Genomic DNA, 288,358 nt, shown 5'->3' with positions numbered 1-288,358 from the left:
AAGATTTACATAAAATGGACACTTAATAAAAGGTTTACAAAACACAGTACATAAAAACTATGTATCTGGAATGAATACTGATATTCCTTCTTTTTTTGATTCCTTTCCCCTTCAATTTGCTCAAAAAGCTCCTTAAAAGCAGGGCTAGTCAAAGCATCCATTAAACGATGGGAGCAGGGGGGCCTGTCAAGGGAATAATAACTTGTGTGAATATTTTAATTTAGTCATCATTTCTTGAAGTTCTTTATTCCATTAAACTGTGGAGAATGAAAAAATTTGCTCAGGTTTTATGTGTTGAAAACTGGCTTTGTTCCTTTGGCTTTTTGTATTTAAATTATAAAACAGAAACTTTTCAGCAGAAGATATCTTGCCAACAGTAGAATATTTTTGTGGGTAGTCAGTTTCCAAAAAAGAATGTTGATTTTTTGACTGGCCATTCTTATCATTGATCTTTCCCTAACAGTGTGGAACATGATGTCAGTGAATTATCACACAGAAGAAAATTATTTTCTTTTCTCACTGTAGTAAACAGTAGGGTAGCTTGTCTCAAACAACACGAGAGACACCATTTAATTTAGACCTGAATTGATTTAGTCCACAATCAGGCTGATGAATTATCTGTTGACAATAGAAACACTGAAACTGAGCTAAAACAAAAGAATTAACATATACCAAAAAATTCAAGTCTGGAAATGGTGGACATTCAAGCTTGAGCAGGTTGAATTAACTGAGTTATCCACTTAAAATCTGGTTTAAAAGCTCATAATGAAAAGGAATCAGTACAATACTGCTCATTTAGTGTTACATTTAGAGTTTACTGCTCATTTAGTTCCCATCAGCAAAACTGTCATTTTACCACTTCATGGCTCTGACAGGTTATGTCACAGCCCTCTCACTTCAGGACTTTCCAGTTAAACAAATATTTTATTGCTTATTAGCAGTGTCATTGTCCCACCAAAAGCACATGTCTAAGCACCAGTAAGACCATGCATATAATTAACTAATTAGATACAACAGGACTGTTTGCCAACACAAGAAAAGAATCACATTTCAACCATTGAATGACTACAGCCTGGTTTAATGGATCTGAAAAAAAATGCATAATCTGAAAACAAAGCCTACTTATCACTTGTATTCCCCACAGAAGGAGTTGTGTAAGGTCAGAGTGAAACCTTGGCTCTGACTTCCTGACACATGGAGCAGTCCAGCTGAACAGGCACAGTTGGTGTTTTTCTGCTGAATTGTTGCAAAAATTTGATCCTGTCAGATAGCAGCATGAAGGAATCTGACTCATATTCATAATGCTCCTGAGGTGCTCTGGGGTGATGGCTGTAATGTGACTCTGTTTGCTTCAAACACTCATGAGAGGTAGAAGAAAAACACCACAATATGGTATGTGTGGTCTTAAGCATTCTACAGCCATGGATAGACTGGAAACAAACAAACAGAAAAAAATGTAGCTATGTGTTATTTAGGTAAGAAGCAGTAAAGATTTAACACTCCCCAGTGATTCCCTGCGACAGGAGATGGGCTCAGAGCCAGGCATGCACACATCTGCCTTCCCTGCCAGAAGAATATGCCTGCTTAGAAGTTAGCTGCTAATCTCTTCAGCAGGGTATTTACAGTCCTACTGTAGGCCTGGAAGAGTAGCTATGGAAGATTTTTAACAAATCTTCTTCATGTTTGCAATTAAGAGGTTCATGTATACATTTTATGATGAGCTGAAATTTCTACTCTGCCCAAAAATTCTGTTTCTCTGGGCGTCCTAACACCTTTTTTTAATACTGGAAAAAGAAAACAGAAATCACCTGTAGTGACAGGCAGTGTGAACCCTGGATTTCAGCCAAATTCACACCTGAAGACAGGAGAATTTAGCAGAGAGAGGAGCCACAAAACTTCAATTATCCGTTTGAAGTGTTTGAAATATCAGGAGCAACACCAGCAGAAAGGCTACAAGCCTATTTTTGACCAAAAGACTGGCCACAAAGTAGTCATTGAATGACCCTGTGCTTTAACACAGAGGGCTGGAATATCACTCCAGCAGGCATTCCACATTCTGCTTATCCACAGCCCCAGCCCTCAGGAGTGGTGTGAGTAAAGCTGATATCCCTTTTATGACAGCTTTCTTCAACTCAGCCACAGACAGGATGGGGTGATAATCATCCCCCCTCTGTGTTATTGAACCACCTTGGCCTTTGTGTGTTACTTGGACAAAAAAAGTCCCATCTAGAAATAGGTCTTACATGAGTAAATATATCTAAGCATGAAAAAAGGTAAAGTAGCTGCCATATGATAATCAGTTAAATTTGTTGTTACTGTAACCTGTGTTTTTAATGGCTCAGGGTGGCAGAAAAAATATGAAAAAGAATGTTCTCCTTCTCCAGTAGTAATCTGCACCTTAATTACACCATTCTGTTCTTAGCACCCTTTAATAAGGCTTAAATTAAAAAAAAAAAAAAAAAGAAAAAGAACAAAGAATAATGAAAGAGATGAATGCAGAAGATACAATTGGGAAAGTTCATAATGGAGGAAGCTTGGGAAAAGTAAATGGATGTGACTTTGATGGCAGAAGTAGACCATGCCTGATGCAAGAAAACATAGTTATAAAACTCCTAGCATTTATACTGAGAAAGAAAACATGTAAGAGGTTACAGAAAATCCTCTGCCAAGCAGTGCTGCTTGACGAGAGCTAGTTTGAAGTTTACAGAACGTCCCTGATAAGCAAAGCAGTAGGAGCTAATGGATAGAAAGGGGCTTCCTGACTGCTGCTCCCATATCACGACATAGCCAAGGCTTACTTTTTTTCTGTACACGCTGCAGCAGTTTGATTTGCTGACCTACTTGGGTGGAGCAATTTGCCAAGAAGACCCTGTCCAACACGCCATCATCTGTATTGTGTGATGTAGCCAAACAAACCTTCAATTTTGCCAGAAGCAAGACTGATTCAGTAGCAGGGGACTTAGCACAAGCTGTCTGGGGTGGTGCTCTGATTCATCTGCAACACTGGCTGGGACAGGACGACTCCTTTCTTCACTACTGTCTGCCTGAAAGAAGGTAGAAGGAACAAGTCTCATTAGTCCTGGCCACCATCCTTGGAGGCAAAGTGCTGCAGAAACATAAAAATCATACAAATCCAGGAAAACAGGACTAGGAGGCAACTCAAAAAGCTATCTAATTCACATCCTACCACACTAGTACTGCACTTCTTGCTGCCACCATAAATGTGGCTATGAGGAACTATTCACAAGAGAGAAAAATGTGAACCAAAGTGCATACATAGCCACCCACAGCAATGCTGAAGGAACAGAAAACTGAAACTCATTTACTACATATTCATTTTCATCTTAGACACTGTAGGTTTTGTAAGTCCAGACTAAAAATAAAGTCAGAATGTTGGCTAATATTACAAAGAACTTGATGAAAGTACTACAGAGCTCTTGAAGAAAGAGTGATGAAATTATCCTTTTTTGCCCCATTGAGATTTTCACTCTATTTTTAACTCTGTTTCCCCCCTCTGAAATGTTATGATTAGTGCAGAAGCAGAGCAAACTTTTGAAGGAGAAGCTGAAAATTTCCTGGTGTTACCAAAAATTTCAAATTGTACTTCTGGCTTCTGAGCAGTTTCCTTTATCTCTGTGTACAGAAATAACACAGCTTCAGGGCAAAGATCCCTCAGAAAATTAATACCTATTTTTGGTATTGTTTCTTTCTTTTTTTCCTTTCTTTTCAAACGTACATGTTCCAACTACAGTCTTGTAAACTCTCAACAGTATTCTCCTTCAATATTGCAGTATTTTCATAAACAACTTCAGTCTGAAATAAAAAAAGAAAAATCACTAGGAAGCAAAGACAGATTGCAGCAGAAGCCAGGAACAAATCTGGTTTCTTGAGGACTCTTCAATGACTAAAGGGAGCTCTGTTCATTTGCATCATTATTTTGGTTCTTGGGTCAAAGGTATGACTGCATTTTTGTTTTTGAAGTTTCTTAGTGGTTGCATATAGTGTAATGTGCCAGAGTAGCTGGAGGGTTTTTATAATATATTTGTTTTATTTATGAAATAAACACCTGCTGTTTACTTTAGATTTCCCTGGAAGCCTTTGTAAGATTGAGTAAAACAGTGGTTCATGTAATATATTTTCAAGATCTTTTTCCTTGGCTGTGTAGAACTGGGCTACTTGAAATACAAACTTTTTCATTTGTGAAGAATTTGCTGCTAAAGCTCTCTCAGTTTTCCTCTAAAAGTAGATTTTTCCAGAGCTGAGTCACAAGTTGTGCTCGATATAAACAGAGGACAAACAGCACAGGCCAGCACACAGCATTGCAAGAGAATAAAATGTTGCAGCAACACAGATACAAAAAGATGCTCACAGTACAGCTCCTGTGAGTCACAAAATTTTCAGGATTACTCCTTTATGTGCCATCTAGCCACACAGAGCAGTCACAGTTCTGGCACATTCAGTCTGTCCTTCAGGAGGTATAGGCTGATGCCTCTGCCCTCTCAGAGCTATTTCACATGACTCATGGGTGTTCCAGCAGCCTGAACAGCTGGATGTCTTTTAGAAACAAGCGGGAAACTATTAGCCTTTTCGTCAATGATCTCAAGATTCCTTCAGTAAAGAAAATATTTTGGGAATGCGGGTTTATTTCAACTTAGGACCCAAAAAACATCATGGCTTAGTGTTTTATAGCTGCTGCCCGACCCATCTCACTTTGGAATCCAAACTCTGTTGCAATAGTCATTGGTTGCATCAGTCAGTCTTTTCTTATAAAGGGCACCTTATCAGCTCTCTCTGAAGGCATGACTATAGAACAGAGGGTTCTGGGCTCCCATACATGACCTGGCCATCCACTGGCCCCTCAGACACAGGGCTGGACACAGGACAAGGCAGGAACATGCTGTAGGCTCCAGGTACACAGCACTGTTACACCTTCATTTCAGAAGGACAGGCATTATTGTAGCCAATGTAACTAGTTCCCTGGAGGTAGATGAGAAGGAGATCATACTCTCTCAGATCTGAATCTATGAAACATAGTTGAAAAACTTACGTATTAAAAACTCTTCCTGGTCCTTAAGCGCTAAGAAGGAAAGGAACTCCTTCAGGCTCAATGTGTTACTGCTTTCCAAAGCTGGGCAGCCCAAATAAGTGCATGCCCTTTGCTTTGGAATGTCAACTGCTAGTGCTAGCAGTGTTTTACTCAAGAGTGGTGAGCATTAATAACCACTAATTAGTAACCTTAATGGCTGAGATGGAAAATGGCTCAAGAGAATGGCCCTTTCAGACACCTGTGGACCATTGGGTGCATCACTGCTCATACCTGTATTCTCCTTACCGCAAGAAATGCAGGAACCACAGCGGAAACAATTCCAAAGTCCTTGATTACAGAGCCAGACTCACATAAATGCAGGTACCAAGGTATCAGAGTGGGGCACACATTTTCCATTTACCACTTTAGAGAGGCAGAGCTCTTATTTACACCCAAGACATTTCCCTCTTTAATACGTGCCCTCTCCTACATTTTAGAAAATCACATTTACCCTCCAATAACACCTGGTATTTTACTCATAAAAGAGATCCCCTGGCAGAAGTGTAATAGCATAGTGAGGAGTGGCAGGCTGGCTGCTGGACTTGCACTTGCAGACTGAAGGACAGTGCTCTTCTTCTATCAGATCAATGTCTTTGCCTACTAAGTGCCAGTGTGACCAAAAGCAGGGTGGCACAACTGTGTAAGAAAAGATAAAGGTTTCCATTCCCTTATGTGCCCATATATTGTCCTACAAAGGCCATTCCAGAAAATTTGCTACTTTCTGATCCTTTTTTCATTCTAAATGTCTGTGCTGGCATACAGGCTGACTGAAGTACTGCAGTTATTATAAAATAATCAGGTGAATTTAGGAAAGCAATGTTCTTGTACCAGCTGCCTCTGCACAAATAATCCTTGCAAATGTAAAAAGAACAAATGTGTGCCAGATTTTGCCATGGGCCAAAGGACAAGTTGAAGAACCATCTACGGCTGTGCAGTTGTGCACAACAGCAGGAAGCTTTGACAGTCCTGTGTTCTTTCAGAAGACCTCTTGTCCTAGCTCTACATCACATGATTTATGACAATTATCATGAGACACTTGACAGGCTGTCAAGGTACTTCATGACATTAAGCCCTTCTTTAGTCAACTCTGTCACCAAGGCAACAGAAGAGCACTGTTGAAGTGACATATTCCATGCTCAGGTGTTAGCCATCCTAAATGTGATCTTGTCAGGAGTAGATGAACTGAGATGATTAAACTTTTGGATGAGTCTGATTAACTGATTAGTCTACAATCTAAACAGCTGTTTTCAAAATTATACTCTACGTCTTTGAGAGAACAGAGAAAATATGGCTTGCTTTATGAGGTGTAGTTTTCTTCCCACCATTATTTGGTTTTTGTTGAATTTACATCACAGTCACATTATTGTGCTATTCAGTGAAACTTTGAAGACAGAAATTGCAGATATATTATCAGAATATAGGAAAACAATAAATGGAGAGATTTTCATAAGGTTGTCTTGAAGTGGTAAGAAGAAAAAACATCATACCAAGCTTCTTCTAATTTATGAGTGCTTAGTCATGTATGTATGTATAGCTTTAGCAACCTGTGGCTATGAGTGCATAAAATGGCATTTGCATTGATATCACCAGTTAAGAAAATCAAGTCCACAATTAAGACAGAAATAGATTTTAATTACAAATGAAGGCCATGCAAGTGTAAGTGCAGATGGAATAATTAGAGCTTTACAGTGAAATCCTGAATGCTTGTTCATGAAGACATAAGAAGTTATAGCAACATCTGGTTCCATTAGAGAATAGACTATTCTTTTCTTTTTTTTTCAGTACCTGCTAATGTGAAAAGAAAATGTCTCTGAACTGGAACACTTGCAAAGTGCACATGCTGCACTTTGAAAAACATAGCAGCATGTTGTTTATTGATGCATGTTGAAGGTTTTAAAGTAAGGTATGACAAGCAATGCATAAAGAAGTAAATCAGCTAATTTAATCCATTCGACTGTGACTCATGTTATCCAGGCTGCACAGTGGAAAACAAAGTGGCACCTTGCTGAAAACCAGCAGACAGCACAAACACAGAGACCAACCCCTTTACAAACACTTCACTGGAGGATGTCCTTTAGAAGCTGGGGTTTGTTTGCAGTCTTTGGTAATATTGCAGTAAGATAAATTCCTTTTTAGCCTCTGCTTGTGACTACAGCAATTTGCCCAATTTTTTTAATAAAAAGGGCACATCAGATCACAGCTACTGTGATTCTTTGATTATAAGTCAAAATCCTAATGTTTCACAGTCCATGACAAATAAATTTATGTGGCTTTATCTGTTAGAGGAATAAATGCCCTGAAACTGAAAAACAGTGGCACTTGTGGTGCCATTACACTGACATGAATTGGGAATACCCCTAGGATGACTGTGCCCCAGAAGTACCCACTAAATATCTCATGGAAAGAATAAGGAAATACAAACTGAAATAAAATTGCTCTATAAAGATCTTTCAGGGGTAAAAGCAATATGACATGTGATTTCACTTCCTGTGTGCATAAAATTTGCACAGGAAGACTAAAAAGATGTCTTTGGAGCCTACTTTGGTCAAAAGAACTCAAAGCAAATGTGTTTTCCATTACTCCCTCTAGTTGGCACTTTCTAAGCGGTTCCCTAAAGACAGATAGCAATACCTCATCTTGAAACAAAAAATAAACACTTTATCTCAGTTTTGACTTGAAATCTGAAAACTTGGATTCCCTGAGAACTCAGAATCCTATTCTGCAGAATGATTTTTTTTCAGGCTGTAAAGGTATTAGCTGACAATTCCTAAACCTCATGTACAGGCTTTATTCATTTACCTTCTACACCAATTTCCTTAAAAAATGCCTTATGAAAAAAAGTGTTGCATTGACCTCAAAAACTTGCTCTATAAGAAAAATATAAGAAAAATATGAGGCAAAACTAATGTTACAATCACAAGAGATAGCAAGACAAAATTCTTTCTGGAATATAACCATTCCAAACAAAGGGCTTTTTAATAATGATTTTATCTTCTTTAATTTTCTTTTTCATTCTCACTTTTTTTTTTTACTTCCAAAGTAATTTAAGAGCTATTACTTAATAACTAAATACATTTCTTTCTGCTATTTGTCTGTAACTCAGAGACCCCAAGGTTTTCTGCAGGTGGAAGTGATGCCACCTAATGACAGATAAAGACATTTAGTACTTCTTTCTACCTCAGCTTAGTTAAGAGAGAGAGAAGATAGATCCTCCTAATCTCCTGTGTAGACTATCTCTGACATTAAAACAAAGCCATCATAAAACCATCTCAACCTCTCAAGGGAAGATAAACCCAAATTTTGCCAACTCACTGTGGGGCAGAGCAGGGCTGTGTCCAGGACACAGACTGGGAGTGGGAGAGCCAAGCACTATCTGATTGCTGGAAACACTACTATATACAACTGCTGCTTTCAAAAGGAAGTGAGTAGAAAATAACCAACAGAAAACAAAATAACTAGTCAGTGTAAAATAATCATAGTGATTTTTGCTGCAAAGAAAACTGGCTGATTTCATCCCTTTCATACTTGATGGAACTTTATCAAAATCTATACCTTCTTTTTTTTTACTGGAAATTACAGCTAACTGGCTTGTCTCTCCTACCAGTTTTGCCTTGGTTGCATTATGTTTATTGGAATATCCCTGCAATTCACTATGGTCTGGGCTCACAGCCATGGTCAACGAGTGCCCTAGAGATGACAAATACATCTTGTGATAACAAATCTGCCACTGAGTGAACAGAAGTTGGGCCTTGTTTTCATCCTGTATTCTTTTCCTTGAGTAACCAGAGGGTACAAATGACTGATAATGTGAGAAATTACTGGTGCCACAAGTTCAAAAGCTCCTTCTGACACCAATGCTTTTGTCTGGACTGAGTTGTAAAGAAAGAGTGTTTTACCCCTGCTAGAGCCACGTATTCCTTTGTAATCCTCTCAGTAATCCAGAAAATCTCCTGGCACATATGTAGTGACCATGATCTCTGACAGAGGAGACTGAGTGGCCAAGGATTCAGCTTTCACAGCTGAAACTAGCAGAGTTTTGCATGGCTGCTTGTGGTTTCCCCCCCCTTGAGTGCAAAGACCTTTGCTATTCCAGCACTTCCACTGTGTCCCACAGTTTGTTGGAACTGGAAAAGGACTGATGGAAGGGTTTGCCATTGTAAGGGAGGCCCCAGCAGACAAAGAATGAGCACAGTAATTATCTAGAAGAGCTGTTTCTCTGTCTTTGTCTTGTTTGTACTCTGGATGCTGGGGACCCGCAATGTAAGCAGCTCTGCAGTTGCAGCAGACTGCTCTCTTACCTTCTTCTTAGCTTGCTTGCAAAACTCAAAATTGGAGAACTTGTATCCAGTGTCATTTTAAGAGAAAAGACAGATCCTCTTCATGAAAACAGATTTCTAGTTTCCACATGAATACTAGATGACAACTGCTTTTCCTAATATTCTGTAAAGGAAGGTATTTGGGAGTGAAAATAATTCCCCTGTTGCCATCAGGATGTTTGTTCTGTCTAGGTCTGCTTCTTGGAGATGATTATTTTACATCTGGATTGCAGTTATCTGATTGTATCAGAGGTACACAGTGGTATTTTGCAGCTGAAAATAGTCCATCACAGACTCTCAAATTTATTTAGGTTTATGGAAAAATTCTTATTTGGAAAAGTTAAAAAGGAAGGTGAACAGTGTTGCTGAAGATGTAACCCCCACTCAATTCAAATAGTCCACCCCAGTACTATGCTGAAATAAGACTAGATTTTCTTGCAGATAAGCCTTTTTCATGTTGATCAAAGATTTAAAGAACAAACTAAATGGTATTATTTTAATTTGTTGTGATTACTTATTCTGTGTCCAATCTTGATAACAGTGATCAAGAGCACACTACATATGTCAAAATTTAATACCATTTTGACAGCATTGTGCCATCTTTCTCTCAAAAGATTATTGTATTTTTCTCAAAACACAAGGCTGACAATATGGGTTTAATTTTCTAAAAATAACTCCCTTTACTAATACTAAGAACTTATTCTGGAGCTGTTGAAAGAAAATTTTCTGTTCACCTACTCCATTGATACTGAATACTTATAGAAAAGAGGAGTGTTGATCATAACTGTGGTTTCAAAAGTCTTCTGAAGTCCCCAAACTGGACTGAATCTTCCCTAATTCACATGTCAGGATGGTACAGAGATTTGTGGGCTCTATTTCATCACAAAGAAAAAGCATGGAAGCTTTGAACATCTACTTTCAAAACAATATTGCAATATTCTTTCTTTCAGGACCATGACAGGTTTTCATAATCATAGATAGATGGAAAAGGAAGAAAGTCAAAAAGCAAAAAATAAGTGAAAATAGCAATGCGTTAGAGAGAATTAATTGCTCTGGCAAGTCAAGTACAAAAGGTAGAGTTTTTTGATCAGTAAGAGTGCAAATCTATGCAGTGAAAACTCAGAAATTAAATATGAATTTTAAAGGGACAAGTTGATGGTCATTAGTAGAGTTTTCATACTATACCTCCTCCCTCAAAAAAATTGGTTGGCAAAATCAAAAGAATATTGGATACATTTGTAAGACATCTGATCCTTGGAGAAATGAGGCTTGATAAACAGAAATTAAAATTGAAGATTTAATGAAAATGCCACTATAGCAAAATAACTCTTCCGGCTGCTATGAGATAGATACTCATGAAAGCTGTAATGAGTTGGATGAGTAACTTGCTTTTAATCAGCCAGCTTTTGCATGATGACTTTTTAAAATATGCAATTTGGTAATAACACAAGAAAAATTTTGAAGTAGCAGCTGGAAACATGGCAGGAAACCTGAGGTAATAAAGACTAAAACAATAATACTTCTTTGCTTATTTGTCAGCAACTAGGTGGTTTGGTTTATCCATATCTTGATTGCAAATTAACCAATCTGTTAAACACCATATTTTTTGAGATCACCAAAAGTTGACTAGCATTGTATGAATAATGCCGCATTTTTAACGAGGCACCCTAAGAGTCTGCTAGGATGCAGATCCTCCTGGGTCCAGAGGTACAGTACTCATCACACTGAATGTCATCCCAGTCCATTCTTCCTTTGCTGTTATAAATATGAGGATCTAAATTAGAGTTCTTATGCAGTCTTTCCATGCATAGGCACTTCCAAACCTCAGTGATCAGTTTTTCATCAGTGAATGCAGTATCTCAATCAAGAAGTGTCCATGTCTGTCTCTGTCAGGACTGAATTTCTGGCCAGGTCTGGTTAGAAACAGGGCAGCTCTCATGTGTGTTGTCATCTGTGGTAAAGATCTTTGGGCAGTGATCTGTGCAGAAATGTCTTTTTAAGTGTCTCTGGGACCAGGGTCTCAGGAAGTTTAGGCACAGTGGTTCATTCAAAAATCTAAACCAGTGGTATGCATGAGTAGGTATGAGCTGGGCATCGAGTTCATCTGCCATGACAATCTGAGGCTCCTGTGTATCTGTAAAGAGGCAAACTCTTACAGGGTGGAGGACATGAAGAAAGAGACCATCAAGGAAGGCTCATAGGAGTGCAGTTTTGAATTTGAGTTTTTTCTAGCTGCACTACAGTCATCTTAATCTTTGCAAGATTTTCAGACTGAAGAATCGCCTTTAAAGGTTCATTGAAAGCTCTGGATGGACAAAGGAACTGAATAGTCACCTTACTGTTCCATCTGTTCTTTCCACCAAGAATATCCATCAAGCAGCTTTTCTGGTCCCAGACCCAAGCGTCAGTAGCAGCTCTCAGGCTTGCTCAGTCTGACCAGCTCCTTACCCAGCTGCTCTTGCCTCTTGTGTGAATGTCTTTTAATGGCCTTCCAGAGCCTTCTGCGTTCCTTTCTCCAGTCTTGGCTTCCAGACTGACCTGCTTATCTACTCTGACAGGTGATATCTAACCAGGTCATACTCTTTAAAATGAACTCTGGAAATCCAGATTTGGAGACTTAGTCATGTGCGCTGCTGTACTGTCTTTCTGAAGGAATGAGAGACTACCAGAGCTGAAAAGGTGTGATGTAATTCCTGCTTAACCCCTAAATTAAACAAGTATTATCCTGCTGGTTTCTCCCTCCTGTTCAAGAAGAAAGACGTAGTGATAAAACGAGTTCATTCTGGATGGTCCTAATGTTTTAGATGCAAGAAAATATAAGCTATAAAGGCTTATACAAATCACCAGAGAAGTTTGCAGGTGTCTATTAATCTCTGACCGGTCCTTTAGCCAAATCATATTTTCCAATGCAGCTGTTTATTGCTTTACCAGGTCCTATCCCAGACCACACTTTCTGAAGTCTGATGCAGTTATATTGACAGTGGCATATTTTGGACAGATTTTTTATATGGAAAATCCCTCCCCTGTAATTAATGTTCTCTTTTTAGTTTACCAGTAGTATCCCAGTGCTTACTAGCCTCACAAATGAAGACTGAACTATATTGCATTAGTTAATGAAATAATCAGAGCAGACAGTCTGTCCAGAGGTACTTGTTATATACTTCAAACAAGTCACAAGCAGGAAGAACAGGGAGGGAAAACAAGTGGGTAGGATTGTGCAGTTGCAGTGACTCAGCCTGTGTAATTAGCATTAGATGGTGGCTTTTATGTCATTACTCGACATAAGGTGAAGTGCAGTTTACTTCAAGATGCTGCAGTCTTTGAAGGGAATCTTTGTGCACTTGGTAATGAGTATTTCACTCATGCACTGTGTCCACTTCATTCCTCAGCATGCAGCTTTCAGCACCCTTAGGGCCCACAACAAGGAGGGCTGGCATTCCTGTGCTGCAGAGACTGCTGGGCTGCATGAGGAAGAAAGAATCACCACCCTAAATTCTGGCTACAAGTAGAAATCTCTTTTTTCTTTTTACATACGGTAGAATTGCTTCAGTAAACGAATGCAAACAATGTATGTTGCTGTGCATGTGATAAAGATAATTAACTGCAATACTTCCTTCAAGGGTAAATGGAGGTGGAAGGAGTTTATCTGTAATTTCAGCAAGAACAAATTTATTTAGTTCTCATAAATATAAAAAAATTAATTTGTCCCATTTTTTAATTTATTAAAATTTTCAACACTAATATAATACTACATAAATCTACCACAATAGCAAAAGAAATTCACACAGACATCTGGCAGTATAACCATTTTTTTTTTGCAAATGTGGTTTTGAAAGTTCAATATAAAAATATATTCTTTTCAAATAAATTCTGAAAAGAAACCTACAGCTTTGTCAATAACCATTTTCTTAATATTATTTTACTACGAATAGAGCTTGAACAGAATGCTCTCCAATATTTTAAAAGATTCAAGTTTCTCATCAACACCAGATCACTATGTAGAACTTCTTTTTGAAATATACACCTTGTATAGCTTAGTAAGTGATAGGTCAAAATAAATCCTGGCCCATTAAATTCTGGAACACATCTGGTTAAGTATAATATTTTCTGCAAAGTCTTCTATTCATTCATTAACAAGAAAACAAATGCGGTTTGTATTCAGAAAATAAAGTAAATTATATTAAAGAAGATACAGTAGTCTGGATTTGGAACTGGGTAACCAGTAGCAACTGGTTTATCTTTACTTTCCCTGGTGATGTTAGCAACATTTGTTCCTTGAAATGACTGCATGTAAAGGAATCAAAGAACACATGTATTGGAAAGAAATCAAACAGTAGAATAATTTTATATATTAGGAATTAGATTATAAACGTCAAAAGTTCCAAAAGCACCAAATATATTTCTTTACATGCCATCTCTACTTGCAGTAGCATAAACATCCCTAGTTCAGTAATAAAATGTTTCTTTATGACACAGTAGATAATTTTCAAGTGATGTCAGTTACTAAGCCATGATCTTAAAAAGTAGCTTTGATACTGACAGCAAGGAGACTAATAAATGCAAATTCATATTGCTTTATGACTGGCCTAGTAATGCTCAATGCAGTGAAAGTTACTTCAATATTGTAATTCACAACTTTGTCCTTAATATCTGGCAGCCTTTTAGCCTCTCACTGAAGGAAAATTCCTGGAGGCAAAACTAGCTTTACCTCTTAAAGCATAAACCAATGTTTATTTTTCCTTCATCTTACTTAGTTCAAAAGAATATTTGTTTATGTAGTTTTTTCATAAAATCTTGATTTTTATCAAAACCCAGAACTACTATAAATATAATACTGAAATGGCTATTGAAATGAGAGGGTTAGATGGTATTTTTTGTTGAGAGATTCTTCATGCTGTGTTCATAGTTAGTGAAATGACAGTAGACATGATTCCTATCACTATGTACAAATCAGTAATCCTGCATATTTCACTGCACTTCATACTACCTAATAAAAGCCCAAAACTTGGTAACATATACTATTGGTTTCTGTGGAAAGGAAGTGGAGTGCAAGCTGGGAAGATGGAGACCTAGGAAATGGGGAAAACAGGGAGCTGCCTTTGGGTAGAAAGGTGCTCAGGAGAACATGGGACAGGAGATGAGAAATGGGAATTGAGCTACTTAAGGGTTTGGTCAGACAAGGAAAGAGCCTGCACATAAAAACTAAGTCTGTAAAACTAGGACTGAAAATACAGATAATGATATCCATAGGATACAGAAATACGTACCTTTCTACCTGTTATCATACACCCAGTTCTGCAGAGGACCATATGACAGGGAGTCATGTACTGCTTCCTATGCTTAGTGTGTACTATATTCTTTGACTGCTCTCACCTCTTCTTCCCAGATTTTTTCTCTTCAGGTCTATTTTTATGCTTCCTTTCTTCTCCTGCCTCCCTGGTGTCAGCTTTGTGCCAGCACTAGAAAGGGTGCCATGTCCTGAAGCAAGGTGGGGCCCTGCCTGCTGGGGGCTTCTCAGCCCAGCACCAGGGCAAAGGGCTGGCACAGTCACAATCCCCTCATCCCACAGCAGCCACAGCTGGACACAGGATCTTCCACGCTCCAAAGCCAACAGGCTCTGACAAGTTCCCACTGCACTCCTGAGAGATGATTTCTTTTTTTGGACTCATCATTTGTCTAAAATACATTTTTCAGTGATGTCAAGAGACGCGTTTTGGTTGTAAGCAGCCACCCTTCCTGCCAAATCTCCCAGCCCTGCTTCAAAACATGGGCATGCAGAGCTTCAGCTGAATGACTATATTGCTTATATTAACACGGAATGGAGCATGGGTATTTTTGCCTCACACAGTGTTCAGATATGGCTGAACTTTCCAAAATGTTTAAGTCTGAAGGTTAAATGATACATTAATATACAGAGGGTTTTATAAGGCAACTTGCCAGGCAAAAATAAAGATAGGCTTCAACAATTTGCCCTGTTTGAAATACCATGATCTGATAGGAGCAAAGATACAGATGAATAACTTAAATATTAAAAATGTGAGGAAGTGTTTAGAAGAGATAAGCGAGTTTTTAAATAAAATAAAATTAACAAATTGAAAACCTATAGCAGAAAAAAAATTCTTCCCAGCATTGAAATTTGATTGGACGTAGAATACTGGTACTTTGGGGATGGTGTAAGCCCCATGATTTGTGACCCAGCCTATAAAAATAGGCTGGACAAAATATTAGAAACATATGTCCTGCTGAATAACCCTGTGCTCTGAGATGGATGAACCAGATGACCGAATATGACTTTTCCATCTGTACCATCCATGAATCCAAGAGAATTTCTGTATTAATCTGTGGATGAATAAACCAGAAACCTCACTGAAAGACCCAGCCCTGTCATCAGTGCCTGTGCCAATTAGCACCTTGCTTCACAGCATCACTCTCTCCTCTATATTCCTGTTAAAATTAAGATGGGAAAAAGCTCACAGAGGAGAAGAAGATAAATGTGAAACTTTTTGTGTGGCAATCCAGGAAATGTCTGAATTTCTTCCCTGGACAAAGGGGACAGGAATGCTAGAAAAGGCAAGGAAGAAGAAAGAATATTTTTTGCTAGAAATGTGATCTGAAAATTATGGCCAGTCACCAAGGTCAACACCTCATCCTGCAACACTGCCTTTCCTTCCCATGAGCAGCACGAGTGGCTCAGAGACTTTATCATTCTGCTTACTCACTAGCAAATGTACACCCCCTCTTTCATCAGTGCAGGAATTTTTGTGAGATGCTTCAGTGATGATTTAAAAAGCAAAATTAATTTACAGCTTGAACAGCCATCCACAGAAGAATTCCTAGTTGGCATGGGTAACCTGTGCTGTAAGGTCAAACACGGTGTTGACATAAGAGAGCTCCCTGCAGCAGCAGGAGCAGGCTGCTCAGCAAGACAAGAAGAAAACAGGCAAAACAGAGAGTGATAACAATTTTCACATTCAGTCATAAAATTGCAAATTCTTCACTTCCTACAAAGAGAGCCACATGTCTCACTGCAATAGAACTGAAAAGAGAGCAGTTTGAAGCCATAAACTGCATGATTTTCAATAAAAGGAGTGCAAAATATTCTGCGGCTTAGTAGTTGGAATGCAGTTCAACAGTTTGTAGAATTATGAAATCATAGAGAAGCTGAGTTTGAAGGTTCCCATCAGGATCATCGAGTCCAACTCCTGACCTTGTACAGGACACCCCTAAGAGTCACACCGTGTTGCCTGAAACTGTTGTCCAAAGGCTCATTGAGCCCAGTCAGGCTGGTGGTGTGATCCCTGCCCTGGGGAGCCTGCTCCAATGCTGCTATTATTGAGCAGTTGTAGAACTGATCAATTGCAACAAATCATGCAGCTGAGTTCTAACACTTAACAGGAAAAAATAGCTACTTTACCTACCTTCCAAGGGTGGTCATTTTGGATTTTCTGGTTTAAAATCCAGTATGAGAAGTGACACCTGGAATTACCATTTTGAATTTTCTTTCAAATCAGAGTGACTGTGTGAAAAGCTGGGTCTTTGACTTTCATCAAGCCAGACATAAATATATAAACTTGTGGTGAAAACATTATTTCTGGATCACCAATTTATGTCTGGCCTAGTACACATCTCTTTCATCCAGATTCAAAGAGGATGAAGTAGTGTCCTGTCACAGGGAGCTATGACTAGCTGTCAGATGCTGAGTTTGGACGAGCCTTCTCAAGAATCTGAACTTCTGTGGTAGTTAAAGGGCAGAAACTGGAACTTCCTGAAAGCTGTTGGCTGTCCTGTTAATTCTCTTCTAAATCTTGATGTTTTAATGGTTACAGGTGTTTGCATTTGACAACACAGATATTGTTGAGGACAAAACCTGCTGTTTCTCAAAAAGTCTTTCTAGTTCTAATGGTAATGTCCTGAGTAGAGAAACATTTCCCTAGCAGTGGAGTTGCATTAATCAGTACTACCTAGCTGTAGATCTTTCTTCTCCTTTTGTTCCCCTACAATACAGCATTGAAGAGGATTTTAGTAACTGACTTATGCATATAATCCCATACACTTGCTTTTAATTTTGCAAAGATTGCCAACAAATTATACAGCTTGAGTTTCCACAGTTAACACCAACAAATTTCACATTTAAAGCAGGAATTCAGCCACTTTCATTATGCAGGAGGAAAGAAGCATAAGTTTCATAATCATGACATTCATCCTCCACTTTATGAAAAGTGACTAGTTGTATTGGGTTTCTGTGGCCAGGTTTTGGTAGTGGTGGGTTACTGGATGGTTTCTGTGAGGAGATGCCATAAGGTTCCCTTATGGCTGACACAGGCAGTGCCAGCTGGCTCCAGGATGGATCCACCGCTGGCCAAGGCCAAGCCCATCAGCAATGGTGGTAACACCTCTGTGATAACAGATGTAAGAAGGAAGAGGAGTTATTGAGCAAATGTAATTGTGCTCAGAGAAAAGTGAGAACATGTGGGAGGAATAAGTCTGCAGACACCTGGGTCGGTAGAAAAGGAGGGACAGGAGGTGCTCTGTGTGCCAGATCTGCCCAAGGTGCAGACTGTAGTGGAGGCCCTGTGCCCTTGCACCCCTTGGAGATCCATAGAGAAGCAGAGATCCCCCCGCAGCCTGTGGAGGACCCATGCTGGAGCAGGGGGATGCCCAAGAAAGGCTGTGATGCCCTGGGAAGCCCACGCTGGAGCAGGCTTCTGGCAGAACTTGAGGCCCCGTGGAGATATGGCCCGCACTGGAGCGGGTTTCCTGGAAGCACTTGTGACTCTCTGGGGAACCCAAGCTGTTCCTGAAGCACTGTACCCTGTGCTGGAGCAATTAATGAGGAATCATAGCCCATGGGAAGGAAAGGACACATGCTGGAGAAGTTAATGGAGAACTGTCTCCTTTGAGAGGGAATCCATGCTGGAACAGGGGATCAACTCCTCTCCATGAGCAGCACCAGGAACCAAGTGTGATGAACTGACCATAACCCCCATTCCCTGTCTCCATGGGCCTCTGGGAGAGGACGCAGAGCCTAGAAAGGAGGCAGGGATGGGAGAATGCTGTTTTTAATGTGTTTTTTTACTTCTTATTTTCCTGCTCTGATTTTTGTTGGTAATAAATTCAACTAATTTCCCCAAGTTGGGTCTGTTTTGCCTCTGATGGTAATCACTGAGTGATCTCTCCCTGTTTTTGTCTCAACTCATAAGCTTTCATGATATTTTCTCTCCTCTGTCCAGCTGTGGAGGGGAGTGACAGAGTGGCTTTGATGGGTGCCTGGCATCCAGTTACAGCATCAACCCACCGCAATAATAAAGCAAACATCGTAACAGGCATGTTGAGAGATATTGTTCTTTCTCTTTTAAGGCCAGTGAAATGGAAAATGTTGTCAGTGATGAAACACAGAGAGATGCAGCTGGAAACGACTGAGGGCTTGGCATGACATAAATGAGAAGGTGCAGAGGCAGAGGATGTCTCTCTGCAGAGGCCGACCTGGCACAAACCATTGCAGTGCAAGGTTTGGCCTCACAAAGGCAACAAATGATGAGACCTCAGACTTCAATGCAGCTGTAGAGAATAACAGAGCTTGATAGAGATTCATCATGGTGATGGAGCAGAAAATTGGTAGGTAACTCAAGACTGAGAGGTACGTCACAGAGAAAAGTAGCAGAAGAATACCATTTTAGATGGGCTGCCTGTGGAAGAATGTGAGGACAGAAGAAAGGGAGGAAGAAAGCTCCCAGAGCAAAGATATTCCCAAGGAAGGGTTTGGCTGCACCTAAGGGAAAGCAGAAAATAGGAACTATGAAGCAGCTCTTCCCAAAACGGGGTGGAGAAGAAGAAATAACAAAAATAGAATGTGGCATAAGGATGATAGACAGAAATAAACGTAAAATCAAGCCAAATCACAGAATGATATGCAGACAGGAGAAAAATGCAGGGTAGGAATTCCATATGAACAGCAAAATAAGTGGGTTTACATTCTCCTTTAGAAGAATTTTATGGGCCATTCACAGAATGGGAGAGTGGGCTGTCTGCCAAGATGAAAAATGTGGGCACGTCTCTGAAGGGATCATCACAGGAGTGGAGGAGAGGGCAATGAGATGCATGATACAGCCAGATTGCTACTGGGATGATTCAAAGACACTTACATGCAGCTGGAGAGGACAGGGAAAAAGATGGAGGGACTTAGTCTCCAGTGAAGTGCTTCTAGTACTAGAAGAGATGAAAACTTGGACCAGATGTCAAAAAAGTACAAACAGGTATTAAGAGAAACAAACCTCTAAGAATGAATGCTACTTCATGGAAGAAATTTTACAACTTCCTCCTGGATTTTTATGAATCCAGACACATAAAACACAAACATCTTATTCTAATTTTTTTTAAAGTATGTAACTTACTCTCTTGTTCCCAGCAGTCCTCAGGATTCCACACACCAGCTAAATACCTGGGCTGAAACAGCAAACTATCATTAGCTATGGAGACTCCTCAAAACTACTTTACTCCTCTTAGGCAGTTCTCACAGATGAATGCTGTCATGAGTGCAAAGGAAATAAAGGCTTGTGATACCAGATAAGCTTTTCAGGTCACTATATGAAGCTAGCTCTGCCGAGCCTCATTATTGATACAGTCATTCTTCCCATGTATGCTTCATTTTGGTATTCATTTTGATATTGAATACATATTGCTATTCAAAGTAAATTATGAAACCACTGTATTTATGTGATCCTACACACAAAATATATTAGATTTGGCAATGGGATAAAGGGATTATTTCCAATGCACAGGATAAATTAAGAAAGACAACTAAATTATAAAAGCAGTATATTTTGTGTTGTTGAAACAGAAGTAATCTTCTCCAATAATCTCATAATCAATACCCTTTGAACCTTTGAAAGATCTATCTGCAACAAACACTAAATCTACTAATTTTAATGTGCATATCTTCCAGCATTCACTTCCCCTGATCCTGTTATCATGGCCCATATTTTGTGAAACCTAGGTTTTCATGCAAAAATGAGAAGATTTTGTCCAAAGGATAAGTCATGCGCATCTCTTAAAATAAGTGTGGATGTCAAAAGAAAAAAAGATAAGAAATTATTATTTTTACTACCATACATATTCACAAGCCCTTAGTATTTACTCCAGTCAGGCACAAGAAGATTATTAACCCTTTTAAAATTACTAACTTTTATTTAACTAAGCCAACTATTCAAGGTAGGTGAAAACTTTTCTTAGAATGACAAGATATGTTTGTATGTTGTTAATATTATGTATGCAGAGCAGGAAACACATAGAGAGATTTCCATTCTGAAATGTTTACCCTCAGATACCAACATCTGTTACCATGATGTTTGAGATCTTGCTAATTTAAAACAGAAGAGGGACTTACAGCAATGTGTAAAAAACCACTTCAGATGTTCCCTCTTTGACTGTTTCAGTCCATCTGTATTGCTGGTTTCCAATATCCAAGAAAATATCTTGCCAAAGCACAGAACCACTGGGAAAGAATTCTAATATCCTACTAATTCAAGAATGTACTTTCCTTGGAGACTGTATTTTGAAACCGTATTATTTATTGTTTGTAAATGTCAGTCATGCTCTTTTCAGACATTTTTAGTTTCCTAAGATGAAGAATTAAGGATTTGCAGAAGAATTCGGAGTGTAAACTAAGTCAAAATGTTAAATTCAATTTCAGACTCAGAAAACTAACTTAAATGGGGAGATTAATAGTTTTAGTGGTTTTCCCTTCAATCCCTTGTGGCCTCCATGTACACTATTACATTATCAAATGTAAGAATTAGAATGTCATCTTTTCATGATTTTACAAATTTAAAAAATATTATTTACAAAATAGACTGTATTTATATGGAAGTTTTCATTTTGATATTCCTATTCTGCAGCAATTCTTTTCTCATGAAAAATTACTGAAAACTCATAGAATGTTTGAAAAGACTGCAGTGTTGAGATACAGTCTTGTAACCCAAATAAAAGCAGCAGGTACTGGAGATCACTGAAATCTGAAAGGAATACCATTAGGAACTGCCACATGCAAAAGTGCAAAGTGAGTTATGTACATCAAAATTTCTCCTCAGCATCACTATTTACTTCTCACTGATGTAGGTCTCCTTGAGATAGTTACACTGCTAGCAAAATTCACTCCTTTAAATGGGATGAAACTATGTCATCCGTTGCTTTGCTCTCTTTTCTTCTTTCTACTAGAATCTAATAGTAAATTCCTTTTGGTATGACCACTCACTCCCTTCATCTCTTGCCTGTTTTTCCCTCTTCTTCCATCTTTCTGCAAGACTAAAATAACCTTTAGAAGGGCATAAGGCTGTCACAACCTCCCGCAGTAAATAGTGAATAAAGGAGATGATAAGCTCAGGATATGACAAAGAGCCTTCTTTCTGTCGCTTTTCTTTTGAAGAGTGAGTACAGAGTTATGTAAGAAAAACTGATTCCCAAATTCTTCACATTCTAGTGGTTCAACACAAGACATTCCTTCCAGCCATATATTTTCCATAGGGAAACCACACAAAATAATATGTAATAAGAAGCCTTGCAGGCAGACTGCCTTGGCTTCCTGTAGGTTTTGCAAAGAAAATGCTGAACAAAGCAGACAGCTCCTAGGCCTGCCCCATTCCTGCTCGGATATGGAGATCCTACTGAGCTCTACCAGCGAGGAGAATAGAGCTGGAAATAGCAAAATGGCCCACAATCATTTTATACAGTGTAGTATTAGCTTAAAATAATAATTCTGCCACTTCAAACAGGTGACATCACTACCAGAGCAATTGAACTGTATTTGCCTTATAGAAATATTCAGTATGTGTCATCAGAGTCACAGGCTGAATTGAGATCAGCCTGTATGAGCTAGGGACAGCACAAGCTAAGCTGAATTCTACTGTGCTCTGATTTTGTCATCCATTCAATTCAAAAGCTGTAGAAAAACCACAGCTACCATTGGCAATTGTGCTGTTGGAGAGGCCTAACTCCAAACCTGCATCCTGGGAACTAGAACTAAACTAGAGTACAGAGAATATTTATCACTAAAATAGAAAGGACTACAGGAAATATGAAGACTCTTTTCTGATGCACAGTGAGGAGAAAAGAGCCAACTGTCCCATCTTGCAGCAAAAACAATTCTGACTAGATTTCTGGAGAAAATGTTCTCTGTGGGAGAGGTTAAGCACCAGATGCCCCAAGAAGATATTCCATCCTTGGAGAAGATGTCTTGTCCTCAGCCAGGCCAGGCTCTGAGTGACTTCATCCAGTTTGGGTATGAGATTGGACTAGATGATCTCAAGAGAACCTGCCAAAACTGATTTTTTTTTTTAATGAAGTTAACATTTTCTACACAAATATTCTCCAGGCATGTTTAGACTCACTTTTCTACTTTTTTTTTTATTTTATTTTAATACCCATCTTTACCAAAATGTTACCAACCAGGAAGAACAGCAAGTGAAAGTGTAGATAAACTTGCTCAAGTCCACACTACCCTCCAGTTCCAGCCTCTCTCCTTACCAAAATCTGTTCATGTTTTTAGCAGATTAGGCAAAAAAAGAGTTTTTTTGCTTTGCAGACCAGCTCAACATTGCAGCACTCATAATTCAGGCCAGGAGAACCAGGAGCAGACAGCTGATTTGGCTACCTCCACCTAAAACATGCTCCACACAGCTGCTCAGCAGGTTGCCTGGCATGTGCTACCAGCATCTGTATCCAGGATGTCATTCACTGAACAAAAACTGGGATGTCAATGCTCCATTTTGACCAGGGCCTAGTCTACCACCACAGCCATGCTGGGCCTGTGCTGTAAGTGAACACAAATACCTTCCTCAGGGGAGATGAAACGCCACTTGCAATCAGAATCAAGGCAATGAAAGGTCTTGTGCTCCTGTCTTGCCTAGACAAACCCAGTCCTCAGTACCTTCATACTGCTGAACAAATTAGTGCAGAGCTCTTCATCCACCCTTGTCCTCCTCCTCATCTTTAAAAGGCCGCACTGTGCATTTGGAACAATTCCTAGACTCACAAACTGTTTCCAGAACTTGTGAAGGAAACTCAATGTTTACCAAAGTTTTGTTGAGGAGTCTCCTAAAAGGCTGCATGGGCAACTTCAGCTTGAGACAAATAATGGGCTGGTTCACAACCTGAAAAAGAGCCTTGTGTATGATGTGCTCAGCAAAAACTTCTCACTAATATCATTCTTCAGAGGTTTATCAAACGGTTTTATTCCATCTCCCACCTGGATTTCCATGCCATGGTGCCAACCTCAGCACACAGGCAAAGTTCAAATAAGTGTCATGGCTAGTAAGCAATGAGACAGATTATTAGAAACAGCCAAGAATTCATTCTAGCAGGAAATTGTATAGCAACCAGTGCAATATCAAGCAAATGATAAGTCATATTATATTAACAAAATATTTTAGGCAGTTTCTCTTCACAATATGATATTATCTGTGGCAGGAGTTTTCCTGAAAATTTGTAATTGGCTAGATGAAGAGAGGAGAGAAATCAGTTTGAATAGAGCATTTCAGCAGGCAATTTGAGCCAAAAGGTCATATTCAGGGATGAGTATTTTCTACGAAACTAGGAGGAAGAATGTCTCAGATGTTGAGGAATATATTTATTACAGGTAGCTCACTGTGCAGATTGAGGTCTGGGTGGCAGAGCCCAAGGCAAGTGTCCGTGAACTGCCAACCTTGTGCGTAACAAATGTACAGGCATGGCCAGGTGAGGGACACTGCAGGAGATGAGGACTCAGCCGGGAGACCCCAGATGTCCCCGTGCAGACTGACAGAGTATAAAAGCACAAAGATTTGACTCTTTTCTGGGGTCCCTCCTCCTCCAGCCTGAGGTGTTACTCTGTTGTTGCACAATGATTACATTATTTTAAGGACCCAGAGGTCTGAGACTCTGCTGTGGCAAACGTGAAGTCGAGGCAGTAAGGAAAGTGGTCTGACTGTGTGGGGTGTGCAGGGAGCCGAGCAGGGCATCCATCACCTCCCTGGGTCGCTGCCACAGAGCGGCTTCAGTCCCAAGCAGGTGGTGCCAGTGTGGCTGACAGAGCAGCCCCTGGGTGCTCAGAGAGCAAAGTTTCCTTAAGGTGCTCAAGTCAGACACAAGAAAATGACCTCCAAGTGCAGATAGTAAAAAATAAAAATCATAAACTCATCTAGGTTTACACTACAAGGAATTTGTTTGAGAATAATGTGAACCTAAGAAAAATACGAAGCCCTACCCAACACAGCTGTATTGACAAAAGGCCTTACTGGAAAAACAACATTTTTTCAGAATAATAGCTTATTTCCCCTGGGGGCAGGTGAGTGGGAGGCCATGGTGGCTTTGCTATATGTGTAAACTGCAAATCTTTGCCTTTATAGCTCTACTGCTATAGTAGGAGTCTTAGAAAAATATCTTTATTGTATTTGAATATCTGTATTGTACTTGAATATCTGCATATAGGCCTTGCCCTGATAAGCCCCGGTTGTTCTTGATGGGCTGCAGCTGTAGCTAATGAAGATAACTGGGATAAAAGGGGGGGTGTGTTGGCCAGTCAGGGAGAGCTTGGAGGGGGCCTTGATGCAGAAGAAGCAGGTCTGTGCTGTGAAGATCTGCCCCCAAGAAACATCACTGAGAAGGTATGAGATTTTAGAAATGTATTTGTGACAGTATGGGACTTTAGAAATATGATAACAGCAATATGATAACAACATACTGCTAATACACAACATCTAGGTGTCTACATTCCAGGAAAGCACTCCTCATGTAAACAAACACAGGCTAAAGTTCAACTTTTTCTTGCTAAGTTCCCTAGACATCCATGTTTTAGAAGTCATCTTTCAGATAAAATTGGATAGCTTCTGTGTATTTCTGAGGCTGTCATCTAGGCAAAATTCTTTTGGCATGGCCAGAGCATTACCTTTTAAAGGCAGTACTTTAGAACAAGCATATTAAATGCAAGTAGGATATGCTACTGATTCAGATTTTTCAGCTTCAGAGTAGAAGCTAATAAATCAAAACTATAAGAAAGTAATTGACCATGTTTTCTGATAGTTAACAAGACTGATTCACATCTCTTGGAAAAGTTTGATAGTTGCCATATATCTGCCTCCAAAACTAGTGCTAGTGCTGGCATACCCCACTGCTGGCAATGCCTGTAACTGCTGCTTCAGCATTTTCCTCCTCTGGTAAACATGCTAGCCTACCTGCATAAACCTGCCTTTTGGCCTTAAACAAATTACTCCCCAGATTCTTGGCTGGGGTAGTTTGAGTATGTTATTTAAAATGCAAAAAACCTTTCTTTTTTTCTCCTACTGGTTTATAAAAAATGTTCCACATAAAATACTGGGCTTAATGGGAGCACAATTTGTTCTGGTAAAGTTCTTGTCTTGGCATCATGCAGAAAGCTGGGTAGCTATTGGTGTTATAGGCCCCTATAAGAGTGGTGACCAAGTTTATCTAGCAATTGTCTTCAATCTTCTGCTGAACATGAAAGCAGGCAAAAATGTCTTCACAGCCTTGAAACAAAACCAAAGGGGGGAGTGTTGAAGGAGGACTGCAATGAGGAAGCAATTAGTCAGAACTGCAAGGATTGTGCATTTCAGCCAGGCATGTGTTCCTTTATTTATCTGGGTTTATAAGTGAAGACTGCAAGGGGAGCCAAATTTTAAAGAACAAATTGTACATCTTTAGTACTTAAGTTCCATAAATATGTAATACTGCATGTCCCAAAAACACTGATCCTGGGCCAAGATAAAGTCAGTTAAGAACACTATAACAAAAAAGGAAAAAAAGAAAAAGGAAGTAAAAATAGTGTATTTTCATACCACAAAAGATCTGTAGATCATCTTAAGCAAAGAAATCATGTGGGCTTTGTTATATTAGATTCTGATTTCTTCCACTGTATTACTTACGGAACAGAAAAAAAGAAGATACAGGATTTTAAGTATCCTTCACAACGAATATGCTAGTCTCAAATGAAAATATTTATACATGTGATTATTTATTTATACATTTTTATAAAATGCATCTGTGTAAAATGCAGACCTCTGCTGCTCTGTGGCAATAGCCCTTATCTTCCACCTGCAGGCACAAAAGTTATTTGTACCCTGCAAATGTAAGAGGTGTCCCAAGGCAAGGTTCAAGACCAAATGCACAATTCATACAAACTGAAAGTACAGGCCAGAGGCCACTTTATGAAAGACACTACATTCCCAGGTATGTCCAAAGCCTTGGCTGGTTGCTGGATGTCTTAGCACACACTTTAGAGCTGACAGGCTCCCCATGGCCTACCTGTGGGCAGTCAGGGCAGCAGTGCTGTGTATTAGGAAGAGAAGTCAATCCTAATGCTGCTCACAGCTTTTTCTGGCACCACTCAAAAAGCGCAGCATAGATGAAGCCATAGAATCCAAGTTGTGTGTGACTGCAATTCCACTGAGCAAAGAAGACCAAGGTGAGGAAAGTTTCAACCTTTCTTTCACTTTGGCTCTTTCCTCCCAAAGCCCACTAGCTCAGGGCTATGAACTACCCAAAGAGCGAGTCTTGCAGACCACCACAGAGATGAAGGGAAGCTGCTGGGTTGTACTTACAAGTGTGACCACAGGCAGAATACTCCAGACATGCCAAATGGCATAAGAGATAGTGGATAATGAACCTTTGTCTTTCTGACCAGCCCTAAGGGTCTTGCAAACACCCTGTCTCATGCAGACTGTGCAAGATTTGTGTAAAAGAGCTTTCTGTCTTTCTCCTGTTTAATTCTATCACATGTTTTTCACAAAATGAAACACATGTTGTAGTCTGATTTTCAGCCTTCTGGCTAGGTGTTTGGTGTTACATAGCAATTACAAAATAGCGGGTGTTTATGATGTGTGTTTGTTATACATATTTTTTATATTTGCTTAATTAGGTTCTGCATCTTTTCCTGTTATTATTTGCTCAAAGACAACTGAAGCCATCTACCTTGGCTATTGCCTTTTCTTACTTGAAGATTGGTGTTGATAAGCATTAGGTTTTCATTGCCAATACCACACTAACATCAACTACTCATGAATACCATTTATTCATTTAGTATAAACTTGTGAGTAATGTCGCTGCTTAAATTAACGCAAAAAAAAAAAAAAAAGACCAGCAGAATACAACGTGGATGACAAGTCCCTCACTAATTTCTCTCCATTTGTTGTCTGAAAAGTATAACATGTTTGCCATCCTTTACATGATTATTTACTCTTTTTATACCCATGGCATTTAATTCATTCTCTGATTCACTAAAAATAGCTTTCTTTCCTTGTGTAACACAGGAGAAAGGTTGGTCTTAGCTCACGTAAGAAAATGAGTAATACCATTGCTGTTTCTCAGTGAGCTCCCAATTCCTGTGGGTGAAATTCATCTTCATGGGTGGGGAGGAGGGGGGAGGAGGATCTGCTCCAGACCTATGTAACATTTTATTCCACAGAGCAGGCAGTTAGCACTAAGCTGGTATTTAACCCTTCTCACCAGAGACTGACAAGCCATGAATCTGAAAATGAGTGTCAGTCCAGAACCTTGTCCCGATAAAGACACAGCAGTCTGCTCTCAGCTTTCATGTTAGAGATCCAAGCCTATGACTCAAACACATGAAAGGATTTAGGTCACTGAAATAAATCACTAGCAGGACTTCAGTCAAAACATTCAAGCCTTGTGACCTCTGTCTAGCCACAGTGCTGAGTAAATCTTGGAGACACCTCAGGTCTGAGGCAGGCAGTTTAATGGCAGCATCTTGTCCAGCTCAGCATCTGTGCAGATGTGACTCAGAAAAGCCTCCACTGAATTCACTACCAGTGATGTCCTTCAAGGCCCAAGGATGCTCCTCACCTCAGCGATTTTAGCAGGCATCCACAAAGCTCACCCAACACACCCCAACCACTCGTTCAAAACTGCAGCCAGACAAGAGAAAGCTGATACCAGCATAGCTGATAAAAGCATAGCTGATAACAGCAAGTGTATCTAACAGCAGCACACCCAGGAGGTGTCTACCAGCATATTTTGATGTCACTTGCCAAGATTAAGATACACAGCTCCTAAAATAAGTAGTTTACAACAGTCTTACGATACACTAAATATTTTAATTGGCTCCAGAAAAGATAAAAAAATGTACTAGCACTATGAGGTCTGGACAGATGTTTCATCTTTCAAAATTAAATTCTGAAAGAAACCACAGATCTGGACCTCCAAAAATGAGAACTTGGTTTTCCAGTATGTACACTGGCTGTTACAACTATCCACCAACTGAATTCTTACTCCTTGTCTCTGAAATTTCCATCAGTCATTACAGCTTTTTATGGAAAAATGTTGCCTTCCTTCAGTTTCACAAAAAAATTACACATATAAATTAGTGAGCTAAAAAAAGATTTGAGGAATATCCACTGATAACCAATGACAGTAATAACTTACAAACAAATATTTCAAAGACTCTGCCATAAAGATGATCAGAAAATATCAGGCTTTGACATATTTACATCACAGAAATTCAATACCACCACACAGACTTTACATTAAATTATCCACATTTCATGGCAATGATGAACAGTGAGATCAGCATTTCACATATCACAAGAATCATCCCTGTAATTAGTCACTAAGGAACAACTACTACACATAGCAGACTGTACTGAGTAACAAATATTCTGTAGTGCTAATGAAAAGCAAATCTATAGCTTATCTTATTACTAATATAATGATTAATTCAGACACAGATCTTTCACTTATTCTAAAACTGGGCCTTTAAATCAGAAACTAAATGTCAGTTCTGTTCTCCATCACTTCAGCTACTCTGAGGAGCTGTACAATTATAATCAGGAAATGCACTGTTATAACTCATGGGATAACTTAACCCAATTAATCAAAATATTTTTTGTATTCAATAATTTTATGCTACCAAGAAAAAATGGTCATTTACTGTTTTGAGGTCAAATGGTATGAAGTCATTTACCTATTATAATTCACTTCCAAGAACTCCAGTGGCTTTACATACCAGCCTAGGACCCCTACTTAATCACTCATTTCAAACACTGTGAAACCTGTATCTTTGTAAAACTATTTTCTTTCTTGGTTTCAAAATATCACAAAAACATTCCTACATCACAATCACATGTTAATGGCTACATCATCTGGATTGTAAATCTTTTAAAAATTATTAGTACAATTTAGAATTATTTCCTCTTTAAGGAAATTAGTCCAGATCGTTTCAATATTTTGCCATTTCATGAGCATTGCATATATTGCTTGCCTTATATCTCTATTAAGGGATAGAGATTTTCAAATTTGACTCCATTTTTTGTGTATCAAGTTTAGATGCATTAAGAAGACTTCACTGTTTAAACAACTCTCTTTAAAATTAACAAGAGTGGGGGACACAAGGTTTGAATCCACAACTCAGATTCACAAGCTACTTTTGGAAATCAAATTAGCTTCTTTTTATAACCATGTTCAATAACATAAAATAAATCAAATTATGTCGCTTAAAATCAAATTGTTTCTCACCAGTTTCCTATGTGAGGACATGACAGGCTGTGCAACACAGAGGAGGATGAGAGAAACAGTGGTGGGAATTTTCTCAAACTCTGCAGGCTCAGGAGTCTTGTCCCACCATGGCAGCAGAGGTGCAGGTGGACTCTGTGCCATTTTGAGCAGTAAGGCAAGAGTCTGTTGAATGTGAGGGCTGGAAGCAGGTCACTGCCCACACAAGATAGAGGGCTCCTGCTCCTCCTGAAGACCAGCAGTTAGTAGATAGGTTTGGTACCTCACAAAATAGGTATGAGGGTCTGGAAGTGGGTGGAGTGATCGCAGATTTATAGAATGGTTTGGGTTGAAAGGTATTGTAAAGGTCTTCCAGTTCCAACCTTCCATCAATAGCAACACCTTCCACAAGACCAGTTTGCTCAGGGCCCCTTCCAACCTGGACTTGAGCACCTCTGGAGATGGGGCAGCCACAACTTCCCTGGGCAACCTGTGCCCAGGGCCTCCCAGCAAAGAGCTTCCTCCTAATATCTGATCTAAACCAACTCTCTTTCACTTCGAAGCCATTCCCCCCTGTCCGGCCACTACATGTCCTCACAAATACTTCCTCTCCATCCTTCTTGTAGACTCTCCCCAGGTACTGGGAGGCCAGTACCTTCTCCAGCCTCTTCTCCAGGCTGAACAATCCCAGTTTTCTCAGCCTTTTCTCATAGGAGAGGTGTTCCCTCCCTCTGATCACCTTGGTGGTCTCCTTGGGACTCACCTATATTTTTAAAGAAATAGGTGACTCTTTTATTATTCCATGTTCAATTATGAGATAAATTCAACAACTGAAAAGATGGACAGACTTTCAAAACTTCTTAGCTTCCATAACTGAGGACAGATTTTTGGAATAGGCAGATGTATCAAGCACAAAGTTCTCAGATGTCCATCAGCAGGGTCACAGTGGAAACTGGTAAACAATGAGTATTTAAAAAAAGGCCCTAAACTGGTAATTGCAATATTTTCAGTATTGCATATTTTCACTTCTTCAAAATATTAAGTACATAATACTCAAAAGCCAATAATTTCTTTTGATTTAGCAAGGCTCACGATTCTGTGATTCACAATCCTTCATGTTACAAATCAGGAATGTGGTGGAAATGAATTAGTATTAAATTTTAAGGAGCAGGATGATGTCTGAATCACTTCCCCAGATCTTTAGTGTTTAGAAGATGGATAGTGTGGAGAAGAGTATACTTCTCATCAATTCCATTTTATATTTACTTGATGTTAATATTCCATTTATTCTATTTAAACAAGTCCACAGATGCAGTTAGACTGTAAGTTATTAGTTTGATTAAAAATTGTACTTAAAATGTTATTTTCAAACTGGTCTTTCTCTACCACTTCCCAGTGGTCTCTGGGAACTGCTATATACAGTTCTGGCAAGCACTGACTTCACAGCTGCTATGAGTTAGTTGTTTATTTATGCACCATCCTACTTGGCACAATAGGTTTGATTTTGTTAAAGGCACAGTGAATGGGCACAAATCAGAAATTTCAAATTAATTCATGCTATCAACTGTTAATGTTAGAGGCTGAGAGCCATTGCTCAGACACTGCTCACCCTCCAGAAGTGTGAAAGCCATAAAGGTTCCTCAGCTTTCCTCTCTTAAATCTAACTTGGCCCTCAATCTGAAAGGACAATCTCTGGCATCTTTGGGTCTGGGCCAACAGATACCTGTCTGGAAAAAAACCTCACAGAAATTACCTGAGTGGGAATTTTGGATTATGAAACATTTTCAGGGCCAGTGCCTTAATTGAATTTTCGTCTACTACTTCCAAGTAGGCAGCTGAGAAAGCACTATGGGTGAATCTTACTGCATGAAAACACTTCTCACTGGGAAGGTGCTGAAATTACATTTTCTTCAGGTTACCCAGTAGCTGCCAGATTCCATGAGGCTTTCTGTCACCAGTGATCTCCACCTGTGTTTGAAGCCAAAATTCCAAAGCAGTGAGGTCTGGGCTGTGCTGGGGAGGATGTGTGAGGTCCTTCAGTGGTCAGTGACTGGGGAGCTGTGTGACACCCCTGCATGCCATGTCAGTAGAGCATCCCAAAGGTGCCTGACAGGGCACATTGTGACACCAGCCTGTGCTTTGCACCCATCAGGAGATTAGGACTCAGGGTCAGTATCAGAAAAAATTACCCACTGGATGACGTCCCTTTGCAGCCCATCCTGATGGCAAATCTAGACTGCTTCTGAGGGCTCTTGGGACAAGTGCCTGAAAGGGCAGTCAGGATATTTCCTGGTGGAACTGGCTTTTGCTGTGAAAAGCAGTATGAAATATCCATGTATGCATGCTACAATCAATCTGGCATGTTGTCCAACACTGATCATCACTATAGTTACAGGGCCTGATCTATTTTGGGTCCAAAATGACAAAGAAATGTAGAATATCATCCATTCGTAGGCTGGCCAGATACTACAGTCATGCAAACATTAAAAATATGTGTGGTAAATTAGGTAACTAAGCAGAGGTAGGCAGACACAAATGCGGATTTTGAGATGCAAAATATTATGCCTATATCTGTTTCAGTGAAATGACACATCCTTCGGCATAGGACCTGGTATAGTCATGTGTTGTTGTGGTACTGTATAAGTAATGCACTTCTGGCAATTACCACTAACTAACTCAGAAAAAACACACAAAAATTATGGCACAAGTACTGTTTTACTCCCTTTCTTAAAAAAATAAAACCTAGGAACTAGAATATCTTGGGTAAATTGTGGAATAACATCTCTATTTGTTTTTGTTTGTTACCAATACACACCATACTACAGTGAATTGTTTGGAGTTCTTCACAAATGCATTCAGTCTTTTCATACTAAATGGAAAGGTTCCTGTAAAAACGGTTATGCTTGTGAAGTGAAAAATTATGTTTTTCATAATTTAAATATCATCTACCAATACTGCATTGTCCCACTGAATAATTCAGAAGTATATTAGGTTGATGTTATGACATTCCAAATCTACTATTTGCATTTTTCAGTCACCCTTTCTAATCAAGCCTCCATAAATAATCTGATTAAGATAAATTAATCCCTGGTTTGATGCCTTGTGCTGGTAAGTAAGTGCAGATAGTTTGCAGGCTAGTTTAAAGCTGGGGCTATGTCTAAATAACCACTGCTACAGTCAAATCTTTTGAATCAGTTCCTCACATCACATTGCTGCTGAAAGCTAAACCACTTTTGATACCAGAAAATGTTGTATGCAGCTTGGGCTCTTCATTTTCAACTTGAGAGAGACTTAGCAAAGGATTAAAAGAGAGCTGATACCTTTTAGGGATTTTGAATAGCAGAATAGCACTCTGCTACCAAACTGCCTACCCCACTCACCAGGAACTTCCAACATTAGGGACATGAAAACAGGTGAAAAGACAGTTCTGAATTCTCCTTCCTTGATTCCCCCCAGTGTGTCATTCAGGCTAGAGTACTGGCCCACGCATAACCCATTCCTAACATCAAAATCAGACCAGTTTAGCCCTCATCCTTAAACGTATTTACACACATAAACGTATTTACACAGCACATTCTGTCCTTGTTCATACAAGCATGGATGAGAGCCTTGCCAATAGCCCACTTTTTGGCTGGCAGCCGTCAGACTTGCAGGGCCAGCCACAGGCACAGCAGCCAGCTGTTCCTTTACTCTAAATTGCTCATGAACCTGATGCTCAGCACCTCACTGGCTGCATGCCCAGGCTTTCTTCTGGCAGACAGTTCACTTCCTGTTTTCAGTCATTACTATCTGGGCTATTTTCTTCTTCCCCAAGTGATTCAGTGCTTGTTGAGCATCATTTCTCCACTATTCCACCATTCTTTCATAACTTTGCCCCATTCTTCTTCCTCCTAGTGGTTTGCACTACCTTTTGCTGTCTTTATTTTATCTTCCTCCTCACCTCATGCCTGTTATAGTTCCAGGTTCTCTTTCTCACAGCACTATTCCCACCATCTTCCTGTTCTTCCTCTCTATTCCAAGCAAAATTTTCTTGCCTCCTTCTGGCCATTTGTCTTACTCAATCTTTGGCACATTTTCCTACCTTTCCTACTTGCCATCTCTGTTCTACCATGGTTTGCTGCTTGATCCTTGCTCCTCTATTCATGCTTCTTCACCTTCTCCACATCTTCACACATTTCCAGAAGTCACCTACAGTATCTGGCTGCCCCGCTTGGCGTAGACCCCTGCAATTAACACAACCCCATTTCTGTGTTGGTCTCTCCTGTTCTCCTTCAAGCTGCCCATTAACAGGACTAAAAAAAAAGTAGCTGGAAAATCAAGTTTCTCTTTTCCTGTTCAGTTCATTTCAAACTATCCCTTCATGCTCCTATACATCATATGTGAGTCATTTTCTCCTCAAATCTGGCTCTTCCAAGTCAAAAACCTTTTGCTGTGCTTCTCAAACAATGATTATGACATTTCTACTATGAAGACTTTGTCTGTTCCCTCCAATATTCCTTTTTATTCCAGTTGGATGTGTCTGATGTGAGTAGACCGAATTTGCTTTTAAAGTCCTGAGGGATGTTGCTGACATGCTCTAGGTTTATTTACTGTATTGCATACTTAGGTTGCAGTACTGCTTGGGCCTTTACGTGGACTTCTAAATGAAAAACAAATACAAGTGATAAAATTCAGTTCCACTGCAATCTGCAAATGTATTACTGCTTCTTTCTAATGCTGAAATTAGCAATTGAAAGTGAATTTTAATTGTAGATAGTCCTCTTCTACTCTTTCTGTCACATAAATTCCTCTTCCAGTAGTGAGCCTGAGAAATGCCTAAACCAGGATGACAGAAACAATGCAATGAGAAAGGAGAAAGGTGGGGAATTCTAAAGGAATAAATAAACAAATTTTAAAAAACAACAACAAAAAACCACAAACCAAACAAACCAAGCAAAACAAAAACAAAAGAAAAAAACCCCTGACAAATTAACAAATAGAACAAAACAAGACTAAAAAAACCCAAACACAGAAAGGAAAGCATGCACTCAGCAGTTGATCTAAGACTCAGGCATATTGCATTCACTGAAAATCTTCCATTTTCCTCAAGCTCAAGGCAAAACCCTGGGCCCATTACAGTGACTTAGGCCAAGGTGTTGACATGTTACCTGATTTCTGAAAATTCGTCCTCTCTGTCAAAGTGAAAATATTTCATTGAGGCTGGTAGAAGCCTCTTTTCTAGTTAAAGTACAAAAACACTTATAAATGCACCCTTATGGCAATATACTTCTATCCATCTCCTCAGGCCTTGACACAACTGAAAAAGAAAAACCAAGGCCAGTTTCTGCTGTTTTTTTTCAATTATAAAACTTTATCTTCTTTTTTTTTTTTTCCTATTATGTGTTAGCTGAATTTGGGTAAAGAGTATCATGTCTCAGAAATCATGAAGGGAGCAAATATTTGAAAAAATATGTTCTAGAAAATTAATGCAGTACTTGGAAATTGTGTTTAACAAGGTTTCCTAAAAGCTGTGGGTCATAGCAAATGACAGTATATCTCCTCCTCATGTAATTTTTCCGATTTGCAACCCACAATTGTACTGGCACTAGAGCAGGAGATGCTGCTATGATGTATACAGCCTGTCCTTGAACCTTATTGCACATAGTAAATCTATAGCTGTGTCAGGTGACCTTGCTGGAGGATAATAATTTAAATAGTCAGAATAGCAGGGAAAAAAATTTAATCTAGGGTGGAAATTAATGTCAGGGAAGGACAGGAATATTTCCTTCCATTACTTACCACTGCAGCCAATATAAAATCACTGGTTTCCACCGTGCCATTTGTGGCTTTTCTGATGCCACCTAAATTGTCAAAGGCCATTGCTTCAAAAAAGTCTCTAACCTGCACCTGCATTATTCATTTGTTCTTGTTGACTTACAGAATTTTCACATACACTTATAAAAGTGTGCCTGCATTACAATTGTAATATCGATTGAAAGGCATTTTAAGAACCACTAAGCATGTACTCCACTAAATTGGCAGCAGCAATCTCTACACAAAATGCCTCTTGCAGCCTAATTTCAACAATCCCACTCTTAACAACAGCTTTCCTAGTGGGTAGCAAACATCTGTAGATGTATTTGAGTATCTGTACAACTGTAACCACGGGCTTGAATAAATCTGTCTTTCTTCTTCTTATAAAGGTAGCCAGCAGTGATTACTAATTATGGCAAATTTCTACACTTAAATTTTACTCTTTTTTTATGATGTGCTGCTACAATCATTGCTGCAGTCTGAGTGTGAAAACAGGAGTGTGACCATGTTTGTGTCTGCCATAAAAGTATCAGGACAGCCCACATCCTGGCTCCTGGACAATCCCACCTGCAGCTTTCTATAATGTGCAAAGAGTTTTACTAGGCTATAATAAGAGAATTCATTTTGCATTCTTCTCTCTCATCATTGCATCTCAGTTGTTGTTTTGGTCTGCATTTTGTATGCAGTATGCACAACACCATTTACAAAGAGAAAAGTTATTTACCATCAGGGAAGGAAATGTTTGCATGTTTTGGTCACATTGAAATATGTGGTTAGGCGAAAGGGAGGTATGTATGCTTCAGTGCTGCTTGAGATGGAAGCAGGTAGAATTACAGAAAGTACAGAGCAAAAAGGTTGGCATGACCTTTTGAGAACCATGTGTAATGTTACACTATCAGACAGGAATATAATGTGAACAGACAAATGGAAGAAGAAATTTAACATGTCCTGTTCCTGAGACAGCTGCCAAACAGGCTGAGTAAAATCTGCCCACAAAAAAGCATGAGATAATGCAGGCATACGTTAGCCTGAATGACTGTATCACAATTAAATCATAATTATTTGAGAAGCATTACAGCACAAGCAATATACGAAGAGCTGCCTTAGTATAGCACAAGCTTGTTGCTAATACAGATCACATTCCAAATCCACTTCAGTCTGTGGCACACAGCCAAGTAGAAGAGTATCTGCTATGAGCTCATCATCCTGGGGGAAAGGGAATGGGCTGCAGGAAGCCAACTACACTGAACAGCCAGTGCTGGCCGGGTGAGCCTCCTCCTCACTCAGCCAGTGGCTCCCAGCAGCTTAAGGTCAGGCACCATCTCTACACAGAGATGACTTTACAAAGGGGTGTTGATCAAAGGGTTTGCAATACTTTCTGCCTATAGGCTTCCTCCACTTGTCTCTTTTTTCTTTCTGGAATTAACTCTTCTGAGGCTACTCAGTACTTAAATCACCCTTCACGCCACTCTCCTGCAATGGCCATGATTATGGATTGTTTATTACTCTCAGAATTTCTAGAAGTGCTTCTAGAAATAAAGGACACTTAATTCTTAACTTCCCAAGGTTTTCCTCTTTCCACTCTTCTCAGTGCCTTCTGAACCCAAGAAATATACACCCCTCCACATCTCAGCACATAAACTGAACTGAGAAAAATGATATCTATTTATTTATTCTAGTCATCTGCAAAGGAGTCTGTGTACAGGTTCAATTTTCAGGGAGTAGCAACTGAGGAAGCCTTGCCATTTGTACAGTTGTCTATTCTTTTCTTCCACTTTCAACTCATCTGTCACTGACTATACAGGTAAACATAACTAATTTCTTTCAGATTACAGCAAAATCCACTTCATTCCAAAGTCAGGGGTTCTTTTGTTTGTGATGTGCTGCAGAATATTGCACCATTGCTTACTGCAGTATTAATAATTCTTGTCCCCAGGCAGCATATCCTGAAAGATCTCTTCCACGCCACATGGTTGCTGAGGCAATTGCAGTTATTTCAATGTGCAAAGCTTGGCATCTGGCATTCAAGTCTTGGCATTCAAGACTCCCAAGGGATTCAGCAGGAGCTAACCCTAATAACCAGAGGGTTAGCTCCTGCTGAATCCCTTGGGAGTCTTGAATAAACATTTAAGAGTAGACACTATGGAAGCATTGAGTTGATATCTTGTGCTTAGCTGAAAAATGCTTCTACAACCTGAAATTTAGACAAATCCTCGGACTGCACCAGAGAGTTTACATTTTATGGTTTTCATTAAAATTTTGGATTTAGACAAGTTCTTACTTGGTCTGGTTTTATGATACTAATTGTGCTTTCAGTCCCTGTCTGAACCTATGTGAATGACGCCCTGTTTGATCAACTGGAAAAATTCCTCTTTGCTCTGTCATTTTTGGTGCTAGGTCCTTATGTGAGACACCTGCATGCGTCATCCTGATTCTCCCACTCACTAAGAGATCTGTGATAAAAGGAGCAGCTAATAACACCATGGCCTCATATTTCTTGGCTAGGGTGTACAAGTTGGTTTCATCACTCGATACCAAAAAGATGTACCAATAATCCTCAAATGGCTACTGTTGTCTCTGTATCCCTGGGATTACCCACGCTCTGTATCTCACTGGACTTGAGCTAGAGGGGGGTCAGCCAACCCTGGAGCCCTTCTAGTTCTTTGCCCAAGGTGGATCACCATTATTGCTAATGTTAAATTTGCTGAGTTTCAACAGCTGCTGTGCAGCTTTCCAAGCAGCTGGGAGCTGCTGTAATGCTGCAGTCTTTTCCCATGATGTGCCTTCCATCCAGAAGCAGTTGAAAGAGAAGACCGAGGTGAAATTACATGTCACATGCCGTGCAGCAAACTGAGTACTCAGGAACAGAACTGGTACCTGAAATTGAGTTTGTACTGGACTACCTACAAAACTTTCTTGTCTATTAGCCTATAAAATTTCCTGAGCTTTGGCACCATTACTCACAAGTGACCTCACTGACCATCTACAAAGAGTTTTGGGTTAGATGTAATTCTGCCCTGTTATTATATTTTATGCATCATTACTTTCTCTTGGTTTTATAATGCTGATTGGGGTTTTTTACCACCTTGAATCTCTATGAGAAGCAGCAAAAAGAAAGACAATACCAAACTGTGTTAGGGCAGGTCCTGTCGACATAATAATCCATCACTGAGAAGCGCAACACCCGCCTGCAGTACAGCACAGAAATACTTTTTTTTCATTATAGCTGATTGTGTTTGTTCAATTAAATTAACACACACAATAGTTCTGTCTAAATCTGAGCTTTCAGCTTTGTTTGCACAGGCAAAAGGAAACCTCAACCCTTTCAACACGTGCAAGAGCTACCCATTAAGGCAGAATGTCCCAAAAGCAAACATTCTCAAAAGGGAAATTAGAATTTTAAACCTGTTAAAACCTTCAAGTTTCAGTGCAATCTGTTTTGTGGTCCCATTGTTTCAGCAGAAATTGCTCCAATATGCAGTCTAGACCATAGCCTTGACAGACTTATCTTTTATTCATGGAAGAAACTGAGAGAGTAGAAAAGAGAGATGATCTCGCCGTTGCAGATTTCATTGTACTCCTACTCACTCCTTGCTGCTGTTTCAGTGACATCAGTATGTTTTGTCCTTTTCCATCTATTATCCATCACCATATGTCCTCTGTTCACAAACATGATCCTCAGGGAATCAAATAGCAAAGCATTCTAAATATCAGATATTCAGATTTGCAAATGGTCTGTCCCTTGCACCATAAACACACTCACTATGTGCACGGCCCCATCACTGGACAGAAGCAGGTTTCCACTCAAGCTTTAGACCTCTTTTCCACACTGTGGGGACACAGGGCTTTAGGTCAGTCTACTTTTATTCAATATGAGCATTATGATGTCAGTCTTGCACAATGCTGATGCAGGCAGCACCCTGACTGACAATTCAGAGGCTACAAGTCTTCCACAGCCCTCTCCTTATTGCGAGGGTGAGAAGGGGAGCATCTTTTTTGCCCTACAGGCCACAGGAGGAAGCGGAGGTCAAGCCATGCCCCAAAATCCTTCTGTCCTCTCCTTCACTGGCCAAGGACTAACTCCTCTGCAGAGGAAAGCAGCAAGAACCCCTGAGTTGAGCAGGGGTAACACACCTTGGCAATGCACCAGCAGCCAGCAGTTGTCTGACTGCCACATCCCTGTGTCTACTGCAAGTCACCCTTGCACAGAGCAAGAGGAATGGAGGAAAAGCATAGAGATGCATTCTTCTGTGACTGTGGGCACACTTTGTACCTTATCAAGGTAGGGAGCTTGGAGCTCTTTCAGGTTTGCCTTGCTTTAACTGAATGCATCATGCACCCAGAATCTTCTCATTGGTCTGGTTCCTAGGCTTAAAAAATCCCAGCTCTGCTGGGTAGCCATGACTTCTAGCAGAGAAGTGATATTTTTGAAACAGAAGGCAAGGAGATTCCAAAGGAAAAACAGGATGCCTGATTGTGGACCTCAGGGAGAGACTGAGTAATGCCCAGTGGCAGTAAATCTCCACTCACTGCTGAGAGAGACAACTGTGGACAGGGCAGGAAGATAGGGAAATGACTGGAAACACCAAAGACAGTGGAATATAAATAATCTTGTATTCTTCCACTGTATGCCACACTAGAAATTATTTTCCAGTTGGTACATTCACAGGCATTAGACAATCAGGAAATTCAACCTTCTCTCCCTTTTAACATCTTACACTTTTGGCAGCTCACAGCAGTTCATTTGGCAGGCGCGTGCACCAAATGTGCCTTTCAGTCTTGTAACAGATGGAGTACATTACACACAGAACTGCATGCCTCACATACAATATCTAACACTTAAACTAGGAAAGGACATCCAACAGATCCCACTGACCACAAAATTACTTCCATATTGCTGAAGGGAAAAATTTTATAAATTAGTTAGAAGCAAATATTCCCTCTCCTCATGATAAATAAATGTGTTACGCCTGACTCCGTAGGCCTTGTTTTCAAAGAAGCAAACAAGTTATTCTTGTATTCACATTTTACTTTGGATATGTCCCACCTGAAATCTAAACCTAAATTATTAAATATCCTCTGATCCGTTTACATTTGTGGTATAATTGTTTCAGAAAGAATGAAAACCGGATCATTTTGCTAGCTATTTGGTTTTAATGGCTTCTTTGTTACATGTTTATAAAACCCAGAATAAAACATAAGCCATAGGCTTATAGGACCATAGGCTTCTTATTAATCTACAGATTAAAATGTTTTACTCAATTCATAGATCAAATCTAAAGGTACTGTATTTTCAAGTACAACTGAGAGAAGATTTTCAGAAATTCTCAGAAATTTGTTTCCTAAGTGCCCACAGCAGACAGGTTGATGGAGCTAAAAAAGGTACCTTTTAAAACATGGCAATTACCAGGTGCATGGAAAAGAACAGCCAGAGGGCAGAATGGAAAAAATAAAAGCAGGACAAAATGTTAAAATATAAACACTGTTAGGTTTACTATTTATATATTCAGAAACTGAAGGAGGGATTTGCAGAGTTGTGAATCACACAGCAAGTTAGAAACTACCAGAGAATGTTTAATATATATTAAATATATGTGCTAAGTTATACAGCATATTATGTAACATATATTAAGCACTCATGGGTGCTTCCTAACTTGCAGGGTGACTTGAGGTGAGATAACCACTTCTTCGATTTCAGAATCTTTCAGATGGGGATAAAAATATTTGTTGATATCAGTGGTCTAGCCTGAGGATGTCCTGGTATTTGAACAGCAGCCATTCATGTGTATAGTGTTACAGTTTTTGTCACTGAATTATGATAGTGCTGTCAGTACTTCAGCAACTCAAACACCGAGGTAAGCCATGGACAGAAAATCCTATGCTTTTCACTGCAGAGGTCTACTTAAGGAACAGACTCAGAGCTCATTTTCTCCTGTGATCAACACTGTCTCATCTAGAGCAGGGTCAACTGTGGAGACAAAGAAAGTAAGTGTACAATGGATGCTGCAGTGTTAGCTGCTGCTCAGTGTGACTCACCAGAAATCATGTGAGACTTCATCCTGTCCCCTCATAAATGTGGGAAAGAGTTTAAAGAGTTTATTTTCTGCAATTTTTTGTACATGTTTGTATGACTAGCTCTTTATTGATATACATCCTGATGTGAAATAAGTCTGATATAAAGCAAAACATAACACTTCATTTTTGGACACAGCAATGCATTGTTTAGTCTGTCTGAAACCAGACCATGTTTGGTCTGTCTGGAGGACAAGTGCAAATGATTAGACACTATAGTATTAGTAACTATACATATGTGAACAGAATTGCTGTGCAGAAAGTTTCAACAAAATAATTGACTGTATCTGTTCTCATTTTATGGAAGATAACAGTAGATCTTCAAGAAAACCTCCAGAGCCAAATACTTTTCTTCAAAAAATTCATTTCCTGCTGTCACAGAAACAATCTTAAACTGAGCAAAGCAGAGGAACAAAGTTAATGTTGACTAAATTCTTACATTCCAAAAACTTACCCAGACCATGGAGACAAGATAACAGAGAGGGGTAAAGAACAACCCTTAATTCATGGAAAGAGAGTAGAAATTTACAAAAAGGAATAGTCCTGTATTCAGCCAAGCCTTATCTCTTTGCTCCAAGTACAGATGGATTTTATTATGCCAAAGACAAGAGCCAATAAAGCAAGTTCACAAATTTCTGTATGACAAAAAACAATGCTATTTACAACAGCAGTATGTAGATGTATTACTTCAGTATAAACGTATAACAAACAATTTCAGGCATTAAAATTCAATTCTGCTTGAGAATTCAGTTGCACCTATAAAATAAGTCAAAACAAAGCAGACAAATAAGAGGAATAAAAAGCACATCAGTCTGGCTGTGACCAGTCCAAGGCTTCTCCTCTCACACAGGCACATGTGAATCTTCTTGGTTCTGCTGTGCTATTGAATCTAGACAAAGGAAGTATTGTACCCCACAGACTCAGACTGCTCTCCAGAACTGGGCTCTTGACTGTAGAGTGGCATTGGTAAAGTGCTGAGGACTGGGGCCTCATGGGGCTTTTATAATGTTAATAATGATTATGTGGACAAAGGCACTGATGACAACGCACTCAGCAGAGACAGAGCTGTGCTACCAGCAAAAATGCTGCACTAGATAAATTATCAAGCCCGGGTTGTCTGAGTTCTTTGCTTCAGCAGGGGCATTGCATTCATACATTGGGTTTATCTGACCTTCGTTCACTATTCACATGCAAGACATCAGTCAGTTTAAGCAACACCCCACTGTGCTCTGAGATGAGCTAAGCATACTGATTTCCTCAGGTCTAACTCCAGAAATAAAAAGATAAATACATGCAATATATAGAAAGAGAAGTGTAGGACTTGTGTGCACAGCTCTAGATTTGCTGTAACTAAAACCATGACTTGGCATGCCAGAAAGGTCATCTCAAGAACCTGTAGGACATGGTGCTGTGCACGTGCTGCACTAAACACGCTGACTCACAGACATTGCCAATGTTAGAAGACAAATGTAATGGTTTAAAAACTGATGACTCTGCTGTCACCAAGCAATAGTGGCAAAAAAACCAGCATGTCCCCCTTCAGCAACAGCAGTTCACATCCAGAACTTTGATTTGATCAGGCAAAAATTTGGGGTGGTAACACGTGGGGTACAGGACCATCTCTTACAAGATTTCTGATGGAAACTGCTGTATCTAGGCCAGCTAAAACCAAAAGCTAGCCTGAGTAAGAGCTCAGATAGTAATATTTCTACTGTTGTGCCTATCTTAGAATACTGCGGGGGCTGGTTTGCAGGCAAGTATCTAAATATCCCCTTAAATTATCTCAAAGAAATGCACACATAATAAAGGACACCTTTCCAACATCTATGCTCCTGACTTTTGTTTCTAGTACACTGAACACAAACCTACAGTGTGGATTCACTGTGGGATTGTTATTAGGATATAGACCAAAATACAACTGACGAGACTCTTGTCAGCAAACACCTTTAAAAAAGCCCCACCATGTCAAAACCAAAATCAAAACAACAAAAGCAGCAAAATCAAACACAACATCAACAAAATAGTATTGGTTTTAGCCAATTTTTACTCATAGTCACCAAAGGAGTATAAAAATAGTAATTAGATCATTATACAGCAGGCATGAACACAGAACAATATTTTGGTTTATGTATTCTGAGGGTCTCAACCATCACTCAGAAAGGAGATTATTAAGACAATAAAAATATCTCAGCATTTGGGTTTGTATTAATTCTGAAGGTCTCTGCTAAAATTTTATACAGGGGTGCAGCAATGATAAGTTTCAACTAGATCACATCAAATGACACCTGCTTTCTTTACAATCTGTATTTCAATCTTTTTTGCTCTCCCTTCTATTTGATATAAAGCACATTTTTAATACAGGCTACATCAGTGCCACATTCTCCAAGAACATTTCCCATTATATAGAAGGTTTCCACATGGATGAGGGTAATGAAAAAATCATTCCAGTTTTGGTGAAATTCACAAAAACCTGTATAGTGGCTATGTAGGTTTGTAAAAACAAATCATTTGAATTCTCCAGGCCTTTGACAGGTTATGTCTTGGCAAGCTTCCATTTCATCTTTCCAGATAATTGATAGAATTTGTATGACTTTCTGACAGCTAAGCTTGGTGTTGTTGCAAACTATTATTCTGTTGCAGCCCTGCTTCATCCTTCTCTATCTGCTCAGCCACACTCCACGTGGTGTGGGTATGGATTTTAAGACTATGTGCAGCTGCTTCAAGGGGTGATCGCTGCAGCTCACAAACTGGAACAGGAGATAAACATGGACCGAATTTTATATTGCTGCTGTGATAAGCTGGAAACAGCAGTGGCTAAAGTGCCTTCACTGGCCATCATCCAGATGTTTGCCATAAAGTTGGTGATCTCCAGGAGGTGAAAGCTGGGGAAAAGGGAGTGACAATATGACTTCAACACTGCAACTCACACTTGCTCTTCCAACTCCTCTAGAAAAAACTCACCTGTTCAATTGAATTCCACTCCCACTTAGCAATAATGCCTTCTCACATTTTTATGCTTATTTATCTTGTAAAAAACCTTAGCTAGTTTCCCAGTTGGTTAAGATAATCATATTGCTTCAATAGCCAAGGCAGCTCCTTCACAGTTAATTCTGGGCATGGTACAAGGACACAGATTTTGAGTTTAGACCTCTCTGTTGTTATCCATGCCTTACTCACCCTATTGTACTGCAGTGTGATCTTAATGAGGTTTCCTCTTCCAGGCTTTAAAAGGTGACAAAGGATTTGATTTTCAATGATACCCCTTCCTGAGAGTGTGTGGTTACTGACACTCTTTGACCTTAGTACATTGTCTGTTGGATTCTAGGTGACATTTAAGAGCATAAACTCTGATCTGAATACATGGAGAGCTGCCCATTTGGAAAAATTACTCTTTCCTCATGGGATAGTATTAGTGCATCTGCCAAAGGTGCTGGTCCACCTGAAACTCCGAAAAATAAAAGAAAGGCAGTGATGGAAGGCATTTTCTTCTATGGCCTAGCTCCAGGATATCTTCATATTTCAATAAAACCTGCCTGGGATTTTTTAGACTAGTGCAATGGGTATTGTTAGACATAGAATTGAGTCTCATTGAACCTGGTTCAGATATCTCCCCTCACCGAACAGGCAAAGGAATTCTGCTGCTAAAGGTAAAAGGGATTTTATATGTTTTTATTTGAAGTTTGAATGGATGCTGGGCACTTAAATTAGGAAAAAAGTGAGATGCTGATAGAGCAGGACAAAAAAATCAGAATTGCTTGGGCATAGAAAGAGGTACAAAACCATGGTTGGTCTGTAACTAAAAGACTATAAGGAGGATATTATTTGATTACTCTTCTGCTCAAAAAAAAAATTTCTGTGTTATTGCAAACAAACACACCAGAACAAACTCACTCAGCTCACTGCTTGGTCTCTTTTCCTCACTGGAATATCCTTAAAAGCCCCAAATGTTTTCTAGTCACTTGGACCAAGAGGAAGGCAATTATCTGTGCTAGGTCTTTTGGGAAGAAAGAGAATTTGTGTGGGTAGATCTATTCCCTGCTGTTCTACATTTGTTCATGTTTCTGATGGGTGTATTATGGTTAATTAAGCTTTACATAATTTGTTATTTAAATAATTGCTAAATTATTTAATTCTCAAGTAATTGTAGGGTCTAGATCTGGAAATGGATGGAAAAAAGAAACAGCATAGTTGCTCATGGAACAATATTAGGTGTTTTATTTTTCTCCCATTTTCTTTCTCTTTTTTCCCCACCTCTCAGGAAATGGGTGGCAGTCCATAACTTCACCTCAATCATACCTTTTCTTGAATGATCTGAATTTTCCATCTCTCTTACTAATACCAACACCTAATCATTACTTGGAAACAGCTGGAAGCTTTTTACAAAAGAAAAAGGGAGGAAATGAACAAGACAGCATGTTTTATAGTCCATCCAAAAGACCAAAAGCTTTCTCTCTTCAACACACCTCCACATGAAACTGTGTCGTAAATAAATTCAGGGTCCAAATTCAAAGGAAAATAAATCAAACATAATTAAAAAAACTTTACAGAAAAAGCTTGAATGGTATTTTAGCTTTCTGCATTGTCCTTTATTGACTCCTACCTGACCTGTTTGAAACTAAACATCTTTGTTTAAAAATAAATACAATTGTCATTATCAAAATGATACTTTGATTCATCTCCATCGATCTTATCTCCACACATGGTGGGTTGGCCACCTCTTTAGTGTCAGCAAAAGAGCCTCTTCCTTTCTCACAGGAGGGGCAAGCCAAGGATATAATTACTATAGATGGTGCATGGAACACAACTATCTTACACTTTCCAGCTTTTATTTTTCATTATAAACTTTCTTCTCTGTATCTTACTCTTCTGGGTAATTTCATGGTTTCTGCACTTGAAGGGGGAAATGAAACTAGAATTCCATCACAGATGTTGTTGACTGATAAAGATAGAGAATGAAGTCTATTTTTAGAGCTAGCTAACTAATAAGTTTAATTGTTTATCACTAATGTTCCCAGTCTCAGATGTTGTGATAATTGCAATGGATGGTCTGAAATGCAACAAACAGGTGACAAGACATGAAATGTTACATTGATGTATTGAAGTTTTACTTCAATATATTCTATCTGCTTATAGGGGAAAAAAAAAGAAAACTTAAAATCTCAAAAATTAGGCTTTTCTTCAAAGTCATCCATTATTGATGGAATTAGGTTTTATCCAAAGTACCACTTAAAACACTTGATCTTTAGCACTAAAAATTACAAGGAAAAGACTTTAATTACACAAAACATATAGAAAGTGATTAGCACTTGGAATTTTTTGATATGTCCATCTCCTCATCTTGTTCACATTTATCCTTTATTTAAGTGGAATCACTAAAGTTGTCCCTGCATGTTGTCTGGTCCAAGCTCTTACCCAAAACGGGTCTCCAAAGAGTCTCCAGGTTGGATTAGGTTGCTCAATGTCTGGCCTACAATGAGAAATCTCCAGAGATCAACATTAAATATTTTCACAGGGCACCTGTGCCAAATGACTCCCAAAATTAACAGGTTTTTTGCCTTATACCTACCTAGAATCACTTCTCCTGCAAGTTGGGACTGTCACCTTTTGTCCTTCAAGCTCACAACCCAGGGAGCAGTGGGGTTCATCTTGTAAACAGCCCTCATTCCACAGCTGAAGAATTAAGTATTTTGAAAACTGAGTGAAAAAAACCCATCACCTTCAGTCAGAATATGTTATGTGCTCAAAGCACGTACTGCTGACCTCACCCGAGTTTTGGCAAGAACTTTCCCATACTGGGGTCCCAAAAAGGGATACAGTACTCCAGATTTGGCCTCATAATTGTATAAAGTGAATAATGAGTGGTAAATTAATTCTGGCTAATGAAGGCCATCTTTCATACACCATGTCCATCTTAATTACCATGCTGCTAGTACTTAATATTTGTTTCTACAGGCACACAGGTTCCAAATAGGCCAAAACCTTGGTTTTGTGTAAAGCCTACTTGAAATAAAACCTAGGCTACCACTCCTTTAAAAAGATCATTAAACAAATGCTAAATATAATACCTCCACAGAGGTCATCTGATGAGCAGAATAATTGTAGATGTCCAATCCTGGTATCACAAACACTTAAGATATGAAATATGGAATTCTTGTTATTTCAAAAGGCTGTTCTAACCTCAAGCCTCCAACCCCTCACAGCATGCATAAAAGAATGGTTATTTCCAAAATAGCCTTAAGTTAGAAACTGGATCAAGCATTGGACTTTTCACTAGTTTAATGATGATGTTTTGCTACTGTTAGACTGAAATGCTACTTTTCTGTGAACAAACACTAGGAAATTGGACACTGATTTTTGCTAGCAGTTTGAAAGGTGTAGTACACCATGAACCATTTCTTTTGGTCTGCCCAGGTAACTGTACATATGGCTCACCATGGTAATTTTTTTAATATAAGACCTGGTGTCCTATTGAGAACTCCTATCAAGACAAAATTTATTTCAAGATATTTCAGAAAGTTGTTCTCTTCTTGCACAAGTAAGTTCTACAAAGAAACAATGGAGAACTAATTCTTCCTTTCTTCCTTACAAGTGCACTGAATTCTTCTTACTAAACAGAGTTTTTATGTAGTCTATTTTAACATGTTGTGGCTAGTCTTCTAAATAAGTAAAACAAAGCCTCTGGAGAAGATAATTTTCTCTTGCTTTACACTACCTTTTTTTAAGTATAAACTACTTGTCTTCTAAGCAAGATCTCTCAAAAATCAGGTTCTGAAAATGAAAAAATATTTGTTTGTGCTATGAGCATTTTCAGGATCTGAAATGCTGTCTGAATGAGATCTTTTTCAGAAAATGTTTTTTCAAAGTCTGTCTAAGCACAAACAAATTTTGACAAAGCTCACAATAAGGAAGGGATTGAACTATTATTTTCACAGATCACGTGCCAAAAGATTAGAAAGAATCAATAAGAAATTACCTGTATGATTCTGAAGTCAAGCCACATCTTGCTGTGGTAAGAAAGCATAGCCATAAAATGAAGGATAGACAAGATTTTTACATAAGAAGGCAAGTCTTATTCATGTTTATATCAACTGAAACAACACAAATTTTGTCTCAATCTTGGGGCAGTAAAAAAGTGAACAGCAGTTTATCTAAGCAGATAAAGCCTGTATCGCTGAAAGGCACATCAGGGAGAGAAAAGGGAGAGAAAAGACATTCCCTGTCATTAACTTTTGCTTATCAGTCAGCATCTCCACTTCCATCTCTTGAATTTCAACTCTTCAAGCCCATTGCTGTTAGCCCTGCAATGACATGTCCAGAAATGCTGGTCAGGGTCAGTGTCAAAACTGTTAGAGACATATCTCGTCAAGGAAAAAAACCCAAACCAAAACAACAGCAAAATCACAAGGCTTTTGCTAGTGTGCATTAGTAAATTTGCAAAAAAAGTTGCAGCTCTGTTAGGAAAATCTTTTGACTCAGCTAAACTCATTAACATTATACTGGCAAAATCTTTCTATTGGTCCTATTTTTCCAGAATGCCTTAAACAGGCATGGGAGCTACTAAAATCAACCCATCTCCCAGGAGTTTGAAATTGCTGAAAAGGCAATCAGGCTACTGGTGGCCAGAGCCATCCAGCTACTTGTCGGCCACACTGCTTCGGAGCCAACTCACTCCACATCTAACACCAGTGACTTGGTACAATCAATATCAACATCAAGGAACAGCCCTAGTGCAAAAGCATTTCAAAAATTCACGTAAATTAGAACAGCAGATACAGGGAAGAAAAAGCAGCATAAATAGGGGGATAAATGAGCACGAAGTCATATAAAAAGTCAGACACAGAAGCAACTGCAGAGCTTTGTGGAGCAGAAACAGGCATCTTCCACAATTAATTGTAACTTGCCCATGTAACTTGTCCATGAAAACAGTTCAGTTTGAAGAAATTCACTTGGAGAAGTGAATCTTCAGCCTAGATTAAAATGGTGAATTCACAGAGAAATTATGTTTCCATGATTTTCAGTCCAGACTATGTAATACTTACTAGTAGTTAGGAAATTTTAAAAAGTTTAAATTTTTTAATATAATATTAAGCACATTGCTATGGTCATCATGAAAACAGACTACAAAACCAAACAGCCTGAATTATACACATTTTATCAATTTATAAAAAATATCTGGCTGTATTTCAGCTTCAGTCGTAATAAAAACAGCTACTTGTACACTAACTCATTCATATACCAGAACAATTTTTACACCTACCTGAAAAAAAAGTATCAACAAAATATACTGTAAACATTGCTTATCATTTTTAAATTGACTAGGGAAAAAACAAATCCCAACTTAATGACTATTCCCAAATGTACAATATTCTACTCATGAGAGAAAAGTACTTCACTGCATAGATCCTGTTTGAAGCACTAAGGTCATATATTGTCAGATAAATTGCTTCCTAACTAATCAATCAGCCTGGGAAAAAGTTCTCCAAGAAAGCCTACTACAGTATACCCAAGACAGAAATTCAATACCTTTTGCCTTTTATATTCAACAACTATTATAATAAATGTGTGGAGAGACAGGAATGTCTCCCTGAAGATGGTCTGTTAAGTGAGCACCCAAAAAATAGAAGTTTTCAAGTCAAAACCATGAACTTAAGAAGAAAGGATATTTTTTAAGAGAAACATATCTGATGCATCGGGAAAAGCAAAACACACCCTATCAAGTGACTACTTTTCTCAACCAAAACTAATAAACCTTTTCAATGTCATATATTAAACATGTGCAAAGAAGTACTCAGAAATTACATTAACAGAAATTGCTTAGCAACTTATTTCAAATAACAGAAAAATACAAGGAAACTGTAAGTAATTCACACCTAATTAACAGCAAGGGAACATATTCATTGAATAAAGGATTTGAATAAAATTATTGTCTTGCATCTCACAGTTCAAGTTTCCATGACAACTTTTCTTTATTCATGAATAGCAGGTTTGAAGTAGTACCTAAGTATGATTCAAATGTACTCTATATTTTATTTGAGCTTATCAAGCAAGATCCCTAGTAAAGAGAAGAGAAAATACATGCTTATTACATTCATTTTACAAAATACCTGAGTGTGCACTACAAAAGAGTCCACAATGGTGATGTGATGGTAATTATTTCAATTTAAACTCCTGACAGTTAGCAATAGTGGTACATACTGAAAGCCTATGCTTACAAAACATTTAATTACCATAAATGAGGCTAGTCAAATTTATTCCAAATATGAACAAGTTTTGCTTGCAACTGAAGTGTCTCCATATTTACTAGGTTTCATCATGAAAACTGCACAGGAACTCAAATCCTGTTACCTTCAAAGTATCACTAGCTGAATAACCAGCAGTAGAAAAAGCAAGTTTTCTCATGTGAGTGGAGCTTTAAATGGAAGGACAAAAATTATGGTGAAGTACCTTCCAGTGACTGTGATGTCATCAAACTAGTTTAAATAAAATTATCATTTGGGGTACCTTTGTATTCAAAAATTCAATACATCCCCAACTTTTGAAGATGACAAGGTTTAAAAAAAATGAAGCAAGGAGGATTTCTGCATAAATAAATTAGCTGGATTTCTTTTTCAAGACAAATTCCTATTACACAAGCTCCATTCTCTGGGTTCATCAATTTGAAAACTCCATAGAATTAATAGGGCAGGTTTAAAAGATAGAATTTGCAATTACGACAAAAGAAGCATTTCAGCTTTTCCCAAAGGATACATATCTTTTTCTCCTACCTCAAGGAGCTCTGGAGACAAGTGCAGAGACACATGAGCTTGCTCAGCGCAGCTTATTAACTCAGGATCAGAGCCATGGTAATGAAGCTATATGATCTGCAGGCCGAAGCTGGCCTAGTTCCAGGTGTAGTCAGAGGAAATGTATTCGCTTTTTTGTCTGTCCATAAAATGGCACTCACAGACAGTATTTCAGCTTCAGGTGTTCATTCTGCTTGTCACAAATTTTTGAAGCTCAGCATGTGATTTAGAGCTGCCCAAATTTAAGCATCAGCTACAGCAAATCCCAGGAACAGAGCTCTCCATCTGAGTTTACTGAGTTCACATTTGAAAAGACTGGCCATGGTCACTGGTTTTCAATCTGAGGTTTCATGCATTATTTCTAACTGTGAAAACCAGGCCTAGTCTCAACAGGCTAAGGCTGAGAATAAAAGGCACATCTACCAGAGTGCTTTTTAGAAGATCTGCAAGGTGAAGAACACTGGCAGCTCTTCCCAGAGAAGTACTTTGTTCACTGCCCTGGAGCATCACTCCATATCTCCCACCAATTGTAGTGAGACTTCTCATCCCACTGAGATACTGAAAATACAGCTCATGTGCAAATATTTCTGCCCTCTATTCGTCAGTAACATCTTCCTCTACAACAAAGGTCTTGTGCACAGCCCTACTCCTTTGCATTCTGTACCTGCATAGGCAATCTGTTTTCTGTGACCTTGTGCTAGTAATATTTACTCACAAAAGATTGTCACCAGGAACTACTTCAATCTGTTGCAGAGAAATACTCATTTGAAGTGTTTCAGAGTGTTTGCCTGAGGAATACATTTGACCATTGCCTGTCACTTACTTGTGAAATAATGCATTTTTAAGCACACTTAACAAGTTTCTGTTATGTGTTGTCTTTCTCCCAGAGATATTAAGATGCTAGAATCTAAGATAAAATGTATGTTTGTCACATCACATTTGTATCACAGAAGTACTGTGCTTGATAATCTATACAGAGGAGTCCTAAAGTGATGTTTAGAATGGCTGATTCACTCACATGAGTCAAAGTCACAAGAGTGAGATGAAATTCCAATTCAGAGCTGTGTTGACTGATGTCAACAAAAGAAAACATATGAAGAAAACACAGAGAACAGTTGAGTCCTGAATAGCCAATTTTAGTATTTTAAAGGCAAGCCCAGTTGTCAGTTTTCTTCTATCACATATACAATTGCATCAATGGTAATTTCTGGGGAAGGAAGATGATAAAAGTATTAGGAATACTACTAAATATTACTAAAAAACACCAGCTGAGGTCTTATATGACTCCTCATGTCACCTTACTTCTATATACTACATACACTATATGTATAAAAAGAGGATTTGTGAACACTAAAATATGACAATGCTGTATATAAACTCTTAGAGAGTTTATTCTTGTGTATCTTGTATTCAAATTAGTAGAGAAATTTTAAAGCTATCAATAAATTACCCAAGCTCCCTTTCCTTAAAAAAGTTATGGATTTGATGGTTTTAGTCTTTTAAGATATTACAGTTGTCAAATATATTAAACATTGCAGTTTTAAGGCAAATCTTTGCATTAAAAATCCAAAGCAAGAACAAATACTGGATTAAATTACATTAATAATGGCTCATGAACATAGGCTATTTTTGAAATAAAAGACTCCTACATAACTAATTTTTAGAAAACTGAAGAAAATGTTTTCTTGTCATGCTCTCTTCTTCCTGTAATCATTTGTTGTGTTTAGAGGTTTCAAAATTTGGAATAAATCTTGTAGGTGATGAATTAATAGGAACTGCACATTATCATGATTACAATCACCAGATAAATTGTAAGGGGTCGGGCAAATTACTAATCCTGCATTCATATAAATATGTATGTAGAAGACATGGAATGGAGCATGGGCCAGTCTCTCTGTTTAGGTTTTACCTGAAAACCACCTCAATACGGCAGCACCATACATGCATGACAGGTCCAAACAAGAATGATATTCTCTTTTCCATACCCAAATGGTCCATTTGTATTTTATGGAATTATACAACTTTGTAAAAAAACTTCCAAGGATGTTTACCAATGTTAAAAATCCAGAGAATGACAAGTACAGTTGTAATATTCATTACCTATATGTGCCACCCTTCACAACAGACCTAAACCTACCTCCTGCAAGTGACCTTTTTTATGAAGACCTTAATGAGATAAACACATAGTGACTATCTTCCATTAAATAAAGGTTTGATTTTGGTGTCTTGTCTGTATAGCAAACCACACGAACAACTAAACTTCAGTGAACAGTCCCACTAGCTCCATTTTGTGAAAATAATTCCATGAACCACAGTACCACAGTGAACTGTAGCAAAAAAGTCAGCAAGCTGCGGCATCATTACTGTTTAAAAATTCTGTCTAAATAAAGGCTGTCTTCAGCATAAAAGTGAAGAGGTCTGGCTCTGCAAATTTTTAATTTTATTCTCTTCCACTCTGAATACAGTAAATCTTGTATTAAAACAAAACAAAATCACTTCACAAGCTGCTTTAAAAATATATTCAAAGCTGTAGGTGTGTAGGTGTTTGCATAGAGACAAAAACAAAAAGAAGGAAAAATCTCACTTTTAAGGATTCCACCATTTATAGGAAAAACTCCATTACTCCTCCACACTAAGAACCTTCCCAAATATATATATATATATATATATATATATATATATATATATATATATATATATATATATATATATATATATGTATATATATATGTATTAATATCAAGCCCTCCATATCATCTCCAGTATCTTTGCCATCTGTTAGCATATATGGCCAAGAAGGTACTTGTCCAGTAAAATTAATTTCATGGAGTTGAGTCTTTTTCTTCTTCTTAGATCAAAGCTCCATTTGTGAAGTTGTGCAACACCACTTAAATCAAAACACACCATGATGGAATGACATTGCATAAAAAGGCACAGGCAAGAACACTATTTTGTGATGCAAAAATACAGTTTGGTTTATGATACAGCATAGCAAGTGTTTCTGAACTTCTCCCAGATCATTTCAGAGCAAGCAAAAATGCCCAAATTTTCAATTCACTTGAACCAATACACATAAGTTCTTCTCATATACTCATTCTCATCTCATTATGGTATATATGAGCTTCTATTTAGTATTACAAATCAAGATGATTTTCCATTCTGGTGTAGTATGTTACTGCCAAGAATGAGTCACCTTAATCACACGGAATTTTAAGTGGCTAGTCTTTGCTTTTTAGCTGAATAAATTAAGTTTTCTGCAATCCTGACCTGCCATGGTCCACATTTAACAAAACTGTTTATCTTTCTAGTTTCAGGTAATTATAACAAACAAATGCATAGTTTCTGAGATGACTTAATATTTGTGCAAATCTGCAGCTTTGAATCTGAGTTCAGTGAAGTTATCCCATAGGCAGAGTGACATAAGTTTAAAAATATTCCTTGACTAGAAGCACTCCTTTCTCTTTTTTTTAACCTAGAACTAAAATACAGCTAAAATTCTTCAAGTTATGCTTCAGTGTTATCTCAGATGCATTGCTCTACATAAACAAACCAAACCAACTAAACAAACAAAAACAGCTCAGAGAGAGACAGGAAAGATGATCAAGAAGTAATAAAAGGATGTCCTGGTCAGAAGACTTTTTTGCCTGCATTATGCAATCTTTCTAGCAGTCACATAGCTTATATTCCTTCTTTAGAAGCTACTTTATTCTCTACTTTAAAATCCATATTTGAGTATTTAGGTTTTTTTTTCAGTAACAAACTTGTCTTATATTTAAGTGCTTTTTACTCCCAGGCAAAATGAAATCTGCTTTTGCTTTCAATTTTTTAACAGCTATGTAACTGCAATATAAAGGACACAAAAGTACGTGCACATGTTTTCAGTTTACGTTTAAAATGCAGAATTAATTGTAACTCTCTATTTTCAAATCACTTACTTTCTTAGGCCCAGAAATGCATTTAACCTTAAGCATATAATTAATGGCACTGCTGCCCTGCAGGAATTCAGGTAATCTTGATAACATTGTTTTCACTAGGTCTTCACTACAGATCAGGTTTTCAGAAAACTAGTTCTCAAGGTTGAAAATTATAATTTTAAGGTTTTTATTCGCATCTGGGACAGTAGGGTTCCATTATTTTCTGAGTCTACTGAGTGGTCTTCCAAGCACTACTGGAAATGAAGAGGTATATACTGGGATATATGGAAAAAAAGCCTAGACTTTACAAGTGACTGCAATTTGGACCCTGCACGTTTCTTGGCTTATCTATAAAGAAAGAAAAAGGAGATTAGATTCAAAACTAGGAACCCTTTCCAGGAGCAATTTAGGATTTGGAAAAGCATCTCCAGCCGGAACATTAGGCTGTGCCAGAGAACATGTTTGGCTAGGCTTCAGCATCAATGCTTATCAATTTGCACGGCTCACACACACACACACACACACACACACACACACACACACACTCTGATGCCTCCATTTCACGGGCAAGTGAATTATCTAATACCCACTTTTGGGGCTGTGGGCAGTGGCATCTATACCATGCTAAGTTTTCCTGGAGGTGACCAGGCAAGCCTTCCTTGGGGTAACTACAGGGATAACTACAATTGCAGCAGTGTGGGATTCTGTTCAGTCTGTCCCAGAAATAAACCCTTGGGCAGCTGGGTTCTGCAGTGCTGCATGCTGCTAAAGCTGCATTACTGCTCATTCCTGAATGGCCCCATTTAACAACACCTTGCAGGTGTCTGCTTGAGTGAAGGTCATAACTTCCTCTAGATGTGCATGGAAGTAGAAAGCCAACACTTACAAACAACCTCCTATTCCCCTATAAAACTAAAGAATGTTCTATTTTGTTATAATTAAATATTATTAATTGTTCTGTTTTAATGTTCTCTAATGTTCCACATGTAGCTCTGACCAGTCCCATAAACCAGCAATCCTGAGGAAAGATCCTATTTTACATTTCTCATTGGATCACTTTTTGTTTTGAAAATACTGATTTTCTCATTACCTGAAAGTGTAAGTATTACAAGGTGTTCCATGGGTAGCAGAACTAAGAAGCAGGCTTCTTAGGGTTGTGTCCTTTGTTCTCAGCTTTTAGAGAACATCCTCACAAAGGCAAGAAATAGAACATGCAGCTGCTAACATCCAGCTCCCAGCTGGTTAATAGGCTGCCAAACACATCTAACACCAGAGCTGTCTGTGTTATTTTTTACCATGACAGCTTTTGTTTCTGAAGAGTCAGTAGTTTTCATTAGATCTATAGGAGGAAAGTTTCTAAAAAATAATTATTTTATTTTTATTTTTTATTTTTATTATTTATTTTTATTATTTTATTAAAATCCATAATACTAGCCAAGAATGAAGAAAACATACTACTATAGACACTGTAATATCCATTCTCTTTATTAGCTGTGTTCCAGCTGCTTGATTGCTCAAGCACCAGTTACCTATTGCCTGCTTCTGGGTTGTAAACACTTCACAGAACACAGAACTACCAACTAGTGTTTACCACATATCAGCACACACAGAGACAGGTTTCAAGCCTTGTTGTTCTTAGAATCTTTTCTTCACATAAACAGAGAAACCTGAAGATTTTTTTTGTTATCTCGGGACATGCTGCTCCCTATTCATTACAGAGGGAAACAGGACATTACATTTGATAGTTTGGGGTTTTTAAAGTAACTGAGTAATAACAGACTATCTCACTTTTAGCCATATGCCAAGGAAGTTCCCTATGAAGAACTACAGTGACAGCTTTCTAGAAGTCAGACCATTACACATTTGAGAGGTATACAGATCTATTCTCCTGGCTACTTATGTTCCTGCCCATCTGTTGCAGTGGCAAGGTGCCTGCTTATGCACAGACATGTCCATTTCAATAAAGCAAAAATAACAATTGTCAAGAACAAAAAAGCTTTCAGGTGACATAAAACTTCCAGCACTCATGCTTCCACAAGGAATCCCTCCTCATTTGCAGCAATACCATATGCTCCTCTCACACCACTCCCAGTGACATGTGTGCCAAACTCTGTTGGTGGGAAGAAAGGACACCATGAGTTCACAATTGCCAGGATGACAGACTGAATACAGCAGGAGGAACCTGAGAAGTACACTAAGACAACATGTAGGGTTCCAACATGTCACAAAGAAGCACAACAGGCATCTTTGGCTGGTAAAAGCATTCACAGCTGAAATGTGTCCATTGCAACTAACATACTCCAATTGGTATCCTCCACTTTCATAATACAACAAAAACATCCTTTTTTTTTTTTTTTTTTTTTTTAAACTGATATACTGATGTCTCTTAGGCAGGTCTTTTGGGTATTCTGCATTTATTATTCTTCTGGAATCATATCAGTATGTTCAAATTAAAATTAAGTACTTTCTGAAAAGTCCAAATTTAGCATGGGATTTGAAAGTCAAGATGAGTTAATTCCTGTTTGCATATGAGCGTGAGAACATTCAGCAGGAACAGGGAAACCCATTGTTTTCAAACGACATACAAAAGTTGGCATTCAGTAAGCAACTTCATGAAAACTATAAAAAAAGAAGACTCAGTGTATTCCTTTTAGATGAGTGAACTCTAAGGGTAACATGAGGAAAGGGTGGTTAATACTTGTTTATCCTGTCCTCCAGAATCCAGTGAGCAGATCTGTTGAGAAACAAAAGCTTTTCCTGTAGTCACCTCCTGACACAAAGAAGTTTTTAAGTTCTAAGTAAATGAAATTTAGACAAAATCATATCTGGTTGCCAGTGTAAAGGCAACTTCCAGAGAAGCTGAATGTATTCTGGATTTTAACTAGTTGAGATGTTAAACACTAGGGAATTACATGTTGAATTTGAAAATCTGCATTTATTCCAGGCACCTAAAAGACAAATTTGAACCTGGCCAGGTAGCAGCAGTCTTCCATTTAGAAGTCTGAGTGAAACAGCAAGTATATATTGGTAAGCAAAGCCAGCATTACACAGCAACAAACAGACAATGAGCACAGTGAAATAGTGACATCTATGTTTGAAAACTGTTTTCAAATGGATATCAGGGTGCTCTGAAAGGCTTCTGCCTTCATGCCCATATTGAGTCATATATACAGGTGTACTGCAGTACAGAGCAAGACTTGGCTGCTTTGGGATCAGATCCATAGAGGAATATAGGCTTCACAATCCTGAGAGTACTATGGTGATTCCATTTTGCCTTGGCTTTGAAGTCTATCTCTCTCTACTCTACAAAGGGAGAGCTCAGTATTTCAGAACAAGCATCAGGAAAAAAACCCAGTATTTTCACACAGAATCACACACACAGAATCACAAGGTTGGAAGAGACCTTTAAGATCATCAAATCCAACCCAGTCCTAACACCTCAACTAGATCATGGCACTGAGTGCCACATCCAGGCCTTTTTTAAACACATCCAGGGATGGTGACTCCACCACTCCCTGGGCAGTGATGATTCCACTACTTTATCATTCTTTCTGTAAAAAACTTTTTATGCAACTATTTATCCTAATATCCAGCCTATGTTTCCCTTGGCATAGCTTGAGCCTGTGTCTTCTGGTTCTGTAAGTTGCTGCCTGGACAAAGAGACCAACCCCACCTGACTACACCCACCTTTCAGGAAGTTGTAGAGAGTGATAAGGTCACCTCTGAGTCTCCTTTTCTCCAGGCTAAACAACCCAGCTCCCTCAGCAATTCCTCACAGGGCTTGTGTTCCAAGCCCCTCACCAGCCTCGCTGCCCCCTCTGGATGTTCTCAAGTGTCTCAACATCCTTCCCAAATGGAGGGGCCCAGAACTGGACACGGCACTCAAGGTACTGCCTCACCAGTGCTGAGTACAGGGGAAGGATGACCTCCCTGCTCCTGCTGGCCACACTCTTCCTGATACAGGCCAGGATATCACTGGCCTTCTAGGCCACCAGGGCACAGTGCTGGCCCCACCAAGGCACACTGCTGGCTCACATTCAGTCAGCTGTTGACCAGTATCCCCAGGTCCCTTTCTGCCTGGGTGCTCTCCAGCCACACCATCCCCAGCCTACAATGCTGCAGGGGGTTACTGTGGCCAAAATTTGGACTTATTAAACTTTATCCTATGGGACTCTGCCCATCCATCCAACCCTTCCAAGTCTCTCTGCAGAGCCACCCTACCCTGCAACAAATCAACACAAGCTCCCAGCTTGGTGTCATCTGCAAATTTGCTAATGAAAGATTCAACACCCTCGTCCATGTCATCAATAAAAATATTGAACAGAACTGGTCCCAGCACAGACCCCTGAGGGACACCACTGGTGACTGGCCCCCAGCTGGATGCAGCAGCACTCACCACCACTCTCTGGGCCCGGCCATCCAGCCAGTTCCTAACCTAGCAAAGAGTGCTCCTGTCCAAGCCGTGGGCTGCCAACTTTTCCAGGAGTGTGCTGTGGGAGACAGTGTCAAAGGCCTTGCTGAAGTCCAGGTGCACAACATCAACAGCTCTTCCTGGATCCACCAGGCAGGTCATTTGTTATAAAAGGAGACCAAGTCGGTCAAACACCACCTACCCCTCCTAAACCCATGCTGAGGGTTTACCTCACCAGGTACTGTGGTCAGTCTAACCAGCCTATAATTACCAGGATCCTCCTTCCCATTCTTTTTTGTGAATGGGTATCACATTGGCCAGCTTCCCAGTCATCTGGGATCTCACCAGTGAGCCAGGACTGTTGGTAAATGATGGAGAGTGGCTTTGCAAGCTCATCTGCCAGCTCCCTCATCACCCTGGGATGGACCCCATCTTGTCCCACTGATTTACGAACATCCAAGTGAGTCAGCATTTCTCTGACTGCCTCCTCCTGGATAACAGGAGGACCATTCTGCTCCCGGACACCATCTACCAGCCCAGGAGGACAGCTGTCCTGCGGACAAGCTACCTTCCCACTAAAGAAGGCATAGAAGCACTTCTGCCTTCTCCTCACCTGCAGTTACAAAGTTCCCTCTAGAATCCAATAGAGAATGAAGGTTGGTACCATTCATTTTACCATTTTACCATTAATATATTTGTAAAAATATTTTCTATTATCCTTTACAAAAGTTGCCAAATTAAGTTCAAACTGAGCTTTGGCCTCCCTAATTTTTTTTCCTACATGACCTATCAACCCCCTTAAAAACTTCCTGAGAAACCAGACCATCTTCCCAAAATTGATATATCCTCTTTTTATTCCTAAGCTCCTTCAAAGCCTCATTGCCCATCCAGGCTGGATGTTTTCCTCATCGACTCGTCCTTTGGCACACAGGGACAGGCTCTTCCTGTGCCTTCAAGACCTCTGTGTTGAAAGCTCACGTTTCCTGGACTCCTTCATTTTTAAGGGCTACTTCCCAAGGAAATCTCTGAATAAGTCTCCTAAAGAGGTCAAAGTCAGCCCTCCAGAAATCTGATATAAAAGCCTTGATGTTTGATGTTCCTCCTGATTTCACCAAACATTGAGAACTCCATCATTTCATTATCACTATGGCCCAAGTGGCCTCCAACCACCACATCACCCACCAGCCCATCTCTATTTGCAAACAACAGGTCTAACATAGTCCCTTCCCTGGTGGGCTCACTCACCAATTGTGACAAAACATTGTCCTCCACACACTAAAAGCTCTTTTCTGCTGTATGAAGTCCCTGACAGATGTCTAGTAGGTTAAAATCACCTACAAGAGCAAGGGCTGGTGATCCCGAAACATTCTCCAGCTCCTTACAGAATGAGTTGTGTCCACCTCCTCTTCCTGGTTGGATGCACAACAGACTCCCAGTAGGATGTCAGCCTTGTTGGCCTTCCCCCCTAATTCTTACCCAAAGGCATTCAACTTCAGCATCATTAGTTTCAATATCCATGGCATCAAAACCCTCCCTAAATAAAGGGCCACCCCTCCACCTCTTTCCTGTCTCTCCTGAAGAGCTTGTAGCCATCCCGTACTATGTGAGTCATCCCACCACATTTCCATGATGGCAATTACATCATAGCTCTGCTGCTGAACGATGGGGCCTCCAGTTCTTCTTGTTTGTTACCCATGCTGTGTGCATTAGTGTACAGGCACCTCAGCTGGGCTGCTGATTTCACCCCTAACTCAGGCTTATCACCCTTGGGCCTGCTTCCAGAGAGCCCAGCTGCATCTCCTTCCCCCTTCAAACCTTAGATTAAAGATCTCTCAATGTGTTCTGCCAGTTCATGAGCTAAAATCCTTCTGCCCTTAACAGAGAGATGGAGCCCATTCAGTTCCAGCAGTGCCAAAAAAGTTGCCCCATAATCAAGGAACCCAAAATCCTGCTTTGAGCCACTTGTTAATAACATGAGTTCTCCTGTTCCTTTCAACATTTTTCTCCACCACCAAAGGGACAGAGCAGAACACGACCTGTGCTCCTGCCCTATCAACCACTTGACCCAGTGCCCTAAAGTCCCTTTTTATTGCCCTGACACTCCTCTTTTCAATCTCATCACCGTCAACCAGGAGTATGAGCAGTGGGTAATAATCAGAGGGTCAAATCAGCCCAGGGACTCTCTTGGTAATATCCCGTATCCCAGCCCCAGGGAGGCGCAGACAACAATGGGTCTAGTCAACAAATGGGGCCCTCTGTTCCCCCCAGAAGGGAGTCATCTACTATGACTACCCTTCTTTTCTTTTTAATGCCAGAAGTGGTGTTCTGTCTGGCAGACAAAGCCTAAGCAGGAGATTACCTGGGCAGATAATTTTCTTCTACGTCCGCTGGCTGACCTTCTGGATCCAGGGCCTCATACCTATTCTGAAGTGGGACCTGGGTAGGTGATGGGGGTTGGGAGGAGTTTTTATTCCTCAAGCAGGGACCCATTTCCACCCCCCTTCATCCACCAGGTGTCCTCCTACTGCCTCCTATTGACAGTGGGAGACATAGGAGTCTTCTGACTCCGGATGGATCTCCCTCAAGGATAGAAGGGCTGAACTCCACCAATCTATTTTCCTTTCACTTTCCCTGATACTCCTTAGTCTTTCAACTTCCTCCTTAAGCCTGGCCACCAGCAAAAGGAGATCACTCACCTGTTCACACCACAGGCAGGCTTCCTCTGCAATGCCCCTAGTATCACTGATAAGCCCAACCACTCTGCACAGGAATGGGTCTGGACAGATACATCCTTTTTGGAGGGTTGGCAACATACACTTTTACTAACTGTAGTTTTTGATTGTGTAAAAACCATTACCAACAACAACCAAAAAAACCCACCCAACAACAAAAACCAACCAACCAAAAGAAACAACAAACTAAAAACCTCACCAGCAGGAGGAAACCTGCAACCCTGTCTGTGCAAACTGCCACACAAACTGCCATGCCATGCTCTGAGAGCCATGTCATGCTCCTTAGAGCCCTCTTTTAATTACCTCACCACTCACAGGAGGAAAAACCTGCCCTGCACCTGCGTGGCTAACAAGAATGACCAAGTGCTACCAGTAAGGGTCAATAGAAAGCTTGCTACCAAAGCCTCACTCTGCTCTTTCCATAGCTTGACATTGCATTTACCCCAGTGAGAAGGCAAGTCTGCAAGGAGGAATAGGTTGTGAGGTATCCAGTGCCTCAGCTGGCTCACCCTGGTCTGCAACCAATGTGCCTCCCTGCCATTGCAGCTGCGTATGTCCTCAGTAGACCCTGAACACAAACTTCTCCTAGGGAATGGACACCTGTGACCAGCAGATGTTCTAGTCTATGTTAAAGCAATTAGCTCTCGAGGAGAAGTGAAAACTTGTACCCCGTTTTCATAGTGAATAAAGCCATGGGGGTTTTCTTATGCATGGGACAAGAATTGCAAACCTATTCGTGTTGCAGTACAAATGAATACCACAGTGTATAATTTATCATTTATAATTCAACACTCATAATTGCTCATAGTGAAGGGACAAATATTGTAGATTAATACTGACATTTTTCATATTGCAGCCTGAAAGGATCTTCTACTCTGCAATTTCCTAATTAAAAGAGGATGTGTGCAATCACAGAATGAAAGAAAAGCTCTGATTATCTTAGCCTATGTCAAGCCAACACATTTGCCAGTGAAACTACAATGTTGAGGGTTAATGAGCAGCATTACTGTAAAATAATGTTAATTCTGCATATTAACACTAGCAGATAGCATTATTTCTCAACTATGAACACAGTCTCACAACTGAGTACTTCATTCATTGAATCACACTATGCTGTCATTTCAAAAGAAAAATCTCCTGGAATTTTACATCCTACTCAGAAAAGATATATTTAAAAAACCTGAACCATGCAAAAGATCAATGGTCATCAAATAATACTATAGAAGTGCATAGCAGAAGAAGCAGATGGGGAAAGAAGGCAGAAAAGCATGTGGATTGAACTGAATTCCAGTTCTGTGGTCAGTTTGCAGCAAGCCAAGTCAATTTTTCTGGCCTTCAGTTTCCTTCCAGATGCCCTTTTTCCTGAGGACTCTACGGAGACAAGTCACAAGGTGCATGAATTGTCACATAATCTTCACCTAGCTTGCACCTAGCTGCCTCCCTTCAAAGGATCCCTCAAGATCTGTCACTAATTATTCCATGTTTCTAGGAAGCCTCAGGTCTACCATTTAAGCAGAACAGAACTGTACTATATTCATAACTGCTTTTCTGTTAGGGGATAAGTAGGGCCCACTGCCACCATTAGGTAAGACAACACTGCTCACTGACTAGAAAATATGATCATCAGGCAAACATAGATATGCGTCAAAATACTCTTAAAAGGGCATCACTTTTTCCTAATTAGTCCAAATTAGGTAATTCCTAAGCACATCAGGACTAGGAACTTCCAGCGGGGACACAGAAATTTCAGATCACTACAAAAAAAGGCCAAATGAAAGACATCAGTGGTTAACTTTTTCACAGATGGCCATTTTTAAACACTCCTCTCACCAGAAACTTTGTCAGCACCTCTCTCCTTCCAGTTCCCCTGCTTCCCAGTGACCTAGAGACATGGTGATTTTCAAGATATGTCATTTGTATACAGACAGCAGCACTTACAGTAATGATATGCCAGCACCCTTTTCAGAGTGAGAAATGCAGCCAACACAGTTAGTGCCCAGGCAATTGTTACAGCTTCTTAAACCTCTATAGAAGTAAAAGCCAGAACAGTGATGCATCTGTAACACAGCCATAGGCTCCATTCTTACAAAGCCAGAGGAGTTGCAGCTACAGAACATTTTTACGAAGGAAATGTATTGGTAATTTAAGTACCTAGGTGACAGCTCCTGATTATCTGGACAAGAATAAACAAGAACTTTTCTGTACAACAAATGTTGTTGAATCTCTTCTTTCCACTAGAAATTAAAGAACAGGGAACAAGGAGAGAGCCTGGGACCTGTCCAAGGGATTCTACAAAGAGAACACACCCTGAAGAAAAGCAAGGATACTGTAATATTACTCACTATTGTTCGGCCCATTTCCACAGGACTAAAAGAACTGTGTTCCAAGAAACTGAAGAAATTATTCAAACTGAACCTAGAAGCCATGTTCAAATGTGCCCAGGGTCAAACTAACTGACACTACTCCTGGCTCATGTGCAAAGTACCATAATAACACTGAACCTCTAGTGGAAAGAAAAAAACTACTTTCACAAACCACGCTAAAAAACTACCAGCACTACCACTACTACATGATGGTAATTTAGACCAACAAATAGTCACCATTTTTACTCCATGCCCACCTTGACTGAGCTTCTCAATAACAAATAAACAGTTCAAACCCTTAACAATTATGGTAAGAATGAGGTAAGAATACACATAAGTGTATGTTTACATTAACTAATGTTTTGAAAATAAAAGCTATTTCTAGACCATTTAAATGTATCAGGAATTAGAGTTAACTTTTCCAAAACAAGTGTAGTGTGTATACCATATACAGTGCAAGACAGTGCTAATACACATATAAAAACATCATTCTTTGAAAATAACCAGTCCACCACTTCAATAACTAAAATTGTTTGATTTAACAATGGAGAAATTCTCACAATCAGAATCTGGGGCAGGTTCATGCACGATCCCCACAGAGCAGCTGAGCAGCTCATATCTGCTGAGCAGAACTGTGGACACTATGCCAAGGACTAATGTGTCATTTTCCTGCACCAGTTTCAAGTTTTCTGCCTAATTCAACAGTAAATAAATATATGTTGCTCGGCAGATCTCTGCACCAAGCTATTCCCATATTGATTTTCTGTGGCTTTTTCAATAATTGTGAGAATTATTTATACAATAATGGAAATGTTATCCTAAAAGTATATGTAAGGGAGTAGTCTGTTATTTGCCACTGATGCCCAAATTTACACGTTAGTAAATGAGTCTTCTTTTGCAGATGCTCAGGTCCATGAAAATCTGCTTTACTAACTGATTTACCTGAGCCTGAGTACTTATTTTTACCAAATACTCAGTCCTAGAACTACCACAAAAGAGTCAATTGCTGGATTCATATCACAGGGGAAAAGACAATTGCTCTAAACATTTGTTATGTCCAGGATAACCTAGCCTATTGTCTTGTTAGTAGTGATAAAAATGACAGAACAGGTAGGAAAACACTGGCAAATCAGCTTCAAATGCAGTGCACCAGATGAAGAGACCTTTGATACAGAGTGGTTACAAAAAATTTCTGAAAACAAAAAATTCTTACAGGTTTAACAAAATTTTTAGTGTGCCGGTATTTTAGTGGGTTTTGTAGTTTATCATACTCAGCAAGTGAGGCTACCAACAGAAGCCGAGAGGAACTTGCAAATTCCCTGCACAAATCAGCTGAATAGGGAAATATAGTGACAAACAAAGTCAGTAACAACAAATAAAAAGGAGAAAAAAATTATACTAAGAGTCCCAAAATGTTTCCCATTAATATTATAACTTTTGAAGGAAATTGACATGTCATTATAGTCCAGTGAAGGGCTTCATTCAACGAAAAAGTGTTGCCAGAAAAGGAAGGGAATGAGCCATTGAGAGAAGAGTTTAATAAGATTAAGCCATTCTTCGGCTCTCCAGAATATCTGAAAAGCTGCTAATTGACATTAACACTCTTTCAAAGATAGAGTCAGCCTCATGCTTCTGGAGGCAAGCTCACCACCTTACAGGTGACTTCACACTAACTCACTGCCAGCTCCACACCCTTTCTCTAATTCAGCTGGTACAGACAAAAGACAAGGTGGGCTGTTGGCAGATCGCTGCTAGGCTCCTGTAAGCCCAGCAGTAACGCAGTAACCTGGCGTTACTGTCCTGGCCGTACTGCTCGCCACTCTCGGCATTACACTGACCTCTGCTGGGCTGCAGGAAAGCGAGCTGCCGAGAATTAACGCGGATAAAAATCCAAGCAAATCATACCCTGCAACTTCGGTGGGAGTTCAGCAAGGGCATGCAGAAAGTCTGATTTTGCCTCAAGACAGCCCAATAGGAACACGCTAATGCCCTGCTGCTCAAAAATCATTTTAGAGATATTTCAGTTTTTACAATGATGCTCCCTCCAAATAGTCTACTGTGTTGTGTTAGGATTTCCTGTAACACCACTAAAATATTGTGCACATGGTGCCCCCTTAATCTTTATGAAGAAAAGGAAGCAAATAGGTGGATCTGCAAACTTTCTCTGCAACATACATCTCAAACTGAAGTGCATATGTTTAACCTTTCTTGACTCTTCTCAGGCTATATTGAACTATTTTAATTAATTTTATTATCTTCTACTGCACATTTTAGTGTGCCTGAAGGCAAATTGCATGTTTTTGGGACTCTGACCATTTCAGTGACCGGTTTTGTGGCATGCTGCCACAAATACCAGCACTGACAAAACTCATGGAGCAGTTAATTGATGTTGGGAACTGAAATGAGGCCACAAGGCAGGAAGGGCAGGAACTGGTTTTCTTGCTGAAGAAAGCACAACGGGGAATTTAAGCCTTACAAGTTAGTGTTGGAGTTCACTCAGGAAAACTAAGGACACACCCAGACAGAGTGGAACAAAACACTGTTTATTGCAGATTCAGATTTTGACTGCTTATTAGCATTCACAGGAAATCAATGACTACTGAAAAGGATGAGGAGCCAGAACTGTGCTTACTCCACTTGTAGAGTAAGACTGAATATTCACTCTCCCTTGCACATAGTAATAAATTTATAAAAGACTTAGTTTGACATTATATTTCCTGGGGCATGGTGGTGCAGGGAGCCCCCTTCTGACTATGTCAGTTGCCAGCTGTTGAATTCTACTTTGAAAATAAGTAAGAGTGAATGAAGAGATCATTTATGATATGCAGTACTTTTTAAAACTGAAGTTAATGTCATTTAAAGCCTAATGGGCTCTTTCAGTACTAACTTGTCAGAAATATTCTCAGGTCTGACAAAACACATCAGTAATAAGAATAGGCCTTTTGTGCATGCTCAGGAAGTGCTTAAGAATATTTTAACAGAAAGGAAAGATAGCTTATGTAGCTGTTAACAGCAGACTCACTTAAGTGCTGGGTTTGAAGCAGCTCAGCAGATCTTGAAAACACAAATGCTGTCCACATGTACTCAGAGACACAGGTACCTTGCTGCTGGAAGTCCGCAATGCCATTTGCAAGTTGGTTAAACAGATGGAAAAGAAATTTGTGCAAAAGAATGAATACACTAGAAAATGTAGTCATTATCATTGCTTCCTCCCATGCTTTCTCCATTTGGCAGGATGACAAGTAGTGCACACAGCACTTTCAGCCAGCCAAATGATGACTTTTCAGAAAACCTTCAAGAAATTAATATTCTTTAACCCTTTTATAATTTGGCTTCAAAAGTATTGCCAATTGACACTGAAACAATTCCAGTGATTAAATAATCAATCACATGCTTAGGAAACAAAAGAGAAAGTAGTACCTTAGCATTAACTTCAAAGACAAAAACCTGAGTGTCTCATGCCTTTCACTAGGTAGATTCAGCTTTTCTTTCTTAATCACTGTAGGGTCAAAGTTGTTGTCTTGTGCCTTGTGGCTGTGTTGACAAATTGGAATACATCAACCACTGCATCATACTGGACAGTGGTTTAACTCAAATTCATCATAAGAGGCCACAAAGCTACAATGGGGCTTTGTACTAGAGCAGATATTCAAGCTGCTAACCATGCAAAATGTACAATAAATAATCTGAACAACAGGGCCAACTGCTGGGACAGAAGTGTCCTGACCTGGCAAAGCAGGACTCATGCTTTAACCTTCTGTTAAACCTCCCACATATTTAAATGTGGTTTCTGTTTCCACCTCAAGAGGTTTTTCTTATCTACTAGGTAACTAAGAATTATTGTTAGTTATGTCTTCTATCTTGCATGTCCTGGGTTTGGGGGAATACTTGTAACAAATAAAATGATCACAGACTCAGAGATTAGGAATTCAGATTCACTGTGATCATCTAGAAGATAAGCACATTAAGTCATTCCAATTTGAATTATGTTGCCACTTTCCAGAAAATTCTAACCCTAAAAGGACTAAATGAATCAGTTTGAAAAAGTAAATAAATCCAGCTGTGCAGTATCATCTCCTGTCTTTTGTAAATTGTGCCACTGATTATTTTTACTGTCTTTAAAGTTGTTCAGTAAGAAAAGAAAAACAGGATGTGTGATCAATGTCCCTAACCTGCTTATGATCTGAAAAGCTTTGATCACTGTTTGATCACTGTTAAAACTTTAAAGCAGCCTTTTGATACTTAAAGGGAGCTTGTAAGAAAGATATAGACAGGCTTTTCACCACTGCCTGTAGTGACAGAACAATGAACAATGGTCAGAAACTAAAAGAGGAGAAATTTAGACATTAGAATTGGACATAAGGAACAAATTTTACTCTGAGGATAGAGTCAGATTGCCCAGGGAAGCTGTTGATGTCCCCATTACTGGAAGTCTTCAAAGCCAGGGTGGTGGGGTGTCGCTGTGCAGCCCAGTCTATGAAAGATGCCCTTGCCAATGCCACAGAGTTTGGACTAGCAGGTCCCTTCCAACCCAGACCATTCTGTGACTCTGTGACTCAGTAACAACTTCTGGGTTCACCTGAAGTGACTATATCGTTCATACAGTCAGTTAGTGTTCTGTAGATGGAACACTTAGCTAATCAAGTTCTCCTGTATCCCCAGGCCAAAATAATAAATGTCACAGACATTTAGAGCTTTTTCCTCACTATACTGTTTACTTAGATAATCAAAACCTACTTATATCGGACTTAAACTTCTGTCCAGGCAGCTGTCCCTGAGCAGCAAATCAACACTTGACTGTATCAACAGCACAGAGTAACAGATCTCCACTGATTTAATAGCTTGACTGTCGCCTGCAGTCTCATCTGTGTCCCTCCAAGACCACTACTTGTGAATTATATGTATCACTTTACTCAAAGTGCCGACCTTTATGCATGCATAAGTTTGGCCTGAGGCAATGCCTAAGAAAATTGTGCATCTTCCTCATGTGCAAAACAGAACTCAAATGACAAGCCAAAGCTATTAGAGGTCAATCTGTTTCAAATTAATGTTAATGTTACTTTAGTTTGAACTATAAACAGAGCACTAATAAACGCTTAGACATGTCTAAGCATAAGGACGCAAAAGCTAATTTCTGTAAAGCAAACTAATGTTGCACCCCTGCAAGTATGAAGGCTTTCCCAGAAGCTCTAAGTGATGACATCTGCTTGCCCCTTAACTTTTCCTTTTATTTATCTTTATTCCTCCTAACTGTCTTGGCTGAATGAATCATGTCTCTTTGCCTGGGCATTAGGCAGCCTTCTCGTAACCTCCTGTTATTTAGCTAAGGCATACACACACCTGCAGAACACACTTCAGGCTGTCCTGCAGAAGTGACTTGGCAACTCTGCCTTTTGGACACTGTGTAAGTGCTTCCTCTGATATTCCCAGGTAAGGAGGAGCCAAAAGAAGCAAGCAAACCACAGCAGCGCCAAGAAGCAGAGCAGGGTGGATTCCAGCAAAGAACATGAAACCCCATCGAGTGCAAGAAAATGCTGACCACTCCACAAGCAAAGAAGCAGGCACACAGACGTGAACTGCACAGAGATTCCAACTTGTGTCTTAGATCTTGTGTTTCACCCACAGAAAGTTGTGAACAGTGGGATTTATAAGTGTGGGAATCAGTAGCATTGTAGAATTTTTTGTTAGATGATAGCTTAATCCATCAGAGCAAGGCAGGTAGGAGAGCTGTACAGGTTTCCCTATAGCTGGCACCAGCCTCATCCTGCTCTGTCCTGGACACGCTGCCAGTTTATCCTCCTGGTGTACCTGCCTGCTCTGATTCCCCCTTCTCACAGGATTTCAAATATGTGAACACAAGGTCAGGAAATGTGGAAAATATGCACTCTGGCAGAGCTTTTGCCAGCATTCAAGCCTTAAATATCGAGGGCTGTCTCAACTTGCAGTGTGCACCAAGACCGGTTCCTCTCTCCACGTGCCCCGGGCAGAGCAAACAGCAGGACACTCCTGGGATGGACAAGGCACATTTTGGCTCTCTGAACAGACTAATAAGAGCTAAGTTTAGGAAAGAAACATTGCTTATTCTGCAAGGGAGCAAAGTGGAGGTTTCCACCAGTCAAGCACACAGAAGGGTAAAAGGTCACAGCTTTCACACAGCAAAACATCCGCGGCCCACCTAATGCATGTTTATTTCTGTGATGTAACCTTGTGCAATTCTTCAAACACAGCCCTTTTCTTTATTAAGCAACTTCTACTGTATGTCATCTGAGGGCACTGGTTATGTTTACAAAAGGCGAGGGGAGTTCAGCCTGCGGACAGACAATTTTACCTGAAAGCATCGCAACCATGAGCGAGCCGTGCACGGGATGGGGTGTTACGTGCAGTCACCTCACCGTGATCTGCCCCCGTAAAGACAAAGGGAACCCCGGGAACTTGCCCGCCGGGAGGGCATAGGGAATACAGGGAGCCCCCACAAAGGCCCCAGGAACACCGGGAGCCGCCACAAGGAACAGGAAGCACTAGCAACTTCCCCTCAACAGCCCCCACACGCCTCGGTGGGCGCGGCACTGCGCATGCGCAGGCAGAAGGATGCGACATCGCCTCCCTCTCGGAGGCGCCTCCATCGCCGCGGTAAGACAGTGGGGAGAGCCGATGCTGGTCTGAACCCCGGCGCCTTTCCAGGGCTGTGTCGCCTGCTCAGAACTCCTTCTCCGGGGATGGCCGAATGTGTAGCCTCGCGTCTGCGGCAGAGGCAGTACGCGGCCGCTGCGCTGCGGGAAGAGGTGGAGGCGGCGCACGGCGTGCCCCCTCCTTTTCGGGAGGGATGGTTCGCCCCGCGTGAGGTACGCCGGGAGCGACCCGGCGTCCGCGGCTGCTGAGGGAGCTGCGGTGTGAGGGTGTTGTTATTGGTGCTGCTTGTCTTCGAAATCGGGCACTTACCTCTAGTACGTCCTTTTAGACTCCTTGTACTGTTCGTGTGTCTCTGTCGTCTTCAAAGTATGTCTTCTCCCTTTTTTTTTTCCCAAATGAAAGCAATGGAAGTTGGTCAGTGGCCGGAGCGTGCACCACCATGACGAAAAGGTGTTCCAGGATCATGGTATTCTTGGCTTTTCCTATTAAGTGTTTGCTCTGTATATAATATTACTTAATTGCGAATTTTGAAATATTTTTCAGCTGATTAATTTCTCTTTTTCATAAACTGTGAATTTAATTTTAGGAGTAAAGAGTTCCCATATGTAAGTTTTGGCCTTTGTGTTGCCCATTGATTCCTGTTCCGGATGGATGTGGTGTCAGAAAAGGCAAAGAGGAATTCTTGCTCAAACTGGTTTAGGGAGCTAGTTATGTACCTTCCTCCTTTCTGTTTTTGCAAGGACAAAAAACCCTAAACAACATGTAGGAATAGTATGGTTGAGTAGCCATGTAGTAGATTTTATTCTGCAGTCTTTTAAAGTGGAGAATCTGACAGTTATTAAAAGAGGAAAAGCTAAAATTATAATGGCCACTTTTAGCATTGTTTAGCTCTCGTGTCTGTCATTACATTTGCAAGTAATTAGTACATAACTTTCCAGGCTTCTAGCAGTGGCTTCTAGATTTTCTACTGTAAAAAGACATTTACACCTTAATACTCATGCACAGAAAAGATTAAATCTTCTTAAAGAGGAAAAATTGTGTTTTGTTTCTGTACGTTTGTGGGTGTATTATTCAGTATTGAATAATATGTTGTGTATTCTATTGCTGGGCTTTCCTTGATGCCGTTTTGAAAGCATAAAGCGTAAAGTGTTCTTGGATACTGTCAAATTCCTGACAGAACGTTTAATGCTAGGAATGCTTCTTGCAGGTTCCTGGTGTGTTTTGCTGGAAGTTTGGGATCTCTCTGTGTGGTGAAGGCCTCTGAGCTTGAGAAAGGCATGTGGGAAGAAGCTGCCAAGTGCTGATTGCAGAGCTGTGAGTAGCAATAATTCCTTGTGCAACTCTGTCCTGTATCTTGCTGTTAAAATGAAGCAGGCTTTCTGCTGAGAAGGAGGCACAATGACTTTAGAGCAGAAATCAGAACTGAAACAGTGAGAGTGAGATCTGCCTGATGGCTATATTCTTATCAAAAAGAGCAAAGTGGAAGGTACAGAATAAAAATTTTGGTGTGGGTGGCTTTGTTAAATCAGTGTGTGGCTGCCAGTGTGTTCAAGACAAGGACTTGCTTTCTCATGTTTGCTTTTAGGGGTGTGATATTGTGGAGCATTTCAGAACGTAAAGGTTGAAAATGTTAAAAAGACTGGCAAAATATGAAAGGAAGTTTTGAATATGCCAGATACTGCTTCACTGTAAAGTCTTGGAAAAGCCAACATTACTGAAAAGCTGAGTAGCGCAAGTCAACCCAAATTTCATTAGTACAGACAAGGTATTAATAAAAATCACATGCACTATCAAGTCTTTTTTTTTGTGTAACCGACATACCCAAGGGTGTGACGTGTAATCCAAGTCTCTGAAGCCAGGAACTTATAGGTCAATACTGGAAATCTGGTGTAAAAATGATCCTGTACTACATCACTGTAGATTTTGTTTGGGTTGGGTTTTTTTCAGGAGAAAATACAACTGATCTTCAGTGAAGTGATGAAACTCCTCCAGGGTGGCCATAATGCTCTTGAAAGTAATAACATCTGAAAGTTTCATCAACGAAATGTGAGAATCTGCTTGAGCAACACAGATGCAATGAATCCTTTACCCCTACTGCTGGTAGGAAGTGAGCCTGTGAAATCCATCCACACCTGCTGCACCCCAGGCACTGTGGGTAAGGTGGGCACTCTGTGTATGAATCTCTCTCTGGGAAGAGAAAAGTTTGTGTAATCCATTAGTAGTAAAGTGTCCAGTAACAGGGCTGATGCTTGTTTTCCAACATAAAATTATTAAATCGTGTATTATTGGCTTACTGTTCCCAGAGTGTTTTCTAATGCATAGTCATGTGCACAAGTTAGTACTGCAGAAATTTCTGTTGATTCCCACTAGCCAGAAAGTGTTATTACTGCCACCAGTCTGTAGTTATCATCTGAATTCTTGCTTCGGTGGGCAACAAAACCTCTCTTACAGACAGGCTTCCTAAAAATTAGATGTGTAAATTTTACCTTTTTGCCCACAGGATGAGGGCATCATCTTTGTAATACTGTATTAATGTTGGGGATTTAGAGGATGTTACTGGAAAGAGCTGTGTGCTACATGTGTCTCACATTGTGTGTTTATTTTTTCCTTAGGAAGAATTGCTAGAACTAGCCTGAGAGCAATGCCCCTCTATTGAAACACTCCTGCCTAAGAAACAAAAAAAACTGTTTAAAAGATGGACTACTAAGCCTCCATGTAATAATACAAAGTGCATTTAACTGCATTGTGTCAGTGTCTGGTAATGTTTATATAGACAAAAAAATAAAGATTTATGTTTCTCTTCTCAGAATTTCTGTCTTTCCCAAGCTTTAGTGCTTGTGTTTCAGAGTTCAGACTTCTTTGTGTTATTGTTGGGATACCAGCAATCTCTGTATGAAACAAAGCCTAGGAGTGAGTTGGGATGTGATGATTTAAACCATGGTCTCCTGCAGTATTTGGAGATAGGGTTGGCTGAGATTTGTATTGTGAGCAAAAATAGAAATTTAAAAAGTAAAAATTCAGCAAACCTGGGTTTAAAAATAGCAGGAAAGGTGTTTATCCAGCATGGAGAATGACAAGCTTCGTTTATTATCACCGTGACCAGCTACATCATGTGGTACTTCAGCATAACTTGGAGTGAAATACTCTTGAGGTAATTGGGATTGCTGCTTATTTTTCTAGGAAGACTTAACATGGTTTATCAGAAGAACAAATGCTTAAATTGTGTATCTTGCACTGTGATTTTTCAGTACTGAATGTAAGCATGTTACTAATTCTAAGTGCAAGGTTGTTTTTGGTTTGTCAGAGAGAAGGAGGTTTAGACAAGAGTAATTAATTTTTAAGAGATCCAGCTTGTAATTATGGGATGTACTTGAAAGTTTAGGGTTTTTATTAGGGATTACATTCCCTGAAGATACCATCTGTTCAGGAGTTCTGCTCATGGGCCTTTGTTCTTGAAGTGTAAGACCAAGAGGAGTAGCATTTTAAAACTTTAAAAAAAAAATCTCATGAGCAACAGCTAGTGATAGGATTTGATGATTGGTACATAACCCCAGGGTTAGATACTTGATTGGTATCAACCTCAGGGTAGGCTTCCTTTCAACTAAAAAAGATGTAGAACCTCAATCTTTAATATGTAATACAGGAGTTATAGTGGCATAGAACAAGGTAAAAGTGAGCTACATGAAGTAATAGGTGCTTTCAGGGGTCACAGATTACTTAAATAATAATGCTGGTAAATGTGAAGTACGATGTTAAACATTAGAACTGCCTTTTACTTTGTATGACTGGCTAACTGAATTGCACCCTTAAAAAAAAAATCAACGATCAGTATAAATCAGTATAAGAATCTGTTCAGCAATATAAACTGAAGAGAAAGGATAAGGTGTTCATATTCTGGAACAACCTACTACATGCACTGAAGCCCTACTTTGCAGGAACTGGGTGGACACCATGTGCTCCTGGAAAGTAGAAAAAGTAAATCTTTTGGAGTTTGGTTATTTTTTGCTTTTGCTTCTGCTTTACTAAACTCCTTTATCTTGACCCACAAGGATTTTTTCCATCTAATTCCTTTGCCCATCCTGTTAAGGAGGGGAGTGATAGAGCAGCTTGGGCACCTGGTGTCCTGCCAAGGTCAACACATCACAGTTCTTACTCAGGAGAACAAATACAGGAATAAAAACAGACACATTAAGGAGAGAGTGTCTGCCACACTGGCTCTGTACCTGTGTTTGCTTTGACAGCTTACATAGTCTGCTGGTTGCTCTCTGGTGATGCTTAGGTGAGAAAGGAAACTGGTATAGATGTGCACTGGAAATGCAAAGCTTACAGTGACAACTTCCTGCTACAAGATAAAGTACTTAATCTGGAGAAGCTGTGTCCTCGAATGGATTTTAATTGGTACTACACCTGTTTTTACCAGATGGTGGTGTCAAATGAATCTGTGTTTCTGAAGGCTTTGCTCCTTAGTGTAATGTAAATAAGACACACAGGCAACCATGCAATGCCCTAAAAATTCAAGTTTTACTTGACTTTTAAATAACCTGGACACAAGTATTGACACAGCCATCTATCAAACTCATTTTAAAATAAAGCACACAGTTGCTTCATGAATACCTAATGTATATGGAACAAATGTATCACATTGGTATGTTCATGTATGTTGTCTTCAAACACCTTTCTAGGGAGTTCTGAATTAAACAAATCTTCCCAAAAGAAAACATGCTATCTCTTTAGTTCAATATCCACCTGCATAAAGGGAATGACTTTGGCAACTCAAATAGGAATGACTTTGCAACAAACATCATCAATATAATGAGCTTGGTTAGAATACAAGTTGCAGAGTTAGTGATACTGGAAGGGGTGCAATGTAGAAAACAGCAGGTCCAGGCTAGTTCCAAATGAAAGAAACCAGCCAACTAAGCAAGGGAACCAGTATAGGATATCCTACAGTGCGTTTGTGCTGTGGTTAGCAAGCCCTCTTTATTGTATAAAATACATGTTTTGCAAAAGGTTGTACAAATATGTTGTAATTATTGCTAATTAGTGAGAGTTCTGTAACTTACCAATGCTTAGCACTTATGGAAGTCTCAGAAGAGGTAAAGGCAGAGGCACAAAGTTAAAATCATCAGCCTGAGATCAATTCAGGAGAATTAAGATGAGAAGGCCTCAAATACCAGTCCTTTGTCCAAGTGAGCAGGGGTCTGTGTATGGCATTCAACCCCAGGGTAGACACTGTTACACATCTCATGTCTTTAGCCTGATTCTTCAGGATGTACAAGGATTTTAGACTGACATCCAGACTCCAGATCTGAAAATGCAGCTGCCTCTAGGCACTGAATGCCCCAGGAGAGCTGGGGAAGGGTAGCGACAGTGGAGGGGGCAAGGTGTAGCTCAGAGCTGTAGGAGGCTGACCACTTAGACATGTAGAGCTGGTTTAGGTGTAGAAGGCATAACTGTGACACAGTGTTTTCAGTGATTGATCACTTGTGTGTATCTCTCACAAAAATATATAAAAAAAGATGCTTTTCCTCAAATGATTGAGGAAAAGAAGCTTGAAGGGAAAGGAGGATCACATATACCAAAAAAACTTGCTTTTCTGTACTATTACCTGACAGTGATACCCTTGTTGCAAGTTTTGCCTTGTTTTGGCACAACAAAACATTTGGAAAATGTGTAATAGAGGCATTGTATCTTTAGTCTTTTGTGGACACAAAACTGGATTGTAGTGGCCCAGGCTAACATCAGACTGGCTAAAAACCTGCTTCCTACATAGTCTCATAAGGGAGAAGATCACTAACTCAAATCTAGGGCTCTCTCTGCAAACTTCTCTTCTAAATGCAAAATAGTTGGCTTGATTACAAAACAACTCTCCAGTGACTTGAAAATTTAAACCTTTCACTACTGGACTAGACAAGCTATTTTCTGATGTAGTGCAGTAAGTAAAATACCATGCGTTTGGCTGAGGGTATCCAGCAATAACACACAAAAGGCCCACAGGAAGATGAAAGCATACATAAAAGCATGAGGTTTGATATAAACCTTGATCAATATTTAAAGATTGGCAAGATAGGTACACTATGTACAGATAATTCTCAATAACACAAATCCCCCTGCAGTAGTAGGTATGTGATACTTACCTGTGCTGGGTAAGGATAGCAAATAAATAGTAATGATTAGAAAGCACCAAACTATAAGCTTGTAATGCTCCAAGCTGGAATATGTTCTCAAAGGAACAAGGAGCAGCTTTCGTTGCTGATACTAATCAGTTCTTGTATAGTTTGTCATTTTTCAGTTGCCTTCCAAAAAGATTGTGATGCTCTTCATTTTGCCATGGTGATTTTTTTTTTTCCTAGGGGTTGATCAGGGTTTTTTGTTGTGGTTTGGGTTTGGATTTTTTTTTTTTTTTTTTTTTGTTTGGTTTGTTTTTTTGTTTTGTTTGCACTTTTCTTGACTGTTGTTCTTGACAGTACTACAGAAGGTCATAAACAGACCCTACAGGATCTCTTTAAATTGGAGCAATGACAATGAAACCATTTAACAAACTTAAAAAGCTGAGCAAATACTTTAAACCAAGCCCAACAATGTCCTAGAATTAAATCCACAGGAAATTCAAAAACTTCTAAAGAACCTGCATGAAAACTGAATTTTTACTACATTATTTTTTTTTATCTTGCTCTTTCCTTCCCTTAGATTTGTTTACTGAGACTGTAGAAGCAGAGCTGTCCCAAGTAAATGACCAAAGAAAACTATTTGTTACATGACTCTGCCTTCCCTGCAGCACTTGCTAACCTAGAGACCACTGTATACTGTGATAGGAATATACAAACTGTATGGCGGCCACCCTGGCTGGTAACATCCACCTGACCACATCGTGAAACAATGAAGAATCAAAAAACAAAGTGGAAAATAAAACACATCGTACAACATTTTGCTTACCAGTCTAGTCAGTTAATATGTGTATTAGTAGTCCCAGGCCTCTTGTAAAAGTGTAACTTAAACACCTTATGCTAACTCCAGTTCTCAAGCGGTGTTGCTTTACTGACAGGGCTGCAATTCCCTGGTGTTGCTTGGACTGGAAGACACAGGATCACTGTAAATCTCTGTGGGTTGTGAGGGTCGAGTGTAGAGAGGACAGATGTAGAAAGGCACATGAGCTGCTACAGCTGTTTGCGACACTGACAAATTCAGTACTTAGTTCAATGATTACATTTAGCAAAAAATTACTTCCACAATACAAAGACTTTGCTAAGCTCTACAGCAAGACAGCAACGCCTGAAAGTTCATCCATGTGCTGACTGTGGACAAATGGGAGGCAGAGAAGTGATTATCAGATATATGTAAGAAGTGATAGGACAAGAGGAGAACCAGGCATCACTTCAGATATATATTAGAAGATAACCCACTCAATGTGCAGCATCATTAAAACTTAGTATTCCTACCATGACAATAGAAAAAAAATTATAGTTCTCATACCTGAAATACTGCCTTTGTCATTTTAACATAGTAGAAATGGCTCAGAGAAAAGTGTCAGATTATTTTATATGAGATATTAAGACAGATTTTGCTAATCTAGATTTAAAAAAAAAAAAGGCGCTATCTTCTAGCTGTTTTAAATACTACTCCACAAGTTTCATTTAACCAGCACTGAAGTGCCTTGTTAAGCTGTCTTTACACAGTGGGTCAATTTATCTTCCCCTGTTTCCAACTACAAGTTGGTAAATGTATTTCTGTGGTATGGAATGTTCATTTATATAGTCCCTATACACAAATGGACATTCAAAATTTAGAACACTTAAACCTGCCCAAAGCAAAGTAAGTCTGTATCATCTCTGGAATGCACTGCTACAGCATGTTACAGAGTCTACTGTTTTTGAGCTAAAATGGGTTGAGTCAGAGTTTGTATCAACAACACAAGCGTCTGTTATTGTGCTAGGTTAAAATAACTCTAGTAAGAGCTATTATTTGTCCTTATGTCTCAGAACATAAGTTGATCCCCATATAAATTGTGAAGATAATTTCCCCATATCACACTGTATTGCACAATTGACCAAAAATATTACTATTTTACTTATCTTGAAACATCTGATCCTGATCATGTCAGTTAACAGTCACTTCTTGAAACAAGGCTATTCAGTTACAGAGCAGACCATGAAGCCTGTTTTGTTGCAGCAATTTTTTTTTTGTTGTTGTTCATTTTTTGGAAATGTAACTACTGATCTTTCAGTTTTGCAAAGAATTTTGGTTTTGGTTGTCTGTCAGGCAGCTTGTTCTCAATCAGTCACACCACTAGAATGGTGTTGGTGATAAAACCATTGCTTGGTCTTCCCAGCAAGCCGGCTGCACTGCCAGGTGTCCTGAAGGAAAGACCACCATGTCAACTTCAGTTCCTTCTGTTGCACACATAAACAAATTCTCACTTTCCAAAGACCAAAATCCATTCACCATCTTCAATTCATCAGTCAAGTCTCCACCTTGAAGCGTGACACCTGTACAGTTTTTACAATCTTAGTGTTGGGTTTTCCATCAACATTATTAGTGGATAGCAGAGATGGTTCTTCTATCAGGCTGTCCTTAGATCCATTCTGCCTCTGAAGAGCATAAATTAAACATGTTGTTGAAAACATACAGCAGAATTTAAACACTGTATTTTGCTAACTTGCTATGAAAGCCTTAGGCTATGGTATGGCAATTCATGTATACGCATACACACATGCATCAGGAATAATAAAGTCTCTACATTTATTTGATCAAACAGAACTTTTTTCCCTTCTTGCCTCCTGCCAGCTGCTGCCCCTTTGTGCTATTGCCTATTCAGGGAATGCCATGATGATATTTAGCAAAACACTGCAAGTAAACACCCACAAGGAATTAGCGTCCACTGTCGTGAGGGAGCCTGGGGCAGAGGGAAAAGAGAGGTGTTTGTACACACTGAACATTTTAACATTACTGGTAGTAAGTTAGGTGTCTGGAATTCTCCCTTCTCCCTTTCATGTTTTGGTTCTCCTTTTGTGTGTTTGCACAAAAGACCTGTGAGCGCTTTTGAATAGAATTTGCTTCTCATATTCTGAGCTCAATAAAACCATCAAAACTGAGAGATATGATAGTGTAATATATGATGAAAGACAGTGATTAAGTTAGATGAACATAAGGCAACTACTGTCCTTTTTAGATGCCAATAGCCTAAAAAATAAATTATTTGGGACTGGGGGGGGGGGGATAAAAGAGAAAGGAAAATAAAAGCACTGTTTCAAGCCCAAGCAACAAAACTCTTCAGACAACCTCTAAAAGAGATTAATAAATGATGTGATTATACCTGCATTACAACCACATCTGCATAATTCAAGAAGTGGTAAAAGTCAGTTTTCCTTCAGTGACAAGCAGAGATGCATCTTAGGAATGCATCAGATTGGGAAAGAGTTCTCCAACAGCTGGAGCAGGTGTTCACAGGGGCTTATGCTACAGAACCACATGTATTTTGGAATACAAACAAAGTGTAAGTAAAATACAAAAATTTGATTTAAAAAAAAAATCTCATCTTTATTTTTCACTGTAAATCAAAGACTATCTTAAATAAAGCACTAGAGTTCCACTTCTCTCTCCAATGAAAAGGAAAATTGAAAAGGATGTACAATCACTAACCTGTTGAGTCATGTGGATGCTGGGAACTTTCCCATCTGAAGATCGTGTAACAGGCAGTGGAGGGACCAGATCAGTTTTGACACTGGAATTATGATATCACAAAATGGATGTTGCTTTAATGAGGTAAACTATAACTGTGCAGAGGAAGAACAATGAAACTGATACAGACTGCTCTATTGATCTGAAGGCCTTCTATCACCTGACTTAGGACATCTGAAAGCTGTCATGCTGATTCTCTGGGCACCTTCAGGGCATAGCCCATCCCATTCCTGTCTTTTCCTGGTCTTTGGAAGGAGCCCAAATTGATACAACATCTTTGAATAACAGAATGGTTTGGTTTTGGAGGGACCATAAAGATCTTCCAGTTCCACCTCCTGCTATAGGCCTAGATACCTTCCACTATCCCATCAGATTTCCCTCCAGCCTGGTCTTGGGCACTTCTAGGGATGGGGCAGCCACAGGTGCTCTGGGCAACCTCTGCCAGGGCGCAGCCACCCTCATGGCAAAGACAAGTCTCACATGAAATCACGGGTGTGCTGCACCTCCTTCAGGGTGCTATCCAGCTAAAACTAGCCTTCCAGGTGGGGACTGCTTTTCATGTTTTTATGGCTTGCTGCAACCGAGAATGGGGCTATTGCTTTTCCATTCATCAGTACTCTTCAGCCTTCTAGGGAAGACTGATCCACCTATTGATGAAGGGGGTTGTACTAGAGTTCCCATGAAAAAAATTACAGGCCTAACTCAGATAACATCTTAACTCTGTCAAGGATGAAGTTACTTGGAAAGTAACCCACAGACTCTCATCCCCTAAGCAGCTTTATGACCTACCACTAAAGACCTAGACAGGTTTACTTTAGCCTTTTCAGTTTTTCTTCCTTTCAAATGGATCAAGAAAACCACTGTGGCTGAGAACAGACCATAAATGTTTTTGGAGTTGTTTCCGTCACGTTTAACTCTGAAGACATACTATTCAGGGGGTCACCTGAACCCTGTGCCACCAACAAGCCACATTTATGCAGCTTCTTACCACCATGACCTCTGTCAACTTTTGGGCTGCACTAGACTAGTTCAGTGCTAATAACCATGTTCACATACTTCACTTCAGACAGGACAGATCTCTCCCCATCGGAGCACTGGGACCGCCGGTACTGCCGGTAGCTGCGAGGGGAGTGCGAGTGCCGGATGCGGATGGGGTCGCCTTGAGTCCTGAGAGAGACACAGAATTCACACCAGGGCTTGGTAAACCAGATCTTTGGCACAGAACACAAATTCAGCTGCAGACTGAGTCTTCGCATTTCGTACTGAAGTATAACAGACAGCTTCTTCTTGCACTGGCTGAATTTAAAGAGCTGATGCTTCTTTTTAGAAGTCTGCACTTGGAATTCAATGCTTTAAGAGAGCAGAGGTCACAAACTGGCATGCTCATATTTGAGAATGGAACTTTAATGAAGAATGCATTAATTTATATGTCCTTAACATCAGCCTTTTTTGCCTAGTGGTGTTTGGAAGTACATTATAATGCAACCCAGGATCCCATTTGTGCTTGCACTGACACTTGGAATCCCAAATGGGCAATTATTGCAGCGAAATGGATGTTGGTTCTTAAGGAAATAGGTATGCCCTGGCAGCTGCCCATGACAACCCAGGGAAGGGGTTGCAAAGATTAAAGAGTGCCTTGGATGATTGGACTATTTAAAACAAAGAAGTTTATGAAAAAAAATATTTTCTTGTTTGCATTTACTTCTTTCTGGTACTGTAGTTTATAATATAAGTTTAAAAGCTAGCATAGGGAGAAATACAGAACATACAGACACGTTCATGAGTGTGTGGGATATATTAGGAGAGATTAAGATGGGTTTTATTTCTTATTTTGAAAAGTAAAAATATTTGATTTAAGATTATTTAGTATCTCCACCCAACCCATCCTAGGGGAGTATTTGGAATAGATATGAGCTTATAGATTGTATGTAAACCCATTCCTATTTCAGTAGGACACATTTCACAGTAAAGTAAGAAAAGTGGGCTTTTATATTCACAAAAAATAAATTCTGACCAAACTCACTCTACTTTAGTGTATGGGATTTCTTTCAATTGCTCCTCAGATAGGCCAGATGGATCCACAAGCTCCTTCCTATAAAGGATTAGGAAAAATAAAAAATGTAACATTAACTGTGAAGTGCAAAAATTTTTATTATATTTGGCTAAAATGATTTACTAAAACAAGCTGTTGTCAGCCCTGAAGCTATCTTGACATCAAAATAGGACACTTACTTTGAAATAAGTATAACTTCACCTTGATTGCTTCAACTGCATGTCTCCTCCTGTTCCACCTTCTTCTCAACTCCCTGCAAATCTGATCTTGTTGCTTCACAATATCATGAATATTATGTGTGCTGAACAGTGAACACGCTTTGGAATTGCTAAATATCTCCCTAAGGGGTAATGGGGTGTCACACTAAAAGTGTCAATATTGATATTTTGGAAGCCACACAGGAATAAATCCCTAAAATTATGTATTGTTCTTTAACAATTCATTTACATACGATGGTCATCTTTATTCAGTGCACTCAGTGACCTGCAATATCTTCTACATCTTAATACATACATAATTTACTGAAACTAAATCAGTGTAGTGCCACAGTGGAGGGGATTTGAATAACTACATTAAAGGCAAACCAAGCATCTCTCAGACCCTACAAGGACCATACTTACTGAATATGTTTCCACAGTTCTTCTTTAGCTTGTACATCTGGGCTTCTCCTATAAATATCAACAGAGAAAACACAGGCTCAGCTGTGAAAACCATTGTCTGACCATGTTGCTGTCCAAATAACTTTTAACAGCACAGACCCTGCACAGAAATCATGATAAATATAATCCACCAGTGACTTCAATTTTAAGGTTTGTTATCTCAGAAAATTCATTAAACTTCATCACTGTATTTCAACTGAAAAGTCATTTCTTGAATGACAGGCCCTCCTCAATCACAATTTCAGTTCCATCAGCCTTCAGCAAGAGTGTACATAAAATATAAACAACAGCAGAATTCCCCAAGCCAAATCACTGCCCAGTCGCTGCCAACATTTATCCCTCCAAGGACAACACGTTTTGGAATGACACTTCTGAAAAAGGCCCTCAGAAATGTCCTGTGGCCCACAGAGCCATTGGTGGGCAGAAGGAAGCACAGGCCACAGATCAGTAATCCCAGCCATTACCCATGGACACCACTGGGAAAAACCGGAATGAAACAACTCCACTGCAATCACAGTGCAGCCTCTCTCTTTCTGGTCATCTCCAAAAAAGGTTTGTACTTTATTTATAAATTTTTGGTGTCCAATACTAAAAAAAAAAAACAGCAACAAACTAATCAAAATAGCAACTATGCCTATTTATGCACCTAAATATTTCAGCAAGTATTCAATTCACACACAAAGAATTTACTAAAAATGGTAATCTCCCTGTTGCAGACATAGAGATGGAGCAAAGCAAGCCTGAGGGGCAGATTTCGCATTTTCTACTAAATCACAGAATAGATGCTTCTAACTAGAACCCCTTTATTTTTACTTTTCTTTTGCTTCTCTATTGCAAGGTAAGTGCAAAACCACCACTGTTGTTTAAACTGCACTTGGAATTCACCCAAACCCATTCAGAGGAATAGATAAGTAAAGATTTTAGACAGTGGTAAGGACTTGTATGGATGGATCTGGTAACTCTTTTCCTTGTCATTATATAAGCTCAGTGTCAACAGCTAGACTGTTCCACACTATCTAAGACGTGAGGGATGCAACTTTTAGACACATATAGCACACATAAACATGCCCAAAGTTTCTCAAATACTGTCTTACACCATCAGGTCATACAGCCTGATTTTTTTTCTCAAGGCAAAAAGGCCTAACATATTCAAAGATGCTTTAGGAGGCATATTATCCAAATTTAAATGCAGATCAAGAAGGACAGCAGAGATCTTAATTTTTACCATGTTTGGCTTATCAGCCTAGGAATAATGTTCAGAGACATCTATATTGCAGTAAACAGCTGATGTAAAGGCGGAATATTTTGTAATGGTGGTGTTTTGGGATATTTTTTAGATTTTATAGGAGCAGAAGTACTAGGAGATACTACTTAACTGGTTTATAAAGACCAGAGAAGGACCAAAGGATGAAAAACAACCTAGCATTTGTGTTTCCCTAGTAGGGCTAAAATTAATTAATCCATAACCACCTCAGGCTCCAAGACTTTCCAAGCAGGATGATTCCCATCCTTGACAAACTGCTGTCCATTCCAGCTCCTCAGGTTCTCATGATGGCAACAGCTACAGCATGGGTGGTTTACAGTCCATTTGTTGTCTGTGTTCAGAGCTTTTTAAACATTTTTGTGTTTCTGTTTATTATAATGCATTAAGTTTTCTCTGATTTTCACTTCTATCTGTGCCTTCTGCTCTCTGTGACCAGCTTCAGGTATTTTGCTCTGTGATCTCTGAAATTTTCCCCTCTTCCATCCCTGCAATTACACTAATAATAAAGACTTTGCTGTACAATACAATTTAGCAGTATGGCATCCCATGGAAAAAAAAAGGGCTAAGTACAATACTCCTAATACTCCTTCACTCTTCTTGCATTTACTTCACTTTATTGCATCTGTCCATGCTGCTTTTAACTCCCTGAGGCAGTAAATTCAGTGGCATTTAATAGCCTTTTTCACCCCTCAGTTTTGAACTGATTTCTGCCCCCATGTAGCTTCCTGCTCACAAAATAGCAGCTGCAAACCCTGCAATCACCCTGAGGGTGGAAAGATAGGCATCCTCTTCTGAGGCTGAATAATCAGACAGCAGGGAATGTGAAAGCTCCCTGGAAAATGCCAGCTTCTCCAGGGAGGCTTTGTCATGCTTACAAGCCCTAGTTTGCCCGAGGAAGCAAAGCCCCAGGGTTGCTCCCTAACCCAGGCCCCGCACAAAGCAGGGTACTGGGCACACCACTGACCCATTTGATCAGCTCATGGCTTTTACTTATTCATGGAAATACAGCAGTTCAGGACCTGGCCTTAAGACTCAAGTATCACAAAGCATCATGTGAAGCCTCACCAACAGTAAGAAATATTAATTGTGGGGCAGCCTGGAAAGAGAATGGTTAAATAAGAAGACGTCATCATTTCTCCACTTTCTAGGAACTGTGCTTCCTGCTTTCTGTGACCGGCTCCAGGTATTTTGCTCTGTGATCTCTGCCACTTTCCTTCTTTCCATCCCTGCAATTACACTAATAATAAATACTTCCCTGTAAAATACCAATTTAGCAGTATGGCATACCATGGGAAAAAAAAAAGAAAAATGCGCTAAATACAATGATTCCTCAGACCAAATTTCCCTTAGACTTCACACCCTGCAACTAGTTATTTTCCATCTGTTTAAGAAGTGTTACCATACTAGGATAACCTTACAGCATTTATTCAGGTTAGCTCCCCACCAAATAATATAAAGAAATATTATGCAGATTAAGTAACTTAATTAAGGCATTTTCTTTCCATAGGCCTGTTCCCCCTTCCTTTGAAAGTAAAACGACAGAAAGCTTACAAAAAGAAAAGTGAAATGTAAGATGAAATGTAGGTATTGCATATACTGCATAGGAAATCCGTGTTGGTATGGTTCTTAAGAGACCACAACAAAGCAGTTCTTCTGTTAAATCTTTAAAGTCAGATCACAATTCCTCTTTTACTTTGTTTTCATCTTTTTACTGTGAATTTTTTTAAACTCACTGGTTTGATATTTAGGACTCAGATTGTCCTGTCTCAGTATCTGAATCAATACCTTCTGGATAATTTGCATGCTAATCAGTTTCTCTAATGCACAAGAAACCTAATGGGACTTCCCAGTAAGTGATGAATCTCATGGGAGTTTTTTGTTTATTTTTTATTTCGTTTGCACAAGCTGGAACAGCTCTACACATTAATAAGGTCTACATTATTTTTGTGCCTGCATCTGCACCCTTATTAATATTTCAGTTTGAGTCACAAATGGTAAATTTAAATAGCCATGGAATTTTATGGCCATTCTTCTTAATTAGAAAAAGCCCTTTGGCTACACAGATGTTTTACATGAACTCTTGAAAATAAACCCTGTGGAACTAGAATTGGGAGCTCTTTGCATTTGTTTATTTATTATTATTATTTATTATTATTGTTATTATTGAGGAAAAAGAAAGGTCAAATTCTTGTCAAATACTTTTATTCCCAAGTCCAAGGAGACACCCCCTTGCCACAATGAATTATTAATATTACTTATTATCAAGCAAATGAAATGCGCTATGCCAGGCACAGTAACAAACATTTCAGACACTACTTCACATTTCCAAAGGGAAGCTCCATTTAAAAATGCAACAATGGACTTACTGTGAAAGAATTACCCGTTCTACTAAATTTAAGGGTTTGTATCAATTTTTGAATGGGCACGTTGAAATGACCATTTGACAACATTTAAAACCAAAACAACCATAACCTATGGAATTATGTTTCCTTTTCTTCTGAACTGTATCCAGTCAAGTAAACAAACAGCTGAGCCAAACTAAATGAAATACATTCTCTTATAATGTACTACATATTAACAGTAAAATGACTTTTACAAATTTATTTTCAAAAATTAGTTTGGGCTTATTTCATTGTTGGTTTGTTTGGTTTTGCAGGTTTTTTTTTAACCTGGAGAGTAGGATAAAAAGGAGAAACTCATGAATAACTAAAAGAATAGCAAAAAGAAATGAGATGCCTTCCAAAATCTTCAGGACTTCTTCATTTCTTTGCTTCCTCTTGGACCTTTTCTTTCTAAGTTAGATTAACTAGCTTAACATCTATGTAGTTTTGCTATAAGTAGTTTAAATGAAATATAACTCAATGTCACTGTGCTTGAAAATCAAAGCCATTTCATAAGTTAAGTTAACCACAAGAGGGAACCCGTGCAGTCCAAACAATGAGATTTACCTGGCCTGTGGGTAAAAAAGAAAAGCTGGCTACAAATTTAATGTAACCATTATTAACTGAGTACATTTCCTAGTTTACAGCACTTTCTGCATATAATAAAACAAACCAAAATCATATTAAATGAACTGTATTCACTGGATTCCATACAAGTAAGCTTTAATATTCCTAAAGTTTAGTAATATATCATTGTATAATTACACCTAATAACACAAGACTTCTGCACAGCTGAAAGTGAACAAGTCTGTGCAAAGTCTGTTAAAGAAGAAATTCCAATATGTGGATCTTTAAAGGTAAATTCTGTTCCTCATAAAGAAATAAAACTCTGCACTGTAAAACTGGAGACAGCAGAGTTCTAGCAACATGGACAACTGAAGACAGAACTCAAATGGATTTTAATGCTGGAAACTTCAATGCTGACTATGATTTCATTGATACCAAACAGTGTGTCTATGCCCCAAAAGCAGGCAGTTTTAGAAGAAAAAGATAAATTAAAGGAAATCAACATTTTCATTAGCTTGAGAAAATTAATTTCAAAAGCTGATAACTTCACCATGTCAGAACAGGCTGCAAGCAGGAACAGCAGCACCTGGCAGTACGGCTCCATCATGGAAATCCTGACACTGGGATGCAATATATCACTGACTGCTGCTTGTCAGGGATAATTTGACATGGAAACATGAGCAGCTGCTTTCATTTGGAACACCACTGCAGATATTATATGATTAAACAGGTGTGTATGTATTCCATTAAAACGTTTGCAGCTATCAAGTAAAATCTCAATGCCTCCACAGACGTGCTGCCCAGAAAAGAGGAACCACTGTACTCATTACAGAACTGATGTTCAATGAGCCACAGAACCATCCTGGACTTCTTCCCAGGTGATGGACAGAGTTTCTCAGAAGCTTTGTTACAAAGCCCTGTCTTCGTTATTTGTGCCCTAAAATTCAAATCACGAAAAAAAGGCAATTTGACCACAAAGACAAATCTGCTAATATGAGAGTATGCCAGATGAAAATCTCTGCAGCGGAGGGCCACCGCCACACTGGAGATATTCCTCCTGCTCTTTAACACGATTCAACAGCCTTAATTTACACATCAAAGGGTTCAAGGGTTACATACGATCGAGATCTGTGCCTGGATCGCCGGTAGTTTGGATCTGCCTGGGTTTTCCCCTTCTGCCGCCGCAGCACAGCTTCCCACTGAGGAGCCGAGTCAACCATATCATTCTCCTGCCGCAATCTGCAAAAGAGGTACCAAGAGTTTAGTCTGAGGGCTCTCAGGGCAGGATGCTCTGAGAAGCAATGGGGTATTTCCACCCCCACTGCCCACAAAATCTGCTCCTGCCATGCTGTATTTAACCTTCAATCTCGCTAAATTTTAACTAATACTCCCAGACTGCATTAGTGTAAGAACTATATAAAAAAAAACCCTGCTGATTTGTTATTTAGAAACAGCATGAGCCAAAAATGTAACAATCAGTGCCTTTAAGGACAGACCCACAACTTGCATTCTTCTTCCCAGTCCAGGCGAACATCTGGAATTTTTTCCCTGTTTACATATTCCCCTCTATCTCATCTGCACCAAATGGGAGACACACATCATGCTACAAGGTTCTTCTACTACAACTTTCAGAAGCACTTTACTGCAGCATGCAACTTCGTAGAATCCAGGGAAAAATCCTCTCTGTAAGTCCCCAGTCAGAAGAATCATCCTTTCATCTTAACCTGCAACAAAGCTCAGGATGCATGCAGATCTTCATGGCACTCCTGCACCTTCCCCTGAGGGTTTGGTCCCTGTCATGGCTTGTGTGGATCTAAATGACATGCTCTGCCTTTTATCCCTTCTTTTTTTAAATTGGTTTTTTTTTTTTTTTTTAATCCATTAATTCATTGATGGAATGCATTACAGATTGAGCCAAGTATCAAAATCCTGTCAACTCAGCACATTTGTTAGGAGGCTGCAGTGATTCCAAATGCCACAGCACTCCAGGCAGATGCTTCCCACAGTTTTGAGGTTGCACATATGACTGCTGGGATGAAGTGCTAAGGTCGTGGAGCAAATGGATATGTTGGTCACAGCAGTGAATTTAAAATTCAGCAGGGATTTCAAAACATCCCTGGAAAATATCTCCCAAGTGTAGATTGCCTGATCGGATGGTAGGGCTGGGATACTGGAGAAGCCAGGGGGGAAGACTGACAGGTACAACAAACAAAGAAGCCAACAGAGATAAAGGGATTACACTGGAGATGTAGGCAATGCAAAGTGTGTTGTTGTTGCTCTTCACTTCAGATGTACTTTTCTCTTTGAGTTTTGAATTGTATCAGGCTAAACCAGCTACACAGGCTTCTGCTTTTCCTTTAATCAGATCTTCTCTCACATGCATAATGAATTTTGAGCTCAATCCCCAACTACTGTAAACAGACACAACTCTACCAAATGGTATGAAGCATCTGGAGAAGACTGCAACCTCAGGTTTTGATTTCTAAGCAAATCTTTTTAAATCTGTAATCTGCTGACAGGTATTAACATAAACTTCTATCTAAGGATTTAGTAGAAAGACTCACACAGCAACAAGTAATGAGTTGTGATTTTCATCCCAAATAATCCAATTTGTGCAAACAGCAATCATCCCATATGGTATAGACACCACCAACTGCCTCCCACACACAGCAGCCACTTGCACAAAAATACTGAAAATCTAAATATATCAAGTTAGCATTGCAGCTATTAAAACAAGTGGTGTTAGCAAACTCAAAGTACTGTTGCACCACAGCAGAACTCTGCTAGATGGAGACATGAAGAACATGCATTTTGCAGTTGCAAAGAAAGGCAGTATACTCACATTTAACAAGGTAAAAGATGACCAAGGTATCATGACCTCTATATTAGATACATTATTTGAAGGCAATGTTCAAATTCTAATCATTTGGGGCAATTTTTTTAGGGTTTTGGTGACAGAAATGACCAAAAAAAATGCTGAAAGAAACTTAGCTCAAATCTTAATTTTCTATTTAAAGATATTTTTGAATAAAAACTGTTGACCTTGCCCCAATAGCCCATTACAGTCTTCCTTTCAAACTTTTCACTGGCACAGGCTGCCCAGAGCGGTGGTGGCATCTCTATCCTTGGAGATACTGAAAAGATGTGTGGGAATGGTTCTGGACTACCAGCTCTTGGTGGCCCTGCAGGAGCAGTGGTTGGACAGCCAGAGGTCCCTGCCAGCCTCAACAATTCAGTCACTCTCTAAATCTATCAGATGCATCTTCTAAGTGTAGCCAGAAAGGAAAGTATGCTTCAGTATGCACTGCCTGCTCCTTTAATCTATTTTTATCTACACAATAAATTTTGACCACAGCATTGAAAATGCAAATGCATTTCTTCTGTAATTGAAATATGCTCATCACAGGTTCTTCTTCACTTTCATATGAACATCTGCTTAGGAGAAAACATTTCTATAATGGAGTGAAACCTCAAAGACTGAGATCAGGTAAAAAGATCTTCCCCAAGATTTTTCTAGTTTTCTACTTTCAGAAGCTCTCATCTATGTTTCTGGTTTTCTCTGATAATTTGTTTTCTTCTGGCAAATAGGTCACAGTGATCTCTTGTCATGTGAACAATATATTCTACTCTAATGTGACCAGAAGCTGACTTCTTTGGTTAATGTGAATATTCAGTATTTTTTTTCAATAAAATAAACCACTTTTGTTTCTGGTTGTGTCAGGGACCTGATTACTGTACTGGGCAATAAATTGTATTAGTCTATGCAACAGCAGAAATTTGGGTAACAGCAGTTGCAAGCCTCATTATAATGCCCTATTTAACCCTGCTAGTGCTGGCTCATCTCTGAAAACAGGAAAGCTGCTCAGAGCCTCTGACCTTCCAGCTTGTTATGTTCCTGCTATGCCTGCTAACAAAATGCAAAAATTCATTATGACTGGTTGTTTTCCTGCACCTGCTCACAAGGAACAAGTCTTAGACTTCTAGCTCATTTAGTACTTGTTTAATCTAACACTGATAATGATCTTTTTTCTGGTCAGATTTCAAGTGATCACCTAAAAACAACAGATGCTCAAACATTAACATTTTTGTTGCATCTTCTGTTTCTGAAAACATGAAAAACTTAGAAACAAGAAAAAAAATGGATCTTTTTTTCTTTTTATTTTAATTCTTTTTTTCCATTAAGTGAGGAAGTGTGGGTAAAAGCCCTTTCATTCTTCAAAAAATGATAAGCAGTACTTAATCCTTCTTACAGTTCAAAACATTCTTGTGGTCAGTCTCTAATTTCTTTCACTTGCTTCTGGATCTCCCTGCAGAAGGAGTTTCACAAGAAGAAAAAAGCCTGGCAAGAGTGTTTTGGGAGAAAGGGATACAAAATACCATTACTGCTGATCACTGAAACTACACTCAACATGTCATTTAAACTTCAGCTAGAAAATAAACCTTCCAGGCACATTAGGTTATTGTTAGCCAAGTACCCTACAAGACTGTGCTCTGATTTAGGTAAGCTTCAAAGAAATCTCATGTCTCAGATGTGCTTTATGCCATCCCATGTGAGTGTCACAATGGTTTTTAATATTTCTTTAACTACTGCAAGTCATGCTGAAAATGTAATTATACTGCATACTCCTGCTGCACTATCTAGCATGCAATTATTTCTCAGACCTTCCAGAGACCTGGAAATCATTTATCACTGAATATAAGACATGAAGAAATGATGGCAGCTCATGCAGACAGTAACTTAGAAACTTTGCCTTAAAACAGTTCCTCTTTTGTCTAGTTACACTTCTCTTGCATTGTGTTTATGCAATATGAGGAAATTCTATGTGCTTTTAAAAAGTGTATTTTCAGAAATACCTCCAGGATGTTGTGATCTCCAGTGCAACATAAAATACACAGCTTTGAAGGGAATTTATAGGAAATCAGTAGTTATGTCATCTTTTTCATACCAGCAACAAGAAAAATAGAATATATAATAGAGAACTTGTTAGCATCACTTGATATGAACTATTGCTGTCCTATTAAAACTTGATGCTGTACACATTTTAGGTTTGGGCCCATACCTGACATTTTGGAAAACAAAATCTTTATACAGGTAAATACATGAATTTAAAAACAACATTGAGATTCATAGCCACTAAAAATATTTTTACCTCTCAACACCTTATTTTCTGCTTGAAAAAATCTGCACTTGAATTTGTGAGGTAAAAGTATATGCTGAGAATATCATTATCAAGATATTATCCACTTTATTTGCATTTATACCACAAGTCTTTTGTAAGTGTGCCCTGTACTTGATCTTGTAGTTCATTACTGAGCTCTTCCCAAGGAACAGGAGAGCAGGAATTCATTGCATAATGATGTATTCTGGCAATTATCACTCTTCTTATTCAGAAAAGGGTCTTTAGCTGCCTCAGGAGGACTCTATTCACATAAAATATGTTAAATCCGTTTTTACTGTGTTTATCTGAGAAAAGTCCATCTCCATTTGTGTGTTTAATGTCTTCATAAAGACATGAAATTCTTCATGTATTCCTGTCTAAAATATTTAATATATTGTCACCTGTTTCTCTTCTTCCGATGCTCTCTGTTGGAATTTTCTGATTCACTGCCACTGCTGGTGTTACAACGGGACCGTGACCTGGAGAAGAGAAAAGCAACATCTCAGGATGAATGTATCTACTAACACCAAAATTATTGCAGTGCTAAATGAAGAAAGAACAACACTGTAAAGACATTACTCAGAAAACCAGAATTAAAAGACTCTGGAGTGCTTGGCTACACCTGAAAGTCATATTATATTTTTCTTATTAATTGATTGCGAAGAACTGCTCCAAAAGTAGTGCACCCAGACTGTAGTATCAGGTAAGCGCTGTTTTCATTTTAATAATTTCACTGTTTCATTTATTTTTAAAATTTTTTATTATTTTATTGTTCAGCATTCTTTTTGTAAATGCCACATCAATTTGTTTCTTGAAGGTGGTTTCATCTCTAATCTGTATGGCATTTTTCTTCTTGCAGATTCTGGTACACCCAGCAGAAATTACTCAGAACTCTGTGTTTGCAAGCAAAACAAAATGCTCACAGGTCTATGTATTCTATTCCCTTCAACTGTGTAAGTTCTTAAGTCCTCAGTCTATGGAGTCTGTTCTCCTCTCTATGCTAAATTAGAAAATCATTAGTGCAAATGTCTTCCACTCAAACAAAAATGTGTTAGAAGAACAGGACAGCTAAAGTCTAGAAAATCAGCTCAACCCAGCTTGTCTGAAGGGAATGGCAGCATGGAAGAAACACCAGTAGCACTAGGATTCTGCTGCTCTTTATGGAAAAAAGAAGGCTGCGCTCCCTACAGGCAAACTCCTCTCTACTACCTGAGACCCTTAAATCTGTGACTGCATTTTGGAGAACACAGACCAGATTGCAGGGCTTTAGTCCTCGAATCCAGGACTCTGCCACTCTATCACTGGCTAAAGCTGGCACTCTCATCACCGTCTGGTTTGGATTATTTGCTCATTAGTGTGAGGATGGCTTGGGAATGGTTGGATTTGATGATCTGAAAAAGGTCCTTCCCACCCTGAACATTTCTGTGATTCCAAAGACAGACATGTTTCTCTGCTGTACTGACAGCCCAGCTGATTAATGAGGAAAGCTGGCTGATGTTAACAGGAGCTGGTCTACAAGGATTTAGGCTGACTGAGTTGGAATCAGTGACGGTTTTGCTTCAATGGAAAACAGAATCTTTCTTCTGAGGTCTCTGGCCACGAAATAGGACCTATAAGGGGATAACTCCTGATGATGCTTGTAGAGATATATATTTTCTTATGCCTCCTGGGTTTTCTTTCACTCTTAGTTGACATTTCTAAGAGGGCAGATTTGTTGAACTACACCTCAAACAAGCCAAGGAGACAAAGCAGTTTCTTAGGTGTGAGTAACAGGTAAGGGGAAGCATTTAATGACAATATATGAAGTTCCTGACTAGCACCTGCTCAGTGCATATTCTAATGGTTTAGGAAGAAGAGCCCAAACAGGATGAGAGAAGATTGTTCCCAGGGAACAGCACAGATGCAGCATGGAGCTGTTCTATCTGCTCAGGCACACATCATTCTGCTTTCTGGAGGACTAGGACTAAATGACCAGGACACTGTTACAGATATCACTCAGACACACCTGAGAGCCTCATGAAATTCTCCATAATACCAGTGAATTACAGTTGCCTCCAACAAGTTGCTGAGGCTTTAAATCCCTTGGTCTATAGAGTCTGTTCTCCCCTCTCTTCCAAATTAGGAAATCATTAACTCAAATAGCTCCCATTCAAATAGAAATGTCTTAGAATAATAGGACAGCTAAAGTCTAGGAAAATCAGTCCAACCCAGCTTGCATGAAGGAAATAAATCTGGTAAAATGAAATTTTCCCCAGAGAAGGAGCTTCTCCCTGTTGGAAAAGATACGAAATTTTATTTTTTTTCCAATTTTATAGCTTTAGTCAGGTTTGTTCACCTTTGCCCTGGGGGAAGGAACTGAAGTTTTTTTCAGGGCATTGTTCCACTAGGCAAGGCCTGATGAACTTAACATCTTAACAGACTGAGAGTAGCACAGAAGAAACACAAAAGATAACGACCATAAACAACCATTAATGACCATCAACTCTAAATATCAACCCTGGCATGGTCAGAGACACCAGGTCTGGGAAAGGAAAGATAGGAATGAGGAACAAATTAGCATTGGAGGAAAACAAATTCATATCCAAAAGAAAACCAAATACTGGGAACTACATAACTTGAAACCAATGAACATTGAACCAATGAATCTCTAGGGGTTTTGACTGTATAAAGTTAGGGGAAAGTCTGGTAAAATACATGCGTAATGGAATTATTTCCTCTGCACACTGAGGCTATGTGAGGATGAAATTATTTCTGTTGTTCTGTGGACATCCTGGTCAGAACAACATCCTACCCAGAATAAAGTAATGCCTTGATTCTCTAATACTAAAAATTTTGTTGAGGGTTTTTTGTTTTTCCCACAGTTTCAGTGACATCGTCATCCCCAAACTTCATAATTTAAAGCCAGGTTAGCTGTGCTGCCAGCTAAAAATACCCTCTTCAGGATGAAGCTCAAAGTGGGAATAAAAATTATGTGTGTTAATACAGAAAATTGTAATCCCAAAGGAAGAAGGAAGATTAAAAGATTATGTCAAAAAGAGTCACTCATGCACAATGGAATACTGAAGAGCAATAAAAATGCTTTAGAATTGCAGGAGACTTAACACAGCCAAAAGGATACCTTTCCCCAGCCCAGTCTTATCAGATGTTTAATAAATATACCACTAACATCAACATCAATAAGTTGTCTGAGCAACATTTTTCTTTCACACTTCCAGGTCATTAACATGACTCTTCTACATTTTTCAGTAGGACAAGAAGTTTTTTCATGTGATTTAAGTAATTTATATCATAAGGTACCAAAACAGCCAAAAATCACAGTATGGCAGGCAAAGGATAAGATAAAACATCCAAATTGATCAAACTCAAGATGAGCCTTTCTCTACCTTTTCAGGAATGAAAATCTGAATCACCTTTTGGATATTGCTCATTGAATTACCTTGTGTTTCTTGTCAGGAAAGCATTTGTGGGGAGACAGAAGGACTCCCGAGCTGTCAGCTGAGTGGCAGCTGCTCATGCTTGTTTGTCAGAATATTATCATTCACTGAATATTAACTATCATCTTTTATTAAAACAAATAAAATACCAAAAATGGGTAGGAAAAATGTAGTTTCCTAAATCAGGTGCAAGAATACGTGAGATCATCCCTATCTCTAACAATTTTAAGGTATCTTTTGTCCTTTATTCCCCTGTTTTCCTTGTCATGCAACATATTTGATATTTTGCAGGTAGAATACATATATACTCTGGCATAAGGAGCCAGAAAGAAGTCATAGTCAGTTTTACAAGAGACACAACAAATACTGCCTAGGAGGGGGCTTGGAGGGCTGAGGAAAGCTCACATTCTGGCACAGTCTTTTTCTGGGTAAAATGAGAGGAGAATAGCCAAATTGTGAGGAAGTGGAGAAGGTCTTTTGCAATGTACAATAACAAACATGTGGTAAGAGGTCCCTTCTGAGCCCTGAGGCTTTCCACCTGAGATGCTTAACTAAATCTTTCCAGTTTTATGTGCTGGACATCTATCACAAGATTACTACTGGCAGCTTGTAATGTTAACATCCTTCCAAAAAACATTCTATCTCATAGTAAGTACAAAGTGCATGAGCACTTTCTCTGGCTTCCTGTGATTGTCCTGAGATGTTTGTATCTCTGCCAGAGTTCCTTTCCCGTGCTGCTGCAGTGATTCAGATCCTGGGAGTGCCTCCTCGCCTTCCCAAGCTCCACGAGCCTCTGACGCTGAAATGCACTCCACTGTCTCCTTATTCCAGCAATGCAAGCAGGAGCACAGGAGCAAGGAGGAACACTAAACAGAGTCATGACAAGCAGATGTGGCAAAAATCTGTCAAAAGGTGAGGTTGTTGAAGGTCACAACCAAATTCACACCTGCATTTTATTTGCAATGTAAAAACTAGTCAAGTCTGAAATGGGAGATGGGGGCAGGGAGAAGAAGCTTAAGAAAAAATCGACAAAAAATGTACAAGACAGCAAGAGGACCATCAGGAGTTACATATGCCTTCGCACTTACCTCTGGCAGGACAATTCATCTCAGATGATAGCACACTTGTTTGCAAAACAGATTAATTAAAAGTGGGTAGGGAGGCTGGAGAAGTAAAAACAAATCTGCAGATACAGAATCCAAAAGCTAGAAGTTCTGGAACTGACTTTCAAGTTGCAGATAAGCCCTTAGGAAATTTTCACAAGCTGCTTCTGACATGGGGTAGTAACAATGTGCTGCAAGACTCTGCTGTGATGAGGCTACGCCACAGAGCATTTAAGCAAAAGATAAGAAATAAAAAATAAAAAGGTCATAACACAACAAACCTTTTATACATTTAGGAAGATGAGGGAGAAGAAGGAAAGAAGAGAATGCAGTGAACAAAAATATTACCAGTACCTTCAGTATCATTTCATAGGTGCTAGAGATCATATATTTACCTTCTCCTTTGCTTTAAATCTGAATCTTCACCACTGTTTTGATTTTTTCTGTGACATAAAGGAAGTTTTAATGAAGTGTCATAGAGTGACTTATTACAAATACACAGAACTACCCATAAAAATCCCAAAGGGTTTTAGTTTTTTGATGGATTTCTTTTTGCCAGTATGACGTCAGGCAGAGAAAACAGGGCATGTGCTTGTTTTAAACCCTTCAGGACACCTTTATAATAAGCTTTGAAGGCATGATTCCATTCAAGGTCTCATTGCAAACCCTTGACTTGCAAAATTAACCAGACCATGCTGCTCTTTAGAGTTTCCTACTGTTTCCAACATAGCAGAGTGTGGTGGTTTCCTCTTAACTCAAGTATAGGGTGCATAAACAGCACAGTTATTGTTATTAACAGTTGGAAAAGGAAAGTGCATGAATAAAACCAAGACTCAGGAAGGCATAATTAAGTTAAAATCTACCTACCATTGTCAGTCTTCACAGTCTCACATATGAGATAAGACTTTAAAAACATTTTGTTCATGTGGTAGCTCAAGAGAAAATTTGCTATTGGCATGACTGTGCACTGACTAGATCATCCCAATGCAAATCCCAGGTGATAAAACAATTTCCTGCTGCACAGTGCACAAACACTTTCCTTGATATGAGAGATCTTTGCATTGCACATCTCTACTCTTTTGTTTTTACAAAGCCAAAAGAGCCCTTCTAACAATGAAGCTAGCAATGCACCAGAAAAACTGTGCTGGTTTTGACTGCAGTGGAGTTAGTTTTCTTCACAGTGGCAGGCATGGGGCTGTAGTTTGGGGTTGTGCTGAACACAGGGTTGATAATATAGAAATGCTTTTGTTATTGCCGAGCAGGGACTGCGCAGAGCCAAGGCCACACTGGGGAGGAGGCTGGGGGTGTGTGGGTGGCTGGGAGGGGACACAGCCAGGACAGGTGACCCCAAACTGACCAAAGGGATATTCCAGACCTTGTGGCATCAGGCTCTGTGTATAAAGTGGGGGAAGGAGGAGGAAGGAGGGGATGTTTGGGCTGATGGTGTTTGTCCTCTCAAGTCACCCTTAGTGTGCTCTGCTGGAAATGGCTGAACATCAGCTCAGCAATGGGAAGCAGGGGATTCATTCCTTGGTTTGCTTTGTTTGGGTGTGTGGCTTTTGCTCTGTTTCTCAACTCACAAGGTTTCTATCCCCTACCCTTCTGATTCTCTCCGTGCTGGCAGGGGAGTGAGTGAGGGGACTTGGCTGAGGTAAAAACATGACAAAACCCATTCAGGAAACACATTGCTGTTAGCACCTACAAGGGCTCTATCCAACAGAGCAAATAAACATAACTCTGTTGCCTGAGAGTTACACTGATTTATTTGAGGTCACTAAGCATGCACTATGGGTGAGTTTCTTCTCTGCTGTCCCAGACAGCTAATGGCAGATAAAAGGTGTGAAACAGTTCAGAAACCTGACAAGGATAAAAGCTCCACATGAAATTGGATTTCCTCATCAATATAGCTGCATTGTAAGAGACCCCTTTGCCAGCTCTGGCTTTGAAGGCCAAACAGGTACTCATTTCAGAGATGTCAGAAAGAGACGTAACTCTCAGGTGCTGGCTCCTGAGGCAGTTGTAGAAGACTGCAATGAATATGGCACAGTATCTGTGTTTGTTTATACTTGATAACAGATCACATCACCAGGCAGAGTGCCCCAGCGATGAAAACAGCTTCTCAGCAGGACAAATCATCCCAGGCAACACACAGTCTTCTCAATCTTCTATTGCTTCAGAATTGTCCCTGTAATTTGCTTTTTGGACATGTTCAAGGACACACAGCACAGAATCTCCACCCATTCTATTTTACTCCTCTAAGTCATTCCACCAATTGAAATTTTCACTAGTTGTATTTTTGCTGGCATCCTTTCTAACGCAAAGTGGTTCATATATGGGACTGTTGAAGACAGTTTTATGGCTCATTTGTGTAATTCTTGGGGCAGTTAAAATAAGGAAATGCACTTAAAACACCGCTTTGGAAGCTCAAAGCAAGAAAGCAAATCCATCAGTGCTTTCATTCACCAGGCAAAAAGAGCTCCAGTAACTAAAGGAATCTTGCCATGCCAATAATGCAACTTTTCACATTTTTAACATCATTTCCCACAATAGCACACAAGCAAACAACCTGACCAAAGTTTCCTTTCCAAAAACAGCTGTGGTGCTCTTGCTCGGGTGTTTTTTTTAAATAGCAGGTAGGTTTTTTTACTGGCCCCTGGAATATCCCCTTTCCCAGGACCCAGCTGTGCCTCCACGAGCTGAGCACTGAGCATGCAGGACCTCCAGTTTCTACACAGAAAAGCTGGCAGTAGTTAATCATGAGGCTCTTACCTCCTCCGAACTGGCTGCCCAGACTCATTCTCACTGCCGCCAGATGGGTTCCTTCGGCGAGAGTAAGGAAACTTTGGTGATTTATTGCGGTCACTGGCAGAATTATACAGTCCACTAAGGTTAAAAAGGAAGAGCAAAGAGTCAGCTTTAAATTTTCCAGGGCAGTTAGGCCAGGTGAGATTCAGCACAAAAATGAACAGATCCATGCACGCACGCACACACTCACGTACAGGTGAGCATTTGGCTATGTGCGCTTTTCTGGGTGTTAGTGGGTGTTCTATGTAAATGCAGATAGCACTGCTTTCTAGCAATAAATTCTTCACACTGAACCTTGAAATGTAGGAGAGAGACCTCTTAGTGTTGCCAGGTCAACAACTCTAAGATTACAAATATAGATTTTAGCTCATTAATATTCTTTTACCATAATAAATTTTCTGTGCTTTAGTATGGCGTATCCAACCCAGAGCTAGATATTCTTCCTGTTTTCCATGGATGTAAGTATGAACACTTCCCATGTTTTGTCATGACATTTGTTTTCATCACAGAGCTGATGCTTGGGAACATGAAACAATTCTATCTCCATTTCTCTTCTGCTCATCCACACAAATCTCTGCCAATGGTATGGAGGTGTTCCAAGCTCCAGCTTTCTTTCTGCTTTCCTAAAAGCCTCTGACCTTCAAATTTAATCCATTCTTCTTCATCTGCCTCTGCACACAGCTGATCACAGCACTGCTCTGCAAAGGTGAAAAGTTCCCACAGCTCATCTCAATGAGAATTATTAAGAGCTGTGAAAGCCTCTGAGCAACATCCAGCCTTCTTATGTGTGTAAACCTGCATAGTGCTTTAGAAATGATCGTTTTGCAAAAACTCAATCCTACCATTGTTTGCCTTCTGCAAGATCAAACCTCCTGCTGTCCTGAGAGCAATTGAAACACTGGAGACATAAAGTCACAAGATGACACCATTTTTCTAAATATAACCAAAGAAAGGAGTATAGCAAAAGAATATTTGCTCACTGCTTTGTTCTCATTCTAGAAACTGCTGCTGTTTACAGAAGGAGCACAAGGGGTAAATCATTAGGGTACCCCAAATGACACATCAGGTATAGATCTGAATTGTCACAGAAAGGTAGGATCATTCTGGATTACACTGTATGTGCTGTCTGGTCCAGTAGCCTGTTTCCAACAGCAGCTGTTAATAGCCAGCTACAGGAAGCAAAACCCTGAAGGCAGCTTCCCAGTGTTCCCTGAGTCCCACACCATTCCCAGACCAGGGGACCTACTGAGGCAGCTGCTGCACCTCTGTCTCCACAAGCCCTTCAGGATTTTTGTTCCATGACTCATCCAGCTTCCCTCAGGAATTTACCTCCTTGCAAAGGAGGACCACAGGTCTCCCACTCCTGGTGAGTCACTACTGACTGCCTTTTAAACCACTTTCAATAGCTTCACCTGAAGATCCTTAGTTCTTTTACGGGAAAAATAGAGTCCTGGTAATTTCCTCTTTTCTCAGTATGACTCTTGATTTTCTATACGTCATCCCCTGAAATTCCCTCTTTTACATTCTGAAGGAAGATTCCTTTCTGCCTGTGCCCTTGCTCCTTGTACAGATTTACTGCAGAGCCTTTCACATTTTTGATCACCTTTGCTGCTTCTCTCAAAGCCTATGCCTTTTCCTGAGAAACAGGAACATCAGAAGTGCTTCCAAAATGTGATCCACCAATTTATATAATGGCATAATTCTGTCCTCTTGCTTTACTACTAATTGCAAATTGTTTTACTGATTGCTACACAGCTGATGTTTTCTTTGTTATCCATCATCATTTCATAGCACTTCATATTACCCAGAAATCAAGGGTGTTTTTTTTGTCCTTATGTACCTCTCTTTACATTTTTTGACTCAACAGAATCTACCCATCTGTCACATTAAGAGTCTTTCTGCCACTCTTCACAGACAAATTTCTCACTATCCTAAACAATTTTGTATCATCACCTAACTTTATTACCCCTTTTTCAAATTCTCTGACAAATATTCTAAATATCAGAGGTCTATGAACAGATCTCTGTAAAAAGCCACTGCTGATATTCAATCGCTCGCTACCTTGTCTTACACGTACTTTTTGAATTTTTAACTGTTCATTTATCCATGAAAGAACCTATCTGCTTACATGCAATACATATATATTGCAAATCAAATAACTCATTAATATATTATATTAATAACCTTCAACCTTCTGCTGTGGCATGATGCGCAATACCTAAGACATCAAGTCTTGTCTTACCTTTGTGAGCCATTTTCCTCCCATGGAGCGCTGGTTTTACTTCTTTGTGTTTCTGGACTGTTTTCATTTTTCATCTTTTTAAAGCTAAATAAGAGTACAGACAAATACACATGTATGTATATTAAAAAAAAAACTACTTAAAACGTTGTACATATTGTACACAGATCACATTTTCTTTTATACTGACCACTTAAAATTTAATTTTAAAGACATACAGTTATTAGAGAGATCCACCCTGGCATATAGTTACTTATTTGTCATGTGAAAGAGGGAAAAGAGCTCCTATGTTGAAAAGTTACTCCCATAAAGAGCAAACATAAGGAGAAGGAGAAAGAAGGAAAAAAAAAAAAAGAAAAGAAAGAGAGAGAAAAATCATCTCTGCAACCTCATAATTGTGGCAGCACTGAGTCAGAAAAACAGGTAATCCTGTCTCCAAATAAATATGAGCAGACACTTAAGCAAGAAGTCTAACAGTAGGGCAAACATACAGCATCATCTCATAGTCTTCCATAATATGCAGTTAAAAGATTATTGAATCAGAGGCTTTACCTCCTTTTTATTTTACAAAGCTCTAAATGAAACTTTTTTTCCACGGGTTTACTTAAATACCTTTAGAACATTTTTTAATTTTTGTCATAAATAGTGGCTAGTGGAGAATATTCCAGTATCTGGCTATGACATAAACAATTATTTAATGTTATCTCAAAACTTCCGCCTGGTTCAAAACTTCAATCTCTTGTTCCTGACTGTTTCTGTGATTATAAAAAGAAATAAATAAAAACAAACAGCTATGAATGATAGCTCCCTAAATCAAAAACTCCACCCCTTTTTTTTTTTTTTTTTTGCACATTTTTAACTGTCTAATCCCTTTTCCAAGTGAAAGAACCAGACTATTTAATCTCTCCCAGTAGGGGAGTCACCACATACCTCAGGTTATCCTTATCGTATTTCTCTACCATCTTTCCAGGTGTGCAGTACATACTTTAAAATGGGAGCAACAAAGTCAGGGGTGATGAAAACTATTCAAAGCATGACAGATCACAGGTTCATAGGTTCGCAGAGTAGCATATCCTTCTCATACCCTCCCCAGTAAAGCCTTGGGTTTTATTTTTGCCAGAAAGACATTTTTGTGAAAGAGCTGACTTCACTGACTGCTGCAAGGCGAAGTAACAGAACAGTCACCTGGCTTGAGAGGTATGTCAGCATTTGTAACCAGTCTCCACCATACCTATGGGGATGGGGGGGGGGGGGAAGCAGTATGCTCCAATTCTTCCTTTATTCCTATCATTCTCACATGTCATGTTTTACAGCTTCTGACCCATTAATGCTCCCAGATAATTGCACTTCAAATGCTGGGAAGTGGCTCTTAGCTGAAGCACACCGCTGTCCAAAAGCTTGGCAGAGCTTTTCCTGCAGCACCATCTCTAGAGCTCTTTTCCTGCAGTGCACCTGAGACAGAACAAGGCAGCCACACTGATTTCCACTAGGATCATCAAGTACTACTGATGGCAACCCCGTACAGTCATTAATACACCATATAGTTACAAAGTGCAACTCAAGCAGGAAAAATAGAAGCTTTACAGTTGCTTACAGAGAGGAGGATATAAGCTGGGAGTTCTTTCCCCAGAGCAGGAGGTGACAGACTCAGCTTTATGAAGGAAACATGGCTACTTACCTCACTAATCCACTTTTAACCTCAGCCTTTGGTTACTACAGGTCACTGAGTTAATAATTTAATTTTCACAGAGTGAACAAAATGCAAAGCTACAGTAAGTCAGCTACAGTAAGGAAAAGAAATTAAATTACACCTTATCAGGTAAATAATTTTCTTAATACTGCACCCATTAATTATTGACTCATGGATGCATGCAATCTATTCCCAGGCTTAAAAATATATGCTTACTACAGACTGAGCAAGTAAACCACATAAATACATTTCTGTCCCACACTGCAGAAAGGAATTGATTAGCACAGCGTATACTACTACCTAGGCTGAACTTAACTGTGAATTCTGTTTTCAAATCTTAAAAGGAGAAAGAAATTGTACCTGGGAGGTGAATTTAATGCATTAAATTACCAAGTCATTATTCATTTTGAGCAGACACACACTTCACAGACAGAAAGCTAGACCATGGCAGCACTTTAAATACCAGCAGTATCTCCAGGAATGCAGTTGCAAAAGGTACTCAGTTCATTAAAAGTATGTGAAAGAGTTAGGATGTGAATGTCAAGTGAGATTCATTGGAGGGTTTTTATGATTTGAGCTTATACCACTTACACAGAAGTGATTGACTATAGATCTCAACAGTGAATTAGATGTTAAATATGAAAACTCAGCTTGTGAACACTACTGAAAGATGCTCCGCAAGCATCACTAACAATTAATGCAAGAATTACACAGGATGGAGCAAACTTCCAAACCGTAAGTGCTACACAAATTTTGTGTGCTACCTCTCACATACATGATGCCTGGCAGACCCAAAAGGTGTTTTTCATGTGCAGACAGAGACACAGAGAAAAACAAATCAAATCCTAAATGGAAAACCAATTTCCAACACCTTTTTTTTTTTTTCTGGAAGTGACTAACATTGTCTAAAACATGACTCAGTAAGAATCTGCCTGTGAACTGCTTTTAATCTGTCAAGGTTAATCTGTCAAGAAACTAAACTCAGTAACCTTGAAGCTGTCATATTGAGAGCTACTTATTCTGGTTCTTTGTCTAAAACCTGTCTATCCATTTCTTTTTAACAGCTCATTGTTAAAAATTCTGTAGTAAAGGACTCCCATGCCTCCTAAAACAATGAGCTCTGTACTGTAGAATAATGGTACCTTTTGTTTTATATCTTTCTTTCTCCTAACAAATCACAGAACAACACAATGGTGGGGCCATCAGGGTCCTCGGAATGTCATGTGGTCCAGCTGCCTGCTCCAGCAGGGTGACCCAGACTCAGTTGCCCAGAACTACTCCCAGACAGCTGTGGTATTATCTCCAAGGAAGGAGATGTCGCGACAGTTATGGACAACCTTTGCCAGTGCTCAGTCATCTGCACAGGGAAAAATTTTTCCTGACATTCAGAGGGAATCTCCTGTGTTTCAGTGTGTGCCCACCAGGTCCTGTCCATGGGCAACACTGTAAAGAGCCTGGATCCATCCTCTTTGTGCCTTCCTTTCATGTATTTTTTAATATCTGTATTCTTTTCTAATTAATAGTTTAGCTTCAGCATGACCAAGTGGCAATCATAAACTTTTTAAAACACACAGTTAGCATTATTTTCTAAGGGCTGGAATAGTGGATTAAATTTCCCTCAAAATGAGAAAGCAATTTAGCTCAACTTTTCTTTTGGAAGTCAACTGTTTTACATGTTAGGCAATAGAGAATACTATCCACCAAGTATTTGCAGTACATCTTTTAGATCCTTTTTCAGAGTTCAGTCCAGATAACTAGTTTGTGAAGCCAACAGCCTCAATGCATAGGTAAGCCCAGTTAAGGGTTACTCAGTCAGGAAAAATACCCAGCTGTCAGGATTGCCAAGTATGCAGAGACAGATATCCAGGCAATTAAGCAAAGGTTAGGTACAGTGTTTTTGACTCATTATTTTGTAAAATCACTCTTCTTCTGATTCGGGCACATAAATTCCACCTAAAATTAGAGGTGGGGATGCAAACGCATTTCTGAATCTGATCCTTACCTCTTCCTTTCAGATATGCTTAATAAGCAGAGATGTGCACTTCAACACTGATAAATTAGACACAGCAGACCACACAAGTCCAGGGGACCCCTGGCAATTCACTACTCCTACAGATCAGGAACAAACATGATTGGTACCTGATTTTTACTATAATTTGAACAGTGTAATGGGCACTCACTGCAAGATTAACAAACCTGCTGGAAGGGAGTCCATGCCAAGCCCCTCCCTGCCACACACGCCAATCTTGCCCTGTTCAAAGACAGAAGGCGCATGACCTGAGGGCTCTGACAGCCAGCCCACAGCTCCCAGGCGAGAGACTAATAGGACTTCACAGGACTACCCTGACCAATGCACTTTCAGACCAAGGCAATTTCAGACATTTCTTACAAAATTGTTACCATCTATAGAAACAGATGTCAAGTAGAACAACAAAACAATATCATTACTGATGTAGACCTCCTCTAGATGGGATTCTGAGCATGTTCCTTGAAGATAATTAAATAGATTGAAGATTATAATATGATGTCCTCTGGACAAAATCAACAGCATCACAATGTTGTTAATATAGTAGTAAAATCCCCAAGCCATTTTGACTGGCTAAAACAAAAATGTGATGTCTTAATTTAAGCTGTGAAAAGATTCTGCATGGTAAGTTTTCCCCTCAGCCTCAGAGAAAAGATTTCTTCACAATCTCCTTCAACTTCCTATACCACCCCTTTGGCATACAAAGTCTCTGGACCCTACCTGTTTTTTTCCTATTTAAACCTGAGACTGTCTGCCTTCCCATTAACTTGTGCTGATTTATGGGTTTTCAAACCATGTGTCATCTGAAATCCCTGTTCCGCACTGATTGGAAGATCAGGGTTTTATAAAAATAAATACTTGGCAACACTCTCTGACCTTTGTCAGCAGATGATAAGATGGTCCTGAACTCAAGGGCAGAATAAACTAATAGTAATGATTACTAAATATGTTCCTCTATCCAATGCATTCTATAATCTCTTAAAAGCTGTAAGGAAATGTGGGTCTACATACCTTTTTACTGGAGAAGGTGCAATAATTTTGGTAGTTCCTTCATTTTCCCCATTTGTTGTAATCTGGCTCATGTTCTTAGAACCTAGAAAAAAATATAAAAGCCCAAAATAGTTGAATCCTGTAGCATAAATATTTGCACACCTACTCAGCATAATCACCTACAGGGCAGCATGAGAGATAAAATGAGACACAAAATATCTGGCACATGCTCATTTTGTTAAAGGTGTGTAAGGATCACACCTTTGTGTCTTAGCCTTATTTCTAGTTGTACCAGGACACATTAACATGAAGCACATTCATTAGTCTTCCACATAAGACAGAGAAGTCTGAAGCAGTTGTTCTCCAAGAGATACTCTGCCCCCATCAACAGAAGGAAATTCCCTGCTCAGTCAGCAATGAGAATAAAGGTGTGAGGAGAAAAGAGTTTGATTCCTGCTGGTGCCATGATTTCAGTTTCCATGCCATGCTGTTAATATCAATCTGTAATTTCCCATCAGTTCACACATTGTGTTTCCACCTAATTGGCAATTTCAGACATTTCTTACAAAATTGTTACCATCTATAGAAACAGATGTCAAGTAGAACAACAAAACAATATCATTATTGATGTAGACCTCCTCTAGACGGGATTCTGAGCATGTTCCTTGAAGATAATTAAATAGATTGAAGATTATAATATGATGTCCTCTGGACAAAATCAACAGCATCACAATGTTGTTAATATAGTAGTAAAATCCCCAAGCCATTTTGACTGGCTAAAACAAAAATGTGATGTCTTAATTTAAGCTGTGAAAAGATTTTGCATGGTAAGCTTTCCCCTCAGCCTCAGAGAAAAGATTTCTTCACAATCTCCTTCAACTTCCTATACCACCCCTTTGGCATACAAAGTCTCTGGACCCTACCCCAATACCCTACTTGCGATTTTCTGATGCCTTTCTTTCTGCTCATCAATTGGTTCTCTTACAGGTTAGATTTGCCAGTTATCTGCAGACATCAGCAAATACATGACTTTTTCAAACAAAGGAATTTATCTCAGTACTTCACATATTCTTCTGTGAGGCAGTTTTCAATTAAGTCACAGAAAGTCTTTGTCACTTAATGGAGTAATAAAAACTTGCGCTCCAAAACATACCACAGCAGTGAAACAGCTGCCAGAAAAACAGTCAAGGGTCAGATGATATAGAAGTAATAGACACCTCCGGAAGTGATTGTTTGCTATGTTTGGTAATATCCTTACCATTCTGCAGGCACCCAGTCACCTCTGGGTATCAGGCCATGCTGGGTTAATCAGGAGTTTTCTGTCCACACCTACAGAAATTGTAATGATTGTCTCCAAGTATGTTCCACTTGGTATATCTTTTACTGACTACAGTACTGTTCCACCAGCTTATATCTCTGTATGATATAATTATCTAATATAAAAAAGCAGACTCCAAAAATACTGTCCAAACACTAACCCCATTGCAAAACTTAAGTATATTGGTGCTTCTTGCTTGTCAAGGCTACAGGCCTCTCAAAAATACCTTAAGCAGAAATCTTGACATCTCATTCGTGGCCAGTTTCCCTGGTTGTTTACATTTGGCTGGAAAAGGTACTCTCAGGATTGAGTGCACTGCGCTGAACTTTTCCAATGAAGTGAATGCATACACTTAATTCCCTTTTACAGCTATATTAATGCTGACTTGTCCATTCAATTCAAGCCAACTATTACATTTTTAAAAACTCAAGTGTCCAAAACCATAACAGCCTGGCAAGTTAGTTAGCTTGTCATGCCTGTTTCTTATCAGGTAAAGCCACTTCACTGACATTATCAGGAAGCAGTGTTTGTGTTTAAACTGAATCATGAAAGCAGCAGATAGTGCAACCAAATGGAAAACATGCAGTAAGAGCTCATGCTTTGCACCCTGGGCTACTGTGAGCCTACAAAAATCAATAGACTTTCATATGTCTACACCAGTACGGCCTACTCTGTGATAAGGGCTGTTTTTCTTAATAGTTTCTAAGCCTGTAGCCTCAAGAGTTTGTTCATCTCACGCCCCATGACTGAAATGCGGAAGCAGTCACACCCATCCTTTTACCAAACATTGGATTTTGAGTAAACTTTAAAGTATAAAGCTCGAAGTACATAAATTGGGAAACAGTTAAAATCACCTCAAGATCCATTCTCTCAAAAATCTAACTTTCAAATCCAATTTTACAATTCTCTGGGAAAATATTTTAACTGGGCCAGACCAACAACTATACCTATCACAGCTACCAGCAGGGCAGTGAGAGGCATCTGTGGCAAAATGTGATTGTTTAGGGAATATCACAATACCAACAGTACTGTAATTGTAATACTCACACCCAGTTCTCTGCCTGGCTTCTAAACACTTATTTTACACTTGTTTATACAACTACCCCACGTGCAAAGGCAGGGACAAACCAAGTCCTCAGCTACCAAACAACAAAAAACCCTAAGCAACATGTTTTCCACCTCTGAATAAACTCAGAATCACAGCAACAGGTGTGGTCACATCAATGTTTGTCCTGAGAGGATGTTCCCAAGGAGCTTTTCATGTTCAGCGCTCAGCCAAAAGAATAATGAACATTTTCACCGTACGTGGTGAACACTGAATATTATCAGTCAGGCCCTAAGACAGTATAACACAACAACAAGAGATCTTGTTCCATGTTTGAGTTTATTATTTGCAAGTAGAGCAAAATGCAACTGTAATTCTCACTCTCATGAAAGGGGCAAACCAAGCAAACAAATGAAGTTACTCTTATCTCTCTCACAAGACTTGACAAAACAAAACAAAAAAACTCTTTCTTTAAATGAACACCAACTTGAATACCAGCCTAAACATATAGCAAAAAAACCCCTATGTGCTACTGTAAGAACACAGTCTAGATCTAATATAAAATCATAGCCATTAAAGTTCCCTGATATGATTTTTGCACTAGCCCTAGAACAACTGAAATATGAAATGTATCAAACAAGTGACAAAACAGAGGTTACTACATTTTAAACCATGGTATTCTGTATTCTAAGAAAATATTCTGCCATGATAAAGCCAAAAGGTCGGCACTGTTCATCCTCTCAGGGGAAGAAATCTACAGCAGTGGCTTGTATACACAAGAAATAGTTTCTCTCTGTTGACACTATCATCTCCTTCAATCTTGATATTAAACCACAAATATTTTTACTGAAAACAGAAATAATATTTTCTATCATTGTCTTGGCTGGCACCTGCTCCAGCTGTTGACCCAGAGTTCACCAAGTGCACGCAGTCCTAAGGACTTCAGGGCACTCTAGTGGACCAATGAGACAAACATTATTGCTCAACTCTGCTAGAGATAATAACTAACCTCTACCTTCAGGTTACAGAAAAAATATACAAAAAGCACATACTGTGTTTATAACACCAGAACATGTACACAAAAAGAAGCAACAAGGAGAAGGGTTTTATTTAGATGTCAGAGGTTAGAGGTTTTAGCGCTTCATAGACACTTATCTGATGGAGGCAATGCCGGTATTATATGCTGCAATCATTCATTGAGTTCTAATTGCCCCCAAAGCCACTGCTGTGGCTGTTCCCATTACTGGTACCAATAGATTAAAAAACATACTAAAAGAATCAAAATGGCTAATTGCAGTGAGTGCAAAAATGAAGCCTTTAACACATTTCACTTTGCAGTCTTAAGAAAAGATAAAAAGGGAAAGCAGATGAGGAAAGATGCTGAACTCTGAAAAGGTGAAAGGAAGTTATTTCATACAAGCTATTTGTGAGCTGTTGTTGGATTTGGGGAGGTAAATGGAAACCTGACTTTTACCCAAAAAAATTAAATTATAAGACTTCATCTAGCTAGATCCTAATTAAAGGTGTATTTGACTGAAAATACCTTATGATATAATACATGTTAACTGAAATAACCCTGTTTAAAATGTTGGACAAGTAATATTTAGCCTTAATATACTATATTACAAACAGAAAATGAAGAACAAAGGACTAGCCATCAATGATGACCATCTGCATAATGTCACTATGCAAAAGGAGTATTCAATTTAAGAAGAAATGTAATTTCATTTTCTCAAATATTTTAGTCAGGGAAACTTTTACATAACCTGTAAAACTTATTAGAGCACCAGGTAAATTTGCAAGATTAAAAATAGTCTACAAAATAAAACCTACATTGGGATAATATATTGAAGTAAATGATGGTTAAAATATGCCAAATAGTCTTGATTCATTGCGTGAAATGGACTTTGTTACATCTAAGAACAACTTTAGGTAAAATGAGGCAGATTTATTTAATGCAATAGACTATCATATGTTGCCTGACACAGCAAGGAGAAGCAACATTAGCCTACATTCTTCTTCTGAAATCCTGTTTAAATGGAGGAAGAGTATTCAGTGTTTATCACTGTGAATAGCAAAGACAAAATTTTTAAAAAAAGGAAAAAATATGTTTATTTATAGGGCAAGATGGCATTTGAAAGACATAGCTCTCTTCCCTCAGTCCATATTTTGAGCTGGAAATTAAACAAATTAGTTTAACATTAATATAATCTAAGTTAATACATTTGTCCCAGTGATGTGACTGCAGATTTGGAACACATGGATAATCAATTAAGCTGAATTTGAAAAGAAAACGGATGATAGAGATTACACAACTACATGTATGTAAAATGGTGAAAAAGCAGACGTTTTATTTTAAAGTGGGAGAAAGTGTTTAAATGCATCAAAATAGCAAACACATATTGCCCAGAGAATTTTGATTCCAATTACAACAACAGAAAAGTTTCAGTTTTACTTCATATTTCCAGCCAAAGAGACTGAAAACAAAATGAACAAACACAAACACATGCACAGCCTCGCAGCAACACAGACTGACCTCCTCTGCCTGGGCTAAGGCAAACATTATTTTAAATCAAGAGCTGAATTTTAGCTGACAAACAGCCACACAAATTTCCTGAAACAGAACCAGGGACTAATGAGGTAGGAAATGCTGTTTGGCTTGAACTGCTGCCCTAAGAACAGGACACTCCAGCTGAACAAAAATTTAAGTCATTAGGTTCAAGGGTCATTAGCTACTTGTCCTCTCAGACATCCACTTAAAACTGCACACAATGAAATATATCAGAATCAGAAAGCAAAACAATTCTTCTCTTTTTACATGAAATAAAATAAAATAAAATTTTTTAAAATGTTGTAAACTGCCTCTATTTTCCAAGGCTATACTTTTAATTATGTGACATTTCATAGAGCCACCACAGCTAAAAGGCAGAGTTTTGTTTCTAAAAGCACACCAGTTTTGTTTCTAAATCAAAAGACCACATTCAGGATAACCACTGGAGATTTCCAGAGGTATGTATCTGCTCTCTTTTTAAAAACAGGTTCTCAAAATCTATAGTGGCACATTGAACAGCAATAGAAGAGAGATACTATTTACATTTTAAAGCCCAGACAAGTTTTTTCTCAAACAGCAAACACACACACATACACACATGCTTTACTCCAGGCACAAGTTTGACTCAAGTGTGTCTGCCTTGTTGTCATAGATGAAGCTAAGCAATACCCCATGTAATCATATGTAGACCTGGAGCTTGACATCTCTATTACCAAATTTCAGGAAGCATCCATTATCTAGGGCATGACTTCTGTGATCCTTAATCCTATCTCCTCTAACACCTGTGAAAACATCCAGCTTGCCATGACAGCTTCCACACACAGAACAGATTTCCAGCTCACACATCAGAAGCATGTTAAAATTGCATGGCACTAACTTCTGTTCCACTTAATATCAAAATAAAGGGATACTGTCCTTGAAATGGGAAGAGGTTGCAAAAAGTGGCACCCTGGGTCAAACAGGCGAACAATGGGATACTAACCACGATCACAGGTACAAAATTTGTTTGCAAGAGACAGGTCTCTAGAGGAAAAAAACATGTTCGCACTGCCTGTTTTCAAACTTCCCTTTCAACCTTTACATTAGACCTACACACATGGGGGCTTTTCCTCTTTAATCCACAGCAACTCTTTTCCTTTATCTGGAAAGCTGGAGGTTTCATACCCTGTTAACCTTAGATATAAATACTGACTGAAAGCAAAACCCAGAATCCATTCCGAGAGAACATCAAGGACACTGCAGCAGTTCTGAGTCACTTCGTGATGACAAAATGAACCAAAAAAAGAAGACATCTGCCCCCATGTCAGTAGAGAAGGACCTACCTGTCTGTTGTGCTCTTTTGGGGTAAGTCTTGCTGCGACTTCTTTCAATGCTCTGGTCAGGCCGCGGAAGCTGCACAGAGGGGTCTCTGGTCATTCGCAAAGATGTTTTTCCACTTCAAAACACAATAAAATCATGAGAAAACACTTGGGACAGTTATCCAGCAGGATCCTTAGACTGAAAAAAACCATGCTGTTAACTTCTCATCCCACTTCTGGTTCTCCTGTTGAATGGCACTACCCCGAATTTTGTTTTGAATCAGTCACTGGCAAAATCATCAATAGATTGTGCCAACCACTCCTATATTTGGCATTTCCAAGTGGAGATATGCCACTAAACAAAATACTTTTTGTTAGGAATAGCTTAAGGTAGCATGACCTTTTCTAACCTAGAATATTTTAACATACGACTTTCTTAAGTAATATTATTTCTTCCTGAACTTTTTCTGCAAGTTTCCTCCCAGGAAAACATGTTTAATATTGTTTACACATATTTTATATTGTTCAGTTCCAGTCAGTCAGGGGCTACTCCTCTGGCATGTGGAATGACACCCTAAAAGACTGCAAAACAAACTGCAATAAAGAACTCTCACTAGCACAGCCCCAGATGACAACAAATTGAGTAAAAGTCTTGATTCTTGTTTACAGTAAGGTTTTTCTTCACTGCACCATTGAATTAAATTATTAAGTTTAAATAAATTCTTTTATACTCATTTTAATATTCCTCTCAGTGTGACTAAACAGAATATAGTGGTCATGACAAAAATCTAAAATTCATATTCCTCCCCAAAACTCCACATTTGTTTCTGGAAACTTACTGCACAAGAGTAGTAATTGTCACTATTAATTCCTTAACACCTGAGGTTTGATCATTGTGAAGTAAAATGATTTTACTAGAAAGTACTAAGCAACTATACAGGAATTGCTTATGTAGATTTTCTGAATTATGTGAATAGACTCCATGAAATACTGATAATATTTTCATCAGTAGCCCATCATAGATATTCAGCACTGCAGAATTTCAATGTTTTCAAAATTATAAAAGAATTGAAAGACAAAAAAAAATCTCAAATCCTAATTCTACATTACAGTATTGATGTAAAAATACTTTTTTTGTTTATGTAGTTAGTTTATAGCATGCTATCAAGTTAGCCAGAAAACTCATCTGCTCAACTTTTAAGGTTGGCAACCATGACAGTACTGCAAATTCCAGAAGCAAGTGTAACAAACATCTGGGAATAGGACTTTCCATCCCCACTAAGACCTCCAAAGGATCTGATCTTAAGACAAAATAATTGCCTTCATGAAAACTGTCTGACACACAATGAGAAGTCTCTAAAGGATTTAACAAAAAAAAAAAAAGGAAGGAAGAAGAAAACAAAAAACATACAAACAAACAAAACAGAACAAACACAATACCACAAGACAAATGAAAATATTACAGTCTCCCCACTTACCCAGAAAAACAATGGGATTATGGTTTCTGCTCTGAGCTAATGATGTGTACAGATACACAACACTGTCACTGCTTTTGATGACACAGTGGGGGACCAAAGACAAAAAGGGAAGACAACCAAAATTGTCAGTTATGACTATCACCCCAACATGGCACGCCTGATCACTTATCACCCATGACATTTATTAAAACAGGAAGATGAACTGAACTGCCACACTAAGAGCAATAGCTCAAACACAGTTAACTGCTTTATGGCATGTTTTTTTTAATTGATTGAAAAGTTTTTGCCAGTACAAAGCTTTCTTCTCCTCAGGACCAGTGCCCTGCTCCAATCTGCTGAAGTGATCCAACAGAAAAAACTCATCCACAGTACGCTGGCAGGAATCATTGAGCTCCTGCCCATTATCCCAGATGGGGCAATGCAGGCCAGGATCCAGTACAAATACAAAAGGCAGGACAATCATTGCCCTGTTGTCCACAGCAAGGAGAATCTGGATCATGATAAAGAGTGTGATAACTCAATCTGGATTAGAAAATAGGCAAAATGACAAAGATCTGCCTAACTAATGATTATCAACCTTACTCATTATGATCCACTTATTTCTTGCATGATAGTGGAAACAGTGCTCCTTATCTGTCCTTAATTTCAAGTTACAGCATCTTTCAAAGCTTAGAGCATTGAACATTCATCCAATATTGTCACCTGTTCAAGTCAGAAAAGATAGACACTCATTTTGGTATTCCCCAGCTGTCAAGAAAACCTCTTTAGGACATAAACATAATTTCAGTACTTATAAGGAGATAATGATTTAGAGAATTGTCAAAGCTGCTCCCACTTTGAATACACTATAGCAAGCCTCCACCCATTCTGGGGATCTGAAGAAGAAACATCTGTCCCAAAATTTTCAAGCTCCCAAAGACAGTCTGTTAAAATGGCCCTGATTCATCTTTCATCTTCAGAACTATTCTGGGTAGTGGTTTTCTTTTACTGGAAGGAAAGAGGAGAAAAGGAATGAAGAAGGAATGAATCGAAGTTTTAAACAATCAAAAAAATTCACCTGTACCGATGTTTATAACCTATGGATCCAAACTTGCTGACTTTTCTTGACAGAGAGTTTGATTCATTCTCTGACACCCTGTGTAGTTTGAAAAATAAAATAACAGAGTAAGTTGCATAGATAGGTCTGAATTATAGTCCCCTTCCCAAGTCAAGAAAAAACATACAAATTTGGGCTCAAAAAAATATTATTTTTTCTGCAAGTTCCTCTTCATCCCTACCTCTGGACAGATCCTTACGGGGCTGAGAGTCTCCCAAAGACACCTGTTTGTCCCCCCTGTTTTGACTACACATCTCTTTATTTCAGAGTCAAGTGTAAATTACTGGCACCAGCAGCCTTTCACCTAATTTTGGAAGAAGACAAATCCACCCTGACACAGTAGTGAGACTGCAGGAGGGATTCCCAATTCACTCATTTACAGCACTGCTAAAGGCAGCCCAGAGGATTCCATCCACCAGTTCCCAGTTAGGCACCTTAGCGCATTTCTCTTGGTGTATTTTGCAACAGTAAACTCAAGTGCTTTGAGATGTGCAGTACGGAGAAGATTTTATACACCTCAGTAAGTAGGCAAAATGTTATGGAAATTCAATAAATTTGTATTAAAATATACATATATATTTCTGTGCATGGTAGAAAATAGTAATGTCTGAATTCCAAAGGCCTCCCTCAAGCCAATGCTGCTACAGAAAAGCTGATGATCAAATACATCCAAATCTATTTGGCAACTTAAATCCTGCCATCTTTCTGATAAAGTCTACTCTACACAACCTGAAGTACTGTTTAGAAAAGAATGGTAACATAAAAGAAACCACCAAACTACAAAATTTTAAAAACATTGTTTCACATCACTATAAGAAAAGGTGTTGGCTTTTAAAAGCATTCTATAACCAAGAGCACAAATGTGTTACCAGGCAGCAAGCCTTTGTTGCACCACTCTGCAGGTACAACAAGGCTCTCACTCAGTGTAGTGGCCCTAAGGGAAACACAACCTAACTTCTGCATCACTCACCTGAAAAATGTATGATGCTCTACACAACATTTCCAGAGATGTTTGCATGTGACCTTGTTACGTGCTTCAAAAAAGAAGGAAGTTTCATTGCACTAAAGACAAAACAAAACAAATTAATGTTCTTATGGGGGATCCTGCCATTGGAGTGAATCTCATTTACTGAACACAAGAACCAGCCATTGCATATCAGTCCATGCAAGAAAAGAAATCAGCACAAAGAAAAGCAGGTTCTATAATTCTGTAGAATTCTTCATTTAAAAGTGTTTTTCTTTTTGAAAAGCAGAGAAAAGAGATTATTGAAACATTCATGTTCCTTTGTTCGTTCACATCTTCTTCCCTAAAAAATCACAAGTTTTCCTAATAAAACACAAGTTGGTTTTTTTTCCAAAAATTATGTTTCGGATGTTTTCTGAAATGGCAGCTCAGATGTCAATCAAAAATATTCTGGTTAACAGTATAAAAAAAAGGCAAGAATAAATGAAAGAAAGAAAGGAGCTCAGGATCTGTTATAAACAATTATGAAGCAATGACAGAGGAAACACACAAAACAGGCCAAGGTAAACCTGAGGGGAAAAAAATACTGAAGAAGGGAAGAGTTTTCTTTTTTAAAGAAAGCTAACTTCAGAATAATTCAAAATGCTAAGAAAAAGTTGAAAGTCTTAAAACCCAACTTAAAATCTCTTAAGGAAGCCAACAAAAGCCAGAACAAAAGCATATGCACAGCTTAAAAGCCAATCTCTGGAAACTGGTAGAGAAAAGGGAAGTGGGATGCATACAAACTATGAAATACTTCCAACAGTAAAGGAGAAGCAACAGACACATCACAGTGCTGGTTTTCAACAAGCAAAACACTCAGATGTGTTCCATCTATTTTTCACTTGGTGAACTCAAGCACTTGGTGTTTCAGCTGTGATTTGCACGAAGAATGAGCAATCCCAGTGATGTCAGTGTGAGAGTTCAGCATGGCATGACACCCTCTGTAACAAAACTGAGTCTCAAACCATTTCATCAAGGTGTGAGTTACAGAGGAGGTGTGATTCACACCACCTTCAGCAGCTGATTTTGAACAATCTATGTCCCTGCATTACTTAAATTCCCTAGTGTCATGCGTACACAAGTAAAAAGCTCAGGAAGTTTCTCCCTCTCCTCATTTACTGTTGTTTATTATTATCTGCAAGCACCTTGCAAACTGTGAATTAATTCTCTATGTTCTCTAGAATTCAAAATTTCACCTATAACAAAAATCCAGTTATATCCCCATTAACAGCTGTCAAGCAGCCTCACAAAATCACAAATTACCTCCTCAAGCAGCTTTTCCTTCACCTTGAAACAAATAACAGCAAAACAACAGAATTTTGCGCTTGTGGTTAGAATAATAGAGATCTAATTCCCTGACAAAAAAAAAAAATATCATACATGAGTTTATTTTCTCCCATGCCTTATTTTAGTTAAATGTCTGGCTGGAACAGTGCCATGGAACAGGCAAGGAATTAAAATAATTCTCTGGTCTTCCATCAAAAGCACATTTTACTCTCCATGGCAAGAGAAAATAATACAAGCAGTACAGTAAGACAATGACCACCAAGAATGTTGAAACCTAGGATTCATCTGATACTGCTGTGTATATAATAAAATTACTTTGTAGTACAGAAATAGAAATAGAAATATATAGGTAAATATATAGGTCCAATAAATATATTCCCAAAGTTTCTCAGGTTTGACAGGGATCATCATCTCTCTGCAGGATTCACAAGTGGTTTAACTTATAGACAAAATAAAGGCTTCCTGAAAAATCTTGAAAATAGTCAAGGAGAAAAATCAATTTATCATGGACTCTTCTAGAGTAACAACACTGCTCTTTCTCCTCTGATGGCTAGAAATAAGAGTCTACCCACTGAAAAACCATAACGCATTTTACGTTGTAAAACTTTTACAGAAAACATATAAAGTGGTGCTTTGCATTTGCTTACTTTGCACATAGCAGAAAAGTAGCTTTGGATTTCATTATTTGATTTAAATTACAATTTCTATATTAGACTGTCATCTCATATGATTTCATATAAACTCACACAACTGTACTCATCTTCAAAAGGATAATATCAAACTGCATTGTAGTATTGCAAACTTGATGCAATATGATGAATCAGTTTAGCTTCTGTTAGGAAATAACTCAATGACTCACTTTTAATATGCAGGATCTTGCTCCTTCTTTGTTCACTCCTACTTTTAGGCAAAGAATCCTCTGTTGCACTTAAATGTATTTAATTACATAATCTCAAAGGAAGGAGTTTCTGGTATGTGGGAAGGGAGAGGCAAAGAGAAGACAGGAATGATTTTTTTCTTTAAAGAGACTTTCTAAAATAAGGTGTTTCTGCCATATCTTACTGTTAGACCAATTTGAATGCCACTGGCATTCAACAACAGTGGGGAAAAGCTGGGGGAAAAGTTCTATTCCTTTGGGGGAAAAAGTTCTATTCGTCCATTTTGTCTTCTTTAAGTCACAGTTTTAGAACTTTCCCATACACAGAACAAACAGCAGGAAAAAACATTAAAATCAGTAAGTGACAATAAGAGGGACCATATAGTTATACTGCCATTTCCTAGAACGATCTGACCAGCAAAGATTACTGATTCCATCATACGAAGGCATTATTTTCCAAGGTAGAAGAAAGTTCACCCTAGCTGGCAAGAAAAATGTTGATGATGCTGAAACACCTAAACTTAGTATTCGGCAATCAGTGGCACTCAGGGAGGGCAAAAAATGGAAGGGCTGGTGGGGGGGGGAGGTGGGATGAGGATAGTAACTCTATAGATACAATTTACCAAAACTTTCTGGAATTCAGATCTGGAAAATGAAACAATTGCCTAAAAGTCATAGGACAGACCAACAAGCCTTCTGATAACACCCCCAGGCTTATTTATTTATTTATTTGAATTTGAAGGAAAACCGTATGTCTGAAAACTACGGCCTCACAACTGATGCTTGGTATAACTCAATAGCACAATTAAATTGTGCTATTGAGAGGAAAAATTGTGCTATATAGAGGAAAAAAAAGCCTAAAACACTCAATCCCATCAAAGGGGAAGCAATTCATAATTCTTTCACCATTTCTCAGCTTATCTGGGAATTATTCTGTAACTTACAGCAACCAAGTCCAGTATGACACTGCTTACAGCACAGCCAGGTTTAGGACTTCCTCCATATTCCTTTTAGGACTATTTAAGGCTTGTAAGAGTAGTGATTACCCTGACAATTTATAGATGCCTATATAAAAGTAATCAGTACTGAGAACATCAATACCTTTCTGGATTAACATTTCTCCCCCAAGGGAATGAAATTATTTATATTAGTAAAGCAAAGATGGCCTTTCCTGTTAAGACCATGACCTTTTGTTCCCAATAAAAGACAACATTTTTAGCATTTTGAACATAGCAATTTCCTACAGATAGTTAGGGTTAGCTGGGTGTTTTGCTTATTATTCTCATATATCTGAACCAAAAGAAACAAAGACCTATTGTAATTTTACTAATTATTTATAGGAAATGACACTTCCAAAGTAATTCAGTGCTCTTTGGTGCAACACAAGCTTCTCCTGGCTACTCATCCTGCTGCTTTCAGAGTGCCCAGTGTACTAAAGGTGAGGCACTGTAAATCATGATCTCCTTCCAGAGCAGTCCTGGCTTCTGCATTCTCTGGTGATCTCTCTCCTTTGAGCCATCTTGGTGTCTGTCTGTTCTTTCAGGAAGCCCATTTTGCTGATCAAACAAGTAGAGAAACCACTTATTTTTGTATGGTTATTTTCAATCCCATCTGTGACTTGCAGGAGCAAAGGAGGGGCAGGAGGATGGGACCAGAGGCTGCAAAAGGCCCTTGCAGCAATAACCAAGCTGTGGGACTGCCTCCTCCTAACCGTGACGAGGCACACACCCTTTGCCAAAAAATGTGAGGACGAACATTTAAATATCTAACGATTAGATATCCTTCTTCTTTTAGGTGCTTTGAAAGCTTGTTCTGCAGTCTCCAAAACATGCTACAGCTCATACTGCTAGTACCTCACCACCAATTTTAACCAGAGGAGGAGAGAGAGACTAGCACAGTGGATGCAGATAGCTTGTCTACACTACAAACCTATACACAGATGGACAATGAAGCTCTTCCCTGGTTTATGGTGGCTCCCAGACCAGCCAGAAGACTGATCTGGCAGGGCCTCTAAGACCTCCACTAGAGAGCTGGGAGTTGGAACAGTGCTGCACCCTAATACCCATGCCTCTCAGGTGGAAGATTAAAAGCATGTTACAAAACCCTTCAAAGGAGACAGGTCAGAGGGGTCATTGCTCTGTCTAAGCACAGAACACGTCTGGAACTAGTACAAAAGTTCAGGAGTGCTTGGTAAACAGCTTCCTGCTTGCTTTGCCTCGCCAGCCTGATTACACAGCTTTCAGGCTCAGAGATGCTTTGTGCCCAGCTAGCTCAGCTCCTAGGCAGGGCAAGCTCAGCTCCACCTGGAAGAGAAGACACACACTTAAAATGACAGCTCTTCTCTCTGAGGGCCGGAATACCCCTTGTTCTTGGAGCTCATGGTTTACTCCCAGGATAAGAGGCCACTGTCAGCAGATTTACACTCATTGCAGGGAGAACTGAACCTGCCCACAGAGCAAAAATGATTCGAGAACCACCGATGCAGAGCAGGCTTTAGCTACCTTAATTTACAAGACATTTATGGACTCCCAGCAATGCAGGCTCAGAAAATGAAGAAGAAAATCCCAAAACCACATTAGGAGCCATGCCAGCACACACACCCCTCCTCCCAGTCACAGTGAGCACAGGGAGGGCTAATGCTACACAAGGAGGGATCTTGCCCTGTTACAGGACACACTGCACATGTAACAGGATTATTAACACTGAAGCTACTGCTTCAGAACATAATTCTTTGCCAGAATAATTATTCTCAGGCACATACCTGGGTACCATCAGCTCTAAATTCCAATAGGAAGCATTCTGGTTTTATATATAGACATATGCAGACAAATCACAGCTTATGTAACAAACAATGTACTATTACTGGTTATACAAGATCAGTCTGTAGGAAAATGATACCAAGTTGGCAATTCAAATTGAAAAAAACTGTGTCAGTTGCATGTCAACATTGAAACAATCATATCTTAGCTTCACAGCAATTACAGCAATTCAAAAACACTAAGGAAGAATTAGAAAAAAAGAAAGCTGACAGTATCACCTTAGTGTCAGTGAATTTAATTTTATGCAGGCTTTGAACCAATCTTACAGTCCTTCTATGATGGCTCAGAAGGCAATTAAGAAAAGACAGGAAAACCCCCAAGCAACCAAAACAAGCCAAAACTGTTTAATATGATATATTAATATCACTGAGCTTCTTCACCTCCACCCTTTTATTATCACTCTGAGTTAAGTGGGTGCAAATGCAAATGATGGAAAAGTCATTTGCAACTCCTAAACCATAAGAAAAATCAAACCACTATTTTTGTCTGGAAACTACACATAAAATTAATTTGACTTAAGAGTGAGAGTAACATATCTTCAAATCCTGTTCAATCTTCCCAAGAAGCTGCAGGAACTATAAATCAAATTAGAAGTTCCTGGCCGGAATTTGTAACTCAAGACAGAATACAGCATTTGATAGGGAAAAGAAGGGGTACAGCTGAACCACCTTATTAACATAATTATTTTTCAGACTAATGACACTTATGAGAAGCAGATAAAAAAGATAAAGCATATATACAGTGTTTTCTGGACTATTTAAAATAACAAAAAAAAAATTGTATTTATACAAGTTTCAGCCACACAAAAAGGGGAGGATTATGTACTTTGGACTTGCATCAGTGGTTGGTATTGTTCCTAAAGAGTCATTACCAATTTCACCTTGTGAATTCATCTCAATATGGAAGACTGCAGAGGAACACACAAAAATGTGGAAATAATCTTAAACTGCACAGATTGAGAGATTGTTTTGACTCAAAAATGCCCAAATTTCAAGATCTCTTGAAATAAAAATTGCAAAATTCAAAAAGGCCTTTCTCTTACAGGAAAAATTATGAAAGCAAGTGTTTCGCTCATTGAATTCTTTCTGTTTTGTGAAACAGGAAAAATAAGAACAGAAGTTTTGCATAAACCCTGCTAAAGAGTGAAATCATTCATGTGCATGTTCAGACATAGAGCAACTGAAGTAAAAGGCTCAGTTACTCCAAACAGCACTGGGGTGCAGGGAACAGCACAGAAGTACTTGGTACCTACAGGCAAAAAACCTCCTCATCTCTCATTCCTGCCTATTATCACATTTACATTCCCAGCCTACACAGTCTATCACAGCATGTTTTTCTCTGTTTCCTTCCATGTCCCTAGCTGACAGAGAAATCTAGGAAGCAGGCTGTGCTTCACATGGGGAATCACAGGAGGTATGCTGGGCACCCTTTACACTACTCACTTCCACACAGAGCATCCATTGTGACCAAGCTCTGTTTTGCTGGTGGAGAGGGGAGGGCTTTGGCAGCCACCTGTGTTACTGGATTGTTTCCAGTAAGGTTGCTCCACTGGAAGACATGCTGCCAGGAACTGTGCACAGGCTTTAGATGAATTTCTTAGTTTTCTAAGAAATAAACTTCTTTAATCTTCAAAAATTCTTGGCCATTTTATGTCATGTTCAGGGAATGTGAACATGTGAAACCCTTGCAGGGGAAGGGCTCCTCATTTCATGCTGATGCTTAGAGGTGCCAGAGAGCACCTAACGCCTTTATAGCTCAGAATTCACAGCATGGATTCATGCAGGGGTACAATTAAACACTGAGTCAATTATTAACACCACTGAAAAAGAGCTTCAGTCTCACATGTCCAGGGATGGCCAAATATGAAAGGCATTATTTTGTTTATGAGGGGGCAACAGCAATTACCTAAGAGAGAAAACATATAATACAAGCAAAATAGTGAAAGATAGAACCAAAGTACTGATGGTCATGCTTGTACACAACAGCAACAGGTGTGCAGGAAAAAAAATATGAGGCAGCTAAATATACAGGATTATTCTCATGGAAGAGATATGAAAAAGTACAAGAGGTTACACTACAAAACAGAAAAGCCAAAGCAGCTTACTTTATTGTAAGACACTAAGCAATAGCATGTTCTGCTCAGTAAGCATCAAGTTTAAGAAACGTGAAGCAATGTAAACAAGAAAATGAGCAGCCATAGGTTTGGCTGACACAGACAACAGCGGGGTTCAGGTAGTCTGAAGGTGTGGACTTGTACACTTAGACTGTCATCTGTCAAGAAGAACAGATGTCCATTTCCACCCACCTAGTCAGAAATACACAGACTCTTCTGGCATGGTTGAAAAAATGTCACACCAATCCCAGCAAGCAACAACAAAGAAGTTACCACAAGCAACTCCATCCAGGGGGAGAGCCTTGCTGGTACTAAAGGCACCAACAGCTTCCTCTTCATGAGCAGTGAAAGGTGACAGTCAGTGTGAATAAGGGGAGCTGGTGTGTGTGGAAACATGAATAAAACCCACCCTGCAGAGAGATTTTACAACTTATGGAAAAGAAAAACGCTCAGTTCATCCAGAAATAATCTGCTCTGTTACACAGTATTAGCTCCTTCACTTTATGCCATAAAGTTCAACTTAAAGGCATTGGAAAACTCCCATTATTTTTACTTCTCCTGAATCTCTTCTGGAGCTCTCTACAACTAACTGGAACAGACATTCCAGACTTAGTATACCACATCTGATACAAGGAAAATATTAATTCCCTGGGCAGTAAAATTATATTACAGGAGGCAGGATGGAGTGAAAATGGTGTATTTACTCTCCTGTAATATACTCATGTGTCACATGGGAGGACAAAGTGATAGCATTTATTAAAAAAAAAAAACATAAGAGGAATAAAATAAATTGGTGAATCAGATTTTTTTTGAGTATTGGAACATACATGAATACACTGATGAGCTTTTCCTCCTCTGTGTAGAACAGCATAAATTCTTATGACAACTTTAATCCAGAGACTGAAATTACTGCCTGCTTATTCCAATATATAATTTTGTTCAAAGTACCCCCAGATTGGTAAAAAAAGGGAAAAAGATTTCTCTAAGCCATTTTGGCCCTTCCTGATCTTGTTCGGATATGAAGTGCTATAGAAATACTTCAGATTAGTATTAGTTGCAAAGGCAAATTTAGTGAAGGTACACACCCCTGTACTTACTGTTCTACCCAACAATTCCTAGAAATACCTGTCAAGGCTTGAAAGTACCAAGTTCTGTCAAAATGTTTGCCTTATCACAATGGTAAGAGTTCACCAGCCGTCAATATTCACAGCCTCAACTTTTCCAAAACCTTCCAGGTTTTCTACTCAGTTTGCTAAGCCTTTGCAATTCCATATGGTTAAAAGAAAACTGTGGAAATGTGGCATGAAAGAGAAGCTATAGCTTCATTCACTTCCAAGCAATTCACTCCGAGTCAAACTCGGACTTGTTTGTACATGAACTATCACTCACCTTTAAATGAAACATGGTGAAAAGTTTTCCCAGCCTTCCCCCAGCCTTTAAATAACACTCCTATTTCAACAAACACACCTTCAGAAATAAAATTCCCATAGACTGCCACACCAAATATAAACAAGTCACTTGGGAGTAGCAAAAGAGAGATTTGCCAAGACGTCTGCAGAGACACCAGAAATGCTGTCCACAACAGGAGCAAGACAAATGCCCTCATGGAAAGACCATGGATGAGACTGACAACCATTACAAGGATGAACAAAAATGCTTAGATAAAAAGTAAAGGGGATTTTTGCCAGCAGGTTAATATAATTTAAAACTATTAACTACAGTCCTTATGAAACTATAAACTTTCATGTTCCAAAAAGACATGAAAGTATTTTCAAAACATATTTCAGCTAACTAAATTTTTAACTAAACCAGACAGCAAAAATCACAAACTGACTGCAACTATGTTTTTTATTGCATATCATTATCTTTTCCTACATTCTCAACAGTCTCCTCCTCTCCCTATTCCACATGCCTTGTAGGAGATAATTTTTTTTTTCTTTTTTTTTTCTTTTTTACTTACTGCATCTTAAAACCTCCTCTCTTCCTATCAACCTGCTGACCTTGCCCCACTGGAACCAACATTTCTTTCTCTCATATGGTCTAAGTGCAAAGTAATGTTAAACTCTGACAAATGGGTTTCAATCTATACAACGTGGCTCCCTGTTTTGTGCCTGAGAGCTTTGTGAGGTTCCCTTCACCTACATTTGGTTTCCTACAGTAAATTTCAATAAAACCAATTAGATTTCAACAGACACACTAAATTTCCACCTTCATTAGATCTAAAATTATTTTTTTGATCTTTTCAGGCCTAAATGAAAACTTACATCTTTTCCCAGGACTCGAAGTTCAAACTGTGTTTCCTTGAAGTGAACTTTCGTAATTCTAGGCCTGTAATATTGAAAAAAAAAAAGACAGACCAAACTTCATGACCTTTTAATTTCATGTGTAGTAAGATATAAAGTTGTATACATTTGCATACAAAGACAAAAAAAAATTCACAGAAGATTTATTTTTCAGGTATGCCCTAGATGTCAGCAGACAATTAGTGATATGTAAACATTTCAGCATGAGTATGGTAAAGGTGATCTATCACCTGGAGTATTAAAAAAATCTACATCATCCAAAGAAATATTAATAATTCTATGTATAATTTTTTGATACTGCTATGATTAAAATTTTAAATAGATACCACAAATCGTAGACATCCATACAACATTGTTATTGCTTTAGTGCAGACTGCACATTTGAATAGTACATACCAGAAATACTTTCCTACTTGCTTTTTATTCTTGTAGACAACAACTCCTATGGGTGTTAATCCTAAAAAGTATTCAGATTTGTTTTCACCCTAGAAAATAAAAATCTATGTCATTCATACAGTTACAAGTAGAATCACAGTATCAGTGAGATCCAGTGAGAAATTCATCCTGGTGACTTGAATATACTGTTTCACTCTGTACAAATGGAAAAATAGTACTTGATCTAGTTATGAAAGCTTCTATATGAAAATTTGTAGATCTGGGGGAAAAGAGGCAAGAAAGAATGGCAGTGAGAGAAAAAGAAAGGGAATTTCACACCATGGTGAAAAACAAAAATACCTCTTTTTCTGTTTTCTTACTGAATTAATTTTTGCTATTTGGCAAATGGCCAAAACTCAGAAACTGAACTCCTTATTCAGGCATGAATGCAATAGATATCCCAACTTTCAGCTGAAAGTAAATAGTGATTTTCTGACCTATAATACAATCACACAGCTGCCTTCTCCCTCCTAAAATAGTGTCAGCTGCTGCTGCCTCCAAGTGAAGTAGCTCCTTTGGGAGAGTCAAGCATCTTTTTTCTTGTTCAGAAAGGGCAATGGTATGCAGGGAACAGCCACATGCATCAACTCCTCTGAAGGAAACCATTCCTGAAGTCAGAATACAAATCTCAAGCTGCACTGGGTGAGAACAGGGTGAAAGCCCTGCTGCTGAGTAGCAGAAGGTCCCCACCTCCCCAGTTCACAGTCAATAACCAAAACCAGAAGCAGGTTACAGCTGAAAGAGTGCAAACCCTAGTGCATGAGGTTAAAAGAAAGTCAGCTGGAAAAGCTCATTCACCTGTCTACTTGAGGCAATGAGGAAAAGCCCTGCAAGTCTAAACCAGTGGAGCATGAGCAGCAGAACTATCAACTGTGAGAGGCACTGACTTGAGACACTGTAAAAGTGTCCTGTGTGATTACAGGGCTGGCAAAGGTCAAGCACACTTGGCAAGCTCTGCCTGTGCTCCTCAGTGAATTAACTGCTAAAGGCAACTTTACTTTTAATGTGAACAAGGAGGAAAATAACTGCATCTCATCATGTGTGCAGTTTCAGTCTCAAACGAGGGCTTCTGCTGCTGATGCAATTTAAGTAGGAACAAAGATGTTCACAGGTTACCCAGGCAGGGATTTCATTGCACAATAAAAGCAAGTTATGAGGTAAAAAAAATTCCACGCTGTACTAATTTAACATGATTTTGTTGGATCATATTGGATCTTGTTCCAGTAACTCCCAATTTTTCCACTGGTGGGAGGGGAACAAAGCCTGGGATATGAATATAATTAAGCCATAGGTTGCATTAAAAGGTACTTTATATTGCATGCCACACATTTTTCAGAGGAAACACATATTTAATCTTCAGGTACTATCTTGATTTCTTTATTTTCTTTCAAATAATTTTACAAAGTACTGATATGTAACTCAGAGAACTATCTATACTACAACTCCCCATTTGAACTCCTGATTTTCTTTTATTCAAAAAAATGCCTGCCACAAGCAGAATAATTCAAACAAGATAGAATGATGTTTTCACCAGGAGCACATACCCTCCAGGTAATGACTTGGATCCAATCCCAACATACATGCTGACAGACAAAAGAAATGGAGGGGTTTTTTGAGGCAATACAACTTGCAATGCTGCATGATACAACATGGGAAAAAATGGAAACATACTCTGGATCTTTAGCAAAACCTCGACAACAAATATTTTAAAAAGCCAGATATGCTACTGCTACTCCACCCTAATTTTTGCCATGGTATTGAAGAGGTTTCAGGACACATTTGCTCTTTGTTAAACTTAAATAATATGCAAATTCTTCTGTCAAAAACAAAGGTGATAATCCTCACTCATGTCTCCTGACACTTGCACAAATTACTTCTTTTCTGTCTGAATTGTTTTTATCCAGAATATAACTCATTGGGTTTTAGAGGCGTAACACAATCACACCATTTGATCTGAAAATCATTAGGCTTATATGAATAACTGAATCCTCTCAGTCTGTAAATATGTGTTCCTTTGCATTTCTTGAGTAGTGTTCCCTTTTCAGTTATCCTGTGGCAAAAAAACTACATAAGTACTGTTTCACATATTAGTGCAGTAACCATTTTTCACAGTTAATACTTACATAAACAGGATGGAGATCCACCCCATACATTTCCAGAGATTTGGCCACACCTAAGTAGTTCACTTCTGCCTCAGCAGGAACTTGACCCCTGTAAACACAATTATTTTTAAGAATCTTGTCATTCCAATCAACATATCAAAATAGATAATATTATTAAATATAGTTTTCTATATGCAGACCTTCTTAGCAGTTTTTTAGACTGTCATGGTCTTTTCAACTCTGAACTTCTTATTCCAGATAACACTAGATCTCTAGAGGTCTCCTAGCACAGACATATATGCTATCAGATATATAATGTTTGCCTAATGCACTGCCTTTTGCCTTTTCATTGCTGCCACATACACACTTCACACATTTCATTTTCAGGCTTCAATAAGCAAATAACTTTTTTTTCCCAATAATTGCATTATTATTAATAAAGCAGAATAGAACGACTGGTTGGGGTACTATTCCCCATGGAAGTGTTGAAGCTTATGAAAGCAAGGTGGATAACTTCAGAGAAATTATTACATTCTCCATAAAATCTTGCCTACAGTAAGTCACACCAGCTGGTAGCACGCAGGTCTGCTGTGTTGAAAACAAGACTTGGAGTCTGTCTCATGAGATTAGCTATTTCAAAGATCCTGCCTGCCTTCCTAGCTACAGATATCAATCCATCAGTTTAAAAGTACCACTGGCAGGAAACAACTGGGAAAACTGGTAAGGGACATATCCTGGCTGGTAGGAACATATTTGACATTACTGAAAAATAACTTATTTTCAAAAAGACCAAAACAACTAAAAAAATTCAAAGCATTATCCTCAGAATTTAATTTGCTCTTTGCTTAGTATCTGTTACTGATACAAGAACAAGCTTCTCTTTTGTAAGCCTGAAAGACCTGAAGTCATGTTTTTGTTTTCACTTCTTTTTAATACTTATCTGAAAACAACTGGACTGTTTTGGGAAAGTACAGTACATCTTGCAAAAATATCAGCTCAAAAAGATGCATATCCTGCTTAATCCTGTTGGTTTTCTTGGGAAATACTTCACTGGATGCGCTACCTTTCAAATTCAAGGTGTGAAGTAGAGCATTCTACATTCAACATTTTGACCAAAGATCTGGAAAATCCTGCAATAGGCACATTCACGCTTCTTGTGTCACCATTCTCTTTAGCCTAGAAGGTGCCATCCAGTTTTTCCCAACTTTGTGTTATGGCTGACAAAGAAAAAAGGACTTCCAAGGTCAAAGACATGAAGCAGCAGTGCTAGCATTAATGCAATACATATTTAAAGGTATTCAAAGGCATTAAAAATAACTTCTTTGTATCTGGGAGATGGACTGCTTCAGCTCATCTTATCCATGTAGCAGCACTGTCCCTTTTCCAGGTGCTCTTCTCTCCAAGGACTCCTGGAAAAGCAGCAGACCTGAAGCTTGTAAGAGAAACCCCTTTCTTCAAATCCCAGTAGATGTGTCATTCATTATCTGTATTCAGAACACGCAGAACACTGGATATTCAGCACATCAGTAATGTCACATCTGTCACATCTTTTACACACTTTTGCTGTAAAAATTTACTCTGCAGCCTGATTTTTAAATTTGAAGTCTTGCAAGTATATGTCAGGAATGTAAGCAAAATGGTCACAGGGGCTGCATTGTCTCACTGAATCTGCAAATAGGCTAAATACCAGTCCTGAGCAAAATGGATTATTCCATTACTGAATTAGTGCTAGAATACAATTCCAATTTCAACCCTGCTGCTAGTCTTTCCTTACTGACCAGGATTAGAAAAATGCTGATGCACTTATTCCTCTATTCTTACCTGCCTCTGAAAGGACCAAAAAGCTCAAATGTCAAATAAATTTTTTGAGCGTGTTTTTATAAATACTTTCAGAGTCATATATCATGTTTTAGAAACCGAATTTGCAAAAATATTGAAGGAAGCAAAGATGTGAGCCGGAGCTTCTGAAGGAAGCAGATGGAAACCAAAGGTAGAAGTCCTCCCAAAAGCAGATGGAGAAGCCAGAACACAAAGGGAGGAAGAACTGTCAGGGACTGAAATAACTCCCATTACTACAAAGAGTGTTTCATTTTTATCATGTGTGAAAACACAAACTCTCCTCAGCACCACACATCCCAAAACTAAAGCAGTCTTTGCCAGTGGGAATGACAGAGCTGGCAAAGTGACAGCCATGCAGCTGACACACACGCACTCGTTTGGATAGACAAAGGGCACCTGAGTGCCATTTGAGGCCCTAAGCAACAGTGAAAGCAGCTCTTAAAGCTAAATATCAGGGGCATTTTTGCTTTGCTTGTGCCCCACTGACAGCGTGAAGTGTTGATTCAATACACAGCAGCAGCTGACTTGCCGAGCACCAGTCTATTGGAATATGAATCCCAATATTATCAGTTAGATTGTGCCTGGGCCCGTCTGACCCTTGCTGCCAGGCCAAAGGCGGCAACTGTGGTGTATCACCCCAGAGACACCTTTAGCTTGCTGGAGGTTGCAGCCGTGCAGTGAACAAGTCCAGGCTTGTAGAAACTCAGTTTTACCTCAGGGAAGGCTTCAGGCTATGGTGAGGAGGAAGGAGACGGATTCTGTCGGAGGGTTAATATCCAGAGCTCTATTCCATGGTCACAGGGGTCCGAGTCTTGGTAACAGCTCCAACAGAATCACGAGCACATGGTCTGATTGACCTTTTAAGCTTCGGGGGAGGGGGAGGGAAGGGACAGGTGTGCCACCAACCAGGTGGGAGGGGGAGGGTCTCAAGGGACGAGGGACACCTAAACAGGCCAATGACCCCCAGGCCTGAAGGGCGTCCTTTGAAAGTGACGAACCACATGACAGCCTTACTGGAATGTTAATCCTGATTGACAGCCTAGCAGGGGGCCAGGGGGGAAGAAGAAGAGAGGTATTGGCACACCTGGGGAAGGGACTGGGAAGTCTAAAACAGGAAATAGGCTCACACTGCAACACCGGTCAGAAACAAATCTCCCACAGACTGAAATGGGCACTGTCAGCTGCACAACACCAGCTCTCCTGTCTGCACTGAGGGATTCTGTCTCTCCTCCAGCACCAAGTGTTTCCTCCCTCACAAGTGAGCCCCAAAGCCACTGCTTGATTCTCCAGATGTGCCTGACAACATCAGGTCGCCTCACACTGCTCTCCGACCTTGGAGTTGTCATGTTGGTTTATAGATGAGACTACAGTCACAGTAGGCAGGCTGCAGAGTCAGAAACCCCCTCCACTTTCTTCCCTCACCTTTCTCAAAATAATGCATCCTTACTGAATCTCCAAATGGCTATTGTGCTGTGTAAAAAACCCAAAACCTGAGAGGAAACATGCAACCAAAACCAGTTTTTCTTGACATAACCAGGAGAAGGAAGGTATATGCAGAGCCATAACTGTTTTGAAAACCAAAACCAAAACCAAAACAAAAAACCAACCAAGCAAACACAAAAAGCCCCCGTGTTTCCATGCTGGGATCCAGAAAGAATAAAACAGTTCTTCCAAACCATATCACACACCTGTCCCTAAAATGTCTCAGGTCAATGAGACAATTTCAGATGCCCACACCTATTATAGCTTCACACTCCTTAGCTGAAGAGACTGTGGTCACCTGTGCAGAAGTCAAAGCTGGCAGTGCTGATGGTAACAGTTGAGCTGAAGTAGCAATGAGCCCACCTTGGCTTTCCTCTCTGTTCTGATGCTGCTAAATCCCTGACACCCAACTGCAGCCAAGCAGCAGAACAGTACCAGGGCTCCAGATCAGTTAGTGTTTGACAGTGATCTCTGCCCTTCACAACCACTGGCTTCTGAATCTAGTGACTACAGAAACTTGAGAGAGAGAATGAAGGCTGCTTAGTTCACAGCAATTTATCTCAAGTCTCATTTCTCACAAACCACTTCTGTGATGTTGAACCAAACTAACGAGCTGTGAGTCAGTTTCCTCTCTCTGGAATGGAAAAAAACAATACTTTTTTACTTTATAGAAATACATGTAGCAAGTTCTCTGAAAAGTATAAATTAGTATAAGGCTGTCATGCAACCACACATATATAATTAGTAACAACAGACTCTCTTCCCTGGAAGAGAAAGCTCAGGTCAACGTGGCAAATGGCACAGACTCCAATTACTGGAAAACTTTTCAGAGAACAGCTGTGACCCTGAGTTAATACCTGTTCTCATTAAACAAGACAGATGTAACATTAACACACAGTGCTACAGGCAAAAATTACTTAACCTTTATCCAGACTGTGTCTTCATTATCGGAAAAGAATCAAGAAATTTAGATCTACTACAAGATGGGTAACTGATTCTCTTCGCATTACTTTGACAAAGGCTATGATGAACACCTTCATGAAAGGGTTCTTACTGCTCTCATCTTCATAAATGGTTATATCACAATTGCGCCTAACTTGGATTTGTTAGAACAAGCTTCCTTACACTTACCAGGAACATAAACTTGGTGATAAGCAAGTAAATGTTTATTTTGGCTCTCCGTGTGAATTTCTGGCATATGTTTTATTAAAACCGCTGGCTCTGAAACACCCATGCCTAAGTCTGACACACCTCATATTTCCAGCTATTGTCCTACTGACTTCCTAAAAGAACAACTTCAATATGTAAAATCTCTTCTGCTTCTGAGACGTATAACTGGAGTCCCTGTGTCCTTTCCTCAAGTCTAGAAACCTCCACTTTGCCCCACAGGCTGCTCCTCCCCACCTGCCTAGCATCCCTGAGTCTGGTATTACCTGCCAGGTTCCCAAAAGAACTGAGTTCTTACATCAGAGTCTTGTGTATCCTCTCTATGGCATCCTCCAGCTCTTCCTTCTGGTCAGGAACGAAGCGGTACTCGGAGACATAACCTGCAGTGTGCTTGTATGGGTCATAGTCCCCCAGCTCAGCTGCAGAACACAAGGAGAAAACAAAGGTCACCTGTGCTTCTTCTCAACCAAAAAACGTGTTATACAGTCCAACCACTGCTGCCCAGCTACCCCTCTCCAACTGACGGCAAATTTTATCGGCAGTCAGATAAGAGAAAAAGGAATGAAGGAAGAGAATACAGAACTATTCACTTCAGCACACATAAAAGCAAGAAAAAATTGTCTTCACATGTTAAAATCTATATAGAAGGTTAGAGCTAGAGAGAGCTAGAAGCCTTGACAAAAGGAAACCTACTGCTTCTACAGGCCAGACAAAATTTTAACCAAACCAGCAAAGTTTGAATTCAATGACATTGATTATTTGGCAGCATATGCAAAACAAGTGTAAAAGAAAAGTCTAGTTTTGTAATATTATGCTCTCATGGTATACTGCAATATTACTGGCAGGAAAGTTCCATATTATTGCTGGGACTTTAACATAAACTGGGAATATAAATGGAGGTAAATATCCTGTGAGTCCTGGAGGGAAGGTCTTCTAATGGTGTTTCTTATGAAGAATCACAAGCTTTCCTTTTTCAATAAAATATCAGTGTATTTCCTGGATATCAAATTCACTTTAAAATAAAAACAGCTTTCAAAAGACGTTTCTTAAAAAAAAGAATAGTCAATGTAATTTCGTTTGACGCAACCCTGAATTTGTTCACATTAGTCATGTCTGTTCATATGTCGTAACGTAATTTTAAAACAAATATCATCTTGGCCAGAATTCACATCTACTGATCTTAACTATAATTGCATCTAAGAAACTCTGCAGAAGTTAGTATTTCAATTTTTTATAACCCTGGGTAATATCTGTACATCAAGCTTCTCTGAGAAAGATTTCACAGGAGCTTTCTAACCAATGCCCACTGAGCCAAAACCATAGCCAAAAGGAGGCTTCAAGAGCCAAGAAGGAAAAGACTCATCTAACTACTAATGTTTCTGTTCTAAATGTTGAAATGAAGTTGCTAGAAAAAGATGGTGAGCTACTCAGTATGGATATTGAGAAGTCTCACTGGAAAACCTCCATTAAAATTACATATTCAGCGTCTGAGACAGACATTTCTCAGGTGTCTTTACATATTTGGAACAACTGCAAACCCTAAACACAAGGATAAAGTTTTTTATAGACCCCGTAGGAATGCATACCTCCTGGAGCCTGGACTAACTTTAACTCACTGTATGTAACCTTGGCCATGCTTTAACTCTTCTCTCTCCCATAGACTTTCTCATTGTTTTCCACTAAAAATATTTGAGATTAGAAGTACAGGAACAGGACACTATACCGAAACAACAGCTCTCACCACCTTGCAAAATAACTGAAGGCCATGAATTTACTCCTTTTACTTATTTCTCATAATAAAAATGAAGATGCATCATTGCATATTTTCCTGCTTCACACTTGAAGTATTTTTCAGAGTAGGCTTGTCTGCCAGTAAACTGAAATGTGCATTGCAAACAATTGTTTAGAGAATGACATGTCATATTTCTTAGATGGCAAAATAAAGTAAACAATAATTGTACAAAAATAAACACTGCCTGAAATTTTGACTTTTCAGATACACATATAATCCACCACAAAATCCTGTATTGGGCCCATTCCTATTTCGTACACAAGTTATTCTGCCCTGTCATTCAAAATGGATATAAAAAGAGGACTATTTTTTATGTTATATTAAGTGGTTTTGAGTCACACTTTTAACACCAGAAATACAAATAATCTTTCCTTGATACATATCACTTTAGACAAATCTAAATTTAACACAGAAGAAATTATAGATAGAGGTCCCAGCATGGTACTTCACACAATTTTTGGTTGCAATTCTGTTTGAATATAGATCTTGAGATGTAAATGGAAAAAGAATAACAGCTGCAGTAGACAGACAGCTCCTTTCTAATTGATTGCTAGTTCTATTAAGCATGCAGCACATAACCTCCCCTCCTGAAAAGATCTCTACTGATGGATGAATGTAGATAAATACTAAATAAAATGAAAACTCTTCACATCAGGTCAGATCATATCCTCACATTACGTAAACTTGCATTCATATGGATATAATGTAATTTTTGAGATAATGCTTTATTTTCCAGGTTTGAGGCTACCAATAGCCTTTGAAGTCTGTAAAACTCCTGATGAAAGTTTTTTCATACTCTACATGTAATCCAAAGTCATAAAGACTTGAGTACTTGATAAAATATTCCCCAGCGAAGCAAATAATGTTTAGCAGAGTATTCAGACTGATTTTCTTCTTTACACTAATTTCCATATTACTCCTGTATTATCTATTCAGAATGGTCATTTATTTACAGCTCTTGAACTGAAATCAGTCATGCTACTTCTGTTTGGAAGCGAATGCATAAAGTGTTAATGATTCTTCAGTCATCACTTAAAATAATCACAATGCAGGATTGAAAGAAATTAGGTCTCAGAGGGCCAGGAGAACTTACACTGAATTATGTATGCTCCCAGCTGTGCTGCAGTGTTGATTGGACAAGGCAAACGGCCCTGTAGAACATCTTGCTTTACCTGCAAGAAAAACTGATACCTAAAACACAGAGACAAAACAAAGTTGTTATTTTAAGTCCATTTAATATTTCAATATTATCCCTTTAATTGTGCACGTACCATGTACCATAACTATGTGACAGTAAATGCCTGTATTCCCCTCTAAATGACTTCCCCTATTGATCCTGAAGTAACAAAGATTCATCCACAGGAAGGACCCAGGAAAGGGAGCACTCCCTATTTTCCAATCTGCTTATATTGTGCAGATGCAATTACTTATCTCTCTAAAATGTCATTTCCCTCTTTTGAACTTTCACAGAGCAGGGAAGAGGGAGCAGTAGGGAAGAGGGATAGGAATCAGAAAAATTGAGCAAGAAACCTATCAAAGGGCAAAAGTTTAACCTCGTTATGGGATCAGTGTAAAGGATGACTGGGTAGTGGATGCTTGCTTACTCAAATATTTCCTTTTCACATACCGGACTATTGAATACAATGCAGCAGGGAAGTTTGATGGAGCCCATGACAAAGATGGATGGGTGTGTCATCAGCAACTAAGTGAATCTGTCATAGCACAGGATACTCTCCTGCTTGGAATAGTGATAGCAGGGGTGAAAATGTAATTTTCAAAGTCATAACCTGCTTCTACACTTGATAAAGCTGAGACCACTTAGAATGAATCAATAAGCCCAAAGCAGATGGAACAGACAAGATAACAAGCCATTATATAAAGGATCTGCAGTTTTGCAACATTCCATTATGATTTCTACAAAATCTTTTAAACGCTATTTGGATTTTATCTGGTTTTATTACAACAAATTTATGCAGTGTTTCACATCAGCCTAAGTTAATTTCTTGCACTGATTTCCTACAAAATGTAAAAATACAATGAAGGTAATTTTTTACAGAAAAAAAAAAATCTTCCATACAAGTACATAGCTTTTCTATTATTCACTAGTTCAGTTTTATCTACATAGAGCCATTCAGCTACTCTGCAAATAATTTATTCTGTGTTAGTACAAGAAACTTATGAAAGCACCTTGGAATGCTCTGTAAGTTCAAAGTGCACCTACACTGATTTCAGAGAACTTTACAAACTGCAGGTTACATGATAGCTGACTCGGAAAACTTAAGGGAAAACCAAATTTTCTAGACTTTATCAGATGAGCCTCTGAATAAAGATACCCGTCTTTCTGATTAATGATTTCCCACAGAGTTTGTGCTGTGACAGATGTTATGGTAGGAATGTCCAGCCTCTAAAAAATGGTTAATGTTCTCTACTTTAGAGGAATGACATTAGCATAGGAATTTCCTGGGAATGTCTCTGGGCAACACAAAGCACAGACACTCAGTGTTTCCTCATTCTAAGCAATACCTCAGTCCTGTTTCTAGTTTATGCTTGCACTCCTACCTAGACAAATCTTCCCTGTATGAATTATGATAATGACCAAGATGATTTTACATCCTCTGTGAAATACACAACAGCATCTTTCCGATATGAAATGCATTTCTGTTGCACACCCATACTTCTGTTAGCATTTTTCCACCTCTACAGAGTTTGGAAGGAGAGGATGCTAGAAATGTAGTATCCTTGCAGCAGGAACCTGTGTTTCTGTAGTCTCAAAATAAAGCAGCATAGGAACCCTCAAAACACACCTGCATCCTGCACTGCTAATTGCTGAAGTGACTACTGTAAGGTGAACAATCTCAATTCCCACAGAAGCTGAGCTCCTTGCCTTTTGTCCATACCTATAGCTAAAGCAGTCTCATCTTGTGCACCTGTGTTTGTCATGCATATATTAGAGTGCCAAATTGCAAGTTCTCTCTAGCAAACACCGCAGTGTTAGCTTTTGCCGACAACCAGATAGATTCTGCTGCAAAGCAATTACAAATTTGACAGGTTTTCATTATTTGCAAAGAGTAATCATGTAATGGCACAGATCATCAGAATCTAATAACAACAGAGCTAGCTCTCATGTCCATTAAAGTAATAAATACATGCTCCAAAGAAACACATTGATTAGCACAAAGCAGTTAACACATCACTGGAATTACAGCGTTAGGCAGAATATTATTATTATTATTATAAAGGAAAAGAGGATCTTTATTACCTCCTAAGTAGAAGGACCTTTAAGAGTCCCTTGCAACCCAAATTATTCTAAGGAGATGGTGGTATTATTATTATTATAACCCAAATTATTCTAAGGAGATGGTGGTATTATTATTATTATTATTATAACCCAAATTATTCTAAGGAGATGGTGGTATTATTACTATTATTATTATTGGTATTGGGATCACTACTGTTATTTTCCTGAACAAAAAAAAAGCCTTTCTTCCAAGTTTTAAGAGCTTATGGGAATAAGTGCTCACAGATGTTGAAGGCAGTTGGCTATTCAATGTGTTTCATAGAAGACTGACAATACCATTATATCACTTTCCTAGGCTGGCCTTCTGTAACACCCAAGGTGCCAGTTCTGCATGACCAAACACTATCAAGTCATGACTAAAGGCTTCCTAATGACACTGGAACCTTTCTTGACTGGATTTGCACACTAATCAGCAGTGTAGATCACTGGCAGGCCTTATCACAGGGCAAAGGAAGAACTTGTGAAAATTTAGCCCCCTGGCTCCACCCTGCCTCCTGGGAGGCAATCACAACAGGTTCTGTGGCCAAAGTTCCCTTTCCCAGGGATGCCTGTCTTTCCCTGTGAGGAGGATTTAAAGCTTTTCTGGGAAAGCACAAGAGAATGGCACCGAATTTCCATAGTACAGGGGCATCCCATTGCTGCCAGCTTATATTCTTTTACCTGCCAAGTCACAGCACTTTTTATTTTTACCAGACCAGCCTGAGTCTTGTTGCATTGGAGACTTCCATTCCTGTTGTGCCAGTTGGAAACAAAAGAGCAAGAAAACTCTGGAGCAAGAAAAATATTCTGCCTGTGCTGCAACCTTTGATTTAGGAAAATTAAAAACCTTGCATGCATTCTAATGAATCCTCATGTGCCACATTCTTAGGACATCAAAAGAAGTATTTTGGCATTTGTTAACGCAAGCCAGCACACTAAATTTGTCCACCTACCTACCCAAATTCTCAAATTTCCTTTTGAACCTAAAGTTAATTGTCCGAGACATTTAATAAATAAAACAAACAGATAACCCCAAAACTGTGAGAGAGTTCAGATAACCTTGTGTGTGTGTCTGTGTGCAAGTATGTGCATGTGTTATTGTGTGCATCCTCATACCGTGCAGAGGACAAGCTTAGGTAAAAGAATCAGAGGCATGAAACTCTTCAATTTCCTTCACATATTTTTAGTAAGTCCAAAAGAAATCCCCTTGAAAAACAGTTCTGGAATTTAAGCTATGGCCAATGAAGAAGAAAATTCCCTGTATTTATATCTGATATCCAAGTAAACTCTAAACTTGGTTATAGCATAGTATAAATGCAGCTGTAACACTGTATTACTGAAAATATGGAAAAAAAAACCCCATAACCCACTCTTAAAAATGTACATCAAGGCCCTTTGATTCTTGATGCACCAGAGAACATCTTTTCTTCCTGGGCTTCCTAACAGTCCTCACTATCAACCACTGTGAAGTTATTCACATTTTTCTTTATACACACCAACGTTCAAGCAAAAACATTCAGATGTTCAAGAAAAAAAACAACCCAGGCACAACAATATGCACCTGGTTGAAATGTATTGCTAGCCTGAGATCAACAAACTATACTTTTATTAAATACTGTACCTTGTTATTTCTTCCTTTAGTTTACATGGATCTTCTGCATAAAATTTAATGCCAAAATACAGAGTGTATGGTGGTCCAGCTGCACGAAAAAAAAATTGGTGTAACAGTGAGTTGTCATGAATGGCTAATTGGCATTAGTTGTTACTAGTTGACTACAAAACAGCTATTAAGAAGCCTATCTTAACATTTTATGAAATTTTAAATTTTCAGAAAAAATGTTACATTCACACAGGAAATGGTAATGGTATGCTAAGCATGATAGAGGCATCACAGCCATTATAAAATTATACTAATTAACAATAACACCACTTATTAGCATAAAACAAAATTTAAGAACAGAGCAGTCTTTGGACAATAATGACACTTTTAAGTGATACCGTGTGCAACCCATGTGTGAAATTTTGATACAGCAAAGAACTGCAATAACAAACTTGTTAAGAACGATAAATCTGTAGAATATTGTGCCAACTGTGTAGATGGAACATTGTTACTTCATCTTTGTCCTTTAAGTTCAAATTAAATACATACTGTTTATCAATTCTTTATGTTCAGCGAGGGTCTTTGCAGGATCCAGCCAGTACTGCGAGACAGATAATTATGGAAATTAGTTACTTAACTTTGAAAATTAGCACAGAACAATTGGTTATTCATATCACTTAACCTTTTCTTCTCCTTGCGTCATACTGAGCTGACAGGAGGAACTGCACTCTCATCCCTGGAAGAGAGAGTGCTGCTGCTTGTGCTAGTAAAAATAAGTATCAGCTGCCATAAGAAAATATGTTTTTCTGTGAGTGCCACAGGTCTTGAGATCAGCACAGGTGAGATTAAACACTTCAGTGTGGGGAAGAAGAGACAAGAATCTCATCTGCCTTTTCATTTCTCCAGTGAGTACTTAGCTCTGTGGCCATAGCACAAACCCATGCTTAAAATTACTACGCAGCTATTTATTATTTCAAAGACTGCCAAAATTTTCCTGAAGAATGCAAGAGGTGGGGGGAGGAGCAGGAGATTTCTAACATTTTATTTGCAAGCCAAAGATGAATGGAATTTCATGGATAATGCAAAGGCATTTTTCAAGCCAAAGTCAGACAGTAAAGACGAGAACATTTAGAGATCCAAGAACCCCAACACCAGGGCCCTGTGAGCACACCTGGGCACACCTACACAGTAATGTGTGCTAGATACTTGTTAAATGCTTATACAGATGGATAAACAGTGTCAGCTATAGTTACACCACAAGCTGATAGGCTGAAGTGCGAAAAGAAATGCAACAAAAAACCAACGTCTCATTAACCCAGCGCGCTTGCACAGCAGCTGCTGACAACAAACCCCGGCGTGGTGAATGCCAAGGCAGCTCCGACTGCTGCCTCCGCCCTTCCCATCTCCTGGCAGCCCCTGGGACAGCCCCGGTCCTCTCCCACCGATGCCCCTGCAAACAGCTCACCCCTGCTGCAGAGGACACAGCACCTCCTCACCCAGCTGCAAGGTGCCAGCACTGCGAATCTAAAAGTATTTAACAGTTACAGAAGAAGTGGGAAAAAATATAATAATTTTGCTGATTATATTGTTGATAGTTGCATCCCAATGCAACTATCCAGTTGCTAAAGGGACTGGTTTACTAATTGTTCTTTACAAATGCATACAGTATTACTTTAAGATTTTTTTTATTTACTAAGACTGATTAAAAAGGTACAATGTTATTAAGGAAAATAGCTCCCTTTTAAATTTAGGTAGAAATTACATTAAAAAAAATGTTTTAAAGTACAGCATAAAGAATAAATGGACTCTTTTGTCCTTTGTACTTTTACAAACCTGGCTCCCATACAAGCCAGGTATGTAAGCAGCATGCACCCAAGCTCCATGCAGTGTTTCATAATTAGCCCTTTTAAGGCCTGCAAGAACTTTACCACAAATCTGGAATCTTAATTTTTTGTATCTGCATAGGGTTAAACTTGGGTCAAATTCCATTAACCTGCTTGAAACAAAATATTAACTAGTTAGAAATGTTTGCTGTAGTATCAATCAATGAAGTGTCTGTTGCAGAAAGATCTACCAAATTCAAACTAAATGTTGGACTGTCTTAATTAGATTCTCACAATCAAGGTATTAGTTTTTGATCACATTTACAACAGGAAGAAACACAGTTTTGGAGATAAAATGTGTCATTTTTCAATTATAATCTGAAATTATCGAGACTTCCTACAGCCTAAGACAACACTAAGAATTGGAATTGCTGTATCAGATTTTTCCTGCAAATATCCAGTGCAAAGAACCTCAATCTGCCAAGTTCAGGATGTCCCTATTATATAAGAAATGTAAAAATTTTCAGGCAATTCTTGCATATAAATGTGTATTTAATGCTATTATCTTTGTTTTTAGAACCTGAAGTGATATAGATTATATTTATCGTGATATCATCAGTGAACTGATCCTGCTGCACTCTAAAAGTTTATTCTTACTACCTGTAACTCCCCTGACCATCAGCTTTGTGTCTGTTGTTTTAATTCAATAATATTCTTCTAAATTTTCTTGTTTCTACTCAACATTATCAGTCTCCATTTTTCTTCCACTGGTTATGACATCTAATTTAACACACACAAACACTTCTCTTTCCTCCTAGATAATTTAGTACATCGTGTCTGGGAATGAGTGTAAAAATCCATTTAAAAAACTTCCATTCAACAAAACACAAGGTAGGTACAATTTGACTTTTTTTCTAAGATCTTGAAGACAAAATATGCTCTGCATTGTATGACATTAATTCCCTGCATTGCCATGGGTTACCTCCTACCTGCTGTGCTCTGAGGGTTATGTGCTCAAACAGAGCTTCCTCCAAACAGGGGAGAAAAACACATCTACATTGCAGGGTGGGGGCATGGTGCAATATGAATAAATACCATTATTTGCCCTTCTGTATTTGTATTTCTCCTCTTATGTGGTACATTTGATTATAATAGCTCAAATTAGCACTATCAGGTCAAATATACTGTTGTAAATATTCTTACTGCTGTACTATTTTGTGTATATAGCATGATTCTTTTGGCATTTCACAAAAGGGAACATCTTTGGGCTTCAGGAGGACCCTTTCCCTCATCAAATTCTGCTCAGCTTTTCTTGACATATCATGTATAAATACTGCAATCTCTGCCTTTTGTGTACCTCAATAAAACACTGGCCTCTTCCATTCCAGCTTGGCTATCCTACACACCCTGGCAGAGCCACAAAGGCAGTAGCGAAGGGACTGGGTGGAGAGCACCTGGGAGCTGCAGCACAGCAGGAAGCAGCTGTGAGAGCAGCACGACAGCCCTCCTAGCACCAGTTCACCCAGCCCCTGGAGAAGTGCATGCCTGGAACACTGTTTTCACCAAATACTACAGCAATGAGAGACTGCAGTGGGAAGAGTGTGGCCAGCAAGTCGAAGGAGGCGATCCTCCTCCTCTCCTCAGTCCTAGTAAGGCACACCTGGAAAACTTTGTCCAGTTCTGAGCTCCCTAGTGCAAGAGTGCCAAGGAGCTAAAGCATAGGGTCCAGTGAAGGGTCACAGAGATGGTGAGGGTTTTGGAGCATGTCTTTTATGAGGAGAGGTAGGATCTGGGCCTATTTAGTCTGGAGAAGAGATCTCACTAATGCAAGTAAGTATCTCCAAGGCAGCTGCCAGGAGGAAGGTACCAGACCTCTTTTTAATAGTGCAAAGTGACAGGACGAGGAGCAATGGGCATAAACTAAAACACAGAAATTTCCCCCTCAATACAAGGAAGAACTTCCTTCCATTGAGGGTGGCAGAGCACTGGAAGAGCTGCCCAGGGAGGATGTGGAGTCTTGCCTTCCAGAGACATCCTAAAACCCCCTGGGTGTGCTCCAGATGACTCTTCTTTGTCAGAGGGCTGGACTGGGTGATCTCCAGAGGTCCCTTCCAACCTAATGAGTCTGTGATTCTGGACAGAGCTTCCTCAGCCACCCTCAGACTCTGCTACACATAGTCTGGTGATTGGGTCTCACTTAGAAATAGCAGATGGGGCACAAAGTCCTGGGAGATGAGGCAGAAGACACAAATGTCCTCTCCAGGAAGACCAAGCTGAGAACCATATCCACACTGCGAACCACGAGGACAGTATCTAGCATCAACTCGCATTAATTTGGGTGCCAGTACTCTCTGCAGTAATGCAAAAGGCTCAGGTGAGGGTTAGATGATGGAGCACAGTTAGGGATTCTGTGGCACTCAAAGAAAATTGGTCTTTTTTTAAAGAACTTGCAGCACTAAGAAAAGTACTCAAGTACCACATGAGAAGAAGCACCATGTAGTTTGTCAACAGAGGGACTATTAGGAAACACTACTGACAACACAGCATTAGCTGAACCCATTTGTTCATTGGGGTGTAGTTTTATATCATGGAATTTTTAATTCATTATTAAATGTTGTACTTTAACCAATTATCAGAAAAGATATTTTGTTGTTCCTTTGGAGACCTATCTTGTTCAGGAGCACTAAGTAGATATAGGTAATGCTATTCTGACATCAACTTGTAATCTTCCAGAGCTTGATTTTTCCATTTGAATACTGTCCTTTTACTGTGGAGAATTTAGCAAAACCTGGAATGTCAGTAAAGCAAAATTTGTGCAATATGACCAAATTACTACCCTAGAGACAGGGTCATCCAATTTGTGCTTTACCCTACTTTTCATGCCCCTGCCAGTGCCACCCAGTTCTGTCAACCTGCTGCATCCAGCTGTTCTCACAGGCTAATTAGTTTGTTGGTGTTCAGGAAGAGACCATTTTAATGCTACACATTCATATACACTACGTAGCACAGTGAAACCTTGTTCACTCATTAAAGCCCTACTGGTAGTACTAAAATAATTATGATACCACCCACATAAGAGGTAGCTCACCAACACAGCACTTAAAAGACCACCTGGAAGTGCTGAGGCATGCAGGAGTAATGGGGAAATAACCAAACAATCCTTTTCAAACCCTTAATAAGAAAAATGTTTCTTTTGTGACCGATTTATGTTCTTTAAAATACATCACTTTGTCTACGCTGCTTTGTTCGTCATTCAGTTAAACCTATAGTGTGACAAAAAACCGGACAGTACAAGTAATAAAACTTTCCCCACCACAAGCAATGTATTAATAGGTAGCCCAACCCCCAAACACTTTTCTCCCTCTGAGACTAACTCAGGACCATGGTTTTAAAGCTAATTAGCAAGGTAACCTTTTTCCTCTTCCCTTAGGAAATCCACTGTGGTCGATCCAAAAAATATCCAATCCAAAATGCAGATCTAGGCTTATTGCCAGCCATTACTGAACTAATTCCCACAACAGCCCAGAGTGTTTTAGCTGTGGTCGGCATGCAACTAAATATATGTTTACAGCTAAAGCACAAGGTGTTTTTTGTTGTGTGAAAACTTTCCATTCTTCTGCCCATTCTTAAGAGCTTACAGGAGTTCACTAAAAAAAGCAAGCTAGCAGCATAAAGCCACACATCACAAAACACATAAAACTACACACAGTAGTGCTGTTTGGCTCATTTATGAACTTTTCAGATGAAGGAGCATCAGTTTTTTGCTATCCTTACATAGACAAACAACACAAACAGGCCTTTTCACAATGATTTGTTACAGAACAATCCAGGTGCAAAGGCAGTCCCTGTGGCAGCATCTCCAGGCTGGGCAGTGGCACTCTATAGCCTTGCACACAGCTGATGTCCCATATCCACATGATAAGGCCTGTGTTTGTGTAAGAGCGGGCGAATGACAGAAGTGGGATAAACACCTTCCTAATCCATGGGAAAATCAAGAATCACAGTGGCTTCCTGACACTGAGCTGGCCAGAGGATAAAGCCTAAAGCTAACATTAAATTAATACCACTGGAGCACCACACGAGAGAAAAAGCAGAACAAAAGGATGTGCCCTAAAATATGCTTTTGTGTGTCCCTTTCATAACAGAGGTGCAATCCATTTTTGTACTCATATTTTCATATACACCACTAAACATACCCTGTGTATGTTTCTGGAAACATCCCCAGGAACAGCCATTTCTATTTATTTGCAACCACAGCTAACAGGAAAACACTTCAGAGAGCAAAAAATACCTACCTGCTCTTCATTCACACCTCAAATTCCTCAGGAAATCAAAACCACCATTTTTAACAGTCTACTTTAATTCACAGCTGAATTTGGCTTTCATCTTCATAGAACAAAATTATTAGAAGCTCATCAAGGAACTGAATTCATACATTTCTGGACTACGACACGGAAGTTAAAACATAGGGAATGAGGCAGTCTGTAGCTCTCAGTAGCAATCAGCAATCTGCTTAATACTGTTCTAAATTCAGTCTTTACATGACCAGCTTCTGGTTAACAGAAGAACTCAGCAAATGTTTACCCAATTCAATAAGTTATTACTATCTTTTGGTGAAACAGGATCTTGTAGAGTGCTATCATCACTAAACACCGGCTTCAAAGCTGTAATGGCTTGACTTAACTTAACCATAGGCCAGGCACTATTCCCTTCATAATTTTTAGGTAGCATGAAGACCATCCTGTGAATACAGCACTGGTTCTTCTTGCTGAGCATTCCCTGCTCCTCACCTCTGCCTGCAGCAGTCCTGCACAAGCCTTTGGTGGGGCAGACAGCAATGCTCCAAAACACTGCCTGCTTTGGCTGAAACATCTCAGCCTGGCTGAAACATCTCCTTGTCTGTTTAGGATGGAAACGTCTCGGTGGGAAAAGCCTGGGATGTGGGGTGAGTCCCTGCCAAGGAGGCTCTAGAGAGCATGGGCTCAGGGACACAGAGATGGTTCAGGCAGAGTGAAAATGGCATTGCCCAGCAAAGCCTGAAACAGGTGTTTGGCCAGTGTTGCAGCAAGTGAAGCAGGCTGTGATGCACTCAGGGGTGCTCTTTCCCAGGCACTGCAGTGCCAAGTGAGGCTGAGTAGCACAGAGCACCAGGCACTGGCTTCAGGTCACAGTATTAAAGAGGAAAAAATATCAGTCCTAAGTTCATATAATAATTATTTTATTTGTACTTCCTTAATTTAGTTTTCAACAACATTTAACATTTGATTCCATTCCTATCTAAGGTGCTAATGGCTATTCCAAGACTTTATTGGAAATAAACAAAATAAATTATTACTGGAAACCTGAGCCAGGAAACAGTGAAAGTTAGGGGAAGTATGACAATCTAATGCTGTACAGGCAACCGGCGCAACAGGGTGAATTTTATGCATGCCAAATCCAATCTGCTGTGTCTCTCACTCACCGTTTGATGACTTCGGTCACAGTAGCGCAGCCCAAAGTAATCTATTTCCACCAGGTTTAAGTGACGAAATACGTAGCCCAGGACAACCGACCCCTTCGTTGACTTCTGTGGGAAAGAATTTACACAGCCTACTCACAAAGATGCTCTGCTTTTGTCAGCTATGTGCAGTGGCATTCATGCATTCAATTAGCTTTGTCTAGAAAAAAAAAAAATGAGGCAGCTGCCAGTGCCTTTAACAAAAATTTCAGCAGTACAGATGAAAATATTTTGTATGTTTGAAAAATAATTCTGTAAGACACTATTAGGAAGCTGGCAAGGTAGTAGATACACAATACCAAAAGAAAAACAAACAAACAAACAAAAACCCCATGGTTCTAGTGAACACAGCATTTTTCAAATCCCACTCACCCTTCCAGTACAGACCTGTCACTCAAGCTCTGACAATGGAGAACAGGAGGCAAAACTGCCCTTAAGACTTAAATTATACATCATTAACTTCTCTGTTACTAATCTTTGTAAAGAAGGTTAGTTTTATTTGTTTTCTTGTAAAATATTTTTGATAGTAGAAGGGAGAACAGTCCAACACCCTGAATTGAAATAATCCCACTGTTTTCTTGAATAGCACTTCATTAAGTGTCTACGACAGTATTTGCAAACAATGTCGGGGACAATATGCTCCACAAAAAGCTCACTTCCACCTGAATGCCTTGTATTTGTTGGTTCGCCTGGCAGCCAACAACAAACAGATGAGGAAGATGGAGAATAATTACACAGAATGATCCCCTCTCAGAATCAATTAGAGCCTTTGATGATTACAGTCCTAAATTCCACAAGAAAATATGGACATAACTCATAATAACGTTTTGCTTAACTGCTTCATATTTTATAAACTACTAGACTGTAGTAAAATCACCACAGAGAAAAGAAAGTGGAAGCTGTGAGATATTATTTGTGCAGTTTCATTTTTTAACCTATGAACAGATAATTTCAAAATTAAAATGGCAAATAATAGTAATTAAAAAATTCTTTAATTTAGTTCTGCTGGTGAAGTATTAATCACATCACAACAGTGAAGGTCTGTTTTTTTTCAGTGGGTGCCTTTGGTCAGGACTCATATCTAATCCCACGAGCAGGGACAATACAACAATTTCAGGTGGCCACTCACAACTAAGCAAGCCATGACAAGGTAAACATCTCTGGTAGGCTGGAAACAGCATATCCATGCTATTCACCAGATTTACTACACATTTGTTTAAATTAGGAGATGTACTTGAAAGGTTCTCTTTGTCTAAATCCATCAAACTGGTTGTTTATATCAGGCAACTGCAATTACATGTTCCCTCAGCGTGTACAGTGAGCCTTAATGATCAGCCACAAAACAGAGGGGGGAAACACGATTAAGGTAAGCATAAATTCACTACATCTCAATTTATCAAGTTGGATAAAGCAGAGAAAAACAGTGATTTTATCATCAGTTTCATCAACAAGAAGCTGAAGTAAGGTTGTGAGAACAAGGCAAGACAGGCTGTAGAGTGACTATCAGGAGCAGTGCGGAAAAAAAGTTGGAACAAAACAAAACACACCTTAAAAATACTAAAAATACAGGTTTGATTACTAGACAGTAGGGATTTAAGACTGAAGTAGTAATTGTCCTTGCTAATTTTGTTTTTAAATTAGTTGTCATTCAAAAGAAGCAGAAGTGATATCCCACTAAAAAGGACATTGCTATCTCATCATTCATGTATTGGACTTGATGATCCTGGTGGGCCCCTTCCAGTTGGCATGCTCTATGATTCTGTGTCATATAAGGTAAATTACCTTCAGCATTGTTAACTATTTCCATCATCATTTAAACAGTACGGCAATGTCTTGGGAACCTAGGGCTGGACAGGCATCTTTAGAAACACAAGAAAAGTTCAAAATAAGCAAGCAACCCTGACACCAAATGACCCATGCACATAAATGATGGCAACACCTCCAGCTGGGCACTAAACATTCAGAGAACATTTTAGACTAAAGGATCTCCAGCATCAGCCACTCCGAGTTGATGGTTTTTGACACAGTTAAACACAGTGAGGTCAGCAAACACTTGCAGAAGGTATAAAAAGGGGTGCCTGCACCATGGCTCACAGGACACATTGAGTGGTACCCACCCAAGCCTTGCTCAGCTTCTGTGACTGTGTGAAGTTCAAATCTGTTTTCTTTCAATGAGCTTTCCATTCCTTGTCTGACCAGTACCATTATTCACAGTGTCCTTTGGTTTTATTAACAGCACCGAGAAACAATGATTGAGCCACCAAGATGAAGCTGTCAACTTCAAAAACGCAAGTATTATTTTACTTACAATAAGAGTACACAATCGTACAAAATCCTGGGAGTAATCAAAGAAGCTTAAGTCTTAAAGGAGTTCAACTTTCATGACTCTGCACCAGTTTAGAATGCCACTACCCTTCTTGTCTGGAAGTCTTCTGCTTCATTCAGTTGAGGACTGCTTAAGGAGTTTTTGGGACAGCTTCCCTCCTATAGACCCTAAAGCTGGTGTGTTATCCCCAAGAAAGATGCATATATCAGACCTGGTTTGGTTAAAACTAAAGCCCCCTTTTCTTCTTTTCAGAGATAAAAGGCTTTAAACTGCTTTTTACTAATACTGCTCAGTAGATAGAAAACATAAATGCCTGTTAATTTATTCTCTTTTGATGCAGCTCAGTTAATACTTCAATAATTGCAGGTTCTGCAGAAAGAGGTGGTCTGGCTGTGGGGAAAGGCTGAGCAAACCTACCCAGCTTACAGTAGCTGGGGGCTCTCCACCTCTACAGCAGCAAGGTGCTCAGTGCTTTGATTACTCACAGCAAAAACAGACTGCCTGGTGTAGTCTCCACAGCCCTCTCTGCCAATCCCTTTCACATCTTTCAGCACAGCCTGCCGAACACAAAGAAGTGCTTTGCAAGGGAACAGCCAGGATATGAGCCAGGACCTATCCTCACACCCTTAAACCTCGCTTTCCTTAACCTCCTACTTTCCCAGCACTGGGGAGCACAGTCCACATAAAACACTGACCCTTGGTGAAATCACTGCAGACTCATTTTCAGTTGAAGTTCTCAGTTTTAGCCACTTGATTTCAGGGTTTCATGCAAGTAATTTGCATCTCTAAGTCAAATCAAGAAAGAAGTTTTGCTGATGAATCCCTTAGCAACTACTTCTCAGTCCTGACACACATTTGTACCACATTTGCTCAAAGTTTTGCAAACTAAGAGAAGCCATCTTATTTCCCCTGAAAAAATTACAGCAAAATTCAGCAAAGCTGGAAACCAAAACTATCAAAGAGGTTAACAGGATTACATTCACATCATATGGCACTGCAAAAATTACATAATCTGCCTTGCATTAAGCTCAGACTTGCAAAAGGTTTGCATTCTTAGGGGTAAACCCAAGTACATTTGAAAATACCATCAGCAATGCTTTCAAGAGAGAACAAAGAATTGTTTCAATGAGTCATAACATCTTGCTTTACATGTTAGCACTGTGGCTTCATAAACCAGAAAGGCAGGTTTATACTGGCTAAAGAAAATGACAGCCAGAACATTCAGGAGAAGGCTGATTTAACTGTAGTTTTCTTAACCAAAATGAAATTATTATTTTAAAAGCAGTACATAGAGTTCTGTGTTTTAACATATTCATATTACTCTATATTTAAACACCAGAAATTCTTATCTTTCACACTGCTCACTGCTTTTTAGCTCCAGTGAGGTTTTTCTTGTTGGGTAGTTTTTAATTTTCTCTCTTGTGTTGTACAGAGCAGTGGAGGCCGTGTCAGAACTATTACTAGCATTAACTGAATTTAAAGATAAAATCTCTGACCCAGTAGGATGCTAGTCCCTCTACTGAAGGAAAAGTGCTATAGGTAGTGAAGCCTCTTTTTATTGTCTCTTTTAGATCAAGCAGGCTTCATGGGGCTTTTCTCCTGAAAATAATTCAATCCACACACTCTACCTCTTACAACCCCCCAAGAAAAGCTAAGGAACATGCAGAATTCATGAGCCTTTGCTCAGAAAAAGGGCTTAGAACTTAGGCTGAACATAACCTTTGCCTTTTGAGATGCCCATCAGAGTCCCCCCTGATGCAGCATGCTTGGAGACCAAATTGCAGTATTTGCCCTAGGTAAAGGTTACTAAGGAGAGATTAAAATAATGCACAAAGACAGCACACAATCATGCATGAGAGTGAGCAGAAATAGTTGTCTCCAAACAGCATTTTCTCGCTTTTCTTTTTGGCCTATTCTTCCTCCTTACCTCAAGCTCAGAGAAGACTAGACACCCTGCAATTTTTCATCACCTTCCCCTGACGAAAGCAGCAAGGCATGAAGCTCTGAAATCAAAGTCTTTGGTTTTTAACAATGAAGACTAAGGACCCCTTTTCCCCAAGGCAGTGTGCCACCCAGGCCTCAATTTGCATACCACATGTTCAAGCACAGAAAAGCCTTTAAATTAAAAATGCTAAACATTTACAAATATTCACCTAGACAAAACAGCTTAGCCTTAATTTCCAGAATGCATGTCCAAACAGAGAAGAATTTACATTAGTGTTATTTTATACGTGCAAGGTATTCCCCAGCACAATCACATAACAGAACTAAATACTTTGAGGAACTGAGAATTTAACAAATCCAAATGAAACATCACAGGCTGCCATAAGTATGCATGAGTAATATGAACCATCCAAAATGTACTAACCCATCCCTTCCTCTCTGCTTGTATTTCACTGGCAGCAGACATGCCAACATGTTTTCAGAGGTTTTTGGATTTATGGGCACAGGAAGACCTCCCTATCACTGTTCCCAAGAACTTGGCACAGTGTCTGACGTGCCTGGATGTAAGAGATTACACTGGTTTCTAGGTGCTGTATATTAAGATACCTGTAAATCTGTTTAGCTTTCACTAGTGGTCAATCCATTGCATTTCAGTCAGAAAATGCTATTCTAGAAAAAATGTCTGAAGATGCACCATATTTTTCTGGTTTTGCAATTATTGTATCTGTCACAAATTTACCTGCTTAGGGGCAACCTCTTTGAGAGAGGGATACATTCCTAGAAGCATGGGCTGCAGACAATTGAACACCTCCCCTTGTAACTACTGGCTGGAGTGCACTTTGAGCCACTGTCACAGATATATTTACTTGACTCCTAAACACAGAAGAAAACAAGTTAAAGAAATTATGCTTTAAAAATGTTTGGCTTTTTGGGAATGTTGGGAAATTATGGGAAATTGCGAAAAAATGTCGGAAAATTACTTCAGTTCAGGGGGTCTTTTTTGGGGAGAAGATTTAAGCAAGTTGTAGTTGTATATTACATATATAATATACATATATACCAGTTGTATATATGTATGTGTTATACCATGTTTATATTTACATGGTATAACAATGCAATTTGGACATGCACACACATTAAAAGGAATGCTCTAAGCAGGAATCAAAGCCCAATGAAGAAAACAAAGGACAAGTAGAGCAAGCAAATAAGTAATGGGAAGACAAATAAATTTTGGAAACATAATTACTTTACTAGTGCTGTAAAACTGATCTCCACAACAAATGATATTTTACAAAATGGCAGTAACTGGTTCTGTTTAGAGGAATTCTAGCCATACAAATTTTTTGTTAAAATCTATTTACTAATCTATCCCCTGATATTAACATTATCCAGTTCATTAGCATCTACATTCACTGTATGACAGATGAGTTAAGCTACCAACAATAATGCATTCCAAGTTTTCACAGAAAAGAGCTTTTCTGAAGAACTGAATACCAATGAACATTTCCATCATTCTAATGTACTTTGATTAAATCTACACCTAAGAAAGGAATTATGAATAATGTAATAATGAAATTAGAAAACACAGAATACAACCACTCATTGGGAATGGTGAAGATGTAGGTTGCTCTTGTTTTTCTACTTTTTGAAACTGCTCTTTACTCACAGCTGTATGATCTGGTGTACCTTCTGGTCACGAGACAGCCCTTTACTCTGTGAGGTGAGCAGCTCCATGGTAGAGCACTTGGTGGAAGAGTTATCTTGGCAGAGAAAGGATGCTGTACTTACTTTTGGCTCATTCATTCTAAATAAAGTAAGCATACCATTTTCTAGGTGATTTTCATGACAGTTTCTGCAATTCTTTTTGCAGTCATTGAAATCTTTCTTGAAACCTTTCTTATATAAATTTCTTGCCATTTTAAAAGTCTATTTTTTGCTGCTGCATATTTTGGTATTCTTGGATTCTGTTTTGTTCCTCTTTTTAGTTATTTTGCCTTATTTATTTTTCTTCCTTTATTTGTTATGTTTTATTACAGCAATTCATGTTAGCTTTGTCAACTTACATAAAAAATATCAATTGAGAAATAAATACATAAGTATAATCGTTTTTGTATCAGTCATCTAGTCCTGGTATATTTGGTTTTATTCTCCTATTTGTGATTTTGTGATTGCTGCCTTTGCGCCAAAGGGAGGCACTTGAGGAACTAAAGCCTCAGTTCGAACACCCTATCTTTTCCTATGGTCATCCACTTAAACACCTTTTTTTTTAGGTGTTGCATGCATTTTCATGGAGCATACTAAACTGATTATGCATAGCAGTTTTAGAGCACAGGGACTTAAAATTTAAATATGTCACTTGCTTTGCTTAACTGCTTTTAGTGTAAGACTGACAAGGGAGAGTGTCAGTAAAGAGCTGAACTCTAAAAGGCTTTCAGAAAGAGAATGTTAAAAATTAAAGACTAGACACTCACTCTGACAAACTGCTCAAGGATTTTACTATCGTTTCAGCTGTTAAAAAAGTAATGAAGTTTTAGTCTCATAAGAAGTTGGCTCAAACTATTAGCTGGCAGAATGGTTAGAAGGTTTTCTGTGTTAGATTGTTTGGGAAGCTTTTAGGAGCAAGAAGAATGGGAAGGAGAAAAGGTCAGTGAACATCTTGCCAATCCTTTATTTTGCCATTTTTTCATTCAGAATGAATAGCTGTACTGTCAGAGCTGAGCATACCTGCAGAAGCTTGTTTGTACAGAGCTCCACTAGACTGAGCGAAAACAAACCACCTTCTCATGGTCTCTGTCCCTCAGCAAAGCCCAAATGTAGGGCCCTGCTCACCACACCTGCTCTCACCCTTGTTAACATCTTTGCCTTCAAGTTGCTCCTTCTTTTATTACAATAATTATTTCTGCTGCTGTCTGACTTTTACCTGTGTCATCCCCCTTTTTTCTTTCCCCTCCTTTAGACTCCATTTCTCAAAATCTCATCAGCGTTCTGGTCATGAAGTCAGCAACTTATGATGGCAATTCCCAAGTAGATTCTCAATTTATTTTTTAACCCTTTCTTTCTAAATCCCCATGTTCAAGAGTAAGGGCTACAACACATAGAACACAGAGACTTAAATCTTCATCTTCAAGTCAATTCACACCTTCAAAACTTCTATCAAGCTCAGTTAATTTTTTAAAAAATAAGTTCTTATATTTTCCTTCTTCAAAAGCAATGGTGCTAGCATGATTTTGTTTATTGAACTCTCTCTCTTTTGATTCTGTTAATTGAACTCTCTCATTATGAGTCAAGAGATATTACAAGAGAAAAAGTTACAAAAAAACCAGTGGAACCTTCTCAGATGCAAAACTAACAGAAAGGACAAAGAGAAGGTATATTTCTTGACTGGACAGGGCCACCTTTTCTCCCTAGCTCTGGCATAGGTGAGTCGGGGAAGAAAGAGAGGGGGAAATGCAAAACAAAAATAGTAGCTCTCTCCATTCAACAAGACTTTCAAAGCACACAGATCTTTGGAACTTTCCTCCTCCACCACAAACCCGAAGGAGTCGTGCCCCACCACAGAGCCACTCACATCCCAAAAAGCTTTTCCCAAACACTTTATGATTTTTAATATTTAAAAGTGTTATTTCCCTTTTGATGAAGTTCAAATTCTCATTTGGGCTGACACCACCAAGTTACTTACTTCTGCAGTGGAGACAGACAGAAGGCAAAGGAATATATTTATTATCCTAAAAATTGTACATATGATTTCTGTACATCTTTGATAATCTGATTGCCATGGTGCTTCCCAGAAAACTGGGAATTCATTATACTGGAAACTTAATTCCTAATTTCTTAAAATAAGCATCTGGAATTTCATATTTAAAAAAAAATTAAGATTGACCTTTTTTTTTTTAAAGTCTTCATTTTTTTCCCATTAGAGCAATGGAGGATTTTGTTCTAAAAATGGTTTTCCAGATAGTCGCATTAACAAATGCACACACACACCAAAAAAAAAAAAAAAGTCAACACGTTTGCACCAGGACAAGAATAAGTTACCCATTAGCAGGCCATAATGGTTGCTAATGGGGAACTCTATACACCTGCATTCTCTCCTTCCCCTTCTAGAATTTCTGGCTATCCTGAAGAGATGCTATCCAGTGCCACACACTGCATGGGCTCATATTACCATTTTACTGGTGCTGGGCTGCATTCAACTTTAACAGGCTTGACTGAAAAATAACCCCAACATAAAAGCCCGTGCATGGGAAAGGAAGGACGCTCACGGAGCCGCGGCAGCAGAGGGGGATGAAAGGAGGTATCCATCACAGCTCCCAGCTCTTGTCACCCTCTGCTAGTCCTCCCTGGCCCCTCACGCCCACACTCACAGCCAGAGTGCCTCATTCAGCTGTCAATCAACTCCCGAATCATTCAGCTGTCAATCAGTCCCCGAATCGCTGCAGGTTCCAGCCCTGCATATTCACATGAAACAGAATCCAAGCCAGCCCTTTTTTTTCTTTTCTTTTTTTTTTTTTTTTTTTTTTTGTAGAATGATACCCCTGTACATAAATAAACACAAAACGCAAGTGTTAAGTTAAAATAGCAACACACATAATTTAAATTTAAAGCATCGACAGAACCTGCCAACCATTAATACATTCTTTTGTGTGAATGAGGCAGTGTCACCACCGGTTGCTTCCCCCCGCCCCTGCAACTCACACAGGACTATCCCTGTCTCCTCCCTGGCATCATTGCTCATCCCTGGCGGCCAGTGCTCTGCTCCTAATTATATCTACCCGTGGTGTAAGCCAGCGGGTTTTGTGTGCTTTCCTGAACCACCTCCCAGTTCCTCGCCCTTTCCTACACGCTCCCTGATTCCACGGAGCACCAACAGCACCCTCCACGCTCACACCCCTGGCACAGACACCGCTGCTTCCCCAGCCAGGCATCCTCAGCGGCTCCTGTGGATTGCACTAAATCCTCCCTCCACTACTCCGACCCACCTCCAGTCTGCTTCTTCACTCTTCCCACCGACTTTGTCCTTGTCCCCACGTGAATCAGGAGAGGAAATTTCTCCACACTCCCATACTGTGGGACAGGTAACGCAGGGACACATTTGACGGCTCCAAACGCAAGAAAATTGTTTTCAGTTTTTGTGCCCAAACTCAAGCATCAGGAACACCCAGACATAATAGGGCCAGTGTGAGGTGGCATCCTAACAGGACTTCACTGAGAAAGTCTGAGGAAATCTCTCCTGAGAGAGAGATTCCAGCATCTTAAATGGGCTTATTTTAGGCATATCTTTAAAAAATGGAGAACAACACATCTCTGGTCTGGTGACCATGCTGACAGCAATTGTAATCTCTTTGTTCCAAGAGTTTCTCAGACAAAAGTTGCCAGGTTTTCTTTTTCTTGGAAATAGGTAAACAGATTTCAACAAAACTTTGTGAAATAATTCATTGCAGAGTTTGAAAACTGGTGAGTAGAAAACCTACAAAGATAACAACCAACTTCAGTAGGGCTAACAACCCTCTCCCTTGCACCTTCCCTTCTGGAAAGTCCCACAAGCTTCTGACACTGAATTTACAGCTATTTCCTCAGAGATTTCATTAAAAAGTCAATATTACGCTGAAAAAGCTCTTGGGCAAGGAACTGTAGTGATAACACATCTATCTCCCTATTAAAAGGTAATGCACAAAACATTCTGTGTGGCTTCAAGGGAAACTATGGCATATTTTAGTAAGATTTTCTTTTTCTGTGACCTCCATTCTTTTTCTCTTTCAGCAATTAAACCTCTCAAGTAGTGACCTGATGTTAATCACAGTGATTCAAGGACATTACTTTCTCACTGCTTAGTCTTCATTGGATCTCTAAAATGGGTAGTATATTTTGAAATGCCTTTATATGATATGGAAACTGCACAAACCGGAGAACACAATTTGCATGTTCACATAGTCATCAATAAAATCACCACAATCTCTTTATTTTTAAGAGATGTTTAACATACCAAAGTTGTTGGGGAAAGATGCTTTTAACATGAGGCTACAAACCAATTAACTTCTATGCCTTGACTTGAAACCTATTCCTGCAGATTTTTATTCTTTGATATGGAACATTCAAGAAACGAAGTATTTTATACATGGTGTAATATGATATGTATGATATATACTTACATATATGACAGTTATATTTTTATACATGGTGGCAGCTTACCTATGTAAGTTAATAAGAATATTCCGTATAATAAAAAAACAGAAAAAAGAAAAAAACCACTCACCTTAATTAGCATCTCTACAATACATCTCCGTGAAGGAAAATATAAAGCGATTAAAGACATGTGCAAATCTGGATAAATTTCTTTACTGCCAGCTGATAGGCAGATTAGTGATTAGTATAGTGTAAAGATCTATACACAAACATAGCGCACATAATTTTGCAGAACCAGATCCTTCTTTCTTTACATTTAGTACAAAACCAACAAATATGTCTGTGCATTTACAAAAGTTGCAGAGATGTAAGCAGTTAACTCCTTAATGCTCATAGTCTCAGTATTGTGACTCCACTGAAAAAAGGCATCCTTGCAGCATCTCCATTATCAGACTAATGAGGTTAGTTAATTAAATGCCCAAGGCATACCACCCTTTCCCATCTGCTATACTCCACTTACACACTTACACATCTCAAGCAAGAAGGAAAACAGTTTTTAAAACAGCTTGCTGACTACGGACATGAAATCACAAATATATTTCACATTAGGGGGAAAAAAGGGAGTTGATTATTACCAGAAGACAACAGATATCTGTTTAAATTTTTCACTGGTGATGTGAAAATAACACATTCAGATTTATGTAAATGTGAAATTTATTACTGACTTTTAGGGCAGAGATTTTATATTAATGTTAGAAATAAGATTTTAAGCCTTTAGCCTAAAATTTGCACACAGTGGAGCTGTGCTCACAGTGCTTTCTTTGGACCCAAAGAGCACACAGGTACCAGCTACCTTCCAATAATCAGAGTAGAAAACTGATGACTGCAAGAAAAGCAAAATAAACTATGAAACTGAAGGTTGATTGTAAAAACTCTTATGTTTAAAATCTCAAGCTTGCAGGCAAGCCACTGGTATTGTCAGGAGTCTTCAGCAGAGAATCTCCATTTCTATTACAGCTGTACCCTGCCACAGAGCACTGAATGAACCTTAAATGTTCATGTTTTAAAGGAATTTTTTTAGATACTGCATATGCCCAACACCATTCTTTCACTACAATCACGACATATTCTGCAGACTAGACCATTTCATTTCCAATAGATCACTACTTTTCATTTTTAACTTGCTAAAAATGTACTTGATTATGTCCAAATCTCTAAGGTAAAATTACCCATCTCTGATCTGTGTTCAATACAAGACTTTTGGCAGTATTACTTTTGTTTACAATAAATTTAACTTACTGGATGATTTGGACAAAATCCTATTCACACTGAAATCCAAAAGTAAAAAAAAACAAAAAACACAAAAAACCCCCCAATCTTTTGCTTAAAGACAGGAGGTTCGCACCCTTCAGTTTTGATCTGATTGCTTGAGGATAAAATAGTGTGGTTTGCTTAGAGTAAAACCAGCAGCATATTCAGCAGAACTTAATAAAGTAATAGCCCGTAGGCTTCCCCTGGCATTTCAGTTAAGAGGTACCATTTCTGTAAATTTTTAAGGTTTACCACTTCATGCGGACCTCAACCACGCCCATACTCATCCCTTTGTCAATGGGCTGCTAAATGAGATATATCAAAGTAATGATTCTTGAAGTTCTGTTGCAAAGTCAGTGACTCTCATTTTCCAGAATTAATTGTGACTAAGCACCCTTCCTTGTAAAATATAAGGTTTTAACTTTTGCATTTTTTTTTTCCTAGTGATATGAACTCCTGCTCACAAAACTTCTCTGCTGACAATAACCACACCAGGACTGTTACATGAGACAATACCCAAAACCATACTGGAATATGTATCTCTTTATATGTACATGTTACAACATGTATGTAAAATTATTTTTAAATAACCATGTTTGTTTATAAGTGGAGGAGGTTGTGTTATTATTTAGGGCATTCCCCAAAATACTGATGCTTCCCACCCAAGGTGATTTGAAACCTCATCCCAGGTAGCTGATAAAAGGAAGACAGACACTAAAACTGCAAGATTCTCTCTTTCTACTGAAAGGTGCAGCTCTGTGTGAGTCAAAGTAGGTTTCAGTAAATCTTTTCCAAGTCTAAACCTAACAGGTTGGTCCAGTATCCACCATGATAAGGATTCATCCCAGCACTATTTCTCCCAGGCCCTGCTCCTCAGCCACCGGGTTGTACTACACACAATGTCTCAGCCATGACTAAGGACCAAGGCTTTCATTTATTTGCCCTACTATACAAAAATATAATGAAATACCCACTTAACAAATGCCCTCAAGGACAGTCTCGTCCAACTTCCCAGTTGTAAGAAACCCAGCAGCTCTCACTAAGATGCCAAAGGTGCTTGACATCCCCATCCTCCTGCCAAAGGGAGGGTGCATGCCAGCCTACACAGCTGCTCCTGGGAGTATAACTCATCTGGTTTCAATGAAAATGATCCAGGATAGCACATAGCCCTCAGGTAAACTTCACAAAATTAATGCATTTTTACTCGCCATAGCATGCTGATGTCTCAGTCAGAAACCTGCTAGGAATTTTAGGCAGGTATCCAATCAGTATGAAAATGAACAAGTCCCCCAGGTTGCAGGAGTTGCACTGGAATAGTCATCAGTTATCCCAGCCACAGCACAGAGATAAAGGGCATTTGGTATATCCAGTTATGCAAAACGTATGAGATTTTAACTGCAAATTGGCCATCTCCCAGACAGAGTTAAGCTGTTAAAATACACAACTTATATCTAGATTGGGCCTGGGAGGACTAGAACACTATGCCACTGATGTAGATGGCATTCATCAGTTAATTAAGGAGGAGTAATGCCAGTGGATTGGACATTTCTAAGGCCCAGCCTGGACCTGCTGCCGTGCAACTTGCCACCAAAGTCAGTGCTGAGGTCATTCATGGATGAGTGCACAGCACTACCCTAGTATCTTCCCTGTATTCTAATATATATTTTAACAAAAAGCAATACCACAGAACAGGCAATAAAGCCTCACTGAAAGAAGGATGATCAAAGATTATCCAGGCTACCTAAGAAAATATGGAATATACTCAAGATGGATGCTGAAGGTCTGCCTGGTCCTATGCACCCTCACCTTCTCCCTGAGTGAAGTAGTTCTCACTTCTTTACATTCAAACTGTTCACTCCTTTACAGTTGTCTGACAGCTTCTATAAACTCAGCTGTAACCTAGCTGTCACTCACTGCTGCAAGAGCACAAAGTTCTCCTGGCAACACCGAGAAGAAAGGTGACACTGACTCCATGAGAGAATCATAGAAAAGCCAAAGTTGGAAAAGACCTTTAAGATCATTGAGACCAACTACTGACCCAGCACTGCAAATCCATAACACTAAACCCCATCCCTAAGCACCACATGTCCACATCTTTTAGATACTTCCAGGGTGATGACTTAGCCACTTCCTGGGGCAGCCTGTTCCTCTGTTTGACAACTCCTCCATAAAGAAATTTTCCTTTTTATCCAATATAAAAATCCCCAACACTACTTGAGGCCATTTCTTCTTGTTCTATCACTTATTCTTAGGACAAGCAACCAGTGCTCTCCTTCCAGGTGGCTGTGGAGCAATAAGGTCTTTCTTGAGCTTCCGTTTCTACAGACTAAACAACCCCTCTCTTCAGACCTGTGTTCCAGACCCTTCCCCACCTCTGAGAGAAGTTTCCCTTCTCTGGACATGCTCCAGCACCTCACTGACTTTCTTTGTGAGGGACTCAAAGCTGAGCACAGGAATTTAATATTATCCTAGTTTGAAATATGCTGCCGACGTTTCCTGAAGAAAGACAGCTGATGGATTTGGGGATGTCATTTTGACACAGAAGCAGAAGAGTATGAAAATCAAGGGCAGGCAACTGAAAGCAAGTGAAATAAGAGAAACCATCACCCCCACTTGCACAGCTAGTGAAGAGAATGGTCCATGGAAGCTGCCAAAAAACACATTTTGCTCAATTCAGAGTTGTTGTTTGAAGCAGAAATAACATTATTGTTTTGCTAAATGAGGGGAACCCATCTGTTATCCCCTTCAGAGCTGCAATAACCCAAACAATGCTGGAGCTCCCATCTTGGGTAGGGGGACAGTTACTACTGAGGCCAAATTATCTGACCAATAATTTTTGGAGAGAAGAAGGGTAGTTTCTCTTTACTGTAGCTCTGAGGTAATGCTTCATATATGCCCTCTATATCACTCTACTTTAGTCCATAATTAGGGGTCTAAATCTTTGTTCAAATAAAGCCCTAGCAACTAGCAAGAGCAAACTCATTGCATGTTCTTACAGAAACTAGACTACACGTAGCACTAAATGTAAGATGGCAAAAGTATGTTAATATTCAAGAATTGAGATGTCTGCAAATTTGTTTTGATTTCGTTTTGTCCACAAGTATTTTTAGTACTATTAAAGTTCTTTCTGTTCTGATAGGAAAGTCTTCTCTGCACTTATTCCCACATTAAGAATCAATTTTTTTTCTATTTCTCACCTCCACATTTGCAAGCATGATCATGCATCCTTTCTGTTACTAAAATGGTTATTTGTGTATGTATCTACTTCTTACTTTTCTGCATAAATCCACTAAAATCAGTACAACTGAGATTTTCCCAAGGAAACTTCAGCATTCCATTCCTAAACGTAGTAAATATCATCCCACAATACCAAGATCCAAGTGGCTAAGACAGGTTAATTACCAAAAGCCTACACTTCAAATACACACCAGTGAACTTTACATTCATTGTGCAGGTCCTTCTTTCAAATTAGAAGAAAAAAAAAATACAATCCTAGCCACAAAACCCAGTTTTAAGTTCTTCCCGTGGAGATCATAAATGCATTACACATTTGACAATGGAAAAAAAAATTTTTAAATCTCAATCTGATTAATTTTATGTGTGCAACAAGTCTCAGAGCCTCAAGACTTTTCAGGATCTTCAGCTGATACCAGCAGAAGAGCCTCAGCTGGGTTCACAGGGCAGTTCACAAGACCTGTAAACACCTGGTGTTCAAACAACTCTTACAAACCAGTTGGCTGCACTGTTCCAGGTGACAAAACTAAAGAAAATGTCTGAATAAGTAGATGCACAGCTGTTGAAAGTCAAAGACATTGTTGGCTTACCAAACACCAGAATATTGTAGGCCTTACTATGTTCCCCCATAAAATGTTTGCTCTCAAATCTGTCACAAAGGAGAAAAGGTGTGCAACTCCACTGTCAAAACCAACTGGCATAAGTAGGCTCCAAATACTTCACTGTTTGACAAGTCAGCTGGCGACATGGCTGTTTTGACAGCACTCAACTCACTGTGTCCCAATCCTGCACTCACTGCACAAGCAAGATACCGTTCAGAAAAACTGCCTTTCACAGAAGGGCTTATATACATAACAGTTACCAAAATAAGCACAAATTTAAGACCTAACAAACAGACTGGGAAGCTTAAGATTTCTGTTTAATGGAAAAGGTAATTTTTGGAGTCCCATTATTTCAGTAGCTTACTCGAGAAACAGACGCTCATAAAATAGCAGAATACATAGCCACTATGACTATGAAGAGGGCAAATACTTCCTTCTAAGTAATTTTATAGCCATTATAATACCTATTTTTGCCTGCTTTCAGAAGCCAGACCCAAAGAAGGTAAGATTAGTTGCAATTAATCTGGTATATTCACACTCCTACCACCCTGGGAAAGTTCTGATTAGGACCAGAAGTTACACACAAAAAGTCTTGTTAATTTATAGTCACTATATCTAGATAGAGATGAAGTACAGCTTTTTAAATATTATCTATGGACAGACATGAGAAAATTCATGTTTATTTCTCACTCTCTCCTGGTTGCTTGAGTTACATGACATTGATTAAGCCTCCCTTCTGTAAAAAGGTGAGTTTATCCAGGTCCCACACAAAGATAAAGCAGGACAAAGTTCTGTAGAGAGCTGCAAAGATTGCTAGTGGGGTGCAGCACATGGACATCCAAGTACGAGAACTTATCTACATTGCAGAGAACTCAAGGGAGGTTGCAGTTACAGCAAGAAACAACAGAGCCAGACTCTCATCACAGATGCACAGTAAGAAAACTAAAGGATCACAAGATGCAGCAAAGGAAATCCCCCACTAGAGAGGGAGTAAGTGCAGAAACAGGCTGCCCACAGCCACAGTTTATGGAGCTTCCACCATTAGAGAGACTCAAAACTCACCTGGGATAGTTCCTGCTCTAACTTGGCAAGAAGATAAACTACATGACCTCCAGAGGATCCTTCCAGGTTTAATGATCCTATCACACCACTTAACTCAGCCCACAGAAGAGAGCTAATTAGTGCTGCATCACTTTATCTGCATTTGTCTGAAATTAGATTTGAATGTGAATAAGTGGAAATAGTAGTTTGGGGTAAATATGCACATATCCTCAGCTCCGAAGGATGTTGTAAGAAACCTTTGTCATACAGAAATTATTAAAATAAATGTATATAATTGATACAACTATAAAAACAGGGGGAGAAATGGAAGGTAGTCTGTAAAACTCCTAAATCCTAATAGAACTTGTATAGACATCTAGTCAACAAGCATTATCAGTATTTTTTATTGAAATGGTTATAAATAGTACACTTACTGTTCCAAGACAATAGTGTATTGTTTATCCACATGCTACTCACTTTAACTCCAAAAATATTTTGAAGGTATAAATACACATACTGAAAAATATTTCTATGTAATTGTGACAGCATATGATTAACTCATAGTGGACATGCTCATAACGACTATTCCCACAAAACCACTTTATGTTCATTTTTATACTGCTTATATTTATATAAAAGGAAAGCAGGAGTTAAAAGAAGTTACACAAATCTCTTAGATATTAACTACAAGTCTTAACTGCAATGAGATATTCTAGTGTTAACCATCGAGTCAGCTTAACATTGAAAGTAAACATGCCAGAAGACAGGTTATGCATAAAGTCAATTACACAACTCAGCTCTGTTTACCTATAGCAAAATTTCCAGAAATGCTGCCTCTGAGGAGTTTCTAAAGAGAATAGTTAGAGACTTGGGGCCAGCAGCACTTGTCATGAGTTCTTTTCAGTAATTATTAACAGAAGACTCTTAGTTCAAGCAGACTGCTTTCAATAAATTACTGCGCTGCTAACAGGGCCACTGAAACAATGGCACAAGCATCTCAGTGACCCACTCAAAGCCATTTCAGTCACAGCATGATCTGATAGCTTAGCATTAATTATAACATAAGATGACTGACTCTGCAATTCTTGCATTTACTTTTGTCTTTCATGGTTTTATTCAAACAGCTTATCCCTATGTACTACTATGAATTATTAGTTGAAAAGAGAAAAACTTGGACAGCTTAAAAAGGGCCAGCTATAGCCACCTCTATTTTAACAGGACAATGTTTTGACTTTCCTCTGGGAAAGGCAATACCAAACTGAATTTGCTTACATTTACCAATTAGATTAGGGAAGAAGCCTAGTCCCAAAAGAAACTGGAAATCAACCTTTCACTCTCCAGTAATTACTGCTTACAAATGGGCAAAAATTAAAACAGAGCCTTGCCATTACACAGAGCAGATATCCCAGAACTTAGCACTGAACTTATGGATGTAATTTCTGCCATCTATGTCACAGAGTCAAATCTGCTATATTTTTGAAACATTATGTTGATAGAGGAAAACATTTCTTATGCATAACTTGTAATTAAAAGACATAGAAAATTTCTGACTAGAGCTTAGCAACTCAAGCAGTTCACAGCCAAATCTGCAGCTACAATTTGTTTCTCTTAAAGATTAAACTTCATTCTTCATTTATATATGGAAAATAGAAAGACAGTGTCTTAAAAAATGCAGCACTGAATACCAAATTCCAAGCATCTTTATCTGAATTTTTTTCTTTTTCCTTTTCTTCCAGCACAGGAGAAACATGTGCTACCAGCCTATAAAGCTCAGGCAGACTATATAGCATTTCACAGTTCAAAAGTAATCTCCAAAACAAGAGTTGCAAGTAATTTAATCAATATTAAAATTTTCAAGCACAATCTCTTTAAAAGTTGTTTTTTTCCAAAGACAAGAAAAAAGAACGTTTCTTAGTTGCAACAAGCAAAGTCCTAGCTCATCATAGGCTAGGCACCATCAGAACTGTCTAAGTTTAGCATTAAAAGAAAAGTTCCTTTGCTGCCAGCATTTTTATACTTAAATAACTTTCAGGGAACTTTTCTAACACTTCTTTTGCTGTTTTATACAGAAAAATTAAATAAAACATTCTGACCTTAGGTAATTTCATGACTCAAGACACTAAGTCTCCCAGGGCAAAATACTATTTCCTAACCTCCACTATATAGGCAGCTAGATAACTGATGGCTTCATCAGATTACAGCTGTACCCTGGTTTAAATAAGTGCAATCAATTAGCATGCAAGTCATTTGTGCTCCCATTGCAAAAGGGAAGATACTTATCCTACCGGTCCTTCATTATCTTACCTTTATAAAGCTGTTAGAAAGAAAATAAATTAACTCCAAATTTCAGCCCAAATCTGTGGTACTGCAGCCCCCTGCTCTCTTTTGGAAAGGAATATTGTGATAATTGGACCCCACACAGATATGCCAGAAAATCTTGATTTAAAGCTGTTGCGTTAGGCATTGGTCCAATTCCTCTGTAAAACAGGAGAACCAAATCAGGTCTCAGTCAAGAAATTATGCTGTGGATGTGAAGGCCAGGTTGTGGCAAGTTCCATAAGAACAACACTTTTTAAACTCAAGAACTTATTTCCAAGTGTTTCAAACCAACCCAGCTGAAGAATACAGGACTGTATTAACAAAGATCATTCGTATTGGTGACTTATCCATCCATGTGGCAACACAAAGCTGACGTCTCATTCCGGCCAGTCCCCCATATCCTCACATCCAGATCCTGCAGTACCACAGAGCTACCCTGAGGCTGAGGAATTTGCAGCAAACCTGCTGCCAGCTGGAGAAGGCCATGGCCATGCCCCTGTGCCTGCCAGGAGCCTCTGGCACGGGAAGTTCTGAGGCACCCGAGCAGACAAGTTTGTTGCAAGCAGAGAAAAATAAATTCTCACCATTAGTATGCAACATCTGGCTTAACTTCAGCCAGTGCTCACATTATCCACCCAGAAGGACAGGTGAATTGATCCTAGGCCATTTTATTTATTTGAAATGAAAAAAAAAAAAAACAAACCAACAAAACATACCCGACCTGCCCCCCCCCAATAAAACCCCAAACAACAACCACCAAAACCAACCAAACAAACAAAAAACAAAACAAAACAAAAACCACGACCACTGGTGGTTCCAGGACCCAGTAATGTGTTTTTCAATTAAAAACTTTCAGTTTCTTGGAGAAATTAGTAAACATTATGTAAAAGCCAGTGTGATTCCAAATTTGCTGGCCTTCAAACTGCACAACAATAATGTAAACAGAAAGAAAGTCTTCACAGTGAAGAATGAAAACAAAGCCACAATACCACACCTCCTTCTGCTAACCCACACAAGGAGGGCACTTAAACAGAAAATCTCCAACCCGAGACACAACATACACGATATTAAAGAAAATACAAAAATAAAACATACTGTTATGTGGGCCAAGAAACAAGTTCACAATTGCATGTTTATCAAACCCCTTGGAGAGACCTGGAGATGTTCTCCTCCTGCTCTTCTCTATACACACAATAATAATGAAAATAGTCTTTTTCACTATAAATTATTAGTACAATTTTTAGAGCAGAACATATCTGAACATATGCAATTTAATTGTGGAACTTTCATGTTGATCACATACCAAAACAAACTATTAGAAATTCATGATCAACATTACTTTCTCATATACTGTTTAAAAACTGGAGCTTGCAGTAAGAAACAATTACAAAGATCTTCCATTCATATTGGCACTTTTTCCTCCTTTCTTCTTTTATTTTTTCCATTTTCATTATGGGAAGAATAATATTCATATGCACCCGTAGTAAAAACCATGAAAGAGTAGGTGTTTTACACCAAGGCTAAAATGTCTTATAAAACCCAAAACCAATTAAATTATCAATAGTGTCAAAAATCTACTCCTTCTACAGCCAGAAAAGGAATTGTATTTGAAAAAGCATTAAAAGCCACTAAACAAAACAAAGGATGACTAAAACAAGCATAAATAGCTTTTGTAACTAGTACCTTTTAAAATACAGCTAAAAATTTTTGAACTACAGTAAGTGTAGAATAAAACTGAATGTATCAACTCAGTGCTACAACAGGAGTGGGAGAGTAATCATCCATCATGACTATTGCCAAGCACATGTATAACTTAGTATTTTCTTAGTATTTCAATTTATTCAATACCCTTCTTCATGAATATGAGCAACATTATCATAACCCTTTACAATAATGTATTCTTGTTCTAATTCAAGGAAACCAGGCTGCTAAAGATTTTGGACCATTTTGTGTCCAAAATCTTTATTGTTATAGTGAGTAGACCTGGCTGGCTTCCAGATGCCCACCCAGTTACTCCCTCACTTCCCTACCTCAGCTGGACAAAGCCAGAAAACAAGATTAAAAGCTCATGGGTCAAGATACACACAGAGAAATTGCTTCATCAGTTACTGTCACAGGCAATACAGACTCAGCTTGGGGAAAGGTGATTTAATTTCCTGACAATTACAAGAAGGATGGTGAGAAACAGCAGCAAACTTAAAATGCTTTCCATTTCTTCTTGCCAGGCTCAATTTCACTTCGTTTCTGAGTCCTGTGTCCCCTCCCCAAGCAGTGCAGAGGCCTGGGCAGCAGGGCTTGTGCTCAACCCACGACTGCCCCTCGCTGCTGCTCCATCCCTTCCTCTTCTCCCCGCTTCCCCTTACAGAGGCCACCCCTGCAGACCCCACCACAAAAGCCTTGCCATGAAAACACAATGTGATTGTGTAAATAGACTGCAGAATGAGCCTTTGAGAGCCTGATTACAGTGTTCCATAATGATCTTATTCTGGAGGGTGGGAGGGTGGAAAGCACTGTTTATAGGTTTCATAACATTTCAGCTACAGCACCAGAAATATCATATGTAAAATTTCCTTCCCCAAAATAATTAACCACAGTCAGAAAAAAAAAATAAAATTAACAATTTTCTTTGTGTAAAATAAATGTGTATTATGGCAGGGGTCTGTTTTTCCCATACACATGTTCAAATTTTGGAGCCTGCTATAACAGCAACACTTTACTGGAGATGTCTGGCAGTTATAAGTAAATCTACCCTAAATAATGTTTAAAAGTTATACTATAAAAAAAAATTACCAATAAACTATTAATTAAATTAAATGTTGTGAATTATACATCCCTAAAGTATAATTTTTAGTAGAGTACTGTCTTCCAAGTTCAAAGGAGGGCTTTGCAACAGTTTTTCTATGACCTGCAATATAAGATTCCCCTAGAAATTTGTAGACATTTGTAGACATTCCAATTTTTAGACATTCCAGAAATCACTAAAGTGACAAGTAATGAGAAAAGCCAGTTATTGGTGAAAATCACCTGAACCTCTTGGTAAGACAAGCTCTGAAAACATGCATTCTAACAACTGCAAAGGGTGAGTTCATCTATGGCAAGGAAATACACCAATTTTAAGAAGTAAGATTTGTGTACTGACAAGCCGCAGCTCTGAATGGAATTTGGGCATCACTGGGAATAAGCAAGTGAACCTGAGATCACAGTGATGCAGTTATTAAGCAAGGGCAGGGAGAGAATACAACAACCCCAGGAACTTCAGTTCCTATTTCTGTAGGAAGGTGGCAATACTTTAATATAATTGAAGAAATGTAACTAATTCTCTTCTGATTCTACACTTCAAGAATTAAAACTCATTCAGATGGGGATTTTTAAAAAACAAATGGATAAATTCTGGAAATCTTGCCATTTGGGAGATGTCAAACAATGTTGAAATATTCAGTGTATTAGAAAGAGATTAAAGGTGATTTGTTCTGTGCCTCCCAGTATCAACACAAGGAAGGCCTCTGATAGAGGGCAAAAGGCAAGAGTTTAAGAGCAAAAGGCAGAGAAAGCTGAAATGAATAAAAGATATCTGCACAATTTCACAATAAATATTAAAAAAAAATAACAGTGACAATAACAAAAATAACACGTCAAACAACCTAACAGGTGATACAGGAACAGTAACAATTTTAAACTTTACATTCTCATCATTGCCTTTTTAAATTCACAAAAGCACAAATTTCTGGAGAGGCAATACTGCATATACCTAAATTTTCACCAGCTAAGGAAGAAGAGAATGATTTCTGGGTCAGGACTGTTAACAGGATATCGCCAATATTAAACATCCACTGCAGTGACCAATCACAGCTGCAGTGGAGGATGTGGGGCTGTCTCCAAACACGTCAGAAGAATGTATATTTCAAAGCCTGGACACTTGACTCACATGTTCGTGTTTCCAGTTCAGAGCACTGCCAGCAGAAGGGCTTACTGCCATTGAAGTTCTCCATAATCCTCCTTTAGGAATAGCCATGCTAAGGATTCAAATTATCATGCTGGAGGGGGATGGCTCAGGGCAGCGCAATTCTGAAGCCAAAGACTCCTGTGGTGGAGCAGTTAATTTCTTTTTTTTTTGTTGTTTTTCTTTTTCTGTCCAGAAGGGTGAAAAGACACTATTGGCTGGTAAAACTCCCCATAAATTAAAGTACCGCCTCTGGTGGTACCCAGATTTTCTCATTGTATCAGGCAGCAGCCGAACTTACAGAAACCTCCATGGTTCTCTCCTGAGAAAGCTTAAGCTAAATTTTACATGAAACATAAAACATCTGTTAGGTTTTATCTTACAGGTATATTGCATAATATCAGACAAAGTAGGGGTGATTATTCAGTAAATACAATAGGACCCTTTTTCCCCCTCTGTCACTTCAATACCAGATGCAATTCCCTATTTCCAAGAAGATACATCCCTTCATTAGTCTTTTTGTTTACAGCAAGAAAACAGTTCTGGATTCAAACACTGATGGATAAAAAGTGGTCTCAAAAAGCAAGTACAATGTGAAAGGGTTGGAAAAATTATTTCTATATTCAACTACAATCACTATGTCAATAACAATACTGAAGCTCTGTGATTCATTAAGTGAATGGCAAAAATAATAGCACAAACATGACAGCAGCTCAAGAAAGCAGTAATTTCATTTCAGGTATAAAGGAATATTCTAATGTATTTTGTCAAAAAGAAGATGAATGCCAATTTTTAAGCACTTAGCTTTCTTGCTGTGCATTTGCCAGACAGGCTGCTCTGTAATATCTGTCTCTGCAGGTTTATGAAACTGTATAAGACAGTAAAAATGAGCTAAAGTATGGGCAGTTTTACATAATGATTGCTCCAAATTTGAAGCTGCATTGAAATTAGCACTTAAAGCAGAAACAAAGTCCTTTTCCTTCACAGATGATGGGTGGGTTCTACTTCAATTGGCACAATCTGCCATAAAAGGCACTGCCTTTTCTTCTTATAGATGCTGCTTTTTAAAGAATGAAAAGAATTACTGAATTATTTAGATTAAATAAACAGGATCAATTTCTGAGCTGATATTCTTATACTTTATCCTCTCTGACGAGTTTTAGTGTCTGTATTCCATTCACATTTATTTACCTCTGTCCGACCTGAAACCAAAAATTCCTTGTTTGTGGTAACTTTTGTAAGTCATACATAAAGCACTCTGAGATCTACATTGTCACACTTTGACTTCCCTATGCAAGCCACACATGCAACTTAACTTGTCACAACTGATGTGATCTAGACCAGAAATAGATAATGGGTACTTAAAAACTGCATTTTAGTTCTTCCTTCTGAGGGTCTTTCTGGATCACTGTGACCCCAAGATTGTTAAAAGTCTCTTTTCCCAGCCCAGGGGCTTGAAGAATGAGTTGGAGATCTTCAGTTCTTGGTCTCAAGGCTGTTTATTGCATCTATAAAAATTTTCTCCTGCCCTGCCAAGATGCATCCAGCAGGATAGTTCCAGGCACACTGCCTGCCCCTGGGGCAGTGTTACGTCTTTATACTAAAAACTACGTGTACAATGTTTACAATTACTTTCTACTACCTATCAGCTATGTTAGACAGTGAGCTTCTAGTCTAAACCAATCTAAAAGTGCCAACATCACAGCAGAAGATGGAGGCCGAGAAGACAAAGGAGAAAGGCTGGACACGCACAGATCCCTCCATCTTGCCTCCTGAACCCCCATACCAAAAACCCTAAAATCTACTTTTCCACCTCGTGATAACTTCACTATTATTCTACCTAAACTGTTGTGGCTTGATGATCTTCATATAAGGCTGGTAATTAGCTCCACGGGTCATAATCAAGGCCACAGGTGTTTTGAGCTCCATGCCAGGGCTTCTGAACCCCCTGGCAGGGGCCTTGGCCATCCTGGACAGCCAGAGGGATGTTCTGGGTTCTCACACTTCCTTTCAAAAAGAAGTGAAGAGAAGAAAGAACTGCCAGGAGGAGAATGGATTTTGTTTAAAACTGGATGGAAACCAACTGTACGAAAACTATTTCGATTCATTAGTGGGGGTGGCTTCATCAACAGACCTCAGATCTAAATTTGCTTTCAAATTTTGAAAGTACTCAGATGAAGAATACCCTTCTTCTGGATCTCTCTGGCTGAGTGAGAGAGAAAATGAGCTCTTGCTTCAAAGCCATGTGTCTGAGACCAAAACATCCCTAAGCTGTACTGAAAGCAATTGTGCATTAGGCTTCATGTACTGATAAGCAACATAAGATACAGCAGTAAATACCTGCTTTCAACACAGTAGAGACACAAAAAGAAAAAAAAATCAACCCTACAGTCTGTTTTCTTAAAGTAATCCTTTTTTTCCTGCATAAAAGAAAGAAGATAGGTAGCAACTGGAAAGATGTCCCAGGAGCCCCAGCTAGGAAGCAGAAGACAGCCAAAAATGCATTAAATGGAGGCAGAGTACAAGAGCAGAAACAGAAGGAGAGAGCACAGCTCCTTTCTTTCTCGCACTCCAAACACTGTGCCCTCTGTGAAAGAAACAAACACCTTCTCCTGCCTAACAGGGAGGGCAGCACAAACATCTGCCTTCAGGGAGCAGCACATGAGCTTTGCATGTCCCCCTTGCCCCATCCACCCACTCTCACCCCTTTTGAGACTCCAGTTGTGAGCTGCTGCTTCTGCAGAATCATCACCTGATCATGCACGACGAGATGAGAAAGAGCCTGCCTAACAAGCCCATACAAGCAACCACAGAAAGAGGACAAAAAAAGCCCTACACTCAAAACAACTCATAAAAACAGAATAAAAGGGAAAAGGTAAAAAGAGAGCAAGGATGAAATAGGAACCAAAAGGCAATCAAAGTGTGCTGCTAAAATGCTCAAAGAATTGCCTGTCAGGCATCAATTTATTGTGCAGATTTATCCATATCTGGTTTTAAAACGTGATTTTTACCTCCCCTTGGGTACTGTGTGAAAGGCTAATTACAGAACACTCCCAGGCAGGTGAAGTATACAGAACACAATCTAGATTTGCTTTATATTTCCATCATGCTATGTATCACCTACAAGACAAAAAATCCCATGTCTTCTGCAGTCCCTGCCTACTCCAAGGCTGTTGCACAGGTGAAAGGATAAGATGTCTCAGTGTTTCACAAACAGAATACAGGGCAGAGTAATTTGTGAGAAATGAACTAGAAACAGAGGCTTTTCAGCAGCCCCAGTTGGCCGAAGTAGGGATAAAGGAAAACATTTAATTGCTCTGCCAGAAAGTTACTTACATGCTGGTAACCACACATAATCTCCAAAATTCTTTGAAATAGACCCAGACATGCTGTTGTTTATTCATTTCTAAAAATTGGCTAATTCTGTTGAGTTTGTGGCACTGTGAGAAGCATACCTGGCTTTATGAAACCATGACTGGCACCCCACAGTTGTGTCAAGACAGATTATTTCCACAGTGATGCTCCACAAAACCTGTCACGAACCAGAACTGTAATTCTGCTATTTTCTTCAGAAGCCCACAAACTACTTAAAAGTCCAGACAACAGCTATAAACCCTCTTCTAAACACAGTACTAGTGAAAACTTTGGGAATATTCAGGTTGTATCCAAAGGATTTCTACTCTGGCCTCACTTCAGCTCAGGACAGCACCATACACAAACAAAGCACAAAAACACACCTGCCCGACTCAGACAATGCAAACATCCTTCAGGAAACCAAAATGAAAAGAGCTCTTTGCTATAGGAGATTTGCTACTCCCTGCTATAGTGTCACTGGGACAATTAACTCTGTCTCCACTGACCTGATTTCCCTGGTACATTTTCTGTCCCATACCACAGGCAGAAACCCCTGGACATGCAGATCAACATCAACAATGCACAGCTGGAATCACAGAATCACAGAAGGGTGAGGTTGGAAGGAGACACAATGGGGTCATCTGGTCAAGCTGCTCTCTTCAAGCAGGGTCATCCCAGGGTTGTGCCCAGGTTCTGGAATATCCCCAGTGAGGGAGAACCCACAGCCTCTCTGGGCAGTCTGTTCAGTGTTCAGTCACTGCACAGTGAAGAAGTTCTTCCCCATGTTCAGGCAAAACTTCCTGGAACATTTTCAAACTCCATAAGTTTAATGAAGAGCCAAGGAAATCTACAAAGCCATGTGAAATAGGAAACAAGCCACCAGGAAACCATACCTAAAAGTACCTCCCTTACATTTTCAGGAAAATATACCCAGAAATCTGAAAAATACACTACTTTTAGGATTTTAAAAGATAGGCTAAAAATGTGTGTTCACATGATCAGATAATATAATAAATTGTGGTGGCTTATGTTAATACTGTATTTACATGGTAAATTAGTTTTCATGACAAAAGTTATTGAGACATGAAGCAAATATTATGAGATGTGTGTGTGCAAAATCTCCTCTAAAATGAAAAGATTCCACTGAACGCCAGTGGTTTGAAATTTTTACCACCAATTCCTGTTCTACTAGAACATTTTTGTTGTTTTTTAAATTATCTTAATATCTTGAGAAAATTGCACACACACACACGTTTTTTCCAGGCCCTTGTCAAGGTCTTTTTCAACAGAGGAGAAAGTGATAAAAGTTGACCTTTAGTCTTTTGAAATCAGTGGAAAATGTGAGATTTAAATGAGCTGTCTGTATAAAGATCCAATTACAATTCCTTGAATTTACCAGCAAAGGTGACTGATAGTGTACATCACATGGACAACACAAATTTCTTCCCATTGCAACCAACTCACAAAAATTCTGAGCACCTTCTGCTCTTTCACAACAGGTTCAAAGCCCTCTTGCAAACTTTTAGGAATGGCAGCTCAGCAGTTCTTCAGCACACTTGTACTTTTCAGCCACCACTCTCCTGGAAAAAGAGTCTGGTCTTTTAATTACTTTTTTAGGTAGACCGATAGAGAGATCCCAGCATAAATTACATTTATACTTTTTATGTACTGTATACTCTTCTATATAAAGGATATACATTTTTTAAAGGCATTTTTACACTGTGTGTTTGTTTTCTTTTTTTTTAGTCTATTTAAGGCTAATCTTTTCAGTAACTACTCAGTAAAATAAAATAGTTACAAAACTATGCAGGTGATTTGCACAGAACATATCCAGATGCTTAAAAACCCTGAAAATTCATTTTCACAGTCAATATTTACTCAACGTTTTAGATATCCAGCTATGCAAATTAATCTTGTTCACTATAATCTCAAACCTACTCAGGTTCTACAAACCAGAGAGATAATGATTTTTTTTTTGTAACTAATTTGTCTGCTGAACTTTAAAGTGAAACTTGCTCTTATTGATAACAGCCTACTGCAACACGAAGGTGAAGTTAAAGGTTAATATGGGAAAAAGAAAATAATCATATTTTTTTCTGTTATCTGACAACATTATGACAAAACAATATTACACATTTTAGGATCTTCTATGATGGATGATAAGCCTATTCAGAAGGCTGCAGAGAATAATTCCCGATGCAATAAAAACCAGTGCTCTTAGCACAGGTACAATGCATTGCAGCAACACTTTTGATTTGTAAACCCTTGCAATGACATCCCAATTCCTAATGCATGTGTGGTTGCATTAAATCTGCCATCAAAGTAGATGAAAGTCAATACTGAGCCTGGCTATAAATCGTAAAGTTAAATAAATGCATGAAGCAGGCAAGTAACACTGAAAATGTACTGGTGATGGCATATAATCCATGGATGTGCCTTTTTATTTTTATTTAAAGAAACAGCAGCTCTACTGTGGACAAGGAATCAATTCCTACACATCAGCACAAACATTTTTAATAACAACTCCCCAAACATGGCATATATTAAGGGAGTGAGGCAAGAAGTGTAGATTTAAAAGCAATTATTAAAGTATTTCTGATGCAGAAGAGTGGGAAAAGAAAAAATTAACAGGTTGAATGAATTGTGACCTCAGTTTATCATGTTACACTGCACTCTGTAATTATTTATTGCATTTACTATTCATACACACTGTTCAGTGAAACAGGATGATAAAACTCTTTCCAGCAAGATGAAAAATAAACTTATCTTTTGTAAATTAATTAGGGCAACTAAATTTCCTTTTAAATATTCCTGTTTTGCTCATCCAAGTAACACTTTTGCAAAAGATGCAGAGACATTCATATCTCTGACTAACAAACTGCAGAGTTGCTCTGAGAGAGCCTTCAGAGAAGGTCCTTGATAAAACCCACTGACTTTAGCCACAAGTCCTTGTGCCTGTCTTTCCAATTACAGGGCATGGCATTGCAGCATTCAAACTCCTCACTGTGGGCATGAGGGAGCGTTTGAAGGAAGACAACAGGTTCATTCCTTCTCTGCACAGCCTCAACAGGAAAGTCTCAGCAATTCCCCACTGGGGGCTCCTCACTTGGAAGGAAGCTGGTGGGCTTCGATCCAAGAGATCCAGCTCCCACACCCTCCTGCCCACAGCACCTTGGCAGGGTGGGAAAGGGAGTGGCTGGGACCTGCCCTGTTCCTGTGTTCCTGTGGCACACAGCTCCTCAGGGACCACTGCCAACTGGAGTAAATTAAAGTAGACCTCAGGCTACCTTACAGAGGGCTGGGACAAGTCAGGAGAGGAGAAACACGCAGCTGTAATCAGGATAAACTTCAAGAAGCGCTCTTTTCATCAAAGACATGTTTCCTCTTAATTTTGTTGAGCAATTAGAGTTTTACAAAGGTCTGCTTAGCCTATCTCTATCCTACCTGTCTCCACAGCCAGGCTTACAACTACCAACAATTCTAGGCTGGAAGAAGCCTGAATGGGAAGGAACATCTTCTCTGCTGTGTCATTCCTATTTCTACTGCACTTGGGATTCCTGCATCTTAAAAAAAGGTGCTAGAGTTAAAAATTCAAGTGCAATACTACCAGTGCTGCTATCCCACTCCCCCAGCCCAGAGAGTGCATCAGGTGTGTAACTCAAAACAGGCTGGTTCTGACTCAATGAATCTCAGCAAGCCAAGGGCCAAACTGGAAACAAACATCAACTGCTACAGTAAAGTTCTACAGGTCTTCAGTAAAACTGAACCTAGCAACAGTGGAAAATATTGATTCAATGTACTTTTTCTGTTTCTGTGATTTTGCTGCCTGCATAGCAGTCGGTGAGAAAGGTGGTTAATGGTTAATGTAATTTCCAGTTTCAGTCTAATTCCTCACTGTCAGAACGACAGCACGAGCACAAAGACCCCAGAGTAAACACGAAAGGTCAGAACTGATCTAATAGGAAGCCATTAGAAATGGCTTCTTCAGAGCCTGAGACCAGAACACAAATAGTGATGACTTCACTTGAAGGAAATTCCTGAAATCACTGAATCTTTTAGGTTGCAAAAGATCTCCAAGATTATCGAGTCCAAACTCTGACCAATCTAGATCGTACCATGTAGAGCCCTGTCCAGTCATTTCTTGAACACCTCCAGGGATGGGGACTCCACTACATCCCTGGGCAGCCCACTCCAATGCTTGAACAATGTTTCCATGAAGAAATTCTGCCTGAGATCCAACGTTGGGACAGCTTCAGGCTATGTTCTCTTGTCCTGTTGCTAGATGCCTGGAAGCAGAGGAATCTTCTAAAAACCATGAGTTTTCTAAAAATCATGAACTTCCTAAAATCTTTCTAAAATCATGGGGTTTACCCCTGGAAAGTAAATGCATAAGCATTTTAAAATGGGAAGGGACACTGGATGCAACAGTGTAGTGGAAATGATAAATATTGGATGCATAAGCCAGCAAACTTAAATTTTAAAATTAATTCTGGAGAGAAAAATCTGTCCAAAGCTGTAGGCTTTTTTTAAGGGGAGAAGGGCCAGGAAGTTGGCACAGATGGTGGGTGAGGCTTGTTTGCATACTTTTTGCTCGGCTTCTGTTTTTTGTGGGTTTGTATTAAGTCAACTCTTTCTCTTTTAGTTAAAAAAAAATGCCAGATATTTGCTTCAACACATTTCCAATCTTCAGGGCCCTCTTAGATCTTCTAACAAAGAAGTGTATGACAACTTGTATGTGGAAGAAGGATCTATATCTGATAAGATCAATTGTAATTAAAATATATGTTTCATACTGCAGTGCTTATTTCCCCTCATGCCACTTGCCCCTCCTGCTTTATTACTGTCACCATGATTTAGAGATGAGACACAAAAAGGGATGCTAAAATACTGTAGTTCCATGTGGCATGGATTGTAAAAGATACAATTACTAATCCCTGACTCCCAAAACATAAAGCCAAAATAGTGAACCAGCCAAACAAACAAAAGAAACATTTTCCCATTCCCACTTTTTTAAGTGCAGAGATATGAAGCCCAGATTGTCCCAAGTGCTGGGTAGAAAAAGAACTATACTCTGCTCATTCACATGCCATCTCTAGTCTTTGGCCAGCAGACCAATGCTCCCAGCAAGGAAACAACAGATCAAGAAGAACTATTCAAGAAAGGCAAGAGGAAACTGCAAAACAGTGAGGACATACTACAGGAACAAAGATTAAGGTTTCTGGGGGTACTCAGAAACACTGAGGGTGAGAGAAGGCATCTAAGGTAAAACAAACCCAAATCCAGATATTTTCCTTAGGTACATGATTAGGAGAGATGGTGGTGGAAGAGGTTGGCACCCAATTTAATGCTCCATACTCAGGTAACCTCCTCCACCCTGGCTGTCAGACAATTGCCTGGGTGTCTGCCTCTGCTCAAACTCAAAGCTTCCAGCATCTCCTAGCAACAAGTCTCATAATGTTCTATAAAAAAGCATGTGGAAAAAGGTTAAGGACCAAATGTACTCTGTGCACAGACCCACAGAAGTCAGAAAAACATGAAAGTAGATTAACTGAAAACAAACGTGACCCTGTCGAGACGTCAGGGAAAGCTTTCTACTACAAGAATAACAAAGGGCTGCAGCTGAGCTCCGGGAGGCTCCTTTAGTTGGGGTTTTCAAAAACAGATCACACTAAAAGAACCTGTAAAGAATGAGCCACATAATTGTGATCGTGCCCTCATGTAATGTCATTCATTATACATTGACTATATATCCTCCTCATCTGATTCCCTCCTGTCCCTGCTGTTCCACAGAGGCAATCCTGGCCATTGAGAAATGATGACTTTGCCTTCAAGAGGGGAAAAAAAATCATAGCACTTGCTTTAATTCCAAGCTTCCTCACAGAAATATGCAGGCTTACTGGTTTTAGGAGTCAGCAGGGTTCATGCTTTTAAGCTGCTCTCTGCAACCATGACAACAGAAAGTTTATTTCAAATGAAAGCAAGAAAGAAATTCAAGACTTTGCATTTACAAAAACACCAAAGTGAAATCTACTGTAAGAATCAGACTGAAGCATTGCAGACTTGAACCTCCCAGAGAAATCAGAGCCCTTCAAGATATGAAAGCTGAACCACCACAACCACCCTGAGTGAAGGCTCTTAACCAACAGCAAATAAAAGGTAATGCAACTAAATCCTCTTAGTGCAATCTAAAATAAACTGCATTACTAAATATTTGCTATTCATGCATATGGACAGCTACCAGACTGAACACTTACCAGTTTGATCACATGTCCAAACCTTTCCATAGAAACTTGTAAGAATCAGCAGAGCCTGCAAATATTACACACAAGTAAAATACTTAGATATTGTAATCCCTCTGGAGAACTGAATTTCAGATAGGGTAACACACTGATCTGAATCACAGAACTTTCAGCTCAATGTCACCACCTAAACAACCCTATGACAGCCAGACCTTCCTTCTGAAGCAATTCTTCTGTGTGAACAAATGGGGCAAACATTTGTCTCAGAAGCAGCTGTTTCTTAAATCTGTTAAGTCCACAGCCTCAACAGCATAAAATTCTCTATCTTCTGTTTCTAGCATTGAGTAAGAAAATGCCAGCTCACACAGCTGAGATGCTGCTCCCCAGTCTCAGCTTCTGGGTCAAGCTCTCATACAGCAGGTATCTTGATTTAAGTGACACTGTGCTCCTGATATTTACTCTGTAACCATTAATTCAGTCCTGAGAGGTTTTCAGATTTGCCTGAGTGCCCAGTACAATCTTTAAAAAGGACTTTTGAAAGACTCTTATGCAAGCACCTAAATAGTTCTGAAAATAAGTTCCAATGCCTGTGTCCTCTGTGTACAATTGCAATGCTGCCTATGATTATGTGACATATGAGAATTCCCACTGAAACTGGCAGGCTCTTCCTCACCAAGGTCAGATCTTTCCAATTTCTTCATTTTATTATGCATAATTTTCTTCTGTTTGATATGCACTTTATTTGCATTGATAAACTATTGCTTAAATGAAATTTGAGATAATTCAAGACAGGAGAGTATTCTTTCCTCCTTTTGTAGCAGAACATGTGTGAGATGACTAAACTCCAACAACTGACTTGACTTATTTTGGCTTAAACAAGTGTCATTGGAGGATATGATTCCCCCCTGAAACAAGAGCCAAAATCCAAAACAAATCCCTGTTTAAAATAATGTGTTCTTCTAAGCAGATCCAGCCTTCTATCTAAATGAGGTAGATCAAGGAAAAAAAATCACAACAATCATCTGTTATGACGTGGTTCAATAAGTCTGTTATTTCACCCAAACACTGCTTCTGCTAATTTTTAATGTAATTATATATATAAATACGTTTCAAGGTGTTTTGACATTGTCCAACATATTCCTCTGCCCACAAGGAAGTAACTTATGTTACATGAGCACTATCACAATGCATACTCAGACTACAGGTGGACTGTATTTTATTTTCCCTATGAAAGCAGATCCAGTTAGTCAAATACCATTTCTGCATGCAGAGAAACACTTGAGGTTTCGGGGCTCAGCAGTCTGGCAGGAGTGATGGGATGATCAAAGGGGTTCAATAGGTTTTGGGTAGACTTTGATAAGGTCAATACTCACTGTGAAATTACCAGTTAGGCTTTCGTCAGATGCGCTACCTTTGCAGCTTTGAGTTAGAGATGGTTAAAATTTTAGGGCCTAGAAATCTTCTTCCATTCCCTCTGCTTCTGGAACCACAGTGTACCTCCCTCCCACATGTTATGCAGTAGGAAACAGCTGTACACTTGAAAAATAACCTAAAATTATATGTACTAAGAACACTGGAGTATCAACTAATTGAGTCAAAGGCATTGTTTAATTAAATGTTCAGTTCTTCCTTTCAGACTGAAAATTATGCAAGGCTTCCTCTCTGTGTACTTACAACAACCACTACTGCAATTTCCTTTAAATCACACTTCAGGTTCTCCCCTGCTTCAGACTTTAAAGAGCAAACAAAACCCAGCTTTTCCCTACATTAATATATTTCCCCCTTTTTTTCAAGCCTGTACTGAATAGAAAAAGCCTGTGTTAGGCCAATCAGGTTTCCTCTTCCCTGTAACTGTTCCTAACCAACTTCAAAATGTGAGTACATCTGTATGCACAGTGAACTCCCCAGCAAACACCTGCTTCTTAAAGGCACTGTACACTGTCCTACCTCCTGTAATTTGCTGCTCAAGTACATTACTTCGCTTCATTTTCTGTACACTCAGAAATCAAAATTCAATTACACTGCAATTTCTTCAGTTCAAGTGATTTTTCTTATCCCATATTCCTTCTGTATGCAAGAAAAGGAATATGAATCACAGCAAGCTTGAAAAACAAGATAATAAGCAGCATTGTGTTAGATGCTCTTCATCTTATAGATAATAATACCAAGTCCATCTGCTCTATGTGGTTAGATTAGGTAGGAAAAAATGCATATTAAGATGAAGAGCCTTTAATCCACAGTAGGGAAAGAAACTCTGCCACTTTCAATAGAATTGCGTGAATGCACTGGTGGATTAGATACAGAGTGTAATCACCTCAACCTGGGCATGGAGATGGGCAGTGCACACATTTATGTAACTTTCAGAGAAGTGAACGCTGTAATGAACACTGACTTGTACTTTTGTAACTTTTCAAGTGAATGCCTTATACCTTAGTACAGCAGGCACATAAAAATCTCTCTGGTTTGAATTCTCTTCAAGGTAAGACACACAGCAGGATTAACTAATACTAAAGAAAAAATCACCTTTCAATTTTTGAGTTTCTTTGTGGGCACTATTTGTCTACGAAAAGTTCCAAGTAAATGTCTCAAAGGGAGGGTTCTATAAGCACACTTTGTGTGTATGTCACACACAGCAGCAGAAATATTTCTGTGTGCTGCCCTACTGCAAATCTACTGCAAATCTTCTACCCTGATCTTTCTAAAACTCATGAACAAAACCAAAAATTAGCATAAATAAACTAATTAATTAGTTAATTAATTAATATCAAGATCATTGAAAGTGTCATGATCTGAGATACAGACTAAGCATCAGGAAAAAGAAAATTTACCTAAAACAAAAAACTGGGTTTGATTCATTTTCAGCCAACTCAGTGGAAGTGGTTTAACTCCCTCCCAATCAAACCTTCCTCTCAACAAAATACATCAAGCTGGAGTCAAGCTCTCCTGCAGGACTTCTGCCTGCTTCTGGAGTTTTTCCATGCCACAGGAAAAAATTTCAGCTTTCACAAAACTACAAACACTACAAAGAAAGATTTAAAACAGCAACAGTACTTAGAACTATCTTGTTTTGGACATTTTATAGATTCCTCTCCCCAAACAACTTCATTTAGCTAAGGCCCCTCCAATTTCTGTTGGAGACAAACACACACATAATACCAAAACTAAACCTAGTATTTTTTCTGATCATTTGTTCTGACTTCTGTTCACCTGTTCCCAAAGCAGCAGACATCATAAACAAACATGGTAAGCATTGCAGTTTTCCTTTAAACAAAGATTTCAGGAGACAGTTCATGAAACCTGGTTCTGTAGAAGATTTTTTCCAGGAAAAAAGAAACAAAAGAATAAAGATACAGACATGGAAATATCAAACATGGCTTTCATGCTCTAAACAGATAAAAGAGCTGAATACCTGTGAAATGCCAAGGATGATTAAGAAAAAGATTTGACTTCTGTTAAAAAGGTAGAAATTTTTCATGTTTATTTTATGTTAATAACATCTGTCACCTTCATCCAAGAAATTACACTCTTTCTTTCAAATAAATTTTCATTTATTAATTGAACCTGCTCACAGAAAAATTGGGTTCAATTTGGCTCCTGTTGAAATTGGTGCCAAAGCACTTCAAAACACGTCATCAACAGTGAAATTAAAACCAGGTACAAAATTTCAAGTATTCTCCAATCCAGGAAGGACAGTGGTAACTCATTATTGCTTTCACAGGAAAAGAAAAAGAAACATTATTACTAAATGGTGGTCGAAGAAAGAAAATTGGCTTTTGCAAGAACTGCTTTGAGGCACTGATGACACAGATAAAGGAACCTCAAGGCCAAGAATATTTTCTTAGTAAATCTCATCCATCCCAACCTGGAACACTGAGAGAGCTCCAGAACACTCCCCATTTTTGGAGAAAGATGGTTCAGTCAGAGGTGATTTTAAAGGCATTATAATTTGTCTACATTAAGGCATTTGTTAAGAACAAAAGGATAAGAATAAATGTGGTAGATACCCTTTGAAGGATACCAGAAACTTTTGTTTCCCACAGCTTTAGAATTTGCTGTTCCAGAAGAAGGATGCACACACTGAAAAGAGAACTGAAGTGTTCAGCCAACTTATGTTCTGTACACAAAAAGAAAAGATGAGACTTTTAGAAAGTAAAAAAATAATAAAGTGAAGAATACAGCTGAAGAATCTGACATCGCTTCTAAGTAGGGGGAAAATATTTGATCTTTTCAACAAAAGGGCTTTAGTCCCGAAAATGGTATTAAAAAAACATTTTTAATGTTTTTCCTCCTCCTTCCCCTTTCCCTCCTCCCTCCAGTTCCTCCTCCCCTACCCAAAGCAGCAAATGGAAATTAAACCTAAAAAGCTGAGGGCAGGTGAGGTCAGGACATTCACACACCTCATCAAAAGGTTCCTCTACAAATTCTTGTGGCTTTCTTCCCTTCCTTCAGAAAGCAAATGGCAATACAAAAAAGTTTGTTTGTTGCAAGACTATTCTGTCCATTTGCAACTCTCCTTCATTTCCCCAGGAACTTTTTCTCCTGATCACCTCTACTGAACTTAAGCTACCTCTCTCCTGTGGTCCCTCCTCAGATGTCCTAATTTGCTCTGAAGGGAGATCCAGGCACAGGTTTCAGGATTATCTGCTGTCTTGTCCCCTCCAAGGCACCCCAATACATATCACCCACCCCTTAACTGTCATGGTATGACAACGAGAATTATGAGAGTCTGACACTCAGCTTTCTTTCGTTCTGGCATATTAAATAAACAAACCAACCACACAGACAAAAGATTGCTGTCAGCCTGAAGCACACTTGAAAGGACCCCTGTGTAGGAGGTCTGGGCTCTGTGTGATACAGCTTGGAAGTGTCAGGCTGCAACAAGCTCCATTGCACTCTTTCTCACTTCCCACAGCCACAGGAACCACAGGGAACGAGGATCTGAGGATTCCTCCATGGGAACAAACACTGAAGAAATGCTGGAAGTCATGGCCTTCCAGTCCCACTTGGTTCTGACACGTGACTTGCATTCCTTTCGATGGCCATGACAAGATTTCATCACTTTATAAATTACAGCCACCTTCTACACCACAGCAAACTCCACCTGCACGGAACCAGGGCAAAGGCAGGGCCCACTGCAGCATTCCTTGGTATCTGGTGCTGGCCAAACAAAGCAAAACTCATTTCAAAACAGGGAGTTTTGCCGGCAGTTTGAGGCACCCCTGAGAGAGATGTGGAGAATCTCCTTCCATGTTACCTATCACACCAGCACTGTGGGATTACCTCTTCTCACAAGGGCTGTTGAATCTTTCCTTCAAGTCCTGAGTCAGCGCTGAACTCACTCCTCATTAGTCTCCTATGCATTCCTCCTCATTTTTATAATTCTGAACTGTTAGCTCCACCAGTTTTCTGTGGTACTCACAAACAGCATAAAAAGAAAATTTACTTTCCCTTATGGTTCTCAATGTAGTCTTTTATAAAGAGAATACTTGCTCTGGTATTCTAAAGAGGGAAAAGAACAAAACCCCATTACATTCCTTCCAGCTACCATTTGTCCACGAAATAGGAAAGAATTTTGTCACAATTCTTTTACACTGTGATTTTTTTTTCTCATATAGAATGTATTTTAAAAATTAATAATAAAATAAACTAGATATTCTGTATAACACACAAATAAGTATTATTATAGATAGAAAATATTTTCCAAAACACTACAAATAAACTCTTCTCAGACATAAATGAGAACTTTGAGCGAAATATATAGTATGTGGAAAACAAAAACCAGATCCAGTGGGTTTTGTGTGGATGAACTGTCTTCTGGATGAATTCTACAAGACAATCAAGTGCCTTTAGTTCTACAAAGTGTTAAATCATGTGCTAGCCTACATTAGTAGTCATGCCAAATTTTGCCACTAATTATATAGGGAAACTGCCATTTTCTGCCTTCCAAATTCTTTTAATGGAATTGACATACTGAAGGTCCTTCCTTTCCATTCCTAAAAGGCATTCTGTCTCTCATACAAATAAGAGAATTATTCTTCAGTGCACTCAGTTCTTACTTTCCTGAGAACACAGGAAAAGTATTAAAGAAAGTGCAGAGTGATTTATTATCAAACTGGCTCACTCAACCACAGAGAGATTCTACCCAAAACTTCAAGAACTACAGGTAGATAGATAGTGTTCTTCTCTGCTTTATGGACAACGAGTTGTAATCTGCAGAGTTTAAAATGTAAATATTGACAAATGAATAAACACATCGCCATACAAATTACATCCACTTTTCCTTTACATTAGTAACATTAGTAACTACCCATTACTGTAATGACTTTATTATTTATCTTAAACATAAGCAGGAGCAGTTGGATTTCACTGAATATAAAGTCTTATGCTTGCTCTTACCAAGCAAATGACTAATGAAAGCTCCTGATAGGAGTGAGAGTTTGCCATTTGCAAACAAGACAGAATTAAAAAGAAACCATGAGGGGCAAGAGGAAAGAAAGGCTTCTCAAAAAGGAATCTTTACAGACCTCTGAGACATCTAACAACAAACTTCAACATAAATACCCTAGTACTATAGGTTAATGGTACATTCAGCCCAATAGGGATTTCCATCTAGAATGATCAAAAATGCCTATGCGGGTATATTAAATTTTGGTTGTTACTTTCAATAAAGACAATTTGTATATCAAATCAAAGGAAGTTCTGAGGTGTCTTTTTCCTGCCTCTGGAAACGGCTAGAACTACCAGGTCTCTTCCCTTCACAGAAATCAATGTTTGTGGTCACAAGCAAAGGAGAGCAGATAAAGCATGTTTCCCACTTGGCAAAACAGGCAGGTTCCCCTCTTCATGCTGCAGCAAAACCAAAGGAGCAGAGCTCTCATTTTACAATGTTTCTATTGGTTTTCCACTTCTGAATAAATAGCACGGGTTGACCTCGAGCATGTCCTTTTGACCTTAGTGCCTGCAGTGCTCAGCCATCCACAACTCAGGATGCAATGGAAGAAGTGGGAACAAAAGTTCGATCAATACTGAAATGACAACCTTCATTTTAAACTCCGCAAATAAATCTGTATGCAGCAAGCAAAAGATCTGATCAGAAAGCAGCAACTAAAATGTGAATTTAAAAATGCAGTTTGCAAAATTAAACCCAGATACTGAAATGTGATTATTCACTTCCAAATATATCAGTTGTGAAAAAAAGTTAAGGTAATATAGCTGATCTATCATTACAAAATTAAATCCCTTTTGGGAAAATAAATTTTAAAAATATTTAAAAGACTGGCAAGTCCTCTCTCATCTTTCTAGCAAAAATGCAGATATTAATAATGATGCCATTTGACCAATACCTAATTTCTCTTTTCCTCATATGTGTTCAATATCATCTTGAAAACAGATATTTTTACAGCATGAAGTGACATAAAATTTTAGCTTCTAGAAACATTCTCTTTCTGAAACACCTTTTCAATTCAGTTTCTTCAAGATTTCTCCCCATACAATGTGATGATTTTTTAGCAGTTTTCTTTTTTGAAGGAACGGATTGCAATTCTGCAGCTGAATTTTAGTTCAGAATTCTCAGGAACTAAAATGAATAACATATCAAGAGATGGTATTTAACTATACTAAAATATTTTAATATAAGAAATGCTTGATCCAAGGTACATAAACCCAAAACTGTACCAAAAAAAAGCAGCCTCATACTTTACGTGTACCCTGGTCCTATTATGAAATTACTGCTCAGTGAAAACAGAAGAACAGACACCTCTGACAATATGATTGCTCAAACCTCAGGTTCACCAAGACATAACTCCATTTAGAAATTAATGGATTTACTTCTTGTTGTCATGCTGGTTTCATTAATTTACTTAAGTGAACCTAGGGAAAATAAAGTGTCTCATTGTTAATTTATTTTATGGTTATTCTGTGGGGTATTCAAGATCGCTGGCCTCATCTGTAAAGATATTGTAAGAAGTTAGTAATCTATTTCAAATTTGTGACACAAATTTTTGCAGAGCAGTTAATAGCAGTGTTCATGACCCATTTTGCTCCTTTCATTCTCTGTAAACTAGAATTGTGCATTGTTTCTGCCCATTTCTGGAGGACTGAAATAGTTCAAATTTTCATATAAACCATCTGGTCCTCAGTGTGCAATCAGATGACCATTTTACACCCATAAAGGAACTTTAAGGAGCACCAGCACCTTTCTGATATGGAAGGGATTATCAGTAATGTACATTTTTTTAACATTTTTTTTGTTATTTTGCTACAGACAATACTTAGATGCGGCGATTCAACAGCATTAAAAAAAATTATTCACACTTGGAACTTGATGATATTGTCTGTGTAGTTTTCCTTCTGCTATGCAAAATATGTACACATAGCAGAACTGTTGCTTTATAAAGAAAATATATTACAAGGTTGAAATGAGAGTGAGATTGTGTTCTTTTAATCAACTCAATTTTATTAACTATTCTTTTCAAATCAATATGCAGAATATCAAGAAGAATTGGCCTTGAAATATTTATCAATTAATTATTTCTTTATTAATCAATAGCAAAGAGGGCAGAGGAAAATATGATTAAATATGCTTGAACTCTGATATTTCAGTTTAGTAATTCCTGTAGGTGGTGAAAATACCATAGGTAGAAAACAATTGCAATCTACCTTTAAAAAGATTTTTCAGATTTATAAGTAGTGTAACCAGAAAATTTTAGAAAACTGACAAAAAAGACGGTTTCCTTTCCTAGAAAAATTTAGAAGAATAAACCAGGAGAAATCACTTTCATAAAGAATACATTCCACATTCACAGCAAATTTTACCAATTTGATTTTAATGCTAACTCTCAATTAAAATAAAATAAGTTCTTTCTATTCATAGGATTCTATTTCCTGCTATCAAATGCATCCATTAAGTATTTTCACTGGGAAAAAAAAAAAGATCCCTGTCATTCCCAGGCGGACTCCTTGGTGTACCTCCAGGTAATAGAGTTTGATGTAAAAGTGCACTTGTAAAAGTGTAAAATTGTATATTTTCTGTATGCACTGTATTTTAAAGACATGAAGTCTGGAACTATTTAGCTTCACTGGGGACTGAAAAAAAAAGTCAAAACAAAAACAAAGGAAAAAGCAAATAAAAAAACCCCCAAACTGAACAAAAATGAAAAAAAAAAAAAAACCAAACAAAAAAACACACACACAAGAAAAGGAAAAATACCATAATAATCCACAGAAAACTTTCTAAGAAATTATGCACTCACCTACTTCTGTAGATCATACTGAATCCTTTGGTCAATTTTTCCATAAGTATCTTCACAATATGTATAATATTCTGATGAACCCACTCATGCTTTTTACATGTCCAGTTAGTTAACACAGTTCCTAATATCAGTCACTCTCTATTTCAGGTTTGCTTTTTTGCTTTGATGTTTTTTGGGGGTTTTGGTTTGTTTTATTGTTGTTATTGTTATTTTGTTTGGGGTTTTTTTTTGAGGTGAGGGCTAGGGGGTTTTTTTAGCCATCATTTGCTAAATTCTCAGTAAATCATCAAGTAAATGGTATGATGGCCAGACTATCACTGGCCACCAGTGATAAATGGTACCACCTAATAAAATAATATTACAGAACATATACTTCTCCCAGGAATACCTTGTGTATCTTTCCTGTTCATCACTTCTCTTCTAATGAAATACTGCTGATGGCCCATCACACATGTCAGTCTAAACAGAACATAAAAACTGTGCTCAGAGAGGAATTTCAAGGAGCACTTCAAAAGTGCAATGACCAGATGGCTTAAGACTAATTAGAGAGCTTCTTCACTGCAAAAGTAGCTAATTTTTTTTTTTGAGATCTTTGTTCCAACCAAAGAGATGCAAACATGAGACACAGATGATTCACAACATTTTTAGCTTCTTCAGGAGAGAAAAAACAAAACAAATATCTCCCTTAAATACTATTTTCAAGGTGGGGGAAAAAAGGCTTCTTAGGTTCCTGTAACACACACTTTTCAAGATGAGCACTCTTATTATTTTTAAGGGCCCACAGAGATTTTCCTTGATCTCCAGAAACAAATTTGTGCAATAAGGCACACCACTGTTTACAAGGACAATTAGCTCAGTTCTCAACAGAGCCAAAATATGTAATGTCCACAACCCCTCAGTCAGGTATCCTGTCAAAAGACCTCTGACATGTCTCACAACATCAACAGATGAGCTACAACTGGTGCTGTACCATAAAAATGCCTAAGTTATTGTTTAGTCTGTGTGAAGAGAAGACGAAGTAGCAGTCCTGGAAAAGGGATTATTTTCAGCTGGTAGTTCATTCTTACCATATCTTTAGCAAAAACCCATTTCCTAACTGGAAACTTGAACATCCTTTTAAGAGGAAAAGCTGTCCCCATTTGAGGCCATGCACGTTGACTAGAAAGCAGCATGAGATTGTGGTGAATAGCCATTTCCATCCCAAAATTTCTGGGACTAACAACTGCCATCACTTTTTTATCTCAATGCATGTTAATGTACTATAATGAAACATAAAAATTAAGATTATGAGACACCTGATGGCCTTTCCTGATTACCTAACCCTTATCAGCCTCCTGTAAGCCTCAGTGCTGGACACCCAGCTTACATATTTTCATAGAGCAGTGCTCTAACCTTAAACCACAAAGACAGAAAGGAAGAACAGCAATGCAGGACTGATACACTGATAACAGTAAAAAAAAACCACAAAAAAAAAAAAAAAAAACAAAAACAAAAACAAAAAAACCCCAACCAAACCAAAAAAAAAAAAAAAAAAAACACCAACCAAAAAAAAAAAAAAAAAAAAAAAACAAAACACCAAAACCCCCCCCCCAAAAAAAACCCAAAAAAACCCCTGAGAAGCAATAATTGGTCTGAAGAAGAGTTCCTCACAAACCCCTCCAGACAGCATGGCCCAAGGCAGAATGGTCAGTTCTATCCCTCCAATAGCAAAGGGAAGTTGTTTCCTTGCCTTACAACCTTGAGAAAGCCATTTCACCTCTTTCCATCTCAGCTTCCCCACTTGAGAGCCAGAAGAAAACTAATCTTTTTCTTTCCCTAACAAGCTCTTTGAAGTCCACAGAGAAAAGTATCCCTAAATTGCACTCAAAGTCTCAGTCTTGTCACCTCTGCTCATTGTTTCAATGTGAAGTACAATTTGAAGCCCACTGTAGAATGAAGAATGTGTCAATGAAATTGTAATTAAAAAATGTCATGTTTTGATAAGTAGAGCTGCTGCCAAGCATAACAAGTCAGAAATAACCACTATATAAAGTAAGCAATGCATCCTCAAAATTCACTGGCCACAAGTATCTACTTCATATCCAATTCCCTGAAGAAACAAACTTGCCTCGGACTCCTACAGGGCCTTCCACCCTTCAAAACAAGGAGGTTTATACCCACTAATATCAAGCAAGTATATAAATTGCCAAAAGCTGTTGAGCTGTGTTTTTTATTTCTAACAGACATGCATCTGCTTGAGGGAAAATAAAAGAACAAAGTTGCTCCTGTAACAATTCAGGATATGTGAAAGAGGACCAAAAGCTTGTGTCCCATGTATCTCTGAACCAAATTAAAAGTGAAGATGACAAAAGGAAGATCCCATCCAGAATCTGTAGTTCTAAGGAAATGTTTTTTTTTTTAATGTTAGTTTAAAATGAAACCTATATGAACTTTTACAAACTATACATATGTGCCAAAGCTGAAATGCCAATTAAAAAAAAATTTAAAAAATTAAAAATAAAATTCTCTGCATTTACATGAGTGCATTTCAAAAGATTTGAAATAAAATATTTGTATTTCAAGGGTAAAGTACCAAATGACAAAGCGTGCCAGAATATGACAAATTTTATGTTCTGTTTCACTAATAATTGATAACAGAACATCCCTGGAAAGCTGTAGAATAACAACAGCAGCTGAAAATGACAGAAGCCAGGACTGTGTTGAAAAAGCCATTTCTGCCACCCCCCAGCTGTGAAGTGGAGCAGAGCACAAAGGTCTAGCTAAAGGCTCACCCAGCAAAAGGCAAAGCAGTGGCCACCCTTCAGCTGGGCAGGAGCTGCTCCTCACACACAGCTGCACAAACACTCCTGTGGGTACCAAGGCAAGGGAAGGCTCCATGGTTTAAAACACAGCCTGGGAGAGAGCTCTGCAGCTCCTCACCTTGGGTTTTCAAAGGCTCATGGAGCTAGAGCGCTGGGGTGTGGCTTCGCCGTGTACAAACTATATCTTAAAACAAAGGAAAGAAAAAGAAAACACAGGAGACAGGCTGCTACGAAAAGGGAGATTCTCCCTTCCCTAAGGTTTCCCACTGTGCAGTGTGAGTGCCTATGCCAAATTGTTAATGAACTAGTACTTTTCTCGTCAGATCCACACACTGTTCCAACTGATTCCATGACTGCTCTGTGGTTGAGTTTCAGACAGAGAAGGAGCAGGTAGAAGGGATGAAATATTTAGCATTATACCACATTCAGATCACACTAAGAATGGCAGGAAAACACACCCTCATCTTAAACTAGACAGTTCCCAAGACTGCAAGTCATGCATTCTTGGAAAGAAGTTACATCTTCAGACTCTTTCTTTCCCATGGGACATTAATTTTTATTAGACACTGCACAAACCCTTCACTTTCAGGTTTTAGCTTCATTAGACTAACCATCTTTGCAGATTATACTTTTAACATACTTCTGTGACTGCATGTTTACTGCACAAAAACATGCATGATATACACACCCACATCTGCACATTGAAAGGTAAGGCTTTTCAGAAGTGTCTAAACTTAGACTTAAAGACCCTGCACAGGTACTGAATTCCGGTGTCATTCCAGCGTGATTTGCTTATTCCTCTGTGCTAAGCATGGATTTATGGGCCTATCTGCAGGCAGTTGATTCAGCAAAGCTTGATAATGCTGAATACACGTAGACCTAGTAATACCACTGATTACGGTTGAAAATATATTGTTAAATATAAACTCCCTCTCCCCACTACCCTCCTTCAGATTCTCCTTTCCACAGTTGCTTCTCCAAGCTTCAATCATTCAAGCTAAAGCACAAAGGCATACAGAATTTTATTCTTTGGATGTCTTAGGTAAAATCGGACAGCCCTTTCCAACAATAAATTGTAGAAGAACTAATTTCTTTCTTTGAATGTATTTTCTCAAATGTCTTTTGTTTGTTTGGTTGGTTGGTTTGGTTTTTTTGTTCGGTTTTTTTTTTCCTGATCCAACAATCCGACATTGAAACCACGTTCTTACGTTGCTAATAAATTCATGTTCGTGGCTCTTCGAACAAGGACTTCAACTGTCTGCGACATGCTATCAGTTGTCATCACGCTTAACCAAACAGGACCAAGTTAAGGGCCTTTAGAAAAATCTCAGTTTCCACAAGCTCTGTCAGGGCTCATTAGCGCTTGGCAGATGACTACTTTGAAGAGTTCGTCCACGCCGAGCGTGCTGCAGCGGCGCAGGAGCTGTTCCCAGCGGCCGGGCCACGGGACACCGGGCTGGGGAGGCGGCTGGACCTTCGCCCTGCGCTCGGGAGCTGCTGCGCTCCCGCCCCGCTCCGCTGCCCCCGGCCCTTCCCAGGAGAGCGCCTCCCAGGCGGGCACGGCCCAAGGCAGAGGGAGCGGGGAATGACTCAACACGGGCGCGCAACACACCGTGCACACAGCCGCCTTCTCTTTTCTTGCTCTGGCAGGTACAGAACAATACCTCTGCGCCGAGCGTCCCGAGTGCCCCGGGGTGGTCGGCACCTGCTCGTTTTAAGTCACTATCTCGAGGTGAAGCCTTCCAGAGCACCGTCTGCCCCACCGGCGAGCGTCACCCTGATCCATCTGTCCTTTGCGCGACCGTAAGCAAAGTTACGACGTTATTCCTCCCGAAACCCCATTTTTTTCCGCCGCCGCTCCCTTCCTGGCTATCGCAGCGCAGTCGGGAGGCAGCCACCGCCGGGCAGCCCAGCGGGCTCTCCCGCATCGCGACCCCGCAGCTCTGCCGGCGTGCTTACCTTGATGCCCTGCTGCTGTGTGGTCAGGGTCAGCTTGGACTCGTCCAGGAGCAAAACTTCGCAGTAAAATTCCTCCGGGACCGCGCAGAAACAGCCCATGCCTGCTGCGATGGCCGAAGACGGGGCGGGGAGGCGAGAAGAGCCCCAGGCGGCGGCGGAGAGGGGCTGAGGCGCAGCCGGGTCTGGGCCGCACCCGGCTCGCGCCTCGGCTGCGCGGATGGAGCCCGGCGGCTGCTAGGGCGCAGCGCCCAGCCCCACGGGGCGGCCCGCGGCCATCCTGCCCAGCAGCCTGGACGGGGCTGCCGGGCTCTCTCTCCGGGAAAGGGGGAAAAAAAAACCCGGCGGCTTTTTTAGGGAGGATCCCGCGCCCGGCTGTCACGGCGGCTCCCCCACCGCTGCCTCCCCGGGGAGGTACCGAGCCGCCCACCCGCCTCGTCCTCCTCCCCGTCCGCGCACGATTCCGCGCCTCCCCTTTGTGTGCAGGAGCGGGGCCGGGGAAGGACTCTCGGCCGCCGCAGCCGGGGCGTGGGAGTGGTCCCCGCCCGGCCAGCGCGTTCCCTCCGGCCGCGGAGCCTGCGGGCGGAGCGGGGCGGCGGCGGTGGCGGTGCCCGGCCGGCGCTGCGCTGCTCCCCGGCTGCCCGCGGCCGTGCGGGGGGGGCGCCGGCTGCGCTCGCCTCCTCCCCGTCGGGGGCGGAGGGATGGAGAGAAGAGAGACCCGGCGGTCGGGCAGCGCCGGCCGCCTCCTGCCGGCCGCCGGGCAGGACTCCCCCGGGGCGCCTTTGGGGCGGAGAGCGGCGGGCGGCACCTGCCCGGCCCCGGCACCACGCCGCATCCTGGCACGGCACCCACCGGCGTGCCCGCTCCGGGGCCGGGCGCTCCCTGCCCTCTGCCGTGGGGCGGTGGCGATGTCCCCTGCCCCGGCCCGCGCCCCGCGGTTGTCCCCGTCGCCGCTGGGCACGGCTGCCCGTCACGGCGGCCGCGGCCCCGCTCGCTCTCCGGGGCAGCACTGACCCCTGCGGGCTGCGCCGGCTCCCCGCCGGAGGGAGTCACATCGGGAACGGGTTTCGTCTCTGCGCTTGACAAAGAAGCGCTTCAGGAGACACCACGAGTGAAGGGTCCAGCAGAGGATGAATTTTTGAAAGTCCCCTAGATCGGAGGTCTATTCTCCATCGAGCTGTTGAATACTGTGCTTGCTACAGGTATATTTAATTTGCAAAGCAACAGTATTAAAAACAAATAAATAGATATATTTTAAAAAATCAGTTTAAAAAATTGAAACCAAAACCCAACCAACAAAGAAAAGGGGGAACACGAGAGATCCTCCAACTGCTTTTGCAGTTGTTGTCTATAGTTTTTGGAGCACTCAACTTTCTTTGATGCACATACCTCCAGGATTTTTCGCTCTCAGGTAGGAGAGGGATCCTACAAGTGAAGCCCTGATCCCACAAATGCCTGTGCTTTTATGTAAATCTGTATGCATGAGTCGTCCTATTGAAGAAGTTCACGTGTATAAATTTCAGAATATGCAGAAGTGTTTTTCTTCTGGTCAATAACTTGTTTGTGTAGCATAAGAGAGGGGCACAAGGAAATTATGCTTACAAAACCTATTGGGTATGTAGGTAAGTCTGCTTTTAAACACCTGTCCTAAATATAACCCTGCTGCTCCCAAGTAATGACACTCTCATTTTCATGTTTGAACTTGGACCTTGGGGTGTTGGGATCTCCATATCCATCCTGTAGCTGCAAAAAACAATATTCCATGAGCACTGGGAAGATCAGGACAAAACCCACTATAGAGGTTCATAAAAATAAAGCCTTTTGAAAGACCTAGAAATACTTAAAAAGACTAGCCAGTTAAAAAATTTGACTTCCTAACCTTTTTTCCTGGGCAATATGTACCCAGGGAGAATGCCATCCAGAAAGCACAGAAAATTTAGGAAATTTATTTATGGCTTTCTAAACACATTTTTCAAACAGTTCTTGAGCCCCTCTGACAGCAGACAATTTTCTATAGATCAGATGGTCCCTTTTCCCCCCTCTTTAGTCTATTTAGATCCATATATCATGCACATTGTGATATAAATTACCCTCTAAGTCAGTCAAAGTCATTATATATGTGTAAATCACTGGTTAATCAAGTGGGAGGGTTCAGTGAACTCAAAACTGCTTCAAAATCTTTATTGATAATTTTAAGTGTTCATACAATCACAATTCCAAATCTGAGCAGTTTTATCAATACTACTCTGGGTCATATGTTGCTTATAAGCTGTCCAAGTGAACTATTTAATGTCTTCTCTTTTTGAAGATCCATTTTGTGCACCTGCATGTTAGCTGCTTGGTCCGTGGGGAAAATACATAATACACAGTGACGTTGAGCTGATGCCTATGTTTAGGGCACAGAGAAGTTAACTCATGAATTTGTCTCCTAGCCAGCTATTGCCGACACCTAAGCACTTGATAAAGAAGCAGTACCAGAACCTGCTACTTGAGGTGAAAGCCTGGGAGGAGATCCTGAAATTCAGAAGAGACAAAATCAACCAGGGGAGCAGAGGAAGAGAGGATGGAATAGATGGGATCTAGACTATGAACCAGTATGAGCCCTGAGAAGCTCAGGAAATCAGAACAATCAGCAGGCAAAAACATAGTGCCTAGCTTTTCCTTGGAGCACCATGTTACAGAAGACCAGCCCTGCCTCAGTATTTTAAGTATCAGGACCACCTCACAACTCATGAAGATCCTGAGATAGTCATCTGTTTTCCAAATCCATTAGGAAATTGAGCTCCCTTTTACTTCTCTCTACAATAAAAAACAGGTCAAGCACTGCAGAGGGAAACTTGTTGATGTAAGCTCTCATCACACAAACACTTATGGACATGTTTAACTCAGGCATGTAAGTACAGGACCAGAGCATAAAGGCATTTTTGTCTATTGCCTGTTTGATGAAGTAGCCAGCAGAACTCACTGCAGCCTCTGTGATCCAGTACACTCTCATTAAAATGTTCTGTTTTAGCTGTACTGCAGTATTTTCAATGAGGTCATATAAGCAAGGCACCACAATGGCACCACAAGGACTCCTATACATGAAGTGACCTATATCCATATTCTAACATACAGCAATTTGACTGCCCAAAGGACACAGGGTGGCATATCTGCTTTCTCCCTCATTTTTACACAGTTTTGCTCACAAACATTTGCTGTCAGGAAGTTCATAATGTAGTAGGAGTTATGACGACTTGTTTTAACTGTTATCAGTATCACTTACCTTTCACTATTACCCATTGATATGTAGGGATGCAATTGCTGCATCTTATCCATGTGGGCTTCCAGCAACTGAGTGAAAAGTTTGAGAGGCACAGAGCAAGCTCTTCATTCTTCTTTATATGTAAAAACAAGTCTCCTGGACTCAGTTCCATGCTCAAACAATGAGAGAAGCAAAGCACTGAGGTCTAATGCAAGAAAATTAAAATGAAAACAGAGGAACAGCACATAACTCTCTGGGCTACATGTACAATCCTGAATGTATCTTCCATTAAAGAAAAAAGTCTTACTGAGACAACTGTTCAACAATTATTGTCCAGCAGAGTCTCTGGTCTTCACAGGGGAAAAAAGGTACAACTGCCCCAGCAGCACTGCATTGCTCTGGTTTGGCACTGCCCACCTGTCCAGACACACCTGTCCTCAGCCCTGCCACAGGGGTTCTCCAGAGCTTCAACATGCTGTTAAGAACTCCACTTATTTGTGATTCTTGGATCCAAAAAAAGGAGCAAAGCAGGCAGTGGAAAAAGAATACTTTCCACATAGCATTTTACCGTATTCAGAGGAAAAAAGTTTGTTGCAATGGTGCATGAATTGGCATTTCTCATTTCACTAACAAAAGGCTGATTTATCTGGATTCTGTCTTACTACTACACATTAGACAAGTATGCACCCACTGCACCATTAGAATCTATGATCAAAACTACTGTGAAAATAAATTTATTCAGATATTCATCAGTTTTATACTTCCTGCAAAAATGTTGACATTATGCTCTACACAATACAAGTCCTTAAAGCAAGAAATGCCAGTTAAGACTACTTAATTACAAAACATGTTACAGAAAGGCCAAAGTTCAGATATACAGTGCAAGGATAACATAAAAAAACCCACACAGGCAAATAAAACAAAACATTTTTTAAAATCTTAGGAGGCTACAAAGTAAACTTAAACAGATTACATTTATTAGTCATTCTATAGCAATAAATGCCTTGAGATCCTCTGAACTGACATGGGACTGAGTGACAATAAATTCCTGATTTTCTTCACACATTTAACAAGACCCCAGAAGATTGCAACACTGCAAACACACACTTAACAATCAAGGAAATAATAAGCATCTCTCACTTGCTGATTTTTTAATAGGAACACATGCGTTAACTATACCTCCTCCACTCAAGAAAAATTTAAAATAAAGCTTTCAGGATATTTATTGTAAACCATAGCGCTAAAATTAGAAACTGAAAGAACTGTACAATTTTATCAAGGCAAGGAAAAAAAAATCTAGTTTTAGCTACTATTTATTGAACCTAATTTTGTGTGTGATGTGGTTTTACAAAGTTTCTGCCAAGACTTTGACAAGTTACCCCTGTGCAAAGAAGAACCAGATGATCCTGTTTTATTTTGCTTATGCTTAGCTTCCTTGGCAGAACCTAATAAGTTTTAATAGTAAAGGTAATTGGGTGGCAAGATGTAACAATCTAACTCACCAAGAGGAAACAAAACCAAGAATTCTCTACATGACTTCAAGTCATGCTCTCACAATTTAAACCAGTACCTTGTAGCCCCAGTCTGCAGAGAAAAACAGAGGTTGTGAAGGACTGTGGATATTTGGGAGTTAATTTTCTTGCAAAGAGTTTTTCAAAGAATACTACCTAGTGGATAAACTGTTGCTTTTCTTAATAAAGCACAACAGACTAGATCCATGCTTAAGCACAAAAAGGAGAATATTGTCTCCACACTACTGTACTTTTTCCTATCCCATTAGAATAGCTCCAGACATGCATCTTTGGGGTAAGACAATGGTAAGCCAAAAGCTACATCTCAAGGATCTAGTGCTAAGCCTGTTCCAAGGCATCCAATATACTCTGACATTCTTGTAAAAAGCAGCTGCTTTGAATACATTTAGTGAAGCATTTCTTATTCCAAGGACAGGCTGGCTGTGCTGGCTGGCAAATGACAGGAGACTCAGGTAACCTGTCTTTTGTGCCCCACATTGTGCAAGCACAACAGAAACCATGTTTATTTGTAACCATCGCCTCTTCTTTTCCTCTCTGTCACTTTCTGGATGCAAGTTTTGGAGATCATGTTCCACTGAAATTAATTATACAGAGGTCTACAAATGTCACAGCAATAAACCCAGGGACACAATAAACCTAAGCAATGGTCTAGGCAAGGCAAAGACAGTCTAAGAGGACTATAAGCCAGGTCAGGGAGGCAATTAGTCAAGAGTGACGTAGCTGTCCATTAAGACAAGCATTTTCCACACATAAAAGAAAATATTTATATATACAAGCCATCAGTAGGATGCTCTGATGGAGAAAACAGCTGACTACTTTTATGTTTAATAAACTCACTACTGTGAACCTTAAACTTTAAAAATTCAGGTCCAAATTTTTTTTACAGGTATTACATCTACATTTATTCTCTCTTCTGTTGTTTGGTTATTACAGCCACATTGTCAATTGAGAACCTCCATGCTACTCCTAAACTCAGTTTCTAATTTAAACCTGTCATTCTCAAGTTGCTAATATCAATTTCTACTATTGTGAGATGCATACTAAAATAATACCAGCTGTAGTATGCAGCAACACTTCAAGTTTTGGACAACTTGAAAATCTAGAGATTTTCTAATACAATTTCTGTGAAAAAATTGCCCTTTCTGGATAAGCAGTGCTCTTTAGCTGAACCTTGAAAGCAGAAAATGCAGTTATTGTCTGGACAACATCATCTATTGTGAACTATGACGAGATGGAGTGGTGATGGGATGCTGGAGGAAATTGGAAGAAATAAATCTTTTCTTCAGTGACTACACTTATCTATGTTGATTTCAAAAGCAAAGAGATTTAAATAGCTCCCATAACTGATTAAGGAAATAACCAGGTTGTCATATATCTTGTCGACTCAGATAATTAATATGAGAAGATACAGACTAAAGCATGCTACACGTAGCCTGCTGTGTCTTCCTTTCAAATTTCCTTTTGGTAGCAGACAGATGAGAAGGATTCCCTCAAGCTCCTACATCAGCCTCTGATTCTGAGTAATGCTCAGCCTGCAGAGGGATTGCTCCAGCTCAAAGTCAGTCAGGGCCACTAAATTGTCTAATTGATTTCATGTTTATCACATTCCCTTCAATATGGGGGATGTTTCTTGCTGCAGAAGACAGAAACTCACTCTGATATAGCATATTTTCTGGAATTATTAAGTCAGGCTAAACAGTACAATCTGGAAACTTTTCCACTTTTCTGGGAGTTTCTAAGCATGGTTACACCTGACTGACATATTTCTGTGTGTATCCTTTTTTAACATTTGATTTTCTCCTTAGGACATATGGAAAAAAAATGTAAATGGGACCTCCATGGGACAGCAAGTCCTTTAATAAAGCAAGGAAATCACAGAACTCATCTTGCATTCAGAATAAAAATTATCAGCACCCAGTGTTTTTCAAAGAAATGGATGAGGTGAATAAGAGGTTCAGAGCATTTTTAAAGCCCTGGTACTGCTGCCTTTCATATTCATAGTGTGTGTCTGACACAGGCTTTAACAGTACAACTATACCTTCTGCTCCTCACCAGTCTGTATAACAGTCTAATTTACTGCCATCACACTTCTAAGTTCAAATTACTTGGCCATGCTAGCATTCAGCTGGCTGAAACAAAAAAAGGAAAAACTCATTTTCCAGCATAGGGGAGGAGAAGGGAGTACACAAGAAAAGTGCAGGAGAAAGAGGAGGAGGAGGAGAAAGAACATCTGTTTGTTGCTGGGATGAAAGGAACCGAAATGTAAGTACACCACACGGAGGTGAAAGCTAGGAAAATAAAAGCAACTATGAGAGGTACATCAGAGAAGACAGAAATAAAAAGAAAAGTGGAGGAAAAGGGCATATTGAAAAAGAGAAAGAGGATGAAAGTATAATAAAAATGCTCTAAGCAGGAATTGCTTCTGTAGGAGCTGGGCCTGCCAAGCAGGGACAGAAAGAGAGTATCAGATGAGGTCATGAAAATGTAAACAGCTTTGATGGAATTGAAGTGCAAATGCTGCTTGCACAGGTCTTATCCTCTCCAATGTAACATTTTGCCTTGAAGGCAACAGGAATGTGGTCTAAGCACCATGGGTGTTCCTCCCCTTCATCTGCTTCCACAGACCTCTTGTGCTCCTCAAAAACCCAAGCTGCATTCCTGGCCTGGCTTCCTACCTTGGTGCACAGTAAAACACAATTTTTAAAGGTGTGCTTCTGGTGCTTCCAGCAGGGAACTGGTAACCTGTCTCGCTGTAACTCCTCCTAAGCACATGGGTTATTAAACAGCAAGGTATGCTCCAGGTTGCTCATATAATGTGGTTTTGGGGTTTTTCAATGTTTGGAGGTTCTTTTCCCCTGCACCTGAACATAAAAAATGAAGCAATTGCTCATGAAGCCAAGTAGATTTCTATACCTTGAAAATAAAAATGGGATTTTGTCAGCCTTGGAGAGTTATGTGTCCCACATCAGATGTTCAGAGATGATCGTGAATAAATCAAAGTGTAGACCCTTTTTAGCATGCTAAATATTATGTAAAAATTGATTGCACTATGGACATTAATTTATTTTTTATGACATGAAAGTAGGAATGCTACAGCTTACACAGCATGTAAAATGCAATACTATTCTAATAGATGCATATTCTCAAACCCACCACATTACAGAAGAGCACAGATTGCCAGGGACTGATACAGCAGCACTCCAAGGATATAAGGGCTCTGTACACAGCATCTGTGAAGAGCAGACTAATGAGATTAAGTCATTCTGTCTCTATTAATATATCTACAGAAATGCTTTTTCTTTACAAACTTGATAGTGTTCCATATTCATAGTACCAAGTTCACTGATAATTTCCATTGCTGCTAGCACTGAATGATCACGATGAATTTTTAATTTGCTTGTACATGTATTTATATCAAGGTCATGCTGTTTTGATAGGGTCTGCATTCCTAGGATCTTGATTCATTGCCAGATCAGCATACCTGAAATACCATTTTGAATGGTGGTGTATTTATACTTTGACATCTATCAACCCAACTGATGTTTGTAACCAAGTTCTGCACCATTCCTTGCATATTTATAAATGGGTGTTTCTACAGACTATAATGCTACCAATTTTTTTTACTAGTTACAAATAAATGCTGTATTTCTGTTTGCTGATGTCTGTACCATCAAAAAAACGAGTCATTTATTTATACTTCTCTCTCAATAGAGGTATGAAGAAAACCAAGAAGGCAATATTGATGGTTATAGTAATCATTACTAGTGATCCAAGTTCTTTTGTAAAAGATATAAGGACTGGCAGAAGAGGCAGACAGCTGACTCAAACAATATTGACCTTTTCAGAAAAACACTTGGGTCTTCTAAATTGATTGTTTCATCTACTACTTTGAAGCTTTCAAAGAAAACATACTCAGCTTAGAATAAGCATAACATTTCAGGACAAGGATCCCATTTTGGGAAATATTGTAAAAAAATCACCCACTTCTTGTTCCTTCCTGTGTGATCCTTCTGCACTTGGAGAAACCAAGTTTAGAATGCTGTTGAGCAGAACTTGTACCAGGTACAAGCGTCCAGGTCTTGGCAGGATATGCTGCAGGAATGGCCACTGGAAAGGGAGGATGGGTCAGCCCCACATATGGACCCACAGCAGACCTACTGTGGGCCACAGCCAATTCCTCAGCCAAGATGGTGGTGGCTATGTAATAACACATTTAACAACATGGAAAAACGCTGCACAATAACTGTGAGGGAAGACTGAGAAAAAATCTGAGGAACAGCTCTGCAGCCCTCAAGGCCAGTGCAGAAGGAGGGCAGGAGGTGCTCCAGTGCCAGAGCTGAGACTCCCCTGCTCACCTTGGAGGAGACCATGGTGGGGCAGCTGTGCCTCTGCAGCCCACGGAGGGCACAGGGGACAGAGATCAGCGCACGCAGATATGCAGAAGGTCCCAAGAGGGAAACTGCAGCTCATGGAGAGCCCACTCCAGAGGGGCTGTTGCCAGCAGAGGGCAGCCCACACTGGAGCAGGTTTGGTGGCAGGACTGTGACCTGTGGAGGACCCACACTGTAGCAAGCTGTTCCTGAAGGACTGACCCCGTGGAAAGGGATCAGCTGGAGCAGTAGTGAAGATTTGCATCCTGTGGCAAGGACCCACACTGGAGCAGTTCATGGAGGTCTGTATCCCACAGGAGGGACACGCTGCAGCAGCAGCAAAGTGAGGAGGAAGGAGAAGCATGAAAGAACTGCCATGGACTGACCCCAGCTCCTATTTCTCATGCCCCTTGCTGGAGGCAGAAGGAAGTAGAAGTGTTGACACTCAAGGAGAGCAGTTGAGCCTGGGAAGAAGTCGGGGAGGGCTTTCAGGTTTTGTCTTTGTTTCTCATCATGCTACTCTATTTTTAATTGGCAAATAATTAAATCAATATGCTCCAAGTCAAGTCTGTTTTGCCCATGACACTAATTAGTAAAAGATGCCCCTGTTCTTACCTTGACCTATTAGATTTCCATCATATTTTCTGCCCTTATCCAATTGAGAAGCACGAATGAAAAAGAATGGATGGACACCTGGCACTCAGTTGAGGTTGACTCACCAGAGAACTGATGATAATTCACCTGATATCAACAAATATCTTAGGATGATGGTAGCAAAAGATAAGCTTTGAAAGGATTTCAAGATGTTTCTAGGTCAAACTCCAGCTTAATCAGCTGTGAGGCTAGAAAAAGTTTCCTCAGGACATCATTCAGCCCTGCTTTTAAAACCATAGATGTTGGAGACTACATAGCTTTATAGTCTCACACAGGTACATGAAAGCCATAAGGGCAGAATATTGTTTGCATCTATATAAATATGCACAAGACAGCCAACAAATCAGACACCACGTTAGTCTGAATGAGGTTTTGAACATAGCAGGGTTCTCCAACCACAGAGCATTCTTTAACACATAACTTCATTATCCGCTTTAACACAGGGTATTCCTGATGCCCTTTACACCAGACTTATACAAGATTAATAGTTTTGACCGTAATCACAGAGGAAACTCATTAACACTTTGATGTTTATTTGGGCTTATACATGACCTTTTAAGTTCACAGAGAAAATCTGAGCAACTTAACAGTGGCTGGGTTCTGAGATCATACCTACAGAACAAGACAATATCTCCATTTGTGGAATCATCCTGTATATGTCTTCATAGGCAGAGACATACCTGGTTAAAGAATACTGAAAAGCTATTCGTTATAATGAAATTACTAACCTTGTCAAGAATTTGATTGCTGCTTGTTGGGATGTCCAGCTTTTTGGGGACAACACTTAGAAAAGTTCCCCCATGTTAGCTATTTCCAGGATGTCCCTCTTAGCTTAATTTGCTCAGAACAGCTTGCTTTAATGAAGAATCATTTTGGTCTTGCTCTTCATCAAAAGGGACTGCATTGGCACTCCTCTCTAGAAGAGACATAGCCAGAAGACACAATCCCTGAAGGCAGCCGGAACCCACAGTGTGAAGGCAGACTGTAAATAAAGCAATAGCCATTCAAACATAGAATACTGAAATTCGGGCTTAAATCGGTGGCCAGAGAAGATATGTGATTATATGGGGAATAATCACATTTCTTGACAATAACTGGACTGAATACAAGAGCTACATGGGTCATCCCTAGGAAGTCTGGTAGCATTGAACGGGAAGAGAGATTGCTAAAAGTCACTGATAATTTAAGAAATACCTTCAGCTGCACAGTGAGCAAGGTCAGAGCTCTTCACTGATTCTGAAAAAAACTGGTTGTTAAAAGATAACAATGTGTGATCTGTAGTTATACTGAGGAAAAAAAATGTTATTTTTAGAAGTATGGTTTAAGATATGAAGTAATTGTATCATCTCTTAATAAACTTTTATTTCAGTTCACCATCTATTAGGACTATTTATATATGAAATAGGTTAAAGTGACTATATGTAAACTGAAAATAGTGATCCTTATCTTCATTTCAGATATGCCTCTGTTTATTCACCAACTGCTCGCAATTTGAATAAAATATTGTATTTAAAAATGCAGAATTTAAATCCTATATTTTCTAAGTAACATGTGCAGTTTGAAATTTATCTAAAGTGACCAGACCTTATGTTGTGAAGATTTTGTAAATCAAATTCTTAAATATTGCCCATTTCAGTAGCTGAAGGCATTCTAAAGGCTCCTGGAATTACTCCACTATTTCAACTGATTTGGGACTGCCCATTAGAAAGTTTAATTTAACCAAAAGTATCTGGCTTTCAGTAATCAGAAAGTTAATGTTGCATTGACTGAAGAGTTGAGACGTGATGCTCTGTTTCTTTTTTATAGTTTTAATTTCTTTCTTGGGTATACTTTCTACATATTACAAGTGATTTACTAGTATTTACACTGGATGATGTCAATGTATTTTTTTTTAGTATGCTAGATAAAATCTGAAAATATTTATCTTGTTGCTTTTTCTGAGTTGTACAATATTCTTCTATTTTTCATGTTCCCTTACATTATTATTTTTCTTTGTTTGCTTTGGATATTCTTATTCCACTAAGTATTAAAATTTTACTGCTTTTAAACCCATCTCTTTTGATGTTTTTCAGAGGCTATCCTTCTCTCTGTTGTGACATGTTAAGGGAAAGATTTTTCCATATATTTTCTTAGTGCAATCAATCCACATTCTTTATGACCATCATTTCCATTTACTTGTAGGTATGTAATGTTTTTTAATCTGCTGCTAGTATAGTGTGCTAAGAGTAGTTGGTGTCCTCAACACTGTTCTGTCTTTTAACATCTGTTTCCTTCATTTGCACTGTTGAATAATTCACTAACAACTTAATCAGCGTTTGACTGAAAAGTGTGAAGTCCCCTTAACATTGATAAATTGGATGCCCTGTTGTTTTTTTGTCTGGAATTAAAATTAATTTTTTAATATAGTATACACTACAGAATGTTGCTACTTCAAACTTTTGTGAATTTTAAAATTCACAAAAGAGAGAGAGCTGGCGTGGTGCTGGGACAAGCCGCCCCAGCCCCGGCCCTGCCTTTTTCCAAGTTGTGGGCAGCAGCACATGACCTCCCTCAGGGTGCCACACCTGCACGGCCACACTTGGGGCACAAGAGAGGGCAGCTGGGCCAGAGCAGGAGGTTGCCTTTCCTTCCCAAACTCATCTGCAAAGTGAGTGGCCAGGTTGTCCTCCCTCGTCGGACAGGGCCATGGCAGGCCCTTGCTCGGGGTCAGCCTGCAAGAAGCCAGCTGCGCTCACAGAGCAGCCCCACAGCACAAAGGGCCAACAGCCAGCTGCCACTCAGCCCAAGCAGCCTGAGCGTGGCACACAGCTGGCAGCCTCTGGCCCGCCGGCCTCTCTGCCCCAAGCAACATTGCTCCTGCCAGTGGCAGCAGCAAAGACATGCTGGCACTGCTGCTGGCTCTTCAAAGCCTGTGCTTGCCCAGTGGCAGCAGGGCCCCTTGCTTCCCTGCACACAAGGTGGGTGCACTAGGCAAGGATCCCTGGCAGCCCAGGACAGTGTGCCAAGAAGTGCTCAGGCACAGAGCCCGCAGCACAGAAACATTTGCTGTAGGTTGGCTGTTCAACTGCACAGCCAGGGCTTTGATGCTTGGCAGGTGGCTGACTCGTGTTCCCTGGGTCCTGGGCAGTGGCAAAAGGGGTGGGCAGAGAGTTGGATAAGCCCCAAGCCACTTGCGGTGCCTCATCAGACAGCTGTGCCTGACAGCTGCCCGCAGCCACAGCTCTCCCCAGCTGAGGAGCTGTGTTCCCCAGTGCAGCTGTCGTGGGAGCATCCCCCTGCGGCAGCAGCAGCAGCTTGCCCCTGTAGCTGTGCCCACCCACTGCTCTTTCAGTGCCTGGGAGCTGCAGGGGAGAGGGAGAGGGAGAGGGAGAGGGAGAGGGAGAGGGAGAGGGAGAGGGAGAGGGAGAGGGAGAGGGAGAGGGAGAGGGAGAGGGAGAGGGAGAGGGAGAGGGAGAGGGAGAGGGAGAGGAGAACCAGCAGCAGGCCCCACTGCCCCCAGCCCATGGGGAGCAGAGAGGCACAGCCCTGCCTAGGGACCTGAAGCCCTGTGGTGGGGGCAGGACAGGGACGCTGCCCAAGCACTGACTCCCTGTCAGCTGTCAGAGCAGTGGCTTTTGCCCTTGCCTTCTGGCAAGCCAATGCTGACCAGGCCGCACAGGCCACTCTCTGCTCCTGCTCTGCACAGAGGCCAGAGGCAAGGCTGCCCAAGGGCTCCTGCTTCCATGGCTGGCAAGCTCTCCTGCCCTGCCATGGCATGTGGCACCATGACTCACACAAAAGTGGCAAAGCAGGAGCCGCTGAGCCAGATGAGGATGATGGAGGTGGCATCCTCATCACTGCCTTCCTGCTGCTGCTCTTGTTGTGTCTGCAGTGCCTCCTCCTTCCCACGTCCAGGGCCAGGCAGTGCCCCCGCTGCAGAGAGCAGAGGCAGGCAGAGAGGGGCAGGTGGCCTCACTGGCATCCTTGCACAGAGCCTTCCTTGGTGTATCCCCCTTCCACAGTAGCACAGATGAGTTCAGGATGGGCTATCCCAAAAGAAGGGAGATGCTCTCTAGCCTTAGGGCTTTCTTTCCTTTGCCCACTTTCCCAATGGGAAATGGAGCTTTCCTCAGCAGACCCTTGCAGCGCCTTCTCCCCAAACGTGTGGCTCTGCCCAGACCCTTTTACGGTTTCTTGGCTTGTCTTTGCACAACTGGGGCATCAGCTGGGCGGGCCTGCCTGTTTTCCCCCAGCCCTCAGCAGCCCTCTTTGCCAAAACCCTCCTGGATCCTAAGGCACGCATCTGCTAATTGCTCCCAATGACACTAACCAAGACTCATTTCAGTTCCAGTTTCACTGACTGCACCTTGCTGCAGCAGCACTGTTCAGGAAGTGCACCAAAGGCAACTTAAGTTGAAAAGGAAATGTACTACAGCTTGTTGTACCTGTGCTTCTTACATGCCATTACAAGTTCTGTTACAAGCTTACTGCACATAATTACATCTCTGCTGATTCCATGGCAAGCAACAGAGATCACTACCAGTTCACACCATTTGTCCTGGTTTAGAGAAAATTTGGGAGAGAATCCCCAAAGGGGCTCCTGTAGGAAAGCAAATTCAATCAGCCCCTCCCCCCAACCGGTCCAAGAGAAAATACCTCCTTGGAGAAAAGTGGAAAAAAAGTGTTTATTAAACAATAAAACCTAAACAAAATTAACCAATAAAACCCCTTGCCACTCCAGAAGAGATGACAAACTGAGAAAACCCTGTCCCCAGTTGCAGCTCAGCTCACTCAGTCTCTGATCAGTCCCTCCGGTGCTGGAATTGTCACAGGGCAGGCCCGGCCTGGTGGGCCACAGCTGGTGCGCCCCTGGGTGTTCAGTCCAGAGCAGGTTTCAAGAGGTCCAAAGAAAACGGAAAAAACTACAGTCCAGGGAACTTCTTTGCCTCAGCTAGCCAAACTAACTAAAGACAAAAAATAGCTCTGTCCCGCTGTCTGTCCATCCACAGACAACACAGTCCAGGAGCAGAAATGTGTAGGAGTGAGAGCAGTGTCTGGGAAAAAAAAACAACCGTGCACTTCTTCTCTCCCCCCTTCACTCTCTGCAACAAGTCTTAAAGGTGCAAAACTTATTATTCAGCATAACAAAACGAGACGATTGGGGATAAAAGCATCATATAGTCAACCTAGGACACCATCTCATCACTGACAGGTTACAAAGTGGTGCCTGTACAGAGAGAAAATGACAAACATCCTCGGCCCTCTCTAAATACCCACAGAGTGAGAAGTAAACTGCCCAATGCAATGCAGGTTTACATAAGAATCGATGCAGAGAGAAACATAAGGATCTGCATTGTGAAAATATATTGACTTCTGTATACAAACGGCCCTACACAACATGAACCTGTGCAGAACTATACAATGACCCAGCTACACCTCCATGTCCCTGTAACTAAAGACACAGAACTGTGTATAGCTCTACCATTCCATGCATACTGAAGTACAACTAGAGACAGACAGGGACATAACTGTGGCATTCACATTCTCTGAACATGATGCCTTCACCTGATACCTTCACCCAGGGTGTCACAGACATTTCTTCATAAAAATCCTTTCTTTTAGGATTTGTCCTTTCTGGGAAGCTGGGGCCTGAGAAGAAGAATGTAAACAATTGTTATCGGCTGCTGTGGAATGTAGCAGGTGCACCTGTGATTGGCTCATGTTCCATCTTTACAATTGGGGGCCAATTACAGGACCAAGCACAGGGACAGATTCCCTGGACACAGAACTTTGTTATTCATTCTTTTCTATTCTATTCTTAGCTTAGCAGCTTCTGCAACTCTCTCTCTCTATTCCTATTAGTATAGTCATAATGTATTATATATCATATATTAATAAATCCAGCCTTCTAATCATGAAACAAGATTCTCGTCCATCTCTCTCACCCTGAGGAACCCCCTCACAAGTCACTGCAATACCAGGGCTTTTCTCCTGGGAAGCTGAAAGGCAGCAAGAGGCCCCAGAGAAAAAAAAAACAATTCTCATCTCATTTGCTTCTCCTGTGTTGCGCTCATGTGGAATGTGTTTGGAGATTGTTTACTCAAGGTGATTGTTTCATTGGACTCCGGTGTGAGTTGTTTTGACTCATTGGCCAATTAGGGCCAAGTTGTGTCGGGACTCTGCAAAGAGTCACAAGTATTCATTATTATCTTTTTGGCATTCAGTAAGTATCTTTTCCGTATAGTATCGTATAGTGTAGTATAGTATAGTATAGTATAGTATTCTTCAATATAATATAGAATATTAAGGTAATAAATTAGCCTTCTGAGAACATGGAGTCAGATGCCTGCCACAGGGCTCGCCATGCATTTACAATACATAACTATATAGAGGCACAATGCTAACCCAGTACAAACAGGGCTAGGACACAGCCCATCTCCCCCCACTCCCCCTCTGTCCCTTGGTCCTGTGCAGAGCAGCCCTTCTGGAAACATAAAGCAGACGGAGATCTCTAGGAAGCAAAGGGAGCACTGAGTCACTTGCATGTGCCCTCAGCCCCACCATAGCCTCAGAACACCTACAAGATCCCCAGTCCCTTCAAAGCCTCCTAGCCCATCAGCCCCCACAGCGCTGCCATTCCTCTGAGCATCCTCAGTGCCCTGAGCCCGGCCAGCCCTCTCAGCCTGTGCCTCTTCCCTGCCCACCCAGCCTCCGCCACCATCGCCCTCAGCCCCCAGAGCCGCTGCTTGCCCTCAGCCCCCACTGCCTCACCGTCCCCTCAGTGCCGTGGGCACCAGCAGCAGGTCCTCAGCAGCCGCAGGGTGCCTTCAGAGGCGCTGTCCCCGCTGTGGCAGCCCCAGTGCCATCAGCCTTACTGGCCCTTCAGCTCCCGGGAGCCTTGAGCCCCACGGCCCCTGAGAGGGACAGTGCCTGGTGCCCCGGCACTTCCCGCCGCTCCCGTCAGGTGCTGGCAGCCGGGAGCTGGGGCTGAAAGCGCTGCTTGGCCCGTCCTGGCTGCTAGCCCACACCCCAGCCCAGCCAGAGGGGACAGGGTGGCAGGGTGCGCAAGGCAACAGGGCACAGGAGCAGCAGAGCGGGGGAAGAGGGCATAAAACAGCATGTCCCTCTCCCAACAGAAAAAGACCAACCTCCTTAGCCATGGAGCTAGAACTATTGAAATTGAAATTGATCGAAACCTTATCTCAAAAGAGCAGCTCAAAAGACAGCTACACCCAGAAGTGGAGGGAGAGCCATGGCAGCTGCCCCATCTTCACAGCCTCTCCCTCGACCGCTTTCTTCTGCGCAGAGCACTCTTCCTGCTGAGGTACAGAATATGGCCGTGCCAGAAGCCACGGGCTGCAGAGGAGCTCTTGCCAAGCCCTGGCCAGCAGCAGCCTTTGGTGGCTCTTGCCAGCACCTTGGGCTGACTCAGGGCAGTGTGGAGAGAAAGGCAGCAGAGCCTGGGGCATTCCTACCTGGCCTTCCTGGCCTGCCACAGCCTCCCGGGTTGTTGGCATCTCCTGCCGTCCCTCCTCCTCCTCCTCTTCCTCTCGGACTGCTATTCTCCATCTCTGGCCCAGGCCTTCCCGCTGTCATTTCCTGCTGGGTTCCTCCACTGGGGTAGCCTGCAAGCCTTGACGTGCTCGGTTGGATTAGATGGGCAAAGAGGCACAAGACAACTTCCTTCTTGTTGCAGTCAATGCAAGTGCCTTTCACCTACGTGAGTCAGGAAGGCTCAGGGGGCTTTGGCCTCAGCCAGGGCCTCCATGGAGCTCTCGCTCTCCTTGCTTGGAGGCAAAGCTGGAGGCACCTAAAGCAGAAATTCTGGAGGTGAGAGGTGGCAAGAGACAGACTGGATGAGGAAGGGAGCAATTCCCAAATTGCCCCCTTAGCTGCACAGAAAAGACACTGCTTTGCATCAGCCCCTCTCACACACTACAGATGTCCACAGAGAGGCTGGAGGGAGCTGGCATGAGCTGGCATGGGAGAAGAAGCCCGCTCAAACTGACTGCTCTGCACTGCCACTTGCAGCTAACAAGAAGACAAAGGGCTGTTCATAGTACCAGAGGCAGTGCCCTGATGTGAGCACCATGCCCTAACACAATGCACACTTTTTGATTTGGAAGCCTGCCCTCAAGCAAGTGGAAAGTGCAGTTGCATAGGGGAAACATCTAGAGGGACAAGAGCTAAGTCCATCAGCTGGCAGCAAGAGTGGCACAAGTTTCTGGGGCACTAGAATTCTTTTTGAATAGGAAGTATAGGAGACAGCAAATGAGGGAAAGCTTTGGCTGGTACCCAGTGGACATGAAAAGTAATCTATGATGCAAATATGGTGTTGGCTTTGAGAACTAGCTCAAGGTAGCTCAATACTCTTGCTAGTAGAGCTGCTTAAGATGCAGGAATAGCTTCTGGTCTGCCAAACTCTCTGTCTTAATGCTACGGACAAAGGAAGCTGTCATCTCATATTTCCCCTTCTGTTTCAGCATAACTGGCCTTTCTCTGAGCAAAGCAAGGATATCTCTGTGTGTGGTGACAAGACAGGTTTAGCACTGTTAGAAATCATACAGATGGATAATTTTCAAAAGAAAGATAAGCTGTAACACTTTTATACTTACAAAATTATTTATAGTACCTGCAGACAGAAGTAGTTGTACAATTGTGACTATCAAGTCAAAGGAAAATTGTGACTAACAAGTAACAGGGAAAAAAGGCACTTTTTGAAACTCTTGCACTTTGACTAGTAAGAGTGGCTGCCGACCACTGAGAACACTGTATGCCAGGCTTATCTGCTTGCACTCTAAAGAGAGTAATAGTTCCATGGTTAAGATTTAAGACTCCAGTAATTCCTTTTCTTCCAAGTATTCAAATGGTGACATACATCCTGAATGCAGGTGCAAGTCATGTTCTAACTAGAGACAGGACATGCAGTCCTCTGATTTTATGGTCTCCTCAGCACCTCCCCAATACTTCTGCATGCAATATGCGACACCACTATACATATAACAAACTTCAATGGTTAGTGGTATAAAGAACCCTTTGATGCAATCTAAAATTCTTCTCTAGTTTAAGGACAGAACTAAGATCCTTTTCTCTTTAGGAAAGTAAGACTAACTGGAGTTATCTGTTCCTGCAAGCTTTTTCTCCCAAAAGCTTGATGATGTACAAATATTTGTAAATATAACAACTATGTGGAGAACTATTTTTAACTACTCTATTTTTTTAACCATAATTTCTTGTGTCTTACTTACATATTTATAATCCTTCTTACAAAGAGTAAGTGAGATTTCAGATCTCACATCTTTTACTATGTGAACAAGTCATTTAAGTGCACTGTATGGCCTTGTGTTACAGAAGGCTCAGGTCCTTGTATGGCTTTATTTTCTGTGGGCAGTCTAGGCAGCATGACAACAGTGTAAAGAGGTGTGTGATATGAATGTTATCCATACTGGGGAGAAGGAAGTTTTTGCTTACAGAAGTGACCTGCCTGTACCATGTGCTGGTTTTACTCCTTTAGGATTTTGCCAAAAAATTCGAAAGGCTTTTCTTGTAATCAGGGAGAAAGTCAAACTGTTGATGCTTATCTAGGGTCACTCCTATGTTACTGACCTACAATTAAATGTGAGAATTTTCTCTGGGCTACTGAGGCAATGGAAGATTCCCCAGCTGACTGACTTTACTGCTTTGGAATTAGGATCCTGCAATGCTCTGGCACAAATAAATTTAGTACCACAGTAGACAGAAATAGTGTCACACCTAGACACCTCTGTGCTGCACGCAGAATGGGAGCATCAGTAAAAGTTCATAAGAGAAGCCCTTTCAATGAGACATAAAGTGCAAAAGGATCCCCTTGCTACCTAAATTCCTCCTCAGACTGGGATCAAGGTGCATCTCAATTTAATCTTAGCCCTACACTTAGTCAATGCTTTACACCTAAATGATTATGCAGCTGTAATACAACCCTTGTACCGATTTTTCCAACACAACTAAGGATGGCAAACCACAATTTATTCAAAACTATTACAATAATGCTAATTAAGAGATAATAAATACTTCAATCAGAATTTCCACACAGTATAGGTACTTATAACTACTACTGTAATGCACTACTGTTAAAGCAGTGTTGAAGCACTGCCACAGCACTAAGGCTAGCAAAAACCATTCTTCAGGAGAAACTGGTGTTACTTACTCATACCAACTACCATGGGCAATCTCACTCAACCTTCAGGAGCAGCCTTGAGGTGTACACACACGCAGGGGAAGGATTTTCACACACCTTAGGGGGCATGCTAGAAGTCTTCACTGTGAAAAAGTGGGACTGGGGTTTTGTTGTAGTGTGTTTTTAAGTTTCTCAGTTTGCTCCCCCATTTTATGTATGTTCCCCCTATTGTTCATTATAAATGGTTCCCTCCTCTCCAGTTTTCCCGCCTCAGAGCTTTTTACAGTTATGTTGCTACGGTTACCCCTTCCCTTACAGCTGCCTGTCGCTTAAGTTATGTAACTTCCCCTCCCCTATCCTACCTTATAAGTTAGTTTTCCCTCCTCCCTGGGCCCAGTCAATCACCCCCCACTCCTCCCTACTTTCGAGAACCTTCTTCTCACTGGGGGTTGTGGTTGGCTGGTGTCCCAGGGCCCCTCCTTTACTTCATGTTCATTGGATACATTCTTATGTCAGTTATGTTTAGTACCTCGCTTTATGTTTTCCTATTGGTTAGCTGGGCTTCCCTCCCTTCTCCACCCCTTTCCTTTAAAACCTTGGTTCTCCCCCTACTCAGGGCCATTTGCTGCTGGGTTTTCCCATCCGTTGGTCACCTCGAACCTTCAATAAACCGACATGTTACCCCCAGCAAGTGGTCTCCTCTTCTTTCATCTCATTCTGCGCTATATCCAAGTCCGCAATCCAGCCCAACCCGAGGCCAGGACACCAGGGGGGCTGGCTACTGATGCGTGGAGGGTGTCGGCCATTTCTCCCTCTCAGCTAGCTGGACTTAGGGCCACTGGCGCCCTTGCGCAGCTGGCACCCAACGTGCAGCCCGAAGAAGTGGACTGTTGACCACTGACTGGACCCTGCGGAGTTGGATTTTACCTATCCTGTTGGACGTCAAGCTACCCCAGGTAGTAGCAGGCCCCGTTTTAGGGGCAGCGCTCCCTGTGGGATCGGAGTTGGGAATCTTCGCACCCTAGGAAGACGACTCCGGAGACGAGGACCATCGCCTGCCTTTTCATTGTCGTTGCTGCCGGTTTGGTAAGCTCGGGCCCTGAATAGGGGACTCTCCGAGTTTCCCCCCTGCCCTTTTTAAAATTCCCTTGGGGTACATGCCTTGCGTTGGGCACCTACCCCCTGTCCTCTTTCCTTGAGGATTTTCCTCACCCCCGCGTTTCTTTGTTTTCGTGTCCCCGTGGGTGCCGGCTTTCCAGACCCATCTCCTAAATTTCCTCTTTCCCTCCGATTGTTGTCCCAGACTTTGGGGCGGTTGGGGGGAGCGGGGGCCGGCGGCAGGCGGCTCAGTGTATAAGTTTGCGTTATTTAGCAGGCGAGTGGTTGTACCACCAGAGGATTTTCCCCCTTTCTAGGGGCAGAAATTTCTGCGCTAGAAAGGAGCCATGGGTGCTGGCCTGGGAAAATCCCAGAAGGGGGTTTACTATGTTATTAAGGGTTTATTGCTTTGGGGTGGTCATCAGGCCCCCAAGCAGGAGTTAAAGTGTTTAGTTAAGTGGGTCTTTTCGAAGTTCTCCAATATCCCTCTGGAACTTGCTAAACAGCCACAATTTTGAGCAGCCGTTGTGGCCAAATTAGAAGAGGCCGTGAACTCCGGTGAGATGCATCTGGCCACCGTGGCTTATTGGGCGGGCAGAGTGTACGCAACACTCCGTCCGTCAGGGGAGCCTAGGAAAAGTCCCACAAGTTCTGGTTTATCTCCTCGTTCCCCTCGTTCCGTGGCCCTTGCCCCTAAACCCTTTCCTTCATCCCATAGGCGGGAGCCCTCGAGGGGGATTTTAAAGGCCGAACAGAGGCAGGGGGTCCATCCTGCCCCTGCTCCCTCTCGACCTGCTCAGCCTCCCCCTTCGAGGAGCCCTGGCCAGGCTCCTTCACTTTCCTCACCCTCTACCCCAGTCCCCAAGTCCCCAGTTTCTAACCCCAAGTTTGTTAGGTTTTTTGAAGGTTCACAAGATGGCTCCCTGGGAGCCCGAAATGGCGGCGACCACGCGGTTGTTCCCGCCATGGCTCCTTTTTCTCCTCCCAACCCTTTCCTCCCCTGTGCCAACTCTTTCCTTTCCCCAGACCCAACCTCTTTTTCGGTTGCCCCTCCCTCGTATCCTCCCCCCGCCCCTCCCATTTCCCCGCCTTCCGCTCCTCCATCAAATCCTCCTCAAACTCCTCCCCTTGTTCAACCCCCCGTTCACGCCTCCCCTGCTCCGCCTTCCTACTCCGCGCCGCCCCCGACCTCCATCAAGGGGGCGGAGAAGGTGGGTGTGCCGCGCCCACTCCCTCGCCCTGCCTCACTGCCAGACCCCGCCTCAACCTCCTCCAGTTCCGGTTCCCACGCTCCTCCTTCCGGTTCCCACCCTTTGTGTTCCGGGGGGGTGGGGGGGGGGGGGGGGGTGGATGACCGGAAGCCGGGGCAGGCGCCTTTATTGGAAGCCGCTCCGGTAACGTACCACCTTGGTGGGGAGGGGAGTTCTCAGGCCCAATGGGTGCTGCTTGCACAGGCCCAAATCAAGGAACTGTGCAAGACGCAGAAGGATTACTCCCAGGAGTCTGAGTACTTCCGGGGGATGCTCCGCAATGCCCTTGCACGGGGAGATTTGGTGCCAGCGGACCTGAGAGCCCTCTTCTCCAGTCTTACAAGGCCCATGGAGTTCAGGGTCTGGGTGGCGGAGTGGAGGAGGGAGATCTTGGAGGCTCTCCCAATTCTTTGGGGGAGTCCTTCAACATCTCATGATGTGGACGGCTTGGTGGTGTCCCCTGAACCTCTTTTGGGCGAGGGACAGTGGGCTGAGGGGGCAGCACAGGCGAAAGCCTTATTGCCACCGCAGCTTGTGGAGACAGCTAAGGCAGCCGAGCGGGCCTTTTACAAGCTGCAGGTGGTGACTTCCCAATGGGAAGATGATGAGATCTGGCAAGGGGCACAGGAGCCCTACATGGTCTTCATCGAGTACCTCTACCGGTATGTGGAGGCGCAGGCAACCGGGGACGATGATAGGGAGAGCATGCTCTGCAGAATGGTGTACAGCAACGCCAATGCAAAGTGTCGCAAAGCCATCAGAACTCTCCCTCGAAGTCCCCAGCCCACGGTGGAGGCCATGATAGAGGCCATGGTCAGCAACGTCTCATTAACATCACGCCCCAAAAGGTCGTCAGTTGCTTTTGCAGAGTGCCCTGAACCGGATCTCCTCGAGTTAGAAGCTGCCCCCGTTGCCGGACCAGGAACACCAGGGTCCGGCCAAAGATCTGCAGCCACCCACCCCTGCCACCTCTGTGGCAAGACCGGGCATTGGATGCCCCAGTGCCCCATGCGCCAAGATTATTTAGAATACAGAAGGAAGCGGGAGAGGGAAGAAGTCAAAGGCACAAAAAACTAAGCCCAGAGCGCAGCCCCTCCCTGCATGAGGACACAAGTGCGGCGGGATTTGGAACAGCATGCGGGGAGGGAGGAGTTGAGAGAGGGCCGCCGACATTTACCTTACCGGATTTGACATATCTCACTGACTTGACATCGCCTACCTGTGGTACTGCACCTGCGCTTAACACCTTGTCCTCTGTTTCTCCTTACAGGCTGCAGCTAACTAGGGACTTTTATCTCCCTAGCAGTGACATTCAGCTGGTGTCTGTCGACCTTCAACACCTGGGTCGCTGGAGGAAACTTGGACGTTGCAGGTGGACCGTCGTCGGAGACACCAAGCACACACCGCGAGACATTCACATCATCCCGGGTTTGGTAACCACCGACCGGGACCGTTTCGCGGTAGGGCTGTACTGTGTCCGACCCCCACTCTTCCTCCCCAAGGGACAGATCATTGCCCAGGCTATCCCGGTTCCAGATCAAGCTCACTGGAGGAACTCCGCGGAGAGGACATCGCCTCTGACGGTAGCCTGGGCACAGCTAGTGGGGAGAGAGAAACCCCGCCTGACTTGCCAACTCTCGTTGGGTGGGGACAAAAAGATTGTAAGGGGTCTTTTGGACATGGGTGCAGATGTGACGATCATTCCCTCTCGGGAGTGGCCATCACATTGGGGCTTGCAAAGCGCAGCGGGCATGATTTCAGGTGTTGGGGGTCTTCAATTGGCGAATCAATCGAAGAGCATTGTTCAAATTAAGGGGCCCGACAGGCAATTGGCATCTATACGCTCGTTTGTTTTAGACTACACAGAGCCTCTCTGGGGGAGAGACCTTTTAGCCCAGTGGGGAGCCAGAATTGACCTACCAAAGGCTCCCCAGGTTTTTCGGGCAGTGGCCACTGAAGAGCGCCAGACCTGGAAGCTGAATTGGCTATCGGATAAACCAGTACAGGTCTTGCAGTGGCCACTTAACAAGCAAAAATTGAAGGCACTCAACGAGCTCATTCAGGAGCAGCTACAAAAAGGCAACCTGGTGGAAACCATGTCACCTTGGAACTCCCCAGTGTTTGTCATCAAAAAACCTAACAAGGATAAGTGGCGGCTCCTGACCAATCTTCGCCAAATTAACGAATTAATAATTGACATGGGTCCTCTCCAGCCCGGGATGCCCTCCCCAGCAATGCTCCCCCAAAATTGGAATTTGGCAGTCATTGATATAAAAGATTGTTTTTTCCAAATTCCCCTTCACCCGGACGATGCCCCGTGCTTTGCATTCACGGTTCCATCCATCAACCGTGAGTCCCCAGCCAAGCGCTACCATTGGCGGGTGCTTCCACAGGGCATGAAGAACAGCCCTGTGATCTGCCAATGGTGTCGCTTCGCTGCTGTCACCTGTACGTACAGCCCTCGGGGATGCCGTCATTGTTCACCATTATATGGACGACATCCTCGTGTGTGCGCCCGACCACAGTCTGCTTGCCCATGCGCTTGACCTGACAACCAATGCGTTGGTTGCTGTTGGTTGGTTGGGTTCGAGCTCCAGCAGGACAAAATTCAGAGGATGCCACCTTGGAAATACCTGGGCCTCGAAATCACAAAGCGGACCATTGTTTCGCAGAAATTGGCGATCCGGACTAAAGTCCAGACCTTAGCAGATGTCCATCAACTGTGTGGGTCTTTAAATTGGGTGAGACCCTGGCTAGGCATTTCAACCGAGGACCTAGCCCCTCTTTTCAATTTGTTGAAAGGGGGAGAGGGGCTTAGTTCCCCTAGGGCTCTCACCCCAGAGGCAGAGGTGGCCTTGGAGAGGACACAGAAAGCTATTTTGGCCAGGCAGACCCACTGTTACCATCCGGGCCTGCCCTTCAAATTCATTATACTGGGAAAGTTGCCACATCTCCATGGCATGATCCACCAGTGGGATGAAAGTTTAAAGGACCAGGGCTCAGGAGATAAGCTCTTAATCATAGAGTGGGTCTTCCTGAGCCACCAGCAGTCCAAAAGGATGACGCGGCCACAGGAGTTGGTAGCCGAACTGATCCTCAAAGCTAGATCGAGGATCAGGGAGCTGGCAGGTTGTGATTTTGCGTGCATACATATACCACTTAAATTGGAATCGGGCCAACTTACATTAAAGACCTTTGAAGAACTGCTGCAAACTAATGAATATCTTCAGTTTGCACTCGACAGCTACACTGGGCGCATTGCAGTAGATCGGCCGGCCCACAAATTGTTCAATTCGGAGTTTAAATTATCTCTAAAAAAGGTTCAGAGCAGGGAGCCACTGGATGCTGTGACAGTTTTTACTGACGCATCTGGAGCATCCCACAGGTCGGTAATGACTTGGAAGGATCCTCAGACTCAGCAGTGGGAGACAGATGTTGCTATTGTGGAGGGCTCTCCACAAATTGCTGAGTTGGACGCAGTCGTCAGGGCATTCCAGAGATTTCCTGAACCTTTTAATTTGGTTACAGATTCTGCGTATGTCGCAGATGTAGTGTCGCGAGCTGAGTCCGCAGTTCTTCAGGAGGTCACTAACAAAAGGTTATTTGAATTACTTAATAGGCTCGTCGAATTAGTCTCCCACCACGAGCACCCTTTCTATGTTATGCATGTAAGATCACACACAGACCTGCCTGGGTTTATTGCGGAGGGCAACTGTCGTGCTGAGTCTTTGGCCGCGGCTGCCGTTACGCAAGCCCCTCTCCCAGATGTGTTCGGCCAGGCTAAGATCAGCCACCAACTCTTCCACCAGAATGCGCCTGGCCTGGTCCGTCAATTCAATCTGACGCAGGATCAGGCCAAGGCGATAGTGGCCACATGTCCCCAATGCCAGCACGATCAAATGCCCACCGTGGCCTTGGGGGCCAATCCCCGAGGTCTGGCAAGGTGTGGCAGATGGACGTAACACACATTCCATCTTTTGGCCGATTGTGTTACATCCACGTCTCAGTTGATACCTTCTCCGGGGCTATCTATGCTTCTGCCCACACAGGCGAAAAGGCAGCGGATGTCCAGAAGCATCTGCTTCAGGCATTCGCTGTCTTGGGCATCCCTAGGGCCTTAAAAATAGACAATGGCCCTGCGTATACCTCCAAGGAGCTGCGGAGCTTCCTGCAGCAATGGGGAATAGTCCATAAGACCGGCATCCCCTATTCCCCAACAGGCCAAGCCATGGTGGAGAGGGCCCACCAGAGCCTTAAGAAGATTCTGTCCCGGCAACAACCGGCAATGAAGGTGGAAACCCCCCACGTCCAGCTGTCAAGAGCATTGTATACCCTTAACTTTCTAAATTGCTTTTTCGACAGCCAAAATCCTCCAGTGGTCCAGCATTTCGGCAGTAACCAGCAGCTGCAGCCTAAAGCCAGGCCACCGGTTCTTGTAAAAGATCCGGAGACCTGGCAGATGGAGGGCCCCTTTGACCTGGTGACCTGGGGGAGGGGATATGCCTGCGTGTCCACTCCCTCAGGCCCCAGATGGGTTCCATCAAAGTGGGTCAGGCCCTTCGTCCCGAAACAGAGGACCAAGAAGGAGGCAGTACCACAGGTCTGGCAAGCTTGTTGGTGGCGGCGGAGGAAACAACACCATATGCCTTTGTCTTATTCTCCGGTTCTCCCCCAAGTTCCTGAAGAACCTTCTCCTCCGGCTTCTCCTCCTCCCCTCGACCTTTTATATCATGTTGCTTCCCATTCTCCCCCAGCTCCAGATATTACTCCCCGTATGTTTTATTTGAACTGGTTGTTTGGAGAGGAACCATTTTTGTGATCTCGTCATACTTTCACTACTTTCTTTCATTTCAGTTACATCTCCCTAATGGCCTCAGTTTGTAAAGTTGTCTTGAGTTTGATTATATTTTCAGTTTTAATCGTGTTGATCCGCGGCCTGGTCCGAAGACTACTAGCAAAGGCCTCCTCATCCACTGTGAATCATGCCGCGATTCCGATAGAGGAGCACTTCGAGCTGGAAGACTTCTCTTCAGAGGCCAAGGAAGCCGTGGACGAAGAGGGGTCAACCTCACCGCCCCACGAACATCCATGGGCAGGCGATCTCCAGCTCGAAGAAGGCAAGGACTGGCCGGACCAGACGCGGGTCTCCGACTTTTGAGTTTATATGGACATTTCAGTTTCCTTTATTTTATTTGTTAAGAAACGGGGAGATGTTGTAGTGTGTTTTTAAGTTTCTCAGTTTGCTCCCCCATTTTATGTATGTTCCCCCTATTGTTCATTATAAATGGTTCCCTCCTCTCCAGTTTTCTCGCCTCAGAGCTTTTTACAGTTATGTTGCTACGGTTACCCCTTCCCTTACAGCTGCCTGTCGCTTAAGTTATGTAACTTCCCCTCCCCTATCCTACCTTATAAGTTAGTTTTCCCTCCTCCCTGGGCCCAGTCAATCACCCCCCACTCCTCCCTACTTTCGAGAACCTTCTTCTCACTGGGGGTTGTGGTTGGCTGGTGTCCCAGGGCCCCTCCTTTACTTCATGTTCATTGGATACATTCTTATGTCAGTTATGTTTAGTACCTCGCTTTATGTTTTCCTATTGGTTAGCTGGGCTTCCCTCCCTTCTCCACCCCTTTCCTTTAAAACCTTGGTTCTCCCCCTACTCAGGGCCATTTGCTGCTGGGTTTTCCCATCCGTTGGTCACCTCAAGCCTTCAATAAACCGACATGTTACCCCCAGCAAGTGGTCTCCTCTTCTTTCATCTCATTCTGCGCTATATCCAAGTCCGCAATCCAGCCCAACCCGAGGCCAGGACGCCAAGGGGGGCTGGCTACTGATGCGTGGAGGGTGTCGGCCATTTCTCCCTCTCAGCTAGCCGGACTTAGGGCCACTGGCACCCTCGTGCAGGGTTTTACAGTATGACCTAATTGACTGTTAGTCATAGATATTTTTAGGCTAAATGTTGCCAGGCTTATTCAGCAAAATATGCTCCTTTTTTTTTTTTGTAATCAGCTCTTTGGTTTCTTCTGTTCAACACTTTTGACTCTTCATATCAGCGCCTTGCATGGCCTTGCACTGGGTCTGATAGTTGGTCAAGGAGACCTAAAACCAGCATATCCCCTTTGCTCAATCTCATCACTGAACAGCAGACCCTCCTTGCTCAGTTTATCACAGACAGAATGTAAATATGACTAAGTTCAAGCTTCTGTATCTGGGCTTAGGCAGAGCATCCTACTACAGACTGACATTTAGAAAGCTTTTTAGAGGTAAAAGTGTCAACTTAATTTTTAAAATATTATAAAGTGTCAATATTTTAATTTTAAATAATATTAATAATAATATTTTAATTTTAAAATATGAATATTCTTATTCTGCTTTTATGGGACTGTCTAAGCTACATTTTCAACACTGTGCCTGTCATACTTCATTAGAACCTTCCTTCATCTCCTCTTTTATATTATGCATTGGATACCTCTGACTGCCAGGCTGTGTGCAGCAGAACAACCTTGCACTAGCCAGATCATAGTAATGATGATGATGAACCTTTATGGTATCATGTGGTACCTCTGGATTTCCTGTGTAGGTCTTGTGTGCAGATATACAGAATGCTGAGCCTGAAACAGCATCCATCACACAGAATCCACCCAGGATTCACCTTGCAATTCCTCCAGTGCAGCAAATGGCATCCATAATTGCAGTGCAGCAGGCAACCCCGAATTGTGCTTGATTCCAAGCCCTGTCTTTAGTATGACAGGCTTATGTCTGCCCCAGGAAAATACCTATATGTGTATATATATACATATGTACATATTTTTATAAATAAATAAATAAATAAATAATACACACGTATGTAGCACCCCCAGGGGTTAGTTAGTCTCAGCACATAGATCACTTAAGGATCATTTGTGATTTGTGAACTGTCTTAGTGGCATGTCAGCTTTGTCTACACTGTGTACAAATGTCTTATTTTGTAGGGCTGTTATACAGATTTAGATAGATGTGTACTTACATAAAATATATGTGCTTGTTACATATAGAAAAATAAATACACACATACACACACACACACACATATATACGTATGTATGTATACATAGTATATACACTGGTAAAATATTTACTGATAATATGCACATATATATTACAATCACATACATAAAGTATATACTGATAATGACCTGTGTTTATATGCACACACCTGTAGGAGTGTAGTGGCCTATGCATATCTATATCTATAGCTATAGCTATGTGTTATACTGAAAATAACCTGTATCCGTGTATGTAGAAAAATTCTTGGCAGAATTGTCCCTGGTTTACCTCTTCCTTTCCCCTCCAAGATGGCGCAGGCTGCATGGCAGGGGCGGCCACCTTGGAGCCTCAACAAGATCAAGGCTGGAATGATGCCCCCTGCTTCCCACCATACTCCTCCCAAGCATTATGCTCCACCCCTGCGTTGGGTCCTGTTGTGTTGTGTCATTTGGTTTGTTCTTGTTTTGCCCCCTTTATGGTTTCACCCTAAGTTGCCTCCCTTTCCCCAAATGTCAATCCTATCCCCCCTCCTCCCAGGTCTCTGGAAACTTCCCTGCCAATCCTCGTATCCCCTCCCTGGCACTTTGTCTATCACTCGGCTTCCTGTCCCCCTCTCTGGAAACTTCCACAAAGGGTGCCAAGTGATTGGTCAAGGGCCAGGGGTCCCTCCTACTAAGTTCCCTGATAAATTGCTCTGTTTGTCAGTTATTCCTCGGTTCCCTCCCCTTTATCCCCTTATTGGTAGACAGCTGGACTCCTCCCTTGTTCCCACCCCTTAATAAAAGGTGCTACTCCCACTGTCTCAAAAACTTTTTGGAGTTGTATCCCCCGAGGCTGAGAGCTGTTAATAACTTCTAATAAAACCTTGGATTAAATACTCTCCAGATTGCCTGTTCCCTTCCTTCACCACCATCGGCTGCGTCTTTCTGAAGAAAAAGCTAACACCCTTTGCCGCTCTTCAGCATTCCCGAGCACAGAAGAGTGTCCCCTGCAGTCAGCAGTGTCAGGGCTAGCAAGGAGGCACCAAGTGGTCACTTGGTGGACACTGCAACAGGGCCCCTCTCATTCCATGACGTCGATGGTGTCTGCGTTGGGACCCTCTCCTTCTCCCCTACCGGTCACTCCCACTGATAAACTCCTCCCCAGCTCTACACCCAGCTAGCCACACCCCCTCGCCTCCTACCACTTCCAGTGCTCACACCACCGGAATCAGAAGACGAAGAAGGCCAGCTTGGCACTCAAGGGACCGAGTCATCGGACCCTACCAGCCAATAGGAGAACCTGTACCCCAGCCAGTCCTCCTTCATCCACTTCAGAGGATGAGGACTGACTCCCCAGGCCGCAACACCCCGCCTGGAGGGGGCTGGAAACAAATTTAGGAGAAAGCCCTAAGGGAGGGAAATTTTGAGTTAGCCAAAGATCCAGACCATTTGGTAGCACCGGTGATCCTAACTAGGAGGGAAACATAGGTGGGAAAAAATTTTGTACACCAAGGTAAAAGAACTGCAAAAAGCAGCAAAAGACTACAGGAGGAATTCACCATATTTTAAGAACATACTACAAATTACTTTTTCAGATCACATATTAATACCACATGATATTCAGTACCTGATGACTATCCTGCTGTCCCCCACAGAATTAATGCTGTGGGAGGCACAGTGGAAGAAGTTGTAAAAGCCATTGATCAATAAGCATGAGGTTGGGGATGGAGAGGCAAAAGATGCCATGGATGCATTGTCTGGGGAAGGGGAATCTGACAGCCCTGAAGACCAAGTACAGTTGCCATTGCTGGTGCTGAATGATATTAAAGATGTTGCACACAGAGCATCTTTATGGAAAACACCAGACAGTAATTTCCCCCGGCAAAACTTTTTCTACTATTTTCCAAGGCACCGATGAGTCTTCCATTAAGTTCATAGACAGTTCAAAGATGCAATGGACAAACAGACTGATAACCCTGATGTCCAAGAACTTCTGAGAAAGATGGAGACAACCAACACCAATGTTGAATACAAGAAGGTAATCAGGACACTTCCTCAGGAACATGAGCCAATAAACGATTCAATAAACAGTACAAATCTGCTCCAAGGTAACCTGTTTAGAACACATAGTCGCCTTGGCAGTCAGCAAAGGGGTGGAGGAAGTCATGGCAGCTCAGAATACCATCAGATCCTTACACTGTGGACAAATGGGGCACATTAAGGGGCACTCTCCTCACCCTTTTTCAAGTTCTCACCCTTCCTCAAGGCCTTCTAGAGGTCACCATATGCCAGGATTTACCAGCCAGGAAATGGGACTGCTGAGTGCAAAATGACCTCGTGCCATGACATCAAATGGGAGGTCGTATCACCCCAGTCTCCCCACCATCCAGGAGACCCAATTCCTGGATGGTACATTCCGGAGGACCCACACAGACGGACTCTACTTGTTCAGGAGAACTAACCAATTAAACCAAGGGACCAGTGTGTGTTATACAGTTCCCTATATTTGTTATTGGATGATGAAAGTATTGAAAGAGTCCCAGCAGGATACCTCCCCTTGATCCCAGATGGAATACCTACTAGTATATTACTATTAATACGAGACAATCACCATACACCTGATGAAATAACAGTCATCCCAGTCATTGTCTTGATCAATCCAGGGCAAGAAATCACTGTCTCCATAACTTGTACTACTCCTCCTTTTTCATTGACGAAGAATGCACCATTTGCCCAGATGTATATCCTGAGTGGTCAAGATTATTTGGACACAGACAATTATGATGTTTACTTATCCGAAATACACAGCAAGGAGAAGCCAAAAGTGCAAGTAATCATATCTTATGCAATCTTCTTCTCTGGTAGGAATGGCTGATACTGGAGCAGATGTCACCTTGATTCCGTACAAAAAATGGCCAAACCACTGCGAGTTGGTATCCCCTGGTGGTTCAGTGTCAGGGATGGTGGGAGCTGTCACCTCTAGGAGGAGCAAACACCTCATTACCATGGAAGGGCCAACAGGACAAGTCACCATGGTGAGACCATTCGTGGTGAAGGGCTGTGGGGAGGGAGCCCAGGGGAAGACAGGGCAGAGATGCCCTGGGAAGATAGTGTTTGACTATAGATCGACTATGGTTCCCTCCCCTGTTCTGGAAAGTTCTACAGTTTCTGTTGCCCTCTTGGTTCCAATCAAAAGAACAACGACGCTCGAGGCTCCCATTCCTGTATCCCATGTCATTCCACCTCAACTCCTCCACAGACTCCCTTCCCTATTGGAAAGCTTGTACCCTGACCCCTCCTACCTCCACTAGTTATAAACCCTGGCCACGCCCTTGTTGTGGGCTCTACCGCTAAACCCCTTCAACGGTGGCTGTATTACTACCTGTTCCTGTCCCAAATCTCACCGTCACCCATCAGCAACCAACTCCCAAACGGCCCAGGTCCCCTTGCTGGAAGGGTGCTGGGGGAAGATGAGAACTAGGTGAGCCACTCCTGGGACAGGTTTGCCCCACTGCCTCAGGGCTCTTGTTTCCTTTCTCCCCTCTTCAGAGAAATTCGCCGTCTAGCCATACACTTCTGTTCCGCGGTGGCATTCTACCTGCTCGCCCTGCTCGGCCAAGAGATGCCATACTGGGATTTCCCTGCCCTGGCATTCCTTGTGGAGGTGAGCCTCAAGGCCAGCGCTGCCTTGCTGAGCTGCCTCCCAGCTCTCTGCCCTCTCGTAGCCACAGCTGCCAGGACAAAGACACCTGTGCCCGTGCCCTGTGCTGCTGCCTGGGCCATGTGCTGCTGCCTGGGCCCGGCCCTGTGCGCTTCTGGGCTCCTGCCGGCCGGCTCCCCTGTCACTGCCCTGTCCCTTTCAGGTCCTCGACTGCCTGGACTTGAGGGAATGCAGTGACAGTCTTCTGGAGATCATGGCACAGAACCTGCAGAGCGAGCACATGGCCAGGCGTTACTTGGCACTCAGAGGCCTCGTAGTGCTGGGCAAGAATCCCTTGATGGTGAGAATGGGCCCATGGCTGAAGCCCTGCAGGCAGCGTGGGGCTGGGCAAAGCAGTCGCTTAGCCTTGCCTGGCCTTCGGGCGCTGGGCCAGCTGCTCCCAGCTCTCCTGCCTCCCGCATCAGCTGCCCGAGTGCTTCAGGACAGGCCTTTAGCCTCTGGGCCCTGCGGCAGCAGGGCGGCCTTTCACAAAGTTGGCTTCCACGCAGGCCGAAAAAATGCGGAGCCTGACTGAAAGTCTTGTGGAGCTCCTGGAGGAAAATGATAGCGACATGATCAGGATGACCATTCTTCTACTCAGATATTTGCTCCTGGATAATGGTGCCCCAATACCCACCCCCATCGCCCTGCAGCTGGCTGAGGCGCTCCTGCCACTCTTTGACCACGTAAGGCTCTGTGCCCACAGCCACGGCCACTGGCTGCTGCCCGGACACTTGGTGCCCTGTGCAGATGCAGGCCTGTGCCCTGGGGGGCCTGAAGCAGCTGATGCTCAGCTCTTTTGCCCTTCCCTTTCATACAGGATGATATCCAGGTGCAGCTGAGCTCCATGTCTGTCTATCAAGAGATGCTCGACTTATTAACAGAAGAGGGAAGAAAGGCCCTGAAGTCCCACGTGCGCCAGAGCCTGCTCCCACTCTACTTCCACTGCCATGATGAGAATCAGACTGTTGCTGAGGTGAGCACTTGTGGCCAGCTGCTGTCCCCCTGGCAGGGGCTTGCGCTGCCTCCTGCCCTGGCACCTTGCGGGCTGCAGCCTCCTCCAGCCTGTGGCATAGGTTGGCTCCTGTGCCCTGCACTGTGGGGCCATCAGTGCGTCTCTGCTGCTCTCCAGGCCTCCCGGGAAACGCTGCATTCTTCAGCCAGATTCCTCAAGAGGAGGGATCTCCAACAAATGCTACAGGTGGATCAGAGGTTTGGCGAGTACCTGGTAAGAGCAGCCGAGAAACCCCAGCCTCAGCCTGGAGAAGGCCCCTGAGGGCGGTGCTCAGTCTGCGGGGCTGGCAGCTGTGCCCCTGCCCGCTGCTGCTCCCAGAGGCCGCGCAGGCTCTTCTCCAAGCTCCCGTGGGCCCGAGCCGGGTGCCCACGCAGTCCCGGCCCGGCAGGGCGGCGGGGCGGCACCGCGGCTCCCCGGGTAGCAGCCGGCCCTCTGGCCCCGCCCCTCGGGAGCCCGGCGCCAGCTGCTGCTGGCCACGCCTCAGGGCTCTGCGGGCAGGGGAGGGCCGGGGCTGGGCGCAGGCAGCGCCCGGCCCGGGGCCTGAGCCCGCGCCAACCCTTCCCTCCTGCTGCTCTCTCCAGCTGGCAGAGGACAGGAGCCGAGCGGCCGAGCACCTGCGCCGGGCCCTGCGCTACCTGCAGAGCCCACAGGAGCCCCTGCGAGAGGCGGCCGTCAGCTTCATGGGTGAGCCACGAGCCCGCGCTCCCTCCCCTGCCCACCGCAGCTCGGCCCCGGCCCCGCCTGCTGCCCCGGCAGCGCCACCCGGGCCCGGCGCCGTGGAGCCCCGCCTGGCCCGGGCATTGCTGCTGCCGTCCTCTGGCAGCCGTGCCCCTGGGCGGCAGCGTGCGGCAAGGGCCCGGGCTGAGCCCTGCCGGGCCAGCAGCCCGTGTGGCCACAGCGCCGACAGCGTCGCTGGCAGGGAGTTGTGCTGCTGGGGCCGTGACAGGCTCTGTGTTCACAGGGATGGCCGGCCGGCACCTGAGGGGGCAGCAGCAAGAGCTTCAGCTGATCTGCAGTGGTGAGTGAGTGAGGGCAGCGGGCTGACCACGGGGGCTGGCACGGGAAGCTGCAAGCCCTGCCCCGGCTGCGGAGGGCTCTGCTCCCGTGGCCAGAGCACACAGACATTTCAGGGCCACGTGTGGCATTTGTGGCCAGCAGCTTTGGGCTGATCCCCTTGGTCCCTGCTCCCTCCGGGCCATGGCAAGAGCCGGCCGGGATGACCCTGCCAGGGGGTTCACCTCGGCTCCCTGCACATCCGGGATCTGACCTTGGCTCTGTTCCTCTCTCTTGCAGCCCTTGAAGAAATGGCCTATGACAGCAGTCCCGCAATCAGAAATGCTGCAATTGAATCTTGTTTAGTTCTCCGCGCTGTACAGAGAGCTCCGTACTCCACATGGCATAAGCTGCGAGATCAATTCCGCAGTGCATGGAAGAAACGGCCTCGTCTGTGGGGCACTGCCTTGCTGTTCTGCTGCAGCTCCTCAGAGAGATGATCTGCGCAAGACTCTGTCTGCTGGGCCAATTGAGCCAGCAGGGGTTTTCTTGTTCTTCTATTAGATTTTTGTGTTTGGATTTTCCTTTTTGTTGACAATGTAAATATAGAGTATCTTCCAATACACAGAGTCCTGGGATCTTCCTTTTCCTGCACAGTGTCCGTAGGGCATAGGGGAAGAGGGGCAAAAGGGTGCTCATCCAGCTGCCCAGGCGTGCAGTGTTTCAGGGAAAAAGGCCAGACGCCCCTTGGCCTCTGGTGGTTCTGCTGAAGCCTTTGTGCTGCCAACAGAGCGGCTGGGCAGGGGCAGGAGCTGCGGGGATCCCTGCCAGAGCGGTGCCTGGAGATGGCCACAAGCCCTGTGCCACGCAGGAAGGGCCATCCGCATCCTCCTGCCCGTGTGCTGCTGGCTGCTTTGCTGAGGGCTCCCAGGTGCCTCTGGATGGGGCTTCTCTGGAGCTGCTGTGGGGCTGTGGCGCTGCTGCCGGGAAGCTTGGCCGGGCTGGGGGACACCCTGAGTCACTGGTAAGCCCTGAGTAATGGGCTGGCAGAGGCCATAAGCAGCCTCCTGGCAGCCGCCTTGATCCTGACAGCCGGCTGCTCTGGCGCTTCCTCGGTGGCCGGTTGGAGGGACCCCCTGGAATCAGGCACGAAACCCTGGTCCTGGCCTTTCAGGCCTCTGAGGCCAGGAGTTGCGGGGCTGGGCGCGTGGCCTGCCTGTGCTCCAGACTGGAGCCCCCCGCCCCTCAGCCTTAGGCATTGAGCTCCACTGCCTGCTTGCCGAGTCTTGCTCCTGTTGCTCCGGGGGAGGCCCCGCTCTGTGGCTTTAGGCCCCATTGAGCCAGAAGAGCAGCAGCTTGGAGCCCAGAGGGGCCACAGAAAGGCCCTCTTGGACAAAGGGCATTCCTGTCATTCCCAGGGCAGGGCCACATGAGAGTGCAGCGGGCACCTTCAGGGCCACCTGGGCCACCTCCATGTGTGCAGGGCTGGCTCTTTGCTTTGCTGCTCTTGGCCTTTTGTCGTCGTACTCCTTGGGCTGCCTGCAGCCAGGGGCAGCTCTGTAAGGAGGGTGAAAGGCCCCGTCTCCCACATCTCAAGGGGGAAATGCAGCTCTCCCGGCCCTCAGCCCACGCTGTAAGCAGAGCAGAGCAGAGCCTTTTCCCCAGCCCTGATGGCTTTCTGCCTGCTTCTGGCCCCTGGCCACCGTGACCCACTGCACTCGCTCTGAGTCACCTACAGGATGGCTGGTGCCTCTTGATTTGCTGACCCTGGGACGTGAGGGTCACTGCAGGAAAGGTGGGTGTCCCAATGCTGAGGGCACACGTGGGTCACTGAGCAGACTTGGGGCTTCCCCAGCAGCTTGCAGGTGTCTTGCCTTATGTGTCGTGTTACAGTGGTTGTGCTGCTGCCTGCTCCTGTCCCTCTTCTCACCCTCACCCAACCTGCACCTTCTGACCTGCCTTCAAGAAACCCTGTTGGATCAGACATGGTGTCAAGAGCTCTCCTTCGCCTGCCGCTCCAGCGCACATTACAACCTCCGGGCCTGAGAGCAAGGTGGGCTGGGGCAGCTGTCTCTCAGACCAAGAGGGAACCGCTCTTGACAGCACCGGGCCATGGACGTTCCCCGCACCAGATAAAATCATCTCCAAGTTTAGCTAGTAAGGTAGTAAGGTAGAAACCATTAATTGCCTGCAAATCTGGCACTAGTCTCTAAGTTCCATGAGGTTTCTTTATTGCTAATCTAGGAGTAATACATTTTGACTCCCATTCTTCCAATAATCCTGATGGCAGGAATTTATTCATTGTTGCCTCCGTTCTTTTCCCAGCCTATAGTCTTCAAGGTATTGCTTTCTGACTATGGCCTAACTCATGTCTGCAGCTCAATTTTAATTGGGTCTGCTCGTTTGGATTTTCCTGGGCTATCAATATCCCATACTCTTGGCTACACCTGATTCAATACTTGCTCTAAATAGTTATTCTTGTTTGTTGGTCTTGTGTCAATTGTCAGTCCTACTGCTAAAACCAATTTGTCTTCAGGTACCTTCAACTTAATTTTTCTTTTCCGAAACAGAACTGTTGTGTCAAAATTTTCACGCAAATCCCTGCCTAGGACAGATTTGGGTGCGTTTGGTAAATAAAGAAACTGATGGATTGCCAGTTTCTTCTTGATTTTCCATTTAAGTGGTTGCAGGAGGAATGCATTTTCTGGCTGGCCAGTTGCTATCTCCTATTGCTTGAAGATAGTTCTCACTTTTGGGGATCAGTGCTTGATTCAAGAGTGAAAAATTTCCACTATTTATTGAAAATTCCACTATTTATTAAAAATTCAACCTCTTTATCATCCTTTAGCCTTCTTTTAACCAGTGGCCTGCTAGGGTAAGAACTGCCAGTCTCGGTCATTTCTTATCATCTAGAGCGGCTACAAGAGTTTTGTGTACTTTGTCTGCTAACTCTGGGCACTGGCCCTATTTCCAGTGTCCTTATTTCTTACAATATGCACATTGATTTGGCCCCAGCTTGGTCTGTGCCTGGTTTGAAACTCCTCTGCCTCTGCTACTTTTGCCCCTGCTTCTGCTTCATGCGCGTCCTCTCCCTGGTGCTGATCCAGAGCTGCCACCATGGCTGCAGGGAGTTCTTTTTCTTTTTCTCTCTCTTTATCATCATACGCTTTCGATGCTTTTCTCATTAATGCCTTTAAGTCTCTCTTTACAGGCTCTTTCAGCCTCTGAAGTTTCTGCCTGACACCTGGGCTAGATTGCCCTAACATCAGGGAAACGGACTGCTGCTTTCCTGTATCCGACCAGGGATCCCGAGCTGCGCTTTATGTGCAGCTGCTCACAACCTGTCCACAAAGTCAGTGGATGACTCGTGCTGGCCCTGTGTAACATTATCTATTACTGACCAATTTATTGCTTTTGGACTAGCACTTTGTAATTCAAATTTGACTAGTTCCTGGCATCTGGTTAACATTGCACAGCTGCCTGCATCGTTCGGGTCCCACAAAGGGCTTACAATAGGAGACAGCTGGTCCAGTGTGCCTTGTAAGGCTCCACTAGCAATTTGTCCCTGCGCGCGTGCTCTGGCTACCTTGATCAGCAACTCTTTGCTGGTTTTGTTAGCTCTGTCAACATGAAATCAGTAGCACCTCACTCTGGGTCTTGATTCTTGACTATGCACTCCAATCTTTTTGCTACTTTGCCTGGGTTTTCTCTATACGTTTTAACTTTTTCCCACCAACGGTTCAGCTCACTAGGAGAAAAGCAGATGTTCACCCACATGGCTTCTCCTGGGGGACTCAAGACTTGCCATAAGCGGGGGACTAAAGGCAAAGCTTTCTTGGTTTTATTCCTTGTGTTGGTTGTCACTGGGGGTCTCTGAAAGTGTCCCCTCACCTCCTCCTCACTGCCATCTGGGTTTCATTCAGGGGGCGGCGTGGCTGGCTGAGGGGGAGTGTACTCAAGCTGGCCTGGAGTAACTCGGCTGTAAGTCTTGGACACCTAGGACACAATCTTCCTGGTGCATTGGAGCCAATTTCAAACATCTCTGCCCTATGCTGGATGCTGAACGACAGCTCTTTATTTTCTGCCTGTTTTCTCTTTCCGAAGTTAGGACTAAAGGTCCTATGGGGCCAAAGAAAAAAGCCACAATTCTTTCTGCCCCTCAGGTTTATTCTTCAGGGTAAAAAAACATGTCTGCATATATGGCTGGATCTCATTTTTCTTCTTTGCTTCAAAATAACATCAACTGTAAAAATCTATCATAAAGTTTCAGCGGGGGTCACTTTTCACCACTTCCTAAATGACACCAAGGCTACCATTGGGTAGGCTATTTCATCCGATTACCTTTCTTTGAAAAATTACCCTCTGCCATTCCTCCCAAATCTTTCTCCACTGCTAAATTACGTTCTAGTGGACTCTTTTTAATACCATCTTTACTTCTCCTCTTGTTCATTCTTCATGCTATCAAAATTTCAAAACTTAGCAGGATCTAGTAGTACTTCTCCTTTCCTTCTCTTCATCCCCTCTATACTCCACTTCACACACACGGGCTGTCTCTCAGTCACCCAGCACCAATATTCTTTTTTACAGTCCTAACAAGCAATGAAAATAAAAGGATTCCACGTTCCACACAACCTTCATGGAATTGGGCTTTGATCAGACATAAAACGAATTTCTTAAAAAAACTGCCTAAAGTCATACCCGGGAGTATATACTCGTGTCAACCTGGAGTTCACAACCCTTGACTTTTGATGTAGTGTCTAAAAGATTGAGTGACTGCTCGATGTTGTTCAAACACTTCTCAAAGTCAGACGAGCTCGGTGCTGTGCCCATTTCCCTGGGCTGTTCCGGTTGGTGTTTATTTGTCAGTTAGCGTATGATGGTTTGTTTTCACGTTGCCCGTGCTTTCCCCACGTTGCTTTACAGCTAGGTTTTGCCCTCCGTCAAAGCTGTCCCTCATGCCATTGCCCACTCTTTGTTCCAGCTCCTTCCCTGCCTGTCAAGATCATGCAGCTCTTTAGTCCTGAACCTTCCCTGTCAGTTTTGTTTTTGCCTTGGACCAATCCCTGACTGCACCACCCCTTTGGAATTCCCCTGTTGCTGCAAGCCCCACTGGCCAAGGTGACCTACCTTCTCCTCCCGTCTGACCTAATTAGTCCCAAGCAATTGATGTAATCCCCTGGCTCATTCCCTGCAGATTCCTTATTGATCAATCCTCTGTATCCACCGCCCGAGTTGCACCCCTATAAAATCCCATGCACAGAAGTGCTGGCGCCTCTTTGCTGCTGAATCCTTCCCTTGGAATAAACCTTTGCCTCTGGAACCTCCCTATCCAGGAGCCTCCTCCTTCTCTTTTGCCTGCTCCGTGCTGCACTTAGTAGATCCCGAACCACTGAGCAGTGACACATCAGCTTCAGCCGCAGGCAGAACCCACGCCTTGGCCGTTCCCCACTCCTGGCGCAGCGCCGCACTTTTCCCAAGAGCCAGCCCGGGCTCCGTTGGGCTGCGTCAATGGGGAACCTGTCCCAGTGCCTGACCGTGCTCTGGCTGAAAAACCTGTTCCTGATATGGAAATCAAACTTGCCCTGTCCCGGCTCCCTGCCCTCTGCCCTTTTCTCCAGTGCTGTCACTGCTCCCAACAGTGACGAGAGCTGCAGCAGCCCCTCCGATTCCCCTCAGGAGGATGGTGAAGACCACAATGGTGCCCTTTACTCTCCTCCAGGCAGAAGAAAGTGGCCTCAGCTGCAACTGGGGCTTCCCCTCCAGACCACACTCCATCCTTGCAGTCCTCCTTTGCATTCTGGCTAAAGGCTTCATATCTTTTTCTATTGTCCTGCCCAAAACCGCGCCCATCTGCTTCCCGCACTTCTCTTGGCTGCTGCTTTAGCGTGTGGGCACCATCATCAGAGACACAGAACAGCTTGTCCTCCCACAGTTATCCTTATCCTCTGAACTTCCCACTTTGTGGCCACTCATTGCTGTGCTCAGCAGGGACACGGTTTTGTTTGGACGGGAGCTGCCGGAGCCAGATATGCAGCAACTGAAGCCGAGAATAGCAGAGGCTGGGCAGATTCTATTTGTCCCAGAATGCAGGCAAGAGAGTGAGAAAGGCACAAGGAAATTTCAGACTGTTACTTTGTAATCTAATTGCCCCGGGAAACTCAGCAATGGATGGTGCTCTGCTGCTACTGCCAATGCCTTCCATGAGAAAAATTCATTGCAGGAAGGAGCAACATCATCTGACAGAGACCAAGTGTGCCAGCAGTTGCTCCAGGTGCTCCTGCCATCAGCCCCTGCAGGAAGGAGCACAGCCCCCAATGCACGTGGGCTTTGGCTCCCTCTGGCACAGAAGCCCCCCGGGGGCACAGGTCTTTCGGGCACCAGCGCTGCCAGGGGCTCGAGGGGTGGCGGGTCTGCTTGGCCGGCGACTCTGCCACACCTGCTGATGTCAGCGCTCCCCGGGCCCCAGGGCTCAGAGCAGCCTTCGTGCCCGGGCCCACACGTTCCTTGTGCGTGTCACACCCGCAGGTTTAGGACGGCCACCAGCCGGGACGTGTCCCAAGGAGGCCGTGTCAGTTTCCCTGGAAGGTCCTGTGCCCTTCCCAGCGCGGCTGCATCGGCAGCCTTGGGGGCTCCTTCTGCTGCCCCTGAGCCCGCAGAGCAGGGCAGCCTTTGCTGATGCTCTGAGCCCTTGCTAAAGGGCCCTTGCTAAAGATCTTGTCGGCCTGGCTTAGACACCTGGGGCCAGGCATTCCTTCCAACCTGGGCCAGTTTGGGTGGGCTGGGGGCAGCCCCGAGGCAGGCGGCAGTGTGTGCAAGGGCCCTTGGTGACACGCTGCAGCACGGTCACCGTGGCATCGAATGGAACCGGGTGTCTAAGGGCCCTTTGTGACACCGGGTGACATAGGAGCTGGCGGTGACAAGAGCACGCCTCAGTGCTCGGAGCACACCACGGGACAGGACAGGACAGAGCGGTGCCGTGAGGAGCCCCCGCACAGCGCGCTCCTTCGCGTCCCACACGGAGCTTTTCTGAGGCGTTGTTCCTGCAGCTGAGCTCCAGGCCAGACCACAGGACCTTCTTACCTGTGGTCTCCCTGAGGCTTTTCTTCTGCAGGTGCCCTCGAGGCCAGACCGCAATCCTTCACAGGAGTCTCCTGTCCTTGTGGCAGGAGCCCTTGAGACCGAGTGCAGGACTTGCTGTCCTGTAGCCTTCCTGAGGCTTCTTTCTTGACGGTGCCTTCCAGGCAGGACTGCAGGACTTGGAGCTTTTCCAAGGCACCTCTCCTGCAAATAGCCACAAATCCAGTCTGACATGGAGCAGCGACCCCCAAAAGTGCCCAAGCTGGCCTGGGTGGAGGAGGAGGAAGAAGGCCCTGCAGCTGCCCTGGCACAGCACACTGAAGAGGTGGTGCCATTCCAGCCACCACATGAGGGTAAGTGGCAGAGCTGGGACACAGGACTGGTGCCTGCGGCCTGCTTGGCTCCACGCCATTCCCTGCCGTGCCGGGCCGGGCCATGCCATGCCATGCTATCCCCTGGGGACATGCCCACGGACAGGACGGAAGAGGGGCCGAGCAGACAGCCCGCAGTGGCTGTGCTCCATCCCCTGGCGCATCCCGGGCCTCTCTCTGCCTGGGGAGCGCAGGGCTGGGCTGTGTAGTCTGGCCCCTCCCGCAGCCCCTCATCTCTGGCTGCGCTCGCTCTTTGCCAGATGCAGCCCCGGAGCGCACACAAGAGCAGGAGTCCCGCCCTGGCCGCTTCCGCAGAACAGCGCAGGTACCTGCAGCCATCCCCAACTGGGCTGGGCCTGCTCTCCCTGCTCAGCCCAGCACCGTGTGTGCAGCACTCCATGCAACATCCCTGCCTTCTTGCCCTTCTCCTACAGTTTGTTTGCAACTTCATCAAGAGAATTGAGGAGGAAGAGACCATGGGCGCAGGCCTCAGACCATACTCGCCCATCTTCCAAAGCAAGAGCAGTGCTGCCCTGCTGGCTATGCTTGTAGAGGAAGATTTTTACAATCCCAAGCAAGTAAGCAGCCTGTGGCCAGGGTTTGATCCCCCCAGGAATTGCTTGGCCTCCAAAGCCACGCATGCTGGTTGCTGAGAGCCTTTCAGGCCACATGGCAGCGTGGTGGCAAGGGAAGCACCCCTCTGGAGAAGCTGGGAACATTGCTCTCTCTGGCAGCTTTCCAAGTCTCCCTGCCTTCTCCAGGTGCCTGCCATGGTGAGCTACATCCACCAGTGGCTCTCGGCCAATGATTCTGCTGAGCACAGGCTGGACAAGACCCTGCTGCATCTCACCGAAGCACAGCCAAAGGACGCCGTCATGACGCTCCTGCGTGTGGCCCCGTCCTGTGACAGGTATGGGGCCCAGCTGCCCCTGATGGGCTCCCCAGCCCATCACCCTGTACAGCCTGCCCCAGGTGTCTGACCAACAGAGAGTCCCAGGGCCCTCTGGCTGCTCCCTTTCCTGAGCCTGCTGCCACGCTCTCTTGCTGCCTCTCAGGGCTCTGTCCCCACAGGGCTGGGCTGTCTGGGTGCTGCTGGCAGGGGGGCAGTGGGCAGTGGCAGAAGTGGCAGCCAGCTCAGCTGGCCCCGGTGCTGTGTCTGAGACCCCCCTGAGACACAGCTCTAACCCCGCAGAGCTGCCATGGCCATGTGGAAGACCATCATGGCCTCAGCCAGGACTGCGGAGCTGGCACAGCTGATACTCCTGGATGTGCTGGGGAGCTGGCCAGAGCACAGCACCTGCACCTCCGATGGGGGCCAAATGGCTGTCTTTGCCCTGGCTGTGAGTTTCTGCAAGTGGCCTTTGCTGGCCCCAAGGCTGCCTCCCCAGCAGCTCTCCATCCTCCTTCCCCCACTGCATCTCCCTGCATCAGGCGCTGGCCTGAAACCTGGCCCAGGGGCAGCTTCAGGGCCACCAGGCCCCGTGCTCCCCCTGCGCCTCTCCTGGCCTCTCCCTGCCACGCTCGGGCCCTGCCACACACACACCTGGGCACTGAGCGCTGTCTCGGGGGGCTCTGTCCTTTGCAGGCAACTGTGGTGATGTGGAAGATCCTTCAGGTGCCCTGTCTCCCACGGATATTGAGGCTGTATTTCCCCCAGCTATTTGTGCATCTGCTCTTCCAAGTGTTCTTCAGCACTCTGGATACGCCACAGGAGGTCCTTATCTTCTGGAAGGCATGCCAGGAAGAGCATGGCCTTGCCACCAGCCCCAACAGGTGCTCCGTGCCAGTCCTCCTGTCCCTGCCACGTGGCCTGCCAAGGAGCCAGTGCTGCCAGTGTGACCTGGGCTTTGCTCTGCACACAGGTTTGCAGTGCGGACCCTGAAGTCCCTGCTCTGCCTGCTCCGCTGCGAGGATGTGGTGGTGGCAATGGAACGCAGGTGTGCCTGGGACACACTGCTCTCTGTTGACACTCACCACTTTGCCGTGGCTCTGCTTGCCAGGTGAGACCCCCTTCTCCCCACTGCCTCGGACATTTGTGCTCTGTGCCCAGGTGCCCCACTAAGTGCCCGTGGTAATGGACAGGAGGGCCTTCTCCCTGAGGGACGGCCAAGCAGACTGGAAAAGGCTGGGAGAGGAGGCTGCCCATCAGCAACCAACTCCCAAATGGCCCAGGTCCCCTTGCTGGAAGGGTGCTGGGGGAAGATGAGAACTAGGTGAGCCACTCCTGGGACAGGTTTGCCCCACTGCCTCAGGGCTCTTGTTTCCTTTCTCCCCTCTTCAGAGAAATTCGCCGTCTAGCCATACACTTCTGTTCCGCGGTGGCATTCTACCTGCTCGCCCTGCTCGGCCAAGAGATGCCATACTGGGATTTCCCTGCCCTGGCATTCCTTGTGGAGGTGAGCCTCAAGGCCAGCGCTGCCTTGCTGAGCTGCCTCCCAGCTCTCTGCCCTCTCGTAGCCACAGCTGCCAGGACAAAGACACCTGTGCCCGTGCCCTGTGCTGCTGCCTGGGCCATGTGCTGCTGCCTGGGCCCGGCCCTGTGCGCTTCTGGGCTCCTGCCGGCCGGCTCCCCTGTCACTGCCCTGTCCCTTTCAGGTCCTCGACTGCCTGGACTTGAGGGAATGCAGTGACAGTCTTCTGGAGATCATGGCACAGAACCTGCAGAGCGAGCACATGGCCAGGCGTTACTTGGCACTCAGAGGCCTCGTAGTGCTGGGCAAGAATCCCTTGATGGTGAGAATGGGCCCATGGCTGAAGCCCTGCAGGCAGCGTGGGGCTGGGCAAAGCAGTCGCTTAGCCTTGCCTGGCCTTCGGGTGCTGGGCCAGCTGCTCCCAGCTCTCCTGCCTCCCGCATCAGCTGCCCGAGTGCTTCGGGACAGGCCTTTAGCCTCTGGGCCCTGCGGCAGCAGGGCGGCCTTTCACAAAGTTGGCTTCCACGCAGGCCGAAAAAATGCGGAGCCTGACTGAAAGTCTTGTAGAGCTCCTGGAGGAAAATGATAGCGACATGATCAGGATGACCATTCTTCTACTCAGATATTTGCTCCTGGATAATGGTGCCCCAATACCCACCCCCATCGCCCTGCAGCTGGCTGAGGCGCTCCTGCCACTCTTTGACCACGTAAGGCTCTGTGCCCACAGCCACGGCCACTGGCTGCTGCCCGGACACTTGGTGCCCTGTGCAGATGCAGGCCTGTGCCCTGGGGGGCCTGAAGCAGCTGATGCTCAGCTCTTTTGCCCTTCCCTTTCATACAGGATGATATCCAGGTGCAGCTGAGCTCCATGTCTGTCTATCAAGAGATGCTCGACTTATTAACAGAAGAGGGAAGAAAGGCCCTGAAGTCCCACGTGCGCCAGAGCCTGCTCCCACTCTACTTCCACTGCCATGATGAGAATCAGACTGTTGCTGAGGTGAGCACTTGTGGCCAGCTGCTGTCCCCCTGGCAGGGGCTTGCGCTGCCTCCTGCCCTGGCACCTTGCGGGCTGCAGCCTCCTCCAGCCTGTGGCATAGGTTGGCTCCTGTGCCCTGCACTGTGGGGCCATCAGTGCGTCTCTGCTGCTCTCCAGGCCTCCCGGGAAACGCTGCATTCTTCAGCCAGATTCCTCAAGAGGAGGGATCTCCAACAAATGCTACAGGTGGATCAGAGGTTTGGCGAGTACCTGGTAAGAGCAGCCGAGAAACCCCAGCCTCAGCCTGGAGAAGGCCCCTGAGGGCGGTGCTCAGTCTGCGGGGCTGGCAGCTGTGCCCCTGCCCGCTGCTGCTCCAAGAGGCCGCGCAGGCTCTTCTCCAAGCTCCCGTGGGCCCGAGCCGGGTGCCCACGCAGTCCCGGCCCGGCAGGGCGGCGGGGCGGCACCGCGGCTCCCCGGGTAGCAGCCGGCCCTCTGGCCCCGCCCCTCGGGAGCCCGGCGCCAGCTGCTGCTGGCCACGCCTCAGGGCTCTGCGGGCAGGGGAGGGCCGGGGCTGGGCGCAGGCAGCGCCCGGCCCGGGGCCTGAGCCCGCGCCAACCCTTCCCTCCTGCTGCTCTCTCCAGCTGGCAGAGGACAGGAGCCGAGCGGCCGAGCACCTGCGCCGGGCCCTGCGCTACCTGCAGAGCCCACAGGAGCCCCTGCGAGAGGCGGCCGTCAGCTTCATGGGTGAGCCACGAGCCCGCGCTCCCTCCCCTGCCCACCGCAGCTCGGCCCCGGCCCCGCCTGCTGCCCCGGCAGCGCCACCCGGGCCCGGCGCCGTGGAGCCCCGCCTGGCCCGGGCATTGCTGCTGCCGTCCTCTGGCAGCCGTGCCCCTGGGCGGCAGCGTGCGGCAAGGGCCCGGGCTGAGCCCTGCCGGGCCAGCAGCCCGTGTGGCCACAGCGCCGACAGCGTCGCTGGCAGGGAGTTGTGCTGCTGGGGCCGTGACAGGCTCTGTGTTCACAGGGATGGCCGGCCGGCACCTGAGGGGGCAGCAGCAAGAGCTTCAGCTGATCTGCAGTGGTGAGTGAGTGAGGGCAGCGGGCTGACCACGGGGGCTGGCACGGGAAGCTGCAAGCCCTGCCCCGGCTGCGGAGGGCTCTGCTCCCGTGGCCAGAGCACACAGACATTTCAGGGCCACGTGTGGCATTTGTGGCCAGCAGCTTTGGGCTGATCCCCTTGGTCCCTGCTCCCTCCGGGCCATGGCAAGAGCCGGCCGGGATGACCCTGCCAGGGGGTTCACCTCGGCTCCCTGCACATCCGGGATCTGACCTTGGCTCTGTTCCTCTCTCTTGCAGCCCTTGAAGAAATGGCCTATGACAGCAGTCCCGCAATCAGAAATGCTGCAATTGAATCTTGTTTAGTTCTCCGCGCTGTACAGAGAGCTCCTTACTCCACATGGCATAAGCTGCGAGATCAATTCCGCAGTGCATGGAAGAAACGGCCTCGTCTGTGGGGCACTGCCTTGCTGTTCTGCTGCAGCTCCTCAGAGAGATGATCTGCGCAAGACTCTGTCTGCTGGGCCAATTGAGCCAGCAGGGCTTTTCTTGTTCTTCTATTAGATTTTTGTGTTTGGATTTTCCTTTTTGTTGACAATGTAAATATAGAGTATCTTCCAATACACAGAGTCCTGGGATCTTCCTTTTCCTGCACAGTGTCCGTAGGGCATAGGGGAAGAGGGGCAAAAGGGTGCTCATCCAGCTGCCCAGGCGTGCAGTGTTTCAGGGAAAAAGGCCAGAAGCCCCTTGGCCTCTGGTGGTTCTGCTGAAGCCTTTGTGCTGCCAACAGAGCGGCTGGGCAGGGGCAGGAGCTGCGGGGATCCCTGCCAGAGCGGTGCCTGGAGATGGCCACAAGCCCTGTGCCACGCAGGAAGGGCCATCCGCATCCTCCTGCCTGTGTGCTGCTGGCTGCTTTGCTGAGGGCTCCCAGGTGCCTCTGGATGGGGCTTCTCTGGAGCTGCTGTGGGGCTGTGGCGCTGCTGCCGGGAAGCTTGGCCGGGCTGGGGGACACCCTGAGTCACTGGTAAGCCCTGAGTAATGGGCTGGCAGAGGCCATAAGCAGCCTCCTGGCAGCCGCCTTGATCCTGACAGCCGGCTGCTCTGGCGCTTCCTCGGTGGCCGGTTGGAGGGACCCCCTGGAATCAGGCACGAAACCCTGGTCCTGGCCTTTCAGGCCTCTGAGGCCAGGAGTTGCGGGGCTGGGCGTGTGGCCTGCCTGTGCTCCAGACTGGAGCCCCCCGCCCCTCAGCCTTAGGCATTGAGCTCCACTGCCTGCTTGCCGAGTCTTGCTCCTGTTGCTCCGGGGGAGGCCCCGCTCTGTGGCTTTAGGCCCCATTTAGCCAGAAGAGCAGCAGCTTGGAGCCCAGAGGGGCCACAGAAAGGCCCTCTTGGACAAAGGGCATTCCTGTCATTCCCAGGGCAGGGCCACATGAGAGTGCAGCGGGCACCTTCAGGGCCACCTGGGCCACCTCCATGTGTGCAGGGCTGGCTCTTTGCTTTGCTGCTCTCGGCCTTTTGTCGTCGTACTCCTTGGGCTGCCTGCAGCCAGGGGCAGCTCTGTAAGGAGGGTGAAAGGCCCCGTCTCCCACATCTCAAGGGGGAAATGCAGCTCTCCCGGCCCTCAGCCCACGCTGTAAGCAGAGCAGAGCAGAGCCTTTTCCCCAGCCCTGATGGCTTTCTGCCTGCTTCTGGCCCCTGGCCACCGTGACCCACTGCACTCGCTCTGAGTCACCTACAGGATGGCTGGTGCCTCTTGATTTGCTGACCCTGGGACGTGAGGGTCACTGCAGGAAAGGTGGGTGTCCCAATGCTGAGGGCACACGTGGGTCACTGAGCAGACTTGGGGCTTCCCCAGCAGCTTGCAGGTGTCTTGCCTTATGTGTCGTGTTACAGTGGTTGTGCTGCTGCCTGCTCCTGTCCCTCTTCTCACCCTCACCCAACCTGCACCTTCTGACCTGCCTTCAAGAAACCCTGTTGGATCAGACATGGTGTCAAGAGCCCTCCTTCGCCTGCCGCTCCAGCGCACATTACAACCTCCGGGCCTGAGAGCAAGGTGGGCTGGGGCAGCTGGTCTCTCAGACCAAGAGGGAACCGCTCTCGACAGCACCGGGCCATGGACGTTCCCCGCACCAGATAAAATCATCTCCAAGTTTAGCTAGTAAGGTAGTAAGGTAGAAACCATTAATTGCCTGCAAATCTGGCACTAGTCTCTAAGTTCCATGAGGTTTCTTTATTGCTAATCTAGGAGTAATACATTTTGACTCCCATTCTTCCAATAATCCTGATGGCAGGAATTTATTCATTGTTGCCTCCGTTCTTTTCCCAGCCTATAGTCTTCAAGGTATTGCTTTCTGACTATGGCCTAACTCATGTCTGCAGCTCAATTTTAATTGGGTCTGCTCGTTTGGATTTTCCTGGGCTATCAATATCCCATACTCTTGGCTACACCTGATTCAATACTTGCTCTAAATAGTTATTCTTGTTTGTTGGTCTTGTGTCAATTGTCAGTCCTACTGCTAAAACCAATTTGTCTTCAGGTACCTTCAACTTAATTTTTCTTTTCCGAAACAGAACTGTTGTGTCAAAATTTTCAATCAAATCCCTGCCTAGGACAGATTTGGGTGCGTTTGGTAAATAAAGAAACTGATGGATTGCCAGTTTCTTCTTGATTTTCCATTTAAGTGGTTGCAGGAGGAATGCATTTTCTGGCTGGCCAGTTGCTATCTCCTATTGCTTGAAGATAGTTCTCACTTTTGGGGATCAGTGCTTGATTCAAGAGTGAAAAATTTCCACTATTTATTGAAAATTCCACTATTTATTAAAAATTCAACCTCTTTATCATCCTTTAGCCTTCTTTTAACCAGTGGCCTGCTAGGGTAAGAACTGCCAGTCTCGGTCATTTCTTATCATCTAGAGCGGCTACAAGAGTTTTGTGTACTTTGTCTGCTAACTCTGGGCACTGGCCCTATTTCCAGTGTCCTTATTTCTTACAATATGCACATTGATTTGGCCCCAGCTTGGTCTGTGCCTGGTTTGAAACTCCTCTGCCTCTGCTACTTTTGCCCCTGCTTCTGCTTCATGCGCGTCCTCTCCCTGGTGCTGATCCAGAGCTGCCACCATGGCTGCAGGGAGTTCTTTTTCTTTTTCTCTCTCTTTATCATCATACGCTTTCGATGCTTTTCTCATTAATGCCTTTAAGTCTCTCTTTACAGGCTCTTTCAGCCTCTGAAGTTTCTGCCTGACACCTGGGCTAGATTGCCCTAACATCAGGGAAACGGACTGCTGCTTTCCTGTATCCGACCAGGGATCCCGAGCTGCGCTTTATGTGCAGCTGCTCACAACCTGTCCACAAAGTCAGTGGATGACTCGTGCTGGCCCTGTGTAACATTATCTATTACTGACCAATTTATTGCTTTTGGACTAGCACTTTGTAATTCAAATTTGACTAGTTCCTGGCATCTGGTTAACATTGCACAGCTGCCTGCATCGTTCGGGTCCCACAAAGGGCTTACAATAGGAGACAGCTGGTCCAGTGTGCCTTGTAAGGCTCCACTAGCAATTTGTCCCTGCGCGCGTGCTCTGGCTACCTTGATCAGCAACTCTTTGCTGGTTTTGTTAGCTCTGTCAACATGAAATCAGTAGCACCTCACTCTGGGTCTTGATTCTTGACTATGCACTCCAATCTTTTTGCTACTTTGCCTGGGTTTTCTCTATACGTTTTAACTTTTTCCCACCAACGGTTCAGCTCACTAGGAGAAAAGCAGATGTTCACCCACATGGCTTCTCCTGGGGGACTCAAGACTTGCCATAAGCGGGGGACTAAAGGCAAAGCTTTCTTGGTTTTATTCCTTGTGTTGGTTGTCACTGGGGGTCTCTGAAAGTGTCCCCTCACCTCCTCCTCACTGCCATCTGGGTTTCATTCAGGGGGCGGCGTGGCTGGCTGAGGGGGAGTGTACTCAAGCTGGCCTGGAGTAACTCGGCTGTAAGTCTTGGACACCTAGGACACAATCTTCCTGGTGCATTGGAGCCAATTTCAAACATCTCTGCCCTATGCTGGATGCTGAACGACAGCTCTTTATTTTCTGCCTGTTTTCTCTTTCCAAAGTTAGGACTAAAGGTCCTATGGGGCCAAAGAAAAAAGCCACAATTCTTTCTGCCCCTCAGGTTTATTCTTCAGGGTAAAAAAACATGTCTGCATATATGGCTGGATCTCATTTTTCTTCTTTGCTTCAAAATAACATCAACTGTAAAAATCTATCATAAAGTTTCAGTGGGGGTCACTTTTCACCACTTCCTAAATGACACCAAGGCTACCATTGGGTAGGCTATTTCATCCGATTACCTTTCTTTGAAAAATTACCCTCTGCCATTCCTCCCAAATCTTTCTCCACTGCTAAATTACGTTCTAGTGGACTCTTTTTAATACCATCTTTACTTCTCCTCTTGTTCATTCTTCATGCTATCAAAATTTCAAAACTTAGCAGGATCTAGTAGTACTTCTCCTTTCCTTCTCTTCATCCCCTCTATACTCCACTTCACACACACGGGCTGTCTCTCAGTCACCCAGCACCAATATTCTTTTTTACAGTCCTAACAAGCAATGAAAATAAAAGGATTCCACGTTCCACACAACCTTCATGGAATTGGGCTTTGATCAGACATAAAACGAATTTCTTAAAAAAACTGCCTAAAGTCATACCCGGGAGTATATACTCGTGTCAACCTGGAGTTCACAACCCTTGACTTTTGATGTAGTGTCTAAAAGATTGAGTGACTGCTCGATGTTGTTCAAACACTTCTCAAAGTCAGACGAGCTCGGTGCTGTGCCCATTTCCCTGGGCTGTTCCGGTTGGTGTTTATTTGTCAGTTAGCGTATGATGGTTTGTTTTCACGTTGCCCGTGCTTTCCCCACGTTGCTTTACAGCTAGGTTTTGCCCTCCGTCAAAGCTGTCCCTCATGCCATTGCCCACTCTTTGTTCCAGCTCCTTCCCTGCCTGTCAAGATCATGCAGCTCTTTAGTCCTGAACCTTCCCTGTCAGTTTTGTTTTTGCCTTGGACCAATCCCTGACTGCACCACCCCTTTGGAATTCCCCTGTTGCTGCAAGCCCCACTGGCCAAGGTGACCTACCTTCTCCTCCCGTCTGACCTAATTAGTCCCAAGCAATTGATGTAATCCCCTGGCTCATTCCCTGCAGATTCCTTATTGATCAATCCTCTGTATCCACCGCCCGAGTTGCACCCCTATAAAATCCCATGCACAGAAGTGCTGGCGCCTCTTTGCTGCTGAATCCTTCCCTTGGAATAAACCTTTGCCTCTGGAACCTCCCTATCCAGGAGCCTCCTCCTTCTCTTTTGCCTGCTCCGTGCTGCACTTAGTAGATCCCGAACCACTGAGCAGTGACACATCAGCTTCAGCCGCAGGCAGAACCCACGCCTTGGCCGTTCCCCACTCCTGGCGCAGCGCCGCACTTTTCCCAAGAGCCAGCCCGGGCTCCGTTGGGCTGCGTCAATGGGGAACCTGTCCCAGTGCCTGACCGTGCTCTGGCTGAAAAACCTGTTCCTGATATGGAAATCAAACTTGCCCTGTCCCGGCTCCCTGCCCTCTGCCCTTTTCTCCAGTGCTGTCACTGCTCCCAACAGTGACGAGAGCTGCAGCAGCCCCTCCGATTCCCCTCAGGAGGATGGTGAAGACCACAATGGTGCCCTTTACTCTCCTCCAGGCAGAAGAAAGTGGCCTCAGCTGCAACTGGGGCTTCCCCTCCAGACCACACTCCATCCTTGCAGTCCTCCTTTGCATTCTGGCTAAAGGCTTCATATCTTTTTCTATTGTCCTGCCCAAAACCGCGCCCATCTGCTTCCCGCACTTCTCTTGGCTGCTGCTTTAGCGTGTGGGCACCATCATCAGAGACACAGAACAGCTTGTCCTCCCACAGTTATCCTTATCCTCTGAACTTCCCACTTTGTGGCCACTCATTGCTGTGCTCAGCAGGGACACGGTTTTGTTTGGACGGGAGCTGCCGGAGCCAGATATGCAGCAACTGAAGCCGAGAATAGCAGAGGCTGGGCAGATTCTATTTGTCCCAGAATGCAGGCAAGAGAGTGAGAAAGGCACAAGGAAATTTCAGACTGTTACTTTGTAATCTAATTGCCCCGGGAAACTCAGCAATGGATGGTGCTCTGCTGCTACTGCCAATGCCTTCCATGAGAAAAATTCATTGCGGGAAGGAGCAACATCATCTGACAGAGACCAAGTGTGCCAGCAGTTGCTCCAGGTGCTCCTGCCATCAGCCCCTGCAGGAAGGAGCACAGCCCCCAATGCACGTGGGCTTTGGCTCTCTCTGGCACAGAAGCCCCCCGGGGGCACAGGTCTTTCGGGCACCAGCGCTGCCAGGGGCTCGAGGGGTGGCGGGTCTGCTTGGCCGGCGACTCTGCCACACCTGCTGATGTCAGCGCTCCCCGGGCCCCAGGGCTCAGAGCAGCCTTCGTGCCCGGGCCCACACGTTCCTTGTGCGTGTCACACCCGCAGGTTTAGGACGGCCACCAGCCGGGACGTGTCCCAAGGAGGCCGTGTCAGTTTCCCTGGAAGGTCCCGTGCCCTTCCCAGCGCGGCTGCATCGGCAGCCTTGGGAGCTCCTTCTGCTGCCCCTGAGCCCGCAGAGCAGGGCAGCCTTTGCTGATGCTCTGAGCCCTTGCTAAAGGGCCCTTGCTAAAGATCTTGTCGGCCTGGCTTAGACACCTGGGGCCAGGCATTCCTTCCAACCTGGGCCAGTTTGGGTGGGCTGGGGGCAGCCCCGAGGCAGGCGGCAGTGTGTGCAAGGGCCCTTGGTGACACGCTGCAGCACGGTCACCGTGGCATTGAATGGAACCGGGTGTCTAAGGGCCCTTTGTGACACCGGGTGACATAGGAGCTGGCGGTGACAAGAGCACGCCTCAGTGCTCGGAGCACACCATGGGACAGGACAGGACAGAGCGGTGCCGTGAGGAGCCCCCGCACAGCGCGCTCCTTCGCGTCCCACACGGAGCTTTTCTGAGGCGTTGTTCCTGCAGCTGAGCTCCAGGCCAGACCACAGGACCTTCTTACCTGTGGTCTCCCTGAGGCTTTTCTTCTGCAGGTGCCCTCGAGGCCAGACCGCAATCCTTCACAGGAGTCTCCTGTCCTTGTGGCAGGAGCCCTTGAGACCGAGTGCAGGACTTGCTGTCCTGTAGCCTTCCTGAGGCTTCTTTCTTGACGGTGCCTTCCAGGCAGGACTGCAGGACTTGGAGCTTTTCCAAGGCACCTCTCCTGCAAATAGCCACAAATCCAGTCTGACATGGAGCAGCGACCCCCAAAAGTGCCCAAGCTGGCCTGGGTGGAGGAGGAGGAGGAAGGCCCTGCAGCTGCCCTGGCACAGCACACTGAAGAGGTGGTGCCATTCCAGCCACCACATGAGGGTAAGTGGCAGAGCTGGGACACAGGACTGGTGCCTGCGGCCTGCTTGGCTCCACGCCATTCCCTGCCGTGCCGGGCTGGGCCATGCCATGCCATGCTATCCCCTGGGGACATGCCCACGGACAGGACGGAAGAGGGGCCAAGCAGACAGCCCGCAGTGGCTGTGCTCCATCCCCTGGCGCATCCCGGGCCTCTCTCTGCCTGGGGAGCGCAGGGCTGGGCTGTGTAGTCCGGCCCCTCCCGCAGCCCCTCATCTCTGGTTGCGCTCGCTCTTTGCCAGATGCAGCCCCGGAGCGCACACAAGAGCAGGAGTCCCGCCCTGGCCGCTTCCGCAGAACAGCGCAGGTACCTGCAGCCATCCCCAACTGGGCTGGGCCTGCTCTCCCTGCTCAGCCCAGCACCGTGTGTGCAGCACTCCATGCAACATCCCTGCCGTCTTGCCCTTCTCCTACAGTTTGTTTGCAACTTCATCAAGAGAATTGAGGAGGAAGAGACCATGGGCGCAGGCCTCAGACCATACTCGCCCATCTTCCAAAGCAAGAGCAGTGCTGCCCTGCTGGCTATGCTTGTAGAGGAAGATTTTTACAATCCCAAGCAAGTAAGCAGCCTGTGGCCAGGGTTTGATCCCCCCAGGAATTGCTTGGCCTCCAAAGCCACGCATGCTGGTTGCTGAGAGCCTTTCAGGCCACATGGCAGCGTGGTGGCAAGGGAAGCACCCCTCTGGAGAAGCTGGGAACATTGCTCTCTCTGGCAGCTTTCCAAGTCTCCCGTGCCTTCTCCAGGTGCCTGCCATGGTGAGCTACATCCACCAGTGGCTCTCGGCCAATGATTCTGCTGAGCACAGGCTGGACAAGACCCTGCTGCATCTCACCGAAGCACAGCCAAAGGACGCCGTCATGACGCTCCTGCGTGTGGCCCCGTCCTGTGACAGGTATGGGGCCCAGCTGCCCCTGATGGGCTCCCCAGCCCATCACCCTGTACAGCCTGCCCCAGGTGTCTGACCAACAGAGAGTCCCAGGGCCCTCTGGCTGCTCCCTTTCCTGAGCCTGCTGCCACGCTCCCTTGCTGCCTCTCAGGGCTCTGTCCCCACAGGGCTGGGCTGTCTGGGTGCTGCTGGCAGGGGGGCAGTGGGCAGTGGCAGAAGTGGCAGCCAGCTCAGCTGGCCCCGGTGCTGTGTCTGAGACCCCCCTGAGACACAGCTCTAACCCCGCAGAGCTGCCATGGCCATGTGGAAGACCATCATGGCCTCAGCCAGGACTGCGGAGCTGGCACAGCTGATACTCCTGGATGTGCTGGGGAGCTGGCCAGAGCACAGCACCTGCACCTCCGATGGGGGCCAAACGGCTGTCTTTGCCCTGGCTGTGAGTTTCTGCAAGTGGCCTTTGCTGGCCCCAAGGCTGCCTCCCCAGCAGCTCTCCATCCTCCTTCCCCCACTGCATCTCCCTGCATCAGGCGCTGGCCTGAAACCTGGCCCAGGGGCAGCTTCAGGGCCACCAGGCCCCGTGCTCCCCCTGCGCCTCTCCTGGCCTCTCCCTGCCACGCTCGGGCCCTGCCACACACACACCTGGGCACTGAGCGCTGTCTCGGGGGGCTCTGTCCTTTGCAGGCAACTGTGGTGATGTGGAAGATCCTTCAGGTGCCCTGTCTCCCACGGATATTGAGGCTGTATTTCCCCCAGCTATTTGTGCATCTGCTCTTCCAAGTGTTCTTCAGCACTCTGGATACGCCACAGGAGGTCCTTATCTTCTGGAAGGCATGCCAGGAAGAGCATGGCCTTGCCACCAGCCCCAACAGGTGCTCCGTGCCAGTCCTCCTGTCCCTGCCACGTGGCCTGCCAAGGAGCCAGTGCTGCCAGTGTGACCTGGGCTTTGCTCTGCACACAGGTTTGCAGTGCGGACCCTGAAGTCCCTGCTCTGCCTGCTCCGCTGCGAGGATGTGGTGGTGGCAATGGAACGCAGGTGTGCCTGGGACACGCTGCTCTCTGTTGACACTCACCACTTTGCCGTGGCTCTGCTTGCCAGGTGAGACCCCCTTCTCCCCACTGCCTCGGACATTTGTGCTCTGTGCCCAGGTGCGCCACTAAGTGCCCGTGGTAATGGGCAGGAGGGCCTTGTCCCTGAGGGACGGCCAAGCAGACTGGAAAAGGCTGGGAGAGGAGGCTGCCCATCAGCAACCAACTCCCAAATGGCCCAGGTCCCCTTGCTGGAAGGGTGCTGGGGGAAGATGAGAACTAGGTGAGCCACTCCTGGGACAGGTTTGCCCCACTGCCTCAGGGCTCTTGTTTCCTTTCTCCCCTCTTCAGAGAAATTCGCCGTCTAGCCATACACTTCTGTTCCGCGGTGGCATTCTACCTGCTCGCCCTGCTCGGCCAAGAGATGCCATACTGGGATTTCCCTGCCCTGGCATTCCTTGTGGAGGTGAGCCTCAAGGCCAGCGCTGCCTTGCTGAGCTGCCTCCCAGCTCTCTGCCCTCTCGTAGCCACAGCTGCCAGGACAAAGACACCCGTGCCCGTACCCTGTGCTGCTGCCTGGGCCATGTGCTGCTGCCTGGGCCCGGCCCTGTGCGCTTCTGGGCTCCTGCCGGCCGGCTCCCCTGTCACTGCCCTGTCCCTTTCAGGTCCTCGACTGCCTGGACTTGAGGGAATGCAGTGACAGTCTTCTGGAGATCATGGCACAGAACCTGCAGAGCGAGCACATGGCCAGGCGTTACTTGGCACTCAGAGGCCTCGTAGTGCTGGGCAAGAATCCCTTGACGGTGAGAATGGGCCCATGGCTGAAGCCCTGCAGGCAGCGTGGGGCTGGGCAAAGCAGTCGCTTAGCCTTGCCTGGCCTTCGGGCGCTGGGCCAGCTGCTCCCAGCTCTCCTGCCTCCCGCATCAGCTGCCCGAGTGCTTCGGGACAGGCCTTTAGCCTCTGGGCCCTGCGGCAGCAGGGCGGCCTTTCACAAAGTTGGCTTCCACGCAGGCCGAAAAAATGCGGAGCCTGACTGAAAGTCTTGTGGAGCTCCTGGAGGAAAATGATAGCGACATGATCAGGATGACCATTCTTCTACTCAGATATTTGCTCCTGGATAATGGTGCCCCAATACCCACCCCCATCGCCCTGCAGCTGGCTGAGGCGCTCCTGCCACTCTTTGACCACGTAAGGCTCTGTGCCCACAGCCACGGCCACTGGCTGCTGCCCGGACACTTGGTGCCCTGTGCAGATGCAGGCCTGTGCCCTGGGGGGCCTGAAGCAGCTGATGCTCAGCTCTTTTGCCCTTCCCTTTCATACAGGATGATATCCAGGTGCAGCTGAGCTCCATGTCTGTCTATCAAGAGATGCTCGACTTATTAACAGAAGAGGGAAGAAAGGCCCTGAAGTCCCACGTGCGCCAGAGCCTGCTCCCACTCTACTTCCACTGCCATGATGAGAATCAGACTGTTGCTGAGGTGAGCACTTGTGGCCAGCTGCTGTCCCCCTGGCAGGGGCTTGCGCTGCCTCCTGCCCTGGCACCTTGTGGGCTGAAGCCTCCTCCAGCCTGTGGCATAGGTTGGCTCCTGTGCCCTGCACTGTGGGGCCATCAGTGCGTCTCTGCTGCTCTCCAGGCCTCCCGGGAAACGCTGCATTCTTCAGCCAGATTCCTCAAGAGGAGGGATCTCCAACAAATGCTACAGGTGGATCAGAGGTTTGGCGAGTACCTGGTAAGAGCAGCCGAGAAACCCCAGCCTCAGCCTGGAGAAGGCCCCTGAGGGCGGTGCTCAGTCTGCGGGGCTGGCAGCTGTGCCCCTGCCCGCTGCTGCTCCCAGAGGCCACGCAGGCTCTTCTCCAAGCTCCCGTGGGCCCGAGCCGGGTGCCCACGCAGTCCCGGCCCGGCAGGGCGGCGGGGCGGCACCGCGGCTCCCCGGGTAGCAGCCGGCCCTCTGGCCCCACCCCTCGGGAGCCCGGCGCCAGCTGCTGCTGGCCACGCCTCAGGGCTCTGCGGGCAGGGGAGGGCCGGGGCTGGACGCAGGCAGCGCCCGGCCCGGGGCCTGAGCCCGCGCCAACCCTTCCCTCCTGCTGCTCTCTCCAGCTGGCAGAGGACAGGAGCCGAGCGGCCGAGCACCTGCGCCGGGCCCTGCGCTACCTGCAGAGCCCACAGGAGCCCCTGCGAGAGGCGGCCGTCAGCTTCATGGGTGAGCCACGAGCCCGCGCTCCCTCCCCTGCCCACCGCAGCTCGGCCCCGGCCCCGCCTGCTGTCCCGGCAGCGCCACCCGGGCCCGGCGCCGTGGAGCCCCGCCTGGCCCGGGCATTGCTGCTGCCGTCCTCTGGCAGCCGTGCCCCTGGGCGGCAGCGTGCGGCAAGGGCCCGGGCTGAGCCCTGCCGGGCCAGCAGCCCGTGTGGCCACAGCGCCGACAGCGTCGCTGGCAGGGAGTTGTGCTGCTGGGGCCGTGACAGGCTCTGTGTTCACAGGGATGGCCGGCCGGCACCTGAGGGGGCAGCAGCAAGAGCTTCAGCTGATCTGCAGTGGTGAGTGAGTGAGGGCAGCGGGCTGACCACGGGGGCTGGCACGGGAAGCTGCAAGCCCTGCCCCGGCTGCGGAGGGCTCTGCTCCCGTGGCCAGAGCACACAGACATTTCAGGGCCACGTGTGGCATTTGTGGCCAGCAGCTTTGGGCTGATCCCCTTGGTCCCTGCTCCCTCCGGGCCATGGCAAGAGCCGGCCGGGATGACCCTGCCAGGGGGTTCACCTCGGCTCCCTGCACATCCGGGATCTGACCTTGGCTCTGTTCCTCTCTCTTGCAGCCCTTGAAGAAATGGCCTATGACAGCAGTCCCGCAATCAGAAATGCTGCAATTGAATCTTGTTTAGTTCTCCGCGCTGTACAGAGAGCTCCGTACTCCACATGGCATAAGCTGCGAGATCAATTCCGCAGTGCATGGAAGAAACGGCCTCGTCTGTGGGGCACTGCCTTGCTGTTCTGCTGCAGCTCCTCAGAGAGATGATCTGCGCAAGACTCTGTCTGCTGGGCCAATTGAGCCAGCAGGGCTTTTCTTGTTCTTCTATTAGATTTTTGTGTTTGGATTTTCCTTTTTGTTGACAATGTAAATATAGAGTATCTTCCAATACACAGAGTCCCGGGATCTTCCTTTTCCTGCACAGTGTCCGTAGGGCATAGGGGAAGAGGGGCAAAAGGGTGCTCATCCAGCTGCCCAGGCGTGCAGTGTTTCAGGGAAAAAGGCCAGACGCCCCTTGGCCTCTGGTGGTTCTGCTGAAGCCTTTGTGCTGCCAACAGAGCGGCTGGGCAGGGGCAGGAGCTGCGGGGATCCCTGTCAGAGCGGTGCCTGGAGATGGCCACAAGCCCTGTGCCACGCAGGAAGGGCCATCCGCATCCTCCTGCCCGTGTGCTGCTGGCTGCTTTGCTGAGGGCTCCCAGGTGCCTCTGGATGGGGCTTCTCTGGAGCTGCTGTGGGGCTGTGGCGCTGCTGCCGGGAAGCTTGGCCGGGCTGGGGGACACCCTGAGTCACTGGTAAGCCCTGAGTAATGGGCTGGCAGAGGCCATAAGCAGCCTCCTGGCAGCCGCCTTGATCCTGACAGCCAGCTGCTCTGGCGCTTCCTCGGTGGCCGGTTGGAGTGACCCCCTGGAATCAGGCACGAGACCCTGGTCCTGGCCTTTCAGGCCTCTGAGGCCAGGAGTTGCGGGGCTGGGCGTGTGGCCTGCCTGTGCTCCAGACTGGAGCCCCCCGCCCCTCAGCCTTAGGCATTGAGCTCCACTGCCTGCTTGCCGAGTCTTGCTCCTGTTGCTCCGGGGGAGGCCCCGCTCTGTGGCTTTAGGCCCCATTGAGCCAGAAGAGCAGCAGCTTGGAGCCCAGAGGGGCCACAGAAAGGCCCTCTTGGACAAAGGGCATTCCTGTCATTCCCAGGGCAGGGCCACATGAGAGTGCAGCGGGCACCTTCAGGGCCACCTGGGCCACCTCCATGTGTGCAGGGCTGGCTCTTTGCTTTGCTGCTCTCGGCCTTTTGTCGTCGTACTCCTTGGGCTGCCTGCAGCCAGGGGCAGCTCTGTAAGGAGGGTGAAAGGCCCCGTCTCCCACATCTCAAGGGGGAAATGCAGCTCTCCCGGCCCTCAGCCCACGCTGTAAGCAGAGCAGAGCAGAGCCTTTTCCCCAGCCCTGATGGCTTTCTGCCTGCTTCTGGCCCCTGGCCACCGTGACCCACTGCACTCGCTCTGAGTCACCTACAGGATGGCTGGTGCCTCTTGATTTGCTGACCCTGGGACGTGAGGGTCACTGCAGGAAAGGTGGGTGTCCCAATGCTGAGGGCACACGTGGGTCACTGAGCAGACTTGGGGCTTCCCCAGCAGCTTGCAGGTGTCTTGCCTTATGTGTCGTGTTACAGTGGTTGTGCTGCTGCCTGCTCCTGTCCCTCTTCTCACCCTCACCCAACCTGCACCCTCTGACCTGCCTTCAAGAAACCCTGTTGGATCAGACATGGTGTCAAGAGCCCTCCTTTGCCTGCCGCTCCAGCGCACATTACAACCTCCGGGCCTGAGAGCAAGGTGGGCTGGGGCAGCTGTCTCTCAGACCAAGAGGGAACCGCTCTCGACAGCACCGGGCCATGGACGTTCCCCGCACCAGATAAAATCATCTCCAAGTTTAGCTAGTAAGGTAGTAAGGTAGAAACCATTAATTGCCTGCAAATCTGGCACTAGTCTCTAAGTTCCATGAGGTTTCTTTATTGCTAATCTAGGAGTAATACATTTTGACTCCCATTCTTCCAATAATCCTGATGGCAGGAATTTATTCATTGTTGCCTCCGTTCTTTTCCCAGCCTATAGTCTTCAAGGTATTGCTTTCTGACTATGGCCTAACTCATGTCTGCAGCTCAATTTTAATTGGGTCTGCTCGTTTGGATTTTCCTGGGCTATCAATATCCCATACTCTTGGCTACACCTGATTCAATACTTGCTCTAAATAGTTATTCTTGTTTGTTGGTCTTGTGTCAATTGTCAGTCCTACTGCTAAAACCAATTTGTCTTCAGGTACCTTCAACTTAATTTTTCTTTTCCGAAACAGAACTGTTGTGTCAAAATTTTCACGCAAATCCCTGCCTAGGACAGATTTGGGTGCGTTTGGTAAATAAAGAAACTGATGGATTGCCAGTTTCTTCTTGATTTTCCATTTAAGTGGTTGCAGGAAGAATGCATTTTCTGGCTGGCCAGTGGCTCCTATTGCTTGAAGATAGTTCTCACTTTTGGGGATCAGTGCTTGATTCAAGAGTGAAAAATTTCCACTATTTATTGAAAATTCCACTATTTATTAAAAATTCAACCTCTTTATCATCCTTTAGCCTTCTTTTAACCAGTGGCCTGCTAGGGTAAGAACTGCCAGTCTCGGTCATTTCTTATCATCTAGAGCGGCTACAAGAGTTTTGTGTACTTTGTCTGCTAACTCTGGGCACTGGCCCTATTTCCAGTGTCCTTATTTCTTACAATATGCACATTGATTTGGCCCCAGCTTGGTCTGTGCCTGGTTTGAAACTCCTCTGCCTCTGCTACTTTTGCCCCTGCTTCTGCTTCATGCGCGTCCTCTCCCTGGTGCTGATCCAGAGCTGCCACCGTGGCTGCAGGGAGTTCTTTTTCTTTTTCTCTCTCTTTATCAATATACGCTTTCGATGCTTTATTCATTAATGCCTTTAAGTCTCTCTTTACAGGCTCTTTCAGCCTCTGAAGTTTCTGCCTGACACCTGGGCTAGATTGCCCTAACATCAGGGAAACGGACTGCTGCTTTCCTGTATCTGACCAGGGATCCCGAGCTGCGCTTTATGTGCAGCTGCTCACAACCTGTCCACAAAGTCAGTGGATGACTCGTGCTGGCCCTGTGTAACATTATCTATTACTGACCAATTTATTGCTTTTGGACTAGCACTTTGTAATTCAAATTTGACTAGTTCCTGGCATCTGGTTAACATTGCACAGCTGCCTGCATCGTTCGGGTCCCACAAAGGGCTTACAATAGGAGACAGCTGGTCCAGTGTGCCTTGTAAGGCTCCACTAGCAATTTGTCCCTGCGCACGTGCTCTGGCTACCTTGATCAGCAACTCTTTGCTGGTTTTGTTAGCTCTGTCAACATGAAATCAGTAGCACCTCACTCTGGGTCTTGATTCTTGACTATGCACTCCAATCTTTTTGCTACTTTGCCTGGGTTTTCTCTATACGTTTTAACTTTTTCCCACCAACGGTTCAGCTCACTAGGAGAAAAGCAGATGTTCACCCACATGGCTTCTCCTGGGGGACTCAAGACTTGCCATAAGCGGGGGACTAAAGGCAAAGCTTTCTTGGTTTTATTCCTTGTGTTGGTTGTCACTGGGGGTCTCTGAAAGTGTCCCCTCACCTCCTCCTCACTGCCATCTGGGTTTCATTCAGGGGGCGGCGTGGTTGGCTGAGGGGGAGTGTACTCGAGCTGGCCTGGAGTAACTCGGCTGTAAGTCTTGGACACCTAGGACACAATCTTCCTGGTGCATTGGAGCCAATTTCAAACATCTCTGCCCTATGCTGGATGCTGAACGACAGCTCTTTATTTTCTGCCTCTTTTCTCTTTCCAAAGTTAGGACTAAAGGTCCTATGGGGCCAAAGAAAAAAGCCACAATTCTTTCTGCCCCTCAGGTTTATTCTTCAGGGTAAAAAACATGTCTGCATATATGGCTGGATCTCATTTTTCTTCTTTGCTTCAAAATAACATCAACTGTAAAAATCTATCATAAAGTTTCAGCGGGGGTCACTTTTCACCACTTCCTAATTGACACCAAGGCTACCATTGGGTAGGCTATTTCATCCGATTACCTTTCTTTGAAAAATTACCCTCTGCCATTCCTCCCAAATCTTTTTCCACTGCTAAATTACGTTCTAGTGGACTCTTTTTAATACCATCTTTACTTCTCCTCTTGTTCATTCTTCATGCTATCAAAATTTCAAAACTTAGCAGGATCTAGTAGTACTTCTCCTTTCCTTCTCTTCATCCCCTCTATACTCCACTTCACACACACGGGCTGTCTCTCAGTCACCCAGCACCAATATTCTTTTTTACAGTCCTAACAAGCAATGAAAATAAAAGGATTCCACGTTCCACACAACCTTCATGGAATTGGGCTTTGATCAGACATAAAACGAATTTCTTAAAAAAACTGCCTAAAGTCATACCCGGGAGTATATACTCGTGTCAATCTGGAGTTCACAACCCTTGACTTTTGATGTAGTGTCTAAAAGATTGAGTGACTGCTCGATGTTGTTCAAACACTTCTCAAAGTCAGACGAGCTCGGTGCTGTGCCCATTTCCCTGGGCTGTTCCGGTTGGTGTTTATTTGTCAGTTAGCGTATGATGGTTTGTTTTCACGTTGCCCGTGCTTTCCCCACGTTGCTTTACAGCTAGGTTTTGCCCTCCGTCAAAGCTGTCCCTCATGCCATTGCCCACTCTTTGTTCCAGCTCCTTGCCTGCCTGTCAAGATCATGCAGCTCTTTAGTCCTGAACCTTCCCTGTCAGTTTTGTTTTTGCCTTGGACCAATCCCTGACTGCACCACCCCTTTGGAATTCCCCTGTTGCTGCAAGCCCCACTGGCCAAGGTGACCTACCTTCTCCTCCCGTCTGACCTAATTAGTCCCAAGCAATTGATGTAATCCCCTGGCTCATTCCCTGCAGATTCCTTATTGATCAATCCTCTGTATCCACCGCCCGAGTTGTACCCCTATAAAATCCCATGCACAGAAGTGCTGGCGCCTCTTTGCTGCTGAATCCTTCCCTTGGAATAAACCTTTGCCTCTGGAACCTCCCTATCCAGGAGCCTCCTCCTTCTCTTTTGCCTGCTCCGTGCTGCACTTAGTAGATCCCGAACCACTGAGCAGTGACACATCAGCTTCAGCCGCAGGCAGAACCCACGCCTTGGCCGTTCCCCACTCCTGGCGCAGCGCCGCACTTTTCCCAAGAGCCAGCCCGGGCTCCGTTGGGCTGCGTCAATGGGGAACCTGTCCCAGTGCCTGACCGTGCTCTGGCTGAAAAACCTGTTCCTGATATGGAAATCAAACTTGCCCTGTCCCGGCTCCCTGCCCTCTGCCCTTTTCTCCAGTGCTGTCACTGCTCCCAACAGTGACGAGAGCTGCAGCAGCCCCTCCGATTCCCCTCAGGAGGATGGTGAAGACCACAATGGTGCCCTTTACTCTCCTCCAGGCAGAAGAAAGTGGCCTCAGCTGCAACTGGGGCTTCCCCTCCAGACCACACTCCATCCTTGCAGTCCTCCTTTGCATTCTGGCTAAAGGCTTCATATCTTTTTCTATTGTCCTGCCCAAAACCGCGCCCATCTGCTTCCCGCACTTCTCTTGGCTGCTGCTTTAGCGTGTGGGCACCATCATCAGAGACACAGAACAGCTTGTCCTCCCACAGTTATCCTTATCCTCTGAACTTCCCACTTTGTGGCCACTCATTGCTGTGCTCAGCAGGGACACGGTTTTGTTTGGACGGGAGCTGCCGGAGCCAGATATGCAGCAACTGAAGCCGAGAATAGCAGAGGCTGGGCAGATTCTATTTGTCCCAGAATGCAGGCAAGAGAGTGAGAAAGGCACAAGGAAATTTCAGACTGTTACTTTGTAATCTAATTGCCCCGGGAAACTCAGCAATGGATGGTGCTCTGCTGCTACTGCCAATGCCTTCCATGAGAAAAATTCATTGCGGGAAGGAGCAACATCATCTGACAGAGACCAAGTGTGCCAGCAGTTGCTCCAGGTGCTCCTGCCATCAGCCCCTGCAGGAAGGAGCACAGCCCCCAATGCACGTGGGCTTTGGCTCCCTCTGGCACAGAAGCCCCCCGGGGGCACAGGTCTTTCGGGCACCAGCGCTGCCAGGGGCTCGAGGGGTGGCGGGTCTGCTTGGCCGGCGACTCTGCCATACCTGCTGATGTCAGCGCTCCCCGGGCCCCAGGGCTCAGAGCAGCCTTCGTGCCCGGGCCCACACGTTCCTTGTGCGTGTCACACCCACAGGTTTAGGACGGCCACCAGCCGGGACGTGTCCCAAGGAGGCCGTGTCAGTTTCCCTGGAAGGTCCCGTGCCCTTCCCAGCGCGGCTGCATCGGCAGCCTTGGGGGCTCCTTCTCCTTCTGCTGCCCCTGAGCCCGCAGAGCAGGGCAGCCTTTGCTGATGCTCTGAGCCCTTGCTAAAGGGCCCTTGCTAAAGATCTTGTCGGCCTGGCTTAGACACCTGGGGCCAGGCATTCCTTCCAACCTGGGCCAGTTTGGGTGGTCTGGGGGCAGCCCCGAGGCAGGCGGCAGTGTGTGCAAGGGCCCTTGGTGACACGCTGCAGCACGGTCACCGTGGCATTGAATGGAACCGGGTGTCTAAGGGCCCTTTGTGACACCGGGTGACATAGGAGCTGGCGGTGACAAGAGCACGCCTCAGTGCTCGGAGCACACCACGGGACAGGACAGGACAGAGCGGTGCCGTGAGGAGCCCCCGCACAGCGCGCTCCTTCGCGTCCCACCCGGAGCTTTTCTGAGGCGTTGTTCCTGCAGCTGAGCTCCAGGCCAGACCACAGGACCTTCTTACCTGTGGTCTCCCTGAGGCTTTTCTTCTGCAGGTGCCCTCGAGGCCAGACCACAATCCTTCACAGGAGTCTCCTGTCCTTGTGGCAGGAGCCCTTGAGACCGAGTGCAGGACTTGCTGTCCTGTAGCCTTCCTGAGGCTTCTTTCTTGACGGTGCCTTCCAGGCAGGACTGCAGGACTTGGAGCTTTTCCAAGGCACCTCTCCTGCAAATAGCCACAAATCCAGTCTGACATGGAGCAGCGACCCCCAAAAGTGCCCAAGCTGGCCTGGGTGGAGGAGGAGGAGGAAGGCCCTGCAGCTGCCCTGGCACAGCACACTGAAGAGGTGGTGCCATTCCAGCCACCACATGAGGGTGAGTGGCAGAGCTGGGACACAGGACTGGTGCCTGCGGCCTGCTTGGCTCCACGCCATTCCCTGCCGTGCCGGGCTGGGCCATGCCATGCCATGCTATCCCCTGGGGACATGCCCACGGACAGGACGGAAGAGGGGCCGAGCAGACAGCCCGCAGTGGCTGTGCTCCATCCCCTGGCGCATCCCGGGCCTCTCTCTGCCTGGGGAGCGCAGGGCTGGGCTGTGTAGTCCGGCCCCTCCCGCAGCCCCTCATCTCTGGCTGCGCTCGCTCTTTGCCAGATGCAGCCCCGGAGCGCACACAAGAGCAGGAGTCCCGCCCTGGCCGCTTCCGCAGAACAGCGCAGGTACCTGCAGCCATCCCCAACTGGGCTGGGCCTGCTCTCCCTGCTCAGCCCAGCACCGTGTGTGCAGCACTCCATGCAACATCCCTGCCTTCTTGCCCTTCTCCTACAGTTTGTTTGCAACTTCATCAAGAGAATTGAGGAGGAAGAGACCATGGGCGCAGGCCTCAGACCATACTCGCCCATCTTCCAAAGCAAGAGCAGTGCTGCCCTGCTGGCTATGCTTGTAGAGGAAGATTTTTACAATCCCAAGCAAGTAAGCAGCCTGTGGCCAGGGTTTGATCCCCCCAGGAATTGCTTGGCCTCCAAAGCCACGCATGCTGGTTGCTGAGAGCCTTTCAGGCCACATGGCAGCGTGGTGGCAAGGGAAGCACCCCTCTGGAGAAGCTGGGAACATTGCTCTCTCTGGCAGCTTTCCAAGTCTCCCTGCCTTCTCCAGGTGCCTGCCATGGTGAGCTACATCCACCAGTGGCTCTCGGCCAATGATTCTGCTGAGCACAGGCTGGACAAGACCCTGCTGCATCTCACCGAAGCACAGCCAAAGGACGCCGTCATGACGCTCCTGCGTGTGGCCCCGTCCTGTGACAGGTATGGGGCCCAGCTGCCCCTGATGGGCTCCCCAGCCCATCACCCTGTACAGCCTGCCCCAGGTGTCTGACCAACAGAGAGTCCCAGGGCCCTCTGGCTGCTCCCTTTCCTGAGCCTGCTGCCACGCTCCCTTGCTGCCTCTCAGGGCTCTGTCCCCACAGGGCTGGGCTGTCTGGGTGCTGCTGGCAGGGGGGCAGTGGGCAGTGGCAGAAGTGGCAGCCAGCTCAGCTGGCCCCGGTGCTGTGTCTGAGACCCCCCTGAGACACAGCTCTAACCCCGCAGAGCTGCCATGGCCATGTGGAAGACCATCATGGCCTCAGCCAGGACTGCGGAGCTGGCACAGCTGATACTCCTGGATGTGCTGGGGAGCTGGCCAGAGCACAGCACCTGCACCTCCGATGGGGGCCAAACGGCTGTCTTTGCCCTGGCTGTGAGTTTCTGCAAGTGGCCTTTGCTGGCCCCAAGGCTGCCTCCCCAGCAGCTCTCCATCCTCCTTCCCCCACTGCATCTCCCTGCATCAGGCGCTGGCCTGAAACCTGGCCCAGGGGCAGCTTCAGGGCCACCAGGCCCCGTGCTCCCCCTGCGCCTCTCCTGGCCTCTCCCTGCCACGCTCGGGCCCTGCCACACACACACCTGGGCACTGAGCGCTGTCTCGGGGGGCTCTGTCCTTTGCAGGCAACTGTGGTGATGTGGAAGATCCTTCAGGTGCCCTGTCTCCCACGGATATTGAGGCTGTATTTCCCCCAGCTATTTGTGCATCTGCTCTTCCAAGTGTTCTTCAGCACTCTGGATACGCCACAGGAGGTCCTTATCTTCTGGAAGGCATGCCAGGAAGAGCATGGCCTTGCCACCAGCCCCAACAGGTGCTCCGTGCCAGTCCTCCTGTCCCTGCCACGTGGCCTGCCAAGGAGCCAGTGCTGCCAGTGTGACCTGGGCTTTGCTCTGCACACAGGTTTGCAGTGCGGACCCTGAAGTCCCTGCTCTGCCTGCTCCGCTGCGAGGATGTGGTGGTGGCAATGGAACGCAGGTGTGCCTGGGACACGCTGCTCTCTGTTGACACTCACCACTTTGCCGTGGCTCTGCTTGCCAGGTGAGACCCCCTTCTCCCCACTGCCTCGGACATTTGTGCTCTGTGCCCAGGTGCCCCACTAAGTGCCCGTGGTAATGGGCAGGAGGGCCTTGTCCCTGAGGGACGGCCAAGCAGACTGGAAAAGGCTGGGAGAGGAGGCTGCCCATCAGCAACCAACTCCCAAATGGCCCAGGTCCCCTTGCTGGAAGGGTGCTGGGGGAAGATGAGAACTAGGTGAGCCACTCCTGGGACAGGTTTGCCCCACTGCCTCAGGGCTCTTGTTTCCTTTCTCCCCTCTTCAGAGAAATTCGCCGTCTAGCCATACACTTCTGTTCCGCGGTGGCATTCTACCTGCTCGCCCTGCTCGGCCAAGAGATGCCATACTGGGATTTCCCTGCCCTGGCATTCCTTGTGGAGGTGAGCCTCAAGGCCAGCGCTGCCTTGCTGAGCTGCCTCCCAGCTCTCTGCCCTCTCGTAGCCACAGCTGCCAGGACAAAGACACCCGTGCCCGTACCCTGTGCTGCTGCCTGGGCCATGTGCTGCTGCCTGGGCCCGGCCCTGTGCGCTTCTGGGCTCCTGCCGGCCGGCTCCCCTGTCACTGCCCTGTCCCTTTCAGGTCCTCGACTGCCTGGACTTGAGGGAATGCAGTGACAGTCTTCTGGAGATCATGGCACAGAACCTGCAGAGCGAGCACATGGCCAGGCGTTACTTGGCACTCAGAGGCCTCGTAGTGCTGGGCAAGAATCCCTTGATGGTGAGAATGGGCCCATGGCTGAAGCCCTGCAGGCAGCGTGGGGCTGGGCAAAGCAGTCGCTTAGCCTTGCCTGGCCTTCGGGCGCTGGGCCAGCTGCTCCCAGCTCTCCTGCCTCCCGCATCAGCTGCCCGAGTGCTTCGGGACAGGCCTTTAGCCTCTGGGCCCTGCGGCAGCAGGGCGGCCTTTCACAAAGTTGGCTTCCACGCAGGCCGAAAAAATGCGGAGCCTGACTGAAAGTCTTGTGGAGCTCCTGGAGGAAAATGATAGCGACATGATCAGGATGACCATTCTTCTACTCAGATATTTGCTCCTGGATAATGGTGCCCCAATACCCACCCCCATCGCCCTGCAGCTGGCTGAGGCGCTCCTGCCACTCTTTGACCACGTAAGGCTCTGTGCCCACAGCCACGGCCACTGGCTGCTGCCCGGACACTTGGTGCCCTGTGCAGATGCAGGCCTGTGCCCTGGGGGGCCTGAAGCAGCTGATGCTCAGCTCTTTTGCCCTTCCCTTTCATACAGGATGATATCCAGGTGCAGCTGAGCTCCATGTCTGTCTATCAAGAGATGCTCGACTTATTAACAGAAGAGGGAAGAAAGGCCCTGAAGTCCCACGTGCGCCAGAGCCTGCTCCCACTCTACTTCCACTGCCATGATGAGAATCAGACTGTTGCTGAGGTGAGCACTTGTGGCCAGCTGCTGTCCCCCTGGCAGGGGCTTGCGCTGCCTCCTGCCCTGGCACCTTGTGGGCTGAAGCCTCCTCCAGCCTGTGGCATAGGTTGGCTCCTGTGCCCTGCACTGTGGGGCCATCAGTGCGTCTCTGCTGCTCTCCAGGCCTCCCGGGAAACGCTGCATTCTTCAGCCAGATTCCTCAAGAGGAGGGATCTCCAACAAATGCTACAGGTGGATCAGAGGTTTGGCGAGTACCTGGTAAGAGCAGCCGAGAAACCCCAGCCTCAGCCTGGAGAAGGCCCCTGAGGGCGGTGCTCAGTCTGCGGGGCTGGCAGCTGTGCCCCTGCCCGCTGCTGCTCCCAGAGGCCACGCAGGCTCTTCTCCAAGCTCCCGTGGGCCCGAGCCGGGTGCCCACGCAGTCCCGGCCCGGCAGGGCGGCGGGGCGGCACCGCGGCTCCCCGGGTAGCAGCCGGCCCTCTGGCCCCACCCCTCGGGAGCCCGGCGCCAGCTGCTGCTGGCCACGCCTCAGGGCTCTGCGGGCAGGGGAGGGCCGGGGCTGGACGCAGGCAGCGCCCGGCCCGGGGCCTGAGCCCGCGCCAACCCTTCCCTCCTGCTGCTCTCTCCAGCTGGCAGAGGACAGGAGCCGAGCGGCCGAGCACCTGCGCCGGGCCCTGCGCTACCTGCAGAGCCCACAGGAGCCCCTGCGAGAGGCGGCCGTCAGCTTCATGGGTGAGCCACGAGCCCGCGCTCCCTCCCCTGCCCACCGCAGCTCGGCCCCGGCCCCGCCTGCTGCCCCGGCAGCGCCACCCGGGCCCGGCGCCGTGGAGCCCCGCCTGGCCCGGGCATTGCTGCTGCCGTCCTCTGGCAGCCGTGCCCCTGGGCGGCAGCGTGCGGCAAGGGCCCGGGCTGAGCCCTGCCGGGCCAGCAGCCCGTGTGGCCACAGCGCCGACAGCGTCGCTGGCAGGGAGTTGTGCTGCTGGGGCCGTGACAGGCTCTGTGTTCACAGGGATGGCCGGCCGGCACCTGAGGGGGCAGCAGCAAGAGCTTCAGCTGATCTGCAGTGGTGAGTGAGTGAGGGCAGCGGGCTGACCACGGGGGCTGGCACGGGAAGCTGCAAGCCCTGCCCCGGCTGCGGAGGGCTCTGCTCCCGTGGCCAGAGCACACAGACATTTCAGGGCCACGTGTGGCATTTGTGGCCAGCAGCTTTGGGCTGATCCCCTTGGTCCCTGCTCCCTCCGGGCCATGGCAAGAGCCGGCCGGGATGACCCTGCCAGGGGGTTCACCTCGGCTCCCTGCACATCCGGGATCTGACCTTGGCTCTGTTCCTCTCTCTTGCAGCCCTTGAAGAAATGGCCTATGACAGCAGTCCCGCAATCAGAAATGCTGCAATTGAATCTTGTTTAGTTCTCCGCGCTGTACAGAGAGCTCCGTACTCCACATGGCATAAGCTGCGAGATCAATTCCGCAGTGCATGGAAGAAACGGCCTCGTCTGTGGGGCACTGCCTTGCTGTTCTGCTGCAGCTCCTCAGAGAGATGATCTGCGCAAGACTCTGTCTGCTGGGCCAATTGAGCCAGCAGGGCTTTTCTTGTTCTTCTATTAGATTTTTGTGTTTGGATTTTCCTTTTTGTTGACAATGTAAATATAGAGTATCTTCCAATACACAGAGTCCCGGGATCTTCCTTTTCCTGCACAGTGTCCGTAGGGCATAGGGGAAGAGGGGCAAAAGGGTGCTCATCCAGCTGCCCAGGCGTGCAGTTGCGCGAGGGCGTATCTGGCCCGAGTTTCCGGCTAGCCGCTGTTACGAGGGAGGTGGCCGACACCCCCGGCGCATATACTGTCAGCCCCCCTCGGCGTCTTGGCCTCGGGCTGAGCTGGCTGCGCGGTGCGGACAGAAGCGCGAAGGAACGAAGTCAGAGGTGACCACAGGCTGGGGGCTAACTCCGATTTATTGAAGGTTCGGTGACAGGAACAGGTAGGGAGGGTGCCAACCAGCAAGTGGCCAGGAATGAGGCGGGAGGTACAGTTTTAAAAACAAGGGGTGGAGAGAGGAGGGGAGCCCAACTAGCCAATCGGGGAAGGGTACAAACATAATTGGCAAAGGAGACGAACCAATAAATACAACATAAAGGAGGGGCCCCGGGACCACAGCCAACCACAGCCCCCAGAGAGGAGAAGATTCTGGAAACCTGGGAGGAGTGGGGGGTGATTGACTGGGCCCAGGGAGGAGGAAAAACTTACTTATAAGGAGTGTAAGGGAGGGGTGATTACATAACAAGGGGAGACTGGCAGTTGAGGGGGAAGGGGGTAACCAAGGAGACCAAGAGTCAGGGGAGGCAGTGGCGGGAAAATCAGGGGAGGGAGGAACCATTTTACAGAAAACTGGGGGGAGAATACATAAAATGGGGAAATAATTGGGGAAATTAAACAACACACCACAACATCTCCCCGTTTCTTAACAAATAAAGAAAAGGAACAAAAGAGTCCATATAAACTTAAACTTCGAGGACCCGTGGCTGGTCCGGCCAATCTTCGCTTTCTTCGAGCTGGGGCTCGTCCGCCCATAGGTGGTCAGCGGGCGGCACGATTGACCCCTCCTCATCCGCAGCTACTTCGGCCTCCGAGGAGAGGTTCCCCAGCTCGATGTGCTCCTCTGCGGGCATTGTGGCATGGTTGACACTGGGCGAAGTGGCTTTTGATATCAGTCTTTGGACCAGACCGCGGATCACCATGATGAAAACTGAAAAAGCAACCAAACTCAAAACAACCTTAATAATAGATTCTAAAATAGATGTGGCCCACCCGCTCAGGCCCCAACCCTTGAAAAGGTCCCCCAGCAAGTCTGATGTCTCTTGCTGGACCTTATGGACAAGGTCTTGCAGCTTGCGTATGGATTGTCTGGCGTCCTCGGCTCGGGTGGACAAGTTCAAGCAGCAGAGGCCCTCAAACTCCTCACAGTGATGGTGGTGGAGCAGCAATAGAAAATCTATCGCTGCCCTGTTCTGGAGTGTCGCCTTCCTCGTAATTTCCTCGTCTGTAAGGAGGTCGTAGAGCGCGGCTGAAGTAAAGTTGGCTTGTTTAGCCACCCAACACTCTAGGCGGCCCAATTCACCTAGAGCCTTCGCCACCGATACCCAAGGCAATAAAATGGTAAAGGCGACGGACTTTGAATGTGACCAATGAGTAATTTCATCGTCACAATCCTCTGTGAGATCCTTAAGATCTCTTTTGGCTCTGCCCAATTCATCTGTGACATTATTTCTTTTCCAATTAACAATTTGGGTCATGTTGGGGGTAAACAGCGTCAGCCGGCCAAAAGTGCACGGCCCTCCGACCAGGCCAGAGGGGATGCCTGCCCACGCTCGGTCTCCGCAAATTAAAAACACACCCCGAGGAAGGGAGTAAGGGGTCCGGCCAGTAGTGGTGGGGCCAAGGATTTTCAAAACCGCCTGACACCACTGCCTGGCCTGGTATTCCTTTTTCGTTTGGAGGACCACCTCACTGCCCCTCTCTACGGGGGTGATACCATAATCAAACTGAAAACAAACAGAGGCATTGGCGGAGCCGAGCAGGTGTAATTCAGTGGGCTCGGAGGTTGCAGGAGCCAGCCTGAACACTCCGTCTCTCCAGGCATTTGAGGCGTCAAAACTTGGGAGGATAGTGAGGCTCCTGGCCAAAATCGGGTAAAAGGGACGTTGGAAGGTGGGAGGGAACTCGCCTGGAGAGAATGGGATCCCCACAAGGCAAGACGACATCGGGTCCTCTGCTGCGCCGGTGTCCAGGCAAATACTATCTTGTCCAAGGGATTGAGCCAAGGCACGCCAGACGTTGACCTTGGGCTGGGGGACGACCCACGGCTCCACGGATGGTGTCAGGAGCCAGTAGGTGATTACAAAGATGGTCAGCACTCCAGGGCTTGGGGCCAGCGGTGGCAAAGCGGGGGCCATTAGGGAGATGGAATTGAAACGACAAAGAAAGGTGAGAGTATATCAAAACTATAAATATGGTTCCTCCCCGAAAAGCCAACTTAAATAAAACATACGAGGGGATAAATCAGGGAGAGGGGGAGAACAGGTGGAAACATGGAGGAGAAGGTCCAACGGTGGAGGAGAGGCCGGAGGGGAAGGCTCTTCCTCTACGGAGGGGAGATCTGGAGGAGCAGATGACAGATGGTGGGGTCTCCTCCGTCGCCGCCAACACGCCTGCCGAACTTGCGGTACAGTTCCTGCTTTTGTCCCCTGCTTCGGGACGAAGGGCCTTACCCACTTGGATGGAACCCACTTGGGACCTGAGGGAGTAGACACACAAGCGTATCCCCTCCCCCAGGTCACCAAGTCGAAGGGACCCTCCGTCCGCCAGGTCTCCGGATCCTTAACTAGAACCGGAGGCCTGACTTTGGGCTGCAGCTGCTGGTGGCTGCCGAAGTGCCGAACCACTGGAGGATTTTGGCTGTCGAAAGAGCAATTAAGGAAGTTCAGGGTATACAATGCTCTCGACAGCCGGACGTGGGGGGTCTCCACCTTCATCGCCGGTTGTTGTCGGGACAGGGTCTTCTTAAGGCTCTGGTGGGCCCTTTCCACCATGGCTTGGCCTGTCGGGGAATAGGGGATGCCGGTCTTATGGACTATTCCCCATTGCTGCAGGAAGCTCCGCAGCTCCTTAGAAACATATGCAGGGCCATTATCGGTTTTTAGGGCCCTAGGGATGCCCAAGACAGCGAATGCCTGAAGCAGATGCTTCTGAACATCCGCTGCCTTCTCCCCTGTGTGGGCAGAAGCGTAGATGGCACCGGAGAAGGTATCCACTGAGACGTGGACGTAACACAACCGGCCAAAAGATGGAACATGTGTTACGTCCGTCTGCCACACCTCACAGCTCGCCAGGCCTCGAGGATTAGCCCCCGAGACCACGGTGGGCATTTGATCTCGCTGGCATTGGGGACATGTGGCCACAATCGCCTTGGCCTGGTCCTGCGTCAGATTGAATTGCCGAACCAGGCCGGGCGCATTCTGATGGAAGAGTTGGTGGCTGATCTTAGCCTGGCCGAACACATCTGGGAGAGGGCCCTGCGTCACAGCAGCCGCGGCCAAAGAATCGGCACGACGGTTGCCTTCTGCAATAAACCCAGGCAGATCTGTGTGTGATCTAACATGCATAACGAAGAACGGATGCTCGCGGTGGGAGACCAACTCGACGAGCCTATTCAGTAAATTAAATAAATTTTTGTTAGAAACCTCCTGAAGAACTGCACACTCAGCTCTTGACACTACACCGGCTACATACGCAGAATCTGTTACCAAATTAAAAGGTCCTGGGAATCTCTGGAATGCCCTGACGACTGCGTCCAACTCAGCAATCTGTGGAGAACCCTCCACAACAACAACATCGGTCTCCCACTGCTGAGTCTGAGGATCCTTCCAAGTCATCACTGACTTGTGGGATGCTCCAGACACGTCAGTAAAAACTGTCACGGCATCCAATGGTTCCCTACTTTGGACCTTTTTGAGAGACAATTTGAACTCCGAATTAAATAATTTGTGGGCCGGCCGATCAACCGCGATGCGCCCAGTGTAGCTGTCGAGTGCAAACTGAAGGTATTCATTTGTTTGCAGCAATTCTTCGAAGGTTCTCAATTTTAATTGGCCCGATTCCAATTTAATTGGGATGTGTATGCATGAAAAATCACACCCTGCCAACTCCCTGATCCTCGATCTTGCCTTGAGGATCAGTTCGGCTACCAACTCCTGTGGCCGTGTCATCCTTTTGGACCTGTTGTGGCTGAGGAACACCCACTCTGTAATTAAGAGGGGGTCACCCAGGCCCTGGTCCTTTAGGTCTTGGTCCCACTGGTGTATTATGCCATGGAGGTGTGGCAGCTTTCCCAGTACAATAAATTTGAATGGCAGGCCCGGATGGTACCGATGGGCCTGCCTGGCCGAAATAGTCTTTTGTACCTTCTCCAGAGCCACCTCTGCCTCTGGGGTGAGAGTCCTAGGGGAACTAAGCCCCTCTCCCCCTTTCAACAAATTGAAAAGGGGGGCTAGGTCTTCGGTGGGGATGCCTAGCCAGGGTCTCACCCAATTTAAAGACCCACACAGTTGATGGACATCCGCTAGGGTCTGGACTTTCGTCCGAATAGCCAATTTTTGCGGAACAACGGTCCGCTTTGTGATTTCGAGGCCCAGGTATTTCCAAGGTGGCATCCGCTGAATCTTATCCTGCTGGAGCTCGAACCCTGCAGCAACCAACGCATTGGTTGTCAGGTCAAGCGCATGGGCAAGTAGACTGTGGTCGGCTGCACACACGAGGATGTCGTCCATGTAATGATGGATGATGACGGCATCCCCGAGGGCTGTACGTAAAGGTGACAGCAGCGAAGCGACGTACCATTGGCAGATCACAGGGCTGTTCTTCATGCCCTGTGGTAATACCTGCCAATGATAGCGCTTGGCCGGGGACTCACGGTTGATTGACGGCACCGTGAAAGCAAAGCGCGGGGCATCGTCCGGGTGAAGGGGAATTTGGAAGAAACAGTCCTTTATATCAATGACGGCCAGATTCCAATTTTGGGGGAGCATTGCTGGGGATGGCATCCCTGGTTGGAGAGATCCCATGTCAACGATTATATCATTAATTTGGCGGAGGTCGGTCAGGAGCCGCCACTTATCCTTATTGGGCTTTTTGATAACGAAGACCGGGGAGTTCCATGGAGACATGGACTCCTCGATGTTGCCCTTCAGTAGCTGCTCCTGCACGAGCTCGTGGAGCGCCTTTAATTTCTGCTTGTTAAGTGGCCACTGTTGGACTTGTACTGGTTTATCCGAAAGCCAACCCAGCTTCCAAGTCCGGCGCTCCTCAGTGGCCACTGCCCGAAAAACCTGGGGAGCCTTTGGCAGGTCAATTCTGGCCCCCCACTGGGCTAGCAGATCTCTCCCCCAGAGAGGCTCGCTGTAATCCAAAACAAACGGGCGCACTGAAGCCAATTGCCCGTCGGGCCCCTTAATTTGTACTGTGCTCCTTGATTGTTTGGCCAATTGTAGACCCCCGACACCAGAAATCGTGCCCGCTGCACTTTGCAAATCCCAATGTGACGGCCACTCCCGAGAGGGAATGATCGTCACATCTGCACCCGTGTCCAAGAGACCCCTGATGACCTTGCGATCCCCGCCCAACGAAAGCTGACATGTCAGGCGGGGCTTCTCCCTCCCTACGAGCTGTGCCCAGGCCACCGACGGAGGCGATGTCTTCTCCGCGCCGCTACCCCAGTGGTCTTGGTCGGGAACGGGGATGGCCTGGGCGATGACCTGTCCCTTGGGAAGGAGAAGTGGGGGTCGGACACAGTACAGCCCTACCGCGAAACGATCCCGGTCGGTAGTGACCAGCCCGGGGATAATGTGCACGTCTCGCGGCGTGTGCTTTGTGTCACCGATGACAGTCCACCTGCAACGTCCTAGTTTCCTCCAGCGACCCGGATGATGGAGGTCGACAGACACCAGCTGGATGTTACTATTAGGGATGTAGAAATCCCTAGTTAGCTGCAGCCTGTAAGGGGAAGCAGAGGACAAGGTGTTAAGCGCAGGAACTGCACCACAAGTATTTGTCACGTCCGATAGTTGCGTCAAGTCCGGCAAAGCGAAAGTTGACGGCGGTCTCTCCTCTCCTCCCTCCCCGCTTGATGTTGTGTTGCCCGCCGTATTTCTGTCCGCGCGCAGGGAGGGGCTGCGCTCAGGGCCTAGTTTTTTTGGCCCTGCTTCTCTTTCTCCCTCTGCCTCCTGAAGTTTAGATAGTCCGTCCTCATGGGACACTGGGGCATCCAGTGCCCCATCTCGCCACATAAATGGCAGGGGTGGGTGTCTGTCGTTCTTCTGCTGGGCCCAGGTGTCGGTGGCCCAGCAGCGGGGGCAGCCTCCAGGTCGAACGGCTCGGGCTCTGGGAGGTCGGCAAAGGCCACGGAGCTTCGGCGTGGGCGCGCAGAGAGTGGTACGTGAGCCACTACCGCCTCCATCATTGCCTCTACCGTGGGCCGGGGGGTCCGGCGGAGAGTGCGGATTGCCTTTCGGCATTCAGCATTGGCGTTATAATATGCCATTTTTCTTAACATGCACTCCCTCTCCCGGTCCCCGGACACCTGTGCTTCTACGAAGCGGTAGAGGCGCTCAATGAAGGCTAGGTAGGGCTCCTGCGCACCCTGCCGCACTTCGTCCTCCTCCCATTGGGAGGTGACTACTGTCAGCCTAAAGAAGGCTCGCTCCGCAGCCTGAGCCGTCTCCATCAGGTGTTGGGGGAAAAGAGCCCGAGCCTGGGCTGCCCCATTTGCCCATTGCCCCTCGCCCAACAGGTGTTCCTCCTGAACTATCTGGCCGTCCGCATCGTGAGAGGTGGCAGGATTCCCCCAAAGGTTTGGGAGAACCTCCAAAATCTCCCTCTTCCACTCCGCCACCCATATCCGGAATTCCATAGGGCCGGTCAAGCTGGAGAAGAGAGCCCTAAGGTCAGCGGGCACAAGATCTCCCCGTGCAAGGGCATCACGGAGCAACCCCCGGAAGTATTCAGACTCCCGGGAGTAGTCCTTCTGCGCCTTGCACAGTTCCTTGATCCTGGCTAGTGCTAAAGGCACCCACTGCGCCAAAGAACTCCCCTCTCCGCTTAGGGTGTACGAAACCGGGGCAGCTTCCAACAAGGGCGCTTGTCCCGGCTTCCGGTCATCCACCCCCCCCCCACCCGGAACACAAAGCGTGGGAACCGGAAGGGAGGGCGTGGGAACCGGAAGTGGAGGAGGTTGAGGCGGGGCCAGACAGTGAGGCGGGACGAGGGGGAGGGCACGGCACACCACCCCTTTCCGCCCCCTGGGTGGAACATGGGGGCGGAGCCAAACATGAAGGCGTGACAGAGGAGGGGTCTGCGGGGGGCTGGACTGGGGGAGGAGTTACAGGAGGAGCAGAGGGAGAAGCGAACGAAATGGGAGGGACAGGGGCGGGATCAATAGAGGGTTGGACCGTGGGCGGAGGAACATAGGGGGTAGAGGGAGGAGCAGAATATGAGGGAGGGGCAGCCGAAAATGAGGTTTGGTCAGGGGGGAAAAAGGGGTTGGGATTAGGGAGAAAGGGGTTCTGGGGAAGAGAAGGGGCCCTGGCGGGAACGGCCATGTGGCCGGCGCCATTTTGGGCACCCTGGGAACCATCTTCATAACCTTCAATGAACCGAACTTTGGGTCTAACAACTGGGGACTTGGGGGTAGGGACAGAGGGGTCGGGAAGAGGAGAAGCCTGGCCAGGGCTCCTCAAAGGGGAAGGCCGAGCAGGTCGAGGGGGAGCAGGGGCAGGTGGAACCCCCTGCTTCTTTTCGGCCTTTAAAATCCCCCTCGAGGGCTCCTGCCTAAGGGATGAGGGAGCGGAATGAGGGACAAGGGCAAGCGAACGAGGGGAACGGGGGGACAAAACAGAACTTGTGGACCCTTTCTTCGGCTCCCCTACTGGGCGGAGAGTGGCGAGCACAACACCAGCCCAGTACGCCACGTTAACCAGCTTTGCCTCCCCGGACTTCACTGCTTCGTTCAATTTGGCTACAACGGCTGTCCAAAAACGTGGCTGCTTAACAACTTCCGAGGAGAACTTCGAAAAGACCCACTTAACTAACAACTTTAACTCAGGTTTGGGCGCCTTGTGCCCACCAGTTAACAATAGACCTTTAACATAATAGTAAACCTCTTTTTGTTCTTTTCCCAAGCCTGCACCCATGGCACCTTTCTAGCAGCAAAAATTTTACTACTGGAAAGGGGGAAAGGAAACCGATGGCACTCCCCTCTCGCCCGGGGAAAACGCAAACTAAAACAACAAACCGCGACCAACGAGCCTTCGCCCTCCCACCACCCCGAAGTCCGGGGAAAAGGTGTGAGGGACAGGGAATTAGGGTGGTGGGTCCGGCCCCCGCGTCCGGGGAGAGTCCGGCTCCCACAGGAAAGTTAAAACAACAAAATCTGGGTGATAGGGAAAAGGGTGGGGGGCGGGTCCCCAGAGCAGGGCCCGTACCCCTAGGGAAACGTTTAAAAAGGCGAAGGGGGAAGCCCGGGAAGTCCCCAGGGAGAAGGGGCCCGGACTTACCAAACTCGTTGGGGCGGGAACACAAACCGAGGCGAGGGGGTCTTCGTTCCAGGAGTCGTCCCGAAGGGTGCTTGGGAATCCCGACTCCAATCCCCAGGGAGCGCTGCCCTAAAACGGGCCTGCTACTACCTTGGGGTAGGCTGACGGCCAATGGAATTTGCAAATCCCAGTCCGAGGGGTCCGGTCCGTGGTCAGCTGTCCAGATGTCCACTTCTCAGGCCCCACGTTGGGCGCCAACCTGCGCGAGGGCGTATCTGGCCCGAGTGTCCGGCTAGCCGCTGTTACGAGGGAGGTGGCCGACACCCCCGGCGCATATACTGTCAGCCCCCCTCGGCGTCTTGGCCTCGGGCTGAGCTGGCTGCGCGGTGCGGACAGAAGCGCGAAGGAACGAAGTCAGAGGTGACCACAGGCTGGGGGCTAACTCCGATTTATTGAAGGTTCGGTGACAGGAACAGGTAGGGAGGGTGCCAACCAGCAAGTGGCCAGGAATGAGGCGGGAGGTACAGTTTTAAAAACAAGGGGTGGAGAGAGGAGGGGAGCCCAACTAGCCAATCGGGGAAGGGTACAAACATAATTGGCAAAGGAGACGAACCAATAAATACAACATAAAGGAGGGGCCCCGGGACCACAGCCAACCACAGGCCCCAGAGAGGAGAAGATTCTGGAAACCTGGGAGGAGTGGGGGGTGATTGACTGGGCCCAGGGAGGAGGAAAAACTTACTTATAAGGAGTGTAAGGGAGGGGTGATTACATAACAAGGGGAGACTGGCAGTTGAGGGGGAAGGGGGTAACCAAGGAGACCAAGAGTCAGGGGAGGCAGTGGCGGGAAAATCAGGGGAGGGAGGAACCATTTTACAGAAAACTGGGGGGAGAATACATAAAATGGGGAAATAATTGGGGAAATTAAACAACACACCACAACATCTCCCCGTTTCTTAACAAATAAAGAAAAGGAACAAAAGAGTCCATATAAACTTAAACTTCGAGGACCCGCGGCTGGTCCGGCCAATCTTCGCTTTCTTCGAGCTGGGGCTCGTCCGCCCATAGGTGGTCAGCGGGCGGCACGATTGACCCCTCCTCATCCGCAGCTACTTCGGCCTCCGAGGAGAGGTTCCCCAGCTCGATGTGCTCCTCTGCGGGCATTGTGGCATGGTTGACACTGGGCGAAGTGGCTTTTGATATCAGTCTTTGGACCAGACCGCGGATCACCATGATGAAAACTGAAAAAGCAACCAAACTCAAAACAACCTTAATAATAGATTCTAAAATAGATGTGGCCCACCCGCTCAGGCCCCAACCCTTGAAAAGGTCCCCCAGCAAGTCTGATGTCTCTTGCTGGACCTTATGGACAAGGTCTTGCAGCTTGCGTATGGATTGTCTGGCGTCCTCGGCTCGGGTGGACAAGTTCAAGCAGCAGAGGCCCTCAAACTCCTCACAGTGATGGTGGTGGAGCAGCAATAGAAAATCTATCGCTGCCCTGTTCTGGAGTGTCGCCTTCCTCGTAATTTCCTCGTCTGTAAGGAGGTCGTAGAGCGCGGCTGAAGTAAAGTTGGCTTGTTTAGCCACCCAACACTCTAGGCGGCCCAATTCACCTAGAGCCTTCGCCACCGATACCCAAGGCAATAAAATGGTAAAGGCGACGGACTTTGAATGTGACCAATGAGTAATTTCATCGTCACAATCCTCTGTGAGATCCTTAAGATCTCTTTTGGCTCTGCCCAATTCATCTGTGACATTATTTCTTTTCCAATTAACAATTTGGGTCATGTTGGGGGTAAACAGCGTCAGCCGGCCAAAAGTGCACGGCCCTCCGACCAGGCCAGAGGGGATGCCTGCCCACGCTCGGTCTCCGCAAATTAAAAACACACCCCGAGGAAGGGAGTAAGGGGTCCGGCCAGTAGTGGTGGGGCCAAGGATTTTCAAAACCGCCTGACACCACTGCCTGGCCTGGTATTCCTTTTTCGTTTGGAGGACCACCTCACTGCCCCTCTCTACGGGGGTGATACCATAATCAAACTGAAAACAAACAGAGGCATTGGCGGAGCCGAGCAGGTGTAATTCAGTGGGCTCGGAGGTTGCAGGAGCCAGCCTGAACACTCCGTCTCTCCAGGCATTTGAGGCGTCAAAACTTGGGAGGATAGTGAGGCTCCTGGCCAAAATCGGGTAAAAGGGACGTTGGAAGGTGGGAGGGAACTCGCCTGGAGAGAATGGGATCCCCACAAGGCAAGACGACATCGGGTCCTCTGCTGCGCCGGTGTCCAGGCAAATACTATCTTGTCCAAGGGATTGAGCCAAGGCACGCCAGACGTTGACCTTGGGCTGGGGGACGACCCACGGCTCCACGGATGGTGTCAGGAGCCAGTAGGTGATTACAAAGATGGTCAGCACTCCAGGGCTTGGGGCCAGCGGTGGCAAAGCGGGGGCCATTAGGGAGATGGAATTGAAACGACAAAGAAAGGTGAGAGTATATCAAAACTATAAATATGGTTCCTCCCCGAAAAGCCAACTTAAATAAAACATACGAGGGGATAAATCAGGGAGAGGGGGAGAACAGGTGGAAACATGGAGGAGAAGGTCCAACGGTGGAGGAGAGGCCGGAGGGGAAGGCTCTTCCTCTACGGAGGGGAGATCTGGAGGAGCAGATGACAGATGGTGGGGTCTCCTCCGTCGCCGCCAACACGCCTGCCGAACTTGCGGTACAGTTCCTGCTTTTGTCCCCTGCTTCGGGACGAAGGGCCTTACCCACTTGGATGGAACCCACTTGGGACCTGAGGGAGTAGACACACAAGCGTATCCCCTCCCCCAGGTCACCAAGTCGAAGGGACCCTCCGTCCGCCAGGTCTCCGGATCCTTAACTAGAACCGGAGGCCTGACTTTGGGCTGCAGCTGCTGGTGGCTGCCGAAGTGCCGAACCACTGGAGGATTTTGGCTGTCGAAAGAGCAATTAAGGAAGTTCAGGGTATACAATGCTCTCGACAGCCGGACGTGGGGGGTCTCCACCTTCATCGCCGGTTGTTGTCGGGACAGGGTCTTCTTAAGGCTCTGGTGGGCCCTTTCCACCATGGCTTGGCCTGTCGGGGAATAGGGGATGCCGGTCTTATGGACTATTCCCCATTGCTGCAGGAAGCTCCGCAGCTCCTTAGAAACATATGCAGGGCCATTATCGGTTTTTAGGGCCCTAGGGATGCCCAAGACAGCGAATGCCTGAAGCAGATGCTTCTGAACATCCGCTGCCTTCTCCCCTGTGTGGGCAGAAGCGTAGATGGCACCGGAGAAGGTATCCACTGAGACGTGGACGTAACACAACCGGCCAAAAGATGGAACATGTGTTACGTCCGTCTGCCACACCTCACAGCTCGCCAGGCCTCGAGGATTAGCCCCCGAGACCACGGTGGGCATTTGATCTCGCTGGCATTGGGGACATGTGGCCACAATCGCCTTGGCCTGGTCCTGCGTCAGATTGAATTGCCGAACCAGGCCGGGCGCATTCTGATGGAAGAGTTGGTGGCTGATCTTAGCCTGGCCGAACACATCTGGGAGAGGGCCCTGCGTCACAGCAGCCGCGGCCAAAGAATCGGCACGACGGTTGCCTTCTGCAATAAACCCAGGCAGATCTGTGTGTGATCTAACATGCATAACGAAGAACGGATGCTCGCGGTGGGAGACCAACTCGACGAGCCTATTCAGTAAATTAAATAAATTTTTGTTAGAAACCTCCTGAAGAACTGCACACTCAGCTCTTGACACTACACCGGCTACATACGCAGAATCTGTTACCAAATTAAAAGGTCCTGGGAATCTCTGGAATGCCCTGACGACTGCGTCCAACTCAGCAATCTGTGGAGAACCCTCCACAACAACAACATCGGTCTCCCACTGCTGAGTCTGAGGATCCTTCCAAGTCATCACTGACTTGTGGGATGCTCCAGACGCGTCAGTAAAAACTGTCACGGCATCCAATGGTTCCCTACTTTGGACCTTTTTGAGAGACAATTTGAACTCCGAATTAAATAATTTGTGGGCCGGCCGATCAACCGCGATGCGCCCAGTGTAGCTGTCGAGTGCAAACTGAAGGTATTCATTTGTTTGCAGCAATTCTTCGAAGGTTCTCAATTTTAATTGGCCCGATTCCAATTTAATTGGGATGTGTATGCATGAAAAATCACACCCTGCCAACTCCCTGATCCTCGATCTTGCCTTGAGGATCAGTTCGGCTACCAACTCCTGTGGCCGTGTCATCCTTTTGGACCTGTTGTGGCTGAGGAACACCCACTCTATAATTAAGAGGGGGTCACCCAGGCCCTGGTCCTTTAGGTCTTGGTCCCACTGGTGTATTATGCCATGGAGGTGTGGCAGCTTTCCCAGTACAATAAATTTGAATGGCAGGCCCGGATGGTACCGATGGGCCTGCCTGGCCGAAATAGTCTTTTGTACCTTCTCCAGAGCCACCTCTGCCTCTGGGGTGAGAGTCCTAGGGGAACTAAGCCCCTCTCCCCCTTTCAACAAATTGAAAAGGGGGGCTAGGTCTTCGGTGGGGATGCCTAGCCAGGGTCTCACCCAATTTAAAGACCCACACAGTTGATGGACATCCGCTAGGGTCTGGACTTTCGTCCGAATAGCCAATTTTTGCGGAACAACGGTCCGCTTTGTGATTTCGAGGCCCAGGTATTTCCAAGGTGGCATCCGCTGAATCTTATCCTGCTGGAGCTCGAACCCTGCAGCAACCAACGCATTGGTTGTCAGGTCAAGCGCATGGGCAAGTAGACTGTGGTCGGCTGCACACACGAGGATGTCGTCCATGTAATGATGGATGATGACGGCATCCCCGAGGGCTGTACGTAAAGGTGACAGCAGCGAAGCGACGTACCATTGGCAGATCACAGGGCTGTTCTTCATGCCCTGTGGTAATACCCGCCAATGATAGCGCTTGGCCGGGGACTCACGGTTGATTGACGGCACCGTGAAAGCAAAGCGCGGGGCATCGTCCGGGTGAAGGGGAATTTGGAAGAAACAGTCCTTTATATCAATGACGGCCAGATTCCAATTTTGGGGGAGCATTGCTGGGGATGGCATCCCTGGTTGGAGAGATCCCATGTCAACGATTATATCATTAATTTGGCGGAGGTCGGTCAGGAGCCGCCACTTATCCTTATTGGGCTTTTTGATAACGAAGACCGGGGAGTTCCATGGAGACATGGACTCCTCGATGTTGCCCTTCAGTAGCTGCTCCTGCACGAGCTCGTGGAGCGCCTTTAATTTCTGCTTGTTAAGTGGCCACTGTTGGACTTGTACTGGTTTATCCGAAAGCCAACCCAGCTTCCAAGTCCGGCGCTCCTCAGTGGCCACTGCCCGAAAAACCTGGGGAGCCTTTGGCAGGTCAATTCTGGCCCCCCACTGGGCTAGCAGATCTCTCCCCCAGAGAGGCTCGCTGTAATCCAAAACAAACGGGCGCACTGAAGCCAATTGCCCGTCGGGCCCCTTAATTTGTACTGTGCTCCTTGATTGTTTGGCCAATTGTAGACCCCCGACACCAGAAATCGTGCCCGCTGCACTTTGCAAATCCCAATGTGACGGCCACTCCCGAGAGGGAATGATCGTCACATCTGCACCCGTGTCCAAGAGACCCCTGATGACCTTGCGATCCCCGCCCAACGAAAGCTGACATGTCAGGCGGGGCTTCTCCCTCCCTACGAGCTGTGCCCAGGCCACCGACGGAGGCGATGTCTTCTCCGCGCCGCTACCCCAGTGGTCTTGGTCGGGAACGGGGATGGCCTGGGCGATGACCTGTCCCTTGGGAAGGAGAAGTGGGGGTCGGACACAGTACAGCCCTACCGCGAAACGATCCCGGTCGGTAGTGACCAGCCCGGGGATAATGTGCACGTCTCGCGGCGTGTGCTTTGTGTCACCGATGACAGTCCACCTGCAACGTCCTAGTTTCCTCCAGCGACCCGGATGATGGAGGTCGACAGACACCAGCTGGATGTTACTATTAGGGATGTAGAAATCCCTAGTTAGCTGCAGCCTGTAAGGGGAAGCAGAGGACAAGGTGTTAAGCGCAGGAACTGCACCACAAGTATTTGTCACGTCCGATAGTTGCGTCAAGTCCGGCAAAGCGAAAGTTGACGGCGGTCTCTCCTCTCCTCCCTCCCCGCTTGATGTTGTGTTGCCCGCCGTATTTCTGTCCGCGCGCAGGGAGGGGCTGCGCTCAGGGCCTAGTTTTTTTGGCCCTGCTTCTCTTTCTCCCTCTGCCTCCTGAAGTTTAGATAGTCCGTCCTCATGGGACACTGGGGCATCCAGTGCCCCATCTCGCCACATAAATGGCAGGGGTGGGTGTCTGTCGTTCTTCTGCTGGGCCCAGGTGTCGGTGGCCCAGCAGCGGGGGCAGCCTCCAGGTCGAACGGCTCGGGCTCTGGGAGGTCGGCAAAGGCCACGGAGCTTCGGCGTGGGCGCGCAGAGAGTGGTACGTGAGCCACTACCGCCTCCATCATTGCCTCTACCGTGGGCCGGGGGGTCCGGCGGAGAGTGCGGATTGCCTTTCGGCATTCAGCATTGGCGTTATAATATGCCATTTTTCTTAACATGCACTCCCTCTCCCGGTCCCCGGACACCTGTGCTTCTACGAAGCGGTAGAGGCGCTCAATGAAGGCTAGGTAGGGCTCCTGCGCACCCTGCCGCACTTCGTCCTCCTCCCATTGGGAGGTGACTACTGTCAGCCTAAAGAAGGCTCGCTCCGCAGCCTGAGCCGTCTCCATCAGGTGTTGGGGGAAAAGAGCCCGAGCCTGGGCTGCCCCATTTGCCCATTGCCCCTCGCCCAACAGGTGTTCCTCCTGAACTATCTGGCCGTCCGCATCGTGAGAGGTGGCAGGATTCCCCCAAAGGTTTGGGAGAACCTCCAAAATCTCCCTCTTCCACTCCGCCACCCATATCCGGAATTCCATAGGGCCGGTCAAGCTGGAGAAGAGAGCCCTAAGGTCAGCGGGCACAAGATCTCCCCGTGCAAGGGCATCACGGAGCAACCCCCGGAAGTATTCAGACTCCCGGGAGTAGTCCTTCTGCGCCTTGCACAGTTCCTTGATCCTGGCTAGTGCTAAAGGCACCCACTGCGCCAAAGAACTCCCCTCTCCGCTTAGGGTGTACGAAACCGGGGCAGCTTCCAACAAGGGCGCTTGTCCCGGCTTCCGGTCATCCACCCCCCCCCCACCCGGAACACAAAGCGTGGGAACCGGAAGGGAGGGCGTGGGAACCGGAAGTGGAGGAGGTTGAGGCGGGGCCAGACAGTGAGGCGGGACGAGGGGGAGGGCACGGCACACCACCCCTTTCCGCCCCCTGGGTGGAACATGGGGGCGGAGCCAAACATGAAGGCGTGACAGAGGAGGGGTCTGCGGGGGGCTGGACTGGGGGAGGAGTTACAGGAGGAGCAGAGGGAGAAGCGAACGAAATGGGAGGGACAGGGGCGGGATCAATAGAGGGTTGGACCGTGGGCGGAGGAACATAGGGGGTAGAGGGAGGAGCAGAATATGAGGGAGGGGCAGCCGAAAATGAGGTTTGGTCAGGGGGGAAAAAGGGGTTGGGATTAGGGAGAAAGGGGTTCTGGGGAAGAGAAGGGGCCCTGGCGGGAACGGCCATGTGGCCGGCGCCATTTTGGGCACCCTGGGAACCATCTTCATAACCTTCAATGAACCGAACTTTGGGTCTAACAACTGGGGACTTGGGGGTAGGGACAGAGGGGTCGGGAAGAGGAGAAGCCTGGCCAGGGCTCCTCAAAGGGGAAGGCCGAGCAGGTCGAGGGGGAGCAGGGGCAGGTGGAACCCCCTGCTTCTTTTCGGCCTTTAAAATCCCCCTCGAGGGCTCCTGCCTAAGGGATGAGGGAGCGGAATGAGGGACAAGGGCAAGCGAACGAGGGGAACGGGGGGACAAAACAGAACTTGTGGACCCTTTCTTCGGCTCCCCTACTGGGCGGAGAGTGGCGAGCACAACACCAGCCCAGTACGCCACGTTAACCAGCTTTGCCTCCCCGGACTTCACTGCTTCGTTCAATTTGGCTACAACGGCTGTCCAAAAACGTGGCTGCTTAACAACTTCCGAGGAGAACTTCGAAAAGACCCACTTAACTAACAACTTTAACTCAGGTTTGGGCGCCTTGTGCCCACCAGTTAACAATAGACCTTTAACATAATAGTAAACCTCTTTTTGTTCTTTTCCCAAGCCTGCACCCATGGCACCTTTCTAGCAGCAAAAATTTTACTACTGGAAAGGGGGAAAGGAAACCGATGGCACTCCCCTCTCGCCCGGGGAAAACGCAAACTAAAACAACAAACCGCGACCAACGAGCCTTCGCCCTCCCACCACCCCGAAGTCCGGGGAAAAGGTGTGAGGGACAGGGAATTAGGGTGGTGGGTCCGGCCCCCGCGTCCGGGGAGAGTCCGGCTCCCACAGGAAAGTTAAAACAACAAAATCTGGGTGATAGGGAAAAGGGTGGGGGGCGGGTCCCCAGAGCAGGGCCCGTACCCCTAGGGAAACGTTTAAAAAGGCGAAGGGGGAAGCCCGGGAAGTCCCCAGGGAGAAGGGGCCCGGACTTACCAAACTCGTTGGGGCGGGAACACAAACCGAGGCGAGGGGGTCTTCGTTCCAGGAGTCGTCCCGAAGGGTGCCTGGGAATCCCGACTCCAATCCCCAGGGAGCGCTGCCCTAAAACGGGCCTGCTACTACCTTGGGGTAGGCTGACGGCCAATGGAATTTGCAAATCCCAGTCCGAGGGGTCCGGTCCGTGGTCAGCTGTCCAGATGTCCACTTCTCAGGCCCCACGTTGGGCGCCAACCTGCGCGAGGGCGTATCTGGCCCGAGTGTCCGGCTAGCCGCTGTTACGAGGGAGGTGGCCGACACCCCCGGCGCATATACTGTCAGCCCCCCTCGGCGTCTTGGCCTCGGGCTGAGCTGGCTGCGCGGTGCGGACAGAAGCGCGAAGGAACGAAGTCAGAGGTGACCACAGGCTGGGGGCTAACTCCGATTTATTGAAGGTTCGGTGACAGGAACAGGTAGGGAGGGTGCCAACCAGCAAGTGGCCAGGAATGAGGCGGGAGGTACAGTTTTAAAAACAAGGGGTGGAGAGAGGAGGGGAGCCCAACTAGCCAATCGGGGAAGGGTACAAACATAATTGGCAAAGGAGACGAACCAATAAATACAACATAAAGGAGGGGCCCCGGGACCACAGCCAACCACAGGCCCCAGAGAGGAGAAGATTCTGGAAACCTGGGAGGAGTGGGGGGTGATTGACTGGGCCCAGGGAGGAGGAAAAACTTACTTATAAGGAGTGTAAGGGAGGGGTGATTACATAACAAGGGGAGACTGGCAGTTGAGGGGGAAGGGGGTAACCAAGGAGACCAACAGTCAGGGGAGGCAGTGGCGGGAAAATCAGGGGAGGGAGGAACCATTTTACAGAAAACTGGGGGGAGAATACATAAAATGGGGAAATAATTGGGGAAATTAAACAACACACCACAACATGCAGTGTTTCAGGGAAAAAGGCCAGAAGCCCCTTGGCCTCTGGTGGTTCTGCTGAAGCCTTTGTGCTGCCAACAGAGCGGCTGGGCAGGGGCAGGAGCTGCGGGGATCCCTGCCAGAGCGGTGCCTGGAGATGGCCACAAGCCCTGTGCCACGCAGGAAGGGCCATCCGCATCCTCCTGCCCGTGTGCTGCTGGCTGCTTTGCTGAGGGCTCCCAGGTGCCTCTGGATGGGGCTTCTCTGGAGCTGCTGTGGGGCTGTGGCGCTGCTGCCGGGAAGCTTGGCCGGGCTGGGGGACACCCTGAGTCACTGGTAAGCCCTGAGTAATGGGCTGGCAGAGGCCATAAGCAGCCTCCTGGCAGCCGCCTTGATCCTGACAGCCGGCTGCTCTGGCGCTTCCTCGGTGGCCGGTTGGAGGGACCCCCTGGAATCAGGCACGAAACCCTGGTCCTGGCCTTTCAGGCCTCTGAGGCCAGGAGTTGCGGGGCTGGGCGTGTGGCCTGCCTGTGCTCCAGACTGGAGCCCCCCGCCCCTCAGCCTTAGGCATTGAGCTCCACTGCCTGCTTGCCGAGTCTTGCTCCTGTTGCTCTGGGGGAGGCCCCGCTCTGTGGCTTTAGGCCCCATTGAGCCAGAAGAGCAGCAGCTTGGAGCCCAGAGGGGCCACAGAAAGGCCCTCTTGGACAAAGGGCATTCCTGTCATTCCCAGGGCAGGGCCACATGAGAGTGCAGCGGGCACCTTCAGGGCCACCTGGGCCACCTCCATGTGTGCAGGGCTGGCTCTTTGCTTTGTTGCTCTCGGCCTTTTGTCGTCGTACTCCTTGGGCTGCCTGCAGCCAGGGGCAGCTCTATAAGGAGGGTGAAAGACCCCGTCTCCCACATCTCAAGGGGGAAATGCAGCTCTCCCGGCCCTCAGCCCACGCTGTAAGCAGAGCAGAGCAGAGCCTTTTCCCCAGCCCTGATGGCTTTCTGCCTGCTTCTGGCCCCTGGCCACCGTGACCCACTGCACTCGCTCTGAGTCACCTACAGGATGGCTGGTGCCTCTTGATTTGCTGACCCTGGGACGTGAGGGTCACTGCAGGAAAGGTGGGTGTCCCAATGCTGAGGGCACACGTGGGTCACTGAGCAGACTTGGGCCTTCCCCAGCAGCTTGCAGGTGTCTTGCCTTATGTGTCGTGTTACAGTGGTTGTGCTGCTGCCTGCTCCTGTCCCTCTTCTCACCCTCACCCAACCTGCACCCTCTGACCTGCCTTCAAGAAACCCTGTTGGATCAGACATGGTGTCAAGAGCCCTCCTTCGCCTGCCGCTCCAGCGCACATTACAACCTCCGGGCCTGAGAGCAAGGTGGGCTGGGGCAGCTGGTCTCTCAGACCAAGAGGGAACCGCTCTCGACAGCACCGGGCCATGGACGTTCCCCGCACCAGATAAAATCATCTCCAAGTTTAGCTAGTAAGGTAGTAAGGTAGAAACCATTAATTGCCTGCAAATCTGGCACTAGTCTCTAAGTTCCATGAGGTTTCTTTATTGCTAATCTAGGAGTAATACATTTTGACTCCCATTCTTCCAATAATCCTGATGGCAGGAATTTATTCATTGTTGCCTCCGTTCTTTTCCCAGCCTATAGTCTTCAAGGTATTGCTTTCTGACTATGGCCTAACTCATGTCTGCAGCTCAATTTTAATTGGGTCTGCTCGTTTGGATTTTCCTGGGCTATCAATATCCCATACTCTTGGCTACACCTGATTCAATACTTGCTCTAAATAGTTATTCTTGTTTGTTGGTCTTGTGTCAATTGTCAGTCCTACTGCTAAAACCAATTTGTCTTCAGGTACCTTCAACTTAATTTTTCTTTTCCGAAACAGAACTGTTGTGTCAAAGTTTTCAAGCAAATCCCTGCCTAGGACAGATTTGGGTGTGTTTGGTAAATAAAGAAACTGATGGATTGCCAGTTTCTTCTTGATTTTCCATTTAAGTGGTTGCAGGAAGAATGCATTTTCTGGCTGGCCAGTTGCTATCTCCTATTGCTTGAAGATAGTTCTCACTTTTGGGGATCAGTGCTTGATTCAAGAGTGAAAAATTTCCACTATTTATTGAAAATTCCACTATTTATTAAAAATTCAACCTCTTTATCATCCTTTAGCCTTCTTTTAACCAGTGGCCTGCTAGGGTAAGAACTGCCAGTCTCGGTCATTTCTTATCATCTAGAGCGGCTACAAGAGTTTTGTGTACTTTGTCTGCTAACTCTGGGCACTGGCCCTATTTCCAGTGTCCTTATTTCTTACAATATGCACATTGATTTGGCCCCAGCTTGGTCTGTGCCTGGTTTGAAACTCCTCTGCCTCTGCTACTTTTGCCCCTGCTTCTGCTTCATGCGCGTCCTCTCCCTGGTGCTGATCCAGAGCTGCCACCATGGCTGCAGGGAGTTCTTTTTCTTTTTCTCTCTCTTTATCATCATACGCTTTCGATGCTTTTCTCATTAATGCCTTTAAGTCTCTCTTTACAGGCTCTTTCAGCCTCTGAAGTTTCTGCCTGACACCTGGGCTAGATTGCCCTAACATCAGGGAAACGGACTGCTGCTTTCCTGTATCCGACCAGGGATCCCGAGCTGCGCTTTATGTGCAGCTGCTCACAACCTGTCCACAAAGTCAGTGGGTGACTCGTGCTGGCCCTGTGTAACATTATCTATTACTGACCAATTTATTGCTTTTGGACTAGCACTTTGTAATTCAAATTTGACTAGTTCCTGGCATCTGGTTAACATTGCACATTGCCTGCATCGTTCGGGTCCCACAAAGGGCTTACAATAGGAGACAGCTGGTCCAGTGTGCCTTGTAAGGCTCCACTAGCAATTTGTCCCTGCGCACGTGCTCTGGCTACCTTGATCAGCAACTCTTTGCTGGTTTTGTTAGCTCTGTCAACATGAAATCAGTAGCACCTCACTCTGGGTCTTGATTCTTGACTATGCACTCCAATCTTTTTGCTACTTTGCCTGGGTTTTCTCTATACGTTTTAACTTTTTCCCACCAACGGTTCAGCTCACTAGGAGAAAAGCAGATGTTCACCCACATGGCTTCTCCTGGGGGACTCAAGACTTGCCGTAAGCGGGGGACTAAAGGCAAAGCTTTCTTGGTTTTATTCCTTGTGTTGGTTGTCACTGGGGGTCTCTGAAAGTGTCCCCTCACCTCCTCCTCACTGCCATCTGGGTTTCATTCAGGGGGCGGCGTGGTTGGCTGAGGGGGAGTGTACTCGAGCTGGCCTGGAGTAACTCGGCTGTAAGTCTTGGACACCTAGGACACAATCTTCCTGGTGCATTGGAGCCAATTTCAAACATCTCTGCCCTATGCTGGATGCTGAACGACAGCTCTTTATTTTCTGCCTGTTTTCTCTTTCCAAAGTTAGGACTAAAGGTCCTATGGGGCCAAAGAAAAAAGCCACAATTCTTTCTGCCCCTCAGGTTTATTCTTCAGGGTAAAAAACATGTCTGCATATATGGCTGGATCTCATTTTTCTTCTTTGCTTCAAAATAACATCAACTGTAAAAATCTATCATAAAGTTTCAGCGGGGGTCACTTTTCACCACTTCCTAATTGACACCAAGGCTACCATTGGGTAGGCTATTTCATCCGATTACCTTTCTTTGAAAAATTATCCTCTGCCATTCCTCCCAAATCTTTCTCCACTGCTAAATTACGTTCTAGTGGACTCTTTTTAATACCATCTTTACTTCTCCTCTTGTTCATTCTTCATGCTATCAAAATTTCAAAACTTAGCAGGATCTAGTAGTACTTCTCCTTTCCTTCTCTTCATCCCCTCTATACTCCACTTCACACACACGGGCTGTCTCTCAGTCACCCAGCACCAATATTCTTTTTTACAGTCCTAACAAGCAATGAAAATAAAAGGATTCCACGTTCCACACAACCTTCATGGAATTGGGCTTTGATCAGACATAAAACAAATTTCTTAAAAAAACTGCCTAAAGTCATACCCGGGAGTATATACTCGTGTCAACCTGGAGTTCACAACCCTTGACTTTTGATGTAGTGTCTAAAAGATTGAGTGACTGCTCGATGTTGTTCAAACACTTCTCAAAGTCAGACGAGCTCGGTGCTGTGCCCATTTCCCTGGGCTGTTCTGGTTGGTGTTTATTTGTCAGTTAGCGTATGATGGTTTGTTTTCACGTTGCCCGTGCTTTCCCCACGTTGCTTTACAGCTAGGTTTTGCCCTCCGTCAAAGCTGTCCCTCATGCCATTGCCCACTCTTTGTTCCAGCTCCTTCCCTGCCTGTCAAGATCATGCAGCTCTTTAGTCCTGAACCTTCCCTGTCAGTTTTGTTTTTGCCTTGGACCAATCCCTGACTGCACCACCCCTTTGGAATTCCCCTGTTGCTGCAAGCCCCACTGGCCAAGGTGACCTACCTTCTCCTCCCGTCTGACCTAATTAGTCCCAAGCAATTGATGTAATCCCCTGGCTCATTCCCTGCAGATTCCTTATTGATCAATCCTCTGTATCCACCGCCCGAGTTGTACCCCTATAAAATCCCATGCACAGAAGTGCTGGCGCCTCTTTGCTGCTGAATCCTTCCCTTGGAATAAACCTTTGCCTCTGGAACCTCCCTATCCAGGAGCCTCCTCCTTCTCTTTTGCCTGCTCCGTGCTGCACTTAGTAGATCCCGAACCACTGAGCAGTGACACATCAGCTTCAGCCGCAGGCAGAACCCACGCCTTGGCCGTTCCCCACTCCTGGCGCAGCGCCGCACTTTTCCCAAGAGCCAGCCCGGGCTCCGTTGGGCTGCGTCAATGGGGAACCTGTCCCAGTGCCTGACCGTGCTCTGGCTGAAAAACCTGTTCCTGATAT

At 43.8% G+C, this 288,358-nt stretch overlaps 1 protein-coding gene, 1 long non-coding RNA gene and 1 other non-coding gene across 6 annotated transcripts; 2 read left to right on the top strand and 1 right to left on the bottom strand.

Moving 5' to 3' along the window:
• Positions 1-71,742: 71,742 nt before the first annotated feature.
• Positions 71,743-74,398, top strand: LOC132086853 (uncharacterized). 2 transcript variants are annotated; one of them, XR_009420447.1, is made up of 4 exons: positions 71,743-71,903; positions 72,797-72,903; positions 73,537-73,744; positions 74,202-74,398. It is a non-coding gene; the product is annotated as an uncharacterized LOC132086853 (long non-coding RNA). The 2 variants fall into 2 exon arrangements; XR_009420446.1 differs by having other exon boundaries at positions 73,537-73,749.
• Positions 72,204-72,336, top strand: LOC132087147 (small nucleolar RNA SNORA13). The gene has a single exon (XR_009420461.1). It is a non-coding gene; the product is annotated as a small nucleolar RNA SNORA13 (small nucleolar RNA).
• A 1,693-nt stretch (positions 74,399-76,091) lies between the features above and the next one.
• Positions 76,092-194,536, bottom strand: EPB41L4A (erythrocyte membrane protein band 4.1 like 4A). 3 transcript variants are annotated; one of them, XM_059492340.1, is made up of 23 exons: positions 194,287-194,536; positions 147,807-147,911; positions 141,072-141,123; positions 140,544-140,622; positions 136,739-136,836; positions 134,152-134,272; positions 129,387-129,474; positions 127,225-127,313; positions 126,790-126,853; positions 117,394-117,485; positions 116,385-116,462; positions 113,874-113,986; positions 107,659-107,740; positions 102,935-103,018; positions 100,657-100,770; positions 98,283-98,330; positions 93,752-93,829; positions 89,311-89,430; positions 83,941-83,988; positions 83,291-83,359; positions 82,324-82,434; positions 81,229-81,310; positions 76,092-80,177 (listed from the first exon to the last, which is right to left on the bottom strand). In XM_059492340.1, exons 1-23 carry the CDS (start codon positions 194,383-194,385, stop codon positions 80,049-80,051), a joined length of 2,043 nt encoding a protein of 680 aa, XP_059348323.1. In that variant the 5' UTR covers positions 194,386-194,536; the 3' UTR covers positions 76,092-80,048. The 3 variants fall into 3 exon arrangements, with proteins under 3 accessions (XP_059348323.1, XP_059348325.1, XP_059348324.1); XM_059492342.1 differs by lacking the exon at positions 194,287-194,536 and adding an exon at positions 166,517-166,551; XM_059492341.1 differs by lacking the exon at positions 194,287-194,536 and adding an exon at positions 152,852-152,935.
• Between the last annotated feature and the right edge of the window lie 93,822 nt (positions 194,537-288,358).

The sequence above is a fragment of the Ammospiza nelsoni genome, chromosome Z, assembly GCF_027579445.1.
Source record: "Ammospiza nelsoni isolate bAmmNel1 chromosome Z, bAmmNel1.pri, whole genome shotgun sequence".
Classification (NCBI taxonomy): Eukaryota; Metazoa; Chordata; class Aves; order Passeriformes; family Passerellidae; genus Ammospiza; species Ammospiza nelsoni.
The sequence above is the reverse complement of the archived record's forward strand: the minus strand, read 5'-3'. Positions and strand labels throughout refer to the sequence as shown.

Bases quoted from the DNA above. Each gene is read 5' to 3' on its own strand.
- EPB41L4A (XM_059492340.1), bottom strand. From the start codon at position 194,385: ATGGGCTGTTTCTGCGCGGTCCCGGAGGAATTTTACTGCGAAGTTTTG. The intron at 140,623-141,071 runs GTATGTATTTAA...TTTTTCGTGCAG, and splicing joins ACATAAAGAATTGATAAACA to CTGGACCACCATACACTCTG. The intron at 129,475-134,151 runs GTAAGAACTCAG...TTGTGTTTACAG, and splicing joins AGGATACACAAGACTCTGAT to GGGTCAAGTTCCTGCTGAGG.